The following is a 288358-nucleotide window of genomic DNA, read 5'->3' on the forward strand; positions in this document are numbered from 1 at the left end:
TATACATTACGCTTATGCTTACAACAGTCCTTTGATATTCAAGACTAACCAACACTCTTTCAGGGAAGAAGTACTACCCTGGTCACAAAAAGGAGGGGGTTTTTCTGCAACATTAAGCACAGCTATTGTACTAGGTTCTGGGCCATTAATTTTGAGTTAATTAGGCATATGTGCAAACTGTAGTCAAAGCTGTCACTTAAAACTTCAATTCTTGGAGAAGAGCCTACCACGTTTTCACAGCCAGTGTGGTGTGGCGATGGGGCAGCCCTGGCAGCAGAGGCACCTATCCTCCTGTCCTGGAGCAGCCCCAGCTTATCAAAAAGCTTTTCTCTCTGCTCTACCTGCTGTTGCCAGCCTGTATCAGCTTTCCAGCTCCGCAGATTTATGGGTTTGCCTCCAGAAAGGTATTTGCTGAGAAGTTGTCCCTGAAAAATGGTGACCATGTTTAATATCTACAGTTTGGGGAATAGGTGAGTGACACGAAAATCCTTCAGCTTCCCGGGTGCCCAGTCACCTGTGTGGGCATGTGGGAAATGGAGATGAGAAACCTCATTTTGGGGACACATAAAAAGAAATAAGAAAATACACCCTGGCTTTGACTTGGCTCTGCCATACAACAAGGCTGGCACACTTTGTTACAAAAAGTGAAGTTATTGCTATATCTTTCTTGCTTCTCAAACTAAAATGATGCCTTTTAAACAGAGTATAGGGTTTTGCAAAAAAGAGATGGTTGGTATAAAGACTGGTATTTATAAACATCAGCATAACAGAATTTTCTATCCAAAATATCCTCTCAGTCCCTTAGTCTGGGAAAATATGAAGCAATTCAGTGAGGTTACAGTATTGCCTTGATTTACTGGAAAAAAAAGGGTTTAATTCTTTCCACAATTTCACTAAACATCTTTTTCGTTGGAGGATTTGCTGGAATAGTTAATGGAGAATAAAATAAGCCAGAGTACTTGGCCCAGGATAGAAACATTCAGGTGCTGGTACCCAGCTGTCATTTAGCCCTTACTTAGTTTAGCCTATTCAGGGAAATACATTAGGCTAAAATGGGCTTTCATGTGGAGTAAGGTTCCAGGAACACAAACATTCAGGAATCACTTTAAACCTTGGACAAACCCGAGCTAACTCCAAAGCAATTTCCTAACACTAGATCTTATTTTATTGCCATACGTTACTGGGAGGAGGTGGAAAATAGAGAGATGTACAAAATCCCCAGGCGACATCAGAACAGCTTTCAAAAGCAATTTTGGCTTCCCTGTGCTCCCGCTGCCTTCAGCAGCCAGCACTTAAAGAGAAATCCTGTTACCACAGTGGACAACTTTCCCTTTCAGAGATTTGTTTCCCACAGAAAAGCCCATGGGAACAGGACGAGAAGCAGAAAGCCCCGGATTGTGAAATCGGACCCACGTTCATCTCCGCGCTGCTCTGGGAGCTGGCAGAGCATCGCAGGGGGTCCGATGCTGGTCAGCACCGGTGTGCCACGACCTTCCTAGAGAGAGCGTCCTGCAAGGAACAACTCTTCCAGGAGCGGTGGCCGGCTTCCCTGGGCAACAAGCGGTTTCAGCAAGTGTAGCCATTTCCCAGCTACAAGTGATTCCAGCTCTTGTGATTCAGCTCTTTGTGAAATCACCCAAGGCGAACTCGGGGATAGAGAGACAGGAGCCTTGTACAGCAGTTCCCCAGAGGTAGCTTTCATTGTCCAGCAGCCCCTGTGAAGGGGTGGCTGGGGACAAGGCTCCCTAGCTAGGGGCAGAAACAGGGGCTTTTTATGGGAAAGGCAGGGGGTGGGGTAGAAACCAACTAGCCAACTGGGTACAGGCTATTGCCATATAGAAACAAGGCATGCTGGTGGTGGTTCACTTTGTTACCCTAACCCTAAGGAAGGTTGCTTGTCCCTGGGGAGATTCTTTTTGGCCTCAGGCCTCTGTCGTCCAAGGGAGTGCGGAGGGCTCTTGTGCCAAGGGCTCCCAGACCTCCACAGCAGAGGATCTGTCCTCAAGAAGGATTTCACACCTTGTTCCCCAACAGCCAGTTTTGAAGGGGTTTAATATTTTAAGCCAAGAAGAAAAGGTGTCAGAGAGGCCTATTTATAATTTTGCAAATAGTGCAGAGAAGTCAAAAAAAAAAAAAAAAACCAACAAAACAAACTCTCCCTGCTTCACACAATGCGGGAAGCGTCTGGCACCCAACCGCATCTGCTGGGAGGCAGATCTAAAACAAACAAGAGGGAACACGTCCTCGCACACTCTGTAATTATGCTCTGGATCATCCAGAGGTCGAAAGTATCAACAGCCCTAAGATATGACTGGCTAGATAAAAAAAAAAAAAAAAAAAAAAAAAAAAAAAAAAAAAAAAAAAGCCCCAAACTAGTCTGAGTGATTACTAGAGCTGATGGGCTGCTTGCAACAGATATCCAGGCAGTGGCTTGCAGTCGGAGCACAAACAGAGAGGGATCATCTTGTCTTTGCTCCCTTCAGCTATGCTGAGTAAGACAAGAAGCAGGGATTTGTGCCACTGTGCAGAGCACCCCTAAGAGTTACAGGGATCAGTTGCCATGAGGATCTAGGAATGAGTTAAAGCAAAGCTGAAAAGCTTCTCAACACTTTTGCTGAGGTTGTAATCAGGACATAGGAGCTTCATATTTTCCCTGCCCCTCCCGTACACTCTTGCAGGCACACACAGCCAGTGCTGCCAGTTGCTGAATTCTGCAGCCAAGGAAGGGGCAAAAAAGCAGCTATTCACAAATGGTAGAAAAATCAGTGTGATTAAAAGTTCTCTTTCTGCATTATCACTGCAGGAGCCCAGGTCAAGCTTATTTAACATCACAGACACTCCAAAACCAAGCTACTTGCCCATCAGGGGTGTGTTTCTATATTATGCCAATGCTGCTCGCACACCCAGGGCTTGAAGAGCACAGCACAAGGCACTTTAAAGAGAGGCAAACCCAGTACTATGCTGCAAAAATGCGGTCTGACAAACGTGTGCTATTGTCAGAGACTGGAATGCAGTCCCACAGCAGCGTAGCTGGGGACTTCCCATCTATATTTAGGGTGTTGCAATGCTACCCTCTTGCCCACACGTCCTCACCCCCAGCGGGATGCCAGCTCTAGCATTCCTGGCACAGACAGGGAGCAGGCTCCTGCATCCCCTTCCACAGCGGTGTCGCAAGTATCAGTGCTTGGTTGGTGTGAGAGAGGGTGGCAGGGCTTGGTGCCAAAGCCGTTCATCACTTCCAACTACTTACGTGGTTGAGAGAAGGGTGAAGGGATAACTCAGAGCTGTCAAATACTTGCAGGCACACGGTGCTAAACCTGCGTGCACCGTTCCCACAGGAGCTGTTTGCTCTGCTCCCGGAGTCTGACCCGCCGAGTAGGCTCTGATAACCTCTCGTGCTGAGAGCCACACCGGGGTGCTTAACAAGTGATTACACCTTACCTGCACGTTCCCCCGAGCGTGAAGGGGTTATTTACACTGCGGTACCTGTGCACATTCCCACGCTTCCAGCCAACAGGAGCGCGGACTCACATCCAGTCCCCAGCATCACACGCACTGGACAAAGGTGCACCCTTCACGGCTCACACACCATTCTGCACAAAACCGAAAGGAATGTTTGGTTTAAAATAGAAACCTGATGCTCCCTGCTTGCTTGATTTGCTGCTCGCATAAGCCAGGCCAAAAAGCTGAGGTGCAGTCTTTGTTCTCACTCTGTCGATTTAAGACTTACCCAATCTTACTTGTGTGAGATGGCACATGTTTTTTTTAGTGAAGCCCCACTTACACCCAGCACTCCTACACACACTACTCATTATGCCACTTCTTAATATTTTCCATATCAGTCACTGCTGCACCCCAGGATACACATATTGTAATTTGCCTTTCCCTTTTGATTCACTGGGAGATGTCATCATGCACAGCTGCGATGTCAGCACGGTGGCACTGACACGTCCTCATGACACAGCTTCCTGAGTGGAGCAGTAAAAGCAGGGCAGTAAGGAAATAACTCCTTGCTGCTACCAGAGCAGTGGTAGAAAACAATCAGGACATGTTAATTAACTGGCTATTTAGGAATGCTTAGAGAGATTATTCAGCAAGGTTTGGGCAAGGAAAACAAAGTGAAAGTTTAAGACTTAGAACCAGAGATGTAGATTAAAACCACGTTGCATCCGGGCAGTATTTTTAACTTTTCTGGTGTCCTTTCTGCTTTATGAGAGCCATCAGTTATTGGAGCTGCTGTTTAAAATAAAACTAATTCAATTTTCTTTTTAAAACATGCCTATAGCACTTGTGTTTGCAGAGCAAAGGCTGAAATGTGACTTCCAAAAGCACAAAACACTACAAGGCTAATAAGCCCCACTTTTCTCCCCGACCCAAATCCCCTTTTTCTTATTATTTAAGAGGCCTTAACTTTTTATTTCTTATTGAGCATTTAGGACTAACATAAAATGGTGCAATGCCATTGCCTTTGTCTGGAGCCCCTGTTGCTGCAGCACAGAGAATCTGCTGGAGGGTGATAGAGTCACCACTGTGGAACATTTAAAAATTATTATTTAGACCTAGAGGTCAGAGCCAGCCTTCTGGCAGCATCGTCTTAAAATAGCAACAGTTTTACTCGGTTTATAAATCTAAATACCATTTATGGCCATAACCCCTCAGCCGGGGGTGGGATCCCCTTTTGATGTATGAACCTTGTGTTTCAGACTGCGAGAATCAAATGAAACTGCCAAAATAAAGGCACATCACGGAAAAACCTCCAGACAGACAGCAGAGGGGATATACGAGCGTGGAGCTGTGCACACACCCAGAAACAGGCACTGGATCGTTGTTCATTAAACACCTACCGGAGTGTGAGCGCCAGGGGTGAAAGAGCCCCTGCTCTCCGTCACTGTCGCTGGGGACAGCCACATCCCAGCCCCTGCCACCAGCAGCAGGGACAGCAGTTCCCAGAGGCACAAGGGGCAGGAGGAGCAGCAGACTCTGCTGCAAGAGCAGCCGAGAATTGCCTCGATGATGGCAAAGGAGTGGTTGCGCAATTAGCGCAGAAACGAAACAGGCTGCTGCGTTTGTCACCTACCCGGAGAGCGTCGCAACGCCTTTGCGTCCGTCGCAGCAACACCTTGTACTTAATTCAGTGCAATCAGCGTGAGGCCCCAACAATGAGGTTTTGGGGTTTTTTTGTTTGGTTTTCTGTTTTTTTTTTCTTTTTTTTTTTCTTTTTTTTTTTTTTTTTTGTGTGTGTGTGTGTAGTTCTAAATGTTTTTAGGGCCTGAAGGTTTTCAGGGTTTTTGGAGAGTTGGTTTGGTTTTTTTCTTACCACAAGCTGGATGCAAATAGCATTACTCACATTTAGCAGCACATTATTCTGGCTTCCAGAGACAACCTGTGGAGTTGGACAGGGTGATATTACAAATGCTGAGTCAATCCCAGGGTAAAGGCAGCTCTTTCCTGAAGTGTATTGTCCTCACACCTGCATCTGTGTGGGTTTAGGAGCTGAGCACACAGATGTCACTGACCTAAATATGTTGGGCTTATATCTCTTTTTGATCGCACAGCTTTCCTCCATGTTGATGACAGGACAATGAAAAATTTGGAGAAAGAAAAAATAAAGTCCAAGCAGAGCCCAGAACTCAAACATTTTACGTAAGAGTCCCTGAAACAGCACATTTTTAAACAAGCGCTGTAGTTTAACTCTAAACCTGGTTGCATCTTTGTAAATGCAAGAGGCAGACAATAAGTAAGCATTATAAGATATATTTGTATTTTCTATCTAAACATTTCAAGAGACAGAAAGAGGATCGGGTGGGACTGGGTGCACAAGAAGTTAATGTACGACAACACTGTTTATAAATAAATTCTCTGAGGAATGATACAATCAACTTTTCTAACAGAAGACTTAAATTCTTGCCATATTTTCCTTAAACACTGTGAGGCGTTTTGATTATTCTTTCGGAGAAACTGCCAGTGTCACATACAAATCTCTGAGATAGTTTAGTGAAGTGCTATGAGAAAGGTCTCCAAAGCCAATTTGCTCTTTGCTGCTGGGCTCCACAGAGGAGTTGCTTCACAGATGAATTTCAAAGTGATTGAAAAGTTTGATAGCAGCTGAAAGAGCTGGTTCCTGTGGGACATGAAGAGAGCAGTGCTGCAAGCCACTGGACTGCAAGGTAAAAAGACATTTCCATCCTACCTGATGGAAATGCAGGTTTTGTTTTGGGTGCTCTGGATCTGACACTGTCCTGCAACCACAGAAGGTTCTCGCCTGTGTTAAGTGAATAACTGAGCCCCTGTGATCTCTGCAAAGTTTTGCACTTTTGCCTTTAAATATTGGGCAGAAGCCTCACCTCCTCCTGCCAGCCAGCCCCGATCACTGACAGAGGTTGTGGCTCCTTCCCTGCATCACTGGAGATAGATTGCCTGTACATCAGAGATTACTGCAAAGTCCAGACCAGACCATTCCTGTTTGGGGAGAAAATGAGAAAGTACAAAAGGTGACTGTGGGTTATGTTTATAGACGTTCTGTGCAACAGCAAAGCCACACAGAAACTAGAGAATGCACAAGGGCACCAAAAAATACCAGTTGCATGTGGATTTCGTATGTCACCTACCTGTGAATGATCTGCACAGGGACGGGGGTACAAGCTGACCACAGCCCTGCCCAAACTAGGACAGCAGCATGCATTTAAAATGTCTCTGGAAATCAAAGCAGCACTTCAATTCTAGATGGAAGACTAAGCAAAGTTTTACGAGCAACCATAATTCAAGCATTTCTTTTGCATGCCCAGTTTTGCACCCATGATTACGTTTTCCTGTCACAGATGTACCTGTATCTTGTACGCACTGATGCAATACCTGTGTAACACACAATGCTCTGTACGTTCACCAGAAGTTCTCAGGGAGGAAATCCTGACAGCTTGTCACTGCTTTCGTGCAGCCTGCCCTTCCTTCCTCCTCTGTGCAGTGCAGAAAGTACGGGGGACGTCCTCTGCCATCAGCTGTACATCTAACAGCACACATCCCTTCTTAATCACTTCCCCAGAGCTTTCAGACTCATTTACACTGTTCACAAATAGCGATGTCAGACGCAATTTCATGGCATAAAATAGAAGTTACCTTATCTCTCTCCTGGCCCTGTGCCCTTCTCTTTGTGCTCAGTGCACAAAGAGTAAATATGTGCATTAAATGTGGTATTTTGTCTCTGGTTTTGAGAGTCTGCTTCTTCTAGATAAGTAGCTCTGAAAGTTTGTACTGGAATAATTCATCTTGCAGTAGGATCAGTAGATCCTCACTATTGACTTCAAAAGAGTTTAAATGTAACCAATAGAACCAATATTTTGAACCAAATACTTCTTATTTTTCCAACAGAAATGGTACATATTGATACTCTTGCTAGTGCTTTATCCACCCGTCATGACTCTTGATGAAGTCTGTGACTGCGATTAAAAAGGCTTGGAAAATGCAGGGGAGGGAATGGAAAAACCCTAGAGCTTCTGGCTTGGGATCTATCCGAAATGTATTGATGGATGCTGATAGCATGTAGGAACAAAGTTACAACAAAACTGCCACCAAGATGTCTATAAATAAAAGAAAACTGAAATTGGCTCTTCCACATCCAGCTTGTTTCAAAGGAGGCCAGTTCTAGTCTCATGTTGTACTGGAGTTTCTCCACTGAGTTCTCAAATAGTTTTTAAGAGGAAAAGACAATTTTTTTCTGTAGATGGAAATGGCAGTAACTCTGAAAGCAGGTTTCATTATCTACCTATGTTCAGTTTTCCAAGTGTGACGCATTTGCACGGAGTGGTTTACCCTTCCAGTGCACGCCAGCAGTGAGCCATTTGCAACCAATAATGTCCAACTCTGAGCTATAATGCCACCTAGTACCTGCTGTCTGCCCACTTCTACTGCATTTTTCAAACCCTGGCCTTGCAGCTCCTCTGGGTAGCTGGAAGAGAACCTCATCAGCACAGATTCCATTTAAATTTACACCTTCCCGCGTCTCTGCTTTTCCGACCTGCTTGCACATCTCCCAAGTACTGGTGCAAGTTGCTTCTGACCAAATGCAAGCATCTCTGCCCAAATATAAAGTCTCTTCCTGACTGGAGGTCATGTTGTTGTACAGCAGTGAGAGCCTCGCCAGTGCCAGGGCTGATTTATTATTGGCTGGCGATTCTGACCTGATAACATTATTTGTGTTGGTAGGTGCTCACGTGTCAGGATTAGGGCAAGACACAGAAGAAGGAACACAGTGTTCTGCTCCTATTTATGTTTCTTGCTATAGTTCCCTCAGAGACCAGCATTGTTAACTTCCCCTGTCAGACAAGGGACACTCAATTTCAGGTCATTTATACCTGTCTCTTACAGTTCAGGAGTTATTATATGAGCTTAAAGTCTGATGGAAATGTATTTGTAATACACATATTTACATCCAAGTAGAGGTTTGTGGATGGCTCCTGTCAGAATTTAGGACCTCAAGCCATCAGCAGAACACTAGGAAAAGCTATATGGATTCAATGGCATTGCTGTGCTTTGCTAGACGTAAGGTCCCAGTGGTTCCTCTCTGGAATTTTGGAGTGACATGGAAGAGAAACCGGGCACTCCGGCAAAGGGACACTCATGCTTCACAGGGCAGGGTGGCCTCTAGGTCTGTACTGCAGAGCCCCAGCTTTCCAAAAACACACCTAAAAGGAACTCTGCTGGGACCAGTGGCATTGCAGGCACCTGCAAGCGTGAAGCAGGAAGAGATCTGCAGAGAAAAGTCAGCAAAGCAAGACTTCCACTTATGGCCAGGGCTGGGATAGCATCTGCTGCATCTGCTGTTGGCCGTGAAGCACCAAGCAACCAAAACCCAACACCAATATATCGACCGTGGTGAGAGCCCAAGCTGCACGCAGGACATGAACCAGAGAACAGGCTCGGGCTGCTGCTCCACGTAGAAAACAGACCTCTTCAGTCAGAGGCTGACATTTTTACAGAGCAGCTTTCCAGAGCCCAGGCGCGCTCCAAGCGCGGAATAGTTTCCACTGTTTCCCTTTTCACACACGCTCAGTTTTCCAAACCATTCACCTTTGGCAAAAAGCTTCATGCCTGGCCCCTGCTAGAAGGTCAGCTTATTTTGCAACATGAACTGAACTCTATTTGTTAAAGATCTGGGGCACCAAATGAATCTGCTTTTACATCCCAGGGTTTTTTACTTCTTCATTGTCACTAAATTTGTATACACATTTCCTTTTAAAATGTATAGTTCATTTTTTAGAAGAGACTTTGTCAGACTGATAAGCAGAATTATCTCCTAATAATTTAAATATGTAACAGGGAAATTAGGTCTCTCATTGCTACATAGACTTTTTTTTTTTTTTAGCAAAACCTATTTTAGTCCTGTACTTTTTGTGCCATTGTCAGATTTTTTACGTGCGCGCAGTGACATTTTGCATAATTTCCATGAGGGAGACTGAAACCTTTCAGGGAAACACAATGCAAAGTCCAGGAAGAGAAAACTTTTCCTACAGGGGGAAAGGAAACAACAGTGCCAAGGTTAACCAGGCAAGTGCTTCCCGCTGTGCCCCACAGGGCTTGCCCCTGGCTCTGGCTGATTCATGCTGACATGGGCTCTCTGAATCCTACATTTTCACCAAACTCGTGTGTTTTGGGACAAGTTCCTGTTAAGGAAACTTCCCTGTCCTACCATCCAGGAGCCATTCTGGCAGTCACACCTGCACCACCTGGGCTGGGACTGGGGTCACTTCGCAGCTACACCCCCCACACTCACACAGCCACACCAAGTTTCCTCACTGGCTTAGCCCCATAGCAGAGTTTCAGACATCCCAATCCTTAAAGTAATTTAACTTTGGTGCAATAACTAAATGAGAAATCAACAGCTTGAGCTGATGTCTCTGAGCAGGGACTCCAAGCAAAGGAGACCCTGTCACAATGCACGTGAGGGAAAGTCTGGGGCCATCAGCTTCTTGTGTCCCCAAGTATCCCTCACCTGGCTGTGCCACAGGTCCCCAGGCCCTTTGTTATCCAAAGGGTCAGGGATTCATGGCCTCCTGGGGTTCCTGCCACCCCTGAGCTACCTGCACTGAACATATTCCTCAGCAGAACAAATGCCAACAGCCGTGATGCCAGGAGGTTGGCTCTCATGACAGAACTGATCCCTGTGCACAGACCATCATTTTCCAGCCCTCCCCCTGCTCTCAGCCAGCTTGCCCAGCTGGGCTCCAACACTTGTCAGGCCCTTCTGTTTTAATTCATTGAAAGGGCAGAAAATGATCCAGAAAAACAGGTTTCACTGTATTTTATATTTTGTTAGAAAGATAAATTAGCTCAGTTATGGCTCAGAACTCGTTCAAGGATGGGGCAGGACTGCCCAGCCAAGAGTGAGTGAGGAAAGGGCAGAGGAAGGAAGAGATAGGGCAGGGATGAAGGAAAGGCAGCAAAACAAGCTGTTGCAATGGCCAGACAGTAAACAACACTGAACACCTAAAATTTTCATCTTGGCCATCAAGATATACCCTGGCAGGAACATGAAGAATAACGAGGGAATATAAGAAATGTCAAGACTTAGTGGAATAAGAACAGTAATCTTAAAAACCTCAAATGTCCAATGACATGATTCTGTATCACAAGTTAGCAAATGGAAAATCATCTGAGATAGTATCAGCTTTAAACCACACTGGAGCTATCTTCTACTTCCAACTTTCTTCTGTTTCTGTGATTACACTTTGTTAACTCTGATAATTTATTGCACAGCCTCTACAAACGTTATGCACATTTGGTCATTTTGTCATTCAGCTTCCATTTCCCACAGAGACCCCATTTGCTGTTCTTACCAAACCTCCTTTTCTTGAAGTCATTAGTATCTAAATAGTGACTGCAGTGGCAATGACTTTCAGTGAGAGGCACCACCATTGTTCAGTATTTCCAGTTGTCTCAGTTACACACAAATGCAAAGCCAGGAGCAATAAAAATAAGGTGGCTGGACACTTTAAAAACAGTACCTTCATAAATGCAACCTGTGCTTCAGCTTCCATGCATCTGAAGACAAACTCTTTCACGACCAAGTTACCCAACACATGCAATAGCTCCGAAATCTAGAGCTGGAGAAAGATCAGGAGCCAGAAGGACACTAGGAAAGAAGTTTAGGACAATACTTTCTCCAAAATTACCAGCAAAGTTGATGAGCTGTAGCTTGTTTTACAGTTAAAAGTCACATTGAAATGTAGAACACAACAGGAAACTTTCGTCTTGGGACTGAGAAAAGTATTCATGGAAATAAATGAAATAGTTCTGACAATGCATATGAGAGAATGATCTTCATTACACACTGGGGAAAAATACTTAAGAAATTCACACTGATGACACAAAAAGGCAAGCTCAGAGTTTAGAGCTGAATCTTTAATCTCTAGTGTTCACCTGGTTATTGCCTGCTGTTCTTTCTCCACATTTCTCAGAATTATTCAATGTTACTATTTTTACGACTCCTTCCTTACAGCTATTCATCACAACATAGGTGAGAAAGGTGACCAAAAACTAAAATACTTCAATTCCAAAAGAAAACTCAGGATTTTGGACTCTATTTCTATACCTTTTTGCTTCCTCATTAGTGAAACATTTTTTTCTTTTTTTCTTTTTTAGCCTCAAATGAATTTCAAATGCAGCAAAGCACTGTATTAATGTAGGAAAACACCCTTATGGCCTTCATAGGCACAGAGTCACTTCACATTTATTGCACCACTGTACAATCTTCATTTACTTCTCACAGTTATTAGAGCTATGTTGCACAGCTGCAGAGTAAACCTCATTTATTTTGTGTTTTAGAAGCAATGATGCTTTTTCCACTATCATGTTTCAAATACGTTCCCTGTATGTACCTCCATCTCTTCATCTTTTGGTACAGGCCAAAGACTTTAATCTTCTCAGTAATCTAGATTTATTAAAAATAAAGAGCAATAGTGAAAAAGTGACAGAGAACAAGAAAAAACAATCACAAACACGGCTGGACTAACACTTTGACAGTCACAGAAGAATGGCACTGGCACCACCAACTAAAATGAGAGGGTATTGCACATTTCAGCCACCCAGCTCTGACAGCTGGCAAGACTTTAGAGGAAAAGTTTTACTTCTCCAGAAAATCCATGCCTAAGCAAAATGCTGAAATGTTTGTCTTCTTGGTTACAACATTATGTCTTTTAAAAGAACACCCCTTACCCTACAAACAAGGAACTCAAGCATTTATAATAATATTACGTATATAGAACATGAATTGTTTAAAATTGGGTTAAAAAAGTCTGGCTTGCAGTGCTTAATGGAAGATGGAAAATAACGCAGTCAACAGAGAAACATTATACTGCACAAGAGAAATGTTCTAATCTATTCTTAACTCACTTTTATCAATAATCCCCACAGCTGGCTTCTGGCCATCCCAGATGAATAATTCAGAGCCAGGAAAAAACAGAGATCTGGACAGACATTGTCCACATCTGTAATTCATCTGCCTTGCTATATTAAGTCATTCACCTGTTAAAATCCAATTTACTAGCATATAGTTGAATATGCTTAAAGGTTACACAGCTAAAAATAGCCCGGCCTCCAGGATTTTCTATACTGTAGAATACATAAATTACCCTTGTCAGTAGGCTCTATAAAAAGGCATTGCCTTGTATTTCTAGAAGAAGGCATTTAAAAGATGTCAGAGGTTGCATTTTGCTCAAATAGCTTTGCAGCATATATGAAAGTGTGTAATTTGTTTCTAAAGATACTTTACTATTGCCATTATTTGGCAAAAAAAAAGGTACAAGGGCCCTCATAGGGAATAGTAGCACATGCCTAAAACTAACAAAATTAGGACATTTTAGTTTCAGGGTTTTTTTTTCCCCTTAAAAGAATTTTTTTGTAAGTGCTCTATGGTGGAACTAACTTCAACCTGCAAATTTTCTTTCTGCAAAGCCACTGCTCAGACATGCTCCTTCTTCTTGGAGAAATCTCCATTTGGAGCCCTCTTGAGCAAGAGGGAACGTGGCTTTATTCCACCCTGAGCCCCGTGAATAAAACCATTTGCAAAGCTCTACATGTGCATCACAGCACCTGTGTTGCTGTTGCTACAGCCCTGGCAGGGCCTTTTGGAATATTTATTGCTTGCCACTATACACAAGGTGGAAAAAAATGCTCTTTGACTCTTGGGGTCCTGAGATGACTTTCAGCAGCCTGAAAGTGACAAAGGTTTCCATCTGTGTTATGGATCTGGAAACCACTGATACGAAGAGATAACTCTACAGCCTCCATCTCCAGTGGCCAGGACATCAGCCTTTGGTGCCACTGAGCAAGGCTTTACTAGAAATGAATGAAGCTGTCTACATACAGCCATTGTCTTGCAGCTGCCCTCTCCTAAAGAAAATGCAGCAGAAAAGCCAGTTTGTGGCAGAATACCAGCTCAATTAAATACAAAGCATGCAGGTAGTAAATTTTTCCCCATAAACCAAGTTATCCGAGGGTCAAAAAAACAATGGAAAATTGTAATTTTAGTGTCAACACTATGCCAAGTATTGTCAGAAATAGAGAAGATTTCTGCTCCAACCAAGCAGATGGGAATTATTCTATTGTTGAGAGATAAAGCAGAGCTCCCACCCGAGCCCTGACCGCACAAGTACATCTCTCTGTCTGAGCCCAGCCTTTCAACCACCCCCCATGCAAAGCAGCTTTCAGGAAGAAAGTCTGATACTGCAGCTATTTTTACTTTTGCTCCTTATTTCTCTTGTCCAAAAATGCAAATGCAAGGATGACTGGTTCCATGAAAAACCAAGGGACTTCCTTTGATAAACAGGATGTTGGGTTTTCTATGGAGTCACACACACACACCTGTTCTCTTTATGGCTGGGTAAACATCCTCAGCTCCCCGCAGATCCTTTTACACACTGTGCACATCAAGCATCTTACTCTGGCCCCGCTCCTGGCTGGGGTGTTGCTCAGCGTGTCCACAGAGTCAGCAGGGTGTGTTAATCACTCCTTATCTTATTTGCAGTGCTGAGACAGAGAAGCGTAAAGATGAACACACCAATCCATTCACAAACATTGCAAAGAAATACTCAAGTTTTCCTTTCAGCAGAGCAAATATTGGGAAGTGAGCTGACCAAACATGAGGTCAGCTGGCATCCTGATCTATAGAATTACTTATATTTACTTTCTCTTGCCTTATCTCCCTTGAATAACTTGCGTTCAGGATGTAAGCATACATTAGTGTTTATCTTTCCGAATACGGGACCATGACTGGAGTAAGCCTCTGCTGGAGTGAAATTCCACTCAAGTCAGTGGTATCCAGCCATGTTCCAACACGTGGGCTGGGTTAGCTTTTGTTTTGACTCTTTAGATGACATCCTTAAGCAGGGCTTTAGCTGCACTGAAGTTCAGCACTGCCCACACTGCCCTTCAGACACAGGGAGTGGGCGCACCAGCCTTTGCCTCCAGCAGGAGACTTTGGGATACCAAGCTCACAGGGAGCTGTGCCCCCTCTCCTCACTCTTGTGGTCCATGCCCTTCACTCAGTTTCCTTTTTCATATCTCCATTTCTTTCCACCTTCCCAGATTCATATGGGTCTTCAGTTGCTCATGTGTCCCTTTCCTCTCCAATGTCCCCAAGGACGAGACAATTCTGCAGGGCAAGCCTTGGCCGCCTTTCTCCAGGGAATTTTATCTGCAGCACATCAGCAGAATCAGAGAAACAAGAGATGCTCAGCTGGAGTCGGACAAGGTTTATACATTGCAGTGAGGGCACTGCCCTTGAGGCACGAGGCTCCCCCAGCAGCAGAGGTGTGTGAGCTCTCACCAACGCCAAGTTGGCCCTAAGCAAGCAAAAGTGTAAATGATTCCCTTTTAGATCAAAACATGTGACAGTTTACCAGATTGAAGAAACCTAGGCTGGCTTAGGGTTCTTCGTAGGAAAACAACACTGGTTTCATAAGCTCAAAGACTTTAAACCTCATAAACTCATGAGCTGCAGCTGACTTTTGACTTTGAATCATTTGACTCTGAAGCTTGAATGGTAAAGAAGAAGCATAGTTATGGACCTGAAACTTTTAGGCTTTGCACATATCTGATTTATGGGCTAAAGCAAATTAAATAAGATGAATATTTGTGTTAGAACAGCTTCTTTTTAGAAGCTGTTTCTCTGAGACACTGAGTGGATGCTGGTTTTAGAGTGATAAATACAAACCATCATCTCAGTGCTCCTGGAAAACAAATAGTCCTTTGTTACCAGCACCTTGGAAATGAAGTAATGAAACAAAGAACACAGAGGTGTTTGGTGGCTGTACTGGAGTCATTACACGTGTGATTCTGCTCTTAAATCTTGGGTAGCAATTTTCTTGTAAGAGACACACAATATAGGTAATAAATGACTGACGATCTTAAAATATTTATCATCTTAATAATCAAAACACAGGGAGAGAGACAGGAAATCAATACATTACTTTTAGAAACAGCATCAAGAACAATGATCTGAGGGAGAATAATAAGAGGAAACTGAGAAGATAAAGCACACTATAGTAATTTTAGACGGAAAGGCGACAATAACATTCTTCTAAAGTAGCAAGGGAACCACAGTGAGCTGATCTGGGTAGCTACAGGTTATAAATAGTATGGAACAATAGAGGCCTAGAAATATCAGAACTTTTCAAGCTGAGGGAGAGAAAATAAAACTTAGCAGGCCCATAAAGGATTTTGTGCAGTAACTAATACTCCTGTGAGTGGGATGCTGCTGTTTTTCTCATCAGTGTTTACAAGTGTCCCTCTCACTGCATGTCAGACCAGGGCTGAAGAAAAACCTTACCTAATAGCAGGGTTACTGGAGCAAAGCCACAGGGCAAGATCAGAAAACTTGTAATTGAGCATCTTTCCATGACTCCTGTTGCTATGACGTTGATGGAAATGATGGATGATCTCCATGACCAGCTCTTTGAGAAGAACTGGTCGAGTCTGATAAATTGCTCCTTTTTTCAGAAACAGTCATGTCACAGGGATTACTTTTTCTCTTCCTCAGAATATTTTACCAGCTTATAAAAGCATTCTTCTGACTATCCAGATTACTCTCCCTCTGGTTTCATTTGCTTTAATCAAGCATCAAGGTACAATAGGTGCAGACATTTCTATTACTCTGCAATGCACAAGGAGAAGTTACAAAGAAGATGACATTAGAGAGAAGAGAGGTGGGAGGGACAATGGTATCCAAAATAAGGACCACACTGTAATACTTGTTGTGACTTAAGAATTTTTGAGTATTCCAGTAGTTCAAACTCAGGCAGCCCCATCTCCCAACACATTTAATGACTTGCCTAAATCAGCACCTGGACATTTCACCAAAATCTCTTATTTAGCTTATGGAAACCTATTTATAGTAGTCACCGCAACCATTCAGTTTTCAGACCTTTCATGGATATTTCATTACCTTCTCTGTTTTCCAAGATGAGTCATTCTTCCTTCAGAGTAATTTTTGAAGATGACAATACAATATGCAGAGATAACGCAATATTTTCCTCCCTCCAGACATTTTCTAATTTAATTTCTTATTCCATTTCAGAGGACATTATAAACATGTATAATGGCATTTCTATTGTTCGTGGATCATCAGCTGCTTTCAATCAGCAGAGTTTCAGTTCAGTTACAAGTTCTGAGCTTTTTTTCACTGAAATTAGAATGATACAGATACACATTCAATTAAGATTTTGTCCAATTACATAAATATGCTAATGACTGTAAGCAAGAAATTATTTCTTTATTTTTAAACAGCTAGAGAAACAACAATTCATTTAATTACATTTAAAAACCTTAAGGAGAGTATAAATAGGAGGAGCACTGAAACATTATCCCATATGAGAATACAGTAATCTAAAAAGGTAGGCAGTATTCTTTCGGACCAACTTTTGGAGCAACTATTAAAAAAAGCTTGTGAATAACTGGGCATTTTGCCCAAAAAAGCAGTGGAGGACAGCACCTTCTAGACCAGCAGGGTCTAAATCTCAGAGTTTGGTAAACATCAGTTTGAAATACTTTAATAAAATGAGGTCAATATATTGTGGTATTCCCCTGTATTTTAGATATGAGGGGAGAGAGGAGTTAAAGGGCACAATCCAAGTTTCAGTTTTGTCACTACCACAACTGGTATTCATTTATGTGCCAGAAAGGACAGTGGCCTTCCTCCTAGCTGTCCAGGAGGCATTCAGGAAAACTCATAAATCTGTGACCACCCAAACAGCACAGACGTGCAGGATGCTCAGCACAGGTCACTGCCAGATCGTAATTCGCAAGTGTTGATTAAAGAGTAATCTCAGCTATTTTTAAATCTAGAAAACAGGCCTAACAAGGAAAGACAATTAAACTATTCTGTATTTGGAAACATACTTGCTGACAATGGGTTTGGCTTCCCTTGCCCTTGCTCTGGTCTGACCCCAGTGATTCCATATTTTATCCTCATCTTCCAACTGAAAGACCAGGACAAGATGCACTTGATTTCTATGAGTGAGCTCTATAATATACTGACAAATTCTTGTCTTAGTTCTCCCTTGCATCTCCTCCTCCCTCTGCTCTCCTCCAGGAAAGAAACAAAAATACCTCAACAAACTGAAAGATCTATTCGACCTCATCATACAAATTTCAGTCAGAAACAATGTCCTGTCTGAGAAAAAGATTTTGTAATACAATCCCTTCTGCTATTCTGCAGGGTTAACTTTCACACTGGTTTCATGTAGATAATATGAAATCTGAAAACTATAGAGGTAGATTTTTTTCCAGATTTCCTTATCATCAGCTGGTACATTACGTGACCAAAAGGAATAAAAACCTGCATTTTGTACAAACCCATGACATTTATGTTAGTTTCAGTGAAAAGCAAACAGTCCCTGTTTCATGCCCCAAAAATATATACAGGTTTTAGGTATTAAAGAGAACCCACAGCATTCACTTCTGAAGTTGTAACTTCCAGAGTGCTAAAGCTCTTCTAAGTCAGCACAGCAGATTGTCTCAGCAGCCATTAAAATAACCACTGACCAATAATCTCTTATAAATTAGTTAATTGATAAATGTCCCACAAGGTGGAAGAAAAGCTTACCAAAGAGGTCATCACTAATCCTTCAGACTTATTTAGGACATTATGTTGACAAATTGCTGATCATTTAACATTTCCTAGATTTAAATTTGACAATTCAAGATTCCAATATGTCCCATCACTGTATGTGCTTTATATTTCAATAATATTCACAAGAATTTAATAGGGAAATTAAAAAAAAATTCCTTATTTCCCTTTTACAGATCCCAGGGATTGGATTGGTTACTCAAGGCATGCTAATATTTATATTTGTCTTCTACTGAGGTTTATCTGAATTTTTACAGAGATGAGTGTGTCTCTTAGAGAAGGACAGATACAGAAAAGTGACTTAATCATTACTTCATCTTGTCCTTAAATAGCATCTCTGTGTCTGTGTTCAGCTATTCCAACCAGCATGTTCAGCCTGAACCTGAAATGGTTTGGTTTGGATGCACGCCTGTGAAAAATGGACAAAATCGACCTTTGTTTACTGTTCTAGCACTGCTTTTAGTTGCTGTCAGTATGTCCTACCACACAACAATGAAAAGCTTTAGATTTCTTGATGGTGGATAATCGTGATCGCTTGCATGGAAATGCTGTTTGCACCCCATGAGAGGCTGAAAGCCCCCTATGAATATGGCCAGTTGTGTGTCAGGTGAGATACCACGGAAGCAGCCACTCGCTGTACACAACCTGTACATTGAAGAGGTCTGTGCTTGAGTATCTTGCTCTTTCATGGACTTAACAGTGCAGCTAAACAAAAAACCACCAGCCCTAAGAGCAGATTTCCCATGCGATCAAATATTTCCCTATAGTTAATCTGGCATTTGTCAAGTATGTAGAGCAAAATCATACTTAGAGACAGTAAAAAGAACACAGCAGGAAGAGTCTTCATGAAGTCCTACAAAAACTATTACAAATTCTGCAAAAGCAGAGAGGGGAAAGGGTGCAAGAGCTGCTCCCCTTGCAGGCATGGAGCTTCTGAAATACTGCAGTTCCTTTGCAGCAACCCATTTTCACAGTGTTCACCATGTTTAAATAGTTCCTGAAAGATTGGTAGCACAATCCCTTGTATCAGGGCTCTCACCTAGAAATCTTAAATCTTGCATTTCGTTACTGAGTGTATCATATAGGACCGATTACTAGTTTTATAGTACTTTCACCTCTAAAAGTCTGATGAAAGACGAATTCAAAATACGTTCTACAGTAATATAGCATCATTCTCTCTAATATCCAAATGGAAAGGAGCAAGAGATTATTACATGTTAGCAAAGCAAGAACTGGAAGCATAGTAGGGAAAAGAAACTTCTGCTCCAAAGCTAGGATAAATCAACAAACCAAGGTTTTCAAGTGAACCTCATTCTCAAAAGGGTGAAAAAAGCTAAACTTCAGAGTTTCATTTCATCTTCTAAGTTTGGGCATAGCTTTTGAGGCAATCTGAATACAATCTCTGCGGATGCAAAGTTCACAGACGTGACTGTCTGCAGAAGTGTATTAAAAGGTCATTTATATTTGCTTTTGCACACAAATGGAAATTACTCCCATATGGATTTACTGGGCTCTTTGACAATGTTATGGAATAGATTTGGTCAGTCAGAAGATTATTCAGTGTCTTTCAGTGTATCATATGTTTCCCTCAGAGCTATTGCAAAACAGAGATTTCTGGATGAAAATTTCAGAAGTATCTGAAAACACAGGAAATTTCTTCAAAGAACCTTATTCAGTCACTTCCTGGTGATCCCGTCCTTGCTGTGGCTCTGATTGCTTCTCTCCTATCAGATGGGTACTGGAGATAAAGCTGTGCTCAGTCACAGAGACTGGTTTATTATTTCAGCTGTTGTTCAGACAAAATGACCAATACTGCCACAAACCTTCCAGCTAAGCCAGACCTGGTGAAACATCGGCATGCATGCACTGAACTTCACATCTTTTGATACTTACACAGGACAACAAAAAGCTGCAGTTCTGCTGTCTCAGGCCACTCAAAGGTACTTACGTGCAGAGGATAATTCTGTAGGCAAGGAACTGCACACCTCAAAACCACTGTCTTTTCAGGTTTTGTTTTTGTCATTTTACGAAAGATACAGTCCCATTGGAATTTCCACATACAGCAATTCTCATACAAGGAAACATCGAAATGATCAAGATGGTGTTGAAGCAGTTTATCTGGGAATTTGGCTCAAAGTTGTAAATCATAAGGAGGGTCAAATTTTTCTCTCTGCTACCATGGGCTTCAACAGGATTAGACTTGTAACAGAACAGAATTTGTGTCACTTGTAGCAAGTGATGGCCAAGTGTCACTTCTCTTAAGCGAGTTTCATTTCAAGTAAATAATTAAAACCCCCCTGTTATGCATTACAGCATTCAGTGAACACATTACCCCCACCTCACTGAATAATAACACCAAGCAAACCCAAGAAATTTCTGGACAAAGATTTCCCTTCATCTGACCCATAAGGAGGATGTTTTGCTTTCCTCTGCTTGAATTGAGAGCAACTTAGCACCAAGGTGTTTCTTGAAGCAGGTTCAGCTACTCACGTCAAAGTATTTTAAGAATCTGCCTTTAATTTATTGCTGGAAGAAGCAAGACTTTTGAACCTTAAGGCTTTTGCACGTTGTGGAAGCTCATAAAGCCTTGAGAGCTTTGTCCACAGACCCCACAATAAGTATGACTCATGGAATGCTATTCTTTTCTCAGTATGCAATAAAGAAAAGTATTATTTATAGCAGCATGCAAACAATTAAGAAACTGTTTTTCTTTGAAGTTTAGACATAGCAAGGGAACAATAATTTGGATAAACAGCAGTATTTACAATTTCTTTGAATTGGGGCCACACATCGTATCTTGGCCAAATATGTGGTTACGATGAAGTATTCCAAATTCTCAAAAGAGTTCTGACATCCACAAGTTCGCTGAGGTCTAATATCTGATTTGTTTTGGCTCAGAAGTTACTTGAGCCCCAAAGTAATTTTAAGAGCACAAACAATGGAGCAGCTTCCTTGCCTTAGGGCTCTCACTTCCATGCCTCACGTTGGCTCTTTACATATGTCCTCAAAAAGTTCCTACAGTTCTCAACAAATGTTCCTGGTTGGATTTGTCAAAAGCCTTCAGCACAGGGTCATCTGTTCCCACTAAAATTTGCGGCAAGAGCTTGGTAAGACGCACTGGAGCAGAGTTGTAACAAGCTGTACGTTACATGACTGCTGCTGCTCTTATCAGCTGTGCTCCGAGCACTTAAATCACGCAAGAAATCACTCATCAGCATTCATTTTGGCACAGACTAAAGAGATACAAAAACTCTTCCCAAAGATGCCGTTTGAGGCACAATCAGCTGTAACAAAATGTTCTAGAATGGCACAGGGTTTATGGCAGATATTTTGTACGGAGACAAATTGCTCTTCTTCTGAGGCTACAGGGAAGTCCAGGAAGTGTCATCCTACCAAAAATAAGAGGGAATGGGTTCTTTCACATGTAGCAATCAGAGGAGAAATGTACATACAGTTCCAAATAATGCAGCACCTTTTCACTTGGGCTATAGTATACAGCCCAGAATGTGAGTGTTTAAAGCCAGGAGCAAACACATCGGTTTCAGGCCTACTCTATTTAGGATAAAATCTGTTTCTCATGCCTGCAGCTCAGCAACATTTTCAAGTCTATTAATAGTTATGTAAGACTCAAATAAGATTAAACACTCAGTGCAAAACCACCCCACCCTGCGTGAAAAGGACGATGGTAAAAGTCTACCGAGGAGCAGACACCAGAAAACGGATGAAAGACTCCCTCTCTTTAGGACTTTCTTCATGCCCCAGGCTCCTGTAGTCAGCAAGGAAGAGAAGAGCCTTCACTGGCAGTCCTGATAGGAAAATAATGAAAATAGCAGTAGCTCTGCTCCTGGAGCAAAATGTATTCGCCTGCAGTTGTTCACTGAAAAAAATTCAATTTGTGCTGCAGAGTTTAGATGAAAGACTTAAAAGTGTGCTTACTTTTGATTTTGTCTTCCCCACCTTCCTGGCACGGTGTGAATCCATACAACACCCACAGACCCTGACAACAGGTGACCTTTCCCCTTATAAACAGAATATTGGCACAAGATTTTGCGCTTCCTGTGTTTCCATTCAGAACGATGATATAGGAATCAAATGCAATAAAAAGCAGTTGCTGAAGCATATTCTGAAACACGACCTGTGCTGAAGGAACAACTGTCGCACTTTGCACACAATTCAGAAGGGCATTTGGGTTCCTGCTGTCACCAGAAGTTGTATTTTAATCACTACAGAACATGATATGCCCGAGACAACCATGCAAGAGCTGCACAACAGCCAGTAATTTTCCTCATGTCATGTCAGGCAGAAGGTACCATAGTTTCTTTTCTCCCCATCTGATTTTATGCCATGTACTCAGAAAGCTGTCGTCTGGCCTTTCTGTCCCCGTGATGTATTGCATCAATCTCCCAGTTCCCACAAGTTCATATTTAAAGAGCTTCTGTTCACTTATGTCTGCCTTGTAAAAGATCTCTTGTGTTGTTTTTCCCCCCACCCCCTTCAAGAGCAATAAACATTCTGCTAAGGAAAGGCTTTAGCATCAATCAGATTTCAGCGCTGATTAGAGGGGAGGTGCTCTGGCTGCACTGGAAAAGGGCCTCTTTTGACTGTTTTCGCTTCTAAAATTAGCTGGGCCATTTCCCGAGAGAAGTCTGGGGATAGACACAGACACCCCCCTGCCAGCACACTGGAGCTGTGTCGGAAAGCACAGGCAGAGAGCTGCAGAGCTGCTCAGAGTGGCCAAGAAGGCTGGGGAGCTGCTTTCCTCCTGACTGGCAACAGGGCCATGGAAAGAACCCTGGCTGCCAAACCCAACCTGCAGGGCTCTGTTTCAAACACTGAGGCATCAAGGGAAGGCCTGAAACTGCAGCCGAGGACAAAACCCCGCTCAGCTGCAGCCCTTGCAGAGCCAGAGTTGTTATTATTTATGCCAGGATTTGTTCTCCCCTTGGTTTGCAGTCACAACACCATTTCTGCCAACAGCAAGATCATTTCCCAGAGATGCCCTGGGTGCAATACTGCAGAAAGACAAAAGCAGCAATTCCTAAAAATGTTTCCTGCCCTCATGCACAAAAAGATGCTCTATCAGATTTTCCAGGAGTTGTTGAATTCAGCCAATTTACTCAGTTCTGTGAAATTCAGTAGGGTAAGTTTTGGACTAGGGGACAAAAGTTCCAATACCCCCATTGTAAGTAATGAATGTATCTCTGTCAGAATCTATGCAGGCCCTATTTGTACAGGTTTACATCCTTCTGACAGTGGGACAAAGATAAAAACAGGTTACAGTGACTTTTGCAGGACATGTACATCTCTCTTTGCTGGGGTTTGCTTTCTCCCACGGGCCAGCCCCTCTTATGAAACAGGAGACAAACATTTGCTTCAGGTCATAGTGCTGTGAGTCGCATGCAAGAGATTTAACAGAAAACATTCCCTTTTAAAATAAAGAACTGGAAAAAACATGTCCTGTTATGGACAACTCTGGAACATGGGCTGAGCATGGATATTTAGATTAAATGCAGTTTTTAACAACAACTCACTAGAAAGAACAAGAGTAAGACGCTGACTGCTTTTGAGGTTCTACTCTAGCAGTACTTTCAAAAGTAATCAAGTTGTAACAGAATGGGAGGTATATCTAAAATAAGCACATAGATTCTTTATCTAACATATACTGTGTAAATAGAGAAGATCCTCAGTAACTGAGGATGAAAGCAGCATTAAAGAAAATGCTGAATAAAGGCAGCATTAAAAAGAAAGAGACACAGTCTGGGTTTCCAGGGAACCAATAGTATAAATCCTGGGCACCCCTTTGAAGTAGGGTAACTTGGCAATACTGTGAGAAGCACCTTCAGGTTTTTAGACAAGTTTGGGATGCAAAAAAGAGGCTGCAGATCACTTGCTCTTTTGTTTCTTTCTTCTTTCTGACACAATAATTAAAAGATCTGAATTTTAGCTTTCAGGATTTTTTTTAAGATCAAAATTAAGATTATAAACAGAGGAGGGAACGTCCCTTTGCAGCTTTGTCATTGTCTTTATGCGCCTGAGGTTTGATTTACACAACCTAATGTTGACATGCAAGCACATGTAACAGCCAAAACTGGTTTAAAAAAAATCACTCACACCTACATATACAACAGGAATATTCCCACTCCTATATTTCACATATTCAATAGCAATATGCAATGCTAATATTCATACCTGAACTGCTTCTGCTCTTGTTCTGTCTGAATTTTTTGACCCAAAATGGCAATGAGAAGAAACAAAGATGAATAACAAAAGGTAGAATTTTGCTTTCAGGAGCTTCATTAGATTTTATTCCCACAATTACATAAACACATGGTGTTTATGTAAACACAACTGGTGCTGCTGCAGACTGATTTCACATCACTGCGTGCAGAGGGAATAAACTCATTGGTGCCATCCAAGATTCTTGCACTCTATTGTTAACTTCTTTTGCTTTATGCCACACCTTTTGTGCCATATCTATTAGGCCTTAATTGAAGCCTTTCAGGGGCTCCACTGCACTATCAGCTAGAAAGGACTCCTTCTGAATGTGCCCATTCAAATTAAACTTTACAAAATACCATTTTCCAGTCTTTTCAGAAAGGGGCTCACTGGTATTTCCAAATCAAAATGCTTCCCAGGTTCATAGCTCAGGTAATTCTTTTCATGCTGAAATGAAACAAAAATTGAAAGTTGTCATAACAGTTTTTTGGCAGATGCACTAAGGATTGAGTCCACTCCACTTCAGCGACCTCATCCATAACTCAAGCACTCATAGATAAGACCCACTTCCAATTACTCAGGAGCTCTAGGGCAGACGTCAGTTTGAGGTCTGTGAATGACACTTGAAACCTTTGTATTTCTCCATATCCAGGGCTAAACTTTGCAAAAGGAATGTTGTTTTGGACAGAAAACAAATGAAACACCATGTGAGCTACGCATACCAATGCAAATAGAATTATTGCACTTGAAATGTCACTAAAACACATTATTCTGTTTGAAACCGCTGTGGAATAATGAACGTTCTTGGTGTTCAAACCCAGAATGGATGTTGGGAAACAATGCTGTGACTGACAAGCAAAAATGCTTTTCTGTGACAATGAATATCTTATCTTGCCACAAGACTTCTTTCCTTTTCTTGCGGGAGGAGAACCTTTCATAAATGATAACATATAAAAATCATGTCAATGTTTATGTAGTATCTTAAATGCAAATTAAAGGTTGATAAGGGAAAAAAATTTATTTCATCAAACTGCTCACCAAGATACTGATATTGACAATTATAGGCCAGATTTTTTTGATCTATGTAAATACACTGAATAGCTATTTAAGAACATAAAATGCAATGTCTGCTCATGAAGGTCATAAATAATCCACCAAAGAAAAATTAAAAAAACCAAAATTGCATTAAAAACCCCAAAGAGAACCGGAAAGTGACTATTTGCAGGTCTTGAGGCAAAACCAGGATTCTGCTACAGGGGGTTTTTTTCAGTACTGTTAAGGATTTAGACAGTTTAGTGTTTTAACTACAGGCTCTTTAGGACTTTATGACTGCTCTCTTTGATAATTTGTAGGTGTCAAGGATTTGTAGAAAGAAAAAGATGCAAACAAAATGGATCATAAGACAATTGATGTAACTGAACGTGAGCACAGACATCCTTATTTAATGAATTTCCAAAAGTAAAATATAAGGGTGATTTCAGTCTATTTGAGTTAATATTAACTTCTAGGAGCTTGTGATTAATTTAATGTACTCTCTAAATCAGTGCATATAAGACTTCTCTACACCAGAAGGACTATTGCCAGCAACTTGCTTATTAGGATTTGCTTGAATTGCATTAACAAGCTACTTTTTTCTCTTTATGCTTAAAGTCAAACCATGCTATGCTCTGTAAATTGGAAGGCACTTATAAACAGCACTCAGCCTCTTCTAGCCTAGAGCAGGCAAATCCCACATGCTCCAGCAGTGCTTTGTGGAGACTGGGCATGAAAACATCAAGCAGGGACAGAACAGTAGTTGAGTGTAGTCCCTGCCTCACGCACAGCCAATCCTGCTGTGTGCCCTGATTCTCCCCTGTCAGTGCAGAGATACAGGTTCAAAAGCAGCACATGATGTAAAACGTGTCACCAAAGAAGATACACAAAGTGGCTGAGGGCAATGGTTTTCACAGGAACTCGTGGCATCCAACTCCATTAATGAATCTGAGAATTATGTCTGTATCTTTTCATCAGGTGTCTCTAAACTCCAGCAAAATGTTCACTCCTACAACGCTGGGGGGGAACTCAGTCTCCAAAACACATTAGGAAGATGGAAACTCCCACAAGTGAGCTATAACCAACCACCAGTGTGGTATCACAAGGGGTGACGTTGTGTGCAGGGTCCAGAGCACACCTGATGAGCACGATCCCACAATCTCCTCTCCAAAGAAGAACAGGATCAGCATTTTTCTTTTAAAGATGTGCAGAGGAAGAGAGCAGTGATGGTGCTTACCTGCTCCATAACCTCCTCAAGGGAATCTCCGAGGAAGAAAGCAAACATCCTCTCCTTTTTCCACAGTAATTGGGTGTAGCATAACAGGAGGGGCAGAGGTACCCTAATCTAGATAAAGGCAGAAAATAAGAGCACAGTAAAAACCCAGAAACACTGCCCAACCTGTAAGTAGCAAAGAGCTTTCTGCAGCAATTTCTGCTGGCTCCAGTTTCTGCATTTTCACTCCAATTAACCATAATAAATCACAGTTATAGTGTAGCCAGCTTAGAATGTGCAGGCACAGCCTGAAAACATGAACAGCAAACAGCTACAAAGGATCTAATGCTATCTATCTTCTTTCTAATACTCTGTTTTTTCAGAGTTTAGGACAAAATATTCCCTGAGGTCTGAAGGCACTTACAAACCAGAAGTGGCTCCACTGCAGGAAAATATCCAGACCTGGTGCTCCCCCTGCCTGGCTGAGGCAGAAAGGAAAAGTCTCCTCTCTGCAGCAAGCTCATCCTCCCAGGCTCCTCACATGCCCAGTTCTACAGAGCATCCAAGAAATGGGGTCCTCAAGTTTAAAAACTGCACGTTTACCCTCTCAGAAATAAGAATACAGAAGCATGCATTAGGTCTGGATTCATTAATTTGTCCTTCATGCGGAATAGATTAATTTACTATTTTATAATTTTGAAGTAGTCTTTGCACCTATAAATATTACTCAACTGCTTTTCTTCAACCTCTTTCTATTGGGAACTCATAAAATTGATATATTTTGCTTGGCCATACTCCAAAAGAAAAAAAAGGTCAGGAAAGTAATGACAAGAGAAACAAAGAAAAAAGATACGTTTAGACAAATATGAGGAATGGGAACAGTACACAGAAGATTTTTTATTTGTTCAATAGATGGTTTAGCAGAAAAATGGTGACCTCAAACACTGAGCACTTACAGTAAAATATAAAACCTCTTATAAATAATGGACTAAGAACAATATGAACTGAAGCCCAGACTAAATTAAACATCTCACTTTTAATTCATCACTCTCTCAGAGCTGTTCTGAACTTAGTTTTACTTACAGTGTGAAAGAAAATGTTGAAGGTATTTCTCACCCTCTGCAGTTAAGACACCAGGATCTCACATTTGAAAACTATTTAGAAATACGTATTTACTCAGAGACAGGATCTAATCAAAAACATAAATTACACATGCAGGCATGAGCCTTCCTACATGTCTACAGGAGCTATTTATGTAAGAAATCTGACTTCAGTAGGACTGTTCACGTGCACAGACTTTCAGAACTAGGAATGAGTCAAGCTCTAGAAAAATATCATTCTTCATACACTAAAGTTTCAAATAGCTTGTGACATCATCTAAAATACCCATGAAGCTCTTAAGCTCCACTGTTGATCATGATATCACAAATAAAAACCTCCTCACGCATGTGTGAGACTTCAGTCCAAAGCTAATTGAAGCATATAAAACATAACCAAGTAACATGGCTCATCTCTAAAAAAAATGTTAGTCCACATGAGTTTTTCTCACCAGTGGAGGTGGCTGATGCATCTGACATCATGTTTAATTTTTCTACTAACTATTTTTGTTTAGGGGAGGAAATAGTACATGAATGTATGACTTCAAAATGATTTTCTATGGACAAAGCAAGCCTTTGTTTCAGAACACAGATCTGGACTTTGGCTTCATCACACTGCAGATCACTGCCTTTAGAGTCAGCCTTTTGCCATGTAGCAGGGGATTATATTTACCAAGATACAAGTACAGTAAATCCAGGCTATCTGGAAGAGAACCTGGAGCATACAATGTCCCCACTGTGTCTGCTGTGAGTGCAGTCATTACCACTTTACAGCAGTTGAGAACTATAAACTTTATTTCCTGCACATTGTGTTTGTGTATGCAATAAACCATGCAGCAGACAGAAGTCACTGAATTTAGCTCTGCAGAGAAAGCCAAGCACACTGAGAAACTGGGTTCTTCACTTCTACTGCTCTCCCATCCAATCAAGGCATATTTTCAAGTGTTTCCTCCACCTTCATTACAAACTTTCCAGTTCCTGCCTCAGATTTCTCAGAAGGGAAGTGTCAGGACATTTTCTTGGGCAGGACTATCTAACTTGCTTATCTCTTGCATATCTTGTATATCTGGGTGTACTCATTTGTTTTGGAAAGAACTATGACAGAACGTACAGTGCAATTATCCTCATGCAAATACTGCAAGAGTATTACCTCAGTAGAGTTCCATCGAACTTGAAAAACGAGTCGCTCTAGCACTATATAAATTCTTCCCCTTCTCATGGATTTTAAGTCCCTTCCACTCCTGCAGAAGATGCCAAGCAGCTGTCTGTGTGATAGAAAAGGCCACTTTTCTTGTTTTTCCCGTCTGAGTACTCTTTATTCATTCTGAACTCCACTTTTCAGCTCTTTGTTTTCAGCTGTTCATAAACTCTTCAAGTAGTTTCAATTCCAGCATCATCCTGCACCCAAGCACTGCCAACTTCTCCTCAAGACACGAGAGCGTCCAATTACTGCGGAGCACTAAAGCCCTTCCAAAGACACCTGGCTGCCTCTGGGGTGGTCACAGCTTTTACCATTTTTGGTATCCTGAGTCCTTGTCAGGCTCTAGGCACACTTAGTCAGACTTCTGTGAAGCAACCCAGACGATGCTGTTCACGGGGTTTTGGTGGCTTCAAACTGTTAGCAGATGGCACAGCATGCAGCTTGCAGTGATTCATGGAACTCAGAGAGGGGAACAAATTACTGCAGAGTCTCATCCCACTTCAAAGCACCAAACCCAAACTCCAGCTGCATGGAATTTGGATACTGCTGCATCATTTCCAGGGAAAACAACCATTTCCTCTCCCCCTTCCCCCAAATACTATTAGGGCCAGGCCCCCAAAGCCAACCATAGATTACATTGTCCTTTACTGAATCAATCAAAAACATTTCTTAAAATGTCAGCCAAACATTCTCCTCTGGCTTTGACTTTTGTGTTCCTATTTTACTGTAAAATTCTGTATTTATAAAATAGTTCATAAACACAACGTAAAACATAGTTGGCAATTCATGTCCCATTTGGCAACTGACAAAGTAAGAAAGAAAAACATGGAATTAGACTTTCCCACCTATTGAAGGGGTTTGAGCATGTTAAGGAGATACATGAAGAAAGGATATCTACATAAGATACTGCTATCATCAAAATATTAGAAACTTGACTTGAATGTTTTTCTATTGGGACAGCTCCTTTATAAAAGTTGCTGAGGATTCTTTTCATGCTAAGGACAAGTTACTGTCTGATTGAGCTGAATCTTCAAAACTTCAAGCCAACCATTAAAAAACAATTGGGAGGGAGGAGTCAGGTGGGGGAGAACAGGGAATGCTTCCTTTGGGCATGGAACCCACTCACAGTATTTTCCCCTCTTCATTTGTCATGTTATTTTCCACATTTGTTGTGCAATAACAGCAATTATTATGTGTGCAAACACGATTTAAGTGCATGTAGTGAAAGGATCTCAAAGTGAAAATATATCCTTCTTAAGGTAAGGCATAAAGCAAAGGCTGAATTCCACACTCAGACTTTGATTTCTTCTTCTGAATTGCAAGATTCATTTTTCAGTTTTTCCTATGATCATAAAAATTATGAGATGGAAAAGGAAGAATGTGTCACACTACAAACAAATTGAAATTCAGTTGCTTTCCTTAGATCTTTCGATTAAAAACTGCTCTTGATTGTTTCCTTCAGTACTCTTCCTTGCTTTAATTGATCAAACTTGTGGATGATATTTCTGGTATCTGAAGTATTAAACCGTCATTCTGACCAGGAATTTGTAATTAAATTCTTATGGGAACTTTCACAAACAACCGAAATACCTTCAGTTAAGCAACTACTGAGCAGATTCCCCTCTGGTTACTTTTCTTGGACATTTCTATGCTTTTCTTGCAATGTGAGAAAGATCATTTTATGTTTAATCAATGATTTATTATGAGTCACAAGGAGTTAGGTTTAATGGAAGAGGAATCACGTACTACAGCACAATCCATTGCTGCTTCCTCACACTAAATTCCTTGCTGCCTATGGAATTCACTGATGCTTTTATTGTCATGTCAGATTCTCACATTTCAAACACACCAAGAGGTTCAGATTCCTCAGTACCTCACACCATGAACTGAACAGAAACACGTGCAGCCAGCACTAGCAGAGTGAACTTCCCCTGGCAAACTGCAAGTCATTCTCACAACAGCCCACTTCAGATAAGGAACTGTGAGACGTAAAACTGAAGGGTGAATTTTTAAGAATCAAAGCCAAAGGCCAGGTTCAACATTCCCTAGACTCGAACTCATGTTATGGGATGTTAATATAGTGAAAAAAATGCAAAATTAAGTACTAAGAAGTTGTATATATTGAAAAGCTACTCAAAGAAACTGCACAGTGAAACATGAATGTCCAAATACATCCCACACTCAGGGCTCCTGCACTCTGTAAGAAAAATTAACATCATAGGGATTGACATTTGTAAATCTTATTTCAAATCACTCAAATTTATTGTATAGATCCTGATTCCCATGAACAAAAACACAGTCTAAACCAAACATTTGCCTCAAAAATATTTCAGGAAATTCAGGTGCAGGATCTCGTATAAATGCATACACACATGTGAGAAACCTACCTGGTTAATAGAACATACTGTGCCTTGAAAGGATTACTGCAGCAGCTCTAAAGAGCAGCAAACCTCCTTTGCCCCAAAACACCCCACAAAGACTTCACTTGCAACTTTACACTTGATTGTCGTGTAGTTACTAATCATCTCTTCATCACTGAGGGAAAGACCTTTCATCCAACTGTTTCCCCTTCTTCTGGGAAAATGAACCAAAAAAACTCCCAACCAATGATTTCTGTATCCATTCTTTCTTAGGCTTTTCCATTACTATTCCCAGTTTGGTTTTATCACTTTATTCAAAACCTCCCTCATTCTCCTTTCCCAGTGAGAAGAAATTTTTGACGTTTCTTCCTTTTTTCAAGGCAAACTCTGAAGCAGAGAGAATGAGAGGCATTTTTCAAGATTCTTTGGCCAGGATAAGAAGTTAGGCAGCTGCAACTTATGACATCTAGCAAGACTGCTCCACAGCCTAAGTATTTCTGGAGGTCTGCTGTACCAGCATCTGGTGCTTCCACAAAGGGGAGATGGTTTCAGTAGGAATAATTAAACTTTCCAGAAAAAAAGAATTTCTCTGTTTTCTTATGGGGGCCTTTAAGTTCTTGTAGTCATGGATATACTCATTTATTTTCTTTCAGAACTAATAAGCAACTTCACGCAAGAAGATGTGACTGTTGAAAGTCAAAAAGCCTTAATTACTGAATTTCCGGAATCCAAACTGTCTTAAAGGGGGCCGAAGTCAGCCTTGCAGTTAGTTAAAGCAAGTTCTCACAAAGTATGAGCACACAGCTTCAAGTCCTTAACCATAAACACTTGACCCCTCAAGGTGCACAGGTAGTGGGAGAGATCTTTTCTTTAGAGTGTAATGAAAATTTTCAAGTGTCACACCAACCCGCTACCTGTCCCAAAGAGCAGCAGAAGAGAGGACTGACCCTGGCCAGCAAAGCCACATCAGCAAAACCCATTTTCTTCTGACCTGTGCACGCACAGCAGAGAACCTGGGTGAGGGCAGTTAGTGCAGTCAGCTGTCAGCTTTTACAGGCTTAATTTTGCTTTTATGGGCTTACTAACCTAATGATGTATCAGAGAGGAATCTGCACAGACCTTTCTCCCAGTGTTGTTTTCCATGGCACATGTAAGACTATTCAAAGACAGCGGTGAGCTCTGGATAATGAGCCTCAGGTATCTGAGACAGCACAATCCTACTGTCCTTATCTCTCTATTTCTCAGCATTGCATGAAAACTGCCCTAAGACAAGCTCTCTCTTATCAGTCAGTAGAACACAGACAAAGTTAAGTAATAGTCTCTACCAGTCCCTGCCCAGGGGACAGTTATATCTGCCTCACTTCCACGCATCAACATCTAATTCTAATGATCTTTTTTGCTTCATGTAACCAAGCAGGTAAGGCAGGGAGATAGATACAGAGAACTCAGTACACACCTCGCTCTCCTTTTAACTTTTTACCAGAGTTGGGTATGAGTTTACATGAGGGGGAAAAACCATATACAGTCAAAGGGAAAACTGATAAATCATCTCACACTGGTAACTTTCAGCAGGATAAATATTCTCTGTCTGGGTGAAGACAGCAGCCACTGCAAAGATGCCACCCCACAGCTTCTCATTAAAGATGAGCTACATGAACACAAAGGCTTTTGTCATCCCCAGGGTTATCATAACACCCTACATTTCCCTCCTCCCTCCGTCACCAGAGCATGTTCAGAATTCAAGTCACTGTCTGTTTGGATAGTTAAGCCTTTCTGATAAAATCTGATAAAACAAATATCCCCCACAGACATATACAGTTCCTAAAAATACATATCTGATGATGCTTCATCACTTTAGAGAGCAAATCCCTGCTCTCATGCGAGTGGGGACACAGAGCTGGAGGACAGCATGATATTTCAAAGATGGAACAGGGGAAAAATAAATGAAAGCAGCTAAAGAAGCTTCACTTTTAAATCTCTTCTTTTTTCCCCCTAAAAACAAACCTCATTTTCAACAGGAAACGAGGAATCTGTAGTAATGTTTATATCACATCTTAGTGGTACCACATTAGGGCTTCAGGAAGTTTTGTACTCACTATTTACTTTGAAGGGCTCTATAGATTTCTGAGGAATTGAGAAATGACCAATGCCTTACTGGAAAAACTGGAAAGAAGTGGAATGAGGACATGGAACATGGAAAAGCTCACAATACTATTTTCCACTCTTAGAAAGCACTTTTCTACTAAGAAACAACATTTATAAGCTGTGATGCTGTTTGACTTTTTGAGCACACCACACAGGAACCACAATGAGTCGAGTCAAATGTGTCCAGACTGCTCAGAGGGCTACTTTAAATATCATCAGCAGAATTATATTATATTATATATTCTATAAAACCCATTATTTTTTCTCTATTTGGTGTGAAGAAATGTTAATTCACGGACACATGTGTGTGCACATTTGCTGAGTAAGAGGATGTTCAAGCCAGAAATTATTTTTATAAGAAATCTCTTACAGTTATTTCATGTTTTCTTGTTTAAATTGGGATACACAGCAATTATCTTGGTACCAGACTGCTGTCGATAACATTAGCAGAAATTAATACAAATATTTGCATAAAGCAAGCTTTATTTTTCATTCATCCAACTGTAAATATCAGATACTGATAACACTGCAGATGATTGCTTAGTTATTGTCAGAGACATAATCCCAGCAATTAGCAAGGTGTATACTTAAAAAAAGAAGTCAAATATTAACATAATCGCCAATTGGTGTAACTAGAGCATAAACAAACTGTACAAAATATGGAAAATACTTGCTTATCATGGCAAAATATTTAACCAGATTTGCGAAGTGCCTTCAATATAACAAGCCCTATTAGATCTTATTAATAGAGAGAGGTGAGATTATCCAGATCAGACAAAAAGGCTCCATGGCTAAGCTGGTTTTTGCAGCATTTGCAGTTATTGCATATAACAGAGAAATCTACATCCATTTCACTTAACCTTGTAATTGTAACTCTGTGGGAACAACTCTGCATTATCCCCACTTCCACTGAAGAGATTTCATGAACACAAGAAAGTGAGAATGCTAGCAGAACTCTGAACCCACTGCACACAGATGACTGATTTAAATATCCCTATCAGGTGTTCACCAAAAAAAAAAAAGAAGAGAGGGAACTATAACATGTAACTATTTACTCCATTTTTAATTTGTTTTTTTATTTCATGAGGATGTTCAGGGACCTCAGAGAAAAACCTGTGTTTTACAATCTCACATAGTTCCCATTTCAGAAATGCATAAACTTTCAGAGAAAGAAATTTCACTAGCAAGGCACAAAGTGATCAAGCCCACATATCCTTAATGACTGAATTTTGACACTTTTTTAGCCTTTTTTTTCTCCTCCCCTACAAAGCCTACTGTCTGTAATGTATTTGCACTATTAATAAAAAAATGTATTGCTAAAATGATTCAAACTTTTTTGAACACTCTGTAAGGATTTACACTGGATAAAGCCTCTTAGAGTAGAAAATTTTGATAAAATGCTTTTGCAATAACACCAGCATTCTTTCACAAAGATATTTAGTGAACACAGGCTATAAACTTGACACATCTTCACTTTCCTAGTATGCTTTTGAGATTGAAAACAAATAAAATTGATCAATATTCTTTAGGGACACACTAATTTTACTGTAGGAGTAACTGCACTGTCAGTTTGATGTGGTTTAGTCATCCTACTTAAACCCACAAATTTTGAGGGGACTTCATAGCCAAGACTCAAAACCAGGCTGACAGGACATATTTCAGCATCAAACCTAATTATTCCAGAGAGCTCCTTGTTTTCAAGCTAATCAGGCTGATTAAGCAAGCACCATGGCACTGAGTGACAGAACGAGGAGTTTCAGCTTTCTCAAAACAAGACTGAAATCCTTTCAATGGATTAGCCTGACCACTCATTACAGGAGCAGTTTGAGGAATGTGTAAGAATTATTTCTTTACACTCATCAAGCCTTAGCACGGAAACCACTGAAGTGTTAAGGTGAAGCTTTGCTATGCTGATTCAATGTTGGGATGAAGGACATAAACAGCTCAGCCCATGCTGTAAGATCACACCTAAAGCCTGACAAACACGACATGCACACTAACTTTGTTATTCACCACACTCCAGGTTCTGGATTGCTGGCTAAGGAGGCAGGATTTTAGTCTTCTGGCACATTATAATCTGAAAGAAACAGGTGACTCGGTATTTTGAAATTGGGATGCCAATTCTATTAATTGGTCAGGGAGAAAGAAAGAATATCTCATAGCTCACAACCAGTGCTGCTGAGAACTGCTTCTTCTCAGCCAGTCATCTAGAAATGCAGGTCGGCAGTTCCTCTGGATGCACTACACAAATCATGGCAAATGCTCTTAAAGCTCAGCTCCACAGTCTGTTATGACTAATGAGAGATAACACAACTTTTCAGATATATTTCCCCAGGTAACACACTTTTACAACCTCTCTTAACAATGACAAATGCAACTATGCTTAAAGATTTCATTACTCACAGCAGGTAAAGCACTGACTTAGAATTTATCATCACATTTACAGCTACCCAAAATGTCTTACAACTAAGTCATGTTCAAAGTATAAAACGTTACTCTGGGAAGGAAGAAATCAGGCTACAGGAGGATTCTGAAATTTTTATGCACTATGCAAGGATTGGCAGCCAGAGATCACACTGAAGTTTGGGATTTTGTGTTTTCAAACTCTTAGCAAATGGGAGACACACTGACCTCTTTTGGGCAACAGGAAACAGAACTGGCAGAATTCTTCACAGAGACTGAAGTTACTGTTTATTCTCATTATACCCAAATCTCAGTTCTGACAGATATGCCACACTGTGTGTTTACACCAGCAGAATGCACAGCCCTTGAAACAAATCAGAACCCAAACCTTTCACCATTCTACATACAGCAAAACTGAGGTTCCGAAAAGTCTACAATGGATTAAGGCCCAAATGTCTGTTTTGACTTTTGGGCACTTTTAATTTGCTAAATCCTTGTCATGGTTTAAACCCAGCTGCCAACTCAGCCCCACATGGTTGCTCACCCTCCACCAGTGGGAGAGTGAAAGAGAGCAAACCCGTGGGCTGACACAAAGGCAGGTTAAGGGGTTGGGAAAGGATGACAGTAATAGAATTAGAATGCACATGTGCTGCAGAACGCAGGGCTCAGCACTCACTGAGCCAAGCCCCAGCAGCATCCCAGGCCAGCTCTGCCCCAGTTTAAACACTGGCCATGACATCACAACTGGGAAATATCCCTTTGGTCACTGGGGCCAGCTGTCCTGGCTGTGTCCCCTCCCAATCCCTGCGCCCCTGCAGCTCCTGGCTGGCAGGGCATGAGAAGCTGCAAACTCCTGGACTCACAGTAAGCCCTGCTTAGCAACCACTGAAAACATCAGTGTGTTATCGACATCATTCTCATGCTCCATCCAAAACACAGCACCGCACCAGCTACCAAGGAGGAAATTAACTGTATCCCAGCCTAGCCAGGATCAACTTCACGTCCAGCTCTGCATTCATGTGACACTGCCCTAATATACAAATAACTGCCTTTAAAGCCAAGACACACATTATGAAAAAATGGTTCTACAAATTTGACAAAAATAGTAAAAAATCTGCCATAAGTGTGATCAGGAAAAAAAAAGATTCATAATACAACAGAATACACTAGTTTTGAAATGTTCTACTTCTGCATTAAACAGCCTTTTTTAAAAACAAAACATTTTTCACTTACACATTGGACTAACAAATTTTGTTAAAATTTGGTCTTTACATCCATCCTTTTTGTCCTTCCACAAATCCAGAAAGATTGCTTGCAATGTAAATTTTCTAATTTCTGAAACAATTGCTACTAAAATTTGTTGATAATTGCAAAAATAATTTGCTGCTTCAGCAAAACTCCTTTTCCTTTTGTACATGCCCAAGTATGCCAATAAAAGGAGAATGAAATAACTTCAGTACAAATTTAAGCTAACATCTAATTTCAAATTGCAAACTTCTCCAAGGATGACAGGGTGCTGTGGGAATCATCAGGCTACCACTTAGAAAAACAGACAAATGTTTTCAACAGGTTGAAGTGGCGTATCAAATGTAATTTTAAGAGCAGAAATGTCTCTTACAGAGGAATAGTCTTTCCCTTTCCTTGGACAATAATGCTGCAGTTTAGTAATGCTGCGTTACTAAAGGAGGAGACACTTACACAGAGTTTATGTTCTCATTAACCTGATCAATTTTGTACAAAACACAGATATGGATCTCAGGTTTTTCTGAAACAGACCCTACCTTTCCAGCCACAGCAATGACTTGAGGAAATCTTTCCAGCAGTAAAGAGCACAGTCTGTGTTTTACTTCAGCCAAAATTTTATCCTGTGTCTATATATATATATATATATATATGCAATATATATGAAGCACCAACGGATAACAGAATATTCCACCTCAGGGTTTCGAAAAATTCAGCCTACAAGACCAAAGGAGTTCACAGTTCAATGAAGTACAGGCAAAATAAGGGAAACAAACAGGATATTTTACTATTTACAGTTTTGAAGGTTTGCCAAAACCAAAACAAAACAAAAAAATCAAAGCTCTTTTTCTTCTGTTTCTGTTTCTTATCTGAGTCTTTTAAGAAGAAACTGGAAGTTTTCTAAACAAACTCATGTACACTGACAGTGAATAATTCAAACAGTGTGTATTGTTGCAATGGGCTGTTACTATCCATCCCAAAACAATCTATTCACAGTTCACATGCAGGCAGCATTTAAGGTGCCAGGACACTCAGTGAGCTCCACTCCCCAGGCATTCCCTTTGGTCCACGGGACACAGCTCAAGCATCTTCCACAGCAATGTTTGTTGTCAGCCACAATAATCTTTCATACACCTTTTCCCTTGTATTACTTCTCAAAGTCATTTTTTCCTTCTAGTACTTCTCAAAGTCAAATAAAAAGCACTGCTTTAAAGACTTAAATTGAACATGCTTCAGAACAGGAATACCTTATATCCAAGAATATTAACTCCCCAAAACAATAGCATGCCTTCTTTCTACCCCAAATTTAGAATGCATACACTCAAGTCACAAGGCTGATGACTCCATATCCTCACCATCTTATCCCATAATAAAATACCACAGAAGAAAGTTTGCCAAAATAAAAATGGGAATATTTATTATCTTTTCTACTAAAGCAATGCAGTTCTTTTGAGATTATACATTGGTCTTTGCAAATGTTTCTACAGCTAGATTCATACTTTTCCATTTTGTAAAAAAATCAGACACTTCATAAAAACAAAGACACAGGCTATGTCACTGAACAACTGGAAAGGATTGTAACTGTTAGTAGGGATGAGCAAAGAAAGCTCATGCTTATACTTAAACCTCTGGCATTTGTATCATTATCACATGTTCAAGTGGGACAAATGGGGACATTTTCCTTGCACATTTCTGGGTCCACTTCCCAAGCTTTCAGCAATCAGATAGACTGGTGAATACTGAATGTGACCAGGAGAACCTAAACATTGCTCAGCAGTACCACATGCACAAGATGCAGGGGAAGGAAGAGTCAGACCCGTGCAAACAGTACAAGACAAACTGTCACAACTGGCAAACGTGCACTGGACAAAAGTTGAAGTTTATGAAAAGTTTTATTGGTTGTCATGAAAATAGTATCAGAAGCAAATAACTGTGTGTGTTTTGCAAAGTCATCTTCATTTGGCCTCCTGAGCTTTCTTGGCATTCTGTTTTTCTTTCGCCTAGGAAACAAGGGGAGATGATGTCAAGCTCTGATAAGACAAAGATCATTCTGAAGCTTTGAATGACCACTCATTACATTTCTGAATATTAAAAATATGCTGGAAAATGAAAAATTTCAATGTAAATTTAGACCCTTCAGAAGCATCCTACTACTATTTTATTAGGTTAGTATATAAAGCCTTTTACAAAAAAATACAGGTTTAAATAAATTATGCAAAAGAAACTGAGATTGGGTAACTTCTGCAGGGGAAAAGCACGATTTTAAAAGCATAATTGAAACCTTCATTTTTCATACCTTCATACCAATTTCATTTAACATAGAAAAATCTCTTCCTAATGGAAATATTTTATGTCACAAGAAAACACCACATTCAGACATACTGATTATCAAAACTGAACTCTGAAACAAACAAGATCTCAGTGGTTTAGATCTTTAAAATGAGTGGAAAGAAACCCCACAGAAGTTCCTATCAAGATATCTGCAGACAGATTCTCATAACTTATATCAATCATAAATAGTTCAAATTGACAGGAAACTGGCACTTTCCTCGTTATGATTTCAGTTAAGAAACAGATTGAGCAAGAAGAGGGGACAACTCAGAAGCAAGGCCAACAACTTTCTGTCAAAACATTAGTTAATTCTGAATCAGGCTTTTGCTTATTACCGCTTATTATTGAACAGAACAGCATCTCATTCAGTGATTTAGAATTAAGATCTGTTACCATCAGCTCACTGGTCATTTACTTGTGAAAGCAGCTTGATGGGTGTTATAAATGACTTGTGTTAACATAAAACAATTAAAACTCCACAAGCTACTGTCTTATAAACTACAGGCCTGCAAATTTACCTTCCTAAATAAATTCAGCTAAAGAATGCACTCATTAAACAATACACAGCTCTTTTTTCATTACACTGATTTGGAGATCCTTTCTCAGTGAGTACAAAATCAGGGATCCTGCCTCTGGCACTCAAGCCTAAGTGCATGCCAGCACAGAGAGCCGAGTACAGTTCAAGTACTTGACCAGTTTAAGAACCTCGCCAAAGTGGAAGACACACTTATTTATTAAAGTTTAATACAAACCTTAGCAGTAAATCAATGCTAATGGCTAGATACCTCAGAAAGGGGGGAAGCCAAGCCAGGGAATGAGCACGGGAGCAAGGAAAAGGGAGCGCTCCAACTCGAGCGCTGTGCCACGGCTGCCACCGCGCGGTCACCGCCCGCTATAGCGGCCGCAGGGCAGCGCTCCCGGCCAAAGACCTCGGCAGCACAAATGGCACGGGCTCGTCCATCTAACAGAGAAGGCAGGAAGAGTTACAGAAACATACGGTCAGCTGGAAATACTCACTTTCTCTACTAATGGTATTAACTGCTGGTGCTCTGCTAGAGTCTTTAATAATTCCATGATGAAAGGCAGGTAGTTATGTTTTCTCCTAATATTTTCAATCTAAAAATAAATTAAAAGCATTAACAATTATTACATGGCTGAACTATCTTCTAGTCCCCATCCACTTCCTTCAGATTAATTGAAAAGCTCCCACATATATATAAAAGCTGGCTTTTTCTTACAACTGTTCCAATAATTTCATCAGAAAAGCAAAAGCTACATACCTTATATCTTTTTAATTTTTGGTTCTCTTCTTCAATTAACATCTGGTATTTTGCAACTTCTGATTGTATAGAACTTAACATATTACTACTTTGATCTGTATCCATAGGCTCCTCCTTCCACAAAACAAAAATTTAAATGGATGATGTTACTCCATTTTTAAATTCTTTCTTTTTTTTAATTAAAGCAAGTTTAGTCTCAGAAGTATTTCTATCACAGAAAGATTCAGTTTTGTTTACAGTTATGGGAACGTTCCAGGAATTTCTGCAGTTAGTTAAAAGCAGACTAGTTCAGGTACTGGGAAAAGAACAGTTCCTGCACCACAGCAAATGAGTCAAGGCAGAAAATCAAAATGACACGTTCACACTGTGCTGAGTGCTCAGCTCAGAGCTGCAGCACTGAGTGCATCCACATCTGTAGCAATCACTCCCTGCTTTTTTTAGTGTGACTCCATTTGGAGCGAGGAAGGGAAGTGAAAAATAAAGCCAACACACAGAACTATGAGAGAACTGCTTCAGCAACTTCAATTCCATGGCCTACCTCTGCCAGTTGCTGCTGTAGCTCTGCAATCCTCTGCTCATATATCATCTTCCTGTCAGACACAATAGCCATCAGGTTAAACCTTATCTCACCTTCACTGTATCTAAATGAGGAACAGAAGAACAAAACAACAAAGACGACCCACTTTCAAAACTAGTCACCAACATGACAACTGAAAAGCCCCCTCCTTGATTTCACTTTAAGGAATGCATTTCACGGAAAGAAAATTTTAAATGGGTCTAATTAAGTTAAGTTTGCTACAGATCCAGTCTTGCCACAAAATCAGCCCGCAAACTACCTCTCTCCAATATGTAACTCCTAATAACCTTCTCTCCCCGAAATTTACTATTCCTGTTTGTGGTCACAAAACAAATACTGAAACTGTCCAAAAAAGAAAAGAAAACATGACAACAGAACTTACAGAACACTGCAGCACATAATATTTTCTAACAAGTAATAGTAATGAGAAAGTAAAAACTATTGGAGACTTCTCCACACAGTGGAGTGTCTAATTCAACAATTAGACTAGCAGGCCTTTTGGAGGTTAAATTCTCCAAAAGCAACTTGGTAGTCCTGTTTTGCTTATCAAAAAAAAAAAAAGTCCTCAAGCAAAAACTTGGAGCTGTTTTCTAAAAATGGCATAAAATCAACTTTATTTCTAACAAATTTGGGACTGCAGTTTGGAACCAGAATTAAGAAGTAGGAAAGTTCCATAGTATGTTTTTCTAGCTTAAATTTCCAAGACAAGCCACATACCTAAGAAAAACTTGTTGTTATCTCTAAATACCAGCTGTATGGAGAGAATGACTATCCAGTGCTTTTAAGTGCATAGGCAAATATAATTCATGGTCATGACACTCCTAGCTTTCACTCCCAAAGACCCACAGCTGTGTAACAGAGAAAACAATCTTCTTTTCCAGAGCACTTGTAGGATCTCTCTTCACTACACAGACACCCACTTGGATTAATTAGGCAGCAGCCCAGTGCATTTGAGATTTATCTATCATCTGCCTCATGCCGGACAACAGGTTCTCAAGTCACACAGTGATATGCATAAAAAAATGACATGTAAGAGTGATTGCTTAGAAATTCAGCTGAAATCTTTTAACTGAGGGAAATTAGGACTATGGAATTTGAAGCATAGGTAAGGTGCTATATTTTAAAGGCATCACGACCATTTACTTTTGTATGCGCTTCTCTATGACGGGCCGCACTGCACTTATCCAGTCATCCTGATTGCATGCACCTGGGGAAAAAGCAGGAAAAAACTCATCATCTTTGCAAAATTCAACAGAGGAAAAAATTCACCATCTTTGCAAAATGTATTGCAAAGCCGACTCGTATAGTTCAGCCTTATGCAGCAACTTCAGAGTATGTAACAAGTATTTCTTTAGCTACTGAGGTCTGAAATTACTCAGGTGGCTTTTTCAGGAGGTGGAAGATATTTTATTAATAACAATATTTAGATAATGCAGTGGCCAAAGCAATGGAACAAAGCTAAATTTTAAGGGCATAAGCATCTAACATTTGTTTTGTTGATAACAAGAAATTATGGGGCGGGGGAAAGTATGTTATGTAAGGTTTTTATGACACAAGGGAAATTAGTTGGTATGACAACATTGAAGTAAACAGCAAAGGAAATCACTATGGACAGGTACAGCTGTTTAATATTAACTCTTGATTTTGTCTGTGTAGATGCAATACAACGCTAAAAAGTCAGGCAGAAAGAAAAACTATAAAAGGATATATGATAGAGAACTTGATTCCAAGATATATGAGAGAATACCTACAGGTGATTTCCTAAGCTGGAAATGCCTCTTTTGCAATTTTGAGATCTAAAAATTTTCTAAATTTAAAGTAAATTTAGAGACTCATGATCTTGTGACCATACAAATGATGGTACTGTTAGGTCTGCAAACTGTACAGGATCTCCAGACAGACTAAAGACAAGATTAAGGAGCAACCCACTGCTCAGCCTAAACATAAATAAAATTGTCAACAACACTGGGAAAACACTCTAGGAATGGAGTGTGGAACATGTTGTTGTTGACAATGTATGAGACTCTGAAGTACAGACACGATAGGCACTGCAGAGCTTTTCAAGACACAACAGGGCACACATATCTCAAGAAAGATTACAAAACATGAGCCAGTCTTACAGAGAATAAAGCAATTTTCTTTTAAACCATTAGGAAAACACTTGCTGTCTAAGAAGAAAGAGGGCAGTGAGTAAACACAAGCCACATAATGTAAAAAAAGTATCTGAAGTCGGCTGTATACATTCTCCCTTTATGTAAACTTCTCACTTGCAACAGAACTACCAAGGTTTTGGAAGGGATTGCAGGACCTGATCATTTGGTTACTGAATGAAAAGAGAGAGCACCAGAGACATGGAGGAAGCAGGGAGAAAACTGTATTTTCAAACCAACAAAACTAAAACAATACAAATGACTGCACGGAAGTACAAGCCTACAGCACATTCAGAAAACTCCCTAGATATTCCTTATTTTAATAAATAACTTGCTTTGAGCCTATAACATATGACCAATTTGTTGCAAAAAGCTATGGTTAAAATGAAGGATGTTCAGAAAAAATGTAAAATGTTACCTAAATCAATTGGTCCTTCCCTTAAGCCATCTAGCTCATAGAGCCTCCCATTAACAGGAACATAGCTTACAAAGTGAAAGGCATCTTCTTCCTTTGCTGAAGACTTTGCATCAAACTCAAACATCTGTTGTCTGCAAAGAAAATTTAAAAACCCCTGAGATTAAAAAGGATTTGCTCAAATTTTGGCCAGATTTAAAACATATGTTACCTGGCAAAACTGTTGTGGACTTGCCGAATCACTTCTGAGTTGCTCAGTGCCAAACCTTTCATCTGAAAGGAAGTAACAAAACACCTGTAAACCACCAGAGCTGTAACACTGGGACACTCAAAATGCAGAAAACAGTGGGCACTCACCGCAGCATCAAAGCTTTGGGAAAATTCTTTAAATTCTGACAAGGTCTCTCCTAGGTGAATGTCTTGATGAGCACAGTTTAACAGCACACTTACTATGGCTTGAGTTGCACAGGCATTATTTATGACCTAGAAAAAGGCATGGAGAATTTGGTCAGCAGTGGTGATAAAAGTTCACTCCAAACTGGGTTTGTTTTTGTTACAAACACTTCCTGTGCTGATTCACATTAGAGCTGCACTCTAACCCACACTGGATTTGCTGCCTGGGCAGCTACAGAAAAGCCTTTGCTGTAATAAAATCAGCTCTGCATGGCTGTCATATACAATTCATTGATAAAACTCGTATTTCACAGCTGTCCTCAGAAACTGTCATTCCACTGTCTGAAGTGATTAATAAAAGGCATAGAAGAAAGGCAAAAATCCTTGGATCTCTGTGGAAAAACTCACAGTAATATTCAAAGCAAGCTGCCCAAATAGGGTTATTTTAACTATGGCCTTAAAAAAAAGTCAACTCTCCCAAGAAAATTCCTTCAAATAATCAATCTCCTACTAGGAGTAGGAGATCAAAAAATTTAATTTGAAGCAATAAAGCACATTATGGACCATAGAATTTTTATTAGAAGGTTTTATTGGACAAAAAATTTCAAATATTCGAGGGATAAACTAATAAAACTTCAAAGTGTTCCAAGATGTAGAGATTGTTTAAGTGATGATTCGCTGAATAATGTAATTGTTTCTTTACTTGCAATATACCTATCCTTTTCAAGTCAATGTTTAAGTCACTAGTTTGACACTGTTACACTTCAGTATTAAACACTCCACTTTTAGAAAATATAAGCAACGCCCTTCATATTAAAGCCATGTCTTTAATGTTGTTTACTAATAACCAAACTAAAACACTGTATTTAAAGAAAGAGGCTACAAGGATTATTAAATATAATTTGAGATTTAACTAAAGGCACTGTAATCAAATTGCATGAGGCCATAATACAAGAAAGACTTTATATTAGCAGTTTTTTCTCAGTGAGCTATAGGTTAGGAAAAAGTAATGTATCATTAGTTTTTGAGACTATTTTGCACTTGAAAATGCTACTTAAACCTTAAAGCTTCCAGAGAGGATGTGAATTTCGTAAAAAAAAATGAAAATTAGTTCAGGGCTGTGAATGTGAAACCACTTCCAACAAGAAAGGAGAAAGAAAAAAAAAAAAAAGAGAAAACCCAAGCAACCTGTTCTACAATCAAGGCTAGCCCTAACAAAGGAAAACCTAGTATGTTAATACTAAAGGCCACATCATAAATTTATTTTCTATGCTTCAGGGTGTTCTCAGTTCAGATTATGTCTGGATGCAGATGATAAAGAAATAATAGAGCACTTCTTAATTTAAGAAAAATACAATCTAGTTGACTTAAATGGTAATCAAGGGAGTCAACTACACAGGCAGAACAGATTACAGCAATCAAAACTCAAACCAACTGCAGGTACACAAGCTAAGGGCTAGAACACGCACAGCTGCAAAATAAAGGACATACAAGGGAAATCCATCAAGGGCACTGAAATAACAAACCTGCAGCAGAAAAATTCAAACCTCCAGACTCGCAGAATGGCATAATTTGAATTACACTTGACACAGGAAAAAGAACTAAAGATTCTCTGAGATACAACTAAAGAATGTTATCAGAGACAGTTGTAAAGTAGTGCTAGGATGAAAGCGGGGAAATCCCAAGTGGATCAGAGTGCATGAAGCTGATGCAACGTAATTAAGCTGACAGAGAAGCAAAAGAAGGTAGGGACACCTGTGCTGACAAACTGTTGGAACAGTGCTGGTACAATGAAGGCAGGGTCATCACTACAGCAAGCTGTATTTGTTAAATGATAATTAATACAGAGGGACAGGACTAAACGGCAACTACTTTTGCTGAAAAATCAAGATGGAACAATCAGTTGATCTCTTTAGAGACAACTCAATAATGGCATCAAAACAAGGAAGGGAAATTCACAGAGATTTTGTGCCTAGAGGGAAGATCAACACTGAAACTGCTGAATAGCAAGTTACAGAAGCTTTAAACAGGAAATAAAATCAGAGGAAAAATTAGACTTGGCAGAGAATTAATGGGCTCATCAAATATTGGCCTTTAAGCCTATTTTGTATTCCAACTACAGTATGAGATAAGTCTGATGAAGTCTATAGGGACCAAGCTGAACAATGTCTGACTGGTAGAAAACAATATGCATAAGATGCAGCTCTGGGGGCAGTGGCCTCTAGCTGTTGAAATGAAAATACATTACAGAACTCAAGAACTTCAGTCAGTGAGAGGCAGGAGGTAAGCAAAAGGCAGCAATAACTGTCCTGTAGCAGAAGAGTAGAAGGAAATGCAGGTGGTATGCATGAAAATCCAGTGTGCTCCTGGATGTAGATGACACAGGAGAACTACTAAGATGGAACAAGGGAATATCCAGCTAGTGGTAGCTCACAGGCAGGGTGAAGAGGGCAGGCTGAGGATGTGACTGCAGGACCAAATGTGGACAAGTGCCAGGTTTATTTGTCACACAGACACAATGCCATCAGTGCACACAGCACTGCTCCATACACAATCTAGAGAATCCTTCAGGATACCCATCTCTCTAATTTTCAGAGTATCTCTTACTTAAGATGCCTCAGCATTAGCAGAAAACCTTTTCTGCATTCAGATAACATGATAATAAACGCAGGTTGTTCCGAAAAGATTTTTATTTGGACTTGAGGATTAAGAGGATTGTCTGTATTCGTCCAGAAATATCAACATTTGCCTGGATATTTCTGTCCAGGAAGTCTTGGTGAGATATTAGATTGATCAATACTCAAGACTCCAACTTAAAGCAGAGACCCACAGTTAAAAGATTTTGTAGGCAGAAGTTCAAGGTGCATTTAATAACATTTGAAAGAAAATTATACACACAGAAATGTATCAAGAGAAGGTTAGCCCTTCCCCAAGTGAAGCTCAGCTTAAAACAAACCAAGGAACCACTTGATTAGGCTACTCTCTAAGTAAGATGCATTACTTCCTAAGCATGCACCTTTCTCTAGGGATCCAGTCTGACTTTCTGGATCAACTTTAGGTAGAAGCTCTTTAAATTCCTGACTCACATCTTCCACCTGATGGATTATGTATTTTGCTTTTCAAAAAAGCTGTGGACAAGCCTGTGCTGCAATAGGTAGTATAACCAGCAAATCCCTAGGCTTCACTTACTAAACATCCCAACATTACAGAACAGTTGGTTTAAAGGAGCTCAATGTGAAAAATTCATCATTAGCACAAAGTTCCACAACTTATTCTTGTTTAGAAACCCTACATAATTTTTTTTCCATTTTAATTTTGTTGGAGTAAAGACATAATTTTCTGCAGCCATATTCAGTTAATGAAAATCTCTTCCTGATTGGTTTCATGTCTTGAAGTTGTACTTCTTGTAAGTTATCTGTTATCCCAAACTTAGCTCTAACACAGATATCTGGTCTATCTTAATGTTACCAAATCTGCAAGAGTCAAAAATTTTGAGTTTGAAATCAATTAAGTATTGGAAATGTAAAAATACATATGCTTCCATTAGTGCCATAAACATAACCAGAGACCAGTGTTTTGTTATTAACAGTATCATTTATAAGATACTCTTTCTGAAGGTATTCCCAATTAATGAAGTTAATGTTCTGTCACAACAATGCAAAATAAAATAAATACATGGCATCTAAGAAAGGCAGGATACCAATACTTCTGTACTAAAAGCTGAAGCATTTATTAAACTCAAAAAAAAAGTAGTTTCAGGTCTAACAACGGCATTCTTTTTTGTCCAGAGACACTTCTGCAATGCTCAGCAGAGAATACAGCTCCTCCAAACATTGTGGCGGGGAGCTGAATACATTGAGTAGGTGTAATCATGTATCCACTGTGACTTAAGCAACACAGAAATCAGGAATTCAGAGTTAAGGCTGAAATTGTATCCTTAACTCACCTCATTGTGCCTAGGTATCCTAGCTCAAAGGGTATGTAAGATCATCCAGAGTTCTGTGGCCTCAAATAGAGGACCAAACCATACCTAGGCATAACAGGGAGGCCAAATTTTAACATGAGTGCACATAAAAGTGACCATTAAAAAAAATCCTTTAATATGCATGCATACCAGACAGACTTCAAAATTCAACCCCCCAGCATACTTGTGATTTAACGTGGAACAAGATCTAGTTGCCATTTGGAATTCACCTACAACATCACTATGGAAGTGGAAATGAGAAAAATGTGAGCATGCACAAGCTTCTTACCAAAACTGAGTTTCCTAACGCAATTTTAAAGATGTTTTACTAGACAGTTTGAGAGCTGTAGCCTTTCACCTCTAACTAAAGTTCCCCACAATGAAACAATTTTTAAGATTGAACACATAATAATATTGAACAGAAACAATTTATTTCCTATACTCAATTGTTGTTACATATTAACAGTAACCTTGTCTTGCTCACCCAGGAGGCAGGAGGAGACTTGAAAACATGTCTGCACTAATACCAATTGTACCAAATGTCTTTAGATGGGAACATTTAAAAGAAGAGAATGTGTGAGAAAGAAAAGAGACACAAAGAATTGTTGAGATTTTTCAGGCTCCAGTGTCATGACAGTTTTGAAGATACGGATCAACAGATCAATAACCTTAAATGTCATAAAAATTGCCCTAACCAACCTATTTGTTCCGGGATTCCAGCCTACAAATGAACATAATGTAATTTTACATCATCACTTCTGTAATGAAGAAAAAAGTCTTCCGGAAAGACCCTCAAAATCAGCATAAAATCTGGAATAAAACATACAGAGGAAATAAAAAATACATGTGAACCCAGTTGCACAACGGTTGGGAGGACTTGCTCTTTCACAATACAAATACTCAATACGAATGCTCATCTCACTTTGCGCTCCTGGGTGACTCAGAAGGATTCAGAGTGTGGTTTTGAGAAATGCAGTAACTTCAGCACTACCATAAAGAACCCCCTGTTCTCTCTCACCTGTTGCCAGCTTTGTCCTGTACAGACTCGCTAAACAGACACATCTCAAAGTACAGCACAGATCAGCCCAGAAAAAGTGCACAGGAAACTGCTGGGGGATGAGCTGCACTGGCTCACAGAAGCTCACTGCACCCTGCTCTCATCAGCAGCAAATCATAAGATCAGACACTTACTCAAGGAAACACTACAAGTCCTCAAAACATTGCTTGTCAAGTTGGATCTCTAACCCAGGCTAACTTTCCTCAGTGTGAAAGTCACCAGAGCTAAACTGGTATTAAACAGATTCCTCCAAAATACCCAAAGCAGTTTCTTTCTGTTGACTTTTAATAATAACTTCTCTGTACCTATTTCCAGTTGTTCAGTCACAATAGCTCAGTCCAGGCAAAACTGAACTGATATGAAGCACAAGCACATACATGTCTACAAGGAATGTTTGGGTTTTGCAAAGCCACTGCACTTGACTGACAGATAACGCCAAAACATGAAAGATACTAACTCTGAACTTTTTGCAAATGACTTTTGAAACATCTATTCCACGCCATCAAGTGGCATAACCAGGCAGAATTATTTTTCTAGAACATTTCTAGAAATTGCTTTCCATACTAAAATTAAGAGTCACTCTAGCAGACTCTCTTTAAAGGCACCAGGTGAATGAAAGGGACAATTAGAAAGGAGGTTTCAGCTTAAGAACATATTAAAATACGAGTGTTTCAAAGAAAACTATTAAATAGACTTCTCACTGCTAGCCTTTAATTTTGTGGGGTTTGTTATCAAATCTAACATTATCCAAATTTTGTGATGTACATTCTGCAATCTCATCTTAAAGCTCAAGAAAGATCTTCTTAGTTATTGCCTTTAAACACAGTGTCAAGGTTCAAAGAAGGGAAGAGGGGGCGGAAGAGGCAAAAGAACTGGAGCAGGCAGACAAATGCTTTGAAACTTTTCAGCATTAACAAGAACAACAACTCTAGGAGAACCTCAGCTACACTCAGGAAACAAGATGGAATCAATCCCTTGAGTGAGGGAAAATTTACCTTCACTTTAAAACCAAAAAAAAACACCCTCCAAAAAATTCCCTCTCTAGATTCCGATCAGAGTAATTTCCTCCCACCATGTAACCACCTTCTGAAAGTTTTATCAAGGGTTTTCCCTGAGTTCTTTGCCTCATGGCTGTTCTGTAGCTACAGCCCATGGCCACTAACAGTAAGTTTGGTGAGGCAGAGATCACAACCTAAACCAGTGCCTATGAGAGCTATCAAGCTATAAAGACCATTAGCAAACTGCTGCTGATCATTGTATCATAAAAATGGTGGGCAGTGTGTGGCAGGACTCAAGAGCTGCAACAGGGGAAGAATGAAGAGAATCAGCATTAAAAAAGCTGATCCACAACAGCATGAAACAGGAAGGTGATTATCAAAGGAATAAACCAGCAGGTAAAGAGTGGCCAGGACAGCTATTTGCATTGTTTTCCCTATTTCTATACTTTTACCTGGAAGTGTGTGGAGATTTTTTCATATTCTGAAATTTACATTCAAAACACTTCTGCATTTGTGGTGTGAAATAAAACAACAAAAAACCCAACCAAAAAAAAAAAAAGCCCCCCAAAATACTCCACCCTAAACACCCCAACAACTAGACTATGTAAGTTCACAGAAATCCTAATAATTTTCCCTTTGATATCAATGTTTTGTAATTAACACCTGTAGGGTTACAGTTCCTGTTTAGACTATTACATTTATCAGTGTTTTGGAAGCAGGGCTCAGAAACAACCTAAAAACATTGTTAAATACTCCCTACTTTCATTCTGGTCACTTTCTCTTGTTTTTCTTGCTTGCAAACAACACACACAGCAGTCTGCTAACTCTAAAACAGAATTTCAGTACTACCCTGTGTTTAATAAAACACAATAGATTACCTCAGCAAAACCAATTTTTCCTATTATTTCTAATTTAAGTTCACCTTTTTGATTTGAATGCTTAAAACTTGCATGCCAAAATGGTCTGCAAACCCTTAAAGGAAAGCATTATCCTACATATACTGCTCCAGCTTCCGAGCATTTGAGAAAAACAAGAAATAAGAACAGAACCAAAATAAATTTCTTCCAAGAAGTTGTTGAAAGTGGTTTCAAAAGAAGTAATTTGCTCATTCTGCTGCAAACATTTACCAAAACACTATTTACTGCACAGAAGACTGAGTTACTCTATGCGTGAGGGCTGACAAATAAATAAGAGCTTTACTCTTCCATGGCTGCTATTTTTGTCTGACTTGACAGATCAAACTGATTTGCTTTGTTAATCACCTTTCAATACACAGCACCTACTCTCAGAATTTGTTGAAGCTATTTCACCTTGCAAAATGCCAATTTCTGTACATATTAACAAAAAATAGGAGTTTTTTTTGGTATTAAAAGCTGTGTTTCATGACACATCTAAAACAATTACTGAACTTGTCATACCTGCTTAGCAAAAAATATTGTATCCAGTCTGGAATCCTGGACAACAGAACCTGCTGGCTCCTCTCCAGGCTGCCACTTGAAGAGAAAAATCAGCCCATGTACTGGCCTGAAAAACAAAATTTATATGAAAAAGGTCACCTGTACTGATGAAAAATACTAAAATCACCTGTACTGTAGTTTACCTGTACGCTGGTATGGTAATTCTGTTAGTTCTTTCTAAACATCAGGAACTTGCACTGAAATTTTCAGATGTGCTCTTTCAATTAGGCAGAAGACAATTCAGGCTTCTTTCCGTAAGTGCTAAACAATCCCAATCTGAATTATCATTTAGCCGGTAATTTTCAAAAGTCAGGACCAGTTTTCCTGGTTACTGCAACTTTTACAGTTGCAGAATTCTCATTTCAATTGGTTAGTGACAAACAGCTGTCAAAGCATTTGTCAATCATATACAAGAGCAGGAGCTAAAGTTTTGGTAATCCTTCTAGACACAGAAGAAATATCCGAAGAGGAGCTCTCCTGAAGCTTCATGCTTTGAGTTATCTCACCAACAAGTGAGAGAACCCCAGTTTTCTCTTCCAGTAAAAATGTGTCTTGTTTTTCATACTGCATGTCTTGAATAGTGAACAGCTTTTATTACATGTTGCACTGTATTCAGTATGCCCAGAACACAAAAATTTATCAGTAAGGGAAATAGTTCTTACCAAATCTACAGTTACAGTAAGACAAAAACTTATTCATCAGCTTAAATCTAAAGGTCATCATCACAAAAGGTTTCTCTACAAAAGGCAAACATACACCTGTACTGCATAAGAAACTTTTCCTAAGCTCTGACCAGAAGTCTGAGATGCATTTTTTCAAATTCTCTCAGTGGACCTGCTGTTTAAAAAAACCAAGCTGTTCCTATATTGTTTCACTCCCAGTGTTTATACACTGTGTAAAATATTGCAGGTGTAAATGGGAAGGGAGGAAGGAAGCTGGCCATCTCCCAGGACATGCAAAGCTGTCACTTAATGACAAACAGGTAAACGTTCTGATGGTGCAGACAGCAAATAAACCCCTTCCTAGGCAACATTTCTGCCATTCAGGTGTTGCTTGCCAAGCATCTTCAGTCAAAAATTCTAGAAGTACATCATCTGTACCAACTGCTGCATCTTTTGAAAGATTAATCCTACAAACATAGGATAGTTGCACAAGATACAGGAGTATGGTCCAGGTTAAATTACATTTTCCTCTTAAAATCCTGTATGTGAACATGGATAACAACACATCACGGACAAAATGTTAGAAGAATTAATGTTGCTTAATGAGGGCAGAATCGTTCCACATGGCACCAGTCATTGTCAGTTATAAAAGGCCTATTTGCCTTCACATACATATGGAAGTGGTTCTGCAGGAAAAACGAGTTACAAAAGTATCTCAGTACAGGAAAATAATTTAAGACAACAGAGGCAACATCATGTGATGTGAGGAAGAAGGGAGATAAATCAAGGAACAGAAATTCGCCCAAGAATTTGTTAAAAGATATAATGCAAGCTAATGGCAAAACGCATTAGGAATCTATTTCCACATTCTAGCTACTATCAGCATCTCTTTCAAAACCTAATTAAGCTAGATTAAGTACCAAAGCATTAATAAAAGGCAATTTAACTGCCAGGTATTAAATTTAATCAAAATCCTACCGAACTTCTGTGGAAACTAAAGGAAAAAACACAAACACAAAATGCCGCAAACAAAAAATCCACCAAAAATACACCTGAGTTTAGTACACATTCTTTCAGGGACATCAGATGAATGTGAATAAAAAACATGTGCCTTACTTCAATTTTTCAAAGTTCTCTGGCTCCAAACTCCATATTTCTTCAACTTGTGCTCCTCTACAGCCTGAAATAAGGAAACAGACAGGTCTCTCCAACTAACCCATTTAAAAAGGGACGCAGCCAGTCAAGACACAAAGACATTATGTAATGTTTGTAACTTTTATGTCCAGGCTATGGAAAAGTCTATCTATGGGCTTTAACACACCTTGATTAAAAAACCCAAAACAAGACAGGTAAAGAGAAATTATTTCAGGAATTTCTGAACCTGTGTATGGTGATGCTGTCTTTACAACACAGTTGCATTTTAAATAAGAAGCAGAGGAGATTAAAATATCTCTGGTCACTCCATGTCCTTTGCTTAACTGAAAACAATACTGTTTTTAAAGGCATTATCAGCAAGTCCAAAGCAGAACTTTAAACAGCTATCTCCAGACAAAGACCCATGGTAGTAGACCAAAAATGCTGTACATTCAAGCAAGGTATTTGCATAATACAGAGACTAAAAGGTTAAAATATTTAGTATGTGCAAGTTTAATTTATTAGTTAAATAAAAACATCACAGAAGCCTGTCTGGACTTCATTTCTGAGAAAAAGACATGACAGAAACTATAAATCAATGAAACCTAGAGTAAAATAATGTTGGCTCTTTGGCTGAAATCCTGTGTAGATTTCTCTGTTGTAATAACCATGTACTCAAAGTTTCACCAAAGATTTTAAACGCATTTCAACACAAAATTTAATATTCTAGAAGGTCAGGCAGCCACTTGAAGGCTATCCAGCCACTGCCAAGCCCCACGGCTCAGCCTGGGGACAGCCCTTTCCCAGAACGTCTTCGCTCCCGGGGCTCTGTAACCTGAACACTTTCCCACCCTTAAGTCTTAAGCTGCGCCAGGGAAGTTTAGATTGGACATTCGGAGGAATTTTTTCTTAGGGGTGATTAGACACTGGAATGGGCTGCCCAGGGAGGTGGTGGAGTCACCGCGCCTGGAGGTGCTTAAGGAAAGACTGGAGGTGGCATTCAGTGCCATGGTCTGGTTGGCAAGATGGCATTGGGTCATAGGCTGGACTCGGTCATCTCGGACGTCTTTTCCAACCTAACTGATGCTGTGCCTCTACGCGGCACGTCCCTGCCGAGCCGTCCGGCAGCAGCGCAACACGTGCCGGGGCGAGGGCCGAGCCGCACCGCACAGCCCGCGCTGGGGCCGGCCCGGGGCAGCGCCGCGGAGGTCACGGGAGCCGCACTCGCCCCCGGCCTCACGTCCCTGCACCCTCCCGGCCCTGCGGCAGCCGAGCCCCGCGGGGAGCGCCCACCGAGTCCCACGCACCCGCTCCCCGCCCGGCCGGCGCCCCACGCAGGGACAGCGGGCTCGCACCCACCGGTGCGGGAACAACCCCGCGGAGCCCCCACCGCCTGCCCGGCCCCGCTCGACCCTCACCGAAGCCCTTGATGAGCTCGGTGAAGACGCCCGGGTCGCTCTCCATGAGGCACCACTCGCCGGCGCTGCTGCCCCCGGACATGGCGGCGCCGCCGCCGCCGCTCAGGCTGCGAGGCCGAGCCGCGCCGCTCCCTTCCCGGCAGGACTCGCGCCGGGCACCGCCATGGAGAGGCGGGGCGGCCGCAGGAAGCGGCGGCCGGGACTGGATCCGGGGCAGCTGCGGGCGCCGGCGGTACCGCCCCGGCCACGGGGAGGCCGCGCCGCGCCCCGAGGCTGCGCTCCGGGGCGGCTCCGGGGTGGGCGGCGGGCGCGCGGCCCTCGGGCGGCGCGGCGGGGAGCGGGGCCGGCCCCGAGCGCGGCTCCATCCGGGCACCGCGCGGGGGGCGCGGCCCCATCCGGGTCCCGGCGATGCTGTCGGGGCGCGGCGGGCGGGGCTGGCGCCGGAGACTCGGAGCGCCGGCGGCCCGAGCGGGACGGCCCTGCCCGCCCCCCGCGCCCGCAGCGGCCCGGCCGCCGCTCTGTGTCCCCAGTGCCTCCCCTGCCCATCGCCCGGCGGCCCCCGGGGCTGCGGCACCGCCCGGCCCCGCCTGGGCCGCGGCCTCGCAGGCAAGTGGCGCTCCCCGGGGTGCGGGGGGAGCGGGGCGCGGGGTCCCTGGGCCAGCCCCGGGGGGCCCCAGGGCCGTGCGGGGAATGCGGAGAGGCCAAAGGGGCAGCTCTGGAGGGCACCTGGGCGTGAGGGGCCCGCGGGGCGTTCGCGGGCGTGTCTGTGGCGTTACGCGGCTCCCCCGTCACGCGTGTTTATCGTCTTTATGGAGACTGACAGCTGCGATCAAAGCTCTTCGGGTATCCGCTTTAGGTGCTTCTACCTCCTAATTCTGTGCTACGTCAGCTAAGCTGCCTTTGCCCCCCCAGTCAGTACATTTTTTTTTAAGCAGACAGGCTCTTGCAAATTCTGCGGTAGAAATGGGTGGGCAGGTGTGTGGTTCATATAGTCGGGTATCTGCTGTGCTGCCATCGTGCATCACTCCATTGATGATTTGGGAAGCGTTCTCTTGGCATCCCAGTTGACATAGAGGTGCTTATTTTCCGAAGTATGAGAGCTATGTTATCAGAGCTGTGCTGCAGCACAGGCCTGTTTTGTTACAACCTCCGTGTGATGGTTGTGGTCTCTCTGCTCAATTAACTAGGAGATGTTCCTTATAGTGTTCAGTTTAATGCTTATACAGAATTTAGAGAGCAGAGGAGGAAAATGCAGTTCGTTGTAGAATGAAGTATATGTAGTTTCGAAGTATTTGAAGGCGATTTGAAATGTTGTCTTTAAAATGTTAATGCTGGTTTTTTTGTCATAGAAGGTCACACTTTTTCAAAGTTTAATTCCATGGGATTTCACTGCAAAGTTTGATTCGTTGTTAACATAGCAGTTAAATTTAAGAGCTTGAGTTAGAATTTGTAGTTCTGTTGAAGCTTTGTACTTAATGTGTTGGTTTTTTTTTTTTCATCCGTTCACAAAACTTGTAAGACCTTTTATTTCTTAGGAGAGCTAAGGCAAGTTAGAAAAAAAGCCATAGAAATCAACGAAGATCAGCTTAAAGAACTGAACATAAAGATATTGACTTATCAGTGCTGTATAGACAATTTCAGAGCAGTCAAAGCCGTATATTACTTATAAATTTATATGGCGGTTGAAATATTGTGGGTTTTCTCTTTCATTAATAATGGTGAACAACTGTGGAGTTTAGCTTAGCATTTTTTGTTATAAAACTCCTCATCTGGGACTTCTAAGGCTTTTCACATTGCTGTTTGCATTCCCATAGCACAAAAGTTGGAAATGCTTATGGAGCCAGAATATTGTTGATGAATCCTCCACAGCTGTTTTAAATTTAAGTTCCCTGCTGCAGCTCAGCAGGTGACGAGTAGGCTTATAGTAGAGCATGTGTTAAGTGAGCATTTGCATTTATCTATTTGTTAGGGTGAAAGGTGTCTCTGTTGTACAGGTGTTAAAGGAAGAAAATAAGCTTGAGGTCTGGGCAGAGGAGAGGAACTGGTGCAAGGGAGGGAATAGCTTTGGGAGCTTGTGAGGCTGGGATGTAATACAGGGTTAGAAATGGCCAACATGACTCGAGCAGCTCAGCTGTGAATAAGCGCTTTTCCAGTAGCTCCTGGTGAAGTGTAAATCTGATACTTTTGCCGTGACTGTTCCATAGTGAGATTGGTGGTTTCCGTCAGCTATAGCAGATTTCAAAAGTAATTTTTAAAATATTTTAAAGAACTCACAATTTGTGTTAGGCAGTTTTTGGAAATCGTAAGGGCATCTGGGCTTGTAGCTCATAGTATATTCCTAAGAAAGCAAATTAAAGAGCTAAATGTCAGAAAAACTATTTGCAACTCTCTTTTCTATTACGGGTCTGTGTCACAAGCATATGGATGGAGGCACATGCCTCTTTCCGGTGTTGTGAGTGCATGAATAGCCTGGTCCGTGCAAAAGTAAACATAAAAATTATCCATTGTTAATATCCATAAGAGTTTTCCCATTTGTCTGATTTTAATGTAGTAATATTTATTATAGTAGGAGTATGAAAGCTACAGCAAGGAATTATTCTAAATATTTTATATACATGGAGATCTTGTTGTTCATGAGTGATCCTTTATGCTTCCCATTCTTATTTTTCCTTCAGGATAATGGTGTTTCTCAGTATCTTTCATGTACCATTTTTTTTCTGGTAAATAAATGGATGCTTACTGTGATTTCGGAATTTTTTGTTTGAGTTTTCTGTGTTTATTATGAAACATTCCCGACTGTTTAATAAAATGAGCTAATGGAACTGTATTGAAATAAAATGTATTTAGACATGAAAAGGTCCTGATGTGGTATTCATGCATGGGGAATACCAGCCTTGTTATCTTCAGTGTATTTGCATGCTTCAGATGTCAGGGAAAAAGCCTGCTCAACCATGATGTGTATTTAAATAGGTTTGGCAGGAAACATGGTTAGAATATATAATTTCAGCTGAGCACTGATGGTCTAAATAATACAATGAAAGATATTTCTTAGTTAATTTTCAACTTAAGCCTGCTTTCTTAAACCAGGTGTCATCATACAGCTTCTATTTTTATGATTTTATGAGTTTGTAGAATGTAATGGGAGCACTGATGATTGTTGTTTAATTCTGGATGCAGATCAATGCAGATATGGAAAGCAGAGGAAAGGTGCATTTCTGATCACTTGCAGAAAAAGGGAAAAATTCTCTGTCAAAGAAGTAGGGAAGTTGTTTGTAGATCAAAGTGTTGCTTACCTAAACTGAGGGGAAAAACCCCTCTGTCTACATTAGTGACATTTATTTTGCTATCTTATCCTGGTAAATGGAGCAAAAAGGCTTTTATTTGTCTTCTGAACAAGAAAAGAGTCAAAAGTAGATATCTGCAATACTTGAAAATTGTTTAGTGGATTTCTTTGAAATGTAATTTGTGTGTGCTCAGACTTTAGTCCCTGTATTTTAAGATTTATATGGAGTTTGAGGGAGTGGATTATTGGTGCTGCCTTTTTGGTTTTCCGTAGGAGCTCTTGGTGCTATTTAGTGTATTTTTATTGTTTGGTGAGAACTGAGTAAACTAAATTTATTGTTGTGCTATTAATGTTTTGGAGGTAGTGATGATGAGGAATTTCCTTACCCTTACCCTGCTGATTTCGTTTCACCTGCTTTTGCTTTATTTTAAATGTCATGGCTTGAATTTTACTGTGCTGGATGTTCTCCGAGTAAGAGCAGTGGTGTTGCGTTACAAATACTACAGCTGAACTCTCTTGCAGTAAATAGAAAGACCTGAATTATTGTGATTTTTTGTGCTGATTTTTGCTTCTTAACTTCGAATGTAAAGCAGTACAGAATCTGTGTTTTCTTGGATCTCACTTGGAGCGGCAGACTATTTGAGCCCGAGGCAAAGATAATTTGTTCTTGAGCTACTCAGTTGTTAAAAAGCTGTTGTCTAGGCCTCACTGAAACCCACCATACATAAACTCTCACAGAGTCTTCCGACTAAACAGTTTCTCAGTATCTTAGTTCTTCATTTTAGCCTTGTTTTTCTTCAGTTGGTCGGTATTAGCGATTCTTCAGCAAAATAGAGCAGGGCAAGATCTGAATTTTGAGCCATTTAGTGTGCACTGTAAAAATTTACGTGAGAAAGTGATGTAATATATTAGTGGCAAAAGGCTATAACACCAGGTGGTTTTTGTCTGCCACTTACTGGGGGTTAAGTAGTTTCTGAGTTGATTTTTGTCGTTATCATAACTCAGAGAGATTTCTGTTACTTTTCCTCTAAATGACAGGATTATAGCACACTTGGAGTACGCTCTGATTAAATTTATGAAAGAGGACTTAAGATTATAGACAAGATGTATTTACTTTGCCAAACGAGCAGTCAACAGTAGTTGTTAATAGAATGTGTTATTCTTGCAGCAGACCCCTGGAAGTCTAAGGGATGGAGGCGGAGGAGAGCCGAGCGCAGGTGCCGGGCGCGGCGCCGGAGCCCGGCTGTGCCAGCGGTGCCGGCTGGCCCCTCACCGACAGCGCCCGGCTGCAGCACTTCCTGTGCTTCGGCTCCGAGGGCGGCGCTTACCACGTCAAGGAGCAGAAGCTGGGCTTTGAAAACGCCGAAGCTTTGCTAAGGCTGATTGAAGAGGGCAGAGGCTGCGAAGTTGTTGAAGAAATAAAAGCATTTAGTCAAGAAGGCAGAGCAGCAAGACAGGAGCCCCTGCTCTTTGCCCTCGCAGTTTGCTCGCAGTGTTCTGATGCCAAAACAAAACAAGCGGCGTTTAAAGCTGTCCCCGAGGTGTGTTGCATACCAACCCATCTCTTTACTTTCATCCAGTTTAAAAAAGATCTGAAGGAGGGCATGAAATGTGGCATGTGGGGCCGTGCTCTGAGGAAAGCTGTTGCAGATTGGTACAATGGAAAGAATGGCATGGCTCTTGCTTTAGCAGTTACAAAATATAAGCAAAGAAGTGGTTGGTCTCATAAAGATCTTCTGAGGTTGTCCCACCTAAAACCTGCCAGTGAAGGTAATAAATTTTTATTTACCTGAAAATACTGTGTTTTAAACCTTTTATATTTACTGTGGAAGTATTTTGGAAACCCAAATACCATTGTAGGTGAATTCTTAGTGAGGATATCCTGTAAATTGCATCTTAAAAATGTGGGTGTTCATATCAGAAATAGACCTGTTTATCTTCAAGGTAAACAGAATTTGTTCCTTCTTTTCTTCCATATGCCAAGAGAAGATAAAATAACCCAATTCCCTCATTATGTTCCTATTTGCTTACAAATTATGAAATAACACTTTTTCATTATGTGGGAAGATCTGTTGGCTTCAAATCTTAGAATAATAGAATGGTTTGAGTTGGGAGGGACCATGAACATGATCCATTTCCAACCCCCCTACCATGGGCAGGGACACCTTCCACTAGACCAGGCTGCTCAGAGCTCCATCCAGCCTGGCCTTGAACACTTCCAGGGATGGGCAATCCACAGCTTCTCTGGGCAATGTAGGAAATACATAAAGCTCCTTAATTCTAAGGAGATTAATACAGTAATTAAAAGTACTGCTCTAAATTGTGTGTGGCTGACCTTTTCAACAGGTGTTTGGCAGGTCTGAGAATGAAACCTGCAAATTCATTTGCATGCTAGAATGATAAATGCCAGTGTACAGATGGTAATCCTGCTTGAGAAATGGTTTTCTTTTTCATCAGGAATTGCTATAGTCACTAAATATATTACCAAGGGATGGAAAGATGTCCAAGAAGCTTATAAAGAGAAAGCAGTTTCTGCTGAGACTGAAAAGCTCTTGAAGTATCTGGAGGCTGTGGAGAAAGTAAAACGCACAAAAGATGAACTGGAAGTCATTCACTTGATAGAGGAATATGGTCTAGTTAGAGAGCATCTCCTGACAAACCATCTGAAATCTAAAGAGGTAGGTAAACTTCCTTACCTTTGAATTCTCCATAGAGTGATGCTGTTCAGAGTCTTGAGTCTAGATTTCTTTAAAAAGTAGCCCTTATGCTATTTTTCAAGTTGTTTACCCAAATAGTTAAATAATTAAGATCTTAATATAATTTGTACATTTATTTAAAAATACATTTATTCAATGTATAGATGCCAGGTCTTGCAGTTTGAGAATCTCATCTTTCTGTGTTTCCCTTCTCTTTCTTTCATCATAGGTTTGGAAGGCATTGCTCAAGGAGATGCCTGTTTCTGTATTGTTGAGAAATTTAGGAAAGCTGACAGCAAATTCAGTGCTTGAGCCACGAGGTTCAGAAGTGGCAATAGTATGTGAAAAACTGAGAAATGAGAAACTGCTAAAAAAGGTAAGGACTTCTTTTTAATCAGTGCCAGCCTTTGTGGAGTTTCATTTTTAATTTTTAGTTTATTCTTTTTAAAAACTGCAGTTTAATGCCTGCAACATTATTTTAAAACTTCTGTTTATAATTTTTCATTTGATTCCCCACCTGCTTTCTGAAACTTTCTGATAAATTAAGTGTATTGGCAGCTATTGGATCTTTTCTTAAATGACAGCTGTGGCCAGCTTTGCTTGTTGGGTTCATCAATTCTTCTGAGTCTTGTAATTTTTAAGTGAGTTAAGAAAATAGCATAGCAGCTGAGGGGAAAAACAAGATGGGCAAGGAGACTTTCCTCTTTTCTGATTGCTTTATTGTCCATCAGAATGCTAGGAAAGTAAGAGGGAAAAGAGAATTCCCCAGAGAGAGAATAAAAATTTCAGGGATTTAGTCAAAAGTAGAGAGGACAAGTGTCTTGACGAGCAGTTTTGTGAGTTGGGAAAATGAAAATCAGGGCACTTAAATTCTTCAGCACCAGAGCTGAATTGAGCACAACAACAGAAGTCCTTTTTTCCCCATCCTACTGCAATTCCCTTTCTCTGGTTTCTTCCTTAATCATACTGGAGGCATGGAGAAGGGAGAGCAAAGATCATGGTGCAATACCTTGATGGAAGATAGACAACAGGCATTCAGATTTTCTGAGTTTTGCTGCTGGCAGTGGTTAAGGACTGCAAACTCCCCTTTAAGATAAAGATAACAAAATGTTGATAAAGTTATGTAAGTTAAGTTCATATATGGAAAGAAAAAAAAATTGTTTGGAGTGTTCTATAGAATGAGAAAAATGAATGCTATGTTCCAAAAATAATTTCTTGTCCAGTGTTACTGTATCTGGTATAAAACTAGTTTTAAGTTGGTTCTTTTCCGTGCTCAGCTCCTTTCTCTTCAGTTGGGCAGGGACTTTCTCTTACTGGAAGCCTGTGATGGAAAACAGCACTGGACAATCATAGAGCTGCCAAATTTTACCAGAATTATGGTGATGGCATCACATTTGGTGTTAACTGGAGGATTCTTGAGAGGGAATGAGGTCCATTGTCAGTAACCCACAAGTATCAGTTAATCCAACAGCTGTGTAAAGACTGCATGAACTCTTCAGATTTAACAAATTTAAAGTAACCATATACTAAACCAGAGATTTTTTTGTAGTAGGAACTTACTTTCACATTTAGTTTGTTACTTTTTTTTTAAGGAGGTTAAATTTTCATATCCATATTTTTGATTTCTACCTGTAGGGTAGAATACATCCATTCCATATTTTGGTTGCATTAGAAACTTATAAAGCTGGACATGGAAGCAGAGGGAAGCTTTGGTGGCGTCCTGATGAAGACATTTTAGGAGCTTTGGATGCCTCATTTTACAAAGCTTTCAAGGTAATAATAGTTCTCCTATTTGTTAAGCTTTTTAAGAGTTCGGTGTTTTCTGAAAACTTACCAAGAACGATTCCTGTGTTGGGTAACAATTCTGAAACTTTGGTAACAGCACTGTCCTGACATTACCCAGAAAGAGTAAAAAATGCCCACTTCAGGACTGAAAGCAGCAGAAGAAATTAATATATAAATGATGTGTCCCTGTTACATTTTTGTCTTTTATTCTTTCAGACAGTTGAACCAACAGGAAAACGCTTTGTAATTGCAGTTGATGTCAGTGCATCAATGACACAAAAGGTTTTGGGCAGTGTGCTCAATGCCAGCACAGTTGCAGCAGTAATGTGTATGGTGAGGCTTTCAATTTCTTATTTATAACTGTTTTCAGCTTGCATTGCTTTTTTGATACGAAAGTGCTCTACAGCTGGTTAGGCATCAAGGGGAAACTTAGATATAACAGTTTTTGGGCACAGTGACCTTGTGTCTCATTGCTGAAAGCTACTGGCAACCACATTTGGAAAGATCAGTTTGAAGTTGGTTTCTGTTGTAAATCAAAGTGGTCAGGGCAGCTTTTTCACTTACCTTAGTCATAATAAAATGGCTTACTGTACGTAAAAAGTGCATACACACATCTTAATTTTTTCAGAAGCGTTCACAGAATAATACAGGCTAGATGAAGAAATATTGGGATAATTCTTGTGTCTGTTTGAGTTATCGATGTGGCCTTTATTCACAATCACTTTCCCCTCAATTTAGTATTCTAAAACTTCTTGGGTTGTATTCTTGTATTGCAGAGGAGTTGAGCTTTTGTTGGTATTTAGAAATGCTCAAGGTTTATGTCAGAGAGGAGGAAAGAAAAATAGAAATATCTTTAGTTACAGTAATTAGAGCAGTCGTTCAGCTCTTTTTGCAGTGTTTATTTGCAGTAATATTACAGAATTTTTAAAGTGTAGAGTGCACCATTAGTGTTTATGAGGAGCCATGGTGACTTAAATACGAAAGCATTTGTCATGCTGTGTGTTTGGTAGGGAATGGCTCAGTTTAGACATTAAAAATTCGGAGGAATATAACTGAATTATTTTTGTCTCTCTCTTTCTCAGGTTGTAGCACGGACTGAGAAGGATTCCCACATTGTTGCCTTTTCACATGAAATGGTCCCTTGTCCAGTGACAGCTGACATGAGCTTACCTCAAGTTTTAGTGAAAATGTATGAAGTATGTAAAAAAAAAAAAGTCTCAGCAGTTACACTGTATTTTCTTTGTAATCAATTCTACTGCCTTGTTTAATCTGTATCTCTCTAGTAAAAGATTGGATTTTTTTTTTTTTGGTGCAGTTGATTTAGAGAAAGCCCAGCAAATGTTATTATTTCATTTGCTGGATATTAAACATTGCAATTTAGAATGGCAGTGCTAGGTCACATGAGTTAGCTTGAAAAGAATATTTAAAAAACTCAAACAAAAAAAAAACCCTGGAGAAACTAAGATAAAATGACCAAGTTTAACAAAAAAAGTCTTCATGTAGTAACACATGGTTGAACGTGAAGCTTACATCAAAAGTAATTTTTCCATGGTTTGTTAATTTCTGTATTAATGTGTTCCATGTATATTTATTTTTGTCTCTTTAAGATTCCAGTGGGTACCACTGACTGTTCCCTTCCAATGATATGGGCTCAAAAAACTCAGACAGCTGCTGATGTCTTCATTGTATTTACTGATAACGAGACCTTTGATGGGAATACTCCTCCTGCAATGGCCCTTAGAGAGTACAGAGAGGTAAACATGCTTCTGACTGTTTATGATTAGTAAATACTGTACAAAATAAGTGCCAGCTCTAAAAATCTTTTAGAGATTGGACTTTTTGTGGCCTTCTTCAGTAAATAATTATATATTGTTTAAAACTGCTCAATTCTGCCTTTAGGCAGAATTAGTACACATATTGCACTAATTGTGCATATTTAAAACCACAGAATTGCTGAAAGGATTTGTAATTAGCCTCCCCTGCTCGGTGTGCTGCAATGTCCATGAAACTTTGTTACTCAGGGACTGTATGAATTTCTGCATCCTATATATAATTGATGGAATACGTTTTTATAGTTTTTACAGACTGAAGTTTGACTCTCAGAGCTAAATTTAACTTTGATGTTTGCAGTAGATATCAAAAAGTTTCAATGAAGTAATGAAGACAAGTGTCACTAGGATGATGTGACAGTATCTTGTGAGGAAAGCCCATTGTCTTTTAAAGGGACTGCTCCAAGCTGTACAGCTGCATACTTTTAAATAGAACAAAGAAAAATACCTTCTCCAAGCACATTGCTATTGGAAACTCTTAGTTATTCAGCAAACAATCCTTTATGCTTTAAAGAAACTATTTTTTAAACTACCAAAAATGCATTTGTCAGGCATTGGTGTATGGACTTTTATCTTTACATAGTTTCCACCCAGTTGAAATGAATACCAAAAGTCTTTAATTTGGTTTCCTTAGCTGAGGTTAGCTGCCATCCCAGTGTTGACAGGCATCCTGCATTTCTGTTCTGGCATTCCTCGTTTCTGTCAGTACAGCTCTTCAGACAGCGGCTTATACAAGCGAGATTTGGCCCTCTGGCCTGTTTAAGTTACTGCATATGTGCACATGTTTCACTCTATATGTATTTTCTGATATTTTTTGCTGTCCTTCCTCTAGAAAATGGGTATTCCTGCTAAGCTGATTGTTTGTGGAATGACCTCCCACGGTTTTACGATGGCGGACCCGGATGACAGAGGCATGTTGGATATCTGCGGCTTTGATACAGGAGCTTTGGATGTCATTCGAAACTTCACTTTGGATTTGATTTAAGTTTTTTAGGCATCTGCTCTTCCCAGTGGGTCCATTGCTGGCAACAGACTTCACCCTGGCAAATATACTTTATTAGCATATGGCATATTGTATACATATCAGAATGTTACGGGAGGTGGTGGCACGTCAAGCATCTCTGACTAGAGCTTCTCATTAAGGTGTTTGTAAGGTTGAACAGAACTTCAGTCCCATGCAAATCTAACAGATTCAGAGAAACTCAGCGCTTGTATCTCTAGTGTCAAACTAACTGTCAGTAGCCAGTGATCCCCCTGCCATTGGAGGTGGCAGCCACACGTCACCACTGTCACCTTGGCGCCGTGCAGAAACACCCTGCGCATTTGGACACTCCTGGTGATGGCTGGCAGTGCAGTCACATCGCCCTTCAGAGTCCTGCAGCACAGCTGGCAGCCCAGCTCCATGCCCTTCACAAAGGCATCGCCACTCTTCAGCCACCCTCCTTGTCACCACCATGCTCATTTTCCCAAGGCAGTTGGTTTTTTCCTATACACGCACTCAAAACTCTTGTTGGACTTAATTCCCTGACTGGCCTGGGCTCTGCGTGAGCTGGAGCTCCACAGAGCATCATCCCTTGTGTGATATCCACAGTGATTGTGCTCTGAGTCCTGCGGGCCAGCAACAGCCAGTCTGGATCTGTCCCAGGGAGCAAACAGGACCCCCTGTTACGATGGGATGATGGCAGGAGCACAGTGTACTTTACAAACCCTTGGTCCCCAAGCTTCACCCAAGTCTTCCTGGCAAGCCTGCCCTGCACCACATGGATCACCCCATCTCTGTTGTCCTCAAGTTCCACAGCATCTCCTGCCTTGAAGAGAAGGGTGGCTTTGCCTGGGCTCAAGGAAGACACCGCTACAGCAAACATTTCATGTCACCATGCTGGACCCTGCTCTTGCTCTCCACCAGTGCTGGAGTCAGCCCAGACACCAGCTTGGCCACATCCAGCTGTTCAGCAGGGTACATGAAGAGGGCCATGATGTTGTCCAACTCGTGAACTTTGGAGTTCTTGTGCTGCAGGTACCCTTGCTTCAGCAGCAGGCCCAGCACCTGCTGAGGACATGCTGCCTTCATCAGCCACAGGAGCTGGTGTTGGACTGCAGGATGGCCACTTCTTGTCCCCCAGGACTTCAGCAGCAGCAGAGAGACCGGTGGTGCCAGGAAGCAGATGGATCACCTCCAGAGCCCTGAGCACCACCTTGAAGTCATTGAGGAGGCTGTAGAGGAAGCTGAGGAGCCCCAGAGGCCAGACTTGGGCCTTACAGGTTGAGAGAATGCCTGGCAAACAATCATGAAAGGATGTTACAGATGCAGGAACAGCTGTCCCCCTGTGCTGAAAGATGAGCCAGTGGGGAAGAAGACTGGCTTGATTGAATGGGGAGATGTCACTGGAACTCAGGGAAAAAAGACCTTTGGAAGAAGGGGCAGGCTGCTCTTGAGGACTACAAGGATGTTGCTAGCTTACGCAGGAAGCTTAGAAAAGTGAAACCCCAGCTAGAAATTATTTTGGCCACTGCCGTAGTAAATAACAAAACGTATTTTTACAAATCCATCATCAACAAAAGGAGGGCCAAGGAGAGAATCTTCATCCTTTATTGCATGTGAGGGGAAGCATTGCCACAAAGGATGAGAAAAAGGCTGAGTACTTGATGCCGTCTTTGTCTCAGTCTTTAATAGTCAGACCAGTTGTCCTTGGGAAGAGAGGGACAAGGAGCAAAATGAAGTCCCTGTAATTCAGGAGGAAACAGTGATCTACTGCTCCACTTAAATGCTCACAGGACTGTAGGGCCAGATGGAATCCACCCAAGCCACTCTCCACCACTTATCATCAATCCTGGCTAACCAGGTCTCAAGATGAGTGGAGGTTGGCCAGTGTGACACCCATTGAGCAGAAGGGCTGGAAGGAGGATCCAGAAAACCACAGGCCTGTCAGCCTGACCTTGGTGCCAGGGAAGGTTATGGAACAGATGATCTTGATCACACAGCACATGCAGGACAGCCAGGGATCAGGCCCAGCCAGCACGGGTTTATGAAAGGCAGGTTCTGCCTGACCAACCTGATCTTCTGTGAATGGTGACCTCCCTAGTGGATGAGGGAAAGGCTGTGGATGTGGTCTACATCATGGATTTCAGCAAGTCCTTGGACACTTGCTCACAGCATTCCCCTGAAGAAGCTAGGAGCCCGTGGCTTGGACAGGTGCACTGTTTGCTGGCTAAAAGCCTGGCTGGATGGCTGGGCCCAGAGTGTGGCACTGAGTCACATCCTGCTGCTGGCCGGTCATAAGTGGTGCTCCCTGGCGCTCACTGTTGGGGCCAGTCCTGTTCAGTATCTTTATGGCTGATCTGGACAAGGGGATCGAGGGCACCCTCAGTCAGTTTGCAGGTGACACCAGGTTGAGCCAAAGAGTTGATCTGCTGGAGGGCAGGACGGCTCTGCAGAGGGATCTGGACAGCCTGGATCCATGAGCCAAGGCCAAGTGTATGAGGCTCAACAAGGCCAAGTGCTGGGTCCTTCCTTTGGGTCACAACCACCCCATGCAGTGCTCCAGGCTGGGGCAGAGAGGCTGGGAAGCTGCCCAGTGGAAAAGGACCTGGAGGTGCTGGTCAAGAGTGGGCAAGCAAGAGCCAGCTGTGCCCAGGTGGGCAAGAAGGCCAAGGGCATCCTGGCCTGGATCAGGAATAGTGTGGCAGCAGGCCCAGGGCAGGGATTGTTCCTCCTGTACTGGGCATTGGTGAGGCTGAACCTCAAATCCTTTTTGCAGCCAAGCATTGGAACAGGCTGCCCAGGGTGGTGGTGGAATCATCATCCCTGGAAGTGTTCCAAAACCACGTTGATGTGGTGCTTAGGGACATGGCTCAGCGGTGGACCTGGCAGTGTTGGGTTGATGGTTGGACTTGATCTTAAAAGCTCTTTTCCAACCATCATGATTTTGTGATTTTTGTTACCTTTTTGTGAAGGGAAAACAAGAAAAGCAGATGAGGAATCTCTTTTTTTATTTTTCCTGTTGCACACAATTTAAAATAACAGAAGTTTGCTAAAAGTGGTTACAGGGTTACATAGTATATAATTTAATTTCATTTATAGTAGATTATAAATATGGAGAGATTTTTAATTTCCCCCGTTGCTGTGGAATGCTTATTTGCAAGTATAAATTCATGAGTTACTTCTAAAATGGGGCTGGAAACAAATGGGCTTAGTATGTTTAATAATGGCAATTTAACAGCAACTTCATTGAGAGGGAATTTTCTTTGGGCTTTTTTAAATCTTTGTATTTTAAGTGTTACTAATGTTCAGTGGTTTCCGTGGTTACAGTTAAAAGCTACAAAAGTTGTTTTTTCTGGTGTGTGTTGAGACCATGTGACTGTGATACAGTGTAAAAGTTACCCAGGGACATTTTATACTGATAAAACTGAAAGTGCAAGAGCTCATGCTAATCTTTTTCTCTCTGGATTATCATCTGGATTTTCAGGAGGAAATACCTCTTTAGATAAATTGAGGGGCAGTTTCTGCACAATACAGTTTCAAAAGCACTAGTTTAGAATTCAAATGCTTTACAGGAAGTTCTAAAAACTGTTTTTAGTAGAAAAAGGCCTTGGAAATGACTGGGATGTCACATTCAGTCCTTGTCACAACTTCAAGAAGCATCAGCACACTTTCAGTGAGCAAGACCAACAAGTGCATGTGTCTTGGCCTGCTCACCGAAGCTGAGTGGGAACAACCAGAAACAAAAAGCTATTTTTTTTTTTCCTTTTTTCAGAAGAATGTATTCCGTGACTCAGAAACAATCTTCCTAACAGGAGAGTATTTCATTTTTAAAAATCTTTTTGTAGATTAGTGTTACTTCTGATTTCATAAATTAATTCAAGCTAACATATTTCAAAACTACCTCCAGTTTATAGTGACCAATTCTTAAAAACTTTTATGAACTGTACAGTTGCCTCCTTCATGTTCACAAAATCTTGTTTAGGAAGTGATTGAAACTGGATTCTTCATTCTTTATTTTTAGTCTGATAGTAAGAGTGTGACAAGGAGAAAGACAGTGAGTATTCTACCACTTTGGAACAGAAATTGATAGCAATTTGTGTGTACATGTATTTAATTCTGTGTTTTATATATGTGTGTATAGGGGGGAAGTTAAAAGATCTCTTTAGTAGATCATTCTTAAAACATTAGAAAGGTTTTTTAGTGATGCTTTTACGACTTTCTCTAAAACAGATGTATGTCAGCCTCTTTTATGCTAAAGCTGGCTGTTTTAAACAGTGAATTTGATGTTAATTTGAAAATAATTATGATTTATAAAAATGCCACGTTTACCCATAGTGGTGAATGACATGTAAGACCATATTTTTCTGCCTAAAACCCGAGCTTTTAAATGTAAAATGGAAGTTCCTACTATACTTTTGGTACTTGTAACACTTTTCATTATGCCTCATTCCTATCGATTATAAATTCAAAGCTTGCATTCTGTAGCAGGGATATCTCTTTTGGTGCTAAAATAGGATGTTACATGTTACTGAAGGTATTCTGCTACTTACGCTCTCCCTTAATGCATGATCAATGCAGTGAGGGAAGCCTTTCCTGACATTAAAGCAGGGTTTAAAAAACTGCTGGGTAGAGTGTTGCCTTTCAGCCAACATGAATGTATCACTCCTGAATTAATCACTGCTCTGACAGAATGCTTGGAGGACACAGGACTGCCACCAGCTCCTCAGGTGACTTCTAGAGCAAACCAAGTGTTCCTACGAAGGCTGAGACATAGCACTTTTGAGTTTGGAAAAAGAAAATCAGCCATTTCTCTTGAAAAATTGCGCATCATTTTTAGGGTCTAAGCAAAACACCATGAATATGGGGAGTAAACTCATTTGCTCAATACATGTTAATTATTTCAAGTAAATGCACTGATGTTTGGGGGTTGGGTTTGGTAGTAATGTGTTTTAAATGACACAATAGTCAAACATCTGATTAGGTGTTTCCTTCTAAGCTAGAGATGTTGAAAATAACTGATAGATGAGCATCTTTTGCAAGTACTTTTTCTTATTTGGAGTAGTATTTGTGAAGTAATAGGAAATATTTTGGACTAAATATAAAATGAAAACTTAAAACAGGTGTTTCAAGTAACTTTCAAGTAAACGTATTGCAAATAAAAATTAGAGTAGTTACTAACAGATCGAATGAATGGTTATAGTGGTGTTGCATCGTTGGAAGCAGTCCAGTTTAAAATGCAATTCCTTGAACTAGAGTGTGGAAGTGAAGATGAACTTTTCAGTAGGACTAATAGAATTTGTAGCTCCCTGTATCTGTTGACACTGGATAGCTGTGACCAGTGATAAAAGGTGGTCATCCCTGCTGGGGTACAGAATGTGCTCCTAAACATTTATAGTATCTCTGGGCTAAAGACCTTGTTAGAAATAGGATGTTCTCAGTGGTTCGTGCGATGTAAAAGCAGCACTGATGAGACCATGTTGTCATCTGCTCCTCCTTCAAGATTTGCGCAGAGAGGGGAAACTGAAGTAAATGCTGACAGCTGAAATTTTATAGTATGTGGACCTTTCTGGGGGTTTCTTTCTGGTTTTGTCATTCTCTTCCAGTAAGGGGCATAGAAGAATGATGCTGCATATTCCTTGTCCATAGACTGGATCGTTTTTATCTGCCCATACACTGAATTTTAGGGGACAGCATGACTCATTTGCCATAACATGCATTTGTCCTGTTTCTAGTCTTTAGATATTAAACTGATAATTTCCAAAACACTACCTAGACATGTAAAGAGGCAATAATTACTGGAATGCTTCAAAAATAATAAAAAACGTGAGCTAAGATAAAGTTGCTAAGATTAAGCTTTAGTTCAGTGTACAATAAACTACCTACCCTTTCACCAAAAAGGAGACTTTCAAATTAATAGTGGTCTTTGCATTGGAAGAACACTGACTGGAAAAGCAGAAAAGGGGCTATAATTGTGCACTGCAGTTTATCAGTAAACATTGAGCAGGGAGAAGTTTAAAGCTAGTTAGTTTTATTCAAAATACTGAATAAAAATAAGTCTAAATGCAGAGTGCAACTGTAGACCAGGCAAATGCAGGTTTCCTGATACCTAACAGAGTTAACTGGTTTCAGTTTGACTGCCATTTCACTGTGACCCGCTTGACAGTTCTGGAGCATTAGACTTTTCTGTCTAAGGCCCTAATGTTCAGGCACTTTACCTTTAAGAAAGAAGAAAAGCATGTCGTGGCTGGAAGCACAGAAGAGGTGAAACATTCTTCTGTAAGGAATGACCATCAAAGGTCAGGTTTCTTCATGGAGGAGACACAATCGACAATGTGGAGAGGGCAGGAGGCTCTCGAGTTTTTAAAAATAATGCAGTGAGCACATCAGCATTGTGTAATAAATTCAGTAATGACAATAATAATTTTGCCAAGAAATAGAATTTCATGTCAGGAATTTTAGACCTGGAGCAAGGAGTAGGAGAGTTCGAGGTGCTTGTAGAATTCAGTCCTCTGTGTTTCAAAAAAGAGAAATCTAAAGGTAGGTGTAGCTCTGAGGTCAGCAGGGCCAGTCTAAATGCCCACTGTGTGAGGGCTGCTAATAACTGGCACAAAAATACCTTGCTGCTTAAAACCACTGTTAAACAATAAATCTTAAGGGGGTTTATGTTCTTTTACATTGCTGTTGATAACTGGTGCCCATAAATGGGTATGGCTTTAAAAGGCTATTCAACAAAGTACATATTCTTGGCTTAAAAATACACCAGCAGTTTGGGAACTGTGTTTTAATAATGGCTCTGTCTGTAGAAACACTATGAAATATTTGTCTGCATTGCAAATGCTGCTTAACCCTGTCCCAAGCTCATAGCCACCATAACAGAAGCTTTAGTTTTGGTTCCATTTCTTTTTTGTTTCTTCTTCTTTTGCTTTACCCTTTTCTCTGTTAGTGTTGGGGATTTTTCTCCTTTTCCATCTTGTCACCTCAGGCCTATACTTGAATCTTTTTTCACAAGCTCTCATCCATTCCTTTTTTTTTTTGTTTGTTTTTTTGCCTCTGTTCTTCTGCCTTCTTGCTATCACTGAGTGTGCTCACTTAGCTCCCTGCATCAGGACTGATGGTATAGTATTTATCTTAACTTTTTAAAAAATGAACATTTTTTTTCTTTTCTTTAATTATATAAATCTCATACCAAAAATCTAATTTTCTGTATCTGTCAGATTTTTGGCAAAGCACTGTGTAAAAATCAGTGACAAAAGTATACTATATTTATTTACAAAAATCCAACATCTGCCCGTGAATGGCTTTATTTGAAAAAAGTAGCCTCTTAAAACTGGCTTTTCAAACTGGCTTTTCAAGTGTAAAGTTTATTTCTAGAATTAGTTCAGTGATTTGAAACTGTCATAGGTTAGCAAGCATAGTCCCGGAAGGGACGTCCTTGCTAAGGGGTGCTTACAGTTTCCTCTGGGAACTGATTGAACCTATCAGCCGGCCAGTTTGAATATGGACAAGTCTCTAAGCCACTTAAAGTTGTGATCACCTCTGTGATCCACATTTAAGAATAGGCAAACTCCCCCTCCAAGCTCTCTCTCGTTTCCGGCACTGGGGCAGGTGGCTGCGGGCCCCGTGTGGGGCCAGCGGGCCCGGCCAGGCCCTGCTTGGGCCAGGCCGGGCCGGGCCACGGCCATCCTGAAGCCATGGACCTGTTCCAGCCATGGAACCCCCCCCACTGCCTTGCCGTGGGCAGCCGGAGCGGCTCGGCTCTCCCCCCTCTCCACTGCGATAAGCAACATTCAACATTCCAGCTGCAAAGCTGCAAGGCCGAGGTGAGAGTAACCCTTTTATTGCTGTGAAGAGCTGAAAACCTGAGGGAAGAGAGAGAGGAGATGCTTAAAGCTGAAATTCTGTTGTGAAGCTATGATATATCAGAGTATCCTGTTGTAATTCCATGAAGATATGGGGGGTGGAGTGTTCAACTCGTAAGCAAAAGCACCTGCGCTGAGATAGGCAGATGCTGACGCAGCTGTAATTTCATGAGAAGTTTGGACAGGGAGAGATGAACCAGATGAGGACTTTTGCTCCAGATGGGAAAGGAGAAAACCTCAGTTCCTAGAGATGCTCCCAGAGATAGTCCTAAAGATGAAGATGATGAAGACCCTTTGCTCCCAGGGAAGGAGAAGGGCCTCTGTTTTTGTTTCTGAACGGCTCAACCTTAAAATTGTACCCCAAAAAACTTCAAGAGTGGACCCTCGAAAGCAGTTGCGGGAAAAGCTGCAAGTCGGGGGAAAGGACTCACACGCAGGCAGAGAGACTCCTCTTCCTAAATGGACTGAACAATATTTGGAAGTGGGCGGCTGTCTCGTTGTGATAATGTTTTCATAGCATGAGCAAGAAGAGACTTCTCTTTCTAAATGGACTGAACAAGGTTATTATGGAAGTGGTAAACAGACTGAACATCTTAAGGGTTGTCTTTTCACATTGTCAGTGGGAGAAGGGAGGAAGGTGGGGGGAGGAGGAGGAGAGTTCTGAAGGTGGTATAATTTTTTTTTCTTCTTTTAGGTCTGTTAATAAACTTCTTTATATTCTTTCAAGTTTGGTGCCTGTTTTGCATTTCTCCTAATTCTTATCTCACAGCAGATAAACAGTAATGAGTATTTTGGACCAAACCACTACACTAAATTGGTGTTTCCGCCCGGTTACAAACTGAACCCGCGACAAAATGGTGGAGAATGCGGGCAATTGATGAGAGCTGTGAGATAAAGATTGATTAGGAGGAATACTGGGCAAAGCAAGTATTAAGTCATAAGTTAGGTAGCATGATAGTGAGAAACTTATATTGTAATTGTATTGAACTATCTAGGGGTGGAATATGGTAGAAGTTGAATGTAATTTTGATAATAATTCTTAAATGTGTCTTCACAGAGGTGAGGGGTGGAGAATGTCATAGGTTAGCAAGCATAGTCCCGGAAGGGACGTCCTTGCTAAGGGGTGCTTACAGTTTCCTCTGGGAACTGATTGAACCTATCAGCCGGCCAGTTTGAATATGGACAAGTCTCTAAGCCACTTAAAGTTGTGATCACCTCTGTGATCCACATTTAAGAATAGGCAAACTCCCCCTCCAAGCTCTCTCTCGTTTCCGGCACTGGGGCAGGTGGCTGCGGGCCCCGTGTGGGGCCAGCGGGCCCGGCCAGGCCCTGCTTGGGCCAGGCCGGGCCGGGCCACGGCCATCCTGAAGCCATGGACCTGTTCCAGCCATGGAACCCCCCCCACTGCCTTGCCGTGGGCAGCCGGAGCGGCTCGGCTCTCCCCCCTCTCCACTGCGATAAGCAACATTCAACATTCCAGCTGCAAAGCTGCAAGGCCGAGGTGAGAGTAACCCTTTTATTGCTGTGAAGAGCTGAAAACCTGAGGGAAGAGAGAGAGGAGATGCTTAAAGCTGAAATTCTGTTGTGAAGCTATGATATATCAGAGTATCCTGTTGTAATTCCATGAAGATATGGGGGGTGGAGTGTTCAACTCGTAAGCAAAAGCACCTGCGCTGAGATAGGCAGATGCTGACGCAGCTGTAATTTCATGAGAAGTTTGGACAGGGAGAGATGAACCAGATGAGGACTTTTGCTCCAAACGGGAAAGGAGAAAACCTCAGTCCGTAGAGATGAACCAGATGAGGACTTTTGCTCCAGATGGGAAAGGAGAAAACCTCAGTTCCTAGAGATGCTCCCAGAGATAGTCCTAAAGATGAAGATGATGAAGACCCTTTGCTCCCAGGGAAGGAGAAGGGCCTCTGTTTTTGTTTCTGAACGGCTCAACCTTAAAATTGTACCCCAAAAAACTTCAAGAGTGGACCCTCGAAAGCAGTTGCGGGAAAAGCTGCAAGTCGGGGGAAAGGACTCACACGCAGGCAGAGAGACTCCTCTTCCTAAATGGACTGAACAATATTTGGAAGTGGGCGGCTGTCTCGTTGTGATAATGTTTTCATAGCATGAGCAAGAAGAGACTTCTCTTTCTAAATGGACTGAACAAGGTTATTATGGAAGTGGTAAACAGACTGAACATCTTAAGGGTTGTCTTTTCACATTGTCAGTGGGAGAAGGGAGGAAGGTGGGGGGAGGAGGAGGAGAGTTCTGAAGGTGGTATAATTTTTTTTTCTTCTTTTAGGTCTGTTAATAAACTTCTTTATATTCTTTCAAGTTTGGTGCCTGTTTTGCATTTCTCCTAATTCTTATCTCACAGCAGATAAACAGTAATGAGTATTTTGGACCAAACCACTACAGAAACTTTTCATTCTGTTAAACAGTATCAAACTGCTGTCATGCAAAATTAGGAAAACATTTAATATTCTGGATAAACAGCTTCTTTGCAGTATTGACTAGAGAAAGCCTTCAAAGAATAGGCTGTAGAAGTAAAGAATCATTTGTCTTGCTTCTGCTTTTAATCCTTTTCTTTAGTTTCTCTGAAGTTCCACCAGTTTCTAGGTTTGTTTTGCTGTCTGCAGTGGTTTGCAGTGCACAGATATGCTGTAAGCAGCTATTCCCATTACTTTCTTGCTGGAATGGTAGAGATTTCATCTTCCCATGACACAGCAGAGTGTACAAATGGCTGAGCAAGAGTTCTGGGGGAAAGGTAAAACACTGTCCAGGACAGTGTTTTATGGATGTGCTGCTCTGAGGGAAATCACAAAAGATGAGCTAATTTCAGCAGAAGGTATGGTGTCTTTAAATATGTGTGCTTACATATCTGGATTTATGATTTTGATACTGTAAAGTGTGGTTTCTTTAGGTATTTCTGCATTCTGAATTTAAGTTTAAATATATATATATTTGCATATGTATGTGGTATGTTGAGAACTTTAAAAAATGCTTCATTAACAAATAAGTATAAATAGCTGTTTTCCTAATGTTACCAGCTTAAGAGTTAAGCACAAGTAGTTACAAATGTCTTTTCATTCTCCTGTGAAAGTGCAGTTCTACTCTTTAAAAATAATTCTGTATTTAAAAAGCAACACATGGGCACATTCACAGCTCTGTGTGCTTCATTAAATAACCCAGTGTTTGTTTCCAGCTTCTTGTGCTTCTTAGAAGCATGGGATTTAAGCTGGATGAGCAGGTATCCAGATCTTTTAGTGGATACATGTTAATATTCAGATCCCACAGCAAGCGTAATTTAAGATAAACAGTTTTGTCCCGGAGACAATGCTGGGGGGGAAAAAAAAAAAGGAAATCTTTAATTACTATTATTGAGTTTCTTAATTTTGGGGGCTTTTTTTGCTAGAGTAGAACCACACTTGAACTGCCATATCATGTTTAATTAACTTAAACATAATATGGCTTTGTGCCATCCAGTAACAAAGGCACTGTCTTGCTGCTACTTTCTATGGAATTATAGACAATTAATGAAAAACTGTTTGGATGGGGAGCCTTAATACTGTTAAAAAGAAGCATAATTAACCCTTTGGGTGCCTTAAGCTAAATCTTATTTAATGAAGGGGCACTCACTTGGATCTGCAGGCACACAGCTTGTTTCAACAGCTGCAAGAGAATTTGCCTTAAGTGACAGTGCCCTGGGATTTCCAGAACTTGGAACTCAAAGGGTTATTTTAGACTACTGGTTAAAAAAACAAGCCCCTAAACAAAATGAAAAGGTCTCTGAAAAATTCCTTTGCATACTATTGTTGTTATTTTTACGTGATGGGTTTATCAGCTTTGGGGACAAAATTATTGTTAAGCTTCTGAAAATAAAATCACTGGCTGAAGAATTCTACGCAGAGAAAAAGAATACTTGGTATTCTTATGACTGTATGTGCAAAATAAATTGCTTTATTAAGTGTAAATTCAGAGAGAGGTGCACATTTGTGTGTTTACCTTGATGACTGTGTCCTAGCACCATACAGTAAGCTGCAATAATTAAAATGAAACAAGGTCAGTGTGTTTAATTAGCTGATTACACATTAAAGATGCACAATGCAGGCAACTGTATACTAAAGACTTTCTACAAATGATGCAGTTTAAACTTAGTACAAACCTGCATCACAAAAGTGAAGCTGTCAAGTTTAAATGATACTCTTGTAGTCCTTGTAGTTAGCTGGAATTAAAGATTGATGCTTTCTTCCCTTGAGGGGGAAAAAGGAGTTTAGGTACATGGAGTGCTGAAAGCAGTGGAAATAACAGGAGTCTTAATTCACAAAATGTGAATAAAAAATTCATTGACTAATGTTTTTATTCTAATGTGTGCACCTTTAGTTGTGTAATGGTCCCTTTAACTGAAGAATGGGATATAATTTTCTACTTGCATATGAACTTCTTTGAAATAACCAAGAGTCTTGGCATTGCCTGGTCTGGCTTTGGATGTACATTGTACTGAAACTATGGAATTTTAGTCATTTCTTTTAGACATTTAACTGAAAGTTAAAATGGCTAGTAAACTGCATTCTGACTGTAGAATTTAAGTACTAAATAAACTCTATGCATATTAGACCCACTTCCCTTGGTCTTATGTTTGATGCTCTTGTTAGATTGGTTGTAGTGTAGTCTGTAGCTGCAGCTGAGTGCCCGAGCTGCCTGGCCCCTGGAAGGACATTCCCGAGTGACAGTACAGACTGGTACCTCACAGTGCAGAGTAAAGATGAAAGCTGTCGCTCTCTAAAGCTGCCAGAATCTTTATTCCCTTTTCTGTTCCATTGGACACACGATTTGGGAGCTGGGTGACCCGGTGCTGGAATACAAGAGAGGCAGACATGCACACACCAGTATCACTACAAAATGGGTTTGCTTCACACTTCCTTCATTTCAGTTTGACAGAGAAGAATTTTATTTAAAGAAACCATTAAATTAAACTGACAATTTATTGAGACAAAGCTAGAAAGCAAAGCCCACAGGATTCTCTTTGCAGAGTCTGGACTTCCTGGAGCAGGATGGAATCACCATGAAATGACATCACTGTCTCACTAGGAGCCCCAAGAGTTACATAATGGTTGCTAATGACCATCTGGGTTGTGGGAAAGCTGAGGCAAGGACACCAAGTAATTTGCCAAGTCCATAAAGTCTGTCAGAGAGTGATCTGTGATTCAGAAAGCCATGGCTTGAGGTTGTCGAGTGCATGTGTCTGTGATCTTCTGAATTCATCTGAAATTCTGTTCATACAAAGGAAGACGAAGCTAAGCTAGAGATGGTTGCTCAGTAATTTGCTTTCATTTGGCACTGATGAACTAAAGGAAGCAGTTTGCCTTCCTCATGAAGCTTTTGAGCATCTGTTGCACCTCCAACACAAGTCCCATTGATAAACACTCTTGGGACCTATCAAGAAAACAAAAGTTGCATTAGTTACTTCTTGGAAAAAAGGTAAACATTCAAGCAAGCCCATGTGGACTCCAGTACACACAATTACTGTGTTCTTCTAGATGTGTGTATAATATTAGTGTACAACCCACACTTCTCCATAGTATTTACAGACATGGGAAACTTTGTGTGCCCCTCCACAGTGGGATGAAGTCCCTGTGTAGGTGATTGTAATAAATTCCAATAATTGGGTCAAGTGAGACTATATAAAATAAAATACAAGTGTTAAACACAATGGTTTAAATACACAAATGAAAAATGGCTTTGATACTTCAGTTATTTCAGTGGCAGTATGGAAAAGATAACTGAGGGATAGCCAGAGGGGCTCTAGAAGAAGAGACAGAACCCTCCTGCAGCATCTAATTAAGGAGCTTGTATCCTAAATTTAATTATCACAAAAAAATTAAGGACTTGCTATGGATCTAACCCAAGAGGGATGTGTGTAGCCCAAGTTGTTACTTCTTATGTGTAAGAGAATGAATATACTCACTGTTCTGCCACCAGTCATCTGTTCCAGAATGTCTTGGAACTGCCTTCCATTTGTATTCACGTCCAGTTCCACAGCTGTGTAATTCACATTCAAACCCTCAAACAGGTTTTTTGCCATTTTGCAGTATGGGCATGTTGTTTTAGAGAAAATCACCACACAGTTGTGTGAAATAATGTCCTGTGTGCTCAAAAGAAAGTTAAAAGTCAGCGAGCTTCAAGCCAGTGCACCTTGAACACTATTAACAGTCATGAAAACTAACACACAAGTTAAAATCCCGCTGTTAGAGTAACAAACACAGGAAAACCTCTGCTAGCACCTCTGAAGGCAGGTTTGACCTGCACCTGGCGCCACACTGAGCACAAGGATGGTGGAGTGTGTGGTACAACTCTGTTCTGCAGTCTGCCCAACCTGCTGCATCTCCCTGGATTGTTTAGGACAGTTTTCCCTGTCTGTAAGGTACTTGGGATGTTCCAGTGATGAGCACAGTGAGCAAAAGCAGTGGGTTGAAGACATACCCTTATCACTGTACTGTAAACTCAAGGGGATTTCAGGCTATCATTTCGTATCAATACATTTATAAAAAAAACAATTTACTTGCTATCAGTAATTTTACAAGGTTCTATTCCCAATGTCAACAGCAGCACCAAATTTGAGTAGAGGTCTGAAAAAACATAAGAGTGGGTGCAGCCTAGGAGGATCAGGTTCCAGGGCTGTGGATAAACAAAACTGCCAGCATGACTTGATAACCATAATAAACATAGTACCAGGTTCAACAGGCAGAACTATTTACAATATTTCTTTGTATAAATAAGAAAATGTTTGAAGTAACTGGCTTTTATAAATGCTGAAAATCAGTAAAAGCCACATAAATAATGTTAACCTGTATTTGATTCACAGCAGCATCATTAGACAATCCCACAGAAGCGGGCTGGCTGTTCCCCATTCTAGAACTAAAAAGAAACGACAGTCAGGTACTCGAGCTTTCAGCGAAACGCCACATTGCCCTGTTTCGTTTCGATATTTAACTGACTTCTCCATGCCAGTTCACTTGAGCCGCAGCACCCGCAGCCACCCAGGCTCTCAGGTGCCCGCAGGATGGGGAGCAGCGGGACGGGGTGGCTGCGGGACAGCGCGGCGGTGCCGTGACTCGGGAAGCGCTCCGTGCCGCCAGGGACAGCCACACGCGCGCGTGCGACACACGTGTGACACCCGGTACACCGCCCGTGCGATACACGTGTGACACCCGGTACACCGCCCGTGCGATGCACGTGTGACACCCGCGGCCCCGGCCGTGCGACACACGTGTGACACCCGGTACACCGCCCGTGCGATGCACGTGTGACACCCGGTACACCGCCCGTGCGATACACGTGTGACACCCGCGGCCCCGCCCGTGCGACGCACGTGTGACACCCGGTACACCGCCCGTGCGATGCACGTGTGACACCCGGTACACCGCCCGTGCGATACACGTGTGACACCCGCGGCCCCGCCCGTGCGACGCACGTGTGACACCCGGTACACCGCCCGTGCGACGCACGTGTGACACCCGGTACACCGCCCGTGCGATGCACGTGTGACACCCGGTACACCGCCCGTGCGACGCACGTGTGACACCCGGTACACCGCCCGTGCGACGCACGTGTGACACCCGGTACACCGCCCGTGCGACACACGTGTGACACCCGCGGCCCCGCCCGTGCGACACACGTGTGACACCCGGTACACCGCCCGTGCGACACACGTGTGACACCCGCGGCCCCGCCCGCTGCGGCAGCAGCCCCGCGCTCCTGCCCTGCCGGGGGCCGCGCCACGCCGCCCCGCTGCGATCCCTGCTCTCATCCTGATCCCGAACCCCGCCGCTCTCCCGCTCCCTGCTCCGGACCCAGGCCTTGTCCCGGTCCCTGTCCCGATCCCGGTCCCCATCCCTCTCCTTGTCCCCGTCCCGGTCCCGGTCCCTGTCCCGATCCTGATCCCAGTCCCGGTCCCGATCCCTATCTCTATCCGTATCCCGATCCTTATCCCATTGCGAGTCTCATTGCCAGTGCCGATCCCTATGCCGGTCCCTGTACCAGACCATGTCCTTATCCCGGTCCCGATCCCTATCTCCATCCGTGTCCCGATCCTTATCGCGATCCCAGTCCCGCTCCGGCGCCCCCGGCCCGCACTCACCGCCCCCCCCAGGCCGCGGCCGCGCGGCGCAGCGCCCCCTGCAGGGCCATGGCGCCAGCAGGAAGGGGCGGCGCTCCCCGCAGTCCTCACGGCGGTCCGCCGCCTCTCCTCGCAGGCCCCCGCCCCGCCTCCCGGGACTGCACGCCGCGCTGCCTGCGCGCCCTGAGGGCCGGGCCGGCTCCGGGGACGGGGTCGGAGAGGCGCGGGGAGGGGCTGGGTGTCCCGGGCCCCGGAGCCGCTGCTGCTGCGGGGAGAATCGGGGAGACCGGAGTGTGGCCTCCTGCCCGGCCGACTCCCAGGTGCGAGGGTTTCGGCGGTGCCTCTGCTTTGTCCAGTGTAAAACTTACTCTAACTCTTCTCCGTCCGCGTTTCAGTTGCCTGCTCTTCCTCACGCTTCTTTCCTGCCTTGCAGTTCTTCAGTCAGAAACTGACCCGTGAAACAGAAGCGTTGGAACGGAGGAAATAACGTGTGGGGGATGAAGAATTCCTCCTGGTACTTGGGAATTTGTGTTAGCAGAGTTGGCTAATCCTGCAATGTGTGGAATGTTTTTAGTGGCTCCTGGGGAAAAAAAAAAAAAAAGTGGAGGTTTTACTTTATGTGGAGGTGTTGGGTTTTTTTATCTCCTCAGTCTGCCCAGTAAGAGCTGTTCAACAATGTTCTGTTATTTCACCCCCACATACCTTCGTCAGTGTAACCTGTTAAAGCAGTGAGAAAATGCAATTGAAACATTGTACCCATGTGATATCCTTTCACTTTATTAAACGGTAACTTGCTTTCTCATTTCAGGTGATTATCTAGCAGAATCTCCTGTGATAAAACTGATAAACTCTTAGGTATCTAATGCCACATGAAAATAGTTGCATATCAAATCCTGATTCATTGATATAAATGCTGGTTAATAATGTCACTGTGATCCCCAAAGCAAACTGTGGGAACTGTTTTGTAAACTCACAGTTAAAACTTGCAATGAAAGTGTCATGTTAAGAGTAAAATCAGTATATCTGTTGTATTAAATTTAGCAGAAAATCACCCCGTGGCATTCCAGCTGCTCCTCGGATACCAGAGGGGCTGGGACAGCTGGGGTTAGCTTCTGAGCCGTGGCCAGTTCGGCAGCAGACATGCAGAGCCGGTGTGGCACTGGAACGAGATGACCTTTGGAATTCCTTCCAGCCCAGACCACTCTGTAGTTCTGTGCTGGTGGTGGGTAGCCTGTGTGCAGAAGTATGTGTGAACACGTGAAATATGAACAACACAGCCAGCCACAAGCACGTTCAGCTGGGAGATGCCAATGTAGCACTAAGAGTACAAACACAACACAGGCTCGCTTTCCGAATTTCCCAAGCAAGCACCCGGTATAGCCGAGGGATGGAGTCTTACCCAGTAGCGGCCCCTGTGGGGAGCAGATAGGTACAGCCCTCTGACAGTGCCAGGATACAGAGATGGAGTCTCCTCTGACCTCCCTCCCCACTACAGCCGTATTTATATTGTTTTCAGTGAGGGAGGGGAGAAGGTGAAGTTGTGGCTGACATAGTTTCCCATTTAGGTGGAGTTTGATTTTAGTCACGAGCACATATGGGGGTTATTGACACAAAGTTGGGTCATGGTTTGGGTCATTCCCTTGGCTTAGTTCCCTTTACCTGCATTGTTCCTGCCAGAACATGACCACAGCACCTCTGTGCCGCTCCATCCTTTGTTTCATACCTGCATTGATTTCAGCAGGGCGTGACCGCCTCTTTCCCTGCTTTGTTCCCTCCTTCCGCAGCAGCACACCCAGCTCCCGCAGGGATCCTGCTTGTCCCTGCTGAACTACTGCCAATGAATGCACTCCTTCTCGCTCAGCTTTCTTTTTCAGTGTTCTCCCCAGTGAAGGCAGCCTTAAATGAAAAAGGAAACCAGAACTACAACGCTTTCTGGAAACTTGCAAATAAATCTCTTTGCAGCCGTGTGTGCAGCTGACTGTGCACCACACCATTCCCTGCTCCCAGAATGGAGCAGAACTGAAATGAGGGGCTTTGTGGTATCATTGGAACGTAGTGGCTGTGTGTCTCACTGAAAAAAAGTATTATTTGTAGTGCAGCAGATGTACAGGATGTGTTTCTGAAGAGGTAGCACTGGTTTAGCGGGTACAGTGGGGCTTTTGGATGAGGTATGGAAACGGGACTTGGCCCACTGGAAGCATTTTAAGTCCCATTCCAATTTTCATGAGCTGTAGCTCCAGTAATATTCCAAATCCAATTCAGGAAATTATACTGTTTATTATGGCTTTGTCTTCTAAATACATAAATATTACTCTACACCCATTGACAAATAAATATTTGCTATAATTCACCATGTTTCTGGGTGTTGTAGCGCACATTTGTGTGTTAGACTATTTCAACAGCGTATGTGAAATGTTATAAATACACTCGTGGTGCTCTGCATGCTGAGTTGTTCTGACAAACATGGGGGTATCACTAACATCTTGAAACAGGGAATTCTATAGGCTGCTGGGGTTATAGTCTGTTTTGTCAGTCTCAGCACATGTTACTTACAGGAGGAAAAATGACCCAATTCTGCCTTTTGCAGATTTAGGATGGAATAATGTTTTCTGCCAGTGTTGGAGAGTGTTAAGAAAATTCTGAGTATCCAAGGTTAGAATAAGTCACTGAGAGCTTGCTTCCAGGCCTCAAATCCTGTAGTCATTATTCCCCAGGGGGTACCAGTCTGTTTGGTTCTGCTGGGAACTGTATGCTCCCAGTTTTTGTGTGTTTGAGCAGAAGAAATTAACCTGGAACATGAAGAGAGCACAGAGAGATCACATGCCAGCTGCAACTGTGCAGTTGCTCAGGTGAGCAAACAGAGCAAACTGAGCTCCAAGATCCCAAATTCTGCAGGGTAATGTAGGATGTGCTCCATGGCGTTACTGTTTGTTCTTCTTCAGATTTACAGGCAACATTTTCCTAATGACCTTTTTCTGCTATGGTCTTTTGATGGCTTACTTGTATCAGAATTAAGGAGCACTTTTGTGATTTATGAAGCAGATACTTTTCTATCTTTTCCCCCCCCAGCTTTATATCCAGGATCCAGGAGATTTTCTCTCCAGCCTAAAGAGTGAGATGCATGCACAGCTTCTGAGAGAATCACAGAGTCACGGAATATCCTAGGTTGGATGGGACCCACAAGGATCATTGAGCCCCACTCCTGTCCCTGCACAGGACACCCCAATAATCCCACCATGTGTCTGAAAACGTTGCCCAAAAGCTTCTGGAACTCTGGCAGGTTTGGGACCATGACCACTGCACTGGGGGAGCCTGACCACCCTCTGGGTGAAGAACTGTTTTCTAATATCCAGCCTAAACCTCTCTGACGCAGCTTCCTGCTCTTCCCTCTGGTCCTTTTACGCTGTTTTCTTGAGGTGTTCCCCAGTACCAACCATGTGCTGCTGGGCACATGGTTGGGGGTAATGGCATAAAACCCCATTAACACCCCCAAATCCCTCCCAGCGCCCTCTAAAACCTTAGTGTCACTAAAACCCCTTCTAGTATACCATAAACCATCCCAGCACTCCCAACCCGCCTCAAACCTCCTCAGCACGCCCAAAATCCATTTTAGCTCTCTCAGACCCCTCCTAGCACCCCCTAAAGCTCTATTAGCACCCCCAAATCCCTTTGTGCACCCTCTAAAACCTCTTTAGCCCCACTAAAACTCCTCCTAGTGTACCCCATATCATCCTAGCATCCCCAATCCCCTCAAACCTCCTCAGCACCCCCAAACCCCTTTTTAGTTGTGTTTTGCCACCCCCAAATCCATCCCAGCACCCGTAAAACCCTGCTAGCACCACTAACCCCCTTCAAGCACTCTCTAAAACCTCTTCAGCACCAGCAAAACTCCTCGTTACCACCACCCAAACCATCCCGGCGCGCCCGGGGAGCGCGGCGCAGCCCCGCGCCGTGACTCGGCGGACACCCGGAAGCATCAAAGCTCCAGAGAAGAGAAGCAGCGCCGGTAAACTTGGGCAGTAATTGTGTGCAAAGGCTCTATTTTTACACAAAACCCAGGAAAGCTCTGTGTGCCCACGACGGTGAAGGTTACGCCCGTACACCCGGCCCCGCCCGGGCCGCCGTGAAGGCGAAGGGGCCGCGAGCGCCCTGAGGGCGGAGGGGGCGTGGCCTCATCGCCCCGCCAGTACCGCCCCCTCCCGGGGCGGGGGGGGGGGGGGGGGGGGGGCACGTCGCTCCCATGGCAACGCGTCCGGCGTCGCCCCCTGTAGGCGGCGCGGCGGCGTTGGCTCAGGCATTCGCGGCGGGCAGCCCGGGGCGCGCCGGCGGGGTCCTGCGGCGGGCGGCGGCGGCCGGAGCGGCGGCGGCCGGGCGAAGATGGCGGACGTGCTGAGCGTGCTGCGGCAGTATAACACGCAGAAGAAGGAGATCGTGGTCAAGGGCGACGAGGTGATCTTCGGAGAGTTCTCCTGGCCCAAGAACGTCAAGACCAACTATGTCATCTGGGGGTGAGCGACGCGGCCGGGGAAAGGGGCGGGCGGGGGGAGAAGTTGCCCCGAAGTTGCGCCCGGGCAGCGGGGTCGGGGATCCCGCCGTCCTCGGCCCCCCCGCGCCCTGCAGGGAGCGAGGCGGACGGGGTCGGGCGGGCTGCTGCCGCCTCCCGCAGGGCCCCGGGGCCGCGGTGCCCTGCCCGCGTGTCCCGTGGGCGATCCTTGTCCCCCGGCAGCCCGGCCGGGCAGGGAGCGCTCGCCGCTCCCTTCGGGAACGTTCCCAGCTCCTGCCCTGGGCCAGGAGAGCCGCGGGGCCGGGGCCGGGCCGTTCCTCGGCTCTCGGCGCTGCTGTCCGTGCCGCCCGGCGGAGCCGCGTCCTGCAGACTCATGCGATGAGATGGCAGGAGGCAGCTTCTCCCAAGTTTTTCTGGGTGCTTGGTGAAAAAGAGGCTTTATGTTGTTGTTTGGACAGCTTTCTCAGGCACATGGTGTATCTTGGGGTATCCTGCGCGGGGCCAAGAGTGGCACTTGGGTATCCTGACGGGTCCGTTCCCACTCAGCATAGTCTGATTCTTCTGCCTTGGGTTGTCGGGGCTGCTTCTCTTCTCCTGGAGCTTTGATCCACCAGGATAAAGCCAGCGAGGTCCAGACCGACGCTCCCTCTGGTGAGCTGTGCAGGTGCTCTGCCCCCTCCTGAGGCCTCTTCCTGGGCAGGACCTAATGCAGGCTGCTTCCCGGTTGGTCTTATCGTAATGAACAAGTAGAGAGAGTGTTTATGTGGCTTAAATGATTGTATTAGATAAAATGCTTGCTTTTAGAAAACTTCTAGAAAATGAGGGTTTGTACCTGTTGAATTTCCTAGTATAGTATGGATTGCTTGCATTGCAAGGGAGTTTTTCGTTTGCCTTTCCTCAGAATTTAGCAGCTGCTTGCTTTTTTATGTCCTAACTAGAAGGGTTCCAATGAATCTCTTTCAAACCCAAGAGAAAAAAAATGCTTCTTGTTAAAGCTCAGGTACTGATCAAAGAGGGCATATTATCCTGTGAAGCTTCGTGGGAAAGCAGAAGAACCTGTAGATTTCTCAAAAAACCTCGAACTTGTAGTTAAGTCTGACAAGGAATTATTTTTTTGTTTTGTTCTCATAATTATGATATGACTATTACTATCCTTAGTCTGGAAGAGAGAAAGGAAATAAACCTATTTGTTTATTTTAACTTGTAGGTGGACTTTTTGGAGCTGATTTTACTTTGCACTCTATTTATAACTAGAAACATGCTTTTTCATTACCTGTTTCAAGCTTTCAGAAACTAATTTAGGAGTTATTTGTGCTTCCTGGCTGAGTGGGGGATACTGGTAGGTAGACTGAAGAGGAAGAAAAATATTTGGATAAGCAGTTAAAAGCCTTGGCTGTATTTTTGCTGGGCAATGTGTAGACAGTTGTGGTGGTCTCCTTGCTACAGGTCGCTTTTCCCGAGTGGTAACAAGTAGTGGTTAAGTAGACAAACAAGTTTCATTGCCCTTCTGCAGGGAACGAGAAACTGATATGCAGCCCTGCTCTATTGCTCAGAAGAGCTGGAATTAGACCCAGAAATTGTTACCAAAAGCCTAAAAGCAGCTGGAGAGCAAACTTTGCTATGTACAGCTTTATCTTCCTGGTCAAGAAGGATGTGTGGGTGACCAGAGGATTCTCTGAGCACAGCAGCACCTTGTCAGAGCTGTGAGTGCTCACCTCCTGGGGTAGATGTGTGGTAGAATTTGAGGAGTGTTGTTCTTTTGGTTCGTTTGAGGTGAATTAGTAAATCTTGGTTTAGACCAGCGGCTTCTGAACTTTTGATGGGATCAGACTGCTCTCAGTTCACAGCATTTCTTGTAAACCACTGTGGCATTTTGCATGTCTCAGCTTTAAATTGAAGACACTGTAAAAATGAGACCAGTTCTGCAAGCCATGCTCAGTAACTTGAACACCACACTTGAGGAGATGCTAATTTAGGTAATTGCCACACTCAGGAGGGACATTTTCAAAAACTTTCAAGATTCAAAGCTTTTTATATTCAGGTCACTCGACAGGATACAAATTATGCTTGCACTGAGCAGGTGTTGGTGGCTTAGTCTTTCACAGAGCAAACCTGGAGTTCTGTTTTAGGTGTCCACAGCACAGTTGCTGTAATTGCATCTGCAGCTTGGAGAGAGTAATGCCACAGTGGCATTTGTCCCTGCTCGAATTAGAAGTAGTCCCACGAGACATTTAGCTCTGGCTCCTCGAGCAGCTCAGCTGGCAGAAGTCAGCAGTGCTGCCCTGCATTGCCTCCTCTCTCTGCTAGCACAAGTGTCAGCCAAACAGGGAATTGGTCTGAGGAACCAAGCCAGGTTAAAGGTAACCTGGAGGAAAAAAAAAAGTGAGGGGGAAAAGCAACTTTCATCTGGTTTAGTTTCCAGATAATAATTATAGAAATACTACTGGTGGCACATGAAGAAGGCTAGGTGGTCTGAGATGAAGTGGGTTGTGTGTTTTGACCTATGGGCCCTGAAGAGTGATTATTGAATCTGTTTCAAAACTGAAGGAAGGAATCAACCTACCAGAGAAATGTACTCCTTTATTTGCCCAGCTGAGGGGTTTGGATGTGCAGCTGAGTTTTTAAACAGTGAGCAGCCAGCCCTGGGTATTGTCAGTTGTGTGATACTCTGTGTGCTTTGTCTTGTGTTTTTAAAGATTTCTGCTTGGTTGTGTGGATGAGACACAGGCCCTTAGTATGTCTGTAAAACTTCAGGCTTTGAAACAGGAAAGGGGAAATAAAGCAGTTAAAAATGAATAAATTCCTGGTGCCCACAGGTGGAAGGTGACTGGATGAGAAGGAAGTAAGTTTGGTGTTAAAAACAAGCAGGTGAAACTTGCTCTCTCCTTTTATATAAACATTTTCTCCATTTTTAAGCTCGAATTTAATTTGTAAGCGATGCAACTCTTCCTTATATTTTTGCTTTAGTGTTTGTTACTAGGTTTGTTGAGGTCTGCCTCCTAAGATTTACTTTTTTCTTAAGTAATTGATGCCATAACTGAATATGGGAAATAAGAGAATTAACTTCTCTTTCTACTTCGGATGTTTGTAAATTGAATGAGGCAAGCTACTCTCAGATCTGCCTGGTTTTGGTTCTCTGTTTATTTAGCATGAGCACACACTGATGTTGAAAGGTCACTTTAGGCTTAGATTTTCTCCTTGTGTGCAACTGCTTGTCCATCTGATGATTTCCCATTAATGTGCAATATCTTGTCCCCCTAATAAAACATCCTCTTAGAGCCATAATGAGCACAGGGAATTCTTGTGTGTGTGGTTGAAGTGGTGAAGTACCAGCTGTGCCCTGCTGAGCTTTGGCAATGCCTGTGGCTTTGTAATACTGTATTTTTTCAATTAATAGATAGTGGTTCAGTATTTGTTTGTTTTTATATTTTGTCATTTATTGCTAAATATTGTTAAAACTTGAATAGATGACCAGCTGGACTTTTCTATTATGCTTGGTGCATATGGCACACTTCAAAGAAATAATGAGTTATTCTGAACTAAGACAGTCTAAAGTGTTTGTTTTAAAATGAAGTGACAGCTGTATCATGTGACATCACGGCTTTACTTCAGAGCCAAGCCTGTGTGGAGGAAGCTTTTGTTTCTGCCAGTGCTCCCTGTATGTTTAGATACCACCTTATCAAAGATCCTTACTGTTTTGCTGCTAACTCAGACAGTTCCTTGCTGAGGAATCCAGTTTTGGTGGCTGCCTGTCGTTGTGAAGCCAAGTTTTGGCTTCTTAGCAGTTGAAAGAAAGATCCTGTATCTACTCCCTTTCCTCTGCAGCAACAAAAATACAGGCACCCTCCACCCCATGCAGACCCAAGTTTTCAGAAGGAAGGGGCAGTAGTAGAGGGAGCCTTCATTCCACAATTCTGGTATCCTGAATCTGTTTTCTCTGCATGTCATTCATATATTGGTTTTCTCAGGCATCATTGTGAAGGTAAGGATTTGAACTTTACTGCTAATAATGAGTTCTGAATAGGTTATTGGGCACTCTTAGCTAATTTCAGAAAAGTAATAACAAGCAATGCAGTAGGTGGCATTAAATCCACAGTACGGAGAAAACAGACTTACACTTCTGTTGGTTTAGTAGATTTTTTTGTGTGGCTCTTTCAGGCTCCATAAAATTGTGACTGAGTACTTTTTATTTCCTCTCCCTTCCCCCAGTGACGTTGGCACTTCTGTGGTGTGTGTTTTGGTGCTCATGATCAGCCAGGAGTAAAGCCACTATACTTAGAAGGAAAACTCTTTTAATGAAAGGGTTTCTTCCTGAAATCTCTTGTTTGCTGAAACTTCTCTACCAGTCTTAAATTTATAGCTTTGGGCTGGTTTTGTGGTGGCTTCTCGTCCTCAGGCTTTAAGGTGAGCCAGCTGGTTGGGGAGAGGGACTGGGCAATGTGGAGGAGCCCTGTCCTGCCTGGAGTTGGGGTTTGACAGGTCCCAAGTGTGAGTGGGCAGTGGAATTGCTGCTCTTGCTGCTTTCCTGACTGCCAGGTCTGTTTCTCAGAGCAGTTGGAGTGCTTAGGGAGTAGGTTTTGTTTTGGACAGGCATTGCTTCCTGTAGTAACAGCAAAATGGGTGAACATGTGAGAGGGGGGAGTTATGCTCGATGTACATGAAACCAGGGGTTTATTTGGCCTTGTTTGGTGTGGTGGTTTTTTTTTTTTTTTAATTGTGAATAGTTGCACAGAACAAGTTCCTTTTTAGACTTAAAAGCTGTATCTTTGAAACAAGCTGTTTGAAAACTGAGATTGAACTTGATATTGTTGTGTTGCTCTGATGTGGTCTGACTTCAGTATGGGAGCTCACTGTGATTTTGTATCCTTCAGGGTTTTGCTGGTTTTGTGTCCAATCAGTTTCTAGTAACTCCTTATTTTGATCTTTTGGCACCATTTTGAACCCTTTGCTCCCTAGACTTTGTGTAATTTATATATCCCAAGTCTCACTGTGCTTTCTCTAGTGCTGAAAATTCTGGCCTGTTGTACTTGAAGGTGACATAATATTTTATTTCATTTGCAGCTCAGTTCTGTTTCTCTGGCAGTCTCACATAAGATAGACAGTTCCTTTGATAATCAGAATAAATAGGGTCAGTGCCGGGGAATGTGTACTTACGGTTTCCCAGGTCTTGCGTGTTTACTTTACAACACATCCAACTCTTACTTTGGAATATTTTGGACAGGTTTTTTCTTACAATTCATTCAGTGAAGAGGCTGCAAGAACTCATTTCCCTCACCTGTATTTTTTAGCACAATTGAGAGCTCACTAGTTTGGCAGTAGCCTGATAATAATATTAACTGCTTGCTTTTTAAACTGTCATCTAGAAAGAAAAGAGACCTTTTCTAAAAGATTTTAAATGTTCCAATCTTTTTCTGTGTTACAGGACAGGGAAAGAGGGCCAGCCCAGGGAATACTACACTTTGGATTCTATCTTGTTCCTGCTCAATAATGTGCACCTTTCCCATCCTGTGTATGTCCGTCGTGCTGCGGTAAGTAGACTACACAAAATGTGATTTTTGTCTTGTGATAATGAATATGTGTGTAGTTATATTCAGGGAATGGTGATAGCACTTGTGTGTATGGCTTTGGCTGGGGAAAGGGAGGATGATATGCAGCAAAGTGTGTGAGTGTTTAAAAACAATCACCTTTACAGAAGGATCACATGACAGTCCCTGTCAGGGTGGAGTATTTTTCTTGACAATTCACTTCCTGACAGATTATCCCTTCAAACCACCCAATTATGTTTACAGAAAGAGTTTGTCAACCAATTATTAACAGTAATGGCAGCATTTATCTTGATATTCTATGGACATAGTTGTTTTCAGCATGACACTCAGGAGTACTTTTGTCCATCTGTTGTGTGAGAGTGATCCCAATCTAGATGATCCTTTAGTGTCTGAGATGGCAGGGAGCTACAGAATGGAGAAAAGCAGAACAGCTTTGGAGTGGACTTGGAAGTAAGCAATCCAATTCAAATAATTACTGGTTAAGCCCTACAAATAAAGAAAAAAATAATTTAAAGTTAGGGTTAGGAATTTTTTTTAAGTCCTTTTGATTTCCATTTGACTGCTTTCTATGAGACCACTCTTCATATTTCCTTGTGCTACATGGGTACCTGACACAGCAGTGCTGTGTTGGAACAACATGGTTGATATACTTGATTTCTATGCATCAACACAGACTCCTGGCAGAGAAGTCTGTGTGTGTGTGAGATAAAAGTTAGTTCTTATTTGCAAGTTTGAAGGGAAGGAGGAAAAAGGCTGCCCTCTCTTTCAGTTTCATAGCAGGCTGTGTGTTTAATTTTGTGTGGCTGAACATCCTCTAGGATGTGGTTGCACTTTAAGCCTGATCTGTGAAGCTTTCTTGGGTGGCAGAACACGTGGTCATGTCTTTGTGTGAATGAGTAGTTTTCAGTAAAAGTGAAAAATCTTCAGCAAGAGTCTCTGTGAGGGAAGAACAGTTTAATGTCACATCTGCTGTCTTTTCAGACTGAAAACATTCCTGTGGTAAGAAGACCTGATAGGAAAGACTTGCTTGCATACCTAAATGGGGAGACATGTGAGTGATACGCTCTTCTGACTTGGACACACAGTGCTCTTTACTGCTTCATATTCATGGCACAAGTGAGGGGTAGGAGGGGAGACTGGGTAACAGCAGGCAGTTTGCATCTTAACTGAATGAGCTGAAACTTCTCAAAGTTATTATTTCTTGCATTTTTTAATTGTGTTCTGAAATTAACTGTTTTGCTTGGACAGGAGCTGCATTCCTACATGTATGTTTAGAAGTGAACATTGTTATTACTATCACTTTTAACCCACTTTGGTTAATAATTATGTGTTAGAATGGTTAGCATGTATGTTTTTTCCTTTTCTAGACTATGGGAAGCTTTCAGCAGTACATTGATCTTGAGTGCAAGAAATGTGTGGGATGAAATCTTCAGTTTAATAAAGTATATCAAGTCACTGCTTTGTCAGTCTGGCAGATCTGCCTAGCATTTCGTCATCTTAAATTTTTTGTTAACAATAGTCAGAGAAAAGAGGTTTCTCTGAGAAAAATAGAAATGCCACCTTTGTAAGATGCTCTGTTTCGTAGGTGGTCTTAAAATTTTAAGTATCTGGGAATAGGAGATTATTTCTGTAATATGATGAGTAAAATCACTTTTTATATATATTTTAAGGGGATCAGCAGGTTGTCTTTTTTAAAAAAACCTAGACAAACTGGCAGATCTCGATTCCAGGTTCTAATTCTCACTGTGACTGTTTTCTTTTATGAGTGGTATAAAGAGATCAAAGAATCATTGATTAATTTATGTTGGAATGGACCAGAAGAGGTCACCTGGTTCAATCCCCTTTTCAAAGAAGGGTCAAATGGCTCTGAGCAACCTGATTTAATGTTACATTCAGTCAGGTTCTGAGTATCTCCACTCCTCTAGTCCCAGTGTTTTACCACCTTTGCTACCTAATATGTATAGTTTCCACTGTTGTAGTTCATCTGTTGTCCTTCTTTCTTTTACACCCAAATATTATTGCAAAGATTTTCTATTTAAACTGAATGTTCTGTTTGATTGCAGCAACCTCATCAAGCATAGACAGAAGTGCTCCACTTGAAATTGGTCTTCAACGATCCACTCAAGGTACAATTTAACTAAGAAATAACTTCGAGGTTTATTTTATAAAAATCTAGTACAATCTTGCATTTTTAACATCCTCTTTTTCTTGCAGTTAAAAGAGCAGCAGATGAAATATTAGCAGAAGCAAAGAAACCAAGAATAGAGGTAATGACAGTTACTGTCATCAATACAAATTGGGGGTGGAGGTAAATGACAGTGTTTGTCTGTTTTTGTAGGGATTTCATTGAGTTGCCTGTCCTTGGGTGTACACAGTGCTTTTGTTCGTGTGAATGGGAACTGGAAGGGGTTAGAAGTCAGAACTGAAGAATTGTGGTTCTGGAGAGGAAATTTCCAATAGCTCTGCACTTAATGCTGGTGCCCAGATCAAAAATCATTGGAAATAAAGATTGTCCTTGCAATGTGAAGAAAATACTCCTGAGTAGCTTTAATTCTAGCTGTATTTATTTTTGAAAAGAGAATGCACAAGAACTTAAACATGACTGCTCCTTCCAGGATGAGGAGTGTGTGCGCCTCGACAAGGAGCGCTTGGCAGCTCGGCTGGAAGGACATAAAGAGGGCATCGTGCAAACAGAGCAGATCAGGTGGGACTACTTTTCCTTATGCATAATGCTTAATTACAGCACGGGTAACAATTCTTGTGCTTTTCAAAGCAGCCAGTTTTATTCTGCTCAACAGCTCTCAGTGGAAATTCTCTTCCCTTGGATACTCTCAGTAATGTTTGAAGAGTCAGACCTTGAAACACTTGAAACACAGTGCAGATTTGAGGCATTTATGAAATCCATAATTACAGCTAATCACACGAAAAATACATATTTTGAATGACTTCCTCATATCCCTTATATAGGTGTACTTAAAAGGGAACTATAGGGGAAAAAAATCTGATTGTGGCATGATTAGGAAGCATAAGAATAAGAAAAAAATCAAAAAGTACATGTGATTTTGTATAAACTAATAATTTGGATGCTACCTTGTGTGTTTCACAACTTTGCAATGCTGCAGTGGGGATTACTAAGTATTGTTTGAATTACTTTGTATTGTCTAGTTACCAATTTTTTTAATGCTGAATGTAAAAAACTGCCCCTTTAAAAAAAATACAGATATTTACAGGCAGTGAATTTCAACTCCATGCTTGACTCTGCTATGAACCAAGTAGGAAGATAAAGAAGTTCTCTTTCCAATAACTTAATCGTAAAGGAGAATACTTCACAACCAGTACTTGCATTAATTTTTTCACATATTCTCAAAAAAAAACAAACCAACCTTGTAATAGTGAATTTGGTGTGGACAGCTAGGATTGTGCAATTCAGTCTTTATCTTTTTTCGTTCAGCTCACCTGCAAAACAGTAGGGCTCACTGACAGCCCAATTCTGTGTTTACAATTAAGAGCAAACACACGTAGGTGTTGCACTCTTGGACTCGAGTGAGCTCTCTCAAACCCAGATTGATGTGGGCAAGGTTACCACCATCAGCTGTTTGCTGGCCTGCATGGTCTGAGAAGGTGCCACATCTTCCAAGGGACCGTGTCCTCGTAACTGCACCTCAGACAAGATTTAGATTAATGCTTTGAAAGCCTCAGAGCAGCCAGGGGTTGGTTGACTGGACACAAAATTGTAATCCACTAAAAATAACAACTGAAATTCAGATGTTGTTATAAATGAAAGTGTTGGCCCTGATGCTTTACATTTGGATTCTTTACTTTTGTTTGGTATACTTGGGATTTTTGGAAGGTCTTTGTGTTAGTACTGTGAGTCTTTTGTCACAAATTGGATTCTCATGCCCAAAACAGCAATGCCAAGCCCTTATAATATTTCAGTTTGTATATAAGGTAACTATTTTGTGATTTATAGCATAATCTTAAACTTTAAGCAGGATGAAGTTATTCATTCACAAATTCTCTCAGAAGAATTTTTTGTGCAATTATTCAGTCTCTACTGTTATTTTTGCTCATTTAGGTCCTTGTCTGAAGCTATGTCAGTGGAAAAAATTGCTGCTATCAAAGCCAAAATCATGGCAAAGAAAAGATCCACTATCAAAACTGATCTGGATGATGACATAACTGCTCTTAAACAGCGAAGTTTTGTTGATGCTGAAGTGGATGTAACTAGAGATATTGTCAGCAGGGAGAGAGTATGGAGGACAAGAACTACAATCTTACAAAGCACAGGCAAGGTAATGCTCTGGATACCAAGCTGTGTTTTATGATCCCTGTGGCAAAGGACATTTTTATTTTCCGTATGTAATTTGTTAAACAGAGATGACAGGGGGATTATGCTCAGTGTTCCAATGAAAGGTGGGCTCGCAGGGCTGTTGGCACAGTGACAGAATTCTGAGTTTGTCCGTATCACATTACAGCAAATCTAAATTGTATCTCCAACTACTTGCTTCAGCCGTTTAAAAGATACTAAGTAATCACTTAATTCCTCTTAACCACAGCTGGCTTGAGCCCTGCAGCAGGGAGGGCACCGTGAAAGTACCTGTGGGGTTGGAAACAGACCAAAGAGGGGGGTAACTGATAGAAAGAGCAGCACAGGCACATTGAAAGTCCAAAGGCCTCTAAGCTGTGCAAAACAACAAAGAAATAAGGAGGGAAAATGCTGGAATGAGCAAAACCAGAAAGTGTTACCATGAAGAGGCTTTTGTCTGGTTTTGTTCCTTTATGCTGCTTTTGGCTGCACTTGGTTACGTGCCATTCTGAACATGGTTGCAAGCACAGCTGACAGCTTGCTCTCTTTGGATGGTGAAGGTTTCTTGATTGCAGAGCTACTTGGCACTAAATTTCTCAAGGAAGCACTAAGTCAATTTCTAAAAGATTGCAAGGGTCTGTTTCCCTGAGATTATTGTTAAACTGCATCCTTTGCCTTCACTACTTCTTTTAAGTATTGTCACAGGAAAATAATGTTTAGAAGTAAATGAGCTCTCAGTCTTCATTTGTCTTATTTTTAACAGCATTTTACATAGCTCTCAATTTCCTAGTATTGTCCCAGGGCATTAGTGGCAGAATAATTTAATTCATGAATTATGGGGTAATTACTGGGTATGTGGCACATCCCTGTTTGCCGCCTACAGGGTGAGTGTTGCTTTTTTGAATCTGGGAGATTTGAAGCAGCCTTGCTGCTGAGCAGCTGATAAATGGGTAAAAGCTTTGATGTTTTAGTCATTGGAAAGGTTTGTACTGAAGGAATCTGCGTAGCTTTCCTTCCTTTTGTGAATCATTCATGGCATTCCTGTCTCTACTTTTCTTCCAAGTGAAATTGCAAAGACAGTAGGGAGAGAGATGATGTTTTATTGTAGTAACAGTGAGATGAGGTAGTGATTTTAAGCAAAACATGACACAGGGAGAAAGACAAGAAACAAGAGATGAAGTTTGTTCTTGGACTCTAGCATGCAGTTACTGTGAGCAGCCTGATGAGTGTCATGGGCGTAACAGCAAATCTTCTATTTCGGTTTGTGCAGGGTTGCAGGAACATTCTTGATAGCTTGGACAGAAATCACCGAGTGTTAATGTTTATATTTTCCAACAAGTAGCAGTGAGAGTAAGTAGATGGGGAAACATCACGTGATACTGAGGGCTGTGATTTATCCCAGAACAGCTCAGGTTTTTCATTTGTACGTTGGTTGGGAGGGTTTTTTGGTGTGTGTTTGGGGGGGGGGTTGTTTGTGTTTACTTTTTTTTTCCTTTTTTTTCCTGTTTCAAGAACCTTTGTGAAGACCTTCTCAAAAGTTGTGAAGAAACCCAGATATGTTGTCTCAGGCAAATCATTTCTTCCCTACTTCCCTATTCCTTTAAAGAATTTTTATCAGGGAAGCATGATACTGCTCTGCAAATGCTGTTTTGACTCTTCTGTGTGACACTTGAATTGCTGATGTGCCTGATAATTCTTTTTATTGTAAATTTTTACTATCTGCTTGGTATGGGTTTATCTGCAATCTCTTGAATCCTCCTAGAGTATTTAAAACCAAAATTGACTTCAGCAGTGCATGCCTTTTAAATATGTGAATTCCTTTGGAACTCCTGGGTGAATGGTAACAAACAGTGAGCACTCCTAAATGTAAATTTTGTTGTCTCTTTGCAAAAATTGCTTCAGTCCGAGCATGCTTCTCAAGCTCTATTCCACAGACAAACACTCCTGTGTGTGTGAGTTTTCCCAGTGTTCTCTGTAGTAAACTAAGATGCAGAGATAGGTTAAGATGCAAAAGGGAAACACGAGGGAGATCAGGCCACAGTACAAAAATAATCTCTTGACTTTTTCAGCTTACTAATAGGTTTCCTTTGGTTTTGATATGTTTGAAGAAAATACTGGTTCCTCCAGCAATATGCTCCTCTAAATTCTTCATAGATGCCAATAATATTAACTGTATTTCTGAAGCATTTACTGTTTCTCCTTTTGGACACACTTCCCAATTCCGAAGTTTGCTTTATATAAGAATTGTTCCAGGATTTTTTTTAGATCTCCAGTGATGTAATGTTCTTTTTTAACATTTTAAGAAGTTCTCATGATATTTGCATTCTGTCCTTTCAGCTGCTGCTTTTATTGCCAGCATCTTCATGGTCACAAAGCTCCCCTTGCTGAAATTACAGTGATTTTTTTTTTTTCCTAGCTGTGAGGTTTTTTTTTTGTTCATGAGAATGTGTAATTTGAGTGCATTGGTAGTCCTGTTGTAGAAGATACTTCTGCAGTTGTGTCATTCCCAGTTTATTTGACCCTTAAGATTTCTGTAATGCCTCACACAGGTCCCTTGTCTGCATGACCTCTCTGTTACCCTCTTTTGATCAGATGCTGCATTAATCCCTGGATGTCTTTTTATTGATTTCCATGAGGTTCCTATTGTTTCTAAAATCAGACATTTCAGTTCACCTGTCCTCTTTTGGTTTTAAGATTTCTACAATTTGCATTAATCTGCTTGCTTATTTTTATGCTTTGCTTAAAACTTTTTGTTATTTTTCCATAGTTTTCTGTATGATTATTGTGCAGTTCTACCTCTTTTGGAAATGCAGTGTTTGATTTAATTGCTAGTAGATGAGTCATCCTGCTCCTTCTGTTTTAAATATTTGTTGGCTTTCCCCAAGTCTGTAGTGTAGTCTTCTAGATTTTTATGAATAATGTGGCATTTTTATGTGATCACTTTTCAGAGCCAAATTGCATCTGTTTAGTATAAAGGTTTTTTTTTCTTCTCATAGTAACTTAATTTTAGAACTCTTTGACAGTATATATTGTTAAAAGGAATTTAATTTCAGGAAGAGTTTTGAATCCATGCATAGACTATTTACTATCATAAGTGTTAGAAGTGTTAAGTTTTGCATCAATGCTCTGCACAGGTTTCAGTTATGTACATGTTTTTAGATAAATATGAGGCTGTTTTGTAAAACAAACCATGAAACACCTAGAAAAAATGCTGTGTTTATACTGAAATTGATTCCTTCCTTTCACATCCTTCCTCTAGCTTTCCTTCCTAAAAATCCTTTGGTTTTTATAATCTTCTGTAGCAGGCTACAGCAATCTCTGCTGAAGGAAAAACCTCCTCATTTAATCTCTACTGTAAATGGATTTGGCACTTGAATTTTTCCTGTGGGAACAAATTAGATTAAGCAGGAGTTTCATCATTCACAGGTGTATTTGGAGAGTGTATTTTTGTCTGTGACTGCTGGTGTACTTGACTTATATTTAGTTATTTAGTTTTAATCTCCCAGATTGCTCAGAACTATTTCTTAGATAAGCAGCAAGGTAACTGGGTGGGCTGTGTTGAACGTGCTCTACTTGTGTGTAGAGAAATCTTAAAGCTGGAATTTTGGAAATGCACTAATACTGGCCTTGTGACTTTGGAACTTTTTGAAATGAACCAGTGTTCTGATATGAACAGTGAGCTCTGAGCATTTCAGATGTTCTTTTAAAAAATCTTTCATCCTTTTCTTTGTAGAGTGTGGTGGGTTGACCTTGGCTGGATGGATGACAGGTGCCCACCAAGCTGCTTCCCTCCTCAGCAGGATGGCTGGGAGAAAATAAGATGGGAAAAAATGTGTGGGTCAAGATAAAGGCAGCTGAATAAAAGCAAAGGATGTGTGGGGAAGCACAGGAAGACAAAAGATGTATTCTCCACTTCCCATCAGCAGAAGATCTCTAGCCACTTCCTGGGGAGCAGGGCTTGTGGACACTTAGCAGTTGCTCCAGAAGATAAATATTGTAACGAGAAATGCCCCTCCTCCGTATTTCTCTTAGCTTCTACTGCTGAGCACATGTCATGTGATGGGGAATATCCCTGGAGTCAGCTGTCCTGGCTGTCTGTCCTCTCAGGATCCTGCTCAGCCCCAGCCCACTGGTGAGGAGGGAATGTGGAGACAGCCTTGCTGCTGGGCCAGCACTGCTCAGCAGCAGCCAAAACACTGGGCTGTTATCAACACCTTTCTGGCTACCAAGGCTTAGTGCAGCACAACCAGGGCAGCTGGGAGAGAATTAACTCCAGCTCAGGCAGGCCCAGTTCATGGGAAAGTGCTACAGATTATTGCTAAAACTTTAAATTTCAGCCAGCACTCCTTCAGTTCTATTTTCTCACAGTTGCAAGTATATTAGAATTACCTTTTCTCGAGTGACCTCTAACCCTATGTACAAGGAAATAACATAATCCAGCCTGTCAAACATATGGGAAGTCTTAAAGGTTATACCACATAACCTTTCTAAATATCTTCAGCTGAGAAGCTGAACAGCAGCTACACACTCCTGATGTAGGTGCATTGTCCAGGCAGACACATTCACTCATGTGGTGCTGGTGCATTTCTCAGCTTTTAGCATATCTGTAAGTACTTTTGTCCTCCTTGAGCCTTGTGTAAATCTTTTGAAGACAATGCCAGGCACTGGGAGTCCAGAGTGACCTGTGTGGCATCAAAGTTTCTGCCTGCCTGGAGACAGTCCAGGGAAAAGCACTGAAGCAGAACCATGTAAGTTGGACAGGAGAAGGTGGCATTTGAGGTAAATGTGTTTCTAATGGAGTTAGGTGTGTTCATACCTATGGGAATGATGGGCTGTGGGTTCTTTCTGCAGGTATCTGTTCATAATGGAAACACTATTAAGACTTGGTATGGGATCTGTTAGGTGAAGTTGGGTCTCTGCAGTTTCATAACCTTTACATCCTGAAATTGTATCTTTTTGTCAGTGTAACCTTGTTCCTTTCAGTGTATATTACTTACAAGGTCAAGGTTGAAATGTTGAAGCAATGGTCTGGTTTTTTTCTTGCTGTTGCTTCATTGCTGCAGACTGGTGAATTTGATTCTCTTGCAATCTGGGGTTTTTTCCTGCTTTCCCTGCTTAATATATACAAAATTTTAAAGAAAATATTCTAAATTACAGCACTTTTTTAATATAAAAATTGTTCTTTTTTCTTTCTAATAAGGTAGGAAGTAAGCCTGACTCAAAATATTTTCCTGCCTTAATCCTTATATTTATATATCTGTTCTTATCTGAAAGACTTAGACTAGGCTGTCCAGCACATCTGCTTAAGTTTTGTTTTGAAAGCATGGAAATCTTATATTGTATAACAAGTGATTTGATTAAGTAAACAACTTTCTTTTTTAAGCCTTCATAGGTTTTTAGCTTTTACATCCTTAGTTATTGCCGCCCTGTTGCATGTACTAGCTATCCGTACTTTTCTTTGGGAAAAAGTTACTTGATGTCCAATGTATTGTTACCCGTGACACAAGATGTTAATACAGAAGAGAATAGACCTCAAGCTCCAATTCAGTTTCATAGATCTTGACTGTGAGTTTTATGTATTAAATTTCATAATCTTGATTTGTATTTCCCCACTGTGCCATCCCCAGCTTCTGGGTATTTTTGTGTGCGTGGTGAGAGAAGACCGGAACTGAGTAGGATGATTGGAGTTTATAGATGACCTAGCTAGGGGGATTGGCATTTTCCTGCTGTGTGGCATTTACCTTGGATGTAACCCACAATTGCAAATTAATCTAATACAGCAGCTGAACTATTCCAGAATGTTGTTATTTTGTGGTCTTCTGTATTCTTGTACATAAGTATTAAAGAGCAGAACTTTTTTTTTCCCCATATGAACCTGATCTTTGTGGTGGTCATGATTTTTAGTTTTGTGTTACCGCCTGAAAAATATTACTACTGCAGTTAGTACTTGCATATTTTATTTTTAAAATTAATGTATTTTCTTTATAGGTTTGATCCTTTTCACAGTAACTACTGTATTTGAAGTAAATGTTGTGAGAAATCATGTTTTCAATTACTTTCAGTTCTCGTATTTTTGTTCTGATGCCTCTTGACCATTGTTACTAGTGAAGTCACCTGTGAGTGGGTTAATAATACAGTTATAATTAGAGTTTCAGTAATTTAATTTAGCTGGTAAAATAATTTTGAAGCAAGACTAACAGTACTTTAATCACTTTAGACAACTAAGAGTTTTGAGAGTAAAATTGTGGATATTTTAAAAGAAATTGATTGTAAAAGCAACTTTATGCGTGGGCTCTAGGTGGCAGAATTGTCCCACGTTCGTGAAATTCACAGCCGTGGGGACTTCAAGAACAAATTGAAAAAGGAAAGGTGTGCCAGGCTAATAGCAACTGGTGTCCTCATTAGTCCTTCAGATGGAGCAGGAGGGTGGGTTTGGAGTGGCTGTGCACAAATGTCATGGTACAGCTTTAGTGCTCAAACTCCACCCAGGACTGACTTCCTTAGTAAAACTGGGCAGGCTCTTTTATTGCTGCATTATTACTACTGCAAACATTTTGAATGTAGCATTTAAAAGAAAGATGGGCCAGATTTTAAAAATTGTATTTATACTGAGCAATAATAAATCTTGTTTTTTCTATATGTACCTTGCATTCGACAAAAAATATGTAGAATAAAGCATTATGTTTCCTGAAAGAATATTTAGGTCAGCTATAAAGTAATCCCTTAAACACTACTCTAACATAACTATTAAAAAATTATGTATTTCCACATGCTGCATTCATAGGAGAAATAAACTAGGATTATGTATCAAGGAGATTTTTGATATTTTATGCTGTGCTGTATCTTCAGGCTGTTACAGTGTGGCTCTTCTTTCACACTCCTGAATTAACATTTCTGATTAAAGGTTTCAGTTGTCTTTCATAGAATATTCTTGCTATAAAAATTTAGTGAAGGTAACATGGAACAAGGGAGAATTGGACTTTTTTCTGAAAACAAAGTCCACGAATATACAGGGAGCTGTACAGGGAGCATAGGCCACAGCTATACAGGGAGCAAATATACTCATAGCTATGTTTTCAGTTCAGCTTTAGTAGTACACAGTTAACTTTTTGAGTGGAACATAAAGAAATTCCCAGAGTAACTTCTAGTGAAAGGAGTGTCTGATTTTTATTTTTTTTTTCCCCCAACAGTTAGTAACAAGTTCAATTTTATCAACAGTTTTTTATAGGCTCCCTAATCTGAAGCTTGACAAAGTCATCATGTGCTCTGCTTTCAGTTGTTTAGCAATATATATTCTCATACTGTAATGTGAATTTCTTAAACTACCATTGTCCTGAAAGCAGGGTCACAAACACCTTTTTATTCATGTGGTAGTTTAAACAATCTCCTGTGTGGCAGTGTGCTTGTTGTGTGCCCCAGCATGGCTTGTCCAGCTCCAAAGTGTGCAGAGAACAGTTTGAGGGGCACCATGAGTGTCTGCAGTTGTGAATTACAAGAGCAGGGAGGACAGAAAATCAGCTTCAAAGTTGGTGAACAGTTTGCAAATTGAAGATACATATTCTGAGGCATAGGAGAGTGATGCCTTAAATGATTTTTTACTTTTTGTTTTGAATTCCAGATTTAAATATGTGCTTTAAATTTAGATGTGCAAAATATTTTCTTTTAAATATACAGTTTATCACTTCATGTTCCTTATGAGCAATGTTTTAATTTCTGCTGTACTTTCATGAGGCCATCTGAATACTGTTTGCATTTTTCATGTCATGCCATATATAGGAATTACTGAAAATGTGTTATGGGAATATTGCCTTTTTGGAAAGCATCATGCCTTTCAGTCTGTCAGTGGCTGTAAAGGATTTAGCAGTATGTCTGAGCACATCAAGCAAATGTGTAAAGAAATGTAGTTGGGGCTCAATTCTTCCTTCTCCAGCCCTGCTCTAAGTTTGGACAATGTTTACAGCATTCTGCAGCTCTTGGTTTTCCTGGGAAGCATGTATGTCCAACAAATCCTTATTGTTGGTTCCAGTAAGATTTTATTTGAGTTTATATGGTAAACTCTCTCTCGGTAGTGAAACACCAGAATGTATATTAAAACTTGGTTACAACTTAGCTATAGGAAAGTTTTGAAGCACTGTAAGCCATATTGTGTAACAGTGCATATGCTTCTAGTTTTACATGTTAGATTTAAGGTTTTATTTTTGTCTGATGATTGAGATGAAGTGTACTTTTCTTCAACTTTTTTCCTCTAGAATTGTTTTCTATGAAGCTGAAACCAATGTTTATCCTTGATGATCACTATTAGAAGAAATATTTATTTATTTTTGCTAGCATGATAAAGCTGCTGTTGTGACTAGAAGTCTTTGTTAGTGAACATTAGGGTTACGGTGAGCTACAGAAATTAAAGACTGTGATTTTTTAGCATAAACTGTGATATATTGAGATGGAAGCATTTTTATTACAAAAGGAATTTAGTTAGCGATGTGACTTCATTAAGCCTTCCTCATCAGAGCAGTCTGATCTGACTGGCCCTGAGATTTCTCCACAAACATCCCGGCATTAAATTACCACTAGCAATAGTAACTTGACTTAGTGTATGTTAGTCACTGTGTCGGCAAGGGATAGAGCATCTGTGCAGAGAAACAAATATTTTGATGTTTGGGGTTTTTTTCCCTCTTCTCTTCTGCTCTGTCCCCCAGATGAGAAGTTTTTGGTAGTAAAAATGTTGCACTTGATTATTAAGTTTAACTAAATCTAGGGCAGAAGCTAAGGGATATTCATATTCTGATCTCTGAAGGGATGAACAATGAAAACCTAGCTGTCTGCAATTCTGCAGGGCTTTACAAATCAGCTGGTACCTGCAGTGGACTTCCTGCTCAATCATTTTTCTGTCACAGTAATATAATCCCACATCCCTGACCAAGCCAGTGAGCAGCAAGAAGATGATGTTAGTTTGAGTGCTTGTTAAAACACTGCTGGTTTTCTCCTGTTCCAAACAGACATTGGTTGCGGCCTTGGGGGACTTGCATTTTCATGCTGTGGAAAAAAGACATCAGCAAGAACACTTCTAATTCCATGCTTATTAGTGGCTTGTTTTCAGCAGATGGGAGAAAGAATCCTGTGGGTTTTTTTTACCTGAGTTTGGTCCAGGATGTGCAATTTAAGGCTATTAAAGTCCCATATGTTTAAAGGCCTTTGAAAAATTCATAATTTGAAGTTCAAACTCACTTGAAGACTATGTTAACTGTAGGTTTTATGAGTACAATACAGATGTGAGAGTTGGTTGTAACATCCTTGTGACTGGGAGCTGTGGCTTCTGTGTGGACTGTGTCACTTTTATAACATTACTCCTGTTGTTAATTAGTTCCTTCTTGTGAGTTTCAGAAGATGGAGTAGCCTTGTTTCCTAGAGACAGTGTGTGAATAAGCACAGCAATGACAAGAATTGTGACTGATAGATATGCTGCCCAGGCCACAGTTTGGGAGCAATCTGAATTTGCAGTGAAGGCCTGTAGTTTAGACTTTGGGTATCCTCATATAATTGGTATGTGTATGGCTTGCAGCTCTTGAAAGGTTTTTTCCCTGGGATTTTTCTGACTGAAAAGAACTTAAAATACAGTTTTGTGTGAGTTCTTTCAGACTGTGTCAAAAGAACCTGTTTGCTCAAGGGATGGCTTTGCCTTTGTAAGTGGTTTCTGGTGGTCTTCCAGTTCCTGCCTTGCCAGCTTGACAAGGTGCTCACTGAGGTCAAGTGAGCAGAATTAGGGAAGCTTTGCAGTACAACTCTCTCTAAGTGATTTCTACAAAATTGACCCCAGAAGTCTTTGTTTTGTAATTCATGTGTTTGTTTCATGATGCCAGTGGTGTTAACTTCAGTGTTAGTATACAATACTCTGGACAGTGTAAGCATTTTGTGAATACTTTATATTATTCTGAACCAGTTAAAAAAAAAAAAAGCTGTCTTCCTTAATTGATAAAAGATTTCTTTTACTGATGAACCATTACTGAAAATTGACATCAGTGACAGACATTGTGTACACTTTGCAGTTTATAGATTACTGCTTTGAGAAGAATTTGGTTTACCATGTGGTGTAATGAAGCCAGTTAGATTTAGCAGGTGTGGGCCTTAAAGAATAAGGGGTAGCAATGATGCCTTAAAACCCTGTTAATGTTTGGATCCTGTCACTGAAAAGGGGTCAGAAATCATTTATTTAGAACATTGGTGCACCAGTGTTGGTTTTCGGTGAAATTTAAGTTCACCAAACGGTGTCTTCCACCTGGGTGGTTGTTATGTGAGATGCACACGGTCATCAAGGTTCACAGATATCTAATGTCTTTTTCAGAACTTTGCCAAGAATATTTTTGCAATTCTTCAATCAGTTAAAGCCAGAGAAGAAGGCCGAGCACCTGAGCAAAGACCTGCACCAAACACAGCACCAACGGTAAGAGCAGTGCTTGGCTGAACACGAGGGCTGGGACACCAAAAGTGAGAGCACAGTGTCTTCTCAGTATTACATACACAGTTGGTTTTGGTTTGTTTCCAAAAAATGCATGTTTTTCAAGCATAACTTCACAGCTATTCTTTGACTTAAGTTGCATTTATTGGTATTTAAAGAGTTGAATATATTAGTTTAATTTGTTCAATATGCTCTTGTTACCGAGAGATTAATCTGCTAGTGCCAGCTTCTGCATCTATCAAGCACTAGCCATGTGCTGCATCTATTTGCAAAAAATGTATTCGATGAGAGTGCTGCCATTTCAGATGAAATGTTTTGCTGCTTTTCTGACAGATACGGTAGCAAATGTTTAAGAATCTGGAGCATGACTCACAAGTGAGAACAGCTCGAACCAGCTTTCTTTTGCTTGTAATAAATCAGGACAGACTTAGAGCTGTATTGTTCAATGCTATCTAGGTATTAGACAGGATTTGTTTAGAGTTGTGGTGTTTACTATTGTGTTCTATTAAACCTAATGTATCTTCGAACATGGTGGTAGTCTGCTCTAAAAGCTGTTTAATCATACTTGGTTTTGTTTTTGCTGCTACTGCATTTAACAAAGAACTAAATTTAAATAGCAAGATGAATTCCAACATGTAAATATTTGCTTTGTGTTGAATTTCTTAAATTGTGCATGGCATTATTCAAATGTCCCACTCAGAGTAGTTGTGAATACATAACTAAGCCATCCACAAAAATGACTGAATTGGTATTGAATGTGCCTCTAGATTGGTGCTTTTTAAAAAGTTTTTTCCCAGAATGCTTTTTTTACTCAAAATTTGTTTTTATTTATTTTATTTAGCAAAATTTTGTCTTAATCAGGCTGACAAGGGAAATTTTGTGTGGCTGAAGCCTTAATCATGAATTGTCAGTTGATACTCTTTTCCTCGCTAATTCTTTAAGTATAACAAAAAGTCAGTGATTTCACTACACATAGAGATTTTAGTAATGTAGTTTGTTCCTCTTATTTTAGTTTTGCCTCAGGTTGTTCACTTTGCATTCAGTACTAAACTCTGTGTCTGTAAGATTGTAAGTGGATGTTGAATGGAAACATCAGAAGTTTTCAAATGCATTCAAACTCATACAAAAATGAACTGGTTTTATCCTCTTGAGTAGTTCTGAGTAACTCTTCATGAAATTCAAAAACCATCCAATACATTTTTAGTATGTTTTACAAATGTTATTTAACCTGTTTTAGGATCCAACTTTACGAAATAAGCAACCTATTCCAGCTGCCTACAACAGATACGATCAGGAAAGATTTAAAGGCAAAGAGGGTAAGTTGATTGCTATGCTTTTTTCAAAAGAAAAAAAAATTGAGAACCAAAACTGACAAGTCATACTAGGGCATTTTCTCTGCTATTATTTTACAAACCTATGAAAAGACAACAAAGAGCTGTAACTATGCCTAAAGGTAACTTTCCAAGTAATAAAATCCAAAAGTATTATTTCTTAGAAATTATTTCTACCTCTTAGGAAGCAAACTGAAAGCTTAAAACCAGAACTTCCTTGGGGAGAAAAAGATTTGTATGGGGAAGATAGTATGCAATTAATAAAAAAGCACAAGTGCAAGGATGACTGTCAGGTGTGTAACATGAAATAGATTCCCTATCCTCAAACAGTCACTGTTACCCTAAAAGTTGCCTCCAGTAATTCCAAGTAAATATTATCTAGTTGTGTGTATTTAAATTAAAAAACAAACTGGGAACTGCAGTGCAAAACACAAGCACCCTCCTGGAGAGGAGATGGAAACAATCTACAATATTGAAGAATTCTCACCAGTTTTAAAACATGGTGAACATTGAACTTGAGTGATGATTTGTCTTCCTAATGCAATTTTTCTCCTGTCCCCATTGCTTTTTTTATCTTGTTTTTAGCACAAGTTCAGTTACTTCACTTTCATGTCTTGCTGTGGTTTTATTTTGCAATCTTGTGTTTGTTGTGCTTGGATGGTTTTGTGCTTCTTGCAGAAGGTCATGCGAATTTTGTTACGCTTCTGAATTGCCTCTCTTGGTTCTCAAATAGTCATTTTCCTCTTTAATAAAACTTCCCATATATGTTTTTAAGGGCTTTCTATTCTGGCTGCAAGGACTTACATGCTGCTAAATGCCATTTTAAACTCAAAGTGAACAATTCAGCTTGCATTTTTTTAGAGTATTTGGCTTCCTCCAAGTTATTACCATTTTTTGTTCAGGAAAATCGTAGCCAACTCATCTCTGAAATGATTTAAATAAAAAGAAAGTTTTGTAAAGCTGCATTTACATGTGAATATATCCTTTATGGGGATGTTTGTTTGTGTATGAAACTTCCTATGGGAAATTGGGTCAGATATTGTATTATATCCTCTTGAAGTCTATTCCCTGTTGGCCTCAATACGCTTATATTTCAGTGCAGTGGTTTTATTTACTATTGCTCATTGTGAGTTGCATGGTGGGATGGAGAAAAAAGCCAAAGCAGGATGTTTGGTAGCTTTTTCAGCAATGAAAAATAATCCAAAGTAGCTTCCATGAAGAATTAATTGTTGCAAGAAAAGCCAAGGGAATTTGGGAAAGAAAGGAACACAAAATATAGAGCTAAACCAATCCTTCCATGAATATTTTTACTAGTCCTTACTCAGTGTCCTTCTGTTAATATCTTAAACCTTCAAAACTCATTTATTTGCCAAGCAGTTTCCCTTTTAATACCATTTCCTGTTAAGATTTAAAAGTAGTAAATATCTAAACTGGACAGTGTGAAATGATAAAAAGCAGAGCAAGGAATTAATAGGCAAGTGTAAGAGTTCAAATGTACCACAGCCTGTAATTCATTGTGGGCTCTTTTACAACAAGAAGCTCAGGTACAGTGATGGTCTGAGTCCTCCTAGCTGCCAAATGACATGGTTCTGGTCAGGAACCCTGCAGGCAGCATCTGTCCTGAACAGGTGGGTGGATTTCTTGCTTATACCACATGTGTGTGGTTCAGGAGGGAACAGGAAATAACAAGTTTTGCATGGCAGGAATGAAGAACCCAGAAGAGTTTGTGGAGCAGCTCATCAGTGCGAGCTTAATGTAGACACTTCTGAGCAGAAAGCAGAGATGAGATCAGATGACTGGCAGAGAAAAAAAGATTGTCTGTAATTAGCAGTGGTGAGAAATCCATTTCAATGTTGTGTGATTCTGAGAATGTGGTGTTGGGGCTTCTCTTGGTGCTGAAATGGGATTGACTGGACTGCAGCTCTTGTTCCAGTTGAAAGGCTCCTTTGTGATGTGGTGATATTCTACCTGCCTAACTCACTGTCACACTCCATTCTAGAGTGTGTTTATCTGCCTTAACTTTCTGGTTATATTTGGTTTAGTCACACAAAGTTAATTTTGTATTTCAGGTTTCTAGGTATATTTAAAGAAATACATAGGTTAAGAATAGCAGTGGTGTAATACCAAGTTAGCTAAGTGTAGGCTAGCATTGGAAATAAAAACAAGGTGTTGGAAAGAAGGTATTTTAAATGTGAGGTTGACTTATGAAAGGTATTGGTACATCACTTATGGAAGTTACATAGAATTAGTAATTAACACCTGGATTTCTTAGGAGGGGACCTAGAGATATTTGAGATCTTCTTCAGCTTCAAATTAACTTCAGCAAATAGCAAAGATCTCATTTACTTCTAGGGTATTCTATTGTAAAACTATTAAATTGTAGTGTAACTGGAACTCCCAGTGCAGGTGGTTTTCCTGTCATAATTAGGCATTAATGCACTGGTAATGTCATTTGCTTAAAACTGAACAATGCACATCACTTGCAGCTCTGTCACAAATGACCTCATTCCTTATGGAATTTTTTATTTAGTTGCCCTCAAAATGAAGCTGTGGCTTCCAAATATTCAGTGTAGAAGTGAGATTACAAGCAGAAATAGTCATCAATACAAATAAAATGAGGCATTTTTTGTTCATTAAATTCTGTTTTTTTACAATAAGTCTGGTAAGAACTTGGAATTACACATGTTTATGGAAAGGTTGCAGTATTGGGACTTTTGGGAAAGAAGTCTGAAGGAAAAGAAAGATTATAAAAAGAAAAAAAAAATAATCAAAGGGTAATAACTTGCAGTCTTTATGCCACTGTATCCACATTTATTAGTAATGATGGATAACACCTAAGATGAAGTTGAATCCTACAGATTTCTTCTGTTCTGAAGGGTTTCCACACCTTGCCCTCTGTGACTGCCTGTGGTTGGCTACAAATTGTGGAAGGCAGGATGGCTTGTAGCAATGGGCACAGTGCAGGCTTTGGCTAAAGGTTGAAACAAAGCCAAAAGACAATGTGTCTAGGCTTTTTTCTTTGTGTCTCACCTGTTTGCTCTTTCCTCAGAGGTACTGAAATCCTAAGAAGGGTTCACAGTAGTCCTCTTCTAGTTGCAGCAGGATTGTGGCATATTGCCTATATTCAGTTTTGTATGATACTACAATATTTAAAGTTTAGGCAGCAAACAGGTGAACGGTTTTTCTTTGAATATTTGTGTGCTTTAATACACAATTTTTCCATTAGCTGTCTTGTCCTTAGCATAAGAAATTTGAAGTTTGTCGAGCTAAGAGGGTAAATTTAGGAATTTTAACATGCATTAAGTAAACTGTTGAGTTGCAGCCAAATTTCTCTGCTTCTTGTGATGGATCATTATTTCTGATGCAGTGTATCAGGATGCCTCTCTGGTTGACTGACTTAAAATCTTCATGCCAGATGGGACAGGCTTTGCTACTAGAGTGGTTTAATAGTCAGTGTGAGGGGGTGGTAATTGTGCTGTTCTTGAAGAGCAAACAATGAGTTCCACGTGCAGTCAGTAGAACTGCTCAGCAGCCCAGGGGCAGCGCTTGCTCACCTTTTGTCCAGCGGGGGTCTTGGTCCTGCAGCTTTGGTCAGGCAGGACAGAGAAACCTTTCCTTTGACATTCTTCAAGTTCTGTGATGCGTTAGAATGTTGTTTGCAGTAGGAATTGCACATCCTGGATATTTCCACATGGGAAGTGGAAGAACGCGTTGCTGGGCAGTGCACCCATCCTGCCCAACTGCTCAAATGTTTTTGAGGTGAGGAGGTGAACTCCTTGCAAACACTTTACTTGGGTGCTGTTTCCTTCTTGTTGCTTTGGTTTCTTTCATGCTGGCAGTTAGTGATGGTATCTTCTCTTCAGCAACACAGAGCTCCATCCTGTGCTAAACTTTCTCTGCTTTTACCTTGGTAAATTCCTTTCCTTCGTATTACTCCCTCGAGTGGTTTTTTTACACTTTATTAATGTGCATCTTTACAATTGGGGATATTTTTTCAAACTGCAGTCTGTCCTACCTTCTTGAGCAACATAATTTTAAAATCTTTTTCAGGATTTAAAAATCGTGTGCTCAAATGTCGTTTGATGCTTAGGAGCTTACTTTGTGTCCTCTCCTGCGTGCCTTAATGTTTGATATTTAAATACACGTTATTGATACATATATTTTGGATGCTATACTTTGTTTTTCCCCCATTTTCTTGGGTGGCTTTACCTGAGATGATCCTTTTCCTGTGCTTGCTTGTTCTGTAATTTCAAAGTGTGCAGTAGTGCTGGGATGGTCGTCTCGAAGATACAACATTTTTGTGACCCACTGAGTGCATCCCTCAGTATGGATGGCAAAGTCAAGTTTCCCTGTGCTGTTCCAAGGTTAGGTCTTTAAGGCTTATTCCAGGAGCATTCCTGTTGTTCTCAAAGTTTCAGCATAGTAGAAGCCAATTGTTACTACTTCCCCCAAAATAGAACAACCCCCCCCCAAACCTCCACCAATATTCAGTCCTATTTAGTGTAAATCAGGGAGTCTTGCTGTGTGATTTCAGCCCATAATGGTGAAAAGAATATTGCTGACTGTGTTCAAGTGTTTCCTTCAGGAAAGTTTGCTGTTGACTTTCTGCTATTGACATTTCATGTTTTATTTATAACTTCATTGGATTTTCAGACATAGCTGCCATTTTCCAGAAGTTTGTCTGGCTTTCAGTCAGTCCTAAGTGCTAAGCCCAGGGAACTGAGGACTGTGAAGTTATTATATTTGAGTTGACTCTGGACCATAACATTTTGTTTCTCTCTCCTATACATTATTAGAAAAGTTTCTTTATAAAGCATTTCTCATTATAAGTTCTTTTGTTTTAAATTGTGTGATATCCTTTTACGCAGGGAGAGTAGAGCTGGTGGCAGGAGATAGAAGGTTCTGAAGTTTTACTGGTCAGACTTAGTTTGACCTGTTAGACTTTTATTTATTGCATTCACTTTTAAGGTTTATAGGATACTGCTTTTTTTTCCCTAGCAGAGAATATGTGGAAGAGATGCACATTTGGAAAAAGAATGTGGTCTATCTGTATTTTCTGGCTTGGAGTGACCAAGTAGTTTAAAAACTTTCAGCACTGTACATTCACTTCTGTGCTGGAAAACACACATGGATTCATACTGTAATTGCTTTTAACTGTGAGAAACTTAATATGTTGGTGTTAATTACTGGTAAGATTATTACAGAGCTGTTATACATGAACTGTACAGAGAATTCGTAAAGTAATTAGTGTTGCTTGGAAATTTAGGTGAGAAACTTTTTCTTGTTAGGGTACAGTACTGTAAATGAGTGCTCAGTAAGCTCTCATTCAGAGTGAAATTTGGTGTCAGGGATTAAATTACTGGGGCTGTGAAGTGGGGTAGTGAATCATTTCCAGGCAGTCTGCAGAGTGTTGCTATCTGGGGCTTGAAGAGTGTACAGCTGAAAAAAGAAGTGGTTATTCAGTCTTATTCATCCACAATTCAAACCAAGTCTTTAACTTGAGCTCTTCAGTGTTTGAGACATGCTGCTTTGTTCTGTTTTTATTTCCCTTGACTTCCTTCCAGAAATTCAGGTTAATTTGAGTCTTTTTCAAGCTTTTATTCTTTTGGTAATGTCTCAGAGCTCAAGTTTGTAGTCGGATTGGATGACTTGAGCTGCAGCAGGTGCAGAATCAAAGTGCTGAGTGACCTAGATGGATGTGAACAGTGGCTTTAAGCAAATGGAAGGCACTCTGAGCATTAATACTTGTATGTGAGGAAATGGAACACGCACCCAAATGCTGATGGAGAATATAATCAGTCCAAAAAGCTGATGCACTAGGGTGCATATTTTCATTTCCATGTTGAATTATTTTAAATAAGAAAAGGCACTCAAGATTGATGCATGGTGATGCTAGAAAGGTAACTAGTGATGAACCACACTGGAAATGTTTATGGTTCTTTTACCAGTCTTTGGGTCATGGAACTGTGAAACTGCGACCATAATACATGCAGTGACTGGAGAAGAAAAAAACCCTGGTGATAAATTATGTTTTTGAAGCATCAGAGTTGTTTATTCAGTTCTAGTTATTATGTTTAGTCTCTCAAGATGTAATTTTAAGGCATCTGTTGATGTTGGCGTTTTTAACAATGCATATATTTCTAAAATTGATTATATTTGGTAAACAAAAGGTTGCAGTACAGTTTTTCATGACAGAACTATTGTTGAGCTTTGCTTGTGTTCTTTAGTCCTTAGTGTTAGACCTGTGATTGAAACATTTAATATGGACTGCTCTTTGCCTAACAGAAATGTGTGTCATAACTTTGTAGTAATTATATTGAAAATTCCCAGTGTATTGAAGACCCTCAAGTAAGTTTTTTAATAGCTTTCTGTACCTAATTCCAAGTTTAAAAATAAGGGTCCAGAGTCTTACCAACGTGGTACCTTTGTTTATAAGGGGTTTTTTTTTCTTAAATAACCTTTTCTTAGTAGATGGTTTATCATTTTAACTGCTTCTGTTACCACCAGTGAAGCTGGGAGTTTGAAGCTGGAGTTATAAACTAATTCTTGGCCAAGCATTACCATTTCATGGCTGTGCTGGTGCATGACTCAGCAGCACAGGTTGGAGCTGCTTTGGGAGGGAGAGAAGAGGCATTCCTTTTGTGCTCTTGGAGGGTATGGCACAGCATTTGTGCTGATGTGTGCTGAGGCCATGGCCGGGGGCTCAGGGCCGCTCTCTGTTCTGCTCCTCTTTACTGTGGCCCATGGTTCCTCTTGTATCCCAGGTCTGCTTTGGAGCAGCTGCATCAGGGTCAGCCCCTGGCCTTGGAGAATAATCTGGAAGAAGTGCCTCTGCTTTCTAGCCTGCTCCTTGAATATTTTTTACAGCATTAACCTGGCTGACATCCTCAGCAATTTTTGAAGTGGGAATGAAGCTGGAACTGTGGAGTCCCTGACCTGGAAGCACTTGTTTCCTGCTTTGCACGGGCTGTGCACAGTGAGTGGAGCTGAGGGTGCTGCTGGATGTGCCCAAGTGTACAAACTGTTGAGACCTTACAAAAAGGGTACAGACATGCAAGGGGCAGGGTTCTTGCTTTAGCAGTGTTTATTTCTGTAGGAGAAGTGATTGACTGATAGGTACAGTATCACATGGTGCGTGTGAGAGGATCAGATCGGATCAACAAAGCTGTGTTCTGAGAAAAGTGTCCGTGTGGTTACTGCTTCAGGGAGGTTTGCTGTGGCCCTCTGGAAGCTGGAGATGCTTAACTCTAATTCACCAGCTGCTTGAGAGTTTGAGGCAGGAAATTGGAGATCTGGTGGCGGTTTGGGAGGTGGTTTCCTCTACTGACCCCACCCTACTGCAGCCAGCAGAGCATGGGCCCTGCAGTAGCTCTCGTAGTGGCTGCAGTAACTGTTTGCAGCAATGTAAGTGGGTACCTACACTGACCATTTAACATGTCTTATATTTGCATTAGTACAGAAAGCTGCTATGCTATTATTTGCTAATTATCAGAACTGTTTTATTTGCTACCTGAGAAGCGGCCAAATAGCACTGGGGGCCCTGTGTAGCTGCTGGGAACATTCATCAGGCAGGAAACTGGAGTTTGCTGGAGGCAACAAGTGGCTCTTCATCCGAGTTATTTACTTCTCCTGCTAGAAAGAGGGGTCAGGACAAGGCTGGGAGCAGGAAGCTGCTGAGAACCAGATCTATGGTTTGTGGCTCATTAAATGAGCCAGGACAGATTTTATGAGAGACTTGGGACAACTTTCGCAAAAGATGAAACCAGTGGCAGTTGAGCAGAGATCTGTTCCCTGCCAGGTGCCTCTCTCCCCTTTGATTTACTTTCTAAGTGTGCTGCTGGCTCTGTGGGCCTTTATTCCCTTTGCAATGCTGGTGGAGACAGGGAGAAAACACGGAGAACTAATTACAGAGTCAGGATTTCTGCTGAGAGAAAGAAGCCACAGCAGGCCAGGCACAACAGAGGATGGTGCTGTGCTGCTCTTGCTATGGGGGATCTGTACTCTTTGGAAAGAACATCTGACCAAAGTAGTTGGAAATGCTCTGTGTCACCGGCATGAGGAACCCACAATAGGTCAGTCTGGCAAGGATAAAGGTTCTTCTGGTGGTGATGTCCTGAAATTCACAAACGACTGTCAGCCTAGATTAGACACCTCTGATTTATGTCACTCCAAGTCAGCAAAAGCATCTCTTCAACTTAGGGGAGTTCTACCAAGTGTTCTACAAGGCTCCAGGCAGCACCTGAAATATTAATATGCTCCCTGCCCAGCAGCAGTGACCTATATAGTCACAGAGCAAAGTGTTCTTGCAGTCATATCTGACCATGTTCAGCTCAAGTTCAGTGGTGTGATCTCTGAGCTAAGACTCAGGGCATAGTTACAGCCTGGGGTTGAGGGGAAAGGTGGGAAGGCAGTATCAAGTTATATACGGAGGCAGTATCAATTTATATAGGGAGGCTAGGCTGCTGTCTTTTTTTTTTTTTTTCCCTAGTAGGAAAGACTGTATTCATGTGTGTCTGTACCTGCATTTTACTTTCTCAGAATCGTATCTGTAGTTCAGAAATGTTAAATCTGGCAGAAGGGGAGGGGTGGCCTTGAGAAGTAAAGCTGAAGAAGAGCTGGAACTGAGGTGACTGAAACAAAACATGGTCAGTGACACTGGGCATCGTGACTTGTAGTCTTGTAGACTTGTAGTACTTGTAGACTGGTAGTGGGTGCCAGGTCTGGTGGCATAACTGAGGGAGTGAGGGAGAGAAGGTGAAACCCCAAACTGTTCAGAAAGTAGATAGCTGTCTCTCTGGTGAGAGGAGTATGGTCAGTTTCCAGCTCTGGAGTATCTTTTTATAGGCATTGGAGAGTTCTTAAATCTGGAAAACTTTTCTGCCTTGGTTCCTTCGAGTGTCTGATGATCTTCCTCATCTAAAGCAGAAAGGATGAGCAGCCACAGAAGTTTCCCAGAGCATGTGCATTGCTTTCAAGGTTGTCTGGGTTTCGATTTAAGTTAATTTACTCATGATGAGAGCAAAAAGCTCTAACAGTTTTGAAAATTCAATATTTTTCTTGTACTTTTTTTAGGCTCAGGTAGGAGCCATGCTTTGGTTCTGCCTTATTTCTTCATCTATCATGTTTTTGTGCTGATGCATTGTATGAATGGGGTGTAATAAATGACAAAATCATACCAGTTCCAAGTAGCTTTATCTGCAAAGTATCAGTTCCTTTTACCCAACTCTAGTTGAAATAGTCCAAAAGTTGCTTTAATGTGGATAAATGCTTGTTTGTCATGGTTTGATTGGTGATGACCATGCTATTTTCGGTAAGAATTGTTTGTATTGTTGGGTGATGGGATCAGTTGATGGTAGATGCTGAGCCTAGGGAATTTACAAAAGGAAAAAAGGTTTTCTTGTGAGTCCTGGTGGCATTTATCAGGAGCTTACTTTGATCTTAAAGCCCTGAGAATAGGGGGACAGAGAAGGAGTATTGAAAAGCAAACAGGCTACTGACAGCAGGTTTAGTTATTGGGCAGTTGCAGGCTTCTGACACTTAGCATAAATTCAATCTAATTAAAACGAATTAAAAAACCCACCCCAAGAACCCCCCTTTTTATAACCTTTAGTCTGGTATTGTGTATTTTTGCAGATCCTGTCGTCTGTATCATATGACAATGACATTGTTGCTCTTCAGCACTCCAGAAGTGAATTTATTAAGTACAAAGGCCACACTTTTAGAGTTGGCATGTAAATTGGTTTCTTAAGTGTATTTTTCCATTAATACAAGTTGAATATGTTGCATTTTAATGTGTTCTGGGAATATGAGTGGCTTAATCTTGTAGTGAGGAGAATTTCTGAGATTGCATGCAAGTTGTGACATATTCTCACAAAGATTTAAGTTTATAGCCTTTCTCTGAAGTGCTTTCAATTAATTCCATGCAGCAGCAAAAGCTTACTCTGGTTACAGGAAGCAGAAATATCAAACTGACCTCTGTCTAAAGAAAGCAGATTTCCTAGGGACTACCCAGGTTTTGTACTGGGAACAGAACCTAAACCACCACCAGCAGGATGTGTTCTTTGACAAAATAACTGCAGAGAGATCTGCAGTGTTGTCCATTTAGACATGACACTGCTGTATTCACAAGGATTTACAGAAGGCTTTTCTTCTTTGCAGAAACGGAAGGCTTCAAGATTGACACCATGGGCACCTACCACGGGATGACTCTGAAGTCTGTGACGGTGAGTGGGAAGTCTTTGCTTAAATATGTTTTACAGACATGATCGTGTACCTGTATATAAAATATATGTTTAGAGACAGAGATCTTGTCCTCTTGTCCTAGGCTCTGGAAGGTCACTTAGGCTGAGTAACAGAATTGATGAAAGTGTTCTCTATGAAAAGACAAACCGTGTTTTGTTTGATCTGCACGTTTGAGAGGTCTGCAGCCCTGGGATTTGTTGGTCTGCAGTAGAAAGGTGTGCTGGGAAGGCTTCTTGAGGTGCAGCCTTTTTCTGCTATGCTTAGCTTACCCAGGTTTTTGCTAACCTTAGGTGTGTCTGGAAAGGACATCTTTCATAATCATAAGTGATAAAACTATACTCACAGGTTTTGGGAGTATAGCTCTGTTTCCCACTCTGCATTTAATAAAATAATTTTTTTTGGTGGTAGAAGAGTTAGACCTCAGCATTACTGTTGAAGCTTTCTAGCCTGGTGAGATGGACTTCTATTGTATGGCTGTACAATGCTGTCAGTGGGAATTGCAGCATTCACAGATGAGAAAGAGAGATCCTCAAACAGATTCCCTTTTCTTTCTTTGGCCAATGTTTGTCTGCTTTTGTGGAAGTGGGTTGAATGCTCTCAAATAAATGCTGTTTTGATCTGCTGGTGAGTAGGACAGATGCTACAAAACTGCTGTAATGCCCTCATTAAGGTTTTTGCCATCTGCATACCTATGTAAATCTGATGAATAGACAGTGCTAAACAGTCTCCTAAACCCATGCACTACTTCTAGTTTGCAGTTCTTATTTGAACTTAAAATAGGATCTTGAGTAGAAACTTCTGAAAAGCACTCAAAGGTTTTTTTTGTTTGGTAGAAATCCTTTCCCAAATCTTTCATTTGCAACTCATTTCGAATTAGGATACTGTAAAAAAAATGGAAGGGAATATTTAAGGAAATAACCTACTTAGCAGCAAATAGTGTCATTTCTAGATGAATTCAGAAATTTGAAAAGATAACCTATTATGTCTGAAGATCTGTTCTTGAACTTTGCATGAATTTTGGGCTACTTTATGAGGGATCAGAGTGTTGTTATACCAAACCCAGGTTTCTATGGGATATTGTATCTGCTTCAAGGGGTAGTGATTTGAAAGGGGTTAATAAATAGGTTCTGTTTAAATTGCTCTGTGGGGAGGAAAAAGAAAGAAGAAAGAGAAAAGCAAGATTAGAGTAAAGCAGAAATGTTGAAATGTTTTAAGATTATCAGTGTAAAATCTGTAAAAGTGAAGGGATGTACAGTAACTCTAAAAATTATATGGGTTTTTTAAGGTCATAAAGACAATTAAGGTTTTTTGTTCCAGGAATCCTACCTCATGTATTGAGTGTACTGGCTAGGGTTTTGAGATTATTAAACTGTCCTTGTTGGTTTGTTCCATTTAGAAAGAAAATATAATAGATATTAAATTACAAATAAACCTGTTTTTTAACATAAACCAGAATTTTAAAAAATAACTGTTTAAGAGGTATTGCATGATTGCACATAAAGCATAATCTGGTGCCATGAGAAATATTAAAACTCCATCTGTCACTTAGCTTTTGTCTAAGAAAAAACCGGTAAGGGATTCTTGGAGCCTTATTTTCCAGACTATTAAAAAGGTGCCCTCAATATTGAGCTCATTCATAAATTGCAGTGACATCCTGGCTTTGTGTTTCAGAGGGGGAGAAATAAATCTGTTAATTATGTTCATCTGTTTTTGTCTAAACTTTGTCATAGTGATGGACCACATAGTTCTAACCCATAATCTCAGACGGTATTTTTGTGGAGAATGGTTAATCTCCTGCCACTTGGCAAGTTTTATACTTTGCTTTTACTGAAGGTTTTTTGTGATTTGTTTATATTTTTTTATGCTAGAGAAAATTAGGGAGGAAATGGGAAAGTAATTGCTTCCCCTAGGTGTTTAATGGGAAAGTCCATTGTACTCATTGGCTAAATCCTAGGAATATGGAGAATAGCATTGGAATTCATTCCACCTGCATGATCTCATCTGTTGTCCTCATAGTATTGGAAAGATCTCTCTGTGAACTCATCGAACATTTCAAAGGAATTGGAGTGTTAGGTAGCTCTTGGTTAGAGGCTCTCTTCAAACTTCAGACCTCTGATTTCCAGATGGATCCTGGTGTTTGAAAGCTTCTGGTTTTATGCCATTTTTCTCCTCGACATGGTGGCTCCTCTGTTTCTTCTGTGGTGTTTGCTTCCATTAATGTATTTCTGGAGAGCAGTCAGATTCCCTTAAAACTCATGCTTTTTACCTGCAGTGTGAAGTGATCCACTCTTTGGAGTTGCCCACCTGCTTCTCATATAAAATTCGTAAAAGGTGTTTTTGTTTTGGTTATATTCCCTACACTTGCACTCTGCCTTATTGTAATTCTCTGTAATGATTTTTATGAAATGTGCAAAACTTCTGTTTTGTGTTTGTTCTTGCTGAAATGTGAGCTGTCCTAGATGCTTGTTCTTTTTAACAGCAAAACAAAAACTTCTTCGTCTTGACTGCTTTCTTTTCATCAGTGATGTTGGAAACTTTCTTAGCATTCAGAGTTTGTGCCAGAACAGATGGTGAATGGTGGGCTTTTTTCTGAAGTAATGTCAGCTAAAATAACTTGTGCTGCTGGCAGTTCTTCCCTGTAACAGGGTTTTTGCTTAATTGGCACACTTTCTCTTAGGAAGAACTGACTTATTTATTGAATTTTTATTGTGAAGGCATGATCTCATTATTCTGGACCTTAAATTGTTCATAGCAAGGCATTTTCCTCAGAAAGATTTAAAAAAAATTTTTTTTTTCCTTTTTTAATACCTGTGGCACCTTCTATGTGCCTGGATTGTTTTGGAAAAGTAGTAAGTAAGCTAGTGGTGCTAGCTCTTGCTATCTGGTTCCCCAGAAGTTGACATAGCAAACTGTCCAGCATGACTTTTCAAAACCTGCAGGTCTCCCTGCAGGCTTCACTTCCGAGCTTATTCCCATGTATAGCAGAACAACTTCTAGTTTTTACCTAGGAAAGTTTGCTGTTTGAGGTGGATCAATCTCTGGAACAGAAGTATGTTTGTATTTCTGTACCACGCAGGGTGTGAGGTAGTGCCAAGAGAGAATCTTAAGCTGATATTCTGAATGTATTCTTTGTTACTTGTGTAAATTTGACATCTTTGGGGCTTTAGCCTCCTGCTTTTCTAAAGGGAAATGTTAACTTGGAGCCTAGGCCAGTGTCATCTGGTGGAAGCCTAGAAGGTGAGTCTCACCTTTTATGTATAATGAAATTGAAATTTTGGGCTATTTGTTTCTGTAACTAGGATATGTGAAGCATTTAGCTGTTAAGCTTGAGATGTAAAGATCAGCACAGACCAGTTATCTTCACCTAGGGCAGGGTAGGGAGAAGTTGCTTGTTCTGTGAGCACTTGGTAAAGCTGGCTGTGGGTACTAAACTATTCCAAGCTGAGGGCATGCTTTGTATTGACTGTGTGCAGTTGCAAATAATATTTGTTTGTCCATTACAATAATAGTCATGGTGATGCTGGGTTTATTCATCTTTGTGCTTTTTGCCTTGAGTTCTCATGGCTTTGATATGAATGAAAGAAAGAAATAGCATGAAAACCTGTGGGGTTCTGTAGGGTGATTTCCTCTGAGTTCTGAGTGCCCTGGCTGGTCAGGGTGATTCAGGTGCTGGAACCTTGTGTTTGAGTGAACAAGAACTGCATAGCACTGCAGTAAGCCCTTGCAGAAATGATTTTGTTGTTGTTCTTAATTGCTGAAAAGCTCTCCTGTTTTGAACTTGGGGTTTGTTTCTTTTAGCATTCAGGGCTGCTGAAGCTTGGGAGCTTCCTTTGTCTTTGGTTTTTGCTGCTAGTAATGGAATCTGTCATTGATCATCTGCACTCATAAGTAGCCAGAGCTACTGTTGGCATTTCTTTCTCTTCCTGTTCAGTAAACAGGCAGATACAAGAGCTCTTGCAGGATTGAGCTGATGGCCTTCCCAGAGAGTTTGGAGCTATACCTGGATGGATCGGTATAGTTAGTGAGGGCTTCAGCTGAGGCACTTCACTTGTAACAAACTCCAATGCAAATTTCTGTGGTGTATTCAGACTTCAAAAGTAAGAAATTCTATGTAACTCTTCAGTGCTTCTGAGTTCAGTGATATTTTTCCTGCAAACTGACAAAAGTAACATCCTTCTTTCCATTGTGCACTGCCAGGCTTTACAGCAATCTTTGGGTAAAAGCACCCTGAGTAAACGTATGAGAATATCAATAATTAAAGTAAATGCTTTGCATTTCAGTTATAACAAATACATTTTATAGTCCCAACAGAAACCAGCTAATTAAAAAGAAGTCCCTATGTAAGCCACAGTCCAAGCAGGTATAATTTCAGAAGAACTGGAGACTGATTTAGCGCCCCTAAGGTCAGCAGCGTTTATCATCAGTTTGTGGTCAGTATCAGATTTGGGCATTAATTCATCAGAGAATGTTACTGTTATTGCCCTCAAAATCTTTTGAGTTGGGTATAATCTCTGTAATTTTTTTTTTTTTTGTAAACTGAGAGGTTGTTTAACCACCTGTGGTGTATTTTCAAAGGAATAATGTGTAGTATAAAGGAAGGGAATGGCTAAGTTATGGCACTTTACAGGCTGAGCCATTAGAGGGGAAGCAGTTGGGGCAGAAACAATCAACATGGTGTGTGCATGTACTTTTTTATATAAAAGACTTAAGAAAATTGAATGCTTCTATGTGAGTAGGTAAATCCACAGGACCTTATAACTTATCATGAGGAATTAAGATTGTGATTTAGTGCCAAAACTCAAAATGACTGTTAAGAAGCATATGGTGGGGTTGGATGTTGTCTCTGAGTGTTCAGATAAATAGCACTTTTAAAAAGAAATAAAATTTAATACATCTTTAATACTAGAGATGGAGGAGAGATACCTACTTATCCACATCACCAGTTTTCTGTGTCATGTCCTAATCTCATTAAAATGTTGGAGGACAGTGGGATTGAGGGAGGAGTCAGCAAAACAACGGACTCTTTGAAATGTCTGAAACCGGCTCTGAAATGCAGCATAATTTTCATGCAGCCTGTGCATAAGGTGGTCATTATTCCCAATGTGAGTGCAACAGCAGCCTGCCCATGTTCCCACTCCCCTCTGCAGGCTGAGCAGCTTTCTGTGAATTCTCTCTGTGCATCCTATTCAGTTTTTAACCAGCAAGAGGAGGTGAGGACAACTGTAATAATATAGAATCATAAAGTTACATAGATTTGTATGGAGGGCAGATATTTTTAGAAAAGTTTTCCATAGATGATAATTGAGGTAGATATTTGTTTTATTGGGTTTGTAAATTATTTTTCACCATAAATATACCCATCTGTAACTAATTCAGACATACTCATGAGGTCCTTGGTCCATGAGGGTTGAGGGCCAGGACATGACTATGAACTCAGAAAAATCTTTGAGCTGGAGAAATGGATGTTTCTCCAGAATAGTCTGCCAACAACCTTACACTGCTCTGGGGTAACAGACAAGAAGTCTTTGTGTGTCTGTATTACTCTAATGAGAGTGGATGAAATGCAAGTTTCCTAAGAACTATTACTGTATTTTATATTTAAGGCCCACACAACAGTTTCAGTGGTTGGCATTTCATTGCCTCAGTCGTGTTTCAAATATTAAATTGCTTTCCCTTAAAGAGTTCTAGTGTAAATAGTGAAGCTGATAGAGACCAAGAAAAATCACACACAAATGCTGCTTTCAAGAAAATGTGTTAGGTTGAACAATGGTGCACTCGTTTTCTTTGGGATTGTAAATCGTGTACATCTGTGCCAAGATATCTGGCTGTTGTACTGTGTTACACAATAGAACTGCCTGTTTTGTTCCCCATAATAGGTTTTCTTTTATGTTGAGACTAAGAACGGCAAATTCAAGTAAAGCAGGGGATGTTGTATAACCAGTCATGCCTCAGGAAGTTAGGCACTGCTGTGTGGCACCAGTGTGCAGCTGAACAAGAGGGAGCGAGACCTGGAGCTGTGCGGCTTTGCCCCTGAGTGAGCGTGCCTGGAGTCACTGCTGTGGGTAAAGCTCAGCTGTGTCAGTGCTAAGGGTGCTTGTGGCACAGCTGGCAGGTCCTTGAGAGGTTTGAATGGAGGAGGGCCAAATGTGAGAACCCAAAGCATTTCTGAGTGTACATTCAGTTAGAGCTTTACACGTCCAGGAGGCTTTACTTACAAAGGCCTGAGAGCCTCAGACATGCTTGGTATGAGTTGTGAGATGACCTCCTAGACCTGTCTTGATCCAAAGCTGAATGACAGGAGTGTATTTGCCAGCCGTAGGGGTATCCCCTGGGAAACTCATCTGCCATGCACACTGTGCACTAGCACTGGGATCCTTTATGAATGTTTCAGGAGTCACTCTAATTTGGAAACCTGACACCAAATAAAACTGCTTAGGGAGCTTCATTTGTGTTCTATGGATTGGATGCCCACCTTTACTTGAATCCTGTATAGGATTCTGCTTAGAGTCATTTGTGTTTTCTCAGGTCTTTGGGTTTGTGTGTAATCAAAGTTTTATAGGGTGCTGCTCAGTGATACCAGCTGAACCAGAGCTACAGATTCTTATACTTTGTCCTAATAGTTCTGAACAGTCAGACATCATGCACTGCACAGGCATATGTTAAACAACTGGGTCAACACCTTTCCCTCTACAAATTATCTCCAAACATCTAATGAATGTCTAACAGCTGCATCTTCACCTGACAGTTCTGGGGAAAGAACAACTCTGCTGTTATGTAGGTTGTAATTTATTCACAAATTGAAGGAGATGTAAAGGTCTTGCAGACCCAGTAGAAATGAGCATGGGCCAGATGAGGGATCAAAAAATAATTCACTTTAACATACCTTCTCCTCTCTGCAGGTTATGGGTAGCCATCCTCTTGTCTCGGCAATTAGAGTTTTAACAAACTTTTGAAGGTTTCTAGCACAGTTTGCAATTTATGATAGAGTAACTAAATCAAAATTACAATTAAAGTATTTAATAATCATCTGAGTGATTAATGTAACTAGTGTGAGAACTGAGTCAAGATTTCCTTCTCTGGTCAAAAATTTTGAGATTATACCATTGTGATTAGGCCCTGTGACACTTTACTACTTAGGTGTTTGCTCGTCATAGAGTAAGGTAGAATTCATTATTTGTGGAAACAAGTTTTCTGCTTGGCGTACTTGCTTATGTCTAATTTAGTATCACAGTCATTCCTTCTTCTGAGCTTGGGAAGTAGGATAGCTTGTTACCCTAGCAATATCCATAGGAACTGCCTCAGAGCCCAGGCTCTTGTACATCTCATTCATGCTGTTTACTACTACTTAGTTAAGCCAGAGCTAACTCTCCTTTTTGATTTGTTTATAATTATTTTTGTAAGTTCTGTGCTTAGTCCTTACTGTTGCCCTCTTTGAACATACCTAAGGACTGTTGTTTCAATTTGGGGACTTTGTTCTGTTGTTATTCTGTTAAAGGTCCACCTCCTTTCCTTTTTCTTGCAGTTGTGGGTTTATTTTGTTGTTTAGTTGGTTTTTTTCCCTTCTGTTGAATTCTTTCAGTATGTGACTGGGAGTGTGTGATAGCAGAGGGTATCTCAATGTGACAGATTTTGTTCGCAGGTACACAGTTATTACAGCAGTGTGGCATGGGCAGGTGTTCTTTAGTTCTTCAGTCAGAATATGTAAGGCAAAGATAGTCTTTTCAAAGCACATTAAACCTGCAGAGCTCAGAACTGAGAGCTTTGGAGGCAAATGTTGATGAAATGCTGGCCCTGGTTCTTAAGTCTTTTGGGGGATGGATTATAAGTGATATCATTGGTCACTATTTCCAGGTACTGCAACATAACTAATGAGAAGATCCAATTAGAATAGTAAGATAGGACATATTTTTAAGCTCTTTTGGCAGTTCCTTCTTGCACCATTTAAGAAGGTAATTGATTAAGAGTGACTATGTTTAGGTCTCGAAATTTGTGAGATTTTAGTGTTCCATCTAAATCCAGGTGTTAATCTGACTGTGTCTTTTATGCAGCCACACTGTTGCTGTTCAATCAGCGTGTCCTCACTTTTAGGATGTCTGTAGGCAAAGTCCTGATTTACTCAGGTTTGCTCCTGGTGGTTCTGGATAACAGTCTGTTCAGCACAGGCTTTCTTGTTAGGTAAAAGACTGTAAAGGCCATATAATGAACTCTGCATTAGTTATGGCTCACTCACCTGGCATTTGGGCAGTACTGCTCATCCCTCCTGGAATATACCTGTGACTGCGAGCTGCTGAGCTGCCATCTGGAGCTGCATTCGTGTTTGCACTGAGCAATATGCTATTGCTGACACCACTTGCATCACTGCTGCTGCAAGGGTGGGTTGTGACTCTGGATTCATCTCAGACTCACTCAGCTGAGCTCAGGGAGTTAAGGGGAGATGTGTGTGTATGCAAGTGCATGCCGGCAGGCACTGAGTGATGCATTGGCTGGTTTAAATCTCATTCACCACTTTCTCTGTTGCCCCTCTTTGTTCCCAGAAGGTTTATGGGATTTTCTGGAGATTTTTAGTTTGGGGTTTTTCTAGGTAACACAGGTCTCATGCATATGGGACTCAAGACTCAGCACTGAAGAAGGTGATCTGGTAAAATAAATCTGGTTCCTTACCTTTGAGAAACAAAAAATATGTAGCCCAAATGTAAATTTCTTTGAGAGACAAACATTTTGATTTTCTTTTAAATTGTAAAAAGCTAATCTTGGATCTATGCATCTGTAGTAGTTAACTATTTTAAATAATGAAGGTTTGTCCAATGTACTTAAAATGTCAAATTTATCTAAGGAAGTTGGGAAGTTGAAAGAAATTTATAAATAACTTTGAGAACAACTGTGGTTTTTACAAATACATCATTTAATTAGTTGGCCTATAAAACTGTTGGTTAGACTTTATACAACATGAATATTAACAAAGCATCTTTTTATTTCACCTTAGATTACCATTGTATTTGGCACATTAAGGTTTAGGAAGTCCAACTGTTCAGTTGGTTTGCTGCTTTAAGAAACTTAGGATGTATTTTTGGAATTGAAATCTCTTCCTTTCTGGCTCACCATAAAGATATATGCGTAGATTTTGTGCATGAGCAACAGATAGGCTTTTAAAATTCAGTTCAAGTGCAAAGGAAAACTTGGTGTGACTAAGCAAAGTGATGATGTGATAAGTTTGCTTGTGGTTAACTGTCAGTCTAGTGGCTGTAAATTCATAGTACTTTTCATTTGGAATATTGTTAAAAAAATTCTAGGTTTCTTCATGCAAATAATGGGTTTTGTCTCTATAACTGCCTGAGCCTCTCTTCCTCTAAGTGAAGTGGGTGTCTCCTCATGGCCTCCCTTGGCCTGGGGAAAAGTGCAGCTGCTGAGTTACAGATGTGTGGCTTTGGGTGGCTTGGTGCTGCCATTTTGAGGAGACACAGAGCCTGCCTGCCTCTCCCTCCCTGGGAGCAGTAATTCAAGGATTTAATTTCCCTGGCCAGCAATTTTCATAAAAGTTGACAAAGGCAATAAGTTTTCTCCAGGTTTTATTGAAATTGGGAAGTAGTTTCGAATCATACTGTGGGAGGAGGGAGGGAATGTTACTAAAGCAGACTGAGGTGGGGGAAAACCAACTCTCCTTTTGCTTTGGCGTTGGAGACTTGAGGGTGCATTATGCGGCACTCTATCAGCCCTAATCCCAGTTACCTTTGGAGCAGTTGGTGTAAATCAGGCAAACAGATTTACATATAACTGAAATAAAAATGGAATACAGTCATCATTAAAGCAAATAACCTGCCCGATTAGTTGTGTTTTATCATGATTGCTAACTAAAACAAAAGACTTGTGGATAGAGAGGGCTTTATAAAGCCTTAAGCTAAATATTTTGTAGCTAATAATACACAGAATATATTATAATATACAGAACATATGCAGCTATCTCGTATTGGTCTATAAAAGCCATTCTGTTTTAGGGTGATGTGTCCTGTAGCAAACAATGATTTTTATAGTAGCTTTCACATGCATAATTATGTCTGGAAAATAATGTCAAGAAAAAGCTTCCAAAAATATCTGGACATGAACAGCAGGTGAAATGCAGATTAAAGTAGTAAAATACATATTAAAATCCTAAATGGATCATAATGCTGTCTTAGAAATTAAAATCTAAAGGGACTCTGAACTGCCTGAATGTTACATCTGATTTTAAAGGGTAGGTTTATAGCTGGCTCAGATTTCAAAGGTGAAGTTTTAATAAGTAAATCAACTTCCTTGTTCATGGCTGAAACCTTTCAAAAACTGTGTTTACTTGTTTGTTACAGTTCCCATTCAGAATAATGAAAGTGCCTAATCAGGCAATTTGCTCACCTAAGGTGAGCTAAATATTTAATAAGGGTAGCTTGCATATGTGTGTTATTGCACTGCACAACAAAACCACAGATTCAATATGCCTCTTATATTCCTTCCCCTGGCAGGGCTCAGCATGACTCTTAATGTCCTTTTATTTTCTTCTCTGGAAAGCTGCCTGCACTTGGCTTGTAATACCAAATTCTGTGAATTGTAATCCTTTCAAATACGAATGTGGGTATTAGATAATTTTAAAGAATGAGTACCATAACAGTAATCCATATGCAGGGAACATTTTATAGACAGAAATTTGCAGTACACAGAAGGTATTTTCAACTATTATTTTATTACTCCTTTATATGGAGCTGAGAGGAATAGAATATAAAAGGTAATAAGTACTCAACATCCTCCAGGTTAGGATCCAGAATGGATTAAAGTTAAACACTAGGATAGTGTTACTTGTATACTAATATTTGTGAAAGTTCTTAGTTATAAATAAGAATCATACCTTTAAGGAAATAATGTAACTTTTTCTGATGCCTCTCTTAAGTGGAATGGAAGTGATTGATAAACCTGACATTTAATCTTTGGCATGCTTCAGGGAGTTTCTGCCTTATGTTCAATAAAGTGGTGTTTCTTTAGTGAAGTCATATTTAAACTATGGTAAAATGCAGAGAAATGTATTGATACTTCATAAATGTGGCATAACTAAAGAGTGTTCACAGCTTATGGTTTTTTCCTCCTCCTCCCTGCTCTTTTTCTCGTTTAAACGAAAGACTGACTTTGGCTCAAATAGGCTTGGCCAGTTTCCTCTCCCACCACATTCCCCAGAAGGAAGCTAAATTAATTCTGTCCATAAGAAGATTAAAAGCTGATGGGGTAGGCAGATGTTTTATTTTCTCAGGGATGAAGGAAGTAGCATGAGCTTCTCTGGCAAGTCTGAAGATAATGGTGGTGGGAGGGAATGTTTTGCTTCTAGCTGAATTGCAGAAAGGCATTTATACCTTGCCGTTATACGTGTCATGTACTCTTTGACATTATCTTGATGGAAAAATAAAGATGTATTCTGGGTTTATGTATTAGTAGTTCATTTACTCCAACACTGATTTGTAGTGAATCTGTTATGCTTCAGGGTAAATTTAGGCGTTACTGTGAATTTTATTTGCATTTTACTTCTTTGTTTTTCACTGTAAAATGTTTAAAACTCAGGATTTTCCTACTTTATTTACATCTTTTTATTTACATCATTTTAGTTTAGTTAGCTTTCAGTTCTTTTGCTTAATATTCTAATATTTTTCTTTTCTGTTGATAAAACCCTACCTGCAGTCTGGCTTAATCCTTATGACCCAGCTGCTGTAGGAGAAAGTCATGGTGGATCCTGTGTGCTTTCTAGCAGAATTCACAGGTATTCCCTTCCTGGAATGAACTGATTCTTAACCCCTGAAGCCTCATCCCTCTGTGGTAGCCTCCAGCCTGGTGCTGACCTGGGAGCTATTTAATAATTTAAATTTACAAGTTGCCTGCTTTTTTCAGCATTGGATCCTCCTCGGTTCCAGGCTTGTTAAGGGATTTTGTGACAAATAAATAGGTTTCTGGAGGTACCTTTGTGCTCACACAAAAAGCAATCAAACAACAATAGCTGTGTAAAGCTTTGGCGTGAAAAATGCCCTGGTGTGTCTGAAACATGACCGTGGTTCTTCCTGGTAGCCTTGGTGTCTCTGTCAGTGCCCTTCAGGGACTTGAAGATCTTGTGGAACTTCCTCCCAGATTTCTCCTGTAGCTGCTGAGCTCCCCAAACCAGGATTTGTTTTAGTGGGTTAAAATCTTAATTTATATTTCAATTGTAATTAAACACATCAGGTCTTTCCAGGGTGCAGCTCTTGCCACCTGAGCATGGCTGGGAGTCATTAGGAAGTTAAGAGCCTTCAATAATTGTCTGTGTTTTCCTGTTAAAGCAAGTGCTTCATAGTTCTGCCATTCACAAGTAACCTTTTCTCCTTAATACAATGGATGATGCAATCTAAAATGGCAATATACAAGATTCCTTAAGGCTATATCTAGATTAAGGCACTCAAGCAAATTAATGCAAATTACCAAAGTGTACAACATCAACATTCATAAGTTATAATACATTAAATTGCCATTGGCTGGTGATGTCTTTAGGAATAAAATTAATTTAGTGAGCTGTACGTAGTTTAATTTCCTTGGTTTACAGTGAGTGAAGGCCAATTTACTCCTGCATTGGAAAACTCACATGGGAATGCAGTGCATTTAAATTAATGTGTTTTGACTTCCCACCTTTCCTTGAATCTTGATAAACCTTCAGATCATTGTTTGCCCATTGGGTTTGGGAGCAGCTTCCCCAGACTGCCACATGTGATTCCTGCTCCTCTGGTTTCTGAGGTCCCATTTCTTAGTGCTGTGTGGAGCTCCCATGGGATTGCAGATCTAGTCTGCACCAGAGCCACAAATAAAATTCAACTGCTCTTCACTGCAGGCAGTAATGGCTGGATTATACAGAACCACGATAGTATTTATTAACCAACCTGCACAGCCTGCATGTTTTCCACAGTGCCCAGTTCCAGATCATCTGGATCTCATGGACATCCAGCAGTAAATTCAGTTCCTTTAAAATTTTTCATAATGCTCTTGTTCTGTGTATATAGTGGAAAAAAAAAAAAAGTTAAAAATGGTAAAGGTATTTTTAACTTCTGGTTTTACTTTGGTTGGCAAGCACAAAGATAATTTGTTTAGCTTTCAGTTTTATGTTTGGGGTGTTTAAGTTGAGAAAGGAATAGGAAATTAAATTGCTGTGGATGTTTAATAGACTGTTTATTTTAGGGCATAGTCAGTGCTTTCACACTTTATTTCAATTGTCATTACACAAGAAAAAACACTCTTTTCCAGTACTTAAACTGATGAATTGAAGCCTACCACTTAAAATTTGCCCACTTATTTACTTATACAAGCTCCTTAGGGCAGAATATTTTCTCTTTTAAGTGCTTGTCCTGCCTGTGTATTTCCCCTGAAGTATGACTTTTGTGGTTTTTGCATCTTTTATCTCCCTGTTTAATAGAAAGAGATGTACTGTATAACACTTACTGAAGTGTCACAGCTTACAAACTTTGTAATTACTGTCCATTATTCTAAAGGATTTCTGCTGGGCTTTTAAAATATTTTTCATTTAATGCAGTTAGCAACAGCAGAGTAAATGTGCTGATAATTTCTGTTCCCATTCTGCATGTGTGGAGTCCTAGATTACAACATCCCTATAGCTGAATCTGTGTAGGTGAATTTCTGTCTTCTGCCCTTGTATTTTTCAGTTAAATAGGGAAACTTGGGTAATATGCCTGTGACTTGTTGGCTAAATTCTACCAACTGTTTAGGGAGGGAGTATGGGTAATAACAGGTCCTGGTCAACATTTATCTGTACTTACTGGTTTTTTTTGAAACAAGTAATTTTGATTTGGTCTAATATCATCTGATGCCGCTGTTAAGCAGAGAGTTGGTCTGTAATATATGACCAATTCTCTAAAGGACTAAAACTTGTTAGGAAGCTTTGAAAATGTTGCATAGAAAATTCAGAAACTGTAGTTTGGTATTTATTAGAAGCAGACAGGTTTGTGCCATCTCTGGGAGTCTTAGAAAAAGTGGTTTTAGGGAGTTAGTGTTCACTTGTTTAAAAGGACTAGTTAGAAATTTCTCTGAGAGCGAATGTTTAATGTGTTTTTGAGGTGTTTGGGTGAGGAAGGAGATTGTTATGGGGTTTGTTTAGAGAAATGCTTAGTTTTTCATATTGCATCTTGCAAAGACTCACTTTTAGGGGGTTACAGCATATCTCTGATAACTTGAGCAAACCTCTAGCTGTGAAGAAGTAGTTGTAAAAGGGAAGGAGGACAACAGGAAAAGAAAGCTTTGTTGACAGTTGGAAAAATAATTCCTTTTTTTTTTTTTTCTTCCCAAAATCCAGGGACAAACACATTCTTGTCTGTCTTGGCCACTGAAACAAATGAAATGCCAAATGTTTTAGTTGGCTGTGGTGGGAGGCAGCCTTTTTTTTTCTATGGCAACACATCTCATTGTCATCATTTTTCACTTCAAGTAACTGACAAAGCCAGTGTGAAATATGTTCAGCAAATATGTAAAGCTATTTTTGCCCAAGTCTTAAAGTGCCATCAAAAAAAATGGAAGTTGTCCAGCACCTTGGGTTACACAATATGCTGAGGATTGTGAAGGCCCTAATGAGCTTCAACAAGGCCAGTGCAAAAGGTGCTGCACTTGGGTTGGGGCAATCCCAGACTGGGGTGAGCACAGACTGGGAGAAGGACTGCAAGGAAGGACTTGGGGGTTCTGGTGGATGAAAAGCTGGACATGAGCCTCAGTGTGCACTCACAGCCCAGAAGGCCACCTGAATCCTGGGCTGCATCAAAAGGGGGGTGGCCAGAGGTCAAGGGAGGGGATTGTTCCCTCGTGAGACCCCAGCTGCAGTGCTGCATCCAGCTCTGGAATCCTCAGCACAAGACAGACTTGGGCCTGTTAGAGCAGGTCCAGAGGAGGCCACGAAGGTGCTCGGAGGGCTGGAGCTCCTCTGCTCCAAGGACAGGCTGAGAGAGCTGGGGCTGCTCATCCTGCAGAAGGGAGGGCTCTGGGGAGACCCCATTGCAGCCTTGCAGTGCTCAAAGAGGGCCTATAGAAAAGAGGGAGAATGGCTTTGGACAAGGACACATAGTGATAGGACAAGGGAGAACAGTTCAAACTAAGAGGGGAGATTTAGACTGAAATTAAATGTCAGGAAGAAATTCTTTCCTGCAAGGGTGGTGGGGCACTGGAACGGGTTGCTCAGAGAACCTGTGGAAGAAGTGTCCATCCTTTCAGAGTGAGAGCATTGTCCAACTGCAATTTATCTTAAATTTAAACTGGATCATAGTTGTATGTGCTGAAATGGCTGCACTTGGAACTGGTGCAGAAGAACTTTGCTATGTCCTAGCCAGGATATGTCAGCATGGACTGCTTGCTGCAATTCCACTGTTGTGAGAAAAAAGAAACAACACTTAACAGTCATCTGTTTTGTCAGGAACATCCTAGGATTTATCTGTTCAATGAGTAAATCAGGGTCTGATGAATTCAAGTACTATGTTCATGCTTCAGGTGCTAATACTCATAAGTCCAAGAGAATATTGTCATAAGAAATGGGGGAAAAGAACACTCTTTATTCCATGTAAAAGATTTTACAATGAAAAAAAAATTAATACAAGATTCATAGGTGTTTTTTTCTTACAGAATTGGAAGAGGTAAAACATTAATACTTGACTGGTCATAAGGAGTCTTACAGGCAAAACCAAAGTAGTGTTTCTTAAAACTCTCAATTTATGGAATGTCTAGAAGATTCTTCTTAAAAGTGTGTTCAAGGGTGTAAAGTTTTTTAATGAATAGGAGGATGGGATAATAATGAATGGGAAGAAATGTAATTGTGTACTTTATTCTAGTTTTTCCATTCTGCTCTGCTAGCATGAAATTTGGATGATAAATCATTCAAACTGCTTAACTTCTACTAATAGAAAACATGGAAATGGTGGAAGGGAAAACAAAATGAAAATGGTTGAGGGATCCAGGCAGTGCACTTCTTAATAACTAGGACAGCATTATATTTCATTCAGGCTTAGAGCCTCCAGATTATTGTCACAAGGCTGTCATTCCTTTATTAACATTAATGAAAGCTGGATCTCTGAAGTTGTTTGCAGCATCCATTTCTCAACTGAATTTTGGTTAGAAAGAAAATCATACCTTTGATGGATGTAGCAAACAAATTTGCCTGCTTTTTAAAAAGGGGATAGTTCACAGCTGGATAGTAGGAAGTAGTGACTACAGCTTTTAACTCTGAATAAATTTCAATTTATGTAAGTAAAAGACTTGTGATTATCTATCATTGTTGCCCTAATTATTTTTTTTGCCATTTTGAGAATTCAGGGAAAAGATTAGGTTGTTTAATTAATGCGGATAACTTCCAAAATTGTTAAACCATGTCAAATTTGATCAAATAATAGATGTAAACTGCTGCATCAGGTCTTAAAAATAATTTCAGATTTGGAAGACAGAATTTTGTCATGACATAAATAGAGGTCTTACTGAAAATACTTTTCTGTTCAAGATACATCTATATATGAACAACGTGATTTCTGTGGGTTTGTTGCATTTTGGCTGGGTTTTTTTTTTTCCCTTTGGTATGCCTCACTACGGGTACAGCATAAGCTTTGTAATTTGCTTTTTGGGCAATAGAGGTGCTAGTTGTTCCCTCAGGTATAGATGAGATATTTACCTTTATTTTAGAGTCTCAAGTAACCTTAAGACTACCTCTGAATTGTTGTGTCATTTCTTTACATTTTTGGGACATAAAATTGTTACCCTTTTCTGCACTAAAAACCAGTCAATAAAATACAATATTTTAAATTATTTAAAGATGATACAATGGGAAATTGATTCTCTTCATTCAGAAGGCTGGATAATTGAGCTGAATTTTTATGGCTGCAAAAATCGATGTCTAGGTGGACTTTGGAAGAATGCCTATAAAAAGACTGGCATTTGCATTAAGTAGCAGCATTAAATTTTTGACTGAGTCACAGATGGTGCTTTCCAGTGTTTCATTTTTTGTTTTATCATCTTGTATAAACCTATGTTAGGGCAAAACAGGTTTAAAATGTGACGTAAATTGATGCTTCTTTTGACAGTGATGACAGTGACACACAAATCCTGAATGAAACCTGCAAGATTGTAGGTTATTCTTATTCTCAAAATAGTTCTTAGGCCTCAGCTTGTTTAAATGCAGGGTATGCTAAATATTTAGGAAAGGCAGTGAGTAAGGTTTTAGTTTCCTTTGGTGTCTTGTCTGGTATTTTATTAACAAAGGATTTCTTGTGGCAGTTGGTTTTTCTCAATTTAAACTTTGAGCCTTACTGAGATGTGGGAACACTTGGCCTTTCCACAGGAAAAGATGTGGTGGGGTTGTGGTTTTTCAAGAGTGTGGAGGGATTTGGTGGTTTTAGGATGGCATGGACGTTTTTAATTTTTAATTTAATATAAAACTTTAAAAAGTGTTAACAGCAAAAGAACTGGGAATACTTTACCTTCTGAAGACTTTCTTGTGTTGAAAAGATTCCTCACTTAGATCCTTGCAAGCATGACTGTTTCCTCTGAAATCTGAATTTTTGTCACCTTGGGAAATTTTTAAAGATTTCACACTGTTTTCAGTATCTTAATCTTTTTTAGTTGAATATGTTGCAAGACATTATCAAAGCTGGTATCCTTGAAATGTTAAGATGACAAACGTGTTTCACACACTTCACTTTTTAATGAGGTAAAGAAAAAGAGACTTCTCCATTATGCCCACACTGAGCATCTGGGAGATCAGAGCGAGTGGTTCCCAGAATATTCATATTAAACAGCTGAAAAATGCCACTTAATATTAGCTAAAGCTAAATGGGCTAATAGGAGGCGGAGGCATTGCTGTGATGCCCTTGTTCTCAGAGCACACAGTGTATTCCTCAGTGCACTTTGGCCTCTACTGAGGTAGAGCAGCTTGCAGTGTTTTGTAATTGAAAAAAGTGTATATTGGTTACAAACTGAAAAAGATTGTATAAAAACGCCTGTTTCTTCCTCATTGTCTTTTCTTGAGCAAATGACATCTTGAAGGTCAGCCACAATTCAATCCACCCTTCAGAAGGTGGGTTTTTTTCCTCCAGCCTTCCCAGGCGAATGAAAACCCTTTGAGAAAAATCCCATCAAAGACTTCAGCAGTCTTGACTTCTCCACTCTGCACACCGACTGTGCGCAACTTCAGCATTCGAATGGAAACCTTTGAGAGTGCATAAAGCTTTAAGCCATGAGTACTCCCTGAGCTGAAGGGACTTCTTTTTTTTCCCTTTTTTTTTTTTCTTTTTTGAGTGGTAATTCAAGGTTACTGTCTCGGTCAGAACCTGTTGACCAAAAGCAGTCTTGAGAAAAGTGTAGGGAACGGTTCGTACCCTGTGGTTATAGAGCAGTTAGCTCATGAACCAAAATGCATCATTACTATCATTCAGTTAGTGTTATCAGGAAAGCTGTCAGATTTAAATGCTTAAGAGAGCTCTTGTAACTGTTACCATGGCAATATCAGAACAGCAATGTGGTAGTTTTCATCCATATCCCATGTTCAGCTAAACTCCTTTGCAGTCTTTTAGCTGTGAAAGGAAGGTACCATATTGTACCAGGCTCTGTTTCTTTTGAGCTAACCTGGAACAAATGAAGGCTGAAATTAACTCTTTGTGTGAAGATTAAATACAAATCCTAGGCAAAAGTGATCTAATTTGCTTTGCTCTTGGTTTGCCAGGGTACTATGTGTAAAGTATTCTCTGTGGAGTTACTGATCTGCTGTTTATGCCATCATGTCATGACTTGGAATTTGGTTCAGGTCTTAATAAAACACATGCACTAAAATTTTGTTAGAAGAATGGATTTACCTCATAGGTTCCTATGTTCAAGTGCAGAAGTGTAAACACTTATGACTGGAATTCCAGATCCTGCTTTCTAATTTGGCCTCACTTTTGTAATGTTTTTCCTTGCCACTGAGCCTGCCCTGTATTTCCAACCTGTGTGGTGTTGATCAGCTGCTGCATTTTTAGTTTCGCTCTTCTGTTTTCTGACATTCAAGCTCCTTTTTCACTGATTTGCTGAAAGAAGTTGTTTTCCAGAGCCCTCCCCCAGCCTCCTGCCCCGGAAAGCCTTTGATTCACTCTTGGTACAAAGCAGAGCCCACGTTCTGTCCTTGCTGACCTACATTTGCACAGTGCAGCATTTCAGAGCTGGCCATGCAGCTTCCCTGCCTCCCTCCTTCCCCTGGGTGCCCACGGAGTGCCTGGGCTTGGGAAGCAGTGCTGGAGATGGGATCTGTGGAAATAACAGCCAGTGCCATGTTCAGTGATGTGTTCTGCAAGGGGGATGAGACTGTGCCCCGAATCACATCCTGCTTTGGAAGGACAATCTGACATGGAAAGGACAATACTGCTCTTCATTGAGACGTGTGGTTCTCACAGTGTGACTGAGTGATTGTCCAATATTTATTTATTTGTGCTATTTGACAGCATAAGAGGGACTGAGAAATGGCATTTAAAATTGGGAAAATATGGCAACAAGTGATGTTTCTGCAAATCAGTTACAAGCCTGTTCTTCCCAAAAGCACAAATGGAAGAAGTAGTAGCTTCTATATTAGCATCTTCCCTTTCCCTTTCATCTCCTCCTAGGACGTTTCCATGCATTGCAATGAGCATTCATTCAAGAGAAAAGATTTTCTTGCCCTCTGGGATTATGTAGGTATTTTAGATTGAAGTGTGATTGGGGACTGCGTTAACATATCAGGAAAATTAGTGGGAAGGGGGAGGCAGTCTAAAGTAATGGCCTCTAGGTGCTTCCCTCCCCTCCAGTGCCTGATTCAGCCGGGGCTTGGAGACAGTTGATGCATGTCTTAACATGTTGATATATTCTGAAAATACTTTGTAAATGAGGACTGACACGTTTTGTATTACTGCACTGCAAAGAAAAGCAGATTCTAAATTGCTGTTCTAGTAAGGTTAACCTGAAAGGCAGTCTGTCTCATCTCTTCTAGATCACTGCCATCCCATAATTTGAGTTTATAAATTTAAGTGAAGATCTTAGTGGGCACTGAATTTTCTCTCAGAACAAGCCACTGAGGCTTGGAAGTACCTTGACATGTAATTTTTTAAATTTAGAACAGACTGTGAACTTTACCCATGAAAGATCTCTCAGTGACAGGGGATGGGATCAGTTCTACTACAGCAAAAGCTGTAGTCGTGCATTTTCCATTCTTAATTCTATTGGTGTGGGATGTGCAAATAACTCATACCACTGATGTAACTGGAGACATGAAAGGAACAGTTCTGTTGTTGAATAACAACTTTTTTTTGGTGGGACTTAATTTTGGTCCTATAGTATCAATGTGTAAATCTTTATAATAGTTGAAAGTTAAATAAATACGGGGAGATGATGGTATTCCAATTTCTGATTTTTGTTACCAGGCCAGCTTTTCTGAGAATTTTCTTTGCCATAATGAGGGTACTGATGATGTCACAATTTTTTTCTCCCATCATAAGTTTTGAGCCATTATGATTTTTTATATTTGTTTTCAACCTGAAGCAGACATACAGAGAAGTAAAAACATTTAAAGCAAATATTATACAAACTCTTGTACTTCTATATTCAATGAATAGTTTTATCTTTTATCCCCTTTTTTTAATGCATTGCAGACAAATTAGAGTTTTAGCTATAAGTTTGTATCTTATTGCTAATCAAAAATGCATTTTTTTCTTGCTGTATGGGGAAAGGAAGTGAGAGAACTTGTCCAAGCTTTTAATGATATAAATAATTATTGCACTATTGTTAACATGAACTGTTTTTATATTCTAGTAGAGTGAGCAAATAGCTTAAACACAAGCTAGAAAACAGTAAAACATTCAGAGAAAGGAATGTAGAGCTTTCATTCTATAATTGCATATTTCATCACACAAAATGATTCCCTTTTGTTACTGAAAGCTTTGCAACAAACTGTGCAAGAAAACAGTACTTGGATGCAAATGTTTTTAGTCGCCTTTGACCATCTTGATAAGAATGCAAATATGTTTATAGGGTAGTTTCAACTTATACCCAAACACTAATGCAAATTAAAAATCATGTCGGGCCCTTCAAAGGGCATTCAGAATGGCTTTTTATTTAGCATCTGATGCTCCTCACTAGTCCTGTAAGTAGCAGGAGGTTTGGTATGCTGAACTCGTGGGCATCATGCCGTGGTTCTGCCAAGCTCGGGCAGATCGGCATCATGCAGGAGCTCCAAAGCCCAGCACCCGAGAGGTGGTTTGGCTGCCAAACTTGATGGTTCCAGTGCCAAACTATTTAAGGTTTAGTATTAACCTCTTGGACTACACTCAGGAGCCAGGAACAGCATTCAGGACTAGCCAGAGTTGGTAAAATCGAGTACATCGCAGTGGAGCTGGAAAGCGCCAAGGGCCAGGACCAGCACTGAAGTCCTCTCCAGGAGGTTGGACTGCGTCCTTGGCCAGCACTGCCTGGGGAGAGGCCACTTATGGCATTGGACATCTTCCAAAATTCAGTCCCCTGCAGCAGTAGCTGGCTTCCCACACTTGCTCTGGGGGTCTAGAGCTGGCACTGTGGTGGAGAGCCTGCCTGCAGTGACCTTCAGCCAGGTGCCTGTCAGCTGCGGCCTGCAGCAGCTGGGAGCAAGCAGCACATTGAGTGGGGAAAACTGCAGCAGGTGCTCAAAGCACACTCCCAAGCATCTGTCCAGAGCAGCTCTCTCGCATGAATGCCAATAGGCATCACGTAAACCAAGTGTATGAACTTGCAATTTAGTTGGAGAAATCTCTGCAGAAGAGTTACTACTTTTACAGGTATTTGCTTTCCCCAAATCCAGACATTATATGATTTGAGGGGTGTTGGAAATGTAGAAATGTACAATTAGCACACCTGAAACACAGCAGAGGAAAAAATATAGTGGAGGATCACCAAAAAAATGGTGTTGAGCAAATTCCCATGCCCACCTTCCATAAGAGCTGCTGGAATTGCTTCAGAGGTGCACCCAGTGCCTTGCACTCTGTTCACGTGTGAGAGTTCCTGCAGACAGACAGCCCAAGAGCTGCTGAGAGTGCTCAGTAATATGATTTGTCTTCTTATTATAGAGGAGAAAACCCTGCTGTGATCTCTGTACTGTGCATGAAAACCAGGCTTTAAGGACTAGGGAACACTACAAAAACCAAGTAATGCTAAAGCTAGAAATTTCTTTCTTCCTGAGCAGCTTTCCCAGAAAAAGTGAAATCTTAAGACCATAAATATAATCAATTTTATTAAACAATAAAAGTACATCAAAGATTTGTATTTTATCCAATTAAAAAGTCCCAGTCAAACAGAAAACTAATTGTAGTTCGATCATTTGCTGCTAAATCAGAGGTGGGTATTGCTTACCCTGGCACTGTGACAAGCAGTAAAACCTGAATTTGATACAACTCTGCTGTAACAGCTGGAAAATAAGCTTTAAAAGTTCTGTTTGTTAGAAAACTGGAAATCTGTAAATAGATTAAACCCACTTCTCCAATTTATTTTCAGTGGTACGTGTTATGACTTTAAATTGCTTAGATTTTGTTCCTGCCCATATTGCTGGCCGGAACTCTTAATCGTATTGTGACCTAGTCTTCCCCACCTATAAACTCAGGTGTGGGGCTCCATTTTCTCCAGCACATGTTTTCACTTGACTGATCCTTGGTTTTGTCAGACGGGAAAGAGCAAAATCAACACATTTGAATAGTTTTCTCTCACTTTGCACAAAATGAAACTTTGTCAAGAACGGTGCAAGACTGGAACTTAGGTTTTACATTTCTCATCAGCCTTTGAGTTACCTTGAAGTTATGTAGGGAAATTAACAGCAGATCCAATGAATTTGCATGAAGGTGCCAAGGGGAATGAATGTTACTTGGCACCAGATCTTAGGAGCTTGCCCTGTGACTTCTAGAGAATGAAGTAGCTTTCGGTCAGCTCTTTGTGGACATCTAGTTGCATCCAGAACACCACTTGCATTTCTGAAGGTGATGTACAAAGCAAGTCTTTGCAACTTTGATTTCATTTATCTCTCCTTCCAAACCAAATAAGCAAACTTCCCAAAACTGGACCTACTTCAAGGGACTACTTTCTTAGTACTTTAGAATTTACTGGTAGTGTCTTACTAAATTGTGACATTGCTAAATGTGTTGTACATTAAAGAAGTGTATAATAATTGTCATGTGGCAATTGAAGGTAAAACTGATCTGCCCTTTGTGCATTTCCTTAGTTTTTAATTTTTCATTTTATAGCGTTTCTAGATAACAAGAAATCATTACATGGAAGAGAACTAGAGCTATGAATGCATTTCTTAAAATAAAATTTTAGTGTGGAAAATATGCTCAATTATATTTTATTGGCACATAAATCAGCAATTGTACCACCAAAGTGTGCATGCTTATTATTGCACATTAACACAGAAATCCTTATATACCATCTTTTTTTTTTTTTTTTTTTTTAATCTCAAATTCGCTGGGAAAACCTTTTGGTTATAATTCCATAATATTCAAGAGCTATACTTTTTATTCAACTTAAAAAAATAATTTCCCGCCTGCTGGGCTGTGTGCGGGCTGTGCCCGGGGCTGCTCCGCGGTCACTGTCCATGCGTTCAGCGCTGTTATTTACAGGTGGCAGCAGGGCCGGGCGGCGGTGCCGGCCCTCAGTGCAGTCTGCGGTGGCGGTACCTGCCGGCCTTGTCCTTGGCCGCGTTGGCGCAGGCGCTGTGCTTGTTCTGCTGCAAGTGGTTCCAGTATTTGATCAGTTCGCTAGGTTGGAACTGATGGGAGGTAATTAGGTGGCTGTATTTACAGCTGGAGTAAGAAACTCGCCAGTGATTGAAGACAAACTCGTTGGGTGGGGGCATGGGGTCAATCCGCAGCTTGGCGAGACAGATCCCCACGTACACATCCTCTAAATGTAAACGTCTGATGCTTAAAGAGACCTTAAAGATTTTTTCTGCTAAGTCTCCAGAAAAAACGTAACCAGTTCCAGAGCAGAATACAGGATAACGTTCACTTGGATACAAATCAGGTGGCATATACCACTTGCTATCCTTGTTCCTATTAGGTGCATAACCTCTCATTAAATAACCTGTAAAATACTTGTGCCTCGGAGGAAGTTCTGGTTTCAGAAGCTTGTGTATTAAATATTCAGTATTGACAAACATATCACTATCAGTTTTCATAACATATGGAACATGTGGACAGTAGGTTGCAACCCAGTTCATTCCCATCAGAGTTTTAATAGTTAAATTATAGTAGGTGTCTAAGTATTCTTGTTGAATGATGTCATGGTACTGTCTGCTTTCCTCAAGGATGGTTCGCTGGAGGTGTCCATTTACCTTGGTGCTTAAGCCCAACAAAAAAATCCGCACAATTTGGATGCCAGGTGTCATGCTCTCGTTGCCCCAGGTCTGTCGGATTGCTTGTCTGGCCTCCACCTGGCCTGGCTCTGCAGCTATAAGCAGTATTAGGAAAGGGGTCTTCTCCTGGCACTTGTCAGGTTCATTGATGATGTATTTGAAATGATAGGAAGTTGGATGCCCAGTGCCTTTCTCGTTGTAAATACTTCCATTGGCACTGAGGGTGTTTTCCAAACCAGTTACTCCCTGTGGGGACAGATCCGTGTTGTTGGGGTTGGTGACTGTCTGAGGCCTGAGTGTCTGAGGCACAGCATCTCTCCACATGTTCCTTAGAGAGCTGTGGTTGGTCTCACTTTTTGTAGATCTAAATCCTCGTATGGTGTAAGCCATGGGGTTTTCTCTGAATCCAGCCTTGCCTGGCAGCCAGTCGTGATGGTTAAAGAACAGAAACATGGCAAAAAGAAACACCAGAGAGACCAGGCCAATGAGATGGGTGCGAAACAGAGACCTTTTGGTATTCCAGGTCATCTTTGCCAAGCAGCAGTGTCGTCTTCTCCACTGAAGCATGTTTGTAAGGATCCAGTGATGGGATATGAGACAATGCTCAAGCACAAGGCTTTTCCAATTGGTTTAGAATCCACTGCTATTCTTTGGTATTCATTTTCCTTTGTTCATGTTGAGCAGTTGTCTGCAAATGGCTCACTCTGCAAAGAGTAAAAAAAAAAATCAGAAATCTTTCATTTTACACACGCATAACATAAAAGGTTACAAATAGAAGCTAGATATAAACATAAAATTCAGTTAAATTTACTTTTTTTAAAAAACAGCCCATGTCAATGGAAATAAGATTTGATTTAACTTGATTTGTTAGATTTTAAAAATGCTTTTCTTCATGGTAAAAGTTTTGACAAACATCCTGGGTACCAAAGAAAAAGGAGAAAAAAAAAATGGATCAGCAGGAAAAAGTGTGAAGCAGACGTAAATAGCTTCATATCCATGGCTCTGAAATCCTTGTAGAGGGTTTGAGAATGACTGAATGAAAAAGCCTTGCTGGCAGATGGAAGGTTTATTGGCATTAATTAAAATTGATTTGACATGCAGAGGCTAGGATGGCTCACAGTTTAAAGCCCTTTTTGCAAATGGCCATGCCTGGTGGGGGGACAGACGGCACAGGGTTGGTGATGGCAGAGCTGTGTTAGTCACAGGACACTGCCTGGTGCGTCTCCACCGGCCCCCACTGTGCAGGGAAAGTCAATGAGAAGATGCACCTGTCAAAATTAATTTTCAGGGTCCAGTAAGCTCACTGCACAGCCCTTAGATGCTAGTGCAGGATAACGTTCCCAGTCACCTTTCAGGCACCTTTCACCTTGTTCTCTGCATTGGAGGAAAACATTGAGTGGAACACTGGGCTGTGGTGCCAGGCTCAGAAGCAGCTGGATTAAAATTAAGCTCTTGATTTTTAGTATGCAGAGATCTTGGGTAGTGATCATGATACCTGGGAATAAAATTGCTCAGGACTAAGTTTCTGGCCAGCTATCTGATGATCATGATTCTGGTTTGGGGTTTTTTTTCTTCTATAAAAGTGTGTGTAACTACTGTCCTTCTTACAGCAGTCAGAAATTTCAAGTATTCCGACCAGCAGCTGTAGCTGTAGGAAAAAGTGCCAAAGTAGTCTGTGCTTCATTTTTTCTTAAATTTTTGTTCATATTCAGGAGCAGAGTCAATATGGCAGCTTCATGATGCTGCATATTAAAAGCTGATCACATCATCTCGTAAATGAACCTTTCACTGCACAGTAGCAATTCGTTTGCAATTTTCAATTTGCTCTAATTTATTCCTGGGCCCTAGGGTTTTGTATAGGAAAAAGGATGACAGATGAACAAGAGTCCATAGAAAATGCTGTTTCCAATAGAAATATGTAATTTATTAATTGCTTTGCTATCTTCTTAAACAAATATTTGCATTAATTTGTGCATTTAAAAACTAAGTGATACGTTTCATGGGAAATTACAGGGTTTAACGTTGTAAGGAAGTACTTTGAGATGTCAATCGAATAATAGAATATTAAGTTGTATGTGTCTGATACAACATCCAGGCTGCCCTATTCACGAAAGGGAATATTTGCATTTCGGAAGGGTGGGGAGAGGGGTATAACTGCTGTTTATTTTACTTACTTACCTTTGCAACACCCGCCGGAGCGAGCGGGAGATGCCTCGCGCCCGGGCCGCCGCCTCAGCGACCCCCGCCAGGGGGCGACGCTGCGCGGCGATTGTGACGCGAGAAGGGCGCGCGCGCCGCGGTCCTTCGGGAACACGCGAGCGGGGCCCGGGAACACCCGAGCGCGGCCCGGGAACACCCGAGCGCGGCCCGGGAACACCCGAACGGCGCCTCTTGTGCGGCCCATTGCACTTCAGGTGCTTTCATGCGTTTGGTTTTAAAGCTTGCTGAAAGTATCTCTGATTTTGTTATTTAACTGTTCGGGGCTGATGCCACTTCCCGGACGCTCAGCTGCCTCTCTAAAAATCATAAACGCGTGTGTCTGAACTGTAGTTCAGGAATTAACCTGACACTCCACACACAATTAACTCACACTCCACTTAAAGCGCTGCTTTAACTCGAGTATTGTCCACATGTAAAAGAAGATACGCCCCAAATGTGCAAGGCTCGTGTTTATCTGGCCACTCGCACCTGCTTTTGCCTGCTGGAAAAACCGAAGCCTCCCTCAAAACTCGTAATTCTTAGTTTGTTTGCAGTGTGCAGTGAGCTGTAAGTGAACACGCAGCTATTCGGGAATATCTGTGCATAAGCAAACATAAACGTCACTTCAAAGGATAGCCCAGATGTCGGGGAAGTTAATTGTTTGATGGCAAATTGGAGGGCAGCAGTGGAAATGTTTGATTAATTATCGTTCCATTGCATGCGTCCACAATTTAGGAAGAAAATCAAAGCCAGAATTTCATGAATGTGGAGTAGCAGCTAGAACTCAGAACAATATTGTCACACTGAATGGTTCCACTTATAAAACTACAGTCATTAGATGGAAATACTTCAGCAAAAGTGCCCTGCACTACTAATCTCTGTGTAATTTTTAAGTGAGGTAGTGTTTTGTTGAGCAGCTACTTCGATAAGGCAATAGGCAAAAATGAGAATCTTAAGTTACATAAATATTTCTGAAAACTGAAAGCTGTTTGCAGGTGCTGTGTTTCCCTGATGCACTGAGGAAGTGTCCCAGCAAAGGCAGCTACAATGGCCGAAGCCTTTTTTTATTAGGCTGTATGCTCACATAGTGCACACGAAATAAGTTTTACAGGGAGGGGCAGAACTAGAATGAGAAGACATTTTAAGAGAGTCATATTTCCTTGATTTTTCAGCGTAGGAGTGTCTTAGAAAATCTGTCTCTGTTTGCCCTTTAGAAAGGCATTTTATGAATAGGGGAAGCACCCACACCTATTTTTCAGCTTCATAAAGCTATTGACTGAAAAACCCCGAATAACTTGGGCTCATTTTCTTTGCAGTTTGTGTGTAAAACATTTCAAAATACACAGTGGGGTATTTAGCACTGAAAATACAGCAACAACAATTGCACCTTAAAAAAAAAACAGTACATGCTAGGGTGCTTTGTTTAAACAGGATGTAAAAAACTGTCAATAGATATTAAGCCCACCATCGAATAGTATAATAAAAGTATTATTTTGTCTCACTTAAATAGGGTTAGAGCATTACTTTTTTTGTCCAAATACTTAAAATTCCATTTCACAGAATTTTATGAACAGGCACCAACTACTGACAGTAGATAAGAGAACCTAAGTACAGTAGAGGGTCTCTAGAACACTCACCTTGTCCTCTGAGAGTGTGTTGTTGCATGTAACTGCATTTTGGAGACATTATTTCTGATAATGCTCCTTCATTTTTGGCACTTGATAGTGCAGTCACTGATGCATTATCAAATGCCAAATACATAAACTGTGAATGCCTCTTGAATTTTTATTTGTGGTCTGTGCTCTGCTGGTGTTTTGGTTCCTGGTACTTGTAGTTCTGCTCTATAATTACAGCTTTGCAAATTGAAGCATTCGACTTCCTATTCACACGTCTTGGATTTTCATATTTTGATTAGCTGTGTGGGCAAACTCTTAAATTAGAGGGAAGAGTTCAAAAGGCAGCCTGAGTCTGTATTCTGATGAACAGCCAGTTGCATATTGGGCTTCATTTAATGTGCCTGACTTCCCTTACAAACTCCATTAATCTTTGCACAAAACAGTATTTGGGATAAGGTTTGATGTGCAGGTTTTTAAATGTCTGATACTAGTGTCTTACATTAGCCAGGTGTGCTTCTCCTGGAGTGTTGCCTGAAGGTACATTTTGTTGTTGTTGTTTTAAAAGTTCTGTAAAGTGACTTTATATTCTAAATGTCTCAAAACTGATTTGAATCCGGTGTCTCTTGTATGCTGTGTCCCTTGGTTTGTGAACTCTTTCCAGCTGCAGTTGTTTTATTTCATGTTGGCATTGCCTTGGGCAAAGAAAGCACATTTATATTGACATTTAATGATTTATTATAGCTAATTGGTAGATTCTGCAGATAAGCACTTTCTTTCTGTAGTGTATTGACTTGCTATAGATTTAGGTCTTAAATTTGTATTGCAATCATTCATCTTTTTGTTTGCCATTAGTGACGAAGTATTTAAATTTCAACAATAAATAGGAATGAATGGCAATTAGATGGAATGTTATTTTACAATCCAAGTTAAACAGTCAGTGTTTTCATGTTAAACAGAAATTGCAGAGATGGCAGGAGATAAGTTACGTGCTTACCATTTTGAGTGTGTAGTGTTTGAAGGTTTTCTTCTGGGATGTCAAGGAGCCTGATGTTACTTGTAAATCGTGGTGCCTGATTGCACTGCTGATGGTTTAAATCATGCCCAGTCTTTTGCCTGCTCCCAGTTTATGCTTGGCCGGTAGTGCCCTGGTGACATTTTGCTTGTGTTTGGCGGGCAGAAAAGCAGGTGTAAAAAGGGCTGAGGGGACTTTTAGGGTAATGTCTTTTGACTGCGTGGTCTGTTTTATTGGTTCAGTGCTCTCGGTATGTCACATTATGGCCATATTACCATGCTTTAAGATTACTTCAGATAAGGATTAATTCTGACCTAGTTTGAGAGGATTTCTGACTGTTTTTTCTGTATTGGAGGGCTTTGAGTTTTTAATTTCTCAGTTAAAAGCAATCATTGCAGGAGCTCCATTATCCCTTTAATCCTTCCTCTCCAGCCACACCAGCCTTGGCAGACTGTGAGCAGTGCATTTATTCAGTGTAAGGGAGTGACATTGTGCTGGGGGAGAGCAAAACCTGCTAGAATTCTTTCTCCCTGCTCAGAGACAGTGTTATCTCAGGGCGCCGCAAATTAGGAACGATCATTATCTGTAATGGCTGAAAAGGTAACAGACAAGCGAATGAATATCACACACAAGGGTTTGACATACCTTCCTTGGTCAGGCCATTTATGGTGCAGGATTATACCCACAGAAAATAGTTTGGGCACGCCATCACTTCAGCAAAAAAGATGCTCTCGACCATGCGCACATCCCCCACCAGCCCTGCTTCGTGCGACCGCTCTGCTCGGGATCCACTCTGTCCATCTGCCTGCCCGTTGCCGTGTTACCTTCCTTGCGTGGAAGTGGCGTCCTTGTCTCGGGGCTTTTTGTTCATGCTGCAGACAAAGGCACAGGAGTTGTGGCTGCTGCTGGCGCGGGGCTGGCTGGTGCTCACAGCCGCTGCATTGGGGCTCTCACATCTGGTGTCTCCCGGCTCGGACAATGCAGGGCTGTGTTCTGCTCTCCTCAGGATCCATATTTCTGGTGGAAATGTTAGCAGGGAGTGCTAGCGCGTAGTGCCTCAGTTGTCTTCAATAATAGGATCTCCCTCTGTTCCTTCCTTCATTGTTGCTAGGCAGTAGTAGAAATGGTTTGGAGCTGTTTTAACCCGGAATTGTGGTGTATAAAATCCATCCCGTAGTTCTTCAGCTGCTGCACAGGCAGGCAGCAGTTTAAATGTGGGCTTTGACAGATGCTGTCTTCTGACAGAGCAGAATTTAACGTCACTGCTTGGCTGAATCCCACGTGATTGTTAGCATTCATTTTGACTAAATCCAAAGGCAGACAGGAGGCTGTACAGGCTCTTGCTCTTATTTGATAAATGATACATACTCAGTTCATGCACAGTGGTAGGTGATAGTATAAAAATTGTATGATCATTAAGTGAAAAATTGAGGGTTTTTACAGATTGTTTTCACTTTTCCTTGACACTGTAACTTAGGCTTTTCTAGGAGATTTTTAATGCTAGACGTTCTATTCCCATACTCCAAAAGCTGTTCTGCTGTGCAAGGGAATTATAAGCATTTAAATGCCGAAGCTTGATTTAACCCATTTGGCTCTCTTGGAGTACAAATGGTTTGTGCCTTCATGCCAAAGAAAAGATAAAAATGTCTTTCTTTGCTCATATTTCCTTTACACATGCTTACTGTTTAAAAGCTGCTTTTTGTTATCTGAGGTTATTCAATTAGGCTGAACACCACTGATGTATAAGCACATGCTGTTAAGCTGCCTCTCTGCTGTTAATGGCTTTCTGCTATGGTACAGCCTGAAGTCTGGGGTTGCAGAGTCAGGGGCACTTCATTTCAATTATTGATGAACCTAAAATGTCCTTTGTCTGTTACAGACATACCTATATCACAGAATTTGTCTTTTTGGTCCTAAGGAAACTTCTGTTCCTTTCCTTTCTCTCCTTTCAATGACTGACCCTTCTATGCTGAAGCATCTTATTCTATTTACTACATAAATAAAATACTACAATAGATAGCTGGGAAAATAGAGAGCTAGCAGCTTACTTACCCAGGTATTTATTAGTCACTGTGTTTGCCCACTCTGTTTTGAGAAGGTAATGACTAGCTCTTCAGGCTTTCTTTCCAGCCAAAGGGTAAAGAAACTGTAATTTATCTGGTGTGTCTGATCTGTAGGATTGGGGGTAGGCATGTCCCTTACTGGGAAATAAGGCTTCCCCAGGCAGTCAGTGTGTTTTATTATTTTAGATGCGTATGATGCTAATTTACTAGAAACGTAATCAGATTTAGATCCTCCTAACTAAATCATCTATGTACACTAACTTTCTCTATTAATTTAGTCTTATTTGTAATGCATGCAATTCCTAACCTAATAATGATTTCCACAAATCCTTTGATCCTATCTGAGGACATTTTAGGGTCATGAGCATATTTCCTAAATAGTAATTATAAATATAAAGTGCATATCAGTAAAGAGTTTGTATCTCCTCCAGTCTAAAGAAATCAGTGTTTAAAAAATGGAGGGGAGGGGTCAGTGTGGAGGTGGAGCATGAGAAGAGGGCCTGTGTCCAGCACCGCTTACTGATCTGGGACTTCTATGAATAATTGAGAATCAGTGCACTGAGAGGTTCAATATGTGCCCAGACTACTCAATTTCCCACTTAAACACACAAAGCTTTCTTATGGCTGCCCGGTATAATACTCAGAATTTTGGGTAGTCTGTTGCTGATGCACACAAAATATGCGAGAGTGTGGCCAGGAGTGCTCCCAGTTTGCTGCACTCTGGGGTGTGAGTAGGAAACCAAGTGGGTTATTCGTGTGGTAGGTGCACCCATGGGGACTTAGGCAGAAGGAAATAATGCTTTTCTCAAACATAAACATGTAAATCTGCCTCTGAATTTTGAGTTTTCAGACAAGACATGTAACCTTGTATTTGGGAAACGAGTTCAAATCTCAACAGAATGGTTATTAAAATCTCCACTGTTTCAACTTAATTTATTTGCTGCTGCTTCACTGTACCTGGTGTAGCTGCTAAAGCTTGGGAGCTATAGGTAGGGTGTTTATGTACTATATTGGAAGGGGCAGAGCTGTCTTTATTTTTCTATAAATGCTCATTAGTAAATATTAAAGGTACAAAAATCCCAAGGGCTGTTTTTCTAAATAGAATCCTTTTTAAAGTAAATTTGGAAGGGAACAGACATCAGCTTCAGCTTTTAATTAAATGGTCATATCCCTTGTGTGTAGCCTGTAAAGTTCAGGCAGAGCTCTTGTCTGTTGATATGTGTAAAAAGTGTCATCCTGCCTTGTGAACAAATTGAGTATTGAATTCTTAAATATTAATGACCAATATCTTTTGTTCATTCTCTCTTTTTTTTTTTTTTTCAAATAAGTATGATCATTCTTTGCTCATCTTAAAGAAAAGTAAGAAAAAACTTTGATTTTTATACTGCTTTCCATCTGGGAGTGACTGATGTAGCTTTAGAGACAAAGTTTCAGGAAGAATTTCCTTTTCTTGTATAGCACTTTGTTCTTTGCTGCTCTCCTATGATACTGTGTGTTTGTGGGAGTTTCAGGGGGGCAGGTCTTGCTTTGGACTGGAAAGAAATAGGAGGTGCAGATTTTGGTAATCTTGCTGGGTTGGAGGTTGGAATGAGCTTTACTTCAGCCCAATCTCAGTGCAAAGGGTCAGTGGACTGACTGCTTGTTCTCGATGCAGGGACTAATGTGTTCTGTAATGTTACTATGGTTACATCCGAAATTAGAAGCTGCAGTGTTAGTGTTTGAGAGGCTGCCACCTATTAAGGCTTTAAGGAGTAAGTGAAAATGTACAGCCTGTGAGGAACAGGCGGAGTTACCGTGACCAGGAACAGGAGTGCTCAGCGAGTCCTGCAAAGAGACAGGGAGGAGAGGAGAGGGCTGCTCACAACACCCTGTGCACATGACAACTGGCAACTGAGCAAAATCTACCAATGCAAAACGAACTTGGGGAGGTTTGGAATATTTTCTTCAAAAAACTTAAGAAACTCTCTGTGTGGCATTTTTAGAGGGTGTCAGCAGAGTCTTGTCTAACTGGTTTTGTAATAAACTCTTAGGTTGAGCCATTCAGTAAAGTTCTGCCTTGACAATATTAGCAGAAATTCCTCAAACTAATTTGGAGTAATTGCAGCAGTCAGGCATATACTGCTTGGTAACTTCTCCCTGGTGGCACAAGCCCCATGAGAGTTTAAATACTTAAGTCATAGCTGGTATATCACTATTCCCATATGGACCGTGCTTTCTGGAAACTCCATGAATACTTTGCAATCTTCATTCCACTTTATCATAGTAAAATGCAGTATTACATCAACTGTAATGTGTTGAGAGCCTTTCAAGTGACAGTTCAGAATGATTAATGGCAACATTTTCAAGGTTGGTTATTCTTGCTTTTAAGCTCTATTTTTACCTTCTGGAAATGTGTTAATACAGAGTGTCATAAATGCTTAGTTTTAATTTTCCATGTTAAGAATTATTATGTGTATGGCCAGTGGCCATTCTCCTCTTTCCTTCAAAAATAATACTTCTTCAGTAAGTTCAGCTAGAGTGGAGACAGGGTTGGCAAATACTTGGAATTTGCTTGGCTACTTTGAGATCCTAACATGTTTCTTAGCTATCCCAGATATGTTTGTAAGTGAATGAAAAATAGCAATCTAGAAATGACCACAAGTGTCAGTATTGCCTGCCTTATTTTGCTTAGTAGATTTTCACCATTGCTTAGCTGGTAGTGAAACCCAGCTTTTACACTTGGTGCATTGTTTTATAAATGGTCAAGATTTTGTTCTCTGTTCTAATAACACCCAAGCCATAAACTTGGTGATTTCATTAATTATTGAGTGTCATAACTTTAGAACTTGAATTCAGTAATACAGATCAATCTATATAACTAGAAAAAGTTCCCAGATGTTGTGAAACATGCACGGGGTTTTATGTAGTTGATTATTGTTATGTATCATTCCGTAAGGAATATGAGCGTATCCCCAACATCACAAAGCTGTGAGAAAGGGAGAAGTCTGAGTGATGTTTTCAAGTCAGGAAGGTGCTTCTGGGGAAACATTTCAAGATGATGTTCTATAATTTTAAAGCTTGTATTTTTTTATTAAGTAAACTGATCTTCTAGGTATCCAGCTAAAATTCAGTGCACACTCCTGTCACAGCTTCCTTAGAGGAACACAGGTTTGGAGTGTTTCAAAATTCACTCAAAAGGCCAAAATACAAACTGGTTTTGGTCTGCTTTGGTTCAGTTCTGGTTTTGTGTGTTACGAAAATGTATACTGTCCAGACATGTTTCTTTCTTCAATACTGTGTTGTTTGTTTTATCGTATCTTCTCTTTCTTCCGATTTCATGTCTTCCCTCAGGCTTTGCATGCAATTATTGCTGATCTCAAGTGCTAAATGCAGATTTTATTCTTCCAGGGGATGGACAACATAATTTCATTTGTATTGTGCAGGATTCTTGGTTGTGTGGTTCTCCCCTGATGAACTGGCAAGCCAGTGCCAGCAGTAATATTTTCTGCCTGTCACAAGTGTTGCTTTTGCATTCTGAGAAGAGCAGGGACTTTATGAAGCTTTGATTCAGCACAGCAGGGGAGAGGAGGCCAAGCAGCTGAAGTACCAAACATTCACAGGGAGTTTAAAGGACGACAGTGGGAAATGGGCTGGTGTTTTCCCCCTTACCTCATTCTTGTTTCATCCACCTGCCTCTGCACTTTGTGATCAAGGTACCCCTAATACCCACCCTCACATCCCGAGCATGAGAATTAGAAATAAGAACTCCAATTCTTACAGAAAGTGAGACTCTCGGGGAAGAAGTGGTACTAAATATCCAATCTCAAAGCAGAAAGATGGCATCCTGTTGGAGATAACAGGCACCAGCTCTTATGCCAGGGAAGGAAAATGTCTTGTTCCAGCTGCTGCCACCTGTGCAGGCCTTTTCTGTGCCTGATACCTTCTTTTTCTGCCCCTTTTCCCTCAGGCTATCCTCAGGCTCTTGAGGCATCCCACACTTCTCTCCCAATAACTTAAAGAGGCCTATCCTGATGAATCCTTAAGATTTATGGAATGGGTTTACTGTAGATGTTGAGAATGATAACATTGGTAACTCTGTGCTCTGAGAGCTTTGTTGAGCTGAGGTGAAGCTGTGGAATTTGGTTGTTGGGGGCTGTGCTGTCAAATGGTGTGTCCAGGTCAATCTTACCTGGCAGTCCCAGGTAAGAAATTTCATGGGTTTTTTTCTCATTTCACCTTTTTTTTTCTTTTTCACACTTGGCATTCGATGCCCATGAGGTTCACCAAAGGATGCAGACATCCTGCCCAGCACTCCTCCATGCTGGAGTAGCTACATAGATTTTTTTTTTTTTTTTTTCTTTTGTGTGAGACCAATTAAGAGATTAGCAACTCCAGCTGTTCATCGGCTCCCTAAGTTCTTTTCTCCATGTATATGGTTTGTACAGGAATATGGAGACATTTTGTCAGCCTCAGAAATTCTTAGTACTGAAATAGGTGATGCTCTTGTTTAGTGAATGTTAAATAATGTGAAATTGAAGAACTGGACTTTCAGAGCTGTCAGAATTTCCTGTGACTTGGGGTTGAGACCTGTACTGATGCTTTCCATCTGTCACGTTTCCTCAGCAGCTTTAGTTCGTTAATTCCTACAGCTCCATCCTGTAGGTATCCTCATTTACAGCTGATTCTGGGGGACATGAAGGGTTTACAGCAGAAATAACAAAGATTTAGCAAGTGCCTTAAATGCCTGAATCCTTTTCTTCAAGCACAGATGCTTAAGCTAGGAAAACCAACAAAATCTGTGGAAAAAAATCGTTCCCCCAGTGACTCAAGAGGTCCTATTCCTGTAATAAATTTCAGCAATATTTGTTCATAGCCAACAGAAAACCTGGATCATAAAATGGAGAATAAATCCCCTTTTAAAGGCAATTCCCTACTGCCCTTTTTTTGACATGTTGGAGGAGCTGAGATTCCTCCAAACACTGTGCACACCACCCAGTCTGACTGAACTGCCTCAGCCTGGCCAGCTGGGGACACGTCCCTGATTTTACCCAATGTTGTTCCACCTCTGTGTTTCCCTCAACTTGCTGTTCCCAGTCAGTGCAGATTAAGCTGCAGACTTTCCACTTGTAAAATTCCCATTAAACTTAAATGATACCATTCCTTGAGTGGCTTTCAAGGAAAAGGAAGCTCTGCTGTGGAAGTAATGGATTTTGACTGAATAACTGTGTTCATAATTCCTTCTGTAATCTGCGTAAGACTCTAGATTAATTTCATGAGCCTGAGGATTTTTCTCACATAAATTACTCATGTAGAGTCAGTAACCAGGACTCCTAGTCCTCAAATACATGATTTAGAGGAAATCCTCATAGTCTGGTTTGTATTATGTAAAATGAGAGATAATATTGATTGAGAACTAGAGAATTTTTATTGTTTTCTGCTATCTTAAGCTATATTTCAAACTGGAATTCCAGGTGGTTTATTTTCTGTAATTTAGTGGCTTCTAGCAGAAGAAGAAATCAGAGACAGCTCTCTTGCATCTTGTCCACCTCAAGACATAATATTAAGAATCATTAATGCATTCTGTAGGGAGGTGTGTCTGTAACAGAAGAAATATTGGTTATATTTAATGTAATAATGCTGAGTCCGTAAAATTTGGCCTAAAATTCAAGATGATATTTTTCTGTTAAGTATATAATCTTGCCGTTCATAATCAGCATCTGCAAAGAGTTCTATCGCTGATCTGTCTCACTAAAGTAAATTTATAGGGAGCATCTGTCATCTCAAAAAAACCACCCCACTTTTTAAAAACGTACAAAAACCTGTCATCCTCTTAAAACCCCACAAAATCTTGGATGACCTTGGATGATGGGTTGCATGTTGTGGGTTCTTTGAAGTCTTTTCCTCTTGAGGATTTCTGTAATGAAACATTCAAACTTCTACAAATGCTTTTTCTGTAAGTTTTGGTTAATGCATGCTTGTGTTTTATCCATGTGCAAGTATTAGGGTTTACATTGCAGTTGAAAAGATTGAGCTGTTGGTGAGACTAAATCTGACCCACTTTCTTTCTGTTTTTGTTTCTTTCCTTCACACCTTTGGATCTCCATGTTAGTCTTTGCCTTGGTGTTCCTTATTTTGCCAAATATAAAAAGCCCTTCTATTGCATTTCTAGGTAAACAAGCAAAGTAATAAATAGAATAAAAATTCCTTCTTCATTTAATCAGGCCTGGGTTCAGTACAGAAAGGGAATCCCTTTGTCTGAGAATCTAGGTCACCTCATAAGGAAAAGGTTTCCCTACTGTGAAAAATTTACATTTGCCATTCTCTTTGTTTTTCTTTCGTCTTTTTCTATTTTTTCTCACGATGTGCCAGTATCTATACTCTTATGCTGTTTGCCTAATGACAGGAGAGGAAGAGGTTTTTTATTCCGTGTATTAAATGTCACTTCCCTGAGGTGCACGGTGGGGGGTGGGGGGGAAGGGAGCGAGCAAGGAGGTCTGTCGTAAAGTGGGAAACGCTGGGTGCAGCAGGAGAGGTTAGAGCAGGTCTCTGGAATCTCTGTTCTCCTCTCCCTGGCAGGTCGGGTGGGATTGTGCCAGAGTAAAATTGGATGTGTGTGTGCACAGGACAATGCATACAATCCCCTGAGCCTTGTGGAACGTCGGCTGTGTGGGAATAGATGCACCAGCCGGCTCAGAATGGGCCGGTGCAGCCCTCGGGTCCCGCGTGGCTGGAGCTCGTGTGCTCTGATGACTCTGTGCAGAATTGCCTGCTGGTTCTTGGAACAATGCTGAGGCATCCCTGAGATGCCTGCAGGAGTTATAAATAGCAGCTCCATGCTGGGTGCAGTGCTGTGGCTGAAGGCCCGCTGGCCTGGGCAGGAGGCGAGCTGAGAAGCTGCCCTGAGCTAAGGAAATTGAGAAATCTGAGGCACCTCCATCATCCCGAATGGAAAATGTGCTACCTGGAAAGATCTGATCCCAGCTGATTGAGATCTGAGGGCAATAATGAGCTGGGGTTTTTTTAGAACAGCTTTCATAGTGGTAGTGCCTTCAGATGTGTCTGTTCAAACTAGGCACTAGTCAGTGACAGAAGTGTCTGTTGGAGGAGGTAAGGATTTCTGCTCTTCTTCGGAATAGGCACATATTCATTCCCCCAGGAATATGCCAATACAGAAGCTGCAAAATAAGGAAGAAATACGTAGTCTGGCATTAACTCTTGAATAGTTGTTTTTTCTTACATTTTTAAAATGTCTTTTTGGAAGCACAGGAATAGATAGAAAAGTGTGAGGTCTCTGGTCTGTGTATTTATTATCAGCCCGTTGAGCTACACGTAAAATTAATCTGCTGCCCTTGCTCAAAAGGTGATGCTGCTATTTTGTTTTGGTGTTTTTCTTGTAAAAGTAGAGCACGACCCGACTAAGACAAGGAAGTTATTGGATGAGTATCTATGAAATTGAATCTGTTTGTGACTGGTAAAGCCATCCTAAGCACGTACAGAAAGTTCCAGGGTATCATAACAGAGGAATCTTGTTACACTCTGTGTTGGGATTTTTTTCTCTCCTTGAAATCTTGGCATTGAAAGCCTAACTCTATTCCAAAACATTGTCTGCTCTTAGTGGTTTACTCATTTTTATTTCCTGCCACTTAAATGTTGAGTTTTTCAGTGAGGGGATTTTACTTTGCAACACATAGCTGTAGAAAAAAAAAGATCTTATTTATTTTTTATCACTGACATTAGACTTTTCAAAGGTGAAACAGCTATTTGAAGTACCAGGACAGATGTGAGGGCTGAAGGAGAGCTGAGGAGGTCTTGCTGCTTATGGCACATTTCCTTCAGATAAACTGTGAAAGCCCCAGGATCATTATGGATGACTGATAGTTGCTAACACATGAGGAGCAGAAATAATAGTTGTAGTGAACTTCACCTGTGAATGTGCTGACTGGCAGAATCTATCATCTCCAGTGGTTATTCACAGTGGGAGGTTCTTAAAGGTAAATTTTTGTGTGTGTGTGTAAAGAGTGGGAGGGGACAGCCTTTTGATAACTTTCAGAACCTCTTTTTCGATGCACTTTTGAGTCTGCTAATTTAGTCAAGGGGTATTTTTTGTAGCCTTGGATGAAGCCTGTATAAAAGTCACAGCATAGCAGGAAGATCCTAAAATTTGTTGGTTTTGTAGAGCCCTTATCCTGTCCTCATCTTTGAATAGGATGGCCCCAGACTATGTGAGACCTTGTCAATTGACCTTTCTTTAAGAGGATGCATTTCCGCAGTACCAAAAATACAGATGAGAACAGCTGTGTGATAAACCAGGAATCCTAATGCAACGCTAGAAGCTTGGAGATAGTCTGTCTAGTGTATGGATTGTGTGGAAAATGGAAAAATAAAAGTTGCATGCTGTCATCTTAGTGCTTTGAGAAGAGCTTAATTTAATCTTCTCTACTAAAGAGAGAAGAATAATGGGGCATTTAGATATAATGCCAAAGGAAGCTGAAAGTAGAGGCAGAAGGCCAAATGGAAAAATTCGTCTTGTGTGATACAGCCAGAAGCCTTCCTGTATTTTAACTTAATGCATGATTTATTACCACTGGAGTTAGGTTTTGATATGGGCATGTAACATCATCAGCTTTTATATGCTCCAGCAGGGTGGTATGAATGTAAGTTTCTTCAGGATACCCATACCAAGAGCAGTTTGCACAGTCTCTTTGGTGGATGGTATTGTAGCAGTAATGCACAGATTCTATCGAAGCCATGCGAGCACTAAAAACCTTGAAGGCACTTCCTTAAATATTGCTGTTTCTCAAGAAGCACACAAGTAGAAAGCTTTGTTGCTGTGATACTAATACGTTATATATTCCTCTATTGTCTGTCCTCAGTCTATGAATCTGGTGTGTGACTGGAATGCTTTTGTGTCCCAGGTGACTCTGTTAGGTGATGATTAATATTGGGATTCTGTTGCCCCCATGTGATTTTTTTTTTTGGAAGGAAATCAGCCCTGTCCAAAGGCTGTATTACTTTTGGCAAAGAGCCAGGCTTTTAGACCATGCTGAAATGGAGACAACTGAAACTTTAATGCATGTTGTCTGTTTGTTCTCTGGGTACAAACCAGAAGTTTTAAATTTGTTGTGTTTGGGGGACTATTAGGTTGGATTTTGTTTTCTTTCATTCTGGAATCTACAGGATAAGTATAAAGGCTTAATTTAGGAAAAACAGAATTTTGGGTTCAGGTGGCTGCCTGGCTCTTTCTGCTGACATGTACAGTAGTATGATTTTGTGCTCCATAGTAGTGATAACTGCAAAATACTTAAATGCTTTCATCTGCTTATATCTCTATGCAGGGAGGGAAACTTCAGGCCTTTTGTAGTTACCCAGTTGCACTCAGAGAAAATTTCTTGAAGAAGGGGGAATAATAAATGTTTTGGTCTAATTTGAATGCTCCTTCCTAATTGTAAATAAAAGAATATTTTAATTAAAACAGACTTCTGGAATGAGAGTTTTGCAATGAAAAGTATGTTTTGGAATGGATCTCACAGGGGGAAAGCTGGAGGCAGAGAGAACTGGAGGACAGGGTCATAAATGGCACATAACAGCCCCAAACCCTTTGCATTTTTATTCGGGATATTTGGTTATGATGCTGCATATGAAACTTCTGCATCCTGCAGCCAAAGAAAAGACCTAGGTAGTCTAGAAGGCAGTTTTTGTCAGAGCTGCTTTGACTGGTGTGAGAGGAGTGCTATTACTGCAAAATTTGGAAATGCTGACTTGAGAATATCATGCTGAGAAAAATAGGTTAGTGATGTTGACTCTAGGTGGGAGCGGCCATTTGAGGATACTGAAGAGCACAGGTGTTTTTTCAGTGATGTTTTATTGTGTTAAATATGTAAGCATGGGAAGCTGCAGGTAAGTAACTCCTACAGTGTAATATTACGATTGAGGTACTATTCATACACTGCTTAGGAACTTTGTAGGTTTGAAGTTTGTGTGTATATTCTTTTGAATCCCACACTGCCTCCCTGCCCTGTCTTAAAATGTGGGAAAATGTTTCCAGGGGTGTGTTTATATCGTTGACATCTGAATATATATATCTGAATATATGTATCTGATATATATATTTATATCTGAATATATAAACATTTCAATCCAACAACAGATGTGTTTTCTTTGTGTTGACATCTTTTGTTTTACTTGATGCAAATATGTGAAGTCATGGGGCAGAAAGAAACGTTGCAATCAAATGTCAGATCTGGTCATAATAGTTCCGAAAATAAGGCTTGTTCAAAGGGCACCATATAGCAAGCCTGGACACTGGAAATGCAAAGTATTATATTCACAACACCTGGTTTCTCTGATTTAGTATTCTCAGTGAAATAAAAGTTCATTCACAACATAACTGGTAACTTCGTGTTTGGGGGCAGATTTTCCAACTTCTTGTGATAAAATCAGAGCTGAACACATTATCAGCCTGTTAACAAGGACTGTTCTGGGGCTGCATGTGGGGACAGGAGATCTGGGCTGGCAGTGATGGGAGAAATGCCACCCCCAGGTGGAGGTGGGCTTGGTGCAGAAAGCTTTGTTTGAAGCTTTTGTTGCTGTTCCCCTGCATTTTAACCTTGCATATGCTGTGTGTATGTGCAGTGCTTGGCAAACGTTTCACAGGGGCTGTTCCCCTTGTACCAGCTGTAAATGCAAAGCTCAAGTTCAGCAGCTGAGAAAAGGGGAAATGACCAAATTGTGTTCTTGCCAAGGAGCAGTGATACTTTTTGCTGCCACTATGGTCAGGGGTACTTAGCTACAGTGTTATAAAACAAGAAAAGTCTGTTCACCCATTGTCCTCTCACCCCTGTCCTCAAAAAAAACCTACTTGCATCCCGATTTGATTCACTTTCTGTCTTCATAGTAGACAACGTATTTTCTTCCTTTCAGTCTGGGTTTTTTTTTTAATGATTTAAAGCAATAAAATCTGTAGTGTAAGAGCGGGACAGGATCTGTGTCATCTGTGAATTGTGATATTCCTTTGGTTAATTTAAACTTTTTTTCCCCCCCCATATGACAACTAGAACTAGACTTGTGAACTGAGGCAGCTGGGGCAGGATAAATGTTCAGAGACAGAATTCTGGTTATCTTGTAAGCAGATTAAAACATCTAGTTTTCCGCATCTGGGGGAATTACAGGGTGTGGATAACTGCAGCATGTGCAAGTCCAGAAATCTTAACACTCTTGTGCTGGACTAAAACTCAGAAATTTTTGCAGAGAATTACTGCTCTGTTTCTAACTTGCTTGTCTCGTGTTGTACAGATCTCTCTTGTGTCTCAATATCTTGTCAATACTTCTATCACCAGCATGCAGGACAGTTAATCTGCTCTAAGCAGACAGTTTGTTGATCTGAGGGCTTTAACCAATGTTAAAGGTTAACTACTCTGTTTGCAAATGGCATAGGTAATTTGTATAAAGACACTTCTTTTTTCCTTTATCCTCTCTACCTACAGTTCTATCACTTAACTTTGCTGTAGCCATTGAAGCAGTGGGCATCCCACAAGAATCTCGTGGGGTGTGCTTGTTAAAAGTTACAAAGTAAAAAAAATACAAGAAGAGTTGAGAAGAAAATTTGAGATAGCACAAGTTTCATGACTGATGCTACCCAGCTGACTGCACACCTGTGTGGTTTAGTTACCAGCAGCTTGTTACAGTTATGGCATATCTCAGGATCATCACCTTTTGGTGTTTAGTAGAAAGTATCTTTGCTTTTGGAGCTGGATTTGCATAGCTGATGAGCTGTTGTTCATCAAGGAAGGAAGCCTGGAGTACAAGGCACTCTGCAATTTGAACATTTTTTAGCCCTTTCCCTTGTCTGTGGCAGTTCAAAATAGCCCTTTCCATATCCAAGTGGTTACAGTCCCTTGTCTGCTCACAGCCATCTCTGTCATCACTCAAGCCCTCATCTCTTGGCTTATTTGTTACAATTTGTTATAGCTGCAGCTAAAGCTTTTGATCCTGAAAAACACATTTTTGAACTCGGCAGTTCTTTTTCTAGGCAACACAAACAGCTGAGAGTTCATTGCTCTACTGTTCAGCTTTGCACATTGGCTCCTCAAGGAATTCAGTGTCAGGGTTTTCTCCAGATGTTTTAAGTCTTCCAAGGTGATTACTTGGAAAATTGCTTTCATCTCTCTGCCCATGACCACCCATGATAATTGTGTTTTCTTGTAACATAATGTAATATATAGCCATAGTGCTGGGATTGCTAAAGCTGGCGAGGTACAGAAGAATAATATTAAAACTACTTTTCAGTGAATAGAAAGGAGAAGATCACATCAGGATAAAGTACAACTGGGAACAAGTGGTGCTGGATAATTTGTTGAACAAGCAATCGTGAAATAACCCAAGGTCTTTAATAGGTCTTCAGAATTCTAATCCAGCATCCCCTGTTGTGGCAATGGGAGTCAGAATGAGCAGGGGAAGGCTGGAAAGAGCCTCAGCAATTTCTGTTGCATTGAAATGTTGGACAGCATTACACAAAGTTACTCAGTTGCTTGGGTCTTGGTTCAGTTTGGGGTTTTCTTTTTGAGAGATGTTCATACAGAAGTTAAGGGTCCATCTCTATCCGTTTAGGCACCTGCAGAGCTTTAAAAATATACTTCTCACGCAAAGCATTTCACAAATCTTTCCAGAAGTGGCAAAGGAACCTGTCTGAGGTCATGTAGAGCTCTGCTCATGTATTGCTCAGTGAATGCAGGTGTAAGTGAGGTCTTCCTGCTGCTCTCTACTGAGCAGCGTTTTCTGAAATGTAAATGTGACTGTTCCCTTGAATCCCACTTCCAAAGCCAAATCTGAACCAATGGTGCTTCTCTATATGTTTGGAATTTGCATGTCAGTTGTGCTGTTGTGCAAATGGATTGCTTGAGCCCCATATGCTGTGATATTTCTGATAGAACCACTTCCTGTGAGTGACTGACCTTTGTCCTTAGAGGCAGCACTGGAACTAGATAGTTAAGAATATGTGAAGTTGTCAGCTGGAGACTCAGACATGAGCCAATTGCAGTAAATTCACAATTAGATGCAAATTCCAGTTCTGTTGAAGTGATGTGTCCTGGGCTGACTGGGGCAAGCAGAAAACCAGTAGTGTAGAAACCTTTACACCTGACTTTTGAGAAAGGTGAAACAATCCCTTAATACTCAAACTGTGCTGCTGAAAACCCTCCCTGGCTGCCAAGTAATATGAGTGAGGCCGGCTCAGATAATTAACCCAAAGGGAAAGAACTCTAAGCAAAAATAATGTTTTAGTGATAACTGCCTTTGTCTTTTCACTCAGTTCAAGGAAACAAATTGTTTAAATGAACATAGGTAGGTATAGACAAGCCTTTATTTTTCAAAAAAACAAACAAACTAGCCCTCTGGAATTCTCAGGATTAAGAGTTGTTGTTTTTGATGAACACAGCTTATCCCCAGGAAAATGGAAGTGCTTTACATATTTAATCTTCGTCACCAACATCCCTCTTCAGCTCAAAAATTGCTATTTCAGTAGCAACAGTTTGAATTTATGTGACTGATACAAATTCAAGACAAAGATCTTAATTTTACAGATATTCTGTGCAAGGATAAAGGTGGGAGGAGCTCTAGCACACTTCTGTGAGGCTGTTCAGAGGGGTTTGATAGCTTGACTTTGGGGGTAATGGTTTTAAGTCATCTCAGTAGTTGTGGCTTTGATTAATTATTTTCAAAAACTTCTCTAGTAATTTCCATTATTGTTATTATTTCAGCGTATTTATATGCTTTTGTCCCTAGTTGCTCACTAGTCACTACAGTTTTCTTCTAGATTCAGTTGTGATTTGGTTTGTTTTCTTTGCAGAACCAGAATATTTCCTAAGATATCAATAAGCAGTTCAGTTAAGTCATTCAGATTTTTCCATGTTCAAACTGAATTTCTTTTAACCTGGTAATGAACAAGAAATGGCAGGGAATATTTTTCATTCAATGGCACTCATTGCCAGGTCCAACCTGCTATGGAAAACACCCATCACTTCTGTTGTTTATTACGTTTAACAGTGTCAGGGTTTCTGAATTTGAATAATCTCGTCAGTTTTAATTCTGTAATGGCTTAATAAAGGACCAGATTTGTAAGTGAAAGTTTAATTTGCATGCTGTGGTACAACAGATATTAGTGTTTAAGTTTGGGGAGTCCCCTGGTGGCACCAGCAGTTTCGTTTGTGCCACCCTCCCCTGGCTCTCCTTTCCCCCTCTCCTCCCTCCCTGCAGTGCTGCACTCGTTCTGCTTGCCTTACTCTTGTGAAATTTGTTATATGGACTGCACTATTTGGAGAACTATAACGAGGCTTCTCTTACCTTTGTAAGATTGGCATCGAATTTTCTGGCATGAAACTGGATTTCAGGATTGGAAGCCTTCTATGCTGGATAAGACGTGACCTTCAGTATAATATCTTCTAATACAATACACTAAAGGTTGGACTCGATGAGCTTGAAGGTCTTTTCCAAATTTAATGATTCTATGATGAGTTTTGAATTTTGAAATAAACATGTTCTATATATTTTTTATCAGCCCTTTTTGTCTTGTCACGTCAGTTTTTTTACTTGTCCAAGTAGGAAAAAGCGAATCTGTGGTGTTATTTTCTTTAGGCAGTTGGTATAGGAATCCTTTGATAAATACTGGTAAACTTTTCTTCTGTTAAAATTTGTTCTGTAAAAATATCTTTAATTCTGCTTAAACTCCCACTCTTCCTTCCAGGAAATAAGGAAGGTAAAACAATATAAACAGTAGAAATGACCTTTTTATTAATATTGCAGGCAATGGAAGTGAAAGTGACTATAACATTAGAAGTATTTGCACAATAGTTAGATCCTGTTATCAAACTCTATTTTTTTACAGCATAGTTATTAGGAAGGCAGTTAAAAGCTTGCAATTTATTATTTAAGTCTGTCTTGGGGGGCTGCATGCAGATTTGTGTGTGCATAGAAGTAGGAAAATAAACTATACCGGTTTGATGTATAAGTAAAATGATGATGTGAAACACCACTTAAAATATTATTAACGTTTTCTTCATGCAAGCAGAAGTCAGAGAATTATTGGGAAGGCTGCAGAGGCAGAGCCGCTTGGTTGGATTATTTTGCATGACTCTTTGGGGGGCTTGGGTTTTTTCCCAAGGCTTTTAGGGGCTTTAAATTTTTAGAACAAATCTCCATGTTTTCAGAATCCAATTTATATGAAATAGACGTTTATCTGTCAGGCTTCAAGTAGGGCATCTGGACCAGTTTTTTTAGATCACCTGCTTTGAAGTCAACCCTTTGTTTTGTCTGTTTGTTGTACATTGATATATACAATATTTAATTTATAGAAAAGTCGTATTCTTTTGAACTATGCAGTTGTTTTAAATTTTTTCATAGTTCTTTAGGCTCGCTTTACTAGAATTTTCAAAGGTTCAATACTTTAAGTCACTCAGGAAGTGATAATAGAGTTGCTGGTAATTAAAATGTGTTTTTACAGTCTCTTGTACCCTAAATTGAATAGATACATTGAAGTCTGTTCTTAAAGATAATTTTGCAAGCTTGCCATCCACATGTAGTTATTTTCTTCCTCTTTTGAGTCCAAGTTTTACTACATTCCTCTTCACAAACAGAGCTGGCCTTGGGTGAATTCTGTCATGGCTGGAGAAGCTGGAAGCTGCTCTGTGTTTTACATGCGAGCAGTTGCTAACACTTCTTGCAGAATCAAATGTTACTTTTTGCTTCTACTGCTTCTGGGCCAGGAGCATGCAAGCTACCCAATAATTTTCAGATTTTTGGGTGAAATTCTGGGACTAATTTAAATATTATTAAGGAACAAGATAGTAATTAAATTTACCAAATTAAAGCCACAAGATGGCATCAAATTGTCAACTCTGACCTTTGCTCCTAATGGTTTTTTAAAAGGTCAAAATACTACAGACTCTATGGATCTCTCCATAAAAATCCAGTTGGGAAAGGGAATATGCAATGAAATAGTTTTTCCTTCCACCATTTGAACCTGTGAAGCTGCCATAAGATACCTTTAATAATTTAGGGTTTATTTTCTAAAGTGTACCAGGACTTATTGTTCAGGCAAGTTGTCATTCCAGCTGGGAAGTGAAAGTAACCTAACTGTGGATGTTAATGCTCATTTAGACCTAAGAAAAGTACTATCTATCTAAAATACAGACGGTTTTCTAAAATACAGGAAAATAATAGTTGGGTCCTGATGAATCCATCAGGTGAATATTGGTAATGGGTAATTTTTGTTGATTAGTACAAATAATTGCTGTTTTTAAAAAATGTTATTTTTAGAAAGGTGAGAGAACACTCCAAAAGGTTTTTAAAAGGTGTCTAAGAGGAAGGAAACAAAGAAACCCCCAACACCCACTCTTGAGTAAGTTAAATGCAACCATAACTGTACTAACCAGACGTGCTAACCACATGTACTGAGCTGCTTCCCACTCATGCATTGGTTTGTGAACCCAGTATTTTTAGGTGTTTAGGTAGGACAGTGTTAAATAGCATAAAGAATACACTAAACACAAAAACATTGTTGAGAAGAGATATTTTAAATGTCTAAAATGACGGGAAACAGGAGCACTAAAATGAGTCCCATGGAGAAGCAGATCCAACACTATAAGGAAATGAGGCAGTGAGGCTCAGGAAAGTATGGAGCTGATTACATCCTGTATCAGGTTGTTGCCTGAATGGTTAAATCTCCTATATTAAATGTAAATCATAAGTAAACTATGTAAATATATATATAACTTTCTATGGTAAATTAGCACAAGTAAACCAAGTAATATGTTTTTGGTTAAAATACAACGTTAAGTGGTCGTCTTAAAGAAGATTTGTATTTTTCAAATTACATGGTTTTGTTACTAAATTAGTTTCAACTTATGAATATTCATAATACACTCCTTAAGAGTGTCAAACAGCTTATGCATGAGAATTAGGTATGTCATTTTCGAGCAAAACTGTTTAAGTATTCAGAAATTTTGAGGAAATGAATGTTCTTTAAATAGCTAAACAGTGATTTCTGCTGCTTGTGATGCTTAGGGTACAGCTGCATGAACAAAAGCTCCCCTAACTGGGGAGTTTGAATTTGCAGCATGCTGGTTACTTAAGAGTAACTTTTAGATTAAAAACTTTACATGAGAAGATTTGAAATATCTTCCTGTGTGCTCAGTAAGAAGTAACTCCTGCCTTTACAGGGAGTGAGAGCATGCAAACAAGGAGTTGCCTCTGAGTAGCTGAGAGGCCACAAATCACCAGCAGCACCTCCTTTGCGTGGCTGGATAAGGCAGCTACAGAGGTTACTCTGTCTGATTAATACTTTTCAGGAGAAGTCCTGGCATGGAGTTCTCTGTGGTTATACCTGCCTTGTGAACAGAGCTTGTCTTAAATCAGTGTGTCGCCATAGGAAAAGCTTATATCTCTATCTGAAAGCTTTTGAAAAGCATTAATTTTAAATCCAAACTTAGCGGGACAAAGGAAAATATTAACAAAATTATCTTGATAAGGACTTCCTTACTGACACCAGGTTTTCCTCTCCACTTGCAGGTCTTATCAACCATCTCAGCTCTGTACATCCGTTCTTTTCCTCACCTTAATAGTATACATTTCTCCTTACAAATCTTCTGAGAAATGTGGGGGTGAAATATTGATCAGCTTCCTTTGCTACATTGGCTGCAGCTTTTACAGACTAGGAGCTGGTGGTTAGATCACTGAAAATTGTAAAAAGAGAAGGGTGTAAATCTCCTCCAAAGGATTGATGGTACACCTTCAGCAGGTGACAGCTGAGCTTTGGGGATACCTCAATGTCAGGAGTTGTGGGCTGAGGGAGGTTCATTCCTGAGATTATCATAGTCTAAGGTACCAATTCATACAACTGAAAGCTGTGACCTCCGTAATTTATTGATTTGCAGAATTTGGTCTTACAGATAGAATGGTTGTAAGCATGGAAACGTTGTTTACTCATTTAAATGAATTTATATCCTACTATTAATCAGATATTTTAAAGTGATTTTTTTCTGTACATCATTGTTGGTTTGGGGGTGGTATATTTTGTTTCTTTCAGTTGCCATGTTCTCAAGGCCTTCCCTTCTTGTTTTAGACTCCTGCACCAAGTCTCCCTTGAATGGCTGTTGAGCAGGCAGTTCAGAGGAGAGTGTCAAGAGCTCCCAAACAGATAATTTGCCAGTAACTTCATTAGGCTCAAGTCACTGGTTTGGTTATAATTCTTTACAAGAGTTTCTCTGCAGCAGCTCCTGGTTGTCTCCCTTTGCTGCAGGGTGTGTTTGAGACATGGGAGGCACTGGATGAATGGCAGAGGAGGCAGCAAAGCTGCACTGCTGATTCCGTAGGGGTGGCAGAAGGAATAGAGGTGGGGGATAGCACACAGTAATGGTTAAGTGTCTGAACTGGATTTAGAAACTTGAAACTTAGCATTGCAGGAGTTGATGTTTCTTTAGCTTGATAATGTTCTTTACATTCATCAAGCACCATGAATTTAAGGAAGTGTTATGGGGGAATTCTTGGTTTCTTCAAAATGAGTAACTAGTGCAGCACAGAATCATTCTTTTGACACAGAACATGGTATCTTTCTACAGGAAGAGGTGCAAAATGTTTTATTTTTGCTTTCTTGGAAAGTGGAAGTAAGAAGAAAGATGCTGTTTCTCAGTTGCAAGGCTTGTCTCAAAGGTAGTCAGCCTTTCTTGCTGCTATCCTCCAGAGTGTGGTGTTACTTTCATTTTTATCGTTTTCTGAGTAATTATTGTGAAAGGACATTGGCAAAAATACCTTTCCTCTGCTGCTATAAAAGTAAGTCTTAAAATAACAGGTACTGACTCAACTGCCCTACATAAATGTTGGTATTCAGAAAAGAGTACAGTAAAATTTGGGATAGACCCATTACTTGCAGTGCAGGGTTAAATCCTTATACTAAAGATTAATGGGAGGTTGGTGCCTGTAAAAGTTACAAAAGGTGCACACTGCACCAAATGTCAGCTCTAGCTTAGTGTAACTAATCATGGGTGGCTTCACTAAAGCTCAGGAAAGAGGCTTTGAGTAAATTTGTGTTTTCTATGGGCTTGTGTGGGACCTTCTATTTGTTCTTCAGAGATCCTGAGATAAACAGTTTTAACTTTCATGATGGAAACTTAAAAGCAGTTCCTCTAAGTGTTATTTAAATCATGGAATGTGAGCCCTCTCATAAGCTTTCTTTTATTTTGAATTACAAAACACGCTGTTATTTATGCATGGACATAGAAGTCTGATAGTGCCATATCACAGTCCTTTCCAACAGGTTTTTCTCCGAGTGGGATCTCTGACCTTGCTGAGTGTCTCATGCTTGTAGGATACTTCACATAGCGTTTAAGTAATTTTCAGATAAAATCCATGGTTTCATGTAAAAAGTTCTTCTCCTGTCAGCTCTGCAGATAGAAGTGGCTGGAATATACTGCAGCTTCTTAGCATGTTGGTGCTATGTGTTATGTTCAGTGAGGTTTCACGGCAGTAACTGAGAGCAGAATTTGTTCTTGCAGGAATTCAGTGTTGCTTTGGAAGCAGACGTGTGACCTCACTGTTTTCTTTGGTGCTGTGTTGACTCTGGGGAGTTAACAAGAATAAACAGTAGTGCAGGTCTTTTCTGTGTTACATTAAGGTAATTGGATAAGGCATGAGCAGAACTAATTATCATGAGAGTGCTATTTCTGAGCCCTGAAACTCCTCAAGGCATTGCAATTTCTTAGTCCTGGTTTTCCATCCAGAGCATAAGCAGATCTCCTTTGGAAATTTCTACAGCCAATTGCTTATATTTACGTGACTAACCCGTGGTGAAAGTGATAGGTGAAATGCAACAATGCTGTAAGTAGGGAAGGTTTCTTTGAAGGTATATTAAAACAAGTTTATGGTTGGTTAAAACGTAAGACTGTAATAAAAGTTTGAGGTTGTCTGTCCTCCTCAAATCTAAAACAGGATCTATAAAGAGTTTGGAATATTTTCTCTATTTCTTCCATCTCTTTAGTGGAAACATACTGCTCTCATTATCATGATACCTTCTGTAGCTCTGTGTTCATTTGAGAAACTCGTGTACCTGACAGGAAGGTCTGCTGATAATGTCGCCTCTTCTGTCTTTTCAAAGGAAGGTGCATCTGCTCGAAAAACACAAACTCCGGCAGCACAGCCTGTGCCACGACCAGGTAAGGGGGCCCACTGTCACTTGTGCTTCTGTCCCAGATACATGAGTTTCAAAGAAGTGCTATTTAAAACTTTAGTTAGCTCAAGAATGAAGTAGGGGTCATTTGTTTGTGGCCTTTAACTGTGCATATGTTGGAAAAAGCTATAGCCTTTTGTTTAATGTTGTACCGTGGGACCTGCGGTCATTCCCTTCAGTGTGTTCCCCAATTAGCCCGTTGAAAGGATGCACTGCTGAAATTAAGAAGTTACAAACTTCTTGGTCGTGGGCTCGGTATGTCACCAATTAAAATTTGACAAAATTCCCACTCAAATATCTAACAAGAGCTGATTAAAACTCCAAGGGTAAACAACTTAAACAGAATAGCTAATCTCAAAAAGAGATATTATTACTTCTAGGATTAATATATCAGAAATAAGTAGTTCTCTGAATGTGTTATCATTACTTCTTCACACTTCTTAGCACATAAGGTATTTGTAATGGGGCCAAAGTCCTCAACTGGGTTTTTAATTCCCTTTTAGTAGATTTTGGCTACCAAGTCCATTTGTCTGTCAGATTGAATCTCAAGTTTTGATTCAGTGATGGGTTGAAAGATGTGCTTTGTTTAAATAAGAAACCCTTATGATGAGTTTTTAGAAGTGTGTAAGAGCAGTACATGAGAGGGACGGTGGTTGCAAACAGTGGTGTGCAGATTTGCCCCTGGTTGCATACTGTGAGAATTTTTGGTTTGGTGGATGTGAGAAGTGCTATTTCAGAACAAGATGATGTTATGAAGGTCCTGGGGACATTCTCGGGGGGGTTGGAAACAGAGCTAACCAGTTAAAATGAATATACTTTTTCTAGAAGTGCTGCTGGAATACTGTATATCCTTGTTGAGACTAAATGCTTTCAATGTGTGCCTTGCTAACTCCTTGAGATTTGTTTGCAGGATTTAATGCTAAGACTTAATATTGTACAGCTGCTTCTTCCCCCAAAATCCGTTCTGATGCTGAATGTTCTCAGCATGCCTAAATGCTGTTGTGCACAGATTCTTCTGTTTGGTTATTTTGGAACTGGAAAGGTCATGCTGCCTGTCATACTTCTCTCACTAGCCCCGTTAAGCATCCTAATGCAGATGGAGTTGACAGACAGCAGCATGAAAAGGGTAGAAGTGGCAAGAACAGAAATGTGGCTGAGTTGTCACAGTCCCTGCTGCTGGCTGTGACTTCCTGGGCATTTCCTGCCAGCAGCGTGGGGTTTGTCTATAGATGATACTGATACTGCTCTGCTCTAAGGCCAGCCCCATCCATTATCTTGCCTCTAGATTGGAAATTGAAGAGAGAATAAAGAAAAGTGTAGTCAGAAGAGGTTTCTCTTTCTGCCTGTTCTAGGATATTTTTGACTTTTGATACTTGGATATTTTAAAAATTCAGCTGTTCTATTCTTAGCAGTCAAAGCAACTAAAGCCTTCTGTTTGCAGGAGGATGCTTTGCACATAGGAAGCATTAGTTAAATTAGGCTAAACTGTTGTATAGTGGTGATTTGGAAAAAATACCTGAGATGTGCTCTTAAATTACACTCTTTGGCACCATTTTGCATTACCAGCTTTTCTCCTAACATGTCTTTGTACAGCTGTTAAATTTCTTACAGATGCCTATTCTCCCTCCCCCACCTTTTTGTTTTGGTTTTTTTCTCCTTAGGACAGCTGGCTCTGCCCATATATTTAAAGAACATTTTTACATTAAGGAGATACCTAGATTAAAAAAAAATAATTGAAAATCATTGGGTAGGTAAAGTTCATGTAGTTCAATATAGTGTTGCCAATTATATCTGTGCATTTGACAGTGTCAGGAAAAGATAATTAAGGATATGGTCTCAATATTTCAACAATGGCAAGTATGTGTTGTGAATATTTATACTGTTCTAGGAAGTTTCTGAAACAGTTGGTCATAAATAAACATGAGCAAGTTGGTGCTATGCAATTGGAAGTCAATTAATGAAATTTGTCATGCATAGTAGCAGTTGAGACTTGAGCTAGTCTGCATCAATCTCTCCACTACTCACCATTTTCTGAATTAGGATAAACATGGATGATGATGATGATTATCAAGTGCTACAGTTCTCTCCTGAAAACTGAACTATAAAATGTTTATTTGGGGAAGGCAGGTAATTCAGTAATAGCACCAAAATGAAGAAACAAAGATGCTTTTCCACCTTTGGAATGCAGTAGCTCCTTTACTGAGGTGGTCACAACTTCGAAGACTGAAGTGGAAACATTTTACTGGGGAGGTGGAGGCAATTCTTTGGTTTCTACCAGTCCAGTAGTGGTTTTGTGTGTGTCCTTGGTGGTTGAAGTAATTTTGTTTGGGTTTTTTTTTATTTTTTTCTCCTTTTTTTGATTGCTTGGGTGGTTTTCCCCTTGAGTGTCAAGCTTGACTGTTTCTGACACCTGGAGACCTCATGTAACTCAAACTGCAATCCAAAATTAACCTGAGTAAGCCTGAAATTCAGGGTTTGATTGTTGAAAGTTCTGTATGTGGCCAGGATAGCTAAATCCCACGGATGTCACGTACAAAAATAACTACTAATGAAAAGGTGAGGCTCTCCGGAGATCAGTTTGTTGTGAAGGTTTTCCTGTTGGTTCAGCACTATTGTACTGAAGATCTACAAGCAGCTTTTTTCAAGATTGCTGGAAATTTTTGTCCATGGTGTTGTGTCCATGGTGTCTTTTGTGGAGGATGGAGGGGGAATGAGCAGCTTCAGTAAAACTGGGAGAGATTGACTCAACTCTCCTAACATCTCCTTCAGATGGTCAAAAGCTGTTTGTTTTCTGAATACTCAAACCCAAATTATAAACCCCTTCTTCATCTTAGTGTCTTGCATCTGTAAAAATGATCTAATGACTGTAGTGTGACTCGTCCCTATTCACTCCTGCAATTAAACAGATGCCTTGCAATGACATTTGGATTTATGTCCTACTCATTCTGCTGTAATTTTTGTTGTTTTTTTTTCTCAGTTTCCCAAGCAAGACCACCTCCAAACCAGAAAAAAGGTGAGTCAATTTTAGTTACATGATCCTTTTCATTTTTGTGTGAATTGTGCCCAGTCTTCGTTTTTTTTTTCCTGACACTACAAGCAACAATATAAGCAAGCAGTGGAATATATAGCATGCATTCTATATAGCATAAGAGCATTCTGTTTTGCTAAATATGGGTCCCACATATGTTGAGAGACTCATGATACGAGGGTCTGCTTTCTTTGGTGAATGAAAACCTTGACTGTTGATTTTCCTTGACTATTTTTTCATGACTGGGACCTCTTCAGCAAGAGTTTTGTTTCTATGTATAGTTCCTTTAATGAAAAAAGGGGGGGAGGGGAGGAAACAACAACCACAACAAAACAAAAAAGCCCCTCCAAGCAAGCCTAACTTTATTATCTCTACAGGATCTCGAACTCCCATAATCATTATTCCAGCAGCCACGACCTCTTTAATAACCATGCTTAATGCAAAGGACCTTCTGCAAGATCTGAAGTAAGTAGCTGATTAGAACATACTGTATAACAAATTGTTTTCAGATACAAAGTTATACTGCACCTAATTAGTAATTAAGCAAGAGGGTTCATCCACTCTCCTGTGACAGGCTAGTTTTACAGACCAGAGTATAAAAGATATTAATTCCTCTTGACTAGTAGGAAAAAAGCAAAAACCTAATTCAGAGTTTTGGCTCAGTTGTGACTCATGGGGCAGATTGAGGAGACTCTTGCAGTAGCAGTTGGAATGTGTGCAGTGCTTTTCTTTGATGTAACATCTATGCAGCCACATGCAAGTGATCAGTGAACAACCCTTCCCATGGAAGAAGGCGGAGAGAAGCTGAGCAAGGGAGCTCATGGAGCTCAGAAAAGATTTTGGGAAAGGACCACAGTTATTGTAAAGGAGAAGGTGACCAGAGGGGCTGTATCAGCCAAGCATCCCAGCTGGTTATGCAAGTAAAGAATTTCTTCTAAAGTTCACATACTGTCATTGAGTATTGATGCAGACGCATCCAGGGAAGTACCAGTGAGTTGCTAAAACTTGTTTATCTCATCACACATCTGATTGTAAGATTTAATTCATGATGAATGAATGAATCTTTCTGCTTGTCCAACAGATCACGGGTTTTAGACTTGCCTATCAGTAAATATCAGGTAATTTTTTTTGGAACGGTCATTTTCACAGAGAAATACACTGTTGTAGGTTGTCTGCAATGGTATGTCCGAAAAATGGAGGGGTCATCTTTTTATCATCTCCAGCACTCATCTTTGTGATACTGTTACACTGCTTTTTGTCCAAACCAGGCTGTTGTGGTGGTACAGCTTCTGCTGGAGTTGCCCTAGACTTGTTTAAAACTGTGCTCTGAGATACCAGGTGCCTTCTGATCTGCAGCTAATTCCAGTTCCTAGCTTACTGCCACAGGCCATCAAAGACCCCGTGAGTGCACTGGCCTCTTGGTGTCTCTTCTGCAATACTGGCTCTGAGAGAAGGCTGGCTGTTAACATTACACTTTAATGTGCAAGCACTCACTGCACTGAGCTAATTGGGTTGGCAGAGGGTGTTGTTCGTTTATGTGGGTTTTTATAGTTAGGAAAAAAACCACACAACAAGCCCTGGATTTTGCATCTGTGTAATTTGTGACTTCCTGGCTCAGGTGTACCCAGAAAGGAATGAAGCACCTGTCTGTCATGTCTAAGTGCCTCTGTGCCAGGAGTCAGAGTTTTCAGCTGTTCTCAGCTCCACCGGGGCAGAGCCACAGTCAGCTTCCCAAAGCCTGTCCCAAGAGGATGCTCATATTTAGAGTGCAAGGAACATGATCCAGAAAAACTGAAAGGAAGTTGAAGGGTTCAAAGGAGGACACTGTATAGTTAGCCTATATGAAAGTGAAAGGGGAGAAGCAAGGTATGTTAATGAATCAGAAGTGCAATAGCAGAATTCAGAAGAGCAAAATATTAATTTAGCCATGACAGGTCTAGCATTCTTCTGGAAAATATGCCACCTGGCCTGTATTTTTTTGCATTCAGATTTATGGAAGTACTTTGTTCAGGAATAGCTTCAGGGTTTGCTTTTACTGTTCAGGTATGCAGAGTGTAGAACTAGCCTTGATGTAGAGTGTGATTGATAGATATGTGATGGTTTTCCGAGGAAAGAAGACTTAGCTAATTCCTGCCTCTAAGTCAGCACCTTCTTTAACTCATTCCCCCTTTCTGCTAAGTCTGACAGAAGAGCAGAGATTTCAAAGACTCCTGTCACTGCCACAAGTTTTGGGATAAAGAAATATTGTCCAGATAGAAAAGACACACCTAAATTAATATTACTGCCCTTACCCCTGCTGAGGAAGATGCAGGTAGATTTGCATTTCTTGTATTTCTAGAGCTAGTCAGCCTGCTTGTATTTGCCATCAGAGGAGGTTGGAGGAGAGATTTTTGGAGCTGGAAGGGTAAGAGCCATTGCAGGGGAGACTGACGAAACGTAGGAGAAGCCTGGGAGGATGATGCTCCTGGGATGGCTGGGATATGGAGGCTGTTTATAGGACAGGTTTTTCTTCCGTGGCTGATCCCCCAGGCAGCACAGTCTGTGAAGTGTGTGATCATGAAGAATGAGAATTTGGGTTTCATAAATCAACTTTTGAGATGCTGTCCATTTAAATGTTTCTTAAAACAAAATAAGGAAAGAAATCAGCTGAAATTATAATTAGAGATCAAAACTTTCAATCATAGCTGAGAATCTCTGTCTTTTAGGATACCTTTTGTCTACAATCCTGGATGTTTTTTTTTGTAAGGAACTGGACTGCAGTGCATGGTCACTTTGGATATGAGAAAAGTTAATTGTGGTATCATTGCCAGATATTTTAGGTTGGTGGCTGTGAAATAAACAGGAGATTCTTCATCCAGTTCTATGGTAGGACTTAAATTGAATTGTCAAGACCTGAGAGAAACCTATTAATTATACCAGCATTTTTACTAAGCCTTTTCATAGCTCTGTAGTATATTAGTTTTCTATGCCACATTTGGCTGACATTTGTATGATGCTTAGCATCTTTAATTTATCACTAATGTTAGGCTCTCTTTTAAGGTAAAGAATATGGAAAGCAGGAAAACTATCATGTGAAGAAGGAAATACATATGACAAACCCAAAGCATGGCACTGGTTTAAGATTTTATTTTAGAGATATCTAACTTTTCTATTTGTTGCAACTTAGATTTTGAAGGGAGACGTTTTTGTATGTGATTGTAATATATGCAATTCACCTGCTGGATATTATGCAAATATTCTTGCTAACTTTCTTGAAAGGTTATTTTTCTAAGGAGCCAAGTACAACATAAAGTGAGGAGTTTCTAAAATAGTAGAAGGATATAATTTAATTTAATTTAATTTAAAATCAGAACTGCAATCCATTCTGGTATGTTGTGATGCTTTTTTAAAATATTTTATATGATACATTTTATTCTTACTCACTATCTGAATGCGAGGCTGGATATCACAATTGCTGTGTGAAATTGAGTATTTGAGAATACCTGAAGCAGGCTTTTCAGAGGCAAGGCTTCTGCTTTACGTGGAGCAAAAGCGAAGCAGGAATTCCATCAGGCAGATGAGAATGATTAGATGGTGATTATGTATTTTTATTATGATGATGCTCTTGCTTGTGATGCATTTTACCATATGTGGCCAGGCAACTCACTGGAGATTTATCCAGCTTTGATACTGAGTGAGGTATCTGGGATACATTCAGGCATGATGTAGTGTAAAAAAGCTTTGTTCTCTTGCAAAAATAGGTGGTGTCTAAAGCTTTTGATACTGTAATTTAACAGAAATACTGAGAGGGTTGTAAAAATAAGTCTCCAGTTCTGAACACAATCAAATGTGTATTACTGTGATCTCAGCTGCTGGTGAGTTGCCTTCTTCTCCGTTCATGCATTTTTCAGTGTGCCTGAGCTGGGGGCCAGAAAGTGCTGCTCTGACCCCAGTGTGAAAGTGTTTTAAAGACACTGCTGACAGTGGATGTGAGTTTAGAGCTGAGACAGGAACATCTCAGGCAGTTCAGTAGATGGTGTCTTACCAGTTACCTCCCACAATCTGATGGTGTTCAATCACTTGCCTGTTACCTTAGGGAAGGGACCTGCTGCCTTTGGAAAGTGAGAGTGCACCATTTTTCATGTGGATAATGATTTTGGTAATTAACAGTGAGGGCTATTAATTTTCTACCCCTACTAGGGGTATAAAAGTGCATTCTAAGTAGGTATGGATTTTTTTTTCAATTTTTTAATAGGGAAAGTAATCTGGAGAAGCAGCAGGAAACTGTAAGCTCCTGCACACTCAGGTTTCAGGCCCCATTTCTGGTGTGTAAAAGGTGTCAAGTACAAATGTGTAGTTAAGCCATGGGCTGTAGTATCATACAGTAATATAAATAATCTCCAAGAGAAGATGGGATTTTTGGTGTTTAGTACTCAGATTTCTTATGCTTGTGTTTTATATCCAGGTAGTGATGACATAGTCCATATGTATTTATAATCATACAGTAATTTCTATTGATTCTCAATCCTTGAGCACGTGACTTTTACTGTGCTTACTGAGTCAATGGTTCCCGGAAATGCAGGCCTATATTCCATAAACTTTCTGTAAGCTGTTCTTTATTCCTGTACTCTGTGTGTTTATCTGTATGTAAGTGCTTGCTTCAGTGCTTGCTTTGTGACAGTTGTCTTCTCCGCTGTTCATTTGAATCTGCTCATTGATAGTTCTTCCTTAACAAGATATCTTTGTGTTGTGTCCTAGGGAATTGCACTCAAAAACACTCAGACTTTTTCCAGGGAATAAAACTGAAGCCATTGTCTAGAAGGGACATAACTGATGCACAAATGAATGGTGCCTCAGTCGCTGTAACGCAGTTTCTAGCTGAAATGGAGAGAAACTGCCAAAAACTAGTGTTGAAATGAATTCTTAAACACAGAAACATTTAAAGCTGAGAGTGCCTGTTTCAGCCAAATTTGAGAGGCCTCAGAGTGGTGAAGTTGTTCCTCTGTAGCACAGCAATATTGCCTTTACTCTCATTTGGGAGGGCTGCTTTGCTTTCCTGTTTCCATTTAAAATGTGTTTGCTTCCTCACATTTACAAATTAAATTTAAAATGTGACCTTTTAGATCCCTGTTCAGATGAATACTTGATTATCACTGTAATGTGTGTAGGGCTGTTTGGTTTTTATTTACATATTCTGTAAGAGTTTGTTCTTGTTTAGTGCAGGGGACAGAGAACAACAAAATTCTTCTCAAGCTGCCCACCATTTCAGGTGATCCTGGCTTTTCCTATAAAGCCTGCCTCCTGGATAAAAGGTGTTTGAGGGCTTGTTTCTCTAATTCTTTTTAATTATTTTTTAAAATTTATTTTCATTCTTTTCAGCCTAGATTCCTTTAGTTCTAATGAGTGATGAGAGACTCATTAGTAGTTTTCTTAAAAGCTGAAGGACCACCAAGCAAGTCCTCATTTTAAATTACAGAGTTTCCTATCAGTTATTATTGGCAAAGCCAAACCTGTGATACATTGGCAGGACAGGCCATTAGGAGTTCTCATGAGTGTGCTCATCACTTTAGAGTTTTTAAATTAGCAAATTGATGAGAAATACTTCAATTCTGGTGTCACACTGGGTGGCTTTTTCCAGTGCAGAACTCAGTCGAATGCCTCTGTGTAGCACACAATTGTATGTGTCAGTGTGTCGTGATGGATAAAATGTATGTAAATGCTAACTATTTCCTAATTACTTCAATTATTAGGGAAATTATTCTCTTAACTTTAAAAAATATATTCTAGGTGGCCAATGTGTACTTTTCTCCCAGTGTCCTGTACAGCTTTTTGGTCTGTATTTCCTTTAGAATGATGGTGTTTCACATGTACTAGACAGATAAGCATAATTTGGTTTATAGCTCCTTGTTTCACACCTGTGATGCTTTTTCTGTATTTGCAGTGCTAGTCAGCTTTAATGCACCATTCATAGTCATTTGCAGGTGTTGGGCTTTTTTTAATTTCCCAGTGCAGTTGTATCAATTGAATGCATTTGGACACACGTTTCACAAATTGCTTGTGACTTTCTGTTTCTGAAACACTGTTAAATCATGAGGAGTATGAGGGGACATCATCTGTTAATTTACATTGGGAAGGTAAAACAGTTTTGCTTGGAGGTTTATTGGCAATTTTCACCCGCTGCCTTAAAGTTTGTTTGTTTGCTGTGGGGGATTTTTTTCCCCAAAATGTCATTTTCTCATTGGATATGTAGGGAAAACTAGTATTTTCAAGTTGACTGAATAACAAACTTTTCTTCATATTCAATCTTGCATTCTTTTTTCCTGTTTATCCAGCAATAGGAAGTGCAGCCTGCCTGTTAAAGCACATTCAAATTGGTTTTCAGTATTCAAATAGAAATAGATTGAAGAGAACAAATAGAAATGCTGCAAACAACTTACCCAAAAAATCTAGTAAGCTGCTCAAAAGCACCATGTGCACTGTAATGAAGAGAAATGTTACCAACTATGTATTGTGCTTTTAAAATGTACCACAAATCCTTCTGCTAACTTCTTCAGTTAAGGGAAACAGTTTTATTTTTATCAGAAGCTTTGGCAGTGAAATGTCAGCAGCAGATAGGGTTGTGTTGCAGCTGGGTGGTTCTGAGTAGAATATTAGGAGAACACAGGGCTGAACTCTGCTGTTGTGCTGGCCTGGAAGGTGCTGCTGGTCCCACCAACTTCCCTTTCCACGACACACTTCTAGTTCTGTGAAAGACATGGCGCTGTTACCTTTCTTTTATCTATCTCAGAATCCATTGAGATGTATCAGTAAAAAAGCTCACACTACTCTCACATTTATGATGCCAATTTTGAGACCTGTTCTGGGTATTTTATTATCACCACAAAGAAGAGGGCCTTGAAATGTGATTGCATTTGTTTTTTTTTGGGCGGGGGGCTGAAAGATTAAGGATCTGTAATTAATTGGAGGGAGGAAAGCTGTGTCACATTTTAGCATCTATTTTTGTCATAGGGAGATTACATATGACATGAGGGCCACATTATCTGGATTTTACAAGCATTTACTCCATCACAGAATCTATTTAGAAAAAGAACCAAAAAAACCTGTAGTGTCATGCATCATAGTAACCAAATGAATCACTGATAATGTAAATTCACCATCCTCCAAAAAAACCAAAACCTCACTCAAAACCATTTTCGACCAAAAATCCCAGCTTTCTTGAGAAAATTCTAATTGGTAATAATTCTGATGGCTCCAAGAGCTCTTAAAATTTCCTCCAGGAAGCAACTGTTTTAATGCCTAGGTTACACTTGGTCATTAAAAAGAAGAGTTGTGGTCACTTTGCAGGTTGTAGTCTGGCTCCTCATCAGCAACTGTACTATATAAAGTCAACAAGGAGTGCCCCAAATGTCTAAGAATGGGTCAGGCTGTATTTTTGAGGCACAGAGAACCTTTTAGTATGACTTTATCGTGAAGGCTTCTGAAATATTATTCTTACTTTTTTTTTGGTGTTCTGAATGGGTAGTTACGGAGACCTGGCACCGTGAAAACGAGGTGGCTTCAGAGGCTGCTGTCAATAGTGCTGAGCTCTGATAAAGCTGTTCCTTTTCCTGCTGATCCCATCAAGTAAATTGCCCTTGTCTACTGAGGGGTTTGTTGTTCCCTAAGGTTTGTACCATCAGATGAGAAGAAGAAGCAGGGCTGTCAACGAGAGAATGAGACTCTAATACAGAGGAGGAAGGACCAGATGCAGCCTGGGGGAACCACAGTCAGCGTCACTGTCCCTTACCGAGTCGTAGATCAACCTCTGAAACTTATGCCACAAGACTGGTAAGAACATTTCTCCTTTACACAATTTCTTACCAGGACAATGCAGAATTTGAAGGGGACCAATAAAATGCCCTGAAATCTACTGAAAAGTGAAGATACAGATATAAGGCTGGATTTTATTAACTGTATAGGAGTCTTTTTTTTCAGGTGAAAATAAGATGAAACTAAATTCATCTAAAAACTTGCAACACTTTACATTTTAACAGTGTGAGCAGCACAGCTACTCTACTAATTTTGCCAGAAATGTTCCAGAAATTTAAATAGAAATGTTCATATTATTTTTCTGGTTTGTGACAGCATAATGTGCAAGTTACTGAAACATGATCTGCAAGAAAACCACTCCTTTCCTGTCTGTTTTCTGAGGGAGAGCTTGTTGGGAATATATGTTTGCAGGCCATCAGCATCTGACATTCCAACTTTTTTAATAGTTAATGAAAGAAAATACATCAGACAGTAAGATTGAACTGTGATTCCAGTATTGGAGCTACTGGAGTTTTACTTCTGAAGGAAAAGCCCTAGTTGCAGAAAGGGAATCATAGGTAGTTTTTACTTTTATGAAAAAGCTGGGACGGATTATTTGGTCTGTAGTCCATTCTTCAAGGCTATAAAAAATAGCTCTCTTTGAACAGGAGAACTCTGAAGAAGCATTTTTATTGTTGTTTGACATCTTTTTGTTATTTGATGAAGTGCATTATGCAGCATTTTTACTTCTTCCTCACAAGTGAGAAGATCTGGGACATGGATGATGACATATTTGGAGGTTTTGCAATTTCCAAATTAGATTTTAATGGAGAGGAATACTTTGAAAAGGTTCTGTTCCTAAATCAATTATTCTCTGTATTTAGACCTTGAACTAATCAGAAATCCATGTATTTAAAATTCTGAATATTAAATAGCACTTAAAATGTTTAATGATCAAACCTTTAAGAACCATCTAAACTACTTTCTGAAGTACTTCTGACCAAAGACATGAAGTGGTGTGGGTTTTTTTATCTTGGTTTTATCCAAGGAAGCCATTACAAAACCTGCAAAAAAACCCCTCTAGACCACAAAACTTCACCTTGATTATTCTTTTCCATTTGGGATTTAGTGGATTTAATAATAAATTAAATTTGGGGATTAGATTAGAGAGGTAATTCTTTGTTATGGTGGGTAGGAACCGCAGTTGGATGATGTAAATGATCAAGAGAAAAGTAGACCATATGTGGGAGGTCGTTTATTCTCAAAGGTGGGTTTTTTAAAATTTTACTAATGCAAAAGCTTCATCTTAATCACAAATTTATTTTCTTAGACCACAGGTAATGGTTGTGTACTCTTAAAATAGCCGGTGCACTTTGCAGAAATTTAGCAGCTGTTGCTGCTCATGAATTTTCAGCCTGGAAGTCAGCAGTGCTGAGAATAAAGGCTTTTAAATCTGCACATCTCAGTTTACAGTGCCATTCGCAGAAGATTATCTCTGAAAATGCTGGAGCACTTTTCAAAAGCAAAGTAACTACGACAACAAATAAACACTGGCTTCTAAAAATTGTAACATGAGAAACTGAGCTGCCTTCTGCAAAGGGACAGGGCTGAAAGCCCAGAGGAATCACCTGAATGGTTTTTTTTCTTTACAAGAGGAAAAGCAGCTGTGCTGGAGGTGTGGTTGTTAAATGTGCTATCCTGCTCTATAAAAGCAGCAGCTATGCTAAGGCATGCTGCCTGTTTAGGACAGGAGGTGACTGAAATGTTCCAGGCCATGCCCATGCCCACCCCTCTGTGTGTTCCAGGGACCGCGTGGTGGCCGTGTTTGTCCAGGGCCCCGCCTGGCAGTTCAAGGGCTGGCCTTGGCTCCTGCCGGACGGATCTCCCGTCGATATCTTTGCAAAAAGTAAGGGATTTATTTTGTTCCTTGGTTTGGGGTTTGTTGTTGTGTTTGGGGGCTCTTGTAGGATGTTTATGCTCATGACAGAGTGCTGCCAAAGCGCTGTTGGGTGCAGGTGGCTGAGCAGACTTTGGGCTTTGGTTTCCTCAAGGAAGCGAATATTCCCATGCCCTCTGCGCTTGTTCCGCTCTGATCTGCGGAAGCTCATAGAAATCTTCTCAGAGCTGTCAGCTACAAGAGTCACAAATAGCTGGTGTACAAATCTACTTTCCAGTCTTCTAAAAAAAGGGTGAACAGACAATGCATATTCCAGCAATTCACAGATAACAGGTTCACAGTCTGTCTTCACATTCCAGTGCTATTTTGAAGAGAGAATTAATCACGTAGTATGCCTCTAAGAAAGCATTGAAGATGTGATCTGGTGTTTGACAAAAACTTCAGAGTTTTAAAAAGTTTGAGTTTCAAGTGAGCTAGATGTTATCATTGTATAGATCTGAACAGATTTCTTGAGTCCCCACAACTGTGGTGCTTTGAGGCACTCCTCTGGCATAGTTCACCCCTCTGACATAGAGGTGGGCCATAATATCTAAGGAATCTGTCAGCTTCTCTGTTGCTTCAGTTTGGAGTTGCCTTAGAAAACAGACTGTTTGATAGTGTCCTATGGTTTCAGATTGTTTAAAAAACCCCAAACCAACAGATATACACAAAAGAAAAAAAAATAGCAGCAAACCCAAACCCACCGTAGTTCAGTTCTGTCATCTTGCAGTCAGTGTGATGAGGAAGCAGGTTTGATCAGGTCTTGTACATGCCCCTCTTTGGTATGTGGGGTAGAATCTGGAAAGAGAATGCTACTTTGGTGAGCAGCAAGAAGACTCAAGGGTGGGACAGAAAGCTAAGGATGGGTCTGTGAACAAGAAATTAGAATGAGTCACTTAAAGGAGGGATTGAGAATGAGCAGGGAAAGAGAGAAAGAGCCTGAAAGTCATTGTAAAAGTAAAAATACGCCACAGGAAAGAGTTTAACAAAAGAGACTAATGAAAGAATGAAATAGCACTTCAAAATAAAGATACTGAGAAAATGGCAATTGTGAAAAGCAAAGCCAAGAAAAATGCAGTGAAATATTGAAGGTCTAGCTAGCAGTTACGTGCTGCTTCCTATTCATTTTAATATTTTTATATATAGATGTATGGAGGGCCGTAGCAGTTGTTCTGACTTGCTTTGACATTCTGGGTCTTCACATGCCAAAAGATCACAAGCACAGCCTGCACAGTTCAGGCTGAAGATGTACCAATTCTTATGTTTTTCAAGTGAAAGAGGGATTATCTGGTCTTAATTCATACATTGAAATGGATCTTTAATTTTAGAAATACATTCCATTGCTTCAAAGCATGGTATTTTAAAAATATTTTCCTGATAAAAATATATTTCTTGAACTTTTCCTAATGACTTTACTCACCCCTCAAATGAAAACAGGTAAATGAAGGGAGCACAGAGAGTATCAGTCCAGTTTTATGTATCTATTTCTATCTGAAGTTGTTGCTTTGCCATATTTATAGTGTTCAATAGTCTTCACAAATGTGGTTTCTGGGATTTGCATTTCTTCTTCCATGTCTCTGGGTCTGTCGTGGTTACCAAGTATTCAAGGCTTGTCCCTGTCCTGTTGGAAAGCAAGCAGGTAGCTTACAAGAAAGAACTCCTCAGTAAAATGTGTACTGGGCCAGAGTCTGCCAAGCTGGTTTTATTTGTTCAATTGCTTTGTCACGGAACATTTCATTAGCTGATTTCTCTAAAACTTTGCTCTTTAGTTTTCCTTGTGCGTGGCCTGACTGTTTCATACTCACATAGCAAACCAGCCTAATTTCACATTTACAAGTGAACGTTTGAGAGGAGGTTCTGAATGCTGTCACCTTCATGAACAAATACTTAATTTTGACTGCCATTTTCAGGTGTTCCTCCCAGAGCACATCAGTGAGCTTTAGGAGTGATTTGTTTCAGGTTCAGAAGTGGATGCTCTTGTGCTCCGTAACATTTAACTTTAATGGAGAGACTCTGTCAGGTGTTGAAGTTTTCTGTAAATGTGTGGCCCTGGTATATCTTTATTTGTTTTCTCTGAAGTTATATGAATACATGCAGCATTGTATCGCAGAGATAATGTATATGTATTCTTCATTTCCATTCACAAAGCTTGGAAATTTATCTGGCAGGGATACAAGCCAGATGATAATTTCTTTAGTTTGTCAGCTGAAAAAAAAGCTTATTTCACATACCAGCCTTCTAGGAAGTTCCTAGATAGATCTGGAAAAGAGGACTGATTTTGTGGAAGACAAAATTAAGAGCGTGGTATCAGAAGAAGATACAACCATGGCATTAAAAATAACTAGTTTCCACAAGACTGGTGGCTTCTGTTTTACTTTGCCAATACTACTAAAATCTTCAGACTGGGTTACCAGATAGGAATTGTCCAAGGCTTAAATACTTTGGTTTTAATGCTCACTGTGTAAATGCTTAGGCTTTACCTAATTCACATGTGACAATACTTCCCAAGAGAAAAATAACAGTTCATATTTTACCATTTTTAACTGAGTGCTAGATCAGGGGAAATTGGCAGTTACTAGATTTCTCAGAATGCTTTATGTATGATTTGGGGGTTACACTGGCATTCTACCATCAATCTTCTATGGATTCTTTCAGGGTATAGCCAGGCTTCCTACTCAATGGTCTCAGAAATACCTTTTTTATTATTATTTTTAATTCTCTGGTGGTTCAGAGGTTTTCACAAATACCTTCTTTGTTTCTCAAAGAAAATGTGCTTGAGTTGGTAGTGTGTTTGTGCTGTTCCCCTGGAATCTGGCTGCCCTTTCCCTTCACCCTGGAATAGCCTGAGAGCCATCGACCTCTATGTTTAGCTGTGCCCTTTAGGGAGTAGTTGACTTCCTTGGGTTATGGGTTCATTAATTTTGCTCTCAGGCTTCATTCTGAAAAAAGAAGGGTGAGGTGGGAGTTTTCTTTGACCAATAAAAAAGCACTAAAGTCTTTGTGTTTGTACCAAATGCTTTCCTGTTTGCTGTAGTTAAAGCTTTTCATCTCAAATACGATGAAGTGCGCCTGGATCCCAACGTACAGAAATGGGATGTAACAGTGTTAGAGCTCAGCTACCACAAAAGGCACTTGGACAGGCCGGTATTTCTACGCTTCTGGGAAACCTTGGACAGGTATGTTTCCTGCTGAAAGTCCTTGGTGGTCATGCTTTTATGGTTTTGGTGGGAGTGAAAAGTTCTGGCAACCAGGGAATTGTTTACAACTAAGACATCTGAACAATGTTTTAGCCTGGAAATAGTGTTTGTTTTGATTTTCCCTGATGATGCAGTTAATAAAATGTAGTGGTATATGTTTACAGACTGTAAGTAATAATCTCCAAAGTGTAATAAGTGTGGATTTAAAGGAAGGGTAGTTACCATTAATCATTGATTAGTCCCATGATTCCCCACCTTCTGACTCTGCTTCTGGTCAGAACCCTCCTGAGGGGGAAGTTCACTGCAATACCTTTTTCATGTTGTAGAGAAGAAACTTTATTATCATGAAGCAGTTGAAGAAATATTGAGGGAGTGGAGAAGCCCATGCATTTCATGAATGTTTAATCTTTTCATGTTGATTGCATAGCAAACTTCTTGAATGATTGAGTGAAAAAGAAAAATCCTGTGGGATTTGTCAAAATAATTCCAATTGTCAAACTTTCCATGGCTTTCTATTTAAAAGTCTCAGATGAACAACATATCTGAACTCCCAGAATGAACTAGTTATTTTTAACAGCAGTCTTTCAATGTTAGAAGTCATGCAATGCCTTGGAAAACATGAGTTTTCTTTGAGGCAAGGCTGTAGCTGGCTGTTACTTAGTGGGACAAATCCTGTGCATAACACAGAGCTCTATATGGTACATGACACATGGCATCTCTTCAGCAACTTTCTAGTTCCCTAAGCATTCTGTTTTAGCAGTGCCTGTGCATTTTACTCCTGTGAGTAAAATTCCTATAAATGCCACAAGGGTAGTAATGCTGTCTTCTGTTAATTTTTTTTCAGGTATATGGTAAAGCACAAATCTCACTTGAGATTCTGAATCCTTCAGCTGCCATTTATTTCCTGAAGTATGGATTGAAAAAAATAGAAGGGGCTCCAGTTTGGAGACCAGAGCTCGCACTATATGATATGTCAAGAACTTTACAAATGAGGAAAGGTCACAGTTTAAACTTTTTATAAAATCTTGTTTGGATGATTCATGCTATGGCAGGTTGATACCTGTTGTTATTCAGAAGCAAAGGGGTTTTGCTTAAAACTATTTTTTTAATGTTGTTAGCCTTCTAGTCTGCAATCCAAATTGTATATTTTGATAGCAGCAGTTTGTTCTCTGTTTTGTTAAATTAGCCACATTTTTAAATGATGTGTTTTGTTCCTGAGTAGACAATAGCTGGATCTCCACGGCAGGTTCCCCACGTGTGTGTGCGCGTGTGCGCACGGCTGTGTGTAAATAATGTGTGGGTGTGTCTATAGATATAGTGTACAAAAAAGTTATAGACACACTGATGCACACGTAGATGTTTCCAGGCTTTCTAAACCACTTAGCTTCTGAGCTTAGTTTGGGGTTTCTTTGCTTACTGTTTCACTTACTGAAAATATTTTGTTGTGAATGATATTACATTTTAGTCAATAGGACTTGCAAACTGAGCAAAGTGAAAGTTGTTTTGGATAAATCAAAATGTCAACCTGTATATGTATATTCTGTCAGTCTTTGTTGAAGAAGGGAAGATGAAAAATCTAGAAACACTTTTTTTGGATTTGTAATGTCCCAGTTTACTAAATCTTGAAACTTTATTATAGGCGTACCTTCAAGTCATGTTAACTTTAAATTGCCATTCTCCACACACGTCTCTTTATTTAAACTGAAAGTATGCATGTGTACATTCCCATCTAGCAAATACCTTTGCATATGAGTCTAAATGTTACTTAGATTAAACGATGAATAGAGGAGGAGAGAGTTGGGATTTTTTTTTTTTTGTCCTGGAAGAGCTGCCACAAGGAATGAAAAATTTTAACTGCTTTGCATTTATACCTCTAATCCTATTTTCTTGTGACAAAAGTAGCCCAGACTATCTACAGGAGTTATAATTTTCTGAGCTGAGTGGCTAATGTGGCCTCCTAAGAGTCCTGCATTGGAATGGAAAATCAGCCTTCTCCAATTACCAAAGAACAGATTTGCTTCATCTCCAGTGTGAGGCCAGAGGACCCTGGTATTTGTACCAATTTACAGCATCTCTGTATCTATGGAATAACATAAAGTTGATGTTGCATACCAGTGAATGTAGAGAATGATCAAATTCTGTAACACCTGCATGATTTTTTTTCTGGGATAGAAGATACATGGATACATGTTTATATTCCTGTTCTTGAAATTCCAAACCATGTTTTTTTAATATACTTTACATTTAAGGTTTGACAAAAATAAAATGTTCTACCTATTCTGTTTTAGTTTTTATTTGATCTTAGCTTCATTTTCAATAAAACCCAAAGTCACATCTCTGTGAGAGGTTTTTAAAACTATGTCTTAAATGTATGAGGACTGTGAGGTCTGACTTTTGATTGTATGTTTCCATCCCTGCTATACTGAGACTGTATTTTCAAATGGTCTTAATGGAAATGTAAAAATTCAAACCACCTAAACAACCCCCTGTGAATCCCAAGATTAGAAGCAGCTGACCCTGGATTTTGGAATGGATTCAGTGTGGTGACTGGGAAGAGTGGGCACTACAGGACTACTGAGATGTCTCCTGTTTGTGTGGGCAGCTGGGCAGTACCATGTTACCGTGGTTTCCCTGTACTTAAGCTTATTATAAATGTGTCCATGTCTTACTAGAGTTGTCTGAAACATTGAATACTTGGTTTTAACCTGTACTGTACAGAGCAAAGCTGTAATGGCTTCTTCCAACACAGCAGCTGCTACCATGAGCAAGTGGTTCCATTTACAGTTCATTTCTGCTTTAAATAGTGGGATATCATGTATGCATTTTTTAACTTAAAACATTTCCAATTAGAAATGTTTTTTTTTTCAGACTTAATCAGTACAATATGGCCTATGCTGTTGTAAAGAGACTTCTGGGCAGTCAATTTGAAAAGCAAATTTTGGAGAAGTGTGTGCTTCACATGCAGTGTGACATGCAGGCCATAGAGTGGGTTTGCAACAGGCAAGGGCCAGTTATCTTTTCTGTGTCCTATACTTCGCTTGTGTTTTCAGTGCGGGTGTAATCCCAGATCCAGTATTGGGTACAGGAGATGGTGTGATTTAGATGTAGATTTATGTATTTATTGGGAGTTAACTCCTCTGAAACTACTGAAGTTACACAGATGTGGAATGGGCAGAAGAGCAACATCCATGAAATCTTTGTGTGACCTGTGTTGGTTTTTATGGGTTGAGAACAGACCTTTAGCATCTTAGAATTTTGTATTGGCAAGTAGTTTGCAACCCAAGTTATAAAATACGTATTTGTGAAGGAGCTGGCACCTGATCGTGCATATTTTTGTCAGTCATAAAAGTAGTGATGTTTATAAAATGAGCCATTTTGCAATCAGATTCCTGCTGACATTATTGGAAGTTTAATTAGGTTGTCAGAATAGCATTCCTGCTGCCTTCATAAATAACTGCACATAGATTATGAAACTACTTGGACTTAAAAATTTAGCCTTACAGCAGCATTTTGCAACACAGATGGAATTTTAGACACTTATGTTATGCTTAATTTATCTACAAGTTAATGTAGAGTAATAAAGAAAACTGGTACTAAGAAGTGGGGAAGCTGGAGGAGCAGACATCTGTTTTACTGAGCTGCTTTCTTATTGCTGAGCAAATTCAACGCACTACTTAGAGGTGTATAAAGTGTGTAAATTGTACTCAATTAAAATGTACAACTGTAGCTGAGCTCCTTCCCTGGCTGCAGTGTATTGAACAGTAGAATGACACGAGCATAAGAATCAGATATCAAATTGGCTGTTCCTATTAAACACCTTCAGTGTCATAACTCTGCACTGTTTCATAAGTACAAGATGAGTGAGATGGAACAAGATAAGTTGAGGACTGGTTTGAAGTCTGTTATTGGGCTCCCATACTGTCAGCAGGTGATTACTGCTTTTAGTAACAGGGTTTGTGGGGCCAGGAGATGTACCTGAAGTAATGATTTTGTATTAAAAACTAAACCTGTGATTCGTATTATTTCAGCTTTTGAATGTTAGCCTGAACAGAGCAGACAAAAAGGGGAATATTTTTGTAAGGTAAAGTAGGGCAACTGCAGGGACTTGCATACCTGAAGAAATTGCAGATCAGCATCCTCAGCTGAGTAGGCTCAGCTATTGAGCTATTACCTGGAAATTTTTGTAGGAAGATGGTTTCACAAATAGGTACTAAAGGCAGTGCATGAGCTAGACAATTTATGGAACTGTTCTGCAATGCTGTAAACCTTTTTATTTCTGAATTCAGAAGAAAATGTAGATAGCAAATTGTGTGCTAAGTTGCCCTTGGTCATAAGTTAAACTATTATGTTATATTTGACATATCAGCCTTTATTAGAACAGCAAATTTGTTTTTGGCTTTCATTTGCTGTGCAGTTGGTGTATAAAATATTACCATTCTCTGCAGACACATGCAAAAGTAAGTTTTATTAGTACAGCCTTTATTCTTTTGCAGGTGAAATATGCACTTAGTTGCTAATTCTTGCAATCGCTATACTAGAAAAAAAAAAGCTGATCAAAATTAATGGCTTAGTGATTTTAAAATTTAATGTCATGAATGCATTTTAATTCAAAAGCCATAACTAATGCCAAGTACTTTATTAGAGCAATGTGTTCATGAAAAATTAAAATCTCTGCCTGAAGAAACTGCTGGCCAAGTAGGTTACAGTTCAGCTGATCTGTGGAAAAATGTGCCACAAACTGGAATCTCCAAATGTCATATCCTGAGTTGCTCATTTGTAACTGAACAGATTTTTTTGGAGAGGTGGCAGTTCTGCTTCCTTTGCTGAACAGTTGCATACTTCAATCAGAGTTGTGTAGTTTCCCTCCTTAGGTTTGTGTTTACCCAGAGACTGTTTGCATGATTCAAGGGTTCTGAGGCAAGATCAGATCCCTGAGGATGAAGCTGTTGGAGTGGAGCTCAGGCCCTTGGCAAGGGTAAAGGTGGTGTCTGAATGGGACTGTGATCCAGTGGGTAACATCTGATGATCGTTGTGGTTCCTTCCAACTCAGCACATTCTGGGATCGTTCAGCTGTCATTGACTTCTCTCCCTCATTCTTCTCAGTGGTGATGCTATCACAGAGGGCAGGTTTGAGAATAATGAGATTTCATCCAGCACAACCTGTTGGTAGGTAGTAGCTGTTGGCAGGCCACACGTCCAGACTTTTGCTGTGCTGATTTGTCTTTAAACAAGAATTTTATAATTTTTTTAATAAGAGTACAAATGCAAAGAACAATCTCAAATATTTCAAACTTTATTGCAGATACTAGTTCACATGTAAAAATGAAAGATATGAGGTGGTGTATAAAATCTGTAAGAAAAAGAACTTGGTGTATGGTATTTATTTCCATCTGTGCATTCTTTTGATGTATTTCAAATGCAGAAAAACTGTTTACTTGCTTCACAAGGTTCCTGCATGTATCACTGGAAACTGTCAGAGGTAAATCTTCAGCTGTAGTTGCTTGAAAGTTTGTAGATTATATGAGTGTGTGGGTTGTAAGTTATGGCCTGTGTCAGTGGGCCCAAATTTCGATAGTGGTTTTGAAGGTTGAAATTCAAATGAAATCTCAAAAGAACCTTATGGGAAAAGCCACTATTGAATGGAAACAAACTTTTCATGAGACTAAACCTTTAAACTAGGACATAACTGTCATAAGCTTGTGTTTGACTGTTAAATTTAAATTTTTGGAAATATCCTGTCACATGACCTATTATTTAAGATCTGGACTATATTAATGATGTTTTTTAGAGAGAGTTATAGTTTAGCATTAGCTCAAGTCCAACTTTTGAAAATCGTTAGAAAAAATATCTTGCGGACTTTCAAAGGTCTTTCTAAATGCAACAGGCAACCCAGCCCTGAAAGAAGAAACAAAAAAGGCATGTTTCTTGTGTTCCTATCAGTTAAGACCAAAGCTGTAGTTTCATAACACTTTTATTGGTGAAATAGGATGTAAAAAATGCCTTAAAGAAATGGCTTGTAATGTTTCACTTCTTCCTGCCCTCTTGAAATCCTTTCCAGAGACCTATCCAGCCACCCATGTGCTTCCCTGACTTGTTCTTCCTGCTTGTTTCTGCCAAACTGGGACTGTTCCCTAATCCACAGTCTTTTGATGGGAGCACACCTCTAGGAATTATTTCTCTGCCCCATCAGGGCACAGACAGAGCAGTGGAAGCACAAGAAGCACGAGCTTCTCCCTTTGTGCCTTAAAGCTGATCACAAACTAAAAAACCCCAAACCAACAAAGACCTCAAAACCAGTAAAAATGCATGTATGACCTACTGAATATTTCATCCTGCTTCTTTCTAGTTTAGTTTTGACCTGTAGCAATGAAGCTTTGAAGTTCTGAACATAAAAATATACTAGTTGTTAGTATTTCATTAATTGCTGGTATGTCTCTAGTTTTTCTCCAAGGATCTTCAACTGCAGAGTTCTCCCTGTTACTGCAGATTAGTTTTAGGGGCAGAATGATTATCCTGAGCTCTACTGAGTCATTCTTAACCTGAGACTGAGTGAAATCTAAATGCTTAATTACCTGAAAGCCTTTGTTCACAGCTGGCAAAGGGTTTGAGGAGCACCACACTAGTTTTCTTTGTTACTGATTTTGTGAGACAGATCAAATTTTAAAAAATTATGAGCAGTGAAAAAATAAAAAATTTGATATTTGTTTCCCAGATGCTGCTCAACTCTTGTAATAGAGCTATTCACGATTGAGTAAGAATTGTGAGATGACCACAGTAACTAATCCTAATCCCGAGAGCAGAAAGCATGGATTTGATGGTTTTTCAGGGCTAGAGGTTATCAGTAAATTTTACAGCATGCCCTTAAAAAGTTCAGATGGTCACAGAAAAAGAGGATGTAGCTGAACAGCACCTCACCAGCTGTGTCTGTGTCTGTAGTGGGACATCTGGGCTGAACCCCTCCTCGGCTGCAGTGTCCATACTTGGATTGCAAGTTCCAGTGGAGACAGGACATCTTTTTTTTCTGTAATAAAACTTGTAAGAAAGAGCCTTTGTTTTATGCACAGTGGAAGCAATTAGTCTGGTTGCTGAAAAGCTGGTAAAAAGGTAACAATGAGATTAAAGATTAAAACCAAAACAACCCCAAAAAGAAAAAAACAACCCCACAACCTGCAAAAACCACCCAACAACGAAATCAAATTAACAAAAACACCAGCAAACCCAAACAGCATAGAAAGCTGCCTAGAGTGAAGTAACTGAATTGAAACACATTTTGAACAATGCACTGTGAAGTCTGTATACAACAAATTTATTCTGTGTGGAGTAATGCCCTAAATTGTGTTCCAAATAATCTTGTTTTACCTTTATCAAATTGACTGATCCACAAATTCAATCACTGGTGTAAAATCCCTCTTGAATTTTATTTTAACTTCTAATCTGGATTTTTCTGGCTTTGGTCAGCACCTATTGGTCTGTTCATCTTGCCTTTTCTTTCACCCAAATATCAAGGCAGCTGGATGATCTTGTACAGAATTAAATAAAGACAAAATAAGTTAGTTTTGTGTTTATGTGCATGTACATTACTGTTCCACTGAGAAATGTGCATCCATCATGATGTATTTTGTCATTTTTATATCATGGCTTTTGTAATGTATCAAAATTAAAGTGTGGTGTTCTCCATATGTTAATTCTTTTCAGAACACTGTTGGCACTTGGCCATACAATGTGAGACAACAGTCAATACCTTAACTAAGCTACATAAGAAATCATAGGTAAGGAGAGCTCTGCGTTTAGTAATTTGCCTCTCAGGGGCTTGTTTTTCCTCTGATACAGACTGAAGGCCATTTCCAAGAGCAATAAATAGCCTTTGAGAACTTCAGGAGAATAAAATCTGCCAGAAGTCTTTGAAATGCATGGAATATGTCAGGGATTTGCCCATTTGATATGAGATGTGAAATGTCACGCAGATGTCTTCAAAACATTCTCATCCATCACACGTCAAGTCTGCAAAAATGGTAATAAATGCACCATCACTGGCCCAATAATTCTTTGTGCAATATATTTTTTAATGTTTCTCATCTTATACCCTGAAATTGTGATTTGTACTGTTATTTCTGGGATTAATACCTTCAGGTGTGTTACCTGTCACAGCCAGGGAGGGAGCAGGTGTAAATATTTTCTAATTTTTAACTCCTTAAATAACCAGTATCTCTTGAAACAGGAATTATGTCCAGTGCAGGTAGAAGTGTGTCTGGGAAGAGCTGCTTAATTGAAAAACAGGAAAATAAATGGATTGTGGCCATTGCTTGATTTTGGGGGTACAGCAACCCAAATGTTTAGGAAGTCATCATTCCCACACTGTCTCAACCCATAGCCAGGTTTTCTTACCTCCTGTCTGCTGCTGTTTCACAGCATTTACTTCCCGTTGTTCTCTCAGTCTGTCCCATCTTTGTACTGTATTGCAGTACCTGCCCACTTTCTGTAAGAATAACTCAGCTGGCCAGACCTGTATTGCCAACCTTGTAAACAGTCATGGGCCATCTCATAGCCACGTCAAATGTTTTTCTATAGTAGTAAAAGATGATATAAAGTTTATATCTGAAATACAGAGATAAATGTCTGGTTTTCTTTAATGCAGCTCTTAATGTTCCGTGCCACACTTAGCAATGCAGTGGATGGCATTGTCTGCAGACTAAAAGACTCCTTAAAAACCAGCAATAACCTTGATGCTTTTAGCATCCAGACAGAGAAACGGGGGTTCTTCTGTGTCATAAAATGATGATAAGGTGAGGAGGTTCAGGACCATCAAAGGAGTCGTATTTCTACAGTGCCCACAGGCAGTCATGATTTATCATAGCTTAACTTTATTTTGCTGTGGTTTTATGCTCTGGAGGTTAGATGAAGTCATCAGTAGATTCTCTGTATTATGTCAGAAAAAGTCTATCTGTGAACTTCTAGGTTAAGATTTACATGCTAAAAAAAGGATACAGTTTTTTTCATCATGTCATTGCATTTATTAGAATGTGCAACTGAAACAATCCTAATGAAGTGGTCGTCTGACTCAGCTAGCTCATGCATCCTTCTCCCTGGGTAAGCTAGCTGACCCTGCAAAACCTAATTTAGGTCATGAGGTAAATTGACACAGCTTTTACATTAGCTGAGTATGGAGCTAATAACTGCTAAAGACAGCAGTTTTTCTATTATTGGAAATTGATCACAATGTAAAAAAATTCATTAAGTGTTTTGATGTTAGGAGAAAGCTGCAGGTCCTCAGCAGTGTCAAAGCAGCTGTCTGCGTGGGACCAGACTCATTTTGCATCAGCATTGCCATGGCATGACTGAGTAAATGACATTGTAAAGCACTCCTTTTGAGATGGATGACTCGGCATCTCTACATTTTCTAGAAATTCAGTGCTTTTGCCCAATGACACTGGTGTTTGATAACTTTACTTCCCTCTGAAGGTAGCGAGTCCAAGCATTGTATCATATGTGCCTGGAAGGCAGAATGTCTGCCTGCTGACTGCTGGAGAGTGTGAATGATTGCTGTTGACTTACACTTGTAAATGGCATGCCTTGTGCCCTTTGCAAAGGCATTCTGTTCTATTAACTTCTACCTTCCTGTGCACCCTTTTAATTCTAGTTATTTGTAGTGATATGTGCATCTTTCAACAGAATGATAAACCTGATTTACCAAACTTGCAGGGTAAAGTGCAAAGTCTAATATAATTATCTGTGTCATGCAGAGCTAATACGATTTTCCTATAAATTTCCACAGATATGCTTTTAACTATTATGCTTGTGAAAGAGCACAGAGAAAGAAAATTAATTATTCTAGAGCAAGTATTTCCAGTATTAGAGTAAGTTTCTCTTAAATTAGATGTGGAATGTCTACAAAGCATGTAAAAACAGAAAGTGCAAGCAAATTAAGCAGAAAACATTCAGGTTTTCTGTAGGAACATGTTCTTCACCCAAACTGCAGCACCAATATAGGTGCATCCTTTGAGGCTCACTCTACATGCTGCATAAAATGGTCGAGTAACATACATTTCTGAAAAAAAAAAATCCATGAAATGTAGGCTCTTGCTAGTTCACTTGCTGTGGAAGGATCTAAGCCTTCAGAGTAAATGAATGTGTTGCAGTTTTAGCAAAAATATTTACCTTAGTAGGCTTCATCTCGAGTTTTGGAGGGTCACTGTGTCACTAATGTGAGCCCTGCTAACTAATCCTTTTGGGGACTTCTCTGTTGTATAAAACTATTTTTAAAATGGAGCTTGTATATTTAGATGGTTCAGTGTAAACAGATTACTCAGTTTTCACTTTCAGGGGTAGAGGTGTATTTTTTGTTAGTTTTATCTAAGAGAAATGCCATTTTTTTGGGTTGGTTTGTTTATGTAGTATGTTTCTCCTGTGTTGACGCTCATTTCATCACTGGGAGAGAAATTAACGTGGGGTTTTTGAAGGGTCAGGGGAGATCTGCTGTGTTTTCCAGTACTCAAAAGGTAGCTGAGGAGAAGACAGGGGTTCTTTCTTCACAAGGATGCACAGTGGCAGAAAAAGAGGAAACAGGGACAAGCTTCTTCAGGACCAGCTCTGTCTGGACTGAAGAAAACAAAAAAAGTCTTCATTACAGCAATTCACCATAGGAACTTGTTGCCCACAAAAGAGTGGAAACTTCTTTCCTCACTGGAAGTACTCCAGACTTGGCTTAATGGGCTCTGGTTCACCTGGTCTGTCGCCCTGCTTTTAACAGGAGGTTGGACCCAGGGATCTCCGAAGACCTGGACTTTTCCTTGAGCCCACAAATCCCCTGTGTTGTCTCTTTAGTATCTCATGTTGTTTCAAGGCCATTGATCATTCCTTTATATGGTAGAGATGTACAATGTGCCGTTCAGGACCCGGTTAATCTTACACCTGTCTTTAAACAGAAGTGTGCAAAGTTAGTCACGTCCTGGTGTTCCTTTGTGTCACGGGCTTCCATGCCAACAGACTGGTGCTTTCCAGGGAAAGTTCCTCGAGTGCCTCGGGACCTCCCTGCCTCAGGGCCCTCAGGTGCCTCAGAACCTGGCTCTGCCTCAGGACCCTCGGGTGCCTCAGGGCCCTCAGGTGCCTCAGGGTCTCCCTCTCCCCACCTCAGGTGCCTCAGACGCCCCTCCCCAGGAGCTGCAGGTCATCCCCCTCACACCCCGCTGGCCCTGCAGCCTCCCCGGCTCTTTGAACAAGAACCAGGTAATTTTTTCCCTGCGTGGCCACAAGGGTGAGGTGCCTGCCCGTGGAGCAGGAGGCGCTGGGAGGCGGAGGAAAGCGGTGAGTTCCAGTTGTCTCCTCAGTTTAATCAGTCAGTTTGTAATCAGCAGAAGGTGGTGGTATTTAAATGTTGTTCTGAGTAATCTTCTAATAATGGCCAGGATGATTTTGCTATGTAAATATTAACAATCAAGTTTATTTGCTGATTGTTTCCCTTGCCAATTAGCCGTGTTGCTTTATTCACACCTTTCTCAGCTTCTGTAGAAAAGAACAAGAGTTGCTTGCTATTTTTTCCAGATCCAGATGGAGAAAGTTACTTTTTGTAATGTACCTTAAACACAAGCCTGTACCCATAACAGTGGTTTGTTTTGTTTGGTGGGTTTTTTATTTGAGTTTTTGGGTTGCTTTTGGTTTTGTTTTTTTTTGTGGAAAAATGTCACTGCCTTTCTTCAAGTGTTAGCTATGGTTTTTTCCCTGCTATTATCAAGATAGCCTATCTGCCTCTCAGTTTTCTTCCTTGATCCTCTGACCACTGGTGATTTAATTAAGTCATTTTAAGAGGCTTTTTTGTTGTTTGAAGTTATTCTGAGAGACTTCCCTTTGTCTCTGGCAGGTTAACAGGGTACTCTGATTTTTTTTATGAAACATGAAGACTGGTGGTCAGAAGCCACTGCCTGTTATCTTCATAGTTTAATTTAAGGTATGTTCCTTATTCCCCTCCAGCTGAAGGTATTGACTGAGACAGGACCAGAAGTGGCTTTGATAGTTAGGGCCAGTGAGATACAAGGCAAAATTCTGTTATCCAGGCAGTTTTATGCATCTTAGGAACCTTCAGAGATCTTATTTTTTCCTGCCAAATCTCAGAAGTTTTTGAAGTTTCACTGATCTGGTCTCACAGTGGTTTGTCTCACAGAATCAATCTTCTTCTCAGTGTTATTGCTCCTCATCAGTAAAGGTTCTTTTCACTAACAGCAAAAAGACCTCTGAGATGCATTTACCTCACCAAGTGAACCAGGTTTTCAGCGTTTCTCATTACTGGAACTGAGTACTGAATGTTTTGGATTAATCAAGTTTAGCATGCCCCAATTTCTCCCTTGTATGCCAAACAAAATGCAGTCGAGCTCTGTTACCTATCAGTTTACCGATTTCAGGAAGCATCTGTTTTTTCAGCCTGCTGCTTCACAGTTCCTGAGAAGGTTAACAGCAAAGATCCCTCTACCAGGGCTATCTAGGGAGGGAACTCAATGGGAAGCATCCCCATTCCTAACATGAAAGGAAGTATTCAGGGTCAACTCAACACTTTCATGAGGCTTTTTGTTGCTGTTAAGGCACCAAGGACTGTTTCAATGCTGGTAGAACTCTAGTTTGAATAAACTACAGTAACATGCCCTGTTACTGAGGGTGTTGGATTCTTGCTTACAATGATCCGCAGTATAAATTGATATGTAAATTATTTCTTGAAGTCAAAAGAATGTTGCTTGTTAAATACTGAGATTCTTCAAGATGTAAATGGAATAATGAGTTTTAGAGATGAGTTAGATATAGGAATCACAGGATGAAATTCTCTGATTTATGCTGTGGGAAGCTGGGTGAGCATCTCAGTCTCTTCTAGCCTTAAAATGCAGTGATATTTAAAATGGTTTGCTTTACTGTACAGGAAAAAATTGAGAGTTTGCTTTACTGTACCAGAAAATACAATCTGCTGTAACTGTCATAAGAATGTCATTTGCTATCCAAAGTAGTTGAAAAAAGGAAAAAGCAGAACATATGAACCATTTACATAATCAGGCAGGTTTATTTGGACAATGCTAAAAGGAAATTTAGTAGAGCAGGTTCACACATGTTAAAAATAGCAATAGCTGAAAATGTCTTGCCCCTGAAAGATGTTGAACCAGGTCCAGAGTTTGCTCACTTGATTAAGACAGTCTCTATAGGGAAATGCAGTGGATTAAAATGAAACAAATTCCTGTGTGGGTAGGTAGCACATTGCAGATGGAAGGGCCATTATCTGGCTTTCCAGAGCACATTATCAGCTGAAGAACACTTTAACTTGGGACACTGGGTTTGGTTCTGGGCGTTAGATTTTGGGTTAGAGCTGCTACCTTACCTTGATTGGCTTAGTTCTTGAAGTGGAAGTGTTAGAGGTGAAAAGCAGGTGTGTTGTCTTTCCAAGCAGTGTTTACAGAGGTCATCAATATATTTGCATTTATTAACAGTCTGATGTCTTTCTATATAATATTTAAAAATTTTCTTGCCGAGCTCTGCGCAGGTCTTTCATTACAGATTTCTAATTGTTCAAAAGCTGCAGTCAAGAGAGTTTCAGGGCTCTGGAGTTCTGTAGTTATCAGAATGCAGGTAAACAGCCAAGCTAATAATCAAATAATAATCAAAGTAATTATCAAATTGTAGCACAGATTAGAGGACAATCATGCTTAGAAAATGGCCAATCCCCTCTGAACAGAGGTAAAGTGATAAAGTCCTCATGTCTGCTACACTTCAGAGGCAACCAGAAATTATGAATAACACTTACACTCTTACCAACGTTGACTATTATTAGCCATAAGATTTGAGCACCAGAGTTCTTTACAGGTGTATATGTTACCTTGTCATTGCTCCATTTTTACCTTCAAATTATTAAAGGACATGCCCATGCAATCTGCTGTATTTTACTGATGCTGTAACATCATGTGTGAAGGGAGATTTCTATGGATAAGAATAGAGCATAGAAGTGTAATCCTTTTTCTCTTTAAAAAAGTTTCCTCCTTTCCCAAATACTCTGTTAGAATAGAGAGTTTAGAAAAGGACTTCAAGTCAAGTTCTTCAAAACGTTTGCTAAATGTGGCTGCTAAAACCTCTCAGCTCCCACAGTCCTTTTGTTGGAGCTGGATTTTGGTTCTTCTGTGCATCTCTGCTTTGCATGTGATTGCTGAGCAAGGCAAAGGGGGCAGGACAGACAGGGTGATGGAGATAGAGAACATCTGGAGAGGCCACTTCAAAGCTTGAGAATGACACAGGAGTTCTTTAATACTACCTAATTGCAAGGAGGAAATACTTCTCTGCTGACTTTTCTGGGGGAGAGGTTTTGGTTATTGTTTTGTAACTAGGAAGATGTTTTCTTGTCTGGGCCTCCCCCTCCTCAGTGTGGTTTCTGTCTTATTGCTCAGATCAGGGGAGGTTTCAGCTGAATGGAGATGAAAGAGCTTCCTTGGCAGCTAAGGCCAAAGCTGGGCTGCAGCTGATCCATGAGGTAAATGAGCTTTTGTGCTGGGCAGTTGTTCCTGTTTCCAGAGCAGTAAGATCCATCGGTCACCGGTTGAGATAGCAGCAGTTGGTGCTGTTGTACTTCCTTTAGGAGATCGAAAGCAGTTTTTCCTTCACAAGTTAAAGGCAGCTTTCAGACCAGTTCTTAGGGTGTGCATATGGCAATATTGGTAGTTCTTTGTGCAATGCAGACCGCTTCAGATTCGTCTCTTCCTGAAATAAAACCAGCGCTTTATGGTAGCAGCATATGTTTCAAATATAATTTCTGCCAGAGACTAGTGATTTGATGTGACTCAGTTTTCTCAAGAGGTGTCAGACTCTGTATGCTATCCTAACATGAGTGCCCAAAGTTAACTTTATAAATATTTTGCTATCCTGATAGCTGGAAACAGCTCAACTGAGATCTCAGGCTGGTCTCAAATTGAAGAAGGGGTGTGGAGAGGGGGCTGTGTCCTGCTGTGTCTGCACAGGTTTTTCCTTGCTTGGGAAAGCTTCAGTGCTGATCCCCTGGGTTGTCAGTCTAGGACTGTAGTGCTTTTCCTCTGTCACTGTATTCTCAGGGGAAGGGCAAAGAAGGGACATACAGCAACACCTTTTAAAATGACAGCTGTTTATCTCATGTGCATTTCTCTGTGGAATTAAAGGCTGGCAAAGCTTTGCTGTCCCTGCAGTTTGACTACATTAAAAAACAAACAAAAAACCTAGACACACAAAACCACCAAACTCAGGACTTTGAGGCTCAGTCTGTGTGCCAATTTACATCTTAGCTTTAGAAGCCCTTGCAGAACTCGCAAATACCCAGAAGTATCTATCTGTACTTGTGAGCTGTTTCTGTACTGTAAGGACAGTTTCCATCATTTCTAGCTTCAACAGCATTTAAATATCGAGTCTTCACCTTCATCTGACCACTGTCTTTCCTCAATGTAGACATTGTGTGCCTTGCATTAATACATACTCTTTTACATAAACGAATTCATGTTGAGGTGATGGCTGACTTCTGAAAGATTCAGCTCACAGGCAGGCTCATGGAAAAATTCTGTTTAGGAGACAGAAGAATGAACCATTTTATAGGGCATTTGTAATTTGATTATTTCAATTAGAACAAATGCTTCTACTTCACATAGATATGATAGCAAATTAAAATCACTCTTTGAACAGCTCTTGTATCTCTGCTTTTCTATGTCTGAAAAAATATGCAGGAATATTCCTGACAGGTGACTTGTAAGGGCATTAAATTTTGGTGTAAAGTGATGAAGCACAAGCAAAACATCAGGAATTAAGGAAAAAGGACAGAGAAGAAATCTATGGAGTAAAAAAAGGAGAAGCAAGAGAAAATACAAAAATAATTTCACAAGGGGCCTGGAACTTGTATAAATTACTGATAATGAGTAAGCAATGCTACTTTCCATGTTTGTTGACCAATCTAATGAGATAATTCTAAAGATTTCAAGGTCTGTAATCACAGAAACTGAGCTAAGAGGGGCTGACTGTACGTTGGTTTGGAGATGTGGGGCTTCTGGGACAGCATCAGCAGTCTGACAAAGCAGCTCCAAAGGGCAGCCCAGGACACCATTTTCATCCTGACTGTTGTGGCTGAGCAGCAGCACACGGCTGTGCACACCCAACATGCTACTGATCCACATGTCAGGTGACATTAAGATTGAAACAAATCCATTTGATGTTTAGAGAAGGTGCTTTTAATCCCTTTGCAATGACAGGCAAAAGTCAGGAAGGAGAGGTAAGGTCTAGCACTGTTTGCATGTCTCTCCCTCCTCAGCCTGGCTCAGCAGACTCTGCAGTGGGGTGTGTCCAGCTGGGACATCACAGCCTGCAGGGTTAACAATAGCTCTGCCAGCCAAAGGTGCCTTTTGCTGCTCTATCTTTGCAAACTGAGGTTAATTTATATTCAGCATAATATGGTGTCTTTTCACACCTTTATTGGCTACACCTGTATTTAATGCCACTAAACTTCTGTGGAAGTTAAGCAATTTTTTCTTGCTTGTCAGAGAGGCATGACTGCTTCAGAACAGTGGAAAATATGTTATCTGAACGGTTTGTTTTCATAAGCTGAAGTTCTCAGGTAGTCTCCGTAGAGAAAAAAAAAAAGAAAAAAAGGAGCCTTATTTTCTCAGCCAGTTTCTATTCTGCAATCATAAACCAAAATTTTACCTTCCCTTCACTTGCCTTTTGCCAGGTATATTGGAGCTGTGGCTTTTCCTATGGAGTGAAAACTGAGCACACCACTTTTCAGTCACCTATAAATATATTTTTTCTTGTATTATGAACTCAAAGTGCTAGAAAGGGCTGAACTTTTGATCTACATAAAATTAGCATATTCAAACAATAGTAGAAATGAAGGACAACCTAGTCTGAAAACAAATCTCACCTTGAGATTTAGGAAGAGAAAAATACATGTGCTTTTATTAGCTTTATTTATACTCCTTTAAGGCATAATAAAACTCCCAGTATTCAGACAAGAGTGAACAGGCAAATATTCTCTAAAACCTAAGGAAACATAAAGAAAAAGGCAGTACATAGGAAAAAAAAATAACTGAGAGGAAAGAAGGCAAAACTGTTATCTTAATAAAATCAGGCATAGGCACTAAGCTTACTGGAGCTGGAGAGATTTTTCTGGTTATTTTTAGGGGTTCTGTATAAAACCTTTACTATTACATCTACATGCCAGTGTACATACAGCCAGTGCTTCTCTGCTGGACGTTCAAACGAGTTGCCATTTCCATTTTCCAGCACTAAGGAATAAAGGACAACAACCCACAAGATTTTTAATAGGCAATAAACTTAGCAGGGAAGTTTCTTTGTTTGCCTTCTCCCTCGAGGTTTTTAAATGGAATTCTGAAACAATTTTAATATAAACAGGATTTAATTTTTAAGTTCAAATCCTCAAAGCTATGGGAATAACAGGAAAATTAATTTATACAATATTCAAAAGTGTTGACTGAAATGTTAATCTAAAGTAGTTGAATCAACACTGGTATTGATATTAAAAGTGCTCACAGTTTCTGGAAAGATTGTCTTTCTGTTGGAAAACACTGCATCCTTGGTATTGTAGCATTCCCTAGGAAGGCTTTGGTTATGTCTGAGCTTCCATCAGAAATCAGGCAGGGAATTTCAGTAACTTTGAGAAACCTGCTTTTCTGAGGCTTAGACAGAAGAATTTTGATTTGAAAGAAATATAGTATAGTGGAAACAAAAAGAAACTGGTTTTTAGGCTGGGATTTTTTGGTGGTGTGGTTCTTGTTTTTGTTGTTTTGGATTTTTTTCCCTTCAGTTCTTCTCACTCCTTCTATGTTTAGCTTTGGCTCATTTAAGACTGGTTTTCCCCCACCCACTCCAACAAAAGTGGAAAATTCTTATGATGAATCCTTATCATCCTTGATGGCAAATAAAAATCACTCTTTGAACAGCTCTTGTATCTTGTTGTTGAACAGCTCTTGTTTCTGCCTCCATCTTCTAAAATGAAATTGCCCTTTATCAATTCCCAAAATATAAAATTGCCTAAGCTTCAGCACAGCTTGCTGTTTATGCTATAAACCAATTACAAGATATTTCTTCCAAACTTCTCTTGCTTGCTAGACTCTTCACCACAAGATCTAGAAAGTGGCTACAGAAAATTATTCATAAGCCTTTGTTAAAAGGAAAACACTCTTAAGATATTCCCCATAAGGCATTTTTTTAGGGAAAAAAATTATAATGATTGTACTCTTCTGTTAAAGAATTGCAGAGAAATCTCTGAATTAAAACATTAATTAAGGAAATGACAAAAGGACTCTGAGGGCACTGGAAGGAGCCTGAGAAACTCAAAATCTTCGAGGGGATTTCAGCAGTAAATGCTCTGGTGTGACACAGGCTACTCAATGGTCAAGGTTATGGCCTGAGTTCTAGAGAAAAACAAATTCATGAAATCCCTTCCTGCTTTTTTTCCCATCCGTGTTCATTGTCCTACAGACTTGTGATTCCTAGAAAGTTATTTCTAAGGATTTTGATATGAGACTCTTTGTGCTTTAATAACTCTCCAATTCCCAGGGCACATTCGTGAGTGTTTTTAATCATTGTGGCTGTGAGGATACTCTTGCAGATAGGACTGAAGCATAACTTGTAGGACTACATGGGCAGAAAAGTCCAAACAAGCTTACTCAGTCCCAGCTTTCAAATAATCTTATTCTTTGTTAGTCTCACTCCTATTTGCGCTATTTGGGGGTGACAAACACTCTGCTGAAAGTTAAAGAGCACGTGCTTGAATATTTAATCCTTTACTCAGGATTTCTATAGCAACTCTACTTTTGGAGTTTAATCTTCCATTAAGTATAAACATAAAGTATATTTAGTATATATATATAAAGTATAAAACATTTTTATCCTTGAATGCTGAGAGACTGCTTCAGATTTTATTTACCTGGATTTCTGGAAATCATAGAATCATGGAATGGTGTGGAAGACACCTTGAAGATCATCTAGTTCCACCCCCCTGTCATGGGGGCTTGGAACATAAGCTCTACAAATTTAATTTGTCTCCTGTTGGATTAGTAAAAAGAAAAGAAAGATGGATATTAATGGAAAAAAGATCCAATCAAGCCAGGTATACAGATGCTCTTTAGAATAAGCCTGGTACATGGAGCAGAAATAACAGCTGAAATCTTACCTAAACTCATAATATTAAACTGTGAAGCAATGGGAAATTGCAGATAGGAAGTTTCCTGGAGAGAGCAAAGTTGTGTTATTAATGATAAAACCACAGGAGGTAAGAGATAACAGCAGTCCCAGCTCTGCACAGCTGCCCAGGGAGACAGAGCCGTGCAGGTCTTTTCACTACGAGGGCTGTATTACCTGTGGTGTAGCCTGTAGCCCAGGAAATGTGGAGCTGCTGTGGGATGTAACTGGTCACAGCATTGTTTTAAGCTATCAGTGTTGTCCTGACATGTGCCAGACTTTGCCTGGGCTTGCCTTGGTCAGCCTGGAGATGCTTTTTTATCCTGCTTAGATGTAACTGCAGTTATCCAGTTCCTGCTAGATGATTACGTAGTGACAAAAGGACTATGACCTACCTCATTTTGCCTTTTGCTTAGCTTTGTGAAGTCGTGTAGCGTAACACTAAACATTATGAACCTTTTTTAGCTAATGCAAAATAATTACAACCAGTTATTCTGTGGAGAGTGAGCTATTTATTGGCAGAAGCCTCAAAAGTACAGCTACACGAGGACACCAGAGCTAAAACCAAACTTACGTGGTCAGATCCCGGTCAGCAAAGGAATGCAGCCTTGGGAGCTGTATAAAACCAGTTACAGGGGTTGTAAAGAGTGCAGAAAGCATTCACAGATGTGAAACACAAATATGTACTAAATTCAGTTGTAGTGCAATGAACATGGAGCAAGGTGTAGAACATGTGAGCCAACATACAGAGACTTGCTTGTGGAAAGCAGGAGGGAAATTTGAAAAGGAACAGAAAGGCCAATCTTGAGGTGACTTTGAAAATAACAAATTAGTGACCTAGGCATACTTTACACAACCATAAATGACATTGCTTAGTGATGTATTTTTTTCTTTTTCAAGTACTATATCATGAAATTAGTAATTCCAAGAGCCTGCTAGCCTCTAAGATATGAAAAATATTAATGTTCAGTACCCCTTTAAGACTTGAACTGAGCACTGTGGAGGAGTTGGCTTGAGATAAATTTAGTTTTGGAGTTTATAGTGTTAAAAATTGACTTGAAAAACAGACTCTGAGCTGAGGTAAAGGTGTTCTATGCGAGGTTAGATTATTGCTCACTCAAGTAAACTTTTGCATCACATGAGAGGAGTGGATTATGTGAAAGCAGGCAAAGCAGGAGCCTTTGGACTTGGAGTGTCCTTCCTGGGCTCTGTCTGGATGCCCTCTGCTCTGGGAATTGATCATATTATTGAATCCCTTCTCTCTTCCTGCTTTCCCAGTCTATAATTCCTTTCCATATCTGTTTTTCTCCCCCTTGCCTCCCTTACTTGCTCTCTCACTTGCTTTTAGCATCAATGTCCCCTTTTTTTGCCCCACTTCTCTTTGGCTTATTCCTAGCTTACTAACCTATTTCCTTCTTCCAAAGAAACAAGAATAACTCCTTGATCAGTGTGCTTTCTGTGTTTCTATTCTTTCCTCCATATTTTATCTGTTTTGGCTGCTCAGGCTCCATGCTCTTTCCTGTAGTGGGCTAATCTCTTACAGTGTTTACAATACTGAGTCCTCACTCTGGGCCAGCCCTGAAATGTGAGTTTTATGAATATACTTGGTTACTATGGTTATTTTTAAAATAATTACAGAGCAATTGCTTAAGGGTATATGTAAATACTGAGTGCTTAAGTGTCAGTTTTGACTTTGAAGAAATAATTTGAATAAATGAATATTCTTCAGAATTTGAGTTGACGTAGTGAATTGATCACTAATAGTCTGTGCCTTGATAATGAATGCTGTGGTTTTGAAAATGTGATTTTAGATGCCTAATTTGGAAGTAGGAACCTTGATTATCAGAAGTCAGGTGTCCTTTGGAAAGCAGCTTTTGGGGGTCTTAACGTGCCCAAAATTGAATGCTATCAAAATTGTATCTCTCTGCAAAGTTCTGGCCTACAAAATTGAATCACCTTCAACTCCTGTTAACTTAAATATAACAATCACAGTAGGGTATGATTTATTTACCCATTTCCCCCAATTCCCTTTTTAGGAATTCAAAGTTTCTTTCTTGCTCCACTGATTTAATCTATACCTAGTCCACTGGTATTGAGTTATTGTTTCTTTACTTGCAGAGCCTTACATATTTCACACGAGTTGAAGGAATTTGCTCTGTGTACCTTGTCTGTTTAGTTGCTCACTGCATGGCTGCCAGCAATTATTGGTGACCAGGGTGGTCCCTTCTGGATTCTAGGCTGCCTTGGACCACAGCAAACTATTTGAGAGGGAGGAGACAGTGATGCCCACTGCTTAGGACAGGGTCAGGCACAGCAGCACCGAGCTGAAAGATTCCTACTAGAACGCTCATTTTATGGCAGAACTCTGGTTCTCCTGCTGGAGCTCTGCTGTTTATTCCTGCTTCCCGTGAGAAGGAAGTCCTAATGCGTCCTGTCTCTAACAGGTGGTTCTGCAGTGTAAATGGAACACAGCTGTGTTTGGGTGTTGCAAGAAATCGGAGACCTGGGAAACAGGATTGACCCATCTGGTGTGTGATGTGATGAGATGAGACCAGTAGGTGACAGAGGCCACAGGGGGGTTATTTGACACCCCTTGGAATTGGCTCTGCCCTGTGTACCTGCATTAGCCACATGCAAGTACCCCAAAACATCAAAGCATAGTTATTTGTATCAATATTAATGAATCTTTGCCAATTTCAGTTTAAAATTATGCTTTATTCACCCTTTTCTATGTAATTTATTCCACAGGGGAATCTTGTTATGATCACAAAAAGCAGCTCCTGTGTGCCTTTCTGCTTTCCCAGTGAGAGATGAAGTGATTAATGGTAGTAAAGACATGAATCCTGAGTGCATGAGTTAAACTAATGGGAGCTCAGCTGTTGCACCACCCGTAAATGGGAAGGGAAACTTCTCATCTTCCTGATGCTGAAGAGTCCTGCTTCATCATCCCCTTTTCTCTGCTTGTTTTCATTGCAAAATTCGCATTATCAGAAGTAGGAACTGACATCTGCTGGAGAGAGTTCTTATGGATGACTCTTTTCCTGTTAACAGAGGCAAAAATCTGATGGGGAAATAAAAGGAGGGAGACTATATTAAGACACTGTTTTTCTTGGACTGGCAGGGGGAAAACTAACAATACAAATTATAAGGTTTCTTTATCCTTTGTTGGAGGATAAATATATGTAAAAAGCCTGGTAGTTCCAACCCTGTCCAAGGGAAAGTCAGATCTGCTTACATTCCATGAATCATCTCATTTTCCTGTGAGTATCCATATTCAGACTTGAAGAGAGAACGGAAGGATAAGTGGGATAAGCATTTGGAAGGATAGACAGATTTAGCAGAAGGGAAAACTAAAGGCGTGGAGAGGTGTGAGAAGAGGTGACAGCAGAAATGAGTGGAGCGAAGGTGTGTGCTGCAGCGGGGTATGTTCAGATTGCACAGATGGCTAAGGGGGAATTACATGAGAAATGCCAATAATTGCAAGGGGGACCTTTGAGGAAAGGGAATCTCTCAAAGCCAACAGCACCTAGGTAGCCATAACAATAATACTATATAATATTGAGATGACCTCGGTAATGGGATCAGAAATACCAACTTTGGGTACAGACAGTGCCCTGAGCTTAGCTGGATTTTACAGGTGATTATCAGGGAGTTAGGTGAGAGACAGTGAAATTCACAGATAATTAAAGGGAGCCTTTCGGGGAGTGAAATCATACAATGCCAACAGAACTTGGGGTAACCTTGTCAACATGTGGTAGAAAGCTTAGATGACCTAGATAATGGGATCAGGAACAACAAATGTGGGCCTAGGTGTAGCAAAATTGGAACCAACGGGGAAAGTATGCAGGAGTGGATTTTTCCTCCAGGGAAAAAAGAAGGGCGAATGAAAATGAATGGGGGAAGAATGAGCATGGAAAGAAGAGAGAGGCAGGGAGATAAAAAGGGCCAGTTAAGTGCAAGCAGGCTGCTGGTCAGACGGCTACCCCAGTCTTTAAGCTCTGTTCGTGACTGTCTTCTGTGTGCATGGGCTGTCTTTGTGTGGATGTAGGCACCCAACTGACCCTGTGCGTGGGTCTGTGCCCCCTCAGCTTTCATGCCCCTGACACTGGCCCGATCCACAGAGGGGACTGCAGGAGCCCCCTGTGACTGGGCTGGGAGCAGCCCTGGGTGGGAGCGCACCGAGCCAGGGAGGGCACCTCCCCTGCATCCGCACGCCCTCCAGCTTCACCTTCACTTGGCGCTAGGGAAAATGTCACACGGTGTGCAGAGAGGGTAGGATTTAATGTGAGTAACCATCCCCCAGTAAATTTCCTGTCTCCTTGGGCAGTGTGCTGTATGCATCAGTAGTGATTGCCATGGCATGTTACAGAAATAGCTCCCCTCCCTCCCCTCCAGGAACTTAAATTCTTGCAGCTGGGTGCACAGTTGTGACAAACTAGCCTCAGCTCAGCTCCTCAGGGCACACAGCCACAGGCAGACTCATCTCTCGCTATTGCTGTCTGTACCACGAGTCAGAAGGAACTTGAAAGAGCTCCTGCTAGAGCCAGATTGCCTCTGGACCTCCTCTCCCAGCACTGTGGTACGGGCACGAGTCTGTGCTGTCCCCAGATATGCTCTGACAGAACCATCTGGGTGTGCTGCAGGTGATAGGAGCTCGTGAATGAATTAGCAGCTGCCACAAGTGAGTTGGGGAGGCAGGTAAGTGTGTTATGGTGAGAAATTCACAGACAAAGAGAGGAGCTCTCCTCAGCAGGAGACAGACACTGGGGCTGGAAAAATGCAGGAGTTTAGGAGACGATGCCACCCGAAGCCAGCAGAAACAGGATATGTAGATTTGGAAGGCAGGTGAATCAGAGCAGTGTAAGCTTGGCAATGTCAAAGATTTTTCTCTTACAAGTCTATGTGCCTGAAGCAATAAAAATTTCAACTCATCTTCTGCATGGTTAGGATCTTCTTCCAAGCTTTTTTCTTAAAACGTCTGAAACTTTTTCAAAATGCACATGCAAAGTACACTAAACCTCAGATCTAAGACTACTGCATTAATTGCATTTCCTTTCCTTATTTCCTTTTATTCACAAGATGTTACATGATGTGTTTGTTACTCAAATATCATGAAGAACTGGGGGGTTGGTGAAAGTGCCCCAGCATCTTCACTGGAGGAGTGAGAGTGTCTTTGGCTTCTTGAGTAGTGTGGGTGTGCAACAGATCCAAGACCTACTCTTGACTTATTTTGAGACTTAAAACCTATGGATGTGTTACTGGCTAAAGCCTTTTGTCTGTGAACTAGAAGATGATGTGAAACAAGGTTAATATGTGCTAGTTTTGTTTGGGGTTTTGGGTGAATATGGACCATAAAGGCATTATTAACATATATCTAATAAGACGTGCTTTTTTGTAGTAGTAGTAGTTCACTACTAGAGTAATACATTTCTGTAAGTCATTAACAGAGATACTTGATGGTTTTATAATGCCTTTATGTTAATTTCTGTTACTAGTACTTCTCAGAAGAGTGGCTTGTTGTCTTTGCTAGGATTACTCCATCCTTCCCAAAAGGTATGGAACAATCACTTTAGCCCATTCAGTGATAGAGTGCAACTTGTTTAATGCACAAAAGATGTGGTGACATGCAGACTTCCTAATCATGATGTCGGTAACATAAGAAGAGGGCCCTTTTGGCACTATAAATAAAAATGACAGTCCACTTAGATTCTTTGCATGGCTTGTCAGTTCTAATTCTCATCCATGTTTCTAAGTATTCTCAAACATGTCAGGATCACAACATGCTTTGAATAACTAAAAGTATCATTTAAAATCTATCAGAATCTAATGGAGATCAGCACTCCAGTCTTACTGCATCTCGTGCCTTAAAGATCAGCTGTGCAGAAAACCTGCTACCTGTGGACCTGTATTTTTTCCTCATTGATTTGTACACATGGTGTGGATATACAAATATTTAAAAACCTATCAGTAGAGTGTGTCCACCCATGTTTTACTGACTTCATAAATATTAGTGTGCCTGCAACACAGCTGAAAACTAGGACATTTTCTTCCCTGTCCTTGAATTTTGACCACATTGTTACCATTAGTAACAATAAGATATTTTGGTTTTGGTGTTAAAGGCATATAAAGACTGTCATTGTTATCTAGGCTAATCCATGAGGCAACATAAGTCATGGACTTCACCTTCAACCAGTCTGGGGGATAAACTGGAACAGATTTTTCAGAAAGAAGTCCAGCCTTGATTTATAAAGTCTGAATAACGGAGTTGCCAGTGCACGCCTTGCTGAGGTGTTTCAGCAGCTGTTGTTTTCTCAGGGGTGTAAAGTGTGACCTTCTTGTCATTAATTTTGCTGATGCTCCATATCTGAGTATGCTGATTGTTGCAATGGTGCTGAATATTGTCTGCTAGATTAAACAAACCTTTTCACTAGGAAAACTCGGTGTTCTGCTACTATCAATCTGTAAATGCTTTTATCAGCTCTTACAAAGCTTTACTGCTCTTTTTCATTCACTCTTAGTAAAGTCAGAAATGAGAATAAATTAGGTATATTTCACTTGAATCAGTGTTTTCATCTGACTTTGTAAAACCATTCAAAAATTGTCTTTAGACAGATACTTATGCTTTAAGTAAAGAAGGGCATTCTAGTGCTCTGAAAAGCTGCTGATGTTGCTTAAGCTTTTCTTTTTTGTCCTCATTGCAAAATCCTATTTTGAGGTAAAATATGAAGGGAGAACAGAAATATTTTAAATGTTTATATTTAATAATCTCCTTTCTTCTTTAACTTCTAGAGACAGAGCATGTTAAGGTTTACTGTTACTTTAATCCTGAAATTTAAAGTTAGAAAGTTTATCCCACTAAAATGAACGTGACAAACATGAAGTATCCATAATGGCAAAAATGGCCTCTCTGCAGTGTGTGATGATAGGCTGCGTGATGACTTCAGGGAGGAACTAACAACTCTGTGCTCTAAAATATAATTATGTTGCTAGGACTTAGAAAGATTTGCTTTCAATCCTAAATGTAAAAAAAAAAGGTTAAATTATGTAAAAATCACATTTTTCTCTATTTAGACACAATTATGAACAGACTTTTGTAACTCTCTCACCCTGTAATTGCCACTTTAAGCTTTCCCTTGCCCTCCTGGGGGATTTGCTACCTTTGTATCCAGACATAGACACTGACATTTATTGCTATATATTTTTATTTCAAAGGTACAGTAGTAGCTTGCAAAGGAAATCGATCTTTCATGATATTCTGTCTTAATTTGATTCAAAGAAATTGATGATGAGGCCTCTTAAATGTGCCAGAGCAGCACTGGGCAGCTGTGAAGTATCCTCCAGCTAAAAAGAAAATCATTACAATGTGAATGAAAAATGATTGTTAAAAACTCAACATTGCCCAGTAGATTGTCACTTTTAAATGCACCTGTGTGCTTGTGATTGACAAGTGAGATCTTATACAGGTCCTGAATTAAGTTCTAAAACTCATATTGTACTTGATATAGGAAATGACTGTTCAAGACTAAAGCCTGGTAAGCATGAGTTGCTCTTCTTGTTCAAGACCACGCTCAAACATTATATAGTTAAGTATTTCAAATTGTATTTAGGTTAAAAGCATACTTGTTTTAGATTAAGCTGATTCTTCGTGTGTGCATGAAACTTGTGCATGGCAAAAAAGTCTTACACCCTTGCCAACCTCTTAAAAAGAGGACTGCTCCAAGGGCTACTGAAATCCTCTTTTTTTTTCTGTGTTAATGCAGGAAGACATTAATATTCCAAGATTTCTATGTAGCTTGTTTAATTACCTCAATTTAATAACTTTTACAAACCAAATGTGTGTTTTCTTCTGTTGTCTCAGAGAAAAAGCTCTGTGTGGAATAGCAGGTGGTAACTAAGTTTCAGAAAGGAGATAATTCCAGGCAATCAATATTTTTCATATATACTTTTTTTTTGATTATAAAAAGAAGATATGTGTCCATAATACTTTAAATTTTAATTTTCTTCTAAAAAGTGTCTTAATTTATCTCTTTGAGTAAACTGGAGGGCAAAAAAAGAAACAGAAAAGCACTAATTTATATGTTGCATGTATAGTCATACATAGACGTTCAAAAGTACTGCAGAAGTTTCCATCAAGTATTCATTGCCATCCTTGTTCAGAAGGGTCACAGAGGTATTATCCAGCAATCATATCCCCAGTAGTAAAATCTGGACTGCTGAATTGCATGTTTATGCTGCTGCCATCTTGCTGTAAAGGGAGTTTGGTGGATAGTCTGGACTTGAGTGTCCCACTGGCTGTGGTCCCTTCTGACTGTAGTCTCTATGATCTCGATGAATTCAAGGTACTCCCCCCCATTTATGAGCTTCTGTTTCAGTTCAGAGAGGCTATTGCTACGTGCAGACTACTGTTGTGCTTTTCAAGCTGCTTTTTGAGCAGCTAATACAGAGATAAAGAATTTTTTTCTAAAAAGTAGAAATATTTTTCATTTACTAATTTTTTTACAAAAATTGTTTACAGCTCTTTGATTTCTTTTCCTCAGAAGTTTCTATGATAGAGTATCATAACTCCACAATAAATATCTATTTGGTCCATGTGTTTACTTGTAACTTCTGCCACTTTTCCTGTCTCCAGCAGGATCTCAGCTGCTTGTGGCTTAGCCCTCCCCCTGTGTCTCCTCTGCCCTGGATCTCTGGTCACACTGTCAGAGGCTACCCCAGAGAGCCATTTAGAAACTGCAGTGCCTGGAGATTGAACCAGCTCCCTGCCCAGAGTATTCCCTCCAGAAAATACCACTTAGGCCCACATTTCCAGGAATCATGCTGGCTTCTTATTGATTTGTAGGTGAAGTTCATGGCAGGAGCTGCTTCCCATTCCTCATGACAGTTGTAGCACACAGTGCTGGAAAGAAGAGTGGGTCAGAGCGTGGTTCTTTACCCAGAACACGCTCCCTCCACAGCCCGCTGTCTTCTGCGGAATGCCTTCTGAATGAGTAAAGAAGTGGTTGATATTCTTTGGTTTCCAATTTGGGATACACCCAAGAGTAAAAATTCTTCAATGTTTGTCCTGTGTTTTGGTTTTTTAATGAATATTTTCTGCCATGTCAATATGTTCACCTGCCCTTGGTGGGTAAGTAGTTACACACTAAGAGCAACAGTAACCCAGAGCTGTGCAAAGCCTTGCTGGTAGGGCCAGAGTTACCTGTTGCCTTCTTACTTTAGGCTGTGATCTCTCCAGATCTCAGAAATGGCAGGGGTAACAAGCACAAAAAGTGTATAAGCAGGAAAGTCCAGGCTGTGATGGAAAGGAATCGGACAAGGTTTTTCTTTTTGAGGCCATTAAAACAAAACAGGAATCATAACAAGTCTCATGTCAGAAGGGCCTATGCTCCCAGAGATACCATTTTCATACATCTTTTCGAATTATGAGACTTTGACTAGATGCAATCGGTCAATAGCATCTGATTGCACCTTAGAGGAGTCACTTGCGAGCCCCCTTCATTTATTCATGCCACTTTCTCTGTTTTAGCTGACCACAGTGGTTTTAATTTCCTGACCTGAACTGGCACTTGGCTTTGCAGAGTGCTGCTAACTCTCAAACCAGTCCTTCACTTATTTAATTTAATTTCTGACTTTTAATACTGTAATTATCCTGAGGATATCAGAGTGACTAATTTGCAGAGACAAATAGGCTTCTTTTTTGAATGTAAATTATTCAAGTCTCTCAGCATACTGGGATGTTCAGGATGCAATACAAGGAGGTAATACATTCTGCCAGCAGTGGCATTTGATAGAAAATTGGAGGACATATTTAATAAAAAATCAATCTTTTTCTGAAGTTACTTGCTAATACAGCCACCAAAGCTAATATGGTGTTAGAAATTACTTGGAAGTAATGAAGAAGAAAACAGAAAATAGTTGTCTTGTTATTGAATACATCAGTGAATGTCTGCTTAATTCACCAGCTCAGAATGTTGAAAAAATTGACATGCAGCATAGAGCTATAAAGTGCAGAAAGAACAATAGAGCAGAAGAACATGTGGAATTTCTCCACTGCTAAAAGAGATTAAACATTTGTAGGATTTCTAGCTTGGGGAAAAAAAAATTACCAGAGGGCAAATAATGCAATGTTATGAGCTGCCTGGAGAGAGTGAATAGAGAACAATTATTTATTATTTCTCACCATATAAGATCTAAGGTAGATGAAACAAATGCAGGAGAGTGATGAAAACTGGTAACATACAGCAGTGAAAGATGTTCCTTAAGCATCTGCTTCTGCTCTGGTTCCAGTCAGGATTCAGGCTCTGGGATAGGTGCTGTAATATTCTGCTCCCACTGTGAGGCAGAGAAGTGATACAATACTCAATTTATACCAGCCCTTAGGAACTGAACACCCACGATCATGGAGGAAATTTGACACAGTGCAATCCTTTTAATCTAGTTCTTCCTAAATTCTTCTTTAGAGCCTCAGTTTATTATTTTTCTTTGTGTTTTGAAGAAGCAACACCCCTCTGAAAATCCTTCATTTGAAAAAAGAAGTCTTTGTTTAAAAGGATTAAGTCAGTGTGACCACGGAGTTGAGCCTTTCAGCCAGGTCATCTTAAGTCATCAGCTGAGGTTGTTCAAGCACTGTGCTTTTTGCAGGAGGCAGAATCAGCTCCTATTCCCACTGTTTATAACTTTGGCACAAACATCTGTGAACAGGCTCCTTGTATTATTCTGGTCTCATCTCTGGCAGCACCTTGTTTGCTCAGGTTGTTGGACTGCTCTGGCTGTTATTGTCTGAGTGTTATGAAAAGTGGGGCTTTAATAATTAACTGCCTTTATTTACAGAGGTGCCTGTGTGGTATAAACTCTACTCCTGAGCTGCGCTGTAATCTGTAATACTGTGACTTCATGACATGACCACTGAGTGCCTGAAATCGGGCTAGAGCTCTAAAAATGGGTTTTGAACATACGGAGGGGAAAGACAGCTCAGGGAAATTTTAGAATAGATGAAAACTGTGTTTGTTGCCAGCTATTTAAACCAAGACATGTATTTATACTTGTATTTATATGTCCTGTTTGTGTCCTGGGGGAATGAATTCCATGCAGCCTCATTGTTCGTCTCTGGGTTACGAGGCTGCTTTGCTGGGAGTACTCTCTACAGCTGCACCTACTCAGAGCCTTGCAAAGTTGCCTGGCACATTTTTGAGTAGCTTTGTATTTGCTTTATTTTCATGTGACAGTGTCTATTATCTTGAAGAGGGTATGAGAAAAACTAGAAATTGTTGTTTACTGGTATCAGCTCAGTCTCACCTAAATTCATCATGAGGGACCTCTGTGTTTATGCAGAATCTCTGCCCAGGGACTCCAGAGTCAGTCTCTAAGGGTAAAGAAGAGACTGGCTTCCCCCAGTGAAAATGGGTATAAATCCTCATAGCTCCAAAAGTCAGCAAATCATCGAGAGGGGCAAATTTTGCTGACAGAGCCTAAGGCAAGTCATATTTTAAGCACGATCAACACAAGGCATTTCCTTTTGATGCTTGATTGTCCATTGGGATCTCTCTTTGTACAAAAATGTGAGACAGAATGATTATACAATGATACTAACAACTAAAAGCCTGAAAGATCATTTTTCTGAGCTTTCTTTTTTTGTAAAGTAGAGATGTGGAGGAGGATGGTAATCTGCATGGTTAAGAAGAAACCAATTTTGATCTCAGTGTAAACATTTGGTGCCAAGTATAAATCAAAAACCTGAATTTGGAAATGCAGCTATTCCTGAGTGAATATAACAGGAAAAGTAAGAAAAAGAGCATGAGAGAGAATTAGATACATTTATGATAACAATCTGTTTTGTTAATACTGATAATTGACTGTCATATATAGATATATGTACTGATAATCATTGATAATCATTGAGATACTGATATATATATATATCTACATGCACTGATAGTTACTGATATGTAGAGGTTATTATCAAAGTAGTGGTTAGATGTGTTTCAGCTTTGAGTCTCACTGGATTATTGACCTCAGATTCTGAGTTACCTGGAAGTATAAGCCTTTGTGGACTGGGCTAAGAAGTGTAGTTCTGTTAAACAAGAAAAAATATGCAAGACACAGTTTTTTAAATACTAGGGAGAGGATATGACTAGAGGTGGATATAGGTCTGTGATATTCTATTGATGGTGCTTCCCAGTGTGAGCAACTTGTTGCATATAAGATCACGTGACATTGTGTTCCCACAGCCCACAGTTCAAGATGGAGCACTCTAAAGCTTGTTATTTTCAGACTGTGAAAAAGAAATGTTAGAAACTGTTGATCTTCTTACAGACAAGGTCTAATTTACAAATAGATTCCCTGACCCAGCAAAGGACTGAAGTACATGCTTTAGATGTGTAAATATTTTCCTTCTGAAATTCAAATTTAGTGAAGACATTGGACACATTATTTAGAATTAAGATCATAGTGATTTTGTTCCTTACTCTGTTTCTTATCTTGTTGCTTCATTTGCACTGCAGAGGTAGTCTCTTGATCAAAATTTGACATTAAATCTTCCTTTCTCTCCTTTCCTATTTTTTCTGCCTCAAATCACTTTCTTGAGTAAAAAAAACTCTAGTAGGGGAATGGAAACAAAGTAGTAGCAAGTATTTCAAGGTTGCTTTGGCATCCTAAATCACTGAACAGTTGAAGTTGGCACTAGAGTTTTGTTTGAACTCTGGCAGTTTATTTCAAGCCATTATTATTTTGTAAGAAGAAAGAAGAGAAAGAAGGAGTGAAAGGGAAAGAAAAGATGATCTCTGGGCTATAACAACACTTTCTACTTAATTCTGTATTTCACTTGCTCTCTCTGACCCTGGTAGAGAAATCTTCCTCTGAAGTTTCTAGTCATGCTGTCTTCATTTTCACATTAAAGCCATGCTTTATCACCATAACAATAACAGCATCCGTGACGAACATTAATATACTGGGAAAAAACTTAATTGCTGCATCCCTTGAGAGAGGGAATAAAAATGCTGTTGCATTTTATTTTTCCCCCAGGAATTCAGACCTTGAATGTCATACAGCTGAAAAGGTTGTCTCTGCTCATTATAGACTTGTGGGGGGGGGCCAAGCTGAATGGCCTGAAGTCCACGTGGTGAGGACTTCGCCTTGTATTTTCATAAGTGTAGCCTCATTTGAGAAAGAGTTTATAAAACAGGTTGCTGGACAGTTATAGAGGAGAGTAAGGAAAGGCAATATGATATCTGAGAAGAGGAAGCTGTTCATATGCAGCCTACATAAATGGCTTGCAGCAAGCTTTTGTCAGCTCCTCTTTAAGTGGAACCTGTTAGGACAACCTTTTCATAAACATAATTGTACATGGATGCAAGATTGAGTCTCAGTCACATAACAGGAACAAATGACAAAAGGAATTTGTACTTTCGTCTGAAAGTTTGAAATATCTATTATGGCATGACAAATGTGAATGTGTTGATAAGGAGGGAAAAATCACTATACTTGACAATTAATTTTAGTTGCTGGAAATAACTGACCTTTGAGGCATTAAAAACTGTTTACTAAATACAGCAAAAGGATATAACCAATTTCCCTTCATCCTACTGTGGAAATTAACACAGAATCTGTTGCAGTTCAGGTAAACTCAATGACATTTGTACCATATAGAGTCTTTTAGTCAAGACAATTTTTTATGTACTTCGTATGTCCACTGCTTCAGTGAAAAGAACAGATGCTGAAAAGCAACATGCAATGATGTATAGATTTCATATTTGTGTAAAAAATGAGTGATCTGCTTCCTTACACTGAAGAGGCAATTTTACCCTCATCTTTACCACTGTGCAAGTGTTTGACCCTGTACTTCTCAATAGCATTATTAATCATATCATAATAAAACCTTCACTCAGGCAAGTCCACCACAATTTTGGAGAAAGTTATCTTGGCAGATTAATTTTTGCCCATCTGTGTTTCTGTGTGTGGGATGTAAATATTGTCATTGTCTTAAGGCTTTGCAAAAAAAAAAAAATCAACTTCTCTTTCATTTTATTTCATTTAAGATTGCTTTATGGCCCATTAAAACAGATTGCTGGTTGCTACTGAGGGATGCTGCTGCAGTCTGCATTTACATGGCTCAGCTGCAGCTTGTTTATAGGTGCTGTATTTTGTGATACTGCCTTGTTCCATATATTAATCCAGGTTAGGATTCAAAGCACAATGGAGGAGGCTAATTTCCATTAGCCTGTCTCTTTAATTGATTATCTAAGGGTTTTGGTCGTAACAGAACTACACAGTGAGATTTCGAATTTTAGGATTGCCCTCCAAAAGCTGTTTCTGGTTCTGTTTGTGTGGGTTGATTTGTTGTTGTGACTCTGTTTGCTTGTTTGTTTAGGTTTTGTTAGTTTGCTTTGGTTTTTGTGTTTGTTTTGGGTTTTCTTTCCCCTGCTGTTTTCAAGTTAGTTAAGTGAGGCTTTTATGCATGAGTAACAAACTAAAGGAAAAAAATGAGCATCTGAACCTGGATCATGGTCAAAGCTTTTTTGGTGGGAGCATTTTTGTTGGTCTGCACTCCTTTCTGTGTTGTTTTTCTTTTGGGGGAATTTCATGAGTGGGCTTTTCAGACAGTGTAATCAGGTCTTAAAAAATTTCTTAGATAATGATGCAGTGTTGTGCACAAAGGACTCAAATTCAAGAATTTCCAGCAATTTGTTTATACTAATAGTGCAAATCAACCTGAGATCATGATAGACAAGTAAGGATTAGTGAAAACTGTCGTGTGTCTGAGTCCTTTGTAAAGCAGACATACAGACTGTCCTTTTAGAGGGAACGTGTGCGTGATGTTATTAAGTTGGACACGGATGAATTTACTTTTAACTGTGCCTTAGATATATAAATAATATTGATGTTAAGAATTAGAAAATATTGTATGGGTTTAAAGTCACCAGAAAATACTGGATGTTGGAGCAAAATAGCTTTCACTGTGAAATGACCAGTGAAACTTGTCCAAAAGGAAGTGATGAAGGTGGTTCTTTGCTGAAAGGCTTTGTATCATCTCACCACTGGCTGCATCCCTGCGAGTCCCATAACACATTTTATATATTTATCACCCATGACGGTAAGTGTTCCTTGCCTGGCTTTCTGACTGGTGTGTTTTGTGATCATTCATGCTGGGTTACATCAGTTTTACTGTGTCACCTCAGTCAATGAGATGTGAATTGGTACAACCCGCTGTAAAAGGAGCTGGACATTTTAGGATAAAATGATTTGCTATATATGTCTAGAAATTTGAAGAAAAAATGGTTTTCTTTTTTCTCCAGGGAATTCTGAGGTTTTTGTGTCTAAAAGACAAATTTAGAGGTCCCCTTATTACTGAAGTATGTCCAAAATATAGGAGCAAAAAACCCCAGATGATATCTGTTTATGTAATTAAATGTATTTCTAATTGACATTGTGTCTGAATGCAGATGAGACAAGGATGTATCACAACGTAGAGAGAGTTGTTGTAAGTTCTGTGCAGAAACATTAGAAAGAGAGGTGAAATGGAACTTTCTCTTCATTCATACCTTGTTTTCCTGCTAATTTTTACTCTTTGTTTACTCTAAACTCCATGTCCTGTTCTGGTAGGAAATTTCAGACTCTCCCCTGGGAGGAAAAATGAGCTCTGAGAGAAATTTAGATTGGATGCCCATATTGGATTTTCTTTCAGAATCTGTATGTATTTAAACTTTGAAATTATTGGAGTACAAGTAAATGCAAAAATTCTGAGTTTATAACACTTTCCTGAGTCTGTGTAATTCTACACCACAATTTTATTCCTTTTAGGGTTACATAATGGGAATAAACATATTCTTTGTTCTTTGTTAAACACAAGTTTGATAGCAAAGAGAAGGAAGAGGCTTCTGTTTCATTATTTATAGTCAAGCAGAAAGTGAGTTACTGCTGCTTTAGAAACACCAAGAGGTGTGAAAGGTGCTTACAAATATTCCCTTGGCTTGGAGAGAGAGTAAACCTCTATCCATATTTCTTCCCCTCCCTTCTCATATTCAGGATGACAGCCTCATCATAATGTGGTTGGGAAATTTTGTCATAATCAGAGAAACTCATCTCATGGCTCAAACCTTTCATAAATATATATTTACTTTCCAGTGGAAATTTCTGTTTCTCATCAAAAAGAGTTAACGATCTTAAAGATCCTTTTCTGACACCTTGATACCTTTGTTCCCTTCCTATTGTAAAATGGATTTTGTTAGCACCCTAATGTTATCCTGAGCTGACCTCCTAAGACCAGGATCTTGAAATTTGTCAGTCCAAGACTGACCTTCATGCAGGGCTGAGGAAAAAAGAAATTAGCCTCTAGCCAATGCTAGCTTATTTTAGTAAAATTAATTTTTAAGGTCAATCTTTTTTCCAGAGCTGTCTTTGTTCCTTTGAAAGATTAGGAGCTGGTTTCTGTATTGGACATATTGATTTAGTACGTCACTTGAGTTTAACATTAAAAAAAACCCAAAAACTTTCACTTGTATCTTAATTTTTGTCTTGAAAAATTCTGAACCAGGTTACTCAAGATTTGCTCATTGGACTGCAGTTCCCTTGAGATTCCTAGCACTTGGCTGAGATCCTGACTTGGGGAACTAAGTGAAAAAATTCAGTAGAATCCAAGATTTTACCTGATTTTAGTAATATTTTCAGGAAAAAAGGGCATACACATTTATGGGACATTGCAACATTCTAAACCTAATTCATTTTCTAATTCAGAACAAAATCTGAAAATTTTGTAATTTGTTTGGTAACACAAATACCAAAAGTAAGGAACTAAAATTAAAAATGTTGCATTTTTAATAGCATCAAATGTTATGTTAAAACCTTTTTCTAGATAAAACTTTATTTGTTAAAGTGAGTGACTTTTATGGGGAAAAGAATTAAAAGATTGTTTTCCTCTAACACACTTATATTTAAAACATGTTAGCAGATTTTAAATATTTCCATAATGTTACATTTTTATAACCTGAGATACTCCTTTTCTGTGTATTGCATGGAACAATAATGTAGAAAGAAGTGTGTATCAGCTCATTGATTTATTTTGGAAATCACTAGACACAGATACATAGTAATTCTGTCTTCTAGTATTTTCTTTGCATTTCTTGCACTGTGTCAGACATTCTGTCAATATTCATTTCTCATCTGTAGCTTTTTCTGTTTGATTCTTGCTGCTCATGTAGTGCCTGCACCTCTATTATGTGATAAATAATTTTCAGCCTATTAGTTTCCATTTTCAGAGTATAATCATAACTTAAAAGAGGAAAAACGCTCATTATCTTGTCTTGCTCACACTTAGTTTTAAACAAAATACATTGAAGTTGTACTGAAATAATTTCATTATCACTAAGTGAATTCACCATTGTTTTAAAAACTTACTACTAAGCCCTACTCATGTTTTCTTTTCTTACTAAGTTAATTTATATAACAATTTTATGTAGCTCTCATAGAGGTGGTTCACATGATAAATGTAACCTTATTCAGGAAGTGCTGTGGACTGCCCAGGAAGGGACGTTATGAAAAGCAAATTTCATCATGATCAGTAGAGGTCAACGGGGCTTTGTGAAGTCAGCCTACTAACATTTTACTTGGAACTTGCCCGAGTTCTAGAACTCAAGAAAGACTTGGAAATTAATATTTATTAATGTCAAATATTCATATTTTATTAATGTTTTAGTCTACAAATGTAGGAATACAATTTGTATTCTGCAAGAAAATTTGAATCAGCCAACAACATAGCAAAAGCTGTCATAAAGTTCACCAAATATGACTTTTGATGTTAGTACAATTTCCATATAACCTTTTCAGAATTATCAGTACTGTTTTATATAAAATCTATTTCTCTGACAACTGAAAGCCAAAAAGAAAATAACAACCAAGCTTGGAAATGAACTTTAAAAAAAAAAAAAATTATTTTATTTCCTAAAAATATCAGGAAAGAATCAGAGCTGACATTCTTTCCTGTGTAGTCAGTTCTGTTACCTCCCAAGTTTGCTGATCACTTGGAAAAGAATCCAAATGAGCTGACACTGGGGAAAAAAATTCTGGCTGCTGTAAATTACTGTTTAAAAATATCTTCTTTTTCAGAAAGAATATATATAAAATGCTGTTCACAAAGACAAGTAAATTTGCCCAATGGCAAGTTGAAAAAACCCCAAACATGACCTCCCTCCCCAGTAATCTTTTCATAAGGTTTGCCTATTATTATATGAATTTATAGTGTGCTGTTACAGATTATATAGAATTTTATTAATATAAATAGCTAATAATAGGTGATGTGCTGCTACAGGACTTTCAGCTGGAAGAAACATGGGATAAAAATAAGATGAAAAATAAAAATTATAATGATGCTATGTTAAAATTGTATTGTGCTTTAAGGTGTTAATTTGCCCTTTGCAAGTGAACTGCAGGTTTCCTGTCTGCCTGCACACAGGCATGTGCCCTTTGGAATAGCTAACACGGATCCTGATTGCTCCAGGGTCTGTACTGCACTTCAATTAAATTGTTTCAAAGTCCCAAGGGGTCTTAATTTTCATGATCCATAAAATAATTGTGGCTTAAAGTGTTTACAGTGACATGAGGAAGGTTATGAAATTAGTAGTTCCTTATTGTCTTTTATTTAAGGATGCTCAAATTTTGGCTACTAAGTAAATGCAGGAGTTACTTTCAGACTGTTGATGCCCAACGTGAAATGCAAGACTATGCTCAGAGGAAAATTAAAATGCAGGGAGTTTGTATCAGCAATTCAGAAGGCAAGAGTCCCTTTAATCCTTGAAGCATTTCTCTTAAACTGGGAATTTGTGCTTCTTAGCAATTAGTGTGGCTGGTATTTGTTGTGTGTACTAATCCATAGCAGGGTGCTTGATGGTAATTCTCCCACTCATGGTTCAAGCTCGAAAGAACAAACATGCTTAAGAAAAAGGGGTTGCTGTCTTCTCTGAATCTGTAAAAAATCCATTTTCTTCAGGGTTTTGGTAGTACTAAGTTTGTTTAAAGAACGAAAATTCATTGGCTTCTGAAATGAGGAGGAGATACCCACTTAATTTAATGCTCTATGAGATGCAATGGATCTGTTAGGAAGCCTTCAGCAATTCAGATGCAGGGCTTCCTGTTAGAATAGGGCCCATAACATAACTTTTCCACAGTATGCTCTTTCCTGGCAAGAGCAGCTCTCAGAAGTTGTCTTTCTTTTAACATCTTGCAGAAATCCAGGCTGTCTCTGACATCTTGACCTGCCTTTTAGACCAATAGACTCTTTCAAGTAACTCCAATGCCATGATTTTGCCAATAACTTATTCCTTTCAGTGCATCACCTGTGTCCAAATATCCATGGGCCAAATATTATGGTTTTTATTTGCTACCCCTTTTCCCAGTAAGCCTGCCAGGCTTTCTGGCTCATCCATTCTCTGTAACCATCTGGGACCATTCTCAAAATTTGGCATTACATTTGCTGTGACTCAGAGGCAGTTTTAATGAAAAGGTTATTGTCAGTTGTTCAGAGATTTCATCTTTGAGTTCCTTTAGATGTCTTGGATGAATATCATACGGTTCAAACAACTTACTGTGTTTTCTGTTAGAAAACTTGTCACAGAAGAAAAGAAATATTGGATTAAAATGTGTTTTTTATTATCATGGATCCAGATACTGCATTACTGAAGAGAATTTTGCCAGTAAATCTAGGAGGACAATCTAGAAGTGCTTAAAGAGGGAAATCTTACTCGATAACTTTAAAGAAATTTGAAGTAAAATGCCAGTATCAAAGTCTGTGACAAGGAGGAATAGAGCCAAATTGCATAAAGGGAAGTGTAGTACAACAGGATTTTTTTTATTTTGAAAGGTAAGTTTGTTCTGTCTTTGAAGGTATTTAAGAGCAGAGTAGGCTGGGGATATCACAGGTATGCCTGATCTTTCTTGAAGAAGAGGGAGCAGACTCTGTCATTGTCATTGTTACTGAAAGTGCTGTGAATGGATGTAAAACCCTAAAAAGTGATCTGTGGAACTGCATAAAGAGGTGGAATGTGCACAAAGGGGTGCTGTGGCTGGAGGCCAGTGGCACCGCAGAGCAGGGTTGAAGCTCCTGGCTGTTGCCAACATCTGGCTGCTGTGTCATGACAATAATAACAAAATCTATGCTACTGTAAAAGCAATTAAATTGCATGGACTGGTATGCAAAGTACTGATTCATCTTCATCTCACTTTCTTGGCCTCCAGACAACATGAGATATTTACAGTATGGCGGTAGCTCTTCGCCCCCCCCCCCCCCCCCCCCCCCCCAAAAAATAAAATTATGTGATCCATCAAACCAGTTGCAAAGCTTGAGTGTAGATTATTTTTTTGATATGGTCACTATTTTCTATAATTCTGTCACACAGAACTAGGCAATTAACCTGGGCACCAGTTTTTAACTATACATTTTCATTTATTTCTGACCAACAGTATGCAAAATTCCTCTAAGCATTATTTTCCATTGTGAAGAAGCTGCTGTTTCAACACCTTTTATTCATGTGTCCACTTTTTCTTCTTTATCAATAGTTCTTGAATTCAGACTTAAACTGGAGACTCATGTTTATAATTAAGTCTGATTATGAGGTTGGTAGAATAATCTGTGGGTGAATTAGTCTGTCCTATCATTCCTTCCTGCTGGATGAATGCTTGGGTCACCCACACAAACTGGGGAATCTAAATGCATCATTTTCCTTTTGTTGAGCTTAAGGTCTGCATCCAACAGTTCAAATCCAATAACAGTCAGATTCTCACAGCAGTATTTTGAGGACATTAGTGGGTAACTAATACTTAGGGAGTATTTATATACATTATATGTTAGTGTTGATAATTGTCTCAGCACTGAAATGGAGTAGTTTCTTCTGGAAACCTTACAGGAAGCTTATAAATAAAATAATTTTAAACACTAGGAAAAAATGTTCCTTTTTTTTTGTTTTTAAACACAAGGAAAGAAAAAACCCTCAGCCAGCTTAAGCCCTGGTTCCCTTTTTAGCATGGTGCATACTGTCACAAGACTTAGAAAGAGATGTATTTTTAATGCCTAGATGGGACCATAGTCACTCTCTAGAATCCTTTAACAAAGCACTTTGTTGTTGTCTTTTTTAGCTCCATTAAAATCCACATGTTCCTGTTTTGCAAGCAGATCAGTCCAGACAATGACACTGTCCTGAATTTAGGCTGCCTCCCAACTTACAAGGGCATCTTCCCATGGTTGTTACAATAGGGATATTTGGAGCTCCTTTGCTCATCTATAATTGCAAGATGAGAATTTGCTTGAGGAGTGCAGTTAGAGGAGTGTATGGTGCAGTTGTTGCTACCAGAGGCAGCCTGGTGAGAAGTACTACAAACGGAAGAAGGATGGTGCACTGAAACAACATTCCTAGGTGCCATAATTATTTCAAAGTTAGCAAAAGCTTGTAATGGTGATGGGATGTTTATGTGTAGAAGATAGGGAAATTTCACCCTCTGTGGTCAGACATTCACTCTCCTTGTAAAGAGCAGTTGCCAGGTACGAGTAGGCTGTCAGAATTTAACCGTAATGTCAAATTTAGTGTCTTTCTATAGAAATACTATTTCAGTTATAATGCATTACATTCTCCAGCTAACTGCTGTCCTGTGTTCCCCATAAATTATTCCACAGTATGAAATAAAAAATCCTATAGACAATTGGCCATGACTTTTTGAACATGTACTAGGTTTGAGAGGTGAAACTTTCTGATATAGCAAGATCTTTCTGCATAAATGCACTATTTCAATAAAGACTTTACTGGAGACATTTCTTAAATTCAGGAAGGAAGGAATGATAACACAAAGGCAGACTAATTCCCTGTGGAAGACATCTGTAGTAGGATCTGGCTGTAACTCATTTAAAATAGAGACTTCAATGTCAATCTCTGCAGTGCCTTTTCCTCAGGGCACTAGAGTTAAGGGCAACTTTCAAGAGGTGGTTGATGGTCCATGACTGAGGATAGAGCTGGACTTCTTTTCTCTCCTGCTTCTGTGAACCTAATCTGTTATGTGAGCTCTGGTGCTCAGCTGATTCCTTGGAGAGCCTGCTTGGTCTTCCTAAGCTAGAAGAAAAAGACATGAAAAAAAATTAGCTGAAAGGGATCACTGAGAAGCCAGATCAGTCCAGAGATGCTGGAAAGGAAAAGGAGGCAATTCAAGCATGGAAGGACTGGGAAAGGTGGATTTGGATCAGCAAATCATTGGGCCAAATGTAAGATATAAAAAAAAAATCTGCTGATCTCTTTCATGCAGTATCTCCTCTTAGCATGACCCTATTTTATCTAAATAAATAATTATTACTCTGAAAAAGGTTGGTAAAAGAAGCGGAATGATAGACTTCATTTTTCTTATATTTTTAAATTATCTCAGTCCTGTTCCAATAAAAGAAACACTTGTGTGTGTTTCAGATGTATTCTTCCTTATTATCCTCCCAGTGGCAGGGCCGGTTCAGTGCAGGAAAATACTGTTTTCTGAGCTACTTGAATGATTTTGGCCTATGAATACATTCTGAATACCTGTGAAATACCGTAAGAGTGGTACGTAAAATACATCAATTTCTCTTGCCCCTTCTCTCAAAATTCACAGCACTCTACCTTTCTGAAGTTTTGTCTCATTCTGTGTTAATGCAAAACTATGTTTTTCTGTTATATTCCTTCTTTTCAACGTATCATTTCCAAATACATACTTGCATCTGCATTTTTGCCTTTTGTTCCAAAATACCTTGAGAATCATTTATGGTCTCATCTAGAATGTCACTTGTTTATATGAGACTGCTTGCTGACATTGCTCTTTCTAATTCTTCTTAGATGTTGAATAAGAAAATGGATTTTTCCTCTCATTTATACCATGCTTTTCAATGCTGTCCAAGGGTGGCCACAGAAGCAGAACCACACCACTGAAGGTTTAGAACAACAGAGGATGTTAAACTAAATTATTTTGAGGAGGAATAAGCTGTTGAAATAGAAATACTCTCCTAGCTGGAGATCCTTTCAGTCTACTATTTAGATGGTGATGGTGTGAATGGCTCTGTCCTCTCAGCCCATTTCTGTAGATAGTTTATCAAGACATTGCAGCCTTGATGAGATGCTGAGGTCAGGACAGCAGTGAATGCAAAGGGAGTGTAGAGGAATGGGCTCTTTCAGCTGTTACCCCCTGCCCCCTCAACAGCAATTTGTACTGATCCCTGCTCTGCCATCTGAGCTGGAGACTGAAATGTTTGTATTTTACTAATTTTTTTTATGTTTTAGTATTTATGAGTCCCATTCTTCTGTGAAAAGCATGACCACTGCATTCACTAAAACAGATACAGATACAGACAGGTGTGATCTAAAGTGTTTCAGCTCAGAACCTGCAATCTCAGACAGGGTTCTTTTCCTGGGCACTGTCTGATTCATTTGCTGATTTGGTGATGCTTTGACGTACAGATCACTGTGGTATGAGAGACCTGAGAAACAAGAGGCTGTTGGAGGATGTGACCCCAAGAAATTTGTTGGAACAAGGGCTGAATTATTTGGGCTGCTTCCTTCCAAATATTAATCACTACATTTGAGAAAAAAACTCCCAGAATAGAGCACAGGAAAAAACAAAGGCCATTTTTGGATACTGTGTGTGTCAGGTTATCTTAAAACGTAAGAGAAAACATGTAAGAGAAACAGTGAAACAGTGCAGCCTTTGGATTGATAGGAAATCAATAGTCAGCTGATAAAGAGAGAAGCATTTTTCAGCAGCCACAGAACCAACGCAGTTAAAAACACATTATGGCTGTTGTAAACTAGTTAACACAGGTTATAAAAGAGCAACTCTTCTTAAAACCTAATGTTACTATACATAATGGTTTTTTAAAATGTGGTCTGCCTTCTGGTCAGGTAATTAAGATAAATAATAAACCAGTAGTTAATCTTCCATAGTGGCCACTAATGCAGGGATTTCCACCTTAATTATTAATAGCATGCTCTTTGCTCATCATCCTGACTATATTTTCCTTCCTGCTTTTCCTTCATCTCACTTGCCACCTTCATTTTTCTGCATTTTTAATAGAAAACACAAGTTTTCTTAGTCTCCTTGTTTGTCATTATCCCCATATAATGGTGCTCTTTCTTGTCCACCTCTTCCAGTAGAACAATTTCTATTGCTGACCTTTTTTGTGTTCACTGATAGTTGTTGCAATTTTTCTCACAGTTAATTACCAGAGAAGTCATGGATAACTCTTCTTTTTTCAGCATTATGTATTTCAAAGAGTTCTGCATTATAAAAAACTTTATTTGTGGACTTCACTGGGTCCTATGACAAACCTCCAGGACTGTAACTCACAGCTTGTGTGCTGGAAATTTCCACTGGGCCCTTGGCCGCCTCTGTGAAGCCAAAGCATTAACACATGGGAATAAAATGATAACAAATTGTAAAGGTTCTTTTTATTATTTTAATCCAGAAGAGTTCAGTGATGGGTTTACAAGTGTGGACTATTGCACATTACACTGGAAGTGATTGCACTTGGCAGGGTGAAGTAGGACAAAAAACTTCCCCACTTTTTGTATTTCCATAAATAGCAAAACAGATCATTGATTCTGTATTTTGTGTTTGTGACTTTCCCCCAGCTCTTGGTGCCTGTGTAGGAAGTCGTGTGCATGCTGACTGTAGAAGACAAAAACTTGTGCCACCTCTGTGGTGGCACCAAGTGGGCATTGGAGGGTGTCCTGATTGTTTTGGTTTGTTCCTTGAGGTTTTTTTTGTAATAAGGTGCTCATGGCTCACATCCTTGGAAGAGATTAGAGGAGTAAGGAGAACACTTGCACTTTCTTGAGGCTGTGGTGTGAAGCAAGTGACTGAATGCTTTTGCAACACAGGTTATCCAGTGATCTTTCCGGTGGCCTGGAACACCAAACCTCTAAGGGGGTCCTTAATGGGAACCCTTTCTCCAGGGCATGTCATTTAGTGATCATATGTTTTTAGAGGTGTGCCAGCTTAAGGTGAATTTATATCTGCATGCATGCTTTGACCTTCTGAGCTGTGCTAGTATAGTTGTCTGTGCAGCTGGATTTGAAAACAGATATGGGGAAAATTTGGGGTTAATATTAAACAAGCCAGAGAAAAATGTTATCCCAGATCTGCTCTATATCTGTTTTCATTGTGCAAACACACAAATTTTTGTTTGAGTAAGAATTTGGGAAGACTATACTTTGTGGGGTGGAGATTGAAATGATGTTTACAGGTGCTGCAGCTGAAACAAAAGCTGGTAAAACTGCAATTTTTAGACACAACTAAAGGGAGATGCAGTACATACTCTGATAATTGCACCTGCCCCTTTGGGCTCATTTGGGGGAGTGGTGGCCCATTGTCCACAACCAGGAGTCAAGTGGTTTTGAACAGGTATTCTGAAGAAGCCACAGATAAAAGTTGCTTTCTTTTACATTTTGAATAGCCTCTACCTGTGTTCTTTGTGCTGCAGGTCACTCATACTGCAGCACCTTTGTGCCAGCCCCCTTCATTTACACTGGCATAAAAAACCCCAAATATTTATGGGTTAATTGTGTTACTGCTTAAACTACTCGAGAGCAGGGAGAAGAGGAAAGAAAGCTTTCACCTACAGGATTTGAGACTATTAAACACAAGGTCTTGTGTCATCCTTTATTAAATAAAGTCCTCAATTTTCACAAATTACTCTTGTAATTAGACTTTGCTTCTCTGATCTGAAACATGATCTTCTGAAAGGAGATGTAGCTGTGTTATCAATTGACACGTTCAAACATAAAAAATAAGATAATGACGTTGCAAAAGGTAAATGAAGCATACATAATACACCCAAAATTATATATAATTTTGTTAAATTAATACAGCATGTCTTAAAGGTAGAAGAAATACTGTGAAATGTCTTGATGAAATGGAAAAAGAAAATGTTTCATATTAATGCCATTCTAATGGAAACCACTTAGAGCAAATAACTGTAATTTGCATTCTGATCCCTGTTCTGTGAAGTGGCTTATCAAAAAGAAATACTCCATTACTTCTCTATAAAAGTTCTAATTTTGAATTAAAAAATACTTTCCAGGTGGATCATTAGCACAAATTCCATCCTTTAAAAGCCTGTCTCCCTTATCAGAGTGCAACTTGCAAAAATGGATTTTAAACAATTTAATTCTGTACATGACAGGACAATTTTTGTGTTCAGGGGTGATTATTTAAACTTTAAAGATTTCTCTCCATTTTTCCATTTTTGCACACACAGACTCTATATTACTTTAGGAGAAGCCTTGTTCTCTTCAGAGAAGATTTTTGCAAGAGATATTTTCTTTAAAAATCTGTCCAAAGGAGTATATTCTTCCAAAAAAAAAAAAAGTGCAGAAACATATTAGTGGAGACAATACTACAGTTTATAAGTATTTGATGATTAATTCTTCTTCATTTATGAGCCCTTTAGAAATTTATGCAGTTTGGGGTTTTTTTTAAAATAGACTTTTTTTAAGTCATGGAGTTCCTACTCATTCTGGTCCTGTGAAAGGACTCTGTACTGATTGTCTCTCCTTCTCTTGCTTTCCTTTTTCTTCCCTTTTTCTTCCCAAGACTAATGATTTTGGACAAGAGGCTCAATTTCTCAGTGGTCAGAAGGTGACGATTTAGGTAGGTCTGACTCAGAGAAGGGAAATAATTAGCAAATTATGTTGACCTGAGGGAAACTGCAGATGAACACCCAAAAATTATCAGAGTAACTGTGCATCTGAATTTAATGAAGCAGCATAATTCATTCTGGATTGGCTATGACATGGAACATTTTAAGATTTATGTGCCATACTGCATGAACAACCACAAGTATTTATTGCAGCTGCCTTGATTTTTGAGGAGCTGAAAACCTGCTGTGCTTATCTGAGGGCAGGGACTTGTTATTCCCATCTCTTGTCCTGACAGACATCATGGATTAAACAAGTTTTATACATTTGGAACTAATGAAATGCTGGATAATCAGTAAAAATGAAAGTGAGAAAATCAACCTTAACTTCACTAAGTATTGGAAGGCAGCAGTGGAATGTTGCAATCGATATTTGCTTTGATCTTACAGCATAGAATAATGTTGTTAATTTGTTTACTTTAATGTCTGGCCTATTTGTGATGAAACAAATCTTACCTGCTCTTTCTAAACTAAAATATGGTTCAGCCAATGCATAAAACATTTTAAATGCTTGGCTTCTGTTGATAGCACTGTAATGAGGTTGGAAATGTAGCTATCTGTAGGCATTGTACGAAGGCTAAGTATAGCTGTCAGGGTACCTGCAATTGCTTTGGAAAACAGATTTCTGAAACATTTAGGGCTCTGCTGAGTGCTGAATCATTTCTGCTTTCCCTGTGAAAGATTGCTGGAGACTGCACTAGAGCAGCCAAGTGGCCTGGTTTATAGCAGGAGGGACCTGTGCCTCAGCAAAGGATGGACTCTTCCACACCAAATTAATGACTTGTGCACAGCATGCTCAGCTGGGGGAAGTTGTGTAATAGGGACAAAGCAAATGTAGGGAACCAAAACATGTTCTAAATTAATAACCATGTTATAAATTAACAACCATGCAGCAGTTCCAGACCTATGGAGGAGAAAAAGCAGTGGGTGACTGATATAGAAACTCTTCGGTACAACAGTTTGAAATAGTTTCCTAGAGAAACCAAATTTAGATGCACCTCATGTAGTTTTCTCAGCTCAGGGTCACAAAATTTACCAGAGCTTTTGTCAGCAGCCAGAAAAAAGATGGTCATGTGGCCTGAAAGACAATTTACACAGCAATGACAGCTTCTTGCAGAAATGACTGACATTACTTAAAATACAGTCAGGAATGTGTGTCACCAGGGCTAAAATGTGTGTGCCTCCCTGAACCAGCCTGTTCTAAAATATGTCAGTATTTATGTAAAGGGATATTTTAGAACCTTTGTAAGTGATTTAAGAAGTGCCTGAGTTTTGGTAAATGCTATTTTTGCCTTTTCTGTAATACATTAAAGACACTACAGTTACCTATGCGGATTTTTTTATAGTAGCCACCACTAGTTTTTATCTCAATCAGTGAAGGTGCAATTAATCAAAGGCTTGAGCTTGCATAATGCTGACTATTACAATAAATAAAACACCACTTAAATGTTACTTAGCAGATTTGAAATATATTAATGGAATATTAGTTGAAAATTGTAACATTATTTTGCTTGAGGGATCAATCCTTTCTCTTGAGAACGGCTACACTGAAGTTAGTAAATAAACCCATGATTTTAGGTAAATACAGTAGCACAGTTATTAAAAGAATTAGATGAATTGCCCCTTTACAAATAGAATCAACTTTTTCTTCTGTTGATTATTACTCACCTATGGGACACTTTTGGAGAAGTGACTTATTTCTGTGTTCTGAGGATAAGTGTTAAAATTCTATTTTTTGTATTTACTTTTACACTTGGTATAGTCAAGTGTATAGAATTTGGAAAATTTAGAGTGGCCTGAGCCCTCTCCATGAAGCAGCAGCCCACTGCTGACATTTCAGTAATAGAGGATGCTTCTCTGAGCTGCTGCTAACAGCCCAGGCTGTGAATAGCATCTTTCTTTTTCCTTGGGCCTGGAAGCATCTTGCAGTTGCAGCATCTGCCTTCAGATGTCTTAGATCATTATTCCCACTCAGATTGCAGACCTTTCTAATTGGCTGAATTCATTAGAATATCACATCAGGCACACTGGCCAAATACAATGATAGCATTTTCAACAGTGTAGGCCTGGACTGTGTGAGGCATGTAAAAAAGGATTGTCTTTGATTTCCCCTTTCTGTCTAGTTTTGAAAGTGCTTCTCTATTATTTTTTCTGTCAAATCCAGTATTTCACATGCCTTTTTAGTTTGGCCTGGAAGTCATTCAGCAGACAGGACTAAGGTGACTGGATCCTGAGCAGTGTGCTTTGAATCGCTCCTGACTGGAGATGCCAGCTTTTAGTAAAACTCTGCCATACAACATATGTCAATACTGCTGCTTTCAAGAAGACTCTTGCTAAAAGTTATACAGTGAAGCAGTATGAATTATTGACAGGCTAAAGCCTTGTCTGTCACACGCTACCTGCTCCAGGTGCCTGTATCTGCAGATGTAGTAGACTGGATCGATTCCTCTTTTTGCTCCCTCTGTCTTTCTTCATCTCCTAATGCAATTGATCACTGCCCAGGCACTGTCTTCACAGTGTGTCCCTCCAGCAGCCACCTTGTGCCCTGTTTGTCACCTTTAGCTGACACTATTGATTGCCATTTTTATCAGTCTCTCTTTTAAAATCCTGAACACTAAACAAACCCACAGAGAGCTTAAATAAGTCAAAAGGAAGAACTCCTTTCTCTCATTCTCTACCTTCAAAAGACACTTAAATGTGTGTGTGTTCTTACTTCAGACAGATGTTATTTCTTCTTGGCTTACCTCATTTCCTGGGAAAAAAACCCAACAGAATCTCAAATATTAACACTGGCAGCTTGCAGTCTTGTGTTTCTTCTCTGAGCCTCCGGGCATGCCTTAGGGAGTTTGTGTTCCTTTCCAAGCAGCCTTAGTGTGGTGCTTATTCCCTAGAGCCTGAATCACTGTTTAGTGAACAACCTCGCTGCAGCTGGAAAGAGGGAATATGTTTTGGATTGAGGGAGGCAGGCTGTGGATTTTTTGAGCTTGTTACTTTCTTGGATCTCACCCACTGTTCTGAAAGTAACAAAGATGATTAGAAAATCTGGGAGGAAAGGTGATGTCTTGGATTCTGCCATATCCACTCATCAATGCCCTGTTCCCTTTCATGCTATCTAGAGGCTGACATCAAAATGGCAACTAATTAAAAGTAAAAATGTTGGCATCCTTTGAACTTGAGTGATTGTTCAGAGATGAGGGAGGTAGCTGTCCTCAGTATTTTCATAGCTGCTTAGTTTTAACTCTTAAGCCTTCTTGAAGTCAGTTTGTGTAACAAGTTCTGTTAGATTTACCCTGAAATAAAGTACATCCAGTAATTAACTACTTGCAATTTTAGCTAAGGTGCTCTTTTGCTTTTTCCCATTTCCAAAAATCCATATTTTTTTTCCCTCTCCCCTAGAAATTATGGCAAAATTCACCTCACAATAACAGTAAGAAAAAAGGCAAAAAACCCCAAACCACCAAGCTGGATTCTGATTCTTTGCTGATGTGGATTCTGGTGGTTTTACAGAAATAACAGAGATTTGGGTTTTTCTTTATAAGCTGATCATTAATATCTTTGTTGTATTCTGATATAGGATACCTAATTGCTGCTGTTCTTGCTCATAAGAGGAAAAAAAGGCTAATACAAGAACTCCCCTTTAGCACAGGTTGATCCAGAAGCTGGTATACTCTTTTTGCTTCTTTAGAATGTTTTTCATTCATTGGAATTTGGAACAGATCATCTGTATCCTCTAACAGACCTCCCTGTCGTATGGAGGGTGATTGCTTTTTTCTTCTCCCCTGTGTGTGTATGGCTCTCTTCCTACTGCCCTCACCACACACATCGTCATCATTCCCTTCTTTCCAGCTAATTTCTACCCATAGGAGCTCCAGTCCTTACAGGAGGTAGAGGTGAAGCAGTGCTGCACAACTTACTAGCACAGGTTGTTTTCTGGTGTACATTTTCATAGCATTTATCCAAGGTATCTTTGATTCAAATGATCGATTAAGTGTAGTGGGAACTTTTCACAGCTGAAGAGAATTCATGCTCGAATATTTAATGATATCCATCACACCTGTATTCTCCTTTATTCCTCTTAACTTCTCATTACTCTTCTTTCCAGGTGCTTTAAAACCTGAGTAAACAATCTACTTCCCCTCTCACTTCCCAGTTCTCCTTATAAGTGTGCTGCCATGTTGTACCTGTGTGTATATTACTTCTTTTAAATACCCTTTAGAATTAAGTCTGAGTTGTGTATCTATAAATTGTGCTGCTGTTCTCTGGCTTCTGTGATTTACCAATTCCTTTGCACTAGCGAGATATGCAAAATATAATTAAGTTCAGAGCTCATTTGTTCACACTTGGAAAATGTAGAGAAAAATAGTACTTTTGTGTTTCTATTGTCTGCTCTACTTTTACAGTATAAAATTGCCTCTCATGTTTTTGGTACTTTATTTTTTGTGTCTACTTTGTAATTTTGCATGTGTCCTTGCCAGTATATCTCATCTTGTTGATCCAGACATATTTTGAATTTAGGTTCTGTTATTTCAGCACTGATCTTTCATCATTCTTGAACCTTAAACCTCCTGGGTACATCATGGCCAATCCAAGCACTCAAGCATCATGAAATAAAAGAAACCAGAACTATTATCCTTTAATCTGCTCTAATATTGGGTTGTCATCTGAGCTACAGATTCAGGTTTTTAGCCCACAACCATAACAGTAAGAAACTTTGCATTAGTTTTAGATAAAAGCTGGCTTGGCCTAGAATCAAATTCCACAGCCAGTGGCTTAGTTATTGAACCCCTGTGATGGACACACCGATGGATGTAATGTAGCAGTGATGCATTTCTAGGCAAAAGTCTTTAGAGCATATTCTCCTTGTAGCGGCTAACTGGAAATGGATTGAAATCCTGCCATTGGAAAGTACAGCACTTTTTACCCTGCTTAAAATTCCAATAATGAAAAGATTGCCTTGTGTAAACTCTAGCAATTATCCTGTATATATATATATTTTTTTTTTTTTTTTAATAATTCTATTTAGTGCGTGTTGACTCTGAGCAGCATGTAGTCAAGCCTGGATGGTTCAAATTATAGAGTGAAAAGTGTAAATCCCTATTGAGTTGCTATTCCTTAGAAACAACTTACCTGTACTGGAAAGAAAGAGCAGCAAATGAAAATGCTTTTATGAGAAAACAATGTATAAGAAATATATTGATCCTTGTACTCTACTAGACAGTGTTTGTTTTAAGGTTTTTGGTAAACACAACAACTTTTTAATGAAAAAGGAAAAAAAAGCTTTTGGTTGTCTGATTAAGCAAGAGTTTATGATTCTAAGGAAAAAACCCAATTCTATCTTCTATGTAGCTAATGGCTTTTAAATCTAGACCTGGCATGACTGTGATTTATAAACAGGAGTATGGGAGAGAAGTCCTTTGTAAAGGAGAGAGTGCATGGTTTAATTCCATTGCAATTATACAGATGGAGATTCCCTGATATATTGAGGGTTTGGGGTTTTTTTTCCTTTTTCATTTACTGCTGGATCCTTCTTAATACCTCTCCTCACACATGCCTTGCTCAATTTCTTCCAGGCTGTATCTCTGTAGTGATGGTTGGGACACTCCACATGAGTGCCGAGGGTCTGCTGAGGGCTGGAAGAGAATTTAGTTCTTTTCTCTGACTGAGGGATTACAGTACTACATCTAAAATAAAGTGGTTGTGCTCTATATGGAGATATTGTCCGTGTCTGGGAAATTTCCTTCAGTGCAAGATCCAGGGCAAGTCAGTGTCTCCCATGTTCACCTGAGAGGGTGGGTACCAGCTGCAGGTATCCCACTGGATGATCTCATGGTCCCTTGCAAATCTGTGTTTCTGTCATCAGGGAGCTTTGAGGTTTTACCCTCATTTTCTCGGGAAGGAAAGGTAGAAGCAAGAACTCAAGCATATGATTAGACAGAGAATCTGCAAAGAGGAAAACCATGGGAAATCAGAATTCAGAAATCCTGCTGCTGAAGAAAGTTTGGTTCTTTCTTTTTTAGTCAGTTGGCTGGAACGCAGCGAACTGACAAATCATTTTTCAGCCTCTACCTGAACACCTGATTAGAAATTAGTGGCTATGAGAATATGGCATGTAGTGATATCTCTAAAAGCAAGGAGCAGAATGGCAAGAACAGAGGAGTATATTTTCCAGCAACAGAAGAGAAAGTAACTGGTGAACTTCTGGTTTTGTGAAGAACTGCAGATCATTTTAATCTGCACTCTAATATACTTTAACTGATGAAGAAGAAAGGATATTTTTGGACTTGTCTCTAATCTCAGTTCTTTGGTCACCAGCAATTCTCATTTTTAAAAGGAGGTGGGGTTTATGAATTTGTAGTTTTTGCTCTTGGATGGTTTTCGCTCGTGTGTTCCATTTTTCATGATGGAGTAAATGTAGAAAAAATGTAGTTGAATGATAGACTACTTTATTATCTTTAATAAAGCAACAAATAATTTCCAACTTTTTTATCCTTTGTTTTGAACTGTGTAGTAATTCAGCACTTGTGCATTTGAGTCAAGTACAGGGACTTACGAGCATGTATGAATATTAAGATGTATCCTTCTCTTGTTTCTTCTTAGCTTTCTGGAATGAAACTGGTCTGCATCCTCTTAGTGCTGCCTGGTGTTGTGACTTCTCTGTTTTTTATTAGGCTCTTGACCATTTGTGTTTGATGTATTGAAATGCAGATAAAATAAACAAAACATTCCAAGAGATGTTTATGATACTGCTCCTACAGTACTTCTGTTTTCTTCTTGGCACTGATACATGATGAATATATGGATGTTTTTGAAGTCATGTTGTGAGTGATTTTTAGATATGTCAATCAGAGTAAACAAAAAATTTACCAAATGTGAATTATATTATGATTTTATGATTTTTTTTTTCTGGTTCAACATCATTTTCTCTAGAATACCTTTCAGCTTATTTAGGCTAGTTTTGATCAATCCAAAGATTTTTTTATTGGCATATTTGGTTGACTTCTAATCCCTATTCTAGATTATAATTTAAAATACTTTTATCTCAGACAAAAAGAACTGTAAATCAGACTTTAGGCCCCAACTGGGCCTGTATTAAAACTGGAATTTATCTTTGCACTTGCTTTATATAATCATTTGTGATAAAATATGTATTTTTACGAGGGAGAGAGATGAATGATTTTCCTGTTCTTTGCACATACTTGAGTTTTAAAATCTTTTGCTGATCTGTATGAGGGTGAACCTATGTTTCAAATTTTCAATAAACTCCTGCCCACCCCAAGATGGGGGTAGGAGCTTGCTCATTCTGGGAGGTTGGTAACACTGATCCTGCCAGAGCCCTTTCCTAGCTGGCTGGATATTGTGGCACAGAGAATTTCTATCTCTAGCCATCTCCACTCCTTTGCTATAAAGAAACTGGAGATCAGGTCCTGAGAAGAAACAGGACTGAACATGGCCCTGATGTTACACCTTCTCCATCTCTTAGGATTCCCTTTAAAATCCATCTCCTTCCTGTTTTGCATTTCGCATTTCTCTTTGTTTAACCAGACATTCCATTCTGTATCCAAGGAACAATTTTCAGTAAAAATGTCATCAAAATTCCATTTATTAAGTGAATTAATTGTTTTTTTAAATGAAAAATAGCTGACCTTCACTGTTGTCCTTGGAGATTAGTTTTGGTACATGGTAAATGTCACTTTATGGTATAAATTCCCCCCTGCCTAGTTATCTCAAAATTTGAAATTTCTATCCCTTTTTTTCTTCCTTTTCAGACTTCTGTGATTTAATGGTTGTTCTTCCACATTGCTGGCCATCAGGAATATTCAGGTACCATGAGTCTGTATGCACTGAAGTGCAGATCATCTCACCCTGGGGTTTAATCTGCAGCCTTGCAGTCTGCCTGGTGGGGAGGTGTGACAGCAGGTAATTACATTTAGTCAGGTGCAAACCACAGAGCAAGTTATGGCTCAGCTAGAATTGTTTTCCTGTTCCTTTTTACAGGGGAAACATAGAAAAGGAAAGAAGCTATTCCATATCAATTGGCTTGTCTCCTCTTGTCTTCTGGTTGTCTATGCCAGAGCTTCTCCTACTTTTTCCCTCAGTCCAATCTATTAACTCATGCTTGTTAATTCTAGCAATGAAAAGTCAAAAAGCAAAGTGTAGGGCTCCTATTCCTTGATCTACTACAAAAGATCTGTGACATTCCCATCCTGAGTTCATTTACTGCTAAGAAATGCTCATAAAAAAGGAAAACCAAACCACCCCAACCTTTCTCTGTTAACAAGAATAAGCAGAAGGGTGAAGTATTACATGGATGAGATGACCGAAGTCACTGTAGGTGTTTGCCAATGTAAAATGTAGCTAAATTGCACAGCACAGAAGTTTAGAATGAGCTTGGTGTAATGCAGAGAGTTCATAAAGTGCAGAAGTTTAGTGAATTTGCACTATGAGTGTATGTATTCAATCTCAGCTGCTCCTAACTTTTTTAAACTAAGAGTGGCTGCATTAAAATAATTGCCTTGATTGACAGCTAGAGTATGTCTCTATTTTTACATTTTTCCTGGAAACAGCACAAACCTGCAGTTTGATAAGCATTCCCTGATTAAACACTCACTGCCTGGCTGTCTGCTGTAACATGGGGCTAGACTGAGCAGAAAGGAGACACACTCCTGATAATGGCTTATGTTCACAATGTTTTAATTTGATTCAAACATGGGAATCAATCAGGCTGAACCTGCCAGTGTAAGTGTGTTTGTAAGGACTTGTTTTGGAACAGCGGGCTTGGTTGAGCCCTTTGTCAGAGTCTCCAAGAGGCAATCTGTCAGGAATGTGCTCCTACAACGAAAGGACAAACTCCAAGGATGTCCTGCAGTGTGCTGGGGTGTTATGCTACACTTGCACTCATTACAGCTCTGTACATACTCATTGAATTCATTGGGGCCAGCCTCTCTCTCTATAAGTGGAGCAGTTAAAGACTCTGAATGAAAATCTCTTTCGTGCAATGTTATTTAAACTGTTCCTCCTGCAATAGGCGTAACCAATGTCAGCAATGTTACAGCTAATTTAATTCTTGGTGCTAGGAATGTGCAAAAGGGAGCTGCGCTACTGTTTCAGAATTCTCACTTAGCCCGGCCCTTGAAAGGTGAAAGAAGATATAAAATTATTGCATTGTTGTAAACACCCACAGAAGCCATACTTAAAATAAAAAAAAATTAAACTAAGGTAACAATAAACACCACAAATATGTTGATTTTGAAGGGAACTCTTTTTTTTAAGTGAATCTCCTAAAATTTAGTCCAGATTCTGAATAACTTCTTCAGACTGGTGAGTATGAATTCATTTCAGTAATTCCATTGTCTTAAGCATGTGTTGCATCCTAAAATGAGATTGTGGAGGTTATCTAAATGGTAGTCAGTGGAAAGTCCTCACCTTCCTAGATGCTGGAGTCTGGACACTTGAGGATCTAGGGGCAAAGGAAAGGATATCTGCACTGCTTGTCTGTGGAATAAAATGTTCTGCTGGGTCTGAGCTGTGGGTAGAAAAAAGATGGGAACCTAAATTAGTGAGAGTAAGGTAACATCCTGATAGCATGTACTTTTCACCTAAGTTATCTCTCTGAACTCTAAAGGATATTTGAGTGCAGCCGAATTTTTGCTGGGAAAAACATTTGCCTGCCTGTCCATATGTTTTACTACTTGCAAGTGGACTTCGGTTGAATTTGCCAAGGTTTTTGCCTTACTTAGACAATTTAGTGTTACATCCTGCTTGTGTGACCAGAAATTAGGCTGAAAACACAACACAATTGCTTGAGCAACTGACATATTTGTAAGGGAAAAAAATCCTTTCTGATGATGCTTGTTTTTCATTATGTATTTGTGTACTGTATCTAACTAGATAAATTTTTGCTGGAAATTTTTCACCAAGTAATTTGGAGGAGTCCTGCAACTGAGATGAGACTAGCAAGTGCAATCTGTATGTGAAGACATGCATAGGACCACTAAGCTTCTCCAGCATTCTCAGGAATAGTGCTGCCTTTTTGTCTCTTCTGACAAACTGGCTGAGGTTCTATTACTGCTGAAAGAGAACCTTCCCTTCTACTGTCAGCTCTCAAAGTACTGGGTCCAAAGGAGGCTGTGGAAAGGCAGCTGGAGACTGATGGTAAAATGGAGATTTAATTACTTTTAGTGTTTTTCTGTGGTAACACCTTTAAAATAATCTTGCCCTCAAGATGTCTTTTTACACTCTTGACTTTAGCTAATCTGAGAGCTACCTACAAGAAAATTCCATCCTCTTTCTCTGCTGTCTTACTGCAAGTAAATATTTTTGCTCCCAGACTCTCAGATTACATAATTCTATGCTTTCAAGTACACTTTGCTGACAAACATATTCCCATAATCCTGGAGATCTAAGGATTCTCTTGGCCCTCTTTGAATTGCCCACAGTTAATTACACTATTGGCCTGTATTAATTTTAAAAAAGCAATGACCCAGGAGCAATTACAACATAACAGGGATGACAAATGTGCAATGGCACAGTCAATAACTGTGCTTTCACATAGTATGTAGTGCATTATGTGAATTAAGGATATTTTTCAGTTAGTAAGAATTGCATAAAGTGATCTTTTACCCATCCATTGTAAATGACCATCTAAATCTCAGCGTAAAACCTACTAGTGGCTACAAAAGTAGTATTAAATAAAAGAGTTGGTTTTAACTTCAAATTGGTGAAGTCTTTACTTAAAGGAATATTTTTTAATTGCTGTGGAATAATACTTTTCTAAAAGGATAACAACCTCCTTTCATTCTGCCACAACAGAAATATTTAAGACTCACTTTTTTATTTATGTCTAGATAAAGTAAATTCACTGAAGTATTAAGTTGAAAGACATGTTCAGATGATATTACAATACCATTTGTATTTTCATAAAATGATCTTGTCAAAGAACAGAAGAACCTTTGCATGAGACTAAAAAATTCAATTTTTTGTAACCATATATTTAAAATGGCTAAACCCTGATATCTCTGGGGAAGCTGAGGCCTCCTGTTTCTAATTCCCAGAGTATGCTAATCTGGGCATTTCTTCAATATTTTCCAGAGCATTTTGCTGCAGTTAGAAAACTGGAGAGCTATTTTTTGTAATTTTAACCAAATTAACCCAGATTCCTGTATTCATTATTGATTATGTACAATATACACACACCTTAATGTGAAGATATATTTTCCCCTAAAATATATCTGTGGACCTTTTCCCACAGAACTGGACCAGAAAGGGCAGTTGCTAAGCTAGTGGCAATTCTTTTTTGTTTATGAAACCAGATTCTGCAACCCTCTGTGTACATCCTGCAGGTGCTGTGGGTCTGAGAGTGCTCCACACTTGTTAGAATATTCCTTTCATGTGGCAAAGGCAATTTGCAAACTTTGTGGGTTTTCTTTCCCCCGCCCCCCCCCCCCCCCCGAGGTCAAATAAAAGGTTATTCACAGGCACTCATGGAGTACAGAATGACCAAATTTATGTGCAATTAAACCTGAATATTCTATTTAATTCTGTAATAGCAAGCTAGCTTTGGAGATTGGATGTTTTAGACTACATTTAGTCCAGCAGACTGCCAGATAGGAATATGGCATGACAATGGAGGCAATCACCAAAAGTCTGCTGACTGATCAAAGTTGGGTATAAGTCAAATTGAGTTCCATAAAGCCTCACTTTGTAAAATGTTTTTGAGGTTTCATTTAATTGCATTTTAAAAATTCAGGTTTACAAGCAGGATGACTGGTATACAATTCCTCTTGGTGCATAGTATTTTTCCAACAATTTATTTGATAGAGGTATTTATAGTAGGCTTGACTTTGCAACTCTAATAAAAACCCAATATTCTCATTACATCTTTTCAAAGACTTTTATGCTGGGTACATGATTGTTTCTTAATTGCTAGTAGACCTGGGGGCCTGACTGGTTGCAGCTGCATTAAAGTAAACCCATAATTATCTCAGTGAAAGCAAAAGGGCAGCCTGGGATGTTGCTGGACAGCAGTTCCCTGTGTCTCAGGACAAATGTGGGACCAGTTTGCTCGGAAACACTTCTGTGTTTAATCCCCAGAGAGAGTAATTACTGCGTGACCCTGGGTGAGGAGGTGGTGAACACATGGTTTTCCCCAATATCCCTCTGAATTGCTCCATGTACAGGCAAGTTCTGAGAACGCACACACAAAGAATCCTGCAGGTAATTACCTGGGGAAAAGGGGAACAAAAGAAGCTGACTGCTGTGAGGAAAGCAGATGAAAGGCAACATTAGAGCTGCCCTCATCCTTATGCAGTGTGTGCTGCATTGCCACGTTTCCCATCAGCTGTGTACGAGGAAAGAGGCTGGAACTGGAGTCAGGCACTGACTCTGAAACTAGCAAGGTTTGATAAACCATTGTCAATATTTTCAGCAAGCCTTTTCCATGGGATATAAAAATCACCAAGAAAGAAATCTACATACTTAAAGAGCTTAGGTACCCAGAGATTCTATTTTCTCTTTTAATGAATGACATTTTTCATGCTTCCACGGTAGTTCCCAGTGTGAAAATTGAAAATGAATGGCTGAAACCATGAATTTGACCATATTCCATTGAAAAGAAACAGTCACTGGAAACAACACCACCTTTATTTATTCAATGTCTTAAGCAGACTTCAAAAGCAATTTTTTTTTCCTAAATCAGAGCTTCTAATTCTATTGGCAGAAGCTGCCTTCCATTTTGGGACTATTCCTCGGCTACAGGGTTATTACCACATTATCTACACCTTGTACTGCACATGAAGATAAAGACTGTACCAAATAAGGCCCAGGTGATAAGCCAGCTACTGTCTTTGATACCAGTGAACTCCTAAATCACTCTGTATAAAAGGCATTTAATGCATCCTGGACTTGGTGTCCCGTCCTAGCTTACCTGGGAAATTGGTGTAGGACAGCTGCTTTCTTCAGAGGTGATCCATGTCCCGGTGCCCAGATATAATCCAGGGACAGCAGCAAATTTACAGGAGGAATCATTAGTGGGGAGCTGAGAATGAAGAGGGAGCTGCCAAGGGAGGAGAGTGAGAAATCAGTGCAACAAGAATGAGTGTCAGCTATTAGATGGATCTTTTTGTCAGGCATAATTTGATAGGGAGAAAAATGGCAAAAAGGGAGGTGAATATATGTAAAAGATATGCTGCATCATTCACAACTCAAGGGCTGAAGCAAATGATTAAGTCACATTTCTTGTTTTACCTAAGCAATCTATTTATCACTGCCTTGTTTATGTGTGCTTAAGAAAATACCAGTGTATCATCAGCCACAATAAATGAGGTACCGTAACTATGCCTTTGAATATCCTAAATACAAAATTATTGAACCAAACCTGGGGACTTAATCTTAGGGACATGTTTATATCAGGTGAAGCTGCCAAAATAAACAAGGCAAAAAAAGAGGTGTGTATTTTTGTGATTTATATTGCTCTGAGGCTATATCAAGTGTTTTGATATTTATTCAGTAGCATTTGGTTGTATGATTTCCAGCTTTTCTATGAGTCTTATCTTCAAAATTCCATTTACTCAAGGGTTCTGTTTGTTGTTATCAGGCTGTTCTGTGAGAGTTTATCCTATTTCTCCCTAAAGATCAAATTTAAGCATGAAAAGAATTGCTTGCTGTTTCTGGAGGGTTAAGGTTTTATACAAAATTCTTGTAATTTGTTTTCCTATGCTTAAGTACACCACAATCTGCCTAACAGATGTGCTGAGAATGAAACTGACATAAAAGTAGGAAAATATTTGCTAGGGCCATGGGAGATTGATAAAATGAAACTTATTTGTCCACTTTTCTTTCTGCCCTAACTTCTTACTGATCACTCATAAGCCACCAGACTCAGTGCTATGAAATTGCCTTTCACTTCAGTAAAGCAGGGTCTTCCAGCTCAGCATGAATCTCTCTTGTATAACGACAGGTACAATTTACTGTAGCCTCTCAAAAGATATTACATTAATTAGGAAAATATACAAAATATGTATTTGGCAAAATAAACAGAGTTTTGCAGTTTGTTTCACTTATCAGCCAGGAACGTGAATGCAATGTACTGGAACTTTGAAAGTTTTTAGAGTCTTTCACATTTTGAAAACAATCTGATCACTCCCACAGAAGCAAGATGTGGACTAAATATGCATGGGTCTTCGGATTGATAATGGCAAGGGCAAGGCTCTGCTACCCCCATCTCCATCAGTACCCCATGCAGGAGCTCTGGGTGTACCAGAGCACACTCACCTCGCCTCCAGCATCACACCTGGCTTCCCTTGCCTTGTTATTGCCTCCCTCTGCTTGCCTACATCTGCAGAGCTCAACAGAGAGAGCAGTGTCCAATTCACTGTCATCTGGGGATGCCTCCCAAGGAATGGGCACGTCATGTGTGTATTCAAAGAGGAAAGGCTCAAATACTTACATACACCTTCCAATGTTTTTATCACTGCCTTACTTGAGCCCTTTTAGGTGCATTCCCAAGGAGCAATGGAGCATCCATGTGCCTCCAGCACACCTGCAGGTCAGTGGGTTCTGCTACACAAACCAGCAGTGCCACGTAGTTACAAGCTCGCATTTTGCAAACAGCAGCACATGAGTATTTCTGTTCAGTGCATTGCATCCCTTGCTGAGGCTCAGTAGCAGTTCCATGCAGAAGTGTGTCTGCTTCCCTGGCCTCTGCCTCATCTGGCTCTGGCTTAAGGCTGCCTGCACCATGCACAGCCTTTCCCTATCAGTCCTACACAGTAATTGTGTTATTGGCTGATGAAGCCATCCATCAGGAAAAACACAAGCTTTCTTATTTCTGCATAGGGGGCAAACTTCTGTTCACAAGATGTTATACAGCTGCATTTCATAAAGTTTTCAATACACTGTTATATGAGATCTGTAGCGTAAGAACTTGTACTTCCAAAGACAGGCAATCTTCTCCACAGTTTCTAAAACCTGTTCCAAAATGGTCAGTGATTTTGCAGACTGTTAACATGAACACTTAATGATAGGTCAATATTCATCTGATCAGCATATTTGCTGCATTGCACTTCAGTATGCTTTAGAGAGCAATTTACTAGTAATTCCAAGTAAATTTTAGCTAGAAAATAATTTGCCCCTATTTGTGTTACAAAAATAAAAAAGCAAACCACATCACTGTAGTATTACATTGCAAATAACATTACAGCTGCAGAGGGCCGTCTGCTTTTCTTAGTTCCCTTCCTGCTTTTTCTGCTAGTTACCTTTCAGCTCCAGTAATAAAAGATGATGAATTAATTAGTGCAAATATATGATAATTATTGTCAGATGAAATAAACATAAAATACAAATGGGTTATAGCTAATCAATAATTATGTACTGTGCTCAATCTTCAATATGCAGGGCATGTCTAAATAGCATCATTATAATGAAAATCAAATTTTTGCACAGCTGTGTTGATTATGGAGCACCATTATAACTTTCATCCTCTTCATTTGGTTCCTGCTTAAGTCATGCTTCTGTGCCCACTTCTTAATTCTAGAAAACGTCTCTCTCTTCTGTGCATTGATTTATAGTTAATATTGAGGCATAAAATTTCCTATTATTGTGGCTTTCTCAAGGTCTTTCCCAGGTATTATACAGACAGGCTCCAAATTCTTTCAGTGCAATAATATGGAAGCATGGAAGCAATATGGAAGATTAAAGACAAACTTAAATGATATATATCCCAGTGTTTGGATTTAATCTGTGCCTGAAGATATTTTGACCTAAATTACCAAATATATTGAAGTTTCATAGGAGTCCGCTGCAGCCAGCTCATTCTGAGCTGCTCAGATTTAACTTCATGGAATATGAAACAGGTAAAATTATTTATGACCCATTCAGTCCCTCGTTCTTGCTTTGGATTGAATAGAAGTCTGTACAGTTGTATCCATATGTCATTCCATTATTCTCTTGCTTTGCCTAAAGAATAAGAGGAAAAAAAAAAAAAAGGATGATTAATATTTGACAAATATTCAAAACCAAAATACTGTAGGAGTGAAATATTTGTGAAATGTTCTTTTTTGGCATATGATTAAGTTGGTATATAAAGTTTACAATATTTTCTGATGAAAACTACTGAAATCTGCTGACATTTAAAATCCAAGCCTTGTTCTTAACCTGCAGCTTGCTTACAAATGGTCTTTAACTTTATAATGAAGCATCTACACCATAGCACCATAGTGATAAGAGAGCTGTTAAGACCAGGACAAATTTCAGTGCGCATATACGTTTACTATTTGACATATCACTATAACAATAACATTACTCTTCTAGGCATTTATTTTAAATTACCATGAATGAAAATACTGATCTTGTTATCTCTGTGGTATATAGAATAATTATACTATAGAATCCCAAAAGATCTTATTTATTCCTTTGAAAAAGATGGTTAATACTATCTGTGGAATGATATTAATTGCTGAGAGATATCAGTAAAATCACCAGTTTGGCTTCCATTCTGCTCAGCACATTTGCCTGGGACGTGGTCATCTTAACTTCCCTTAAAAATTGTGGCTAAGGTTGTGGTTATTTACCTAATGGGCGATTTTTCATACAACTTAATGAGTGAGGATGTTTTCCACTCTGTATCTGCTCAGAGGCTGCGCTGTCTCTGACCAGAACTGAGGGGTAACAATATGAGGAAACAGCACATTAGTAAAGAGCTTTCCACAAGCTTTAAAATTGCTATTGACAAGCATTACTAGCACTTTGCAGATGCAAGAGTGATTCTTTTACTCTTTGAAAGTGTGAGAAAAAGGAGAATGAAAAGTCCAAATCCCAATTTTTGCTCTTAGGTTAAATGTTTGTAGAGAACTTCCCTGCTTGGCTAACATTGTAACATAAATTCTACCTCTTCCCCTTAGCTGTATCCTGCTGCTTTGTAGTGAATAAAACTGTTGTGGTTGATGTTATTGATCTGGCTCCTCTACAATCAAAATACCTCAGGAGTGTGATTGAGGAAAACCCTCTGCTGTAAAAGTTGAACATTGAATTTTCTTCCAGGGTAAATTTTTGTTTTACTTTTAAAAGGTGTCCGGTGGGAGCAAGTATGGCAACTGGGAACAGATTAATCTATGGAGAACTCCAACAGCCAAGACTGCCCATTTTCTCTGTGTTATATCCACCTACTTTTGCCTGGAATTCTCTTGTCCTCTTCTGGCATTTTCATCTAGATTTTGATTAAGATTTTCTGACTTTATATATTTTCCTTGTTTAATGTTTCCTTGTTTAATGTTTCCTTGTTTAATGAGCTCCTGTGGTTGTCTGGAGGCAACCTTCAGTGCAAGTCTGGAGTGAGGCTCCAGCCTCAGTTGTGGATGCTTGGTCAGGTGCCTTCAAGAGCCCATGAGAAGCGAGTGGTGTGCCGGTTTTGACACGACTCCAACACACAGCTGCTGTGAGTGACTTCGCTGAGTCCTGAGCTTCTGGCAGTGACTTCCCAGTATCTCTGTCTCATTCTGTGTGTCCCAGGGTCTCCTTTGTGACTCCTTGTGCTTCCATCCCATGTCCCTTATCTTGTGCTCATTCTCTCCCCTGAGGCATCAAACAGATAGCTCATTTTCCCACTAGTCAGAGCCTTAGAAAAATTCTGGCAAGGATGTGCCTGACTTGATTCAGCATTTCTCTGCTGTTTTGAAAATGAAGCAACTATTCTACTGCAGCAATTAATTATGTAAAGAATTCATTTTGCCATAGAATTGCTTATATTAATATCCTATCATATGTTCCATTACATTCAAGATTGAGAGAAATGACTTGGTGATATCTTTCCGAAACGAAGCATTCTCATGGATTTAAGAAAAATCAGTTGAAAATCTGGGATGACGGGCAGGCAACAGCTGGCATTGTTAGGAAGAACTCTTTAGTCCTGGATGGACCAGATGCCAGGAAGTGTCTCTGTGTGAGCATAACTCTGTGCCTTAAGCCTTTTATCCCAAAAGAGGGTTCTGAGTATCTTTTCCAATTTCATTTACCAAATCAGTGAGGAATTCCCTTTAAGTATTCCTTCAGAATTTGGACCTTAAATTGTAGTAAGATCCCAGAATTGTTTAAAGTCCTTGCATCTTCACCGAAATGTTTGCTTTTGCCATGTTACGTTAGAGACATTATATTGGTCATTGACAAAAACCAAACACACCTCTGGTTAAGGACAAAAGCAAGTTATGATAATTTTGGACAGAAGGATCAGAATAGGTTAAAGATCAGCATTATAAGTATTTTATTAGACTAAATTCCTGTACTTTAATTGAAGCAATAATTGTATTTGTAATCAAGTAGACATATATATGTTATTCTGAATTTATTAATTCTAAATATTTGACTAATTATTCCAAGTAAATCCAAATATACTTAAAGAGAAGTACCAAATTTCATGTTAAATTCAATTATCTTAATTAGTAACAGTTTTACTTAAAAGTGCACAGCAAACCTGTATAAGTTACAAGACAGACAAATATCTAACCAGGGATTCTATGATTGTAAAGATTGTGGGTGAAGCATCAGTGGTGTTAGAGCTGAGGCTACATGTGTTAGTCTCTATTCCAGACACCTCTTTGTAATCCTCTAAAAGTCTTTTTGTGCATAGTATTTGTGTCATATTTACCGTGGAATTCAAAACTATTCTAGAGGAATTTAGCGTTCAGCTGAACTAAGACACAGATACTCAAGAATGAGCAGTGCTTCTTCAAAAAACTGCTTGTAGCTGAAATTGCAACATTTTTTCTGTTTTCTGTAGTCCTGACTCGTGGCATTGCCATGTGAACATCCACTGGAAACCAGTCTGTTTTCTAACAGAACAGGCTGCCCAGGGAAATGGCTGAGTCACCAGCCCTGGAGATATTAAAAATACATGGAGATGTGGCACTTGGGGACACTGGTTAGTGGGGAACTTGGCAGCACTGGATTAAAGATTGGACTTGATGATCTTAAAGGTTTTTTCCAACCTAAACGATTTCCACCAGACTGACTTGGCAAGCTGCTGAGTTTTCTGGAGCTGCAGTACTGAAACTGCACTGCAATTTGGGCTGCAAGGGCCAGCTGCTGTGCATTTTTCCAGCCTCATCATGCAGGAATGAAAGTGCTCAGTCATCAAGGGCTGCACATTTGGGTTGATTTAGGACCTAAAGAATTGACACAGTTATGCATTTTCTGCAGATGTATATTTTAAAGTTCCTTCCCTTTCTTTCCAGGGCACAACAAATCTTCTAGTAAAGTGTGTGTTGAACCACAAAGAGGGAAATACGGGGTTTTGATCAGCTCCAGCTCCCCTGGGATGTTCAGAGTTCCCATCATTATGCTGTTTGCAAGGGCAAGGATTTGACCATGAAAATGGAGTAGTGAAGTGAATTAAATGGACCCACTGACAGCCTAGACTTCTTGAACCTATGAAATAGAGTTTGCAGGACTTACTTTATTTGACTTTCAGCTCTTAACCTTTCTTCTGAGTCCTATACAATAGAAATCAGTTTTGGATCATCAAATTCCTTCCCTTGAAACACAGAACTATCAAACAGTATCAAATCTTTTATTATTGCAGGCCCTTTAATATATACTTGTTTTCAGAAATGTAAATAATTCCATCTTTAAAGCAGGCAAGGTTTTCCTTCTGATATTCCAAGTGGAAGACAGTTCCGGGATTTTTTTCCTCACATCATCAAAAGCCTACCAATGATTTCAGCTCTAAATGTAATGGCCAGTGTACAGTGATTATTTTCATGGCCTAGCATTGCCTCTTACTTACAGCACATTCTGTCTAAAGATGCCTGCACCTTGATACATTTGTAGGCTTCATCATGCCTTAGCCTCCTTTTAGCTAAAGCACACAAGTTCCATGGGACTGGTGCCAAACTGACCCCTCATGGGGAACAGCTGAGGAAGTTGTACCAAAATGTGCATGAAAGAAACTGAGAAAACTGATACTTTTTTTTTTTCTTCCATGGGTCTTTGCCTGAAATTGCTCTTAGATAATTTCAGGCTTTAAGAACAATATTAGATAGAAACATTTTATTTTTTAATGTGTTTTTTTTCCCTGATTGACAGCTCTGCTTTTAAAGTGCTGTTTGAGTAGGCCCAGCATACACTTTCCTAAATTCCCTAACATCTTACCTATCCATAGGGCTGTATCTCTTACCCTTTTATGTTTACAGTCTTGTTTTGACATGTAATCCATTTTCCTTTTTATGTCTTATTTTTCTTGAGAAATAAGGTCTCTGAAAATGCTCTTCTTACACCCCTGTGTTTCTCACACTTCAGTCAGTGCCTGTCCTGGGAGGAGCCCTGGAGGAGCTGGTTCTGTGGCATGTTCCAGGTGGTATCATTTCTGATGGAGGGATCTGTTAGGAGCTCAGTGCTTCATTTCAGCCATTCTGCTATGAATTCATGCTTGTAAAAACATGGATTTCCTGCTGGCTTGCAGGCTGAAATTTCCATATCCTCTCCAGAGCAAACCTAAGGGATGACATTAAAGCTTTGTCTGAATGATAAGTTATCCTGCTGCAGAGCTCAAGGCCTGCAGACCACAACCTCAGCCAGGATACAGTGGCATAGCTCTATTTAAAGTCAATGGAGCTGTGACATTTCACATCAGGTGGAAATCTCTCCTGTGAGTTTTAACTGTTGTGTGTCTCTTCCTGCCTTGTTAGTATCTCTCATGGAGTGGGAAGTAGATCCATTGGAAGTGGTAATTTCATACTCTGAGTAAGACATTACGCAGTGTGAGTTGGGGTATTTTGTGAAAGGAAGGGAGGAAGATAAATATGGCCCCACGTGCTTCTGTTCAGCTTAGGAATTCATCCTGTGTACAGATCTGCTGCAATAAGGCTGTGTTGGTCAGGGGTGTCACAAGACATGCTTTATAATTAATAATGATTTTCACAGGCACAGACTAAGATGACAGTTAAGTTCCTCTCTCTAATCCTTTGCATTAATATTGGCTGTGCAAATTTGGCAAGGTTCATTTTCTTTTCTTTTAATCCATTTAGTTTTGATTTCAGTGTCCATGTTAATTTGTGTCTAGGAGCAGCAGCTGTGGATGTCCTTGGGAATGGGAAAACTCCAGGTTTCTTCTGATGCCTGAGTGACCCTCCTTGGATTTGCTAAATTCATCCTCTGTACTGCCTTTCAAACAATACATTTACATCTTTCTTCCCCCTGTATGATTGTACACAGGGGTAAGCAGACGTAAGAAAGTCCTGCAGTTTCTCTGTAATGCTTATGGCTCAGGAAATTTGCAAGAAGTGTTTAACTGTGTGATGTTCATAGATGTTCAGTTTGCCAGCCATCTTGCTGCCCTGTATTAGAGCCAGGGAGAAGAAAATAAGCCTGAAGGGAAGGGAGACAATGCAAACTAATAAGCATTTTCTAGTCTTCCCATTTGCTTCTAGCAGTGATTAAAAGCATTGTTGCACAGCTTTCAGTTAAGTTGCTCTGGCTTCACAGTGATAGGCAGACACATATTTATTCATGCACCAAAAAAAGATTGTTCAGGGAACTTAGATTTACTGAAAACATTGAGTACAACTTAGATTTCTATAGGTCAACCTTTCTAAAAGCAACATAGATTTTGATACCACTTCATATAATAAATAAGCTTGTGTACATTGCAGAGATGTCTATTAATTATATTGGATCTAGAAATATATCTGACTAGAAATTCCTAAATGAGAGAGAGGAAGAGATTTCCTAAACAGAAAATATAATGAAGTAGAACTTCTCAAACAGAACTACCTGGCTACTACTGCCTGTACCAAATAAATCTGTGCCCTAGATCAAGGGAGGAGACAACTGTGCAGCCCCATGATCACGGTGTGATCTGACACACCATGGTGTCAGTGCAGGAGTAATGCTGCACAAAACATTGCTAACTGGGGATAAAGGTAAGCACAGGAAAATCCAGAAAATTATACACTTAAAAATGGTGATGCAATTAAATTTTTTTGCTATGATTTTACTTTCGTGTATATATAACAAACATATGGTAAAGGAAAAGTGAGACCATTATAAATTTTATATTGATATATTTTGACACACACAAAAATCTACTTTAGTTATTCAGGGTGCATATAACACTCAGAATAGGTGGCAATAAACCAAGCCAACATACTTTGAAACTGTACAGTAGTTTGGACTCATTCTACCGAAAGGCTTTCTCGACTGTGTAATGCTCTTTTGCATATAAATAAGATTAGAGCCCTGATTCTCTGGTTTGGCTATCAGGAGTGGGTGTGTGTGTGAAATGTAAGTTATTCCTTATGACAAACTGTCAGTTTTGATTTTTGAGGTATATCTAAAGCCATCCAACTTTGATTGAAGCTTTTAATATTTTTTTTAATATTTAAATGCTGCAAGAACAACATATCATAATGCTGGCATCATCAGGGCAGTAAAGGGACTTCCACTGAGCTGGTTCTATCTCCAAGCCCTCCACCCCTTATGACTTTTTGTGATATCAGCAGTGATGGAAGTGAGCAACTTGACTGTCCAAGAACCAAAATTGTGCTACTTTGGCCAGTTCAAATATTCTTGAAAGCAGCATCAACACTAAGTAGTCTGTTAATTATATGATCAAAGAGGCTGTGATTAGAAGAGATTAAGTGAGATTAAGGAGGCATAAATAAGAAAGCATCATCAGCACACAGGGGCCATGTGGCCATGTGATGAAGTCATTGATACATGGGCAGGTTTAATTACTGCAAGAATATATCAAGTGCCAGAGGAGAATCTAGAAGAATTTCTGAGCTTTTCTCTACATGGAACAAATATATTCTGAGACAAGAAAGAGCCAGTGCTTTCATCTGTCTTCTGAGTAGATTTCTTTTTGCCTGTGGTATTGACTCTGTGAAATTCGTGGAGATGTGTTCTTATTTCTACCATGACCTTGTAAGGATTAATTTCTAAATAGTATTTCTGATTCTAGAACAGCATAGACATTCAGGACCTTGCATGTGGACGGAATTTGTCATCAGAAAACAAACATCAAAAGAGATTTAAAAGCAGAGAATATCTGTGAGCAGACCCTTGTAGAGGCCAGTACTTTTATTTAGGAAAACAGTTGCTCTACTCGGAATGAACCACTTCTGCAAGGCTAGCTGTCACCTTCTAAGCAGTAGAAAGTCTGTAAGTCCAGTAAATCATGTTTTGAGGAGAGCCCTCTCAGCTCAGTTCCCTTTGTTTCCTTCGTTCCTTTCATTGGCATGAATAACCAACCCCCTACCATGTGGCTTTCTCACATTCCACTTATGCCTCTCCATTTCCTCCCATACAGGGCACCTTTCCTGCGCTCTGTCCTTTATTCTCACATCTTTTCCTAGGATGATTCTTTGTCTTTTTTCCTCTGCTGCATAAGCTGGCACCCTCTCAAATGCTCACACGGTTGTTCTAAGCCAGTTTCCTCTCGCTGTGAAATGTTTGTTGCTCTTTGTTTCTCTGGCTGAAGCCATTTGCTTAGATGGCTCTGAGCAATGCTTTAGGCCAGTAAAGCTGCAGCAGACGATCCGCTTTCTCTTAGAGACAACAAAAGAGAGGGAGGGATCTGGCTGCTTGGAGCTGCCATCTTGTGCTGTGCTGAGTGGGTAGGGAAGGTAAGAGGAAATTGGCAGCCACAACGGAGCTTTTCTTGCAGCAGAAGAGGCTTGCTCACAAAGAGCTGTGCATAATTGGGCTTACGTGTACAGAGAGATTAGAAAAACAGCAGTGATGTTCTTCCAAAGGAAATCTGCCAAAAGCTCCTTAGTCAGAGGGATTGTGCATTGTAACCCCAAGAAATGATCCAAGATCAATTTCCTTTTAGCACCTTCAAAGCTAAAGCTTTGAGAATTGTTCAGCTCTTTGTGTCAACATACGACCCCCAGGTTTGGAGCTCGTGTTCTATATGTGCCTTGCTTAGTACACTTTACTGAAACCTGCTCATGTTAAGCATGGTTCTGTGGCAGGAGATGTGTTTCACTGCTAACAGATATTTTTGACTGGATTGACACTAGAAGTGACAAAACTGATTTCTATAATTGATTAACTGGATGGTAATCATGAGTTCTTTTGATAGTGGCAATTATAAATTTGAACGTCTTTAGAATAGATCCTAATACTGTTTGTGAAGTATTGCTCTGACAGTAAAATTTCTGCTGGCATCTGTTGTGTGTGTTTGTCTCCTCAGCTCTTTAATGTCAAAGCCTGCGAATGGTGCTGCCTATGTGCACTTGTGAACACCAGCTGAACAGAACAGAGCTCTTAGTGAGCACCTGCTGTTTTATTTCAATCCTTACTGCTATTTTCAGCTCATGTCATTCACAGGGCTTTAGTTTTTATTTATAGTAGAATAATAATAATAATAATAATAATAATAATAATAAAGTTCTTGTTGATTCATTGTTATTGATTCATTTTGTGGATGCAAGCAGAACCTCTCTGAAGATGGAGAGATCTTTCTACTTTTAAAGGCTAGTAGGAGAAGGTCAGAAAATCACCCTGCAACAATAAGAAAAACTTAAGTTTATAATGAAACAAATAATTTAAGGAAATTAACCATCTATAATGTTTAAATCCTGAACAATTTTGTTCCATTTTGTTGCATAGAAAGATGTACAGAGTCAGGACTTTTGTCCAAATCTTTAATCCAGTTTCTCAGTGAACTTAAAATCATGATGGAACACTTGTTAACAGTGCATTAGTTCTGGTTCTGGGAGGGCACATGGACATATAGGAGAGATCAATCACAATTTAAAAGTTGTCCATTTGCACATGTCAATGCATCCATTTAAACTTCCACTCTGGTAATTGACTGATTTTTTTTTTCTTTATTTTTTGCATTTCTGTGCATTTTGCAAAGACAGCGAGATAGGGAGGGAGTCACAGCAGGAAGCAGGAGGTGTATCCATAGATCAGCTGACTGTAGCTGGAATAGCCAGTGCCCCAGCTTCCCTGCATAGGATAAATTTGCCTATCTCCATTAGCAGAAGCTGGGTATTTTTCACAGTGTATATAATGATGAAAACATTTTGTTGTTGAGATTTTTGTAAGTGTTACTAAGAACACCATTAAAATATGAATGTATAAACTGTTGCTTTCTTATCTGCTCGCATTCTGTGTAACAAGATGAAAGATATTTACATATGGATATGGATTTCAAGACAGCAAGTTAATTCTATGTGAAGAGTCCTGTTTCATTACTTATATCCTTAGCACTGGTTGTGTTCTATTCAGTTAATTTACAGTGTTACCAATGTTATGATTGTGGTTTTGTGGGTTATTTATGGCATGACCAAGAGCCAAATTTATTTTGAGTCTAAGAAGCAGATATTGCAGTGGAAGCTAGTCACAGAAACTCATAACTTGATTCTGCAAGACATTCTTAATGGATAACAGGAATTTTATTTGTAAGCTTGAACTTACTGAAAACTGGAGATGCTCATCCTTTGACTACTATATATTATATAGTATTTTGTAAATAACCCAGTTCAAAGGGAAATTATCACAAGCATCTGTGCTTACTTGTGGTTTTGTTGTGCCTTACATTCCCCCGTCAAAACAATGTTTATGTGTTGGGGAAACTAAAGCATAGTGAGGGTCACACTATATGCCTAAGGTCATACAGTACAGTCCTGATAAAAGTGGGAACAGACACTGGATGTCTGAATCGGCTTTTGTAGTTTTACCCATTCTCACACTCTGCACTGAAAACATAGCCTAACCCGAAGTTCATCCACAGTGGAAGAAATGGGCTCATTGACTCTGACACAGATTAATTTAGCTTCATGCTATGTGGCCTTGGATGCACAACACCCCAGAGATGTAAAATAGTCACATCAAGATCAGAATGTATTGTCAAATAGCGCTTTATTTTCATAACTCAGCCTCTCCCTCCCTGGATGTCTGTAACTTCTTAAAGAAAAGATAAGCCCTTTGAAAGAGTTGTTTTGTAAGCCTATTACTGCTGCTTAAAAACAGGCATTTAAACAAAAGTAGATCTTGTTTCTTGTGTTGCAAAATACTGGCTTGTTTGTTTTCCTGTTTCTGATTAATACAGCCCTATCTCAGACAGAAAAGCAACAACAGTCATGTTTATAGCACAGCATGAAACATTGATCCCATTCTGAAGGTTGCCCTTTCAGTTCAGCAGCTTCATTGACTTCTAGATGGTATCCATTTGTATTTCCAGGCATCTTAGATGTTATTGAAACCTAAACCTTTAGACTGAAGGTGTACAAGGTTATGTGACGACTTTAGCATTAATTTAGCACTCATTTGAGATAAACCCTTTGGATACCTTGTATTTCAGTCTTTTATAGGCTCTGCACCCAGGAAAAGCAATGCATAAAGTGTCTAAGAGGAGGAGAAATCTAAAATAATTTTATTTCCTTTTTAATAACTAGAAGTGAAGGACTTACAGAAGGAGTCCTGGAATTAGACATCTTGAATTCAGCTTCTTTCTCTGACACAGATTGGCTTTATAATCACTGTTTAGCTTTCGTCTGTTCCTGCTTGCTCTTGCTAAAATGCAGGTAATGGATCAAAATCAGATCTAGAAAATGGATGACTTTAAGCCTGGGAATGCAAATGTTTAAGCATTTTGCTATAAAAGGCATTGCTGATCTGAGAGAGTTATAAAGCTAAGGCAGGATTTTATGAAGAGTTCTGCTCTCTTCAAGTTGCAGAATGAGGCAGCTGAATTCCTGAGAAGCATTATTATTAGTAGAGATGGAAATTATTCTCATATAATTCTGAAATGCTTTTTATCTACTTAAAAGCAATGATTTCTTATGTTGCACAGAGATAATATTTTAAAAATTTATTAATGGCTGCTTGATATCTTCAGCAACCCAGTTATATACCTTTACTGGTATTTTAAGAAATCAGAATAATGTCATTAGCATGTTTATATATTTGAGCTTAAAAAACTAAAGCCTACAGAATAGATCAGAAGGCTTAAAAAACCCTCTTCATATAATAGTGCCTACAGGGATAACAAATCTCTCTTTATGTTTGCTCTCTAATACATTAAAAGGCACAAAACACTGTTGTCCGTTCTGTGCTAATCATGTGTATGATTGAATAACTATTGATTTGGTCAGTGTTGGGGAATACTAAAAATCCTTGACAAGGCTAAGTGAAAAGGCAGGTATTGTTACTCAAATGGAAAAGCCATCTATCTCATTACAAAAGTATTTTTAAGGACATAAAAACTTTGGTCCTGAATGGAAGCTTTTTATTAGGCTGCGAAACTTCTCAAGTTGTCTGTAGACTTTTCAATTTTAGCCTTAACTTCCCTTAAAAAAAATAAAAATGTCTTATCCCTGCAGGATTCCTTAGCTAATTTTTAGCTTTAATTTTCAGTGGTCCCATTCTTTTCTGAGGAAACAGAATAAGGTATGGTCAGAATAAAAGCAATGAGGTTTTAATAACGCTTTGAGTGATTCAGCCTTATACCTTGAGCTGTCCTTACAAGGCTGAACAGAACTGTTCAGAAAGCAGTGAAAAATCCTTTTACAAGTGTCGTTATTCACTAACAGATGCTCTGGAAATTTAATAAGAGCTTTCCTTTTTCTAAAACATTTCTCACTTTTTTCCAAGATAATTTTTCTTTTTTAGTTTAGATTTGGCAGGACCATTTTCAGCTGGTTTGATTTCCTACCCACCTGCTGGGAAAAGTGACCAAGGAAATAATCCCTGTCCCAGTAATGTCAGGACATCTTATGTGTTACTTCATGTAGATGTGCACTGTCAGTCAGTGCAGTGCTAGGTCATGGTAGGAATCTCTCTTTGGTTCAGCAAATTCAACTGGTCCTGTAAAACTGGAAAGAGGTGTTTGGATACTCGCAGTTTCATTGCAACAACAAGTTAAATTGATTAGAACTGGAATAGTCATCAGGAAGTGTAATGGATGCACATTTTTAGGTCTTTACAATCTGTTACAAGAATGTCATTGCAGTGAGTGAAGCTGTGGGCATGAGAGTCACACAGGGAGAGAGGATCCCACTCCATCTAAATGCTCCCGTAAATGGCTGGAAAGCAAAGAGATGGAAAGCCCAGGACAGAAAGTCTCATTCTTTGTTCCACTCAAAGAACTTTGTATTGTGCAGCATCCTGGCTAGAAATACAGCCAGAAAGTTCTTTATGATAAAGAGGTATTAGAAGCATAATGTGGAACAATATGCACTGCAAGGTGTTTATAAAAAGGGAAAAAATTTCCCATTGTGGTAAATCAGTGGCAGTTGTGCTCAATGCTCTTAACTCATAACACTGCCCTAACATCAAATTGCTGTTTCATTTGGGAGTGTATGAGCTCTGTAAATTCCTCCTCATGCACTAATACAAACAGTCGATTTGAAATAAAGAAGAGGATGATAAATGCAATGAAGCTTTACAATATTGAGTTCCTGGGTCAAGGCAGAGTCCTTGCTGAAAGCCATAGGTATTTATCCTTTCTAGTCAGAGGCACAATCTTCAAGCTCAATTGCCTGGAGAGAGTTCCCATCTCACTATTTCTCCAGGATATTCATACTGCTCAGACTACAAGCTGCTTTCCACTGGTTTTATTCCATTCTCCTTAATCTCTTCTGAAAGTGTACCGTGTGGGTCAGCTGCCATTCAGATGTTTATACCACTGGATGTTGGGAGCAGTAGGTAGTTTTATAGGGAAGAAGGATTTTACACAACACTGACAGAAGAGCTATAAATTCAACAATATTTCAGTATCATGGAATAAAAAACCCCATATTTTTTAGCTTTAAGGTGAGATAGAATAAACTTTGAAGTGCTAGACCTAAGATGTATGTATTAAAGGGTTTTTTTTAGTAGGGAACAATACAGGACCATAATTATTCCAGAGGAAGCTGGGCATATGCTGTTCTAGAAACTGGGATTTATGATGATTATCTAAGTACTGATTACTTGGAGATTGAAATACCAAGTTTCTTTTTAAAAATGTTTCTTTTCTCTAGAGTAATTTTATGGTAGACCATCAATATTACCAGACTTAGGTACAGAAAATACATTGGCTTTGAATTAGAAAAAAAAATATTTTAAATATTTTAAAATATATTTTGGAGTCTGAAATAGTATTTTATAGATCCTATTTAAAAGGTCTTCACATTTCAAATGCTTTATCCTTGTCTTTCTCCAATATTCCCACTACTCACAGACGTAAATTTGTAGCCTGTAGTAATCTTACCGAGTCATGCATGCAATTATAAACAGATGTGTTGTTTGAATTGGAGCATAAAATACCAAGGGATGAAGTTGTTTTTGTGATGAATACACTTAAGGCTTGATTTTTCTGTCATGAACTTTTCAATTTCCTCATGTTACAGTTTTAAAATTCAGTGAAGAATAAGAAACAATAACGGCAATAAATTAGAAGTTTAGAAGAACGTGTATAAAGTCTCAGAAACATGTTGTAATGGAAATACCTTATCTACACCAGGGATCTGCTTTATCTCCCACCTCCTTAGCAGTTCTCTCAGCTGGCAGAGAATTTGCTTTCCTGGAGAGGACTCCTGGTTCAGTGATAAGTCACTGTCCATATCTGCACGTATGAACAAGGGTGACATCCTTCCTGTGCACTCTGTGAGATAAGATGTGCTTGGGATTCGTGGGGGTGAAAATTGGGATGTGAACTTGGTAAAATTACATTGTGGAGTGTATGCCTTACAGGGATGCAGTGCTAGAGATAGAGTGCAAGCAAACACACATATGCTGGAGTCCAGCTCTGATTAGCAAAATACTTTGGATATAAACTCAAATCCTCATTTTCTTCAGTGAGACCTCATGCTTTGCAAACCAAGTAAATCAAAGCTCACAGTAATCAAGTGAGATGCAGAGTTCTTCCTGAGCTGCTGGAAGAGGGAAGTCATTAAACACGGGCAGTTTTGCCTCTTTAGCAGAAAGGGTGAGGTGAGAGGCAGAACAGGATCGATCCCGGTTCCTCGCCATTGCAAATCCATTGCATGGTAACGTCTCAAAGCAATGGTCCCTGCAAAGAGAGGGGCCCTGAGAGAGTTATTAGCAGTGAACGCCATGAGAACAATGTCATTATTTTGGGGCATCAACTGGTAAATTTTATACGATTCTGCCACTTTCATGTGTTTATTCTTTTTATTTGCCATTTAGTTACAGGCAGGTGTTGGGGTGGATCAGCCTGCTCGCGGGCTGAAACCATCAAATGTCAGTCAAACCAGGGCCATCCACTGGGTGGATTTCCCCACCCAGGACAGTGGATGGGAAGGTGGACCAGAAGAGATCTAGGTTACCTCCCTGTGGGTGGCTCCCAATCCTAAATTACCTCCCCCTGTTCCAGAAAGTTCTCCCTTTTTAGTTATTAATTGGTTCCCTGTTATGACTCCTGCCTCCCTGTTTTCCCCATTTGTTCTGAAAAATTGTATCCTCCCCTCTGCCTGTATCCCATTGGTTGTTTTCCCTTTCCCTGCCTTACTCCACCCCCCCATAAAGGGGGCTAGCCCGCGTCTCCTCGGCGCTTTTGCTGGTCCCTGGACCCTCCTGCAAATAAACCTGTTGGAACCCACACCAGAAGCCCCTCCCGCCTTCTTTGCCTCCGGGCTAACACGAGCCCAATCCACCGGCTGCCCGACGTGCTTCCTCTGAGGAGGAGCCAGCGCACGCACCCATCCCACGCCGATTCCACAGAGCCGTCCAGCGAGGAAGCTGTGGAGGCCAACGCTGCGTCCCCTCTGCCCGAGGGCACGCTGGGGCTTGTGGTAACAAGCCCCGGTTGTGTTAGGCAGGGACCAGCAAGGGATACACTGTTGCTTACAATGCTCACTAATTTCATTTTATAGAGGTTCATCCTAATCTGAAGGAAGGGAGTTGCTCCCTGTACTGAGGAGGCTTGGCAGAGTCATGTAGAAAGAGTCAGGAAAAATGAGTTGGGCATTAACTCATTAAACTGCAACTAACAGACATTTATGCAGTGCTCCTTTTAAATGTGAGACATGGCCCGTTTAAAAACCAACTGAAATTACAGCACATTTCATTAAGAAAGATAATTACCAATTTATTCATCTATAAAAAATTAAGTTTAGATTACAACATGGTTAAAACCTACCTTGACATTTGGAAGATAAATATGGATTGTGTATCATTGACAAAAAGGAAAAAAACCCAAAACACTCAAACCCCAAAACCAAACAAAAAAATAGAATGTATATTGTCTTTTTCCAAATTTCACTCTTGGAGTGGAAGGCTGGTGTCAATGAAGGGAAAATTAAATATATATAAATTTGTTGTTCAATACCATTATAGAATATTAAAAAAATCAAGTTAAAAAAAAAAAAAGAGAGAAGTCACCAGTGTTACCTACATGTTGTCACTTCACTTCTTCAGAAGGTCCATGTTGATTTACAGTAACTAATGACTAATTGCTTGTTTTGTTTTGCTTGCATTGTTAAATTAGTCTGAAAAATTAAATCCTATAAATAGAAAAGAGTAGCACACTTTTTTTTAAAGACACAAGGCATACCACTGAAATTATAGACATTTGTACTCAAGTTTAAATGTGACAGGAGTGTAAACTCTTCTTTGAGGAAAATAACTCAATATTTGTTTGAACTGTCACACTGCCATTTCCATCATCCCAAGTAAGGAAACAACCTTGAATTATTAAACTTGGAATATTTGACACCACCAGCTTTCACCAGGCCAGCAGTGCTTCTGCTGCCTCAGGTGCAGATTCTTTCATCATATAACATCACATTTCCCTGGATTCTGTCCAGCTATGAAACCCTGACTTTAGCCTTTTAATAAAGTTTCAGTAATGGACAAAGACATAGAAAGAACCAATTTGCTGCTAAGCTAAACCCAGAGAAATCAAGGGAATTGTGCCAGCAGAGAGCCTGGCCTGTGGCAAGGGAGAAGTTTGCAGCCACAGGCTACAGAGGGCTTAGAAACCTTAGCAGGAGTTGAAAGGCTGAGAACCATTCTGCCGAGGTTTATGGGAATACACTTGAATAACAAAGTTGTTTCTTCCTCCAAACAATTAGGAAAAAGATTGTCCTGGGCACTTCTTATCTTCTAAATTATTTGGGATGTATGTGATAACTGTGACAAATAGGGGAGGAAAACTCAATACTGGAAGTTACTACAAATGTACCTTGAAGTTGGTTACTGTGACATAACAAGGGATGAAAGTGATTTGCTGGTGGAAGGGCAGGAAGAGATTTTTTTTTTTTTAACCCCTGGCATTTAAGAACTCAAGTGACATAAGAAATTGGTGAGAGAGTAGAGGAAAATGTAATCAATTCCCCCTATAAACATTTACCAAAGTCTGAGGAAAGGACTTGAGGTTTGGAAAGGTACTTACTTTCCAAAAGGAAAGGTGGTATTCAGTGATAAAAACTGGTCAAAAGAGAATTTAATACCTATTTTTCTGCTTATCACTGACTTCCTACAGTGAATATAGAAATATTTTTTTCCACTTTAAACAGGATTGTATTGCTGTAAACAAGCTGGGGCATTAAAATGAAGTAAGGTGGAAAATGTGAATTAAGTACATGGCTTGACTTTGTAATTTTTTTGCAGCTTCAATAAAACTTCTGAAATCAGTCAAGACTGAAGAATTTGTGTTAAAACCTTTTGTGAGCTGGATGAATTCTTTTAATTATAGGCAGGATTTTTCCAGCCAGGCTGTGAAGGAGATGCAAGACTGCAGATGTGAAATTCCTCCAGCAACTGCTTTCTCTCTTATTTAGCTGAAGACAGATGTGTAAGGGAAGATGTTACTGTTTGGAGAAATCAGTGCAGTGAAAGCCTGACCTATATGCTAAGGTTACTCTGACATATTAAACATAAAAAGTCATTTGCAGTTTGGTACCTGTTGAACACAACTGAAACTGGCAAACTGGATGTTTCTGTGAAATGATTCAACCTTCTATGGAATCTCAGGTGCAAAGGTGTTTCTGTAGCTGCAGCCTTTGCCTGTCTCTGACCCCTACATCCCATCACCGCCCCACCTTCTGGCTGTTAAATAAGGCTTTAATGGTAGGATTCTAGCAAATATATCATGCACTCACAGAAAAGCTGGAGGCCAGATAACAGATAATTTTTCTTTTAGCCACAGGGCATTTGAGAAAGAACTGGCAGTAGCAATGTATTAAATTTTCACCAAAACTGTATAAATAAAATATTTTTGTCAGTAAGAGAATATTTTACAGACCTTTTTCATAGAAATTTAATTTTCCTAATTTTCCATATTTTAACCTTTTGCTAATTTTCTTGGAAACATCAGGACAAAATATTTTTAGAAGATCATTCACTATTCCTGGGACCGTTTCTATGCATATAAATAGGTATAACAACAATCATCATTGCTTTGCCATTTCCAGCCTTTAGACTGGATTAGGTTTTATTTAAGCCAATTCTAGAACTTCATTTCCTCTTCCTTTCTGTATCATACCCCATATTTCTCACTTGCATATGTGGTCAGAGACAGAGCAAGGCTTTAGCTGCAGAAACACCTTTGCAAATGAGATTCCACACATATAAAGTAATAAATGTTTCAAGGATGTCTCTTTTAGCAGCATGACTGAACCAGTGCTAAATCAGGGTAAACACTCAAAATCAAAAGCATGAGACACATTCTGTGCATTCCTGATACCTTCTCACAGTTTCAGAGTAAAAGAGGGGAGAAAGGGTGAAGAAATTTAAATTTTATTTGCAGGAGTCCTTGCACTTGTCTTGAAAAACTGGTTGGTCTAGACGCCTGGGCACTCATGCAGGAGTTGAGAGACTTCAATTTCAGTTCTGTTCCTGGCCTCTGCTGTGATCTGGAGCTCATTTTATGCCTCTATACAGTGTGATCATGTACCAGTTTTAACATACGTGTACACGTATATCTCTATGAGACTACCCCAACTTGCTGTTGGGAAAGATTCTGGCTATCCTGTAAAGAACAGCAAAAATTTCTTCTGGTGGAAGTTGGTGTTTTCAAAGAAAGAAATAAAACTTGTTTACTTTACAGAGGGTTTTGTCATTAAGCCTTTTTAAAATTTGCAAGAGATATATCAACAGAAGAAGGATCATTAATTTTAGGTAAATCTCCTACTTTTAAACAAGCTTTAAATATTATGTGATTATTGGTGTATTTAGTAGCTTTTCCTGACCAGCATCCAAAATAATTGTAATGTAAGAAAATGAAATTGCAGTCAATTAAAGTATTCAAAAAATTAATACACCAGTAGTTGTCAGATAATCTGAACATTGAGTTTATAGGAGTAATTTTAATTTACATCAAGCACTGTAGGCAATTTTTACACATCAGTTTGCGTTTCACTGATTATACTCAGCTGAGGCAAAACGGTGACTTTTTCAAGAAGTTTAATGCAACATTGCAGGGACTGGGGACACAAGATTTTCTTTCTGATGCATCTTAAAAACTAAAGGTTTCAAGAAAAAAATTAACAGCACTTCATTAGTTTCAACTAGGAATAAAACTAAGTATGTTTGTATCCCATAACCTGTGAACTATCATGATGCTTATTTTACGTTTTTAAACTGCTGCTCACTTTGTTAATTGCAAATTGAAATGAAAAGATTAATCTAAAATACACCAAAAATGGTCAGTGGTGTTTGGCCTCACATTTAAAATGCAGCATTTTTTTACTGAATACATTAATATTTAAGGACTACAAAGGGAAACAAAGAAACCAAAATTATCAATAGCTCATTTGGAAAAAAAAACCCTCAGGAAAATTACTTTTAAAAAGTTTTGTTATTGCACAACCCTCCAACATAGAGAGTCACATGTTGAGCTGGTGCAAAGTTGTTTGCTTTCTCTTAACTCAGAGTTACTGGTGAGGACCCCAGTATCTTACTATTACAAGTACCCTAAAAATTGTGTCTCCATATTGCAAGTACAGAGGCCAATATAGGAATTAGACTTACCCAAAAAATTGTGAAGGTTTTATTGAAATTTTCAAGGTGACAATACTGGAAAAATTGCAAATGATGTAGATCCAGTGAATTATCTGAATATATACGGTTGGCCTTTAAAATAAGGTGCTGGTCTTTATTACCACAGGTACTAATATGTATCTTGCAAAAGGGACAATGCTATAGCATATTTGCTTTTTGCTTTGAAGTCCAAACCACCACAGCACTTGAGGTGATTGATGTGGCAGATTTGGCCCAGCCTTTAGCCCCTCCAAAGCAATTGGGGGCTCCTGTCAGGCTGTTCTGTGGAGTTGAAGCAGTGTGAAGGCAGAGTAGCTTGTCACACACTGGGACACACGGCCTTCCACGACAGCCTTGAGATTTTGTCACAATGGTGGTAGGGAAACACTACATGAGGGAAATCTCAGTGGTACCTGGCTGAGTTTGTCTCAAGATTGTTATAAACATGTATTATAGTATTGGCTTCTCGCAAAGTATTAAAGTAGATATTATATAATGTTAGAAATGCTTTTTGCTGTGTGGATGTAGTTTTCTCTCGTTTTAGCAAGAATGTTAGCAAGTGTGAGCAAGTAAGATAACCTCCAAGCGAGCAGAAGATGAGGCCCAAGGAGCTGCTAATCAACACTTTGTCCAGAGAACAAAAGGGCCCGAAGGCTGCTCCGCCCGGAGAACGGGCGGCCAGGAGGGTCCGAGAGCCCTTATCACCGCTCTGCCCGGGGGGCAAAGAGGCCCAAAGCTGCAATCAGCCCTGACTGTCTGAGGAATTAAGAGATCCACCCTACCATCGACTCTTACCTAGCGGGCCCAAGCCCAAGAATCAAAAGAAATAAAACCACAAGGCCGAAGACTACGCATGCTCTAAAAAGGCGGACCCAAGGAGTGGCCATGCAGATCAATTCCTAGAAAAGTTTTAATATTAATAGAGAACAGACAGTAAAAATGGTATAAAAAGGACTCACCTCGAGCATCAGGTGTGTTCTTGGCAGAGCGCCAAGGCACCCGGCCATTATCCCTTTGCTTTATTTTATGTGTGTCTTATTGTCTTTATATTAAACTCTTTAAATTCTAACAGGAGAGTGAACCTCGTTTTTCACAAGATCCAAGTGCATCATGTATTCGATAGGCCTGTGTGTTTCTCTTTGTTTAGCTTGTAGCCAAGCAGTGTCCCTTCTGTATGATTAACACTCCTTTTGCAGCATCCCAGCAGCTGAACACAAATTTAAATGCAGCACTTTTCAAATTTAATTTTGGTGGCCATACCTGTGCATCATTTTACCCGACTCATGCTCGCCCTTGCACCCCTCATTAAGATGCACTGCTGAGGGGGGCTCTTATTCACATTGTCCACTCCCACCTAGAGACAGACAGAAAAGTCCTGGATCCCCATTCATCCAGAAACACTGTATTTCCCCCCATTTCCCCACAGTGAAAGGGGGCCTTATTAAAAATGAGTGACCAAGGGCACACAACAGGTACAAAGACTAAATGACAACATTACTCTCTAGCACCCTGTGAAATGTTTTCATGGGTTCTCAAGTTGGTTTCAAATTGTCCACGCTTACACGTTCTCATTTTCCACTACTCTGTGCTGCTGATTCACTGTGAAAAACTGTAGTAAAATCAGAATGGGTTCTGTTTACATCTTCAGTTCTCCAAAGAAGGTCGTTTCATTACAGAAACGCTACCTCTTATTTTTTAACTCTGTTCACAAATGTGTCTCATTACTTTCTGTGCTTTGTAAAGGAACCGTTTGTTATGCTTTGTGTTACAGGGCTCTCCACATAAGCAGGATAAAACCCCCTGACTCCTCTCTATACAATAATATTTTTCATCCAATTTTCTCTCTTGGGTTAAGGAGATAAAAGAAGTCCAGCAATAAAACCAGTCCAAAAGTGTCTGGGTACCTAAATACTGATACTCTGTAGTTTGTCATTCTCTCTTTGTTTATAGCTCCTTAGTCAGTTTTCAGTCTGTGCTCAAGAACAAATCAATTTGAATGATTTCTTTTAAGGGAGGCTGTTTGACACATTCTTCGATTTACCAAAGTCTTCTGGACTATATATCATTTTAAACTACTGTAGCGGGTTGAGTTCGAAACCAGGCAGAAACACCAATTAAATGTAGTGGTTTTGATTCAAAATATCCATTATTTACTTATTTTTCTTCTGTGAGATAAGAATTAGGAGAAAAGCAAAGCAGGCACAAACCTTAAACAGTTGCAGTACAATGAAAGAGCTTTATTACTAACAGAATTAAAAGTAAAGAGAAAACAACGAAACAAAATTAAAGTAAATTCCCCCCCCCCCCTTTTCCAGCACTTCTCTCCTTTTATCCAGCTCACACAAGGGATAACAGAACATGGGATGTTAGTCAGTGTTGCAGTTCTTGAAAAGTCTTTCTCTTATGCTTAAGGAAGAAAAGGTTTTCCTTCAGTTGCACGTGGTTCCCAAACTGCCACCAACAGCACACCCGCCCGGAAACAAACAGTCTGCTGTGTGTAGAACATCTCTCCCATGAAGAATTTCACAGTTCTTTCATACTACAAAACATGGGCCATCACATGGGGTTATTCATCTTTTTAAGGATAAGTTATTTTGGCCTGCACACAGAGGCTTTTCTTCGCCACAAGTCTCTAACAGCCTCTCACTACTTCTATATAGCCTGGCATAGGCACTCTTCACAAACTTCATAGGCACACGAGGATACTCCATCCCCCCATGTTCTTCAAATGGATTAAAGAGACAAACAGTTTGTGGTATTACAGTTTCTTACCACGGCATGCAAGAAGGTTTCTTTTAAGCTGCGCGCCAGAATCGCGGCACCGCCCTCTTCTCTCCTGTCGCCATTTCCAGCTCCGTCCCACGTGACTCACTTCTCTTTCTCTCTGACTCTGAAACCGCCATGTTGAAGGGTGTTCTTGTTCGGGCTTTACGGTGGGGAAAGCCTCGCTCCCTTTGTGCTGCTGGCTGCACGGTGTCCTCTTCAGTTCAGCATGAAGTGTGCTGGCTGCAGACAGGAGGCTCTGCCGGCTCCTGCTGGCTCCGCCGGCTCCGCATGGAGAGGAGAGGGACCCGCCTGTCCCCAGAAGCTGCGCTGGATGGGTTTAGCTGTGAGCAGTCCATGGCTGGTTTTAGCTGCCTGCGGCTCTGGGACAGTCCCCCCCAGCGACCCAGGGTCCGTGCCGTGGTGCTGAGAAAGGGGGAAAAGGGGCAGTGGCCCCGGCCCGGCCCAGCGGGGCCGTGAGGCTCGGAGCCCCCCCCACCTTCCAGCAGGCGAGCTCCGACCAAAAGGGGAAGTCCCGCCTTTCTGTGCGGTTTAAATATGTAAATTGTGAGAAGCGTAATTGGTCTTAAAGACTGTCCATCAACTCAGGGTCAACCCAACACATTCCACCCCTCGCTTCTTAAAATTTACATATCCAAAAGTTACTTAAAATAGCAAAACCAGAGCTAAAAGAAAACAAATTCCATAAACTTCCACCCCTAGAATTTTTACCACTACTACAAAGCAAATTTCTTCTATTATTCTACTTAATGTTATAACTTTCTACTTGCTCTGCTTATTATTTTCTCCTAATTAATCTTCATCTCACAGCGCTCATTAATTGCCCGCATTCTCCACCATTGATGTAGCGGGTTGAGTTCGAAACCAGGCAGAAACACCAATTAAATGTAGTGGTTTTGATTCAAAATATCCATTATTTACTTATTTTTCTTCTGTGAGATAAGAATTAGGAGAAAAGCAAAGCAGGCACAAACCTTAAACAGTTGCAGTACAATGAAAGAGCTTTATTACTAACAGAATTAAAAGTAAAGAGAAAACAACGAAACAAAATTAAAGTAAATTCCCCCCCCCCCCCTTTTCCAGCACTTCTCTCCTTTTATCCAGCTCACACAAGGGATAACAGAACATGGGATGTTAGTCAGTGTTGCAGTTCTTGAAAAGTCTTTCTCTTATGCTTAAGGAAGAAAAGGTTTTCCTTCAGTTGCACGTGGTTCCCAAACTGCCACCAACAGCACACCCGCCCGGAAACAAACAGTCTGCTGTGTGTAGAACATCTCTCCCATGAAGAATTTCACAGTTCTTTCATACTACAAAACATGGGCCATCACATGGGGTTATTCATCTTTTTAAGGATAAGTTATTTTGGCCTGCACACAGAGGCTTTTCTTCGCCACAAGTCTCTAACAGCCTCTCACTACTTCTATATAGCCTGGCATAGGCACTCTTCACAAACTTCATAGGCACACGAGGATACTCCATCCCCCCATGTTCTTCAAATGGATTAAAGAGACAAACAGTTTGTGGTATTACAGTTTCTTACCACGGCATGCAAGAAGGTTTCTTTTAAGCTGCGCGCCAGAATCGCGGCACCGCCCTCTTCTCTCCTGTCGCCATTTCCAGCTCCGTCCCACGTGACTCACTTCTCTTTCTCTGACTCTGAAGCCGCCATGTTGAAGGGTGTTCTTGTTCGGGCTTTACGGTGGGGAAAGCCTCGCTCCCTTTGTGCTGCTGGCTGCACGGTGTCCTCTTCAGTTCAGCATGAAGTGTGCTGGCTGCAGACAGGAGGCTCTGCCGGCTCCCGCTGGCTCCGCCGGCTCCGCATGGAGAGGAGAGGGACCCGCCTGTCCCCAGAAGCTGCGCTGGATGGGTTTAGCTGTGAGCAGTCCATGGCTGGTTTTAGCTGCCTGCGGCTCTGGGACAGTCCCCCCCAGCGACCCAGGGTCCGTGCCGTGGTGCTGAGAAAGGGGGAAAAGGGGCAGTGGCCCCGGCCCAGCCCAGCGGGGCCGTGAGGCTCGGAGCCCCCCCCACCTTCCAGCAGGCGAGCTCCGACCAAAAGGGGAAGTCCCGCCTTTCTGTGCGGTTTAAATATGTAAATTGTGAGAAGCGTAATTGGTCTTAAAGACTGTCCATCAACTCAGGGTCAACCCAACACAACTACTCTGCACCTTTCATCCCACTAACTGATAGAATTATTTTGGGAATGCATGATGCAGTTTTCATGGCAATGTTTGCTTTCCTGGAAATCCATGCTCTTTAATAAATACCTCTGGTACTGGTGGTGCATACATAGTTCTGGGGCAGACTGGGTTTTTACATCCAGTGCTCAACCTGGAAGAAACTGCTGGGGCTATGTGGTTTTTAATTTTGTATTGAATTTAACCATTTAAAATACTTTTCTTAGTAAAAAATAAAAATTTTATTATGATGATTAAGTGTTTTTCTGAAGATGAAATTTTCAACCAATTCTGTCTTTCAGAAGCATTTGTTGCTGTGGGATTTGTACACAGCATGTTCTAAACAAATAAACAGCTGGATAATCTACAGTTTAATCTACAGTGGAGAACCCCTGAGCTTGTGCTACCTGAACAAACTCCCTGGCAAGAAAGGTAATTAAAAAGATCTCAACATATATCTAAATATTTTATGGTTTGTACAGTTTTAGGATTTTTATGTTCTCAAAAGTAGCAGTATGTGTGTGGAAAGCTCTCCCACTACTATCCTGGTGCCTCCAGATTTCTCCTGACGGTAGTGGTGCATCCCCCCTACCTCTCCTCCCCTGGGCCTTCTTTACAATCTCAGGAACTCCTGATAAGCCTTGACCAAACCAGCTGAGGGAAATTTTTGGCTCCTAGGAGCACAAGATGAAGAAGAAACGATACTGGTATTTTACATCTTGGTCCCTGTGCTCATGGGCCTGCTGTGGTTAAAAAGATATGAGTACCTGGGTTCACAAAAATGGATGCAGAATTAATAAAGATTTTTCTCCCTTAGCTTTACAAGACTAATTATCATTACAATTTCATGGGTGAGATGTCTAATGAGATTGCATGTTTTATTCTTTATTTGTATTCAGAGTGATTTTCATATGACAGTAGGAACAGCATATAAAATAGCAGTGTGTCAAAAAAGCCAGCTCCTGAAGTATATAATATTGTACAAACTGACACTGTTCAATACAATAATCTGTTTGCATTCACCAAAACTGGTAATATGTATGGGTTTGGGGCACTGTATTGACACAGGCTTGCATTTGTGTCTTTATTTGTTTATCTGTGGGTCGATTTAGGTTAACTTTCTAGCAACTTTAACATGATAAATAATAATATTTTCAAAGAAACACCTCAAGTAAGGTTCTTAGGATTATTTTTTCCTGTGGAACTGCACTGCTCTGCCTATTTAGGATTAAATTTACCATTAAATTAACACAGTTGGAGACATTATAATCTCTATTTAATATGATGATTTGAAAAGCTTCACTAGTAAAAGGAAAACCAGCAACCTTGTCTGGCTGTGATGGTAACAGTTTAGCAGTAACTAAGTCAAATAGCTCTCAGTAATGCAGGTGAAATCCCTGCTTTAGATATTTCTTCAAAATTGGGTTACACACAGGAGCTGCAAAATCAGGAGCTACACTCCACATCCCCTCACAATATAAATTAATTACTCTTAAGATAGTTCTCACCAGAACATTTCTAGCACAGGTTAAAATGTAGATCTGCTTTCAGTTATTTTTGAGACCTTCGCAGCATTTTTCTTTTGCAAATAAATGTCCTCTAACACGAAATTAATTGAGAAATTTGTGTATAGGAATTGGACCTAAACAAAGACGATAAATGAATTCTTGCCATGGTTCCTGGCTTGCAGTGGTATTGGCCGCAGGGAGGAGGTTTTAGCTGCAGTCCCTCCTCGGGATCAGCTCCAGGAGCAGCAGCTCCATGGGCAGCTCTTTTGTCAGCAGTTCTCAGCCCCAGGGCAGCTCCGTGTGCTGGGTCAGCTATGGGCTGGGCACAGAGGAGACGCAGTTACGTGCTCAACATCCAAACTTCACACTCTTGATTCTGAAGGATGCTTATTGCTCACTTATGCAAGGGTTTTTAATAATCAAACCTGTTACAGTGCAGATACTGCAACACGTGTATCAGACAACGAGGCCCGTGGAAAAGAAATATCTATGGACAGATTCTTGGTAGATGTTTCAGAGATGTTTATTTCCCCAGCCGCACGGCCGGGGCTCTGCCGAGGAACCCTCACAGTCCGGGCTGAGGGTCCCTGCCCACGCAGGGAACACAAACCAACCAACGGGAACGAGGCTGAGCAGGGACAGGGAAACCCCGTGCCTGTGCCCTCAGGGCCCCTCTCCCAGGGCTCCATGGCGGGGGAGGGACCCCGACACACACCTAACTAACAAAGCACACATATTATTATGCCTCAGATATTTACTGAAATATCAGGAAATTTGGGACAAATAATGATTTTTTTACAAGTCAGACTAGCCTGACTTCTGTCTTGACTTAGCCTACAAATAGGAAGAGTGTTGGTGTGTTAAAATTGTTGCTCTGTAGTACACAGGCCTTTGGGCAGAGCTGTGCTGTCCCTGTGAAAGGACATTGCTCTGCACCTCATGTGCACTTTGTAGCTAATTTAGTTCTGTGGAGCAGACTGTGGGGCTGGATGGGAATTTGAGATTTATATACACAAACATGCCTCACTTGTGCTGCATTACAGTGCTGTTACAGCTTCCCTTTAGGTGTGTGTAATGCTTGGGAGATCAAGACAGGCTAACTACCAACAGTGCCCATACTGCCCTGTGAGTGGATGTGTGGAGCATGGAGTGTTTAGATTGGAAAAGCTTTTATGCAGTTTTAAGGATAAGTATAAAGGAAAAGAAGCTTGGTATTTTAAACATTTCATACGCCAAGATTCCCTCATGTGGCTGGCAGTTCTTCCTGAACCTGAGAAGTTGAAACTTAGCCACATGAATGAGTATTAACTGGGCTTCTCTTTGACTCTGTGGTTTCCACAGAATTCTATGTTTCAGCTTTTCTAAGCATCTCCTCCCTAAATACCAGTTTTAAAATCTGTCAGTTAAAGCCAGTTGCAACCATAAAGAAAACATTTTGCAAGTTGTTTTGTCAGCAGCTTCTCATCCATGTGATGGGCAAGATGTTCTGGCATTTTTAAAGCTTTATATCATGTCCTTGTTCTTTTAATAAGAAAGGACTATGTCTTTCTCCATCTGCTTCTAAGCAGTGGTATTTGTCTTTGATATCCTTTAAAAATGTTGATTTGTATCCCATGCCCTTGTAGAAGTTTTGTAAACTCTTTGGGAATTATACTTTCAGCACAAGCATACACAAGTGACTGATGTTAAATTCCAGATTTTCTATACCTGAATAGAGAATTGCAAGTTGGTTGCCTCATGATTATTTCTGACTAGTACCTTTCTGCCTGCTAGTGCCCAGTGCAGAAGCTGGATGGACATAGCACAGATGCATTTCAGTGAAATTAAAAAAATGAGCCATGTAATGTTTACTTCTCATCCTTTCATTAAACATTTTATTGTATTTTTGATGGTTTCAAAAGGCAGCGACAACAACGCTGCACCAGGCAAAGTTACTGGACACATATTTAGGTAGGATATAAATAGGTGTGTGAGTCAAGGCGCAGCTTAACACATCAGCTCAGGGCTTTAGACCAATGGTTCTTTTTCTGTACTTAGGGCTTTCATTACTGCAGCTGAAGCTTTCTTTTTCCACAAATGGGCTATGAGAGAGTGGGGGAGGCATTGCCCAATTTAGCTGCTCCTTTTTTTTCCCTATGCCTCTTTTCTCCCCTTGAGGCTAAAGTTGCACTTAGAGATTTAACATGAAGTTTGAAAGCTCAGTGTAAGTAGGGCCTTCACTTACAGAAGAACTTCTCTAAGCCAAGTTCTTATGCTTTTTTTTTTTTTTAATTTTCATGGGAGGCTTTATTTACAAGACAAAAATAGAAGGTGGAATGGCAAACTAATTCTCAGTTCCACTATGCTCTTATTACACTTTTTGAGCTTTGGTTAGTGGAAAGTAAGCAAAAATAAAGGCACTAAAATTAAGACTGTAATGTGTCTGAGTGTATGAGTGAGTGAGAGGACAGTAGCAGAGAAGGTGGACTCACACATGCTTATTTTCAAGCTTCTGGAATTTTTTGCTCTTTCCCCCACTATATATTCTGTTCAAAAGCAGTAGCAGCATAGCTTTTGCTGAACAGCTCATGATTTTGAAGACAAACTTGGAAAAGCTCCAGTATATCTGCCATTCTAATTTATACCTATGAGGATTGAGATGTCCAGTAAAGCCATGAAAATGACTAAGTGTATTCCCACTTGATCAATTACAGCGTCTCCTAAGAAAACACAGGGGTAATATCTGCACATATATATTTAATAGATGTCATATACAACCTGGGAAATATGCATCAGCAGTGTGTATATTAATTTAATAAGTCAGTTAATGTTTTCATTATAATCAGCTTTAGAATGTCAGGCAAAGCAATAAACACAAGCTAATTCACCAGTGGGTCAGACACTGCCCTTTTGCTACAGTTGAGCTTTCTGTAGCCATGTCACTTGTCACTTCTTTGACCTGAGCTGAGCTGAGGGTAATGAGTGTAATGAAAAGACACAACTGTATCCTTTGGTAAAGTCAACTGGAGTAGCTTCCTCTGCTGCACCGACAATTATTTCTATAGGTGAAGATGTGATCTGGAATCTACTGCAAAGCATTTTTGTTTTCATACAGTTTTCAGTTCTCATCTCCACTGCTTTTACTTCCCCTCTGCTACTTGGAGGAAAGAAAGGTTTTGGTTTTACTCGGTTTTTTTTAAGTTTCTTTTTTTTAAAACCATATCTAAGGAAATGGAATTATCATGCTTTAGGCAAAACTGAGATGTTAGGTATTTATTTTTTTCTCTTGCTGTTTCTTCTTCTTCCACTTTTTAAGAAAGACGAGAAAAACCTTTAAAATTATACTTGTAGCACAAGAAACATTAAATAATTTGGTAGCCATTGGCTCTTTCCATATACCAATGAGAGCTGCATAATTCATGTGTAGCAAGTTATTTAGCCACAGAAAAAGAGAGCTGCAGAAGAGAAGGTGAAAAAGTTTTTTTAAAATTTTTTTTTTTTTGTAAGTTGATATTATTGCATTGGAGCTAAACTATCTCCATTTCTAATTTAGTAGATTGGAAAATGACAATAAAAGTAGTATATTTCAGTAGCCAGATTTAACATTTTCATTATATTTTGAGCCACTGCTAAATATGAGAGCTTCTAATACTGTAATGTTGATACATCATGTTTCCCTGTGTCTTTGAGTTACTAACTTGTGGTTGCAGAAAGCAGAGCTATTCAAAATAATTTTTGCAATTTAAGGCTTATTGTCTTTGTCTTGAATGCCAAGAGACACACAGTGGTGGAGCTCTGTTAAGGGTCCCTTAGCAGCAGGAAATGCTATCTGAGGAATGGAAAAGACACATTATTTTTCTGGCCTCCTGCACAGCAGGATACACTACAGCAGAAAGTTACTGAATACAGCTGGTCAGAATGGGTTTGAGTTTCAAATATTTCCCCATATCCTTGCCAAGATTCTAGAGTGAGATGCAGTTCCTATCATTTACCTAAAGTGTGGGAAATCCAGACAAATGCAAGGCTTTCATTCTTTTTGTATAAATTATTCTCTGTCAGTAACCTTAATAGCATCAGTCTTTGCGACATGATCAATGCTCAGTGATAAAACTCAGGGGACATCCAACGTGAGTGAAAGGTAGCAAATCTGAAAGCTAGGCACAGAACCACTAGCTAGGAAGAGACCTCCAAAGGTCACCTCTTCCAGCCTCCCACTCAGAGCAGGGCTAAAAAGAGCAGGGCTGTGTTCAGGGCCTTGTCTGGCCAAATTTTGAGCATCTCCAAGGTTATAGATACAAAACTTCTCTGGGTGACCTGTTCCAGTTTTGAACACCCATATGTTTAAAAAATAAATTGAAAAAGATTCTTGTGTTGAGCTAGAATTTTCCATGTCTATCAACTTGTGGGGTTTTTTTCTCTTGTCTTTCCACTCTGTGGAGCATCACTGTGCACATCTGAGAAGAGTTTGGCACCATCTCCTTTGTACCCTTAGGGGTCCCCTTGAAGTTTTCTGTCTTTAAGGCTGAACAAACCCAGTTCTCTCAGCCTTTCATATTGCAGCTCCTGACCACCTCAGCATCTGTCATATTGCCAAGCTAGGACCATATCAAAGTAAGAATTTTGTGTTGCTTGTGTTCAATCCCCTTTCATCTGCAATTACCAAATGTCAAAGTTTGTCTTTTTCAACCCCCTGCATCTGTAAAGACATAACTGTGGCAATGTTTTTTAGCAGAGAACAGCCCTGAGGATGTCTATAAAAGGTCAACACAAACTTACAATTATTAATTTATCTATTTATAAATTCTGTGACTCTATATGAGAGAAACTGCTTTCAGGTGTCATGCCAAACTTCTCCTGTGGACACATTTGAAGAGAGGTCTAATGGTATGGCTACAGGAAAATAATTTCAAGCGTTTAAAGGACATTAATGCTATGTAAAATGAAATGGGATTTTAAGTTAATTTGCTACTTTTAAAGCAGAACCTTGCTAGTTTGTTTTTTTCAATCATTTTTTTAAATGTAGGAAAAAAAAGAGTACAAGACCAGATGCTTCTCGAAGGCTGACTCATTCAGTGGCAATATCTGATGTGAAAGAGGTGTTTTGCCACGGTCTATTGGACAGAATGAAGAACAATGCCCTCCCCAATGTCATTGTTCACTGATGTATTCAGTGATTGCTACTTTTTGATCGGGAATGTGTTCAATCATGTAGCAGGCAGAATTTCATCTCTCTGAATGAGCTGTTGAAGTGGAGGTTTCCCGTTTAGCTCGGTTCAAGAGCAACTCTCCAGAGCTTTCAAAGAATGATTAAAGTGGGTATAAAGAATCTTTGTATTGGAGAGTGATCTTTCTGCCCTTTTATGAAGTATTGGAAGAATAGTCTGCAAAGCAGACAAACTGAGGTGAAAATTATACTGCGAGTCCTAGAATACACATCCTGAAAGCCCTAAACTGCTCTAGGGAGAGCTGATGTTGTGGAATCACTACTCTGAATTGATAGACAGCCTGACATATGCACTGATTAGGTAAAACTTGAAAAGTTTAAAGCTTCCATCCACCAAATCCTTATCAATTACTAGTATTGCATTTGGGGAAGTATGCATGAGTATCAGATAAATTTTCGCACACCTTTGTTTTCCACATGCTAATTGGAAGACATTTCATTAAAGAAAACATAAAAATATATTTTCCACAAACTTTCCTATTATCAAGTCAAACCTACCTCTTTTGCCTTCAGTTCCAGGCCTTGATTTGTCTTTCTAAATATAAATGGTAACTTCTTTTGGGAGGCAGTTATAAAACAAATGTTACCTTGCATTTAATTATACATTTATGTATAAAACGACAAGAAATTTACATGTAGCAATTTCATATACACAGTTTTCTACACCTGAATTACATAAAGGTCTAAGTTGTTGTGGGTATCCTCCACCTGGACAACTCACACATGTATTTTTATTCATGCTTGGTTTCCATGATTACTGCTAGAAGATGTAATTTTTCAAGTGATTGTCTGAAAACAAAAAGTAGAAATACAGCATAGATACTAAAAAAAGGAACTAGATTCTTGACCTTCTTTAGTGATTTGTTCTGGATTCGCGGTGAAGAACTAGTGAAGACTGCTGCAGCTTCTTTCATCTTATGTGGTTTTCTCATCCCCAGTTAATTGGACACTGAGTAGAAATTTGGATGAAAGCATCTTAGAAAGAATCATTAACCTAAACAAACTTTCTTTTTTTCCCTTAGTTAGTTTTGTCCTACATTGAAATGAAAAGTTACCAAGCTGATAGTCCTGTGTGCACTCAATTGTCCTTAACTGACATGTGGGAAGGATTATGAGGAGAAAAATAAGAATTCCATTCCTAAAATGAGCTTCAACATTTACAATTTTTCTGAGGAAATGAGAGGAGAAAGGGAGGTGTTCATGACTCATTCACCTTATTCTTTCTTCACTCAAGTTTTGTGTTCGTGTTTCTAAATATGATGAGAGAAAAGTCTTTCTTCACTTGCAACTTTGTGACCATTTTACTTACAGTAAACACTGATATATGAGCTTTATAGGGGATTGGTGATATGTGGAAATTATGTACACTGTGTGCTGCTGGATCCTGCATAGAGGTGCAGTGTCTGCAGACTGTATGGTGGGTGAATTGTTCTCCTCCTATCTCTGCCACCATCTGCAATCTGCTTTTTCTTTTTTTTTTGGGCTGAAAGCCCCTTTTCTTCTCCTAACCTCTAAAAAATTCTTCTGTAAAAAATTGCTGTGGGAAATCAAAGTAGAATTCATAAAGTTAGAGTGCACTATCTCTCACAACTTGGATAGTGAACAGAGAGTTTCAGCCTTCAGGAGTGCCTATATTTTTTCACATTTTTCATTTTTTTAAATTATTAGGCAAAAACTTGAGACAGTACCAGGGCTTTCATCTACTCAACTTTGTTCCATCTGTGTCCCCAGAAACTTCTCTGAGAGACCAGAAGGACTAAATGGCTCTTTCTTCCACAGATATCCTGAGGGCAAAGCTGGAGGTGGCTATGCTGCCTGCCTGGGAGGCAGGGATGGCTGGCTCAGAAATAAGATATTATAGCCTTCTAGCCAAGAAAAGTTGCCACAGCAATGATGATATCACGGATAGAATTTATGGACTATTGTGTATTTATCCCCTGTCATTGCTTAGAAGTGCAAGTGAGTGAGCAAAACTCCCGTCAGCCACAGCATCTGTTCAGCTTTAGAGCACAACTTCAAAATTAGACTCTGTGTTTGCAAATCCAGTGCCATGCAAAAAGTGCCATCTGGCCTAGATCTGTTTCACAGTAAATTCGTTTATTTTGCGAAACTGAGGAGAGACAGCCCGAAAAACTACAAGGCATTTGCACTGAGAATTTACAGTGGTTGATATAGACACAAGAATCAACCATTCCTGTGCAATAGGACAGCGCAAACCAACACACTTGATCACACTATGGCTCCAGAATAATCTCAGCAAGAGGGGAGAAGAGGAATCCCTGCTGGGCTTTTCTAAAGTTTTAACAGAGTATAAAGTTGTTTGAAGAGGAGATGGATTTCTATAGGCCATAATAAAATAAGACAGGGGTCTTAAAGTATCCTAAACCCACACAATTAGCTATATGCCATAGCAAATAAAGACAGAATATTTCTGGAAATAAATGTCCTCATTTTACCTTCTGTAACACCGGCAAGCTAGATCAATTGCTTTGTGGCAGGAAAAGAATTTTCAGGCAGCACAGAAGTTATCTCTGATCCAAAACCACCTGGAAGTATCAAAAATCTGTTACAGTTGATTAGATCCTGGTGGTAAGAACAGCATCTGGAATACCGAACAGGTATCCTTTATTTGATGCTATTTGAGGGACTTCAGACGTATGCCAAGAGCCTCAAAATAATATTTATACTAAGCTACAGTTATGGAAGAAGGTCAAAAACTTAGAGTGGTGGTCAACAGTTTGTCTGAATTGTGCCTGCACAAGTGAGAAACCCCAGAGAGTATTCAAATACACAGACCCAAAGACCAACATTATAGGAATGAAGAAATAACATACAAATTATCAGTCACAAAGTATTGCAGACTTAGAGAGGTTTTTACTGATAGTAGAGCAATGCCTAAGGGGACAGCCTGGAAGAAAAACTGATATAAACTTGGCATTTTTCAAGTGAGGCCCTGAGAGATACCAAAGGCAGCTGTGCTGAGAGGAGAAATTGTGGCTGGTCATGCTCTTTGGTGTGGGACAAGTTGAGCTGTTGTGGGGCATGGTGGCTGTGCAACCTCATCCCAGGTTAGCAGGATGCATCTTGAAGATGTCTCTGCTGAGTAAATCCAACTGGCCACATTGTGGTTTTGGGGGTCATTGCATTGTGATGAGAGGAAAATCACATGCCAAAGGAAGAAATGTGCAACTTCCACCTTCCAGAGAGAAAGTAGGATCTATGAATTAGTCACCTCTGCATATCTGAGGAGCCACTCCAGGAGCTCCACTCTGTGCTCCAGGCAAGCAGACAAACCCCCTACTAACAGCATGTGGTGAAATTGGCACTAAATTAATTTCTGCAATTGGAGATTTGTGAGAAATGAAGATTTCTTTAAAGCAGGCCAGGCAGTAACCTCAGCAGAAATCATGAAGTAAATGCATGCCTCACATCTGGGGGCAGAGTGTTCCGCAATGGAATGAGGACTGTATTTACAAGTTAGTTACAAGCACCTGAGAACAGGCATTAATCAGAGGAATTTGAGTACAGTGGTTGATAATGGGAAAAAAACTTCTCTGCAGGTCCCCCTTAAATGTCAGGGACTTTTAAGTCCTGCTAAACTTTCTCATGAATCAGAAGTGAGGTATGGAGATGAGGGGCTCACTTCTGATTTTAGGTTGCCATGTTATGAGTTTCTGTGTTCAGACAATGCAGCACTGTGCTGCTGCCTGGCTTCTGTGGGATGCTGGGAAAGGAAATGGAAAGGGGGTCTTACCAGCACCGAAAATGTAACAGCTGATGGAAAAGGCAAAAATAACAGGAGGGCATCCAGAGCTTGAAATGTTTGTCCAGTGTCAGATACACAGACTGACTAGTCTGTAAACCAAATGACAGATCAGTGGACAAAGGAACTGTTGAGGAGATGCAAATCAGATTACTGAGAACCTGGAGTTCTTTTCTGGGGTGGTTCTTTTGGTTTTAGTAATTTTATCACTTTCTATACGTGAAGCACTGTCTCTGCTTGTTCATTGCTGAGCAGCAGCAGCAGAGACCATGGCACAGTATTTGTCAATACTCCTACACAGCAGGATCAGGAAGCCAGGGGATTCCTGGAGAATTCCGGGGCAAATGTCACCTGTGCTCATACCTTGCAAATCTAATGATGATTAGTGAGCTCCTGGCACAGAGCAGAGTCCTGCTTCTCATCCATAGTACAATATATATAAATCAAAAAGGAAAAAAATCAACAATTTAAACAATCTTAACACCCAAGGAATTTTTTTGAAGTGGCACCCATTTTAGACTTCAAAAACTTACTAGTAAAAAGAAGTTTGTTCCTAATATTTTTGGAGAGTCCTATCTTCAGATACGTGTATGCAATTATTCTAGCTTAAGGTTGTGAAGGATTTGGTGTTACTTTTTCATACAATGGGTCTTGCTTATGGCAGTTTTAAAAAATTTAAGTAAGATATAAATTGTGCTATATAAAAAAATATAATTTTTTATGTTATAAATTAAAATTTCAAGTTGTGGTAGCAATTTTTTCCACTTCATTTTTATAAAGCTCAGATGTAACGTAATTTTAAATCAAGCAATTTAAAATCACTGATTTAATTCACTCCCCTACTGTTTTGGGTCTTTCAGGACAGACAGGAATAAAAAGCAGGGTTTTTTATGAGAGGAATGTTTGAAAATATTTGTATGTGACTGCTTGGTTAGGATCTAATGATTTATAACACAAAAGAAAGAGAAAAAAATCTTGCAACAGCATTGTGGCAAAGCTTTTAAAGACAGAGTGGTTGGGGCATGTAAAACTGCAGTTTCTATAGTAACGGGATTTTAGTCCTTTATAAATGAATGTGGAGAATTTGGAGATGTACAGTCTGACAGAGTAGCACCATGAAACTCGTCACATTCATCATGTTCCCAAAAATGTGGGTTACAATAGAATGGAAAAAGCCCAATCTGCAATGGAATATGCAGAGGGGGCAGAAAGGATCCTGCCAGCGATTAATTATGTGTAAGAGAAAATAGACACTGGTGCAGAGAGTGGATTTCCCCAAAGAGGAACTCCCAGGTTCATTGATGGAATCAACAGGCTCGTAGGTAGGATCCTTAGAAGATTCTGTAGAGAAAGAAAAGGGCTCAGATACCCATTTAATACCCACAAAGAAAACTAGGGAGACATGGAAAACACAACCATTCTGAAGCTTGCACATAGGTGTATTTTACATCCTCATTTATCACCACTAGGTTAATTTTAAAACAAAGGATGTGTCCTCCTCCTCCTCTGAACCTTTCGTAGCCTGGGTCAGGTGAATTGGGGTTTATTTTGTTTTGCTTTGTTTACTTTTTAAAAGAGTAGCAGTTGTTGTATTGCTCACATTTCCTCCTGGGGACATAAGGAGAATAAAAGTGTGGGATTTTTATGGGTTGTCAGGTGTCCTGTTTAGTAGATGTATTTAATAAGTGTCAGATAATAACAGACAGTAATATGTAAACTACATAACGAAGTTAGAAGCCTGAAGCTCTGATTTCATAGTAAAATCTTTATGATAAATAGTTGTTAGTTAATAAGTCTGCTATGGCTGGAGTCTGCTATAACTTTATAAAGCAGGTTTGAGAACAGAAGTCTGTTCTATCCCAGATTTCCTCTGTGTAAAAAGGAGAAAATAGTAACCCTGGAACACAGGGTGCTAGGAAAATAAACATATTATAGATTCCAAGGCACTCCAATAACACGCTCACATAACGTTTAAGGCAGTTTAGGTGAGCTTAGGGAAACCCTAAAATAAATGTAGCTCCATTTTTTTTATGCCCTGGAAGTGGTTCCTATTAATGGAAACATAGCTGTACGTACCATAATGGTAAAGCACTGTGTAATGCTATGGAAGAGAGGAAAGAAAATTAAATTCACTTTCCTATTCACTTAGTTCACCAAAGAAGGAAGAGACAGGAAAGGAGAAAAATTATGCTTTTTATTTTCTTCTTATGCTCTCCATTCTTTCAAGTTACAGATGTCTTGTGTTTAATAAGAATCTGCAGTAAAGGAGGATAAAAGAAAGTCACATCAGGAAAGGCACAAATATGTAGATTTAAAGGGCATTATCTATTTTATAATCAATCTGTTGAACTTAAAACCAGGGTTTCATCAAGTAGATTTTCATTTAGCACTCAATCAACAAGCAGTTGCATTTCAGAAACTTGTAACTTTTCCTGCTCATTTTCCCTCCCCTCAGTTTCACAGTGTGAATGAAGTGTGTAAACTTTTGTCAATAAAATAGTATTTGAGAGCTCAGGGGGAGTTCCTCGTGCAGGTTGGCTGCTGGGAATCTTCATAAAGAGCCATCCAGGAGAGGAATATTAATGCCAAGCTTAAACCACAGCAACATTGCAGTGATTTGTCTCAGGAGCTGTTGGGATGACTTTCCATGGGTGAATAATTAAAAGCATGTGTTAACTGGACAAGCTAATTCAAGAGCAATGCTCATTATTTTGGACACTGAGCAGTGAAGTCTGGTGTCACAGAGGCCACTGGCCTTCCCTTCTTGAATTCTTTTCCTGGACTCTCTCGGGATACAGCAAACATCATTGGTGCTCAAGTGCTCATTGTCGACTGTGAAACTTGGAGCCAAATTAAAAATTTGCTCGAGTAGATGGAATATTTTTGTTGTGCATTTACTAAAAGAAATTTGGAGATTTGCAAATCTTTGCCGTATAGTAAATACGAAAAAAGAAGAGGAAAAAAATTCCCTTGCTACCCATTTAGATAAGATCAAGGAAGGTTTAAAGTAGTGATAAAAACCATTATCAGCTGTTCTATTGTGACAACATAGTCACTTAAACCTCAGTATGACTGGAATGAAAAGCTGCAGATAATAAGGATGCTCTCTGTCACCATAAAGAAGGAATATGCTGACAATTTTATGGAATTCAGGCTGACCGCCTATCAGCTGAGGAATGCAATGGGTATTTTTGAATACCATATGAAATTTATATAGATACTTAATTGGAGCTACTGTTGCTTGTTCCTTAAAAATAATGTACAAACTGTGCCCTCTAAGTATTCTGGGATGGATCTTTCCAATTTTTCCTGTTCAGAAGGTTTCTCTGTGTATAAATAGAGCACATAATTATAAGTTATGCTAAATGGCTCAAGTTTCAGTTGTCTGGGGATCTCAGCTTTACTATCAAAAAGAAAATACATAAAGATGACATAGGTATGAGGCATGGAAGATCCAAGTAAGTATTTTAAAAATAGAATCAAAATTAATACTTCTAATTAAAACAAACTATTTTTGAAGGGCTTAAGAAGGATTCAGTCAATGTAGGGTCTGATCTAAGAGGCAATATCTTCTGTCTTAGCTTTCTGAATGCCCTAGAAATTAATGCATCTTATGGATTTATTGACATTTCAAATAATAATGAATACTTGAAGTCTAAGGACTGCAAACATTTAGTCATTCTGACAAAAGTGTCTTGTAAGAAATAATAGAAAGTGGACAGATGATATACTAACACGTGTAACATCACTATTTATGAAGTCCTGCTAAAGATTACAGCATTAAAAAGTTGAATGCAGTACAAACTCTTTGCAATCTTGACCCAGCTGCAAGGAAAAAAAATTAGGCAAAGAAAGATAATAGAGCTGGAAAACAATCAAAAGGAAATGTTTGGCAGGTGTTAGTCCAAGAGGCTCGGGCACAATGATGAGGACTAGAGCAGAGGTATTGGTGTTCCTCCTACTCACATACCTTCTGAGCATCTGAGAAGGCTCCAGCTCTGCTGCCTGCCACATTCAGACAGGGGACATGAACTTAGGTATATTGCTTTTCCAAATTAAGTGATATGGAGTATTTGAGAATGGCTTTCTCTTAATCTTTCCTATTTAAAGTGCTCCACTTTGCAAAAAATAATGAATTATTCATTGGACAAGAAAAATAGAGAAAGTAAGAACTCTGAACTGAGATATCAATTATTCATGCAACTTTAGATCCCATGACTTTGAGTTGAGAGGTGAATAGTAGTCAAAAGTTTTTGATAAAAATCTTCTCAAGGATTAACTTTTTCATATATTTGTCCTAATTGCATATATTAGATGTGAAAATTATCTCATTATCTGGACAAAAAAAGGCAAGATCATATAGTAAAAATGTACTTTGGTATCGTCACTTTCCCCACTCTTCCCAAAAATGTGCTTTTTTCTCTCTTTTATTCTTAATAATGTTAAGCCTTTCTATGCCGACTTATCATTTCCCAAATTCCTGTACATCATTTAATAATTGGGTTTTTTTCCCAGTTATGGATATTACAAATTTAGTTGTATGGTTGGCTTAAAACAAAGCTTTGAATCTGAACTAAATCAAACCTTACAATAAGTTTCTTTAATGGGAGAAAAAGAACAATGGAAATCATCCACAGCTGATCATTTGGTTTAGGTCTTGTTTTTCACGGGCTTGCTGCAGTTTCCCAGCCTGACAGAGCCCCATGGCATCTGTTAGCCAGGGTATTATAAAATAGAATCAGTCCTTCCAGTCAGTCTCATTGTACAAGTTTACCATTCCCTCATGCTGTGGTTTAGTTATCAACCCAAATGTGGTGTGCATGGGAAGTTCAAATGACGAACGGCTTTGTGATGTGATCTTTTGAACACGCACCAACCTTCTGCACGTGTTTTTGTAATGCTGGTTCAATGGTCTATGACTTAAGAAGGATTAAAAATGTATGTAAATATCTATTAGTAGTAGCACAACATCTGTAAAATGTTAATGCACATTTTAAGGTGCATTCACAGAACATTATGAATGTTAAATAGGTGAGAGTAGATACCTTTGTAAAATATTAATTGCGCACTCTGGATTTGGTTATGCTGTAAGCTGCTCAAGAGCCATCAACAGAAAGTGAATAGAGTTATCAAGGTTACACTAAGCTGTTCACAAGGAAATGTGCAAGCTTAAAATTAAGTACTGGATGTGATGACAAAAAGTTGACAAGCTACAGTAATATAATAAACTGCAGTCTGATCCAGAATAGCCCCCTGAGGTGTTCCATCTTTCTTTGAAATATGGCATAAGGAGCACTTGTATCAAATTTTCAGCCTTTGGAGTACAGCAAAATAAAATTGTATCCATCACAAATCCCCTAATGAGTCTTTGATGAAACATATGCAGTGACTTTGAAAACATAATTTTGAAAAATCAAGAATTATTTCTGTTGTTAAATGGCTGATTGGTGTCCTACACGTCATTGTGATACTGACAAAACAATTCAAAATATAGAATTTTTCAAATGTGAATTTATGTCTTCTCTTTATCCAAGTCTGATGAATTTTCTAACTCTATATAAACTAATTCTTTTTGCTCCTTCAAACAAGCAATACAAATTACAACATAATTTGCTATTCTTAAATCTTTCTTTCAGATTTCCTGACTTGAAAGTGATAGGCTGCAGAGGAATTTCAGATATAAATATTAAAGGAGCAGTGTTAAGATGAAAAGAAATGGTAATATCAGTTCATATTTAATTAGGAGACAAACCCAGCTCTTATTATACAGACATATAGCCATGGTTTGGTGGAGGGCTTGGCAGGGCCGGGTTAATGGTTGTACTCTAAGATCTTGGAACTCTATTTTTCCAACCTAAACAATTCTGTGATCGCAGTTTAGGAACAAGACTGACAACAGACTCTCACCTTGGAGAATACTTCTGACTGTATTGCTCTGTGTGCTGTTCTGTAGATTCTGTGGTCTCCTGGGAACCTAAATGTTGTTGATTTCTGTGTAAAAATGATGGCTTGATAACATCAGAAACTTGAATTTTTGCTTAAAATTTCTCAAATGGTCACTGCAGTGAAAACTTGGCTACACTGTCCCACAGATGAGCTCCAAACTGAAGTAGGAGGGACCACTACTAAGAAAAACAGGTTGTCTACTTCTCCACATCCACTTAGCTTTTGACATGTCTGCAGAAACTTCCAGTACACTAGCAAAATGATTGGGAAATCATCAGCAGAGTCTGATGTGTATATTCTTGTCCTGAAGAAATATCAGAAGCGTCAGAAACACCATTAAAATACTCAAAGCAAGTAAGTGTCTGAAATCTCTCTGAAATCCAGCGTCATCTGGACATCTAGTTTTCCTGGACTCCTGTAAAACTTTAAAATCACTTAATATACAGTATCTTTGATACATTCTCTTATTTTTTGCTGTTAAAAAAACCCCAAAAAACCACTGTTGCAGCACTGTTAGGATTGCCTTATTTTTAAATCTGTATTGTTTTGTGGGGCTGGCTGGCTATAAAGTCCTAGAACATTTACCATATTTCCTTCTTTCTATGGATACATTGGGAAACTGGTAACGTTTGTAGAGGAGCTGGACAGCCCAGCTCTTCTACGATATTCAAATCAGGAAATCCTTGAGATGAAAATTGTTGGAATTTGGGGAGCACCTATGTATCAAATATAGTTCTTCCATTCTTTTATCTTCTGGGCATTTTTCTTGTACCTGTAAAGAGATGGTTTTTGATGTTAATTGAACCTTTGTTTTGGCCCAGCAGGGTTATTATTGTCTTCCTTTCTTTTGTTCTTCTTGCATCTACAGACACAAGTAATTTTTAAAAAAACCATTTACTTCCCGGCTGTTTAATCCACCATCCTTATAACAGACACTGTAGGACGAGAATGTTAACTGAAGTACTAAATGAAGGAATTCACCATGGCTTTCAAATTTTCTCTCTCCTGTAGTGATTTAATATTTCTTTTTTTGGTA

General features: G+C 39.9%; 5 protein-coding genes and 1 long non-coding RNA gene across 11 annotated transcripts; 3 read left to right on the forward strand and 3 right to left on the reverse strand.

Moving 5' to 3' along the window:
• Positions 1–37883: 37883 nt before the first annotated feature.
• UCHL5 (ubiquitin C-terminal hydrolase L5) lies at positions 37884–55057 on the reverse strand. 3 transcript variants are annotated; one of them, XM_032118265.1, is made up of 11 exons: positions 54864–55053; positions 53428–53491; positions 51611–51716; positions 44138–44263; positions 43992–44053; positions 43784–43914; positions 42359–42422; positions 41177–41279; positions 40639–40752; positions 40376–40474; positions 37884–39027 (listed from the first exon to the last, which is right to left on the reverse strand). In XM_032118265.1, the coding sequence occupies exons 1-11, from the start codon at positions 54943–54945 to the stop codon at positions 38983–38985; spliced, it is 996 nt and encodes a 331-aa protein (XP_031974156.1). In that variant the 5' UTR covers positions 54946–55053; the 3' UTR covers positions 37884–38982. The 3 variants fall into 3 exon arrangements, with proteins under 3 accessions (XP_031974156.1, XP_031974157.1, XP_031974158.1); XM_032118266.1 differs by lacking the exon at positions 40639–40752 and having other exon boundaries at positions 54864–55057; XM_032118267.1 differs by lacking the exons at positions 53428–53491; positions 54864–55053 and adding an exon at positions 48120–48203 and having other exon boundaries at positions 38901–39027; positions 51611–51678.
• Positions 55058–55373: 316 nt separating this feature from the next.
• Positions 55374–72751, forward strand: RO60 (Ro60, Y RNA binding protein). Of its 3 annotated transcripts, XM_032118146.1 has the most exons (9): positions 55374–55469; positions 59315–59916; positions 60604–60824; positions 61072–61218; positions 62478–62615; positions 62844–62960; positions 63710–63823; positions 64235–64381; positions 65289–72751. In XM_032118146.1, exons 2-9 carry the CDS (start codon positions 59337–59339, stop codon positions 65439–65441), a joined length of 1617 nt encoding a protein of 538 aa, XP_031974037.1. In that variant the 5' UTR covers positions 55374–55469; positions 59315–59336; the 3' UTR covers positions 65442–72751. The 3 variants fall into 3 exon arrangements, with proteins under 3 accessions (XP_031974037.1, XP_031974038.1, XP_031974039.1); XM_032118147.1 differs by lacking the exon at positions 65289–72751 and having other exon boundaries at positions 55375–55469; positions 63710–63816; positions 64235–64371; XM_032118148.1 differs by lacking the exon at positions 55374–55469 and having other exon boundaries at positions 59532–59687.
• Positions 72752–78071: 5320 nt separating this feature from the next.
• Positions 78072–81515, reverse strand: GLRX2 (glutaredoxin 2). Of its 2 annotated transcripts, none has more exons than XM_032118152.1 (4): positions 81429–81515; positions 80137–80206; positions 79257–79433; positions 78072–78724 (listed from the first exon to the last, which is right to left on the reverse strand). In XM_032118152.1, the coding sequence occupies exons 1-4, from the start codon at positions 81476–81478 to the stop codon at positions 78605–78607; spliced, it is 417 nt and encodes a 138-aa protein (XP_031974043.1). In that variant the 5' UTR covers positions 81479–81515; the 3' UTR covers positions 78072–78604. The 2 variants fall into 2 exon arrangements, with proteins under 2 accessions (XP_031974043.1, XP_031974044.1); XM_032118153.1 differs by lacking the exon at positions 81429–81515 and adding an exon at positions 81334–81383.
• Positions 81516–81588: 73 nt separating this feature from the next.
• On the forward strand, positions 81589–83757 carry LOC116448121. The gene is made up of 2 exons (XR_004241815.1): positions 81589–81727; positions 81841–83757. It is a non-coding gene; the product is annotated as an uncharacterized LOC116448121 (long non-coding RNA).
• A 1983-nt stretch (positions 83758–85740) lies between these two features.
• Positions 85741–187505, forward strand: CDC73 (cell division cycle 73). The gene is made up of 17 exons (XM_032118149.1): positions 85741–85915; positions 91334–91439; positions 92439–92508; positions 93521–93583; positions 93672–93724; positions 94073–94161; positions 95533–95749; positions 106103–106201; positions 107454–107532; positions 117706–117770; positions 169172–169229; positions 172221–172256; positions 172649–172736; positions 179916–180077; positions 181844–181944; positions 185009–185150; positions 186016–187505. Exons 1-17 carry the CDS (start codon positions 85785–85787, stop codon positions 186050–186052), a joined length of 1596 nt encoding a protein of 531 aa, XP_031974040.1. The 5' UTR covers positions 85741–85784; the 3' UTR covers positions 186053–187505.
• B3GALT2 (beta-1,3-galactosyltransferase 2) lies at positions 140028–148232 on the reverse strand. Its single transcript, XM_032118151.1, has 2 exons — positions 147635–148232; positions 140028–142866 (listed from the first exon to the last, which is right to left on the reverse strand). Exon 2 carries the CDS (start codon positions 142727–142729, stop codon positions 141461–141463), a length of 1269 nt encoding a protein of 422 aa, XP_031974042.1. The 5' UTR covers positions 142730–142866; positions 147635–148232; the 3' UTR covers positions 140028–141460.
• Positions 187506–288358: the final 100853 nt, after the last annotated feature.

This window comes from Corvus moneduloides, chromosome 9 (assembly GCF_009650955.1).
Source record: "Corvus moneduloides isolate bCorMon1 chromosome 9, bCorMon1.pri, whole genome shotgun sequence".
Taxonomy (NCBI): Eukaryota; Metazoa; Chordata; class Aves; order Passeriformes; family Corvidae; genus Corvus; species Corvus moneduloides.

Coding starts and splice junctions, on each gene's coding strand:
- UCHL5 (XM_032118265.1), bottom strand. CDS start 54,945: ATGTCCGGGGGCAGCAGCGCCGGCGAGTGGTGCCTCATGGAGAGCGAC. Junction 44,054..44,137: donor CCCAAAGCTTTGATGCTGCG/GTGAGTGCCCAC, acceptor ACTTCCTTTCAG/ATGAAAGGTTTGGCACTGAG. Junction 39,028..40,375: donor TAATACCATTAGTAGAGAAA/GTGAGTATTTCC, acceptor CTTGTTTCCTAG/GCGAAAGAAAAACAGAATGC.
- RO60 (XM_032118146.1), top strand. CDS start 59,337: ATGGAGGCGGAGGAGAGCCGAGCGCAGGTGCCGGGCGCGGCGCCGGAG. Junction 63,824..64,234: donor TTTTAGTGAAAATGTATGAA/GTATGTAAAAAA, acceptor TGTCTCTTTAAG/ATTCCAGTGGGTACCACTGA. Junction 64,382..65,288: donor CCCTTAGAGAGTACAGAGAG/GTAAACATGCTT, acceptor TCCTTCCTCTAG/AAAATGGGTATTCCTGCTAA.
- GLRX2 (XM_032118152.1), bottom strand. CDS start 81,478: ATGGCCCTGCAGGGGGCGCTGCGCCGCGCGGCCGCGGCCTGGGGGGGG. Junction 80,207..81,428: donor GCCGCGGCCTGGGGGGGGCG/GTGAGTGCGGGC, acceptor GTTTCTTTTTAG/TTCTAGAATGGGGAACAGCC. Junction 78,725..79,256: donor AGATGACTGGTGGCAGAACA/GTGAGTATATTC, acceptor TTTTCTTGATAG/GTCCCAAGAGTGTTTATCAA.
- CDC73 (XM_032118149.1), top strand. CDS start 85,785: ATGGCGGACGTGCTGAGCGTGCTGCGGCAGTATAACACGCAGAAGAAG. Junction 93,725..94,072: donor CAAAGAAACCAAGAATAGAG/GTAATGACAGTT, acceptor TGCTCCTTCCAG/GATGAGGAGTGTGTGCGCCT. Junction 106,202..107,453: donor CACCAAACACAGCACCAACG/GTAAGAGCAGTG, acceptor AACCTGTTTTAG/GATCCAACTTTACGAAATAA.
- B3GALT2 (XM_032118151.1), bottom strand. CDS start 142,729: ATGCTTCAGTGGAGAAGACGACACTGCTGCTTGGCAAAGATGACCTGG.